General features: G+C 44.9%; 2 protein-coding genes across 2 annotated transcripts; one reads left to right on the plus strand and one right to left on the minus strand.

The window, feature by feature from the left end:
- The first annotated feature begins 5,650 nt into the window (after positions 1-5,650).
- On the plus strand, positions 5,651-134,757 carry LOC143983497 (complement factor B-like). Its single transcript, XM_077483258.1, has 18 exons — positions 5,651-5,806; positions 37,543-37,734; positions 43,968-44,153; positions 52,163-52,336; positions 60,572-60,667; positions 68,652-68,785; positions 69,902-70,040; positions 73,370-73,501; positions 85,913-86,008; positions 88,314-88,451; positions 90,028-90,122; positions 92,113-92,227; positions 103,309-103,456; positions 104,662-104,741; positions 118,835-118,938; positions 119,221-119,353; positions 119,893-119,942; positions 134,408-134,757. The coding sequence occupies exons 1-18, from the start codon at positions 5,668-5,670 to the stop codon at positions 134,561-134,563; spliced, it is 2,307 nt and encodes a 768-aa protein (XP_077339384.1). The 5' UTR covers positions 5,651-5,667; the 3' UTR covers positions 134,564-134,757.
- Positions 134,758-180,920: 46,163 nt separating this feature from the next.
- On the minus strand, positions 180,921-183,405 carry LOC143983506 (E3 SUMO-protein ligase ZBED1-like). Its single transcript, XM_077483271.1, has 2 exons — positions 183,240-183,405; positions 180,921-182,723 (listed from the first exon to the last, which is right to left on the minus strand). Exons 1-2 carry the CDS (start codon positions 183,359-183,361, stop codon positions 181,028-181,030), a joined length of 1,818 nt encoding a protein of 605 aa, XP_077339397.1. The 5' UTR covers positions 183,362-183,405; the 3' UTR covers positions 180,921-181,027.
- Positions 183,406-288,358: the final 104,953 nt, after the last annotated feature.

Here is a 288,358-nt window from a genome sequence, read left to right on the forward strand (position 1 = left end):
CCCTCGCCTGACAATGGGTTCGGATTTGGGCGCGAAGTCAGGCGGGGGGCGGGCACAGGCATCGAGTTCCGGCCTGTGGAACGCAGAAGGAGGATAGAGGACTTCCGGCAATCCACTTCGGTTCCGGGTCGCGCGGCGAGCGTGGACGATCGGAACCTTGGCGGCTATTTTAAAAAGCCCCGGCCACATAACGTTCGTGCTGCATCACAAACGAAGGGAAAAGCATGCAGTAGAGTGGCAGTGGAGCCGAACCAGCTCAGGTAGGCAAACACAGAGGTGTCTTGTACCTACAGGGTCTGTTTTTTCCCTTCCTTTTCTCTTTCTCTTGTCTTGGGCTCTCCCCAAAGAACCAGAGAGGTCAGGGGGGGAAGAAGAGATGTCCTTCATGTATGAATAAATTAAAAGGATGGTCTAAGCCCCCTTGCAAACATGCATAGACAAATTGGTCTATAAGGAAGCTACGGGAGCCTGTAAGGATTTGATTTCTGGAGTACAGAAAGAAATGCAATCCATCAAGACAATGCTAGCGAACCTTCAGACCCCAAAACCAGCCGCAGTCCCCCCTGCTTCCACCCCAGAGGAAGGTGACGAATCAGGGGAAGAGGAATTTGATTCACTGGATGGCCTAAGTGAGATGGCATCATCCAGAGATATTCCTGTGCAAGGGACAAACTCTCCCAGATACAGGCTCTCACTCGAGGAGGTAGATGCCTTTTTGGGGGTGATTTGTGAGACACTCAAAATTAAAGAGCCAGTCTCCCTGTCCTTGCATGACCGGATATATCAGACCCTAAAGGCAGATTCAGTCAGGGTTTTTTCCGGTTCATAGCACACTGGTAGATTCGATCAAGAGAGTGGGAGGAGCCAGAGAAAAAGCTCTTTTTTCCTAAAAGTATGAAGCGGAGATTCCCCTTCAGCGAGGACCCCGCTTGCGTCTGGAACAAAGTGCCCAAGGTAGACGCAGCTTTTTCCCAGTGTGTAAAATCAACCTCGCCTTTGAGGACATGGGTGTTCTTAAAGAACCCATGGATAAAAGGATGGAGGTGCTGCTGAAGAGGTCATGACTAATTCAAAACCTGCGATGGCCACGACAATAGTGGCTCGCAACTTGGAGGTCTGGCTGGAACAATTGCAAAGCCATTTGGAAGGGGGGACCTCCAGAAAGGAAATCCTGGATTCCCTTCCTATGCTGCATAAAGCAGCAGGTTATATGGCAGATGCCTCTGCGGAGTCTGTTAAATTGTCAGCCAGGACCGCTGCCCTCGTAAACGCATCTCGCAGGGCACTTTGGTTGAAGTCTTGGTCAGGAGACTCTGCCTCAAAAGTGAGGTTATGTGGCATCCCCTCTGAGGAAGACCTCTTGTTCGGACAGGATCTTGAGAAAGTCCTGGACCGTACTGCGGACAAGACCTTTCCTGTTAAACCCAAAAAGACTACAGGTAAATGCTTTTTTCGTCCCCAAAGGCAGGGACAGTCAAGGACAGACCTCTAAGGAGTCAACCCCTAAGAAACAGTGGATGGGAGGAAAACAAAGGCAATCTTTTTTTCCTCTTCTAAAAAAAACACTAAATCCCGGTGACCTGGTCCCTGGGGGGGAAGACTGGGGCAGTTCCTCCCACAGTGGGAAAAGACTACCCCAAATACTTTTATTCTGAGGATCATCAGGGAGGGTTACAAAATACAGTCAAGCACACCCCACCTACAGGGATGTGTCTGACCAAGCCTCCCAAGGATCCCCAGAAAGCGACAGCTTTGCAGTCGCAAATTGGCGATTTAATAGACCAGAGGGTTCTAGTGCCAGTTCCGTCACAAGAAATAAACCACGGTTTCTACTCGCATGTGTTTGTAGTGAAGAAACCGTTAGGCAAATTCCGGTTAATTTTGAATCTAAAGTTGCTGAACAAGTGGGTAACTTACAAGAAATTCCGTATGGAAACAATCTTTACAGTGAGGTCAGTACTCCCTCCAAATTGTTTCATGGCCTCTCTTGATCTGAGGGACGCGTACCTACACATCCCCATTCGAGAAGACTCAAAAGTATTTGAGGATAGTGATTCTTTGGGGAAGACAGATCCGATACCTCCAATACAGGGCTCTGCCATTCGGTCTATCTTCTTCCCCCAGGATATTTACTAAGGTCCTGGCAGAAGCATTGACTCCCCTGAGGCTGAAAGGGGTCACTGTCATACCATACTTGGACGACCTTTTATTCTTCGCCCCCTCAAAGCTCCAACTGCAGGGAGGTCTGAGGGTAGCCATCTCTTGCCTAAAAAGGCTGGGGTGGTTAATAAATGAAGAAAAGTCGCAATTGACACCAACACGGGCCATACAGTATCCAGGTTTCCTGGTAGATTCGGTGTCAGTCTTCCTCACAGGGGAAAAAGTAGAAAAGGTGAAAGAGATGGTAATCTTTTTGCAGTCCAATCGGACAATTTCCATCCGCTCAGCTATGGCAGGGTTGGGCCTATTAGTGGCAACAATCCCTGCGGTTCCTTGGGCAAGAGCTTATTTCAGGTGCCCTCAGGCCAATATTCTGAGCAGCTGGGACGGGACACAAGAATCCCTGGACAGGATTATCCATCTATCCTCAAAGACCAGAAGGTCTCTTTGGTGGTGTAAGAGAGGAGAACCTTGTACGAGGTCCATGGTGGTCTCCTCCAGTGTCTGTCCGCATCACTACGGATGCCAGTGCTTGGTGCTAAGTAGCCCAAGGATGCTGGGAGAAGACACAGTCCCAGAGGTCGGCCAATTGGAGGGAGTTGCAGGCAATCTGGGAAGCCTTAAGGGCGTTTGCCAGGGATCTGAAGGACCACCATGTACAGGTCCTCTCGGACAGTATAGTGGCGATTTCCTACCTAAACAGGGAGGAACGAGATGCCCTTCCTTGATCAAGCTAACAAGTACGATCATGCATTGGACAGAAGAAAACCTAGAATCGGTTTCAGCGGTCCATCTAAAGGGGGTGGACAACCACCTGGCAGACCTTCTGAGTCGACACTGGGTGTACGAATCAGAATGGTCCCTGAACAGGGAGAGTTTCCAGCTGATGCGCAATGCGCAAATGGGGTCTTCCAGAGGTGGACTTGTTCGCCAAGAAAGCGAACACCCAGGTCCCAGTATACGACTCCCTAGAGAGGGACGCAGGGGCAAAAGGGATAGACGCTTTGGCACAAAACTGGGAGTTTCGCACTTCGCCTTCCCCCCCATTCAAGCTAATTCCTCTAGTCCTGAGGAAATTTTTGCAGGAACGGACCACATTAATACTGGTGGTTCCTTATTGGCCGAAGAGACTGTGGTTCTCAATGCTGCTGGGTCTGACAGACTAGCCTCCCCTCACACTGCCCGAGAGAGAGGATCTGCTGTCCCAGGGTCCAGCTCTGTTGCCAGAAATACAGACCCTAAAGTTATCGGCCTGGCGTCTGAAGAGAGCCTCTTGAAGTCTAAGGGGCTCTCGGATAGGGTGATTAGAACACTCCTAGTAGAAAGAGGGTAACCCAAGCAATTTGTTAAGTATTGGAAGGTTTTTTTGTTCATGGTAGGACACTAAAAAGGTATCTAAGTATCCCGACAGTCTTGGCGTTTTTTACAAGACGGTGCGGATAAGGGACTGGCCATTAGTACCTTAAAGGTACAAATTGCGGCCCTATCTGTTTTTTTGGATCAACCTCTGGCGGCAGATCCGCTGGTCAGCAGGTTCTTTAAGGGATTGACCAGGATTAAACCTGTTCCTTTCAAAAATTTTACCCAAATGGGACCTGTCAATTGTGTTACAGGGATGGGTAAAAAAGTCTTGGGAAGAACTTTCCTTGAAATGGATCACGCTCAAAACAGTGTTCCTAGTGGCTATTTCCACAGCCAGACGCATTAACGAGCTTCAGGCACTTTCGGGGGACAGAGCCGTTTTTACAAATTTTTGAAGATAGGCTGGTGTTGCGCACGGACCCTGGGTTTTTACCCAAAGTAGTGACAAATTTCCATAGAACACAGGAAATTGTTTTACCTTCGTTCTGTGGGCCCCCCACTAATCCTAAGGAGGTAGAGTTTAACCAACTGGATGTAAGAGCCTGTGTCTTACAGTATCTGGAGATGTCGAAAAGCATTAGAAAATCAACTGCATTATTTGTTTTACATGCGGGTAAAAAATTGGGGTCACAAGCTTCAAAGAATACAATTGCAAGGTGGATCAAACAAGCTATTGTAGAAGCCTACAAAGGGATGAAAATGGAATGTCCTTTTTCCCCCCCATGGCTCACTCTACACGGGCGCTATCGACCTCTTGGGCAGAGCGAGCTGGAGCGACACCAGAATAAATTTGTCGAGCAGCAACTTGGTCAAGCTACTCAACGTTTATGAAGCATTACAGATTGGACCTTATCTCAGCGCAAGATCAGGCGTTTGGGAGAAAGGTCCTTCAAGCGGTAGTCCCCCCTAATCTGGTAAATTCTCATTGATCCTCTCTAGTGCTGTCCTGGACAGACGACTAGAGAAAACGAGAGTTAGACTTACCGGTAACTCTGTTTCTAGGAGTCGTCCAGGACAGCATGGATTCCCTCCCTATATGCTGTTATAATGCTGGACAAGTGTTTTTGTCGTTACAGAAGCCGTTTCCGGGGAAGTTCTTGTTTACAAGACTGAAGGGGAAGGGACGGAGACCGCCCTTTAAAGATCTGGATTGTGTTTCCTGCCTCTGGAGGTGGAGCCTATCTCTCTAGTGCTGTCCTGGACGACTCCTAGAAACAGAGTTACCGGTAAGTCTAACTCTCGTTTTTTCCACTTTTTTTTTTCACTTTAAGCATCATTAAAATCGGTGCTCCCGAAAAAATGTCAGTTTTTAAAACCTTTTTTTTGCATTGATACATGTCCCCTGGGGCAGAAGCCGGGTCCCCAAACCCTTTTTAGGACAATAACTTGCATATTAGCCTTTAAAATTATCACTTTTGATTTTGAAAGTTCAAGTCTCATAAACTTTAATGGGGTTCTAAAGTTCGGGCAAATTTTCGGTCCATTCGCAGGTTCTGGTACGAACCGAACTGGGGGGTGTGCGGCTCATCCCTACACAGGACAGTACTTTTCAGAGGAACTCAGTTTTTCTTTACTGCACACAGTGAAGGTTCATCTCTAGGGAACTACCTTAATGTTCGTTTTTTTCACATGACTGCAGTCCACGCCTGGTCCCGGGCATTGATGGTGCCCCAATGTGCATGGGCGCAGATAAGTCCGCCCCTCCAACAAATGCAACATACCACTGTAAACTGCTTCTATTCACATACCTTATTTTTCACAGGTCCTAGCATTGGCATGTGTTGAATGTAGCCAGACACTACTCACTTTAATGGGTTGGATTCAGTGTTGGTACTGCCCACCATGAGTGATAGAGGATATGACTTTGTTGATTGACACTACTGGTATTCATGTTAAAAGATGGTGAAAAACTCCTGTCAGTGTCTGTTGTTTCTAGGAAAAATGGAGGACCAATTACAACCATCCAGTTTGCCATTGGGGAAGGGTGAGGTGTCTGAACTGCTGTAGAAAGCTGCACTATTTCCTTTGAATGACATCCGGAATAATATCTGTCTGTCTATAATTGTGTAATCTCATCTCCTGCCAGTAAACAGTTCTTGGGAAAACAGCCTATTTCCTCATCATGTACCTTTTTCCCCGCAGTTCATGACCCCCTTATATAAGCACGCAGGAGCTGGACATTATCACAAAAGGAGATTACGGTACAGAGGGACAGACACCATGCAACAAAGGTCCTGTCCAGCTTACAGGATGATCCTTCTTCTTCTAGTCAGCCATATAGCAAGTAAGTCATGGAATTGTGTAAGCAATGACTGTATAGCATGTAATATTACAAACTTTTAACAAAACAAGTCCCCTTCCAGGCCTGCAGCCATTTTACCAGTCAACTGACCATACAACAGTTTTCATTTTTGGAACATTTGTTTTATTTTCTAATAGCTAGTGGAGTCAAATCGATGTGCGTTTTCAACCGTAGTGATGAGAAATTCAAAGGGGTTGGATGGAAAATCTTACCGAAACAAACAAGAGAAATTCTGACTGTGAATGTACTTTTCATTTGGGGAAAAATGGCACATATTGTAATAAAAAAACTATTGAACATGTCTTGGATTCCATTCAAATAGCAGGTCTAGATGACATTTTAAAGGCTTTCAAATGAAATTAGATGACTCGATGTCAACTAGAATGTTCTGTTGAATAACTTTTCTGTAAACATTTCAACAAAATCTAACCACCTATGGCCAGCTTTAGGAACACTATGAAAGATTTGATTCCTGTGCTTATGGTACAAATGAAAATTTAAAATGTAAAATATTTGAAGAGCAGCAGCCTCTATCAATACATTTACCCTAAGGTAAATCTAGAAAAAATTTGAAAAAAGGAAGGATAGATATGGCGCTGCTCTTATTAAAAGGTAATCTGCACCTCTAGATACTTGAGGGGTGTGTATACCACGGGTGCATTTAATGCAAAAAGTGACAAATAAGTGCAGAAAATAGAATATGTAAAGGATATCCAACTGCGTAAACTTACTGATCGCTTATTTATAATGCATACTGTTAGCCTTTGTTCACGCGGTCGGACATTCCGACAACCAAATCCATCGGATTTTGTCCGAAACTGTTGCATGCACACAGTCGGACAAAGTTGTCAGAAAATCTGATCGTACTTAATGTGATGTTTCGTTAAGACGGGACTACGTTCAGGCTAGTAGCCAATAGCTTTGGTTTCAGAATTTGATCTGAGCATGCATGGCACCTTGTCCGATCGGAATTTTCTACACACAATCGGAGAAAGTCCGATCGGAAAATTTTATAGACAAGTTGGAAAACTTGGTCCGTCAGATAGTCCGGAAACAGTCCGATGGAGCCCACACATAGTCGGATTATCCGACAACATGGTCCGTTGGACACCTTCCGTCGGTATGTACAACCGTGTGTACAAGGGCTTAGAAGCTATGTGCATTCAAACTGAAAAAAAAAATAGAAAAGCACTAACTTTTCCTGTGCAAAATCTGCAATTTAAAGTAACATTTTTGTGCCAAAAATGCAACATATATAACTGGTATATAGTATTGCTGTGAAACTGGCCTCAGAAACATGCATATACTGTCCTTTAAAACCCTGGTGTATAGAAAAAGTCCAATAAAGTGAGAATGTGCTCCTTCAAATTGTTCTGTGCTTCTTAGAAAATAGTGCCCCATAAGAAATGCACACACCGCTATTATTCACCCCACAAGTCACTGAGGAATTTTCTTTGGAAGCACCATATATAGATTATATAAAGAAATACTAATGCGCTCCACCTAGCAGTTAACTATAGGACTAAATGAATATAAATTACATACACAGGAAGCAGCCAGCAAAAAAACGGTGATCTCAACACCAAAAATACGTGGATAAAATTAAATGAATAGATGCGGCGCTACCTAAAAATGCATAAATATAAATAAATAAAAGGTGGAATGTCCAAATGGGACTATAGTGCAAATGGGATACTATCCCACTACAGTGATAAATGGTGAAAATGCGAATAAAGCATGTATTGTGCAATAAATAAAATTAAAACCCTGCATACATATTCCAAGTGAATACAGGAATACAAATAAAGTTAAAAAATATGTGAAAAAAATATATATAATATCAATCCAGTGGCTGTGTGCAAAAATGCAATAGCAAGTGATTGTCCACAGAACATGCATAAATATTTATAAACTTTTAAAAAACACAAAGTCCATGCAAAGAATGTAGAAGTGATTTCCAAAGGTGCCAATCCACTGCAAACTTCAGTGCCTATTATGTGCACCACCTATTTCCCCCAGCCTCTCACCTCCAATGAATGGTAAAAGGGCGCTGTATGTAAAAATGCTGCTGAGTCCTTGTCCATCCAGCCTCAGTATTCTACCGCTGTTAGTGTATCGCTGTATATTGCTGTGTGCTAGCAGTTATTATTCTCCCAATTTCTCCAAAGGTATCCAGTAAGTATGGAATGGAAGAAGACAAGGGGGGCTTTCATGTGTAGTATCTAATAACAATTTATTAATAAAAGATATCCACACTTACATGAGAGTAGACACAGGAATACACTCGGCAGACGTGAACTTCCGGTTTCGGCCGTAACCGGAAGTAGTATGTGCGACACCAAACTCCTTCCCTGACGCGTTGCGTCACACCTCGTGACTTTTTCAAAGGGTTTGAAAAAGTCACGAGGTGTGACGCAACGCGTCAGGGAAGGAGTTTGGTGTCGCACATACTACTTCCGGTTACGGCCGAAACCGGAAGTTCACGTCTGCCGAGTGTATTCCTGTGTCTACTCTCATGTAAGTGTGGATATCTTTTATTAATAAATTGTTATTAGATACTACACATGAAAGCCCCCCTTGTCTTCTTCCATTCCATACTTACTGGATACCTTTGGAGAAATTGGGAGAATAATAACTGCTAGCACACAGCAATATACAGCGATACACTAACAGCGGTAGAATACTGAGGCTGGATGGACAAGGACTCAGCAGCATTTTTACATACAGCGCCCTTTTACCATTCATTGGAGGTGAGAGGCTGGGGGAAATAGGTGGTGCACATAATAGGCACTGAAGTTTGCAGTGGATTGGCACCTTTGGAAATCACTTCTACATTCTTTGCATGGACTTTGTGTTTTTTAAAAGTTTATAAATATTTATGCATGTTCTGTGGACAATCACTTGCTATTATTGCATTTTTGCACACAGCCACTGGATTGATATTATATATATTTTTTTCACATATTTTTTAACTTTATTTGTATTCCTGTATTCACTTGGAATATGTATGCAGGGTTTTAATTTTATTTATTGCACAATACATGCTTTATTCGCATTTTCACCATTTATCACTGTAGTGGGATAGTATTCCATTTGCACTATAGTCCCATTTGGACATTCCACCTTTTATTTATTTATATTTATGCATTTTTAGGTAGCGCCGCATCTATTCATTTAATTTTAACCATATATAGATTGTTTAAGGATTGAATCTTTTTATGTATAAAATTTGTTCACATTGATTTATTGGACTGGAATATATATATATAGCACAATCCCTCCTTGAATGTTCTTTGGAAGCACTATATATAGATTGATCATTTAAGGATTGCATTTTTTTTGTGTAAAAATTGTTCACATTGATTTATTGCACTGGAATATTTATAACACATCTAAATATTCTATATTTTTATGTATTCTTTTGTATTTGCACCATATGAATTGGAATTGTTTTATATTCATTGTGTTACATAGTAAGGTTGAATAAAGACACCAGTCCATCCTGAGTGAGTGTCTACAATTGCATTTTATGGATTGATGGCAGGTTTGAATATTTAGTTTGCAGTATTATGTAGAGATATTTACACAGCACAGCACAATATTTATATATAATTGTTTAATTTAAAGCGGGGTTCCACCCTAAAGTGGAACTTCTGCTGTTCGGAACCCTCCCCCCCTCCGGTGTCACAATTGGCACCTTACAGGGGGGAGGGGGGGTGGAGATACCTGTCAAAGACAGGTTATTTACACCCACTTCCAGGCATAGACTCCCATGGGAGCAGGGGCGGATCCAGAGTCTAATCTCGGGAGGGGCACTGCTATAAAATATGTTTTTTGGGGGGCAATTTATATGGGAAATGGCTGGTATTGGCGCTTCAATCATTACGGCACCATGGTTGTTATGGTGTCAGGATGATTGAAGCGCATTATTTCTATTAATACATTGTAATATAAAATTAAATGGTTCAACTCACCATATTGCAGAATCAGTGGGAGCCCTGAGGATGTCACTTGCCATGTCGCCTGCCACCAAATGTGGATTGTCACTTGTCACCAAATGCGGATTGTTACTTGCCACGTCACCTGCCACACATTGCGGATTGTCACTTGCCACGTAGCCTGCCACACATTGCGGATTGTGACTTGCCACGTCACCTGCCACACATTGCGGATTGTCACTTGCCACGTCGCCTGCCACCAGATGCGGATTGCCACGTAGCCTGCCACACATTGCGGATTGCCACTTGCCACGTCACCTGCCACACATTGCGGAATGTCACTTGCCACGTAGCCTGCCACACATTGCGGATTGTGACTTGCCACGTCACCTGCCACATATTGCGGATTGTCACTTGCCACGTCGCCTGCCACCAGATGCGGATTGCCACGTAGCCTGCCACACATTGCGGATTGCCACTTGCCACGTCACCTGCCACACATTGCGGATTGTCACTTGCCACGTCGCCTGCCACCAGATGCGGATTGCCACGTAGCCTGCCACACATTGCGGATTGCCACTTGCCACGTCACCTGCCACACATTGCGGATTGTCACTTGCCACGTTGCCTGACCCAGATTGCGGATTGCCACTTGCCACGTCACCTGCCACACATTGGGGATTGTCACTTGCCACGTCACCTGCCACACATTGCGGATTGCCACTTGCCACGTAGTCTGCCACACATTGTGGATTGCCACTTGCCACGTAGTCTGCCACACATTGCGGATTGTCACTTGCCACGTCACCTGCCACACATTGCGGATTGTCACTTGCCACGTCACCTGCCACACATTGCGGATTGTCACTTGCCACGTCACCTGCCACACATTGCGGATTGCCACTTGCCACGTAGTCTGCCACACATTGTGGATTGCCACTTGCCACGTAGTCTGCCACACATTGCGGATTGCAACTTGCCACGTAGCCTGCCACACATTGCGGATTGCCACTTGCCACGTAGTCTGCCACACATTGCGGATTGCCACTTGCCACGTCACCTGCCACACATTGTGGATTGTCACTTGCCACGTCGCCTGCCACCAGATGCGGATTGCCACGTAGCCTGCCACACATTGCGGATTGCCACTTGCCACGTCACCTGCCACACATTGCGGATTGTCACTTGCCACGTTGCCTGACCCACATTGCGGATTGCCACTTGCCACTTCACCTGCCACACATTGGGGATTGTCACTTGCCACGTCACCTGCCACACATTGCGGATTGCCACTTGCCACATAGTCTGCCACACATTGTGGATTGCCACTTGCCACGTAGTCTGCCACACATTGCGGATTGTCACTTGCCACGTCACCTGCCACACATTGCGGATTGTCACTTGCCACGTCACCTGCCACACATTGCGGATTGTCACTTGCCACGTCACCTGCCACACATTGCGGATTGCCACTTGCCACGTAGTCTGCCACACATTGCGGATTGCCACTTGCCACGTAGTCTGCCACACATTGTGGATTGCCACTTGCCACGTAGTCTGCCACACATTGCGGATTGTCACTTGCCACGTCACCTGCCACACATTGCGGATTGCCACTTGCCACGTAGTCTGCCACACATTGCGGATTGTCACTTGCCACGTCACCTGCCACACATTGCAGATTGTCACTTGCCACGTCACCTGCCACACATTGCGGATTGTCACTTGCCACGTCACCTGCCACACATTGCGGATTGCCACTTGCCACGTAGTCTGCCACACATTGCGGATTGCAACTTGCCACGTAGCCTGCCACACATTGCGGATTGTCACCTACTGATGGTCTTTTGTTGGGTCCCAGAGTGAAGATAGGCAGCAGAGAGATGATGCAATCTCTCTGCTGCACACAGCTTCCTACACAGTGAGGGTGGAACTGGAGGGATGCAGGGCAGTGAGAGATGATGTCATCTCCCTGCTCCCCTGCCTGCTGGCTTCCTGATTGGCCAGCAGCCCTCCTAAGCCGCCCAGCTGCCCCCCCTCACTCGTCCACTAAGCGCGGGTACCCGCGGAACCGGCCGCGCAGGTACCCGCGGAACCGACCGCGATTGGACCCGCGGAACCGGCCGCGGGTACCCGCGGAACCGCCCGCGATTGGACCCACGGAACCGGCCGCAATTGGACCCGCGGAACCGGCCGCGGGTACCCGCGGAACCGCCCGCGATTGGACCCACGGAACCGGCCCGCGGGTACCCGCGGAACCGGCCGCGATTGGACCCGCGGAACCGGCCGTATTCTCGGAGGGGGCAATTGACCCGTTGCCCCCCCCCCCCCTGGATCCGCCCCTGCATGGGAGTCTGTCATTTACTGTCCTGCCGTGCTGTCTGCTGGGACTCACACTGGTCCCAGTGACAGCGTGGACAATTCCTATTGCGCTACGCGACTCGCGCATGCGCAGTAGGGAGCCGGGAAGTGAAGCCGCTTCACTTCCTGATTCCTTCACCTAGAATGGTTGCGGCAGCAGCCGAGAGCCGATCGATCGGCCTCGGCTGCCGGCATCGCTGGAAGCCGGGACAGGTGAGTGTCCATTTATTAAAAGTCAGCAGCTGTAGTATTTATAGCTGCTGGCTTTTAATATTTTTTTTTTTTTTAGGTGGAATCCCTCTTTAAACACAACATATTGGAGTGTGTCAGTAGCTAAAAGGCATTATTATTACATTTCCTTGCATCAACAGGATGCTTTTTTTCAAGGCTTTCAGCCTAATATATTATTGGTAGCTCGCAAGATTTTTATCACTTGAAGTTATTGGGTACATTATATTATTACAGTAGTTTCTCTTTATAATTTTCAATGTCAAATTTAAAGTACAACCAAAGAATTAAAATCAATTGATCTCCTATCAATTGGCCAAGGCAACTATACCTGGCAGGTAAATTTACTAGCAACCCTGCCTAAACATCAGGGTGCTACACTAATAGCATTGGTGTCAGCACTTGCAATAATAGCCCCCAGCATTGATGTCATTGGTGGTGATAATAGCTCCCAGCATAGGTGTCAGTGTCTGCAGTAACAGCCCCCACCATTGGTGTCAGTGGTGGCAATAATAACCCCCCGCATTGATGTCAGCATCTGCAAAAATAATCCTCAGCATTGGTGTCTGCCGTGGCAATAATAACCTGCAGTATTTGTGTCCGTACCTGCAATAAGAGCACCCAGCAATGGTGTCACTGTGTTGGCAATAATAGCCTCCGCTATTGCAGTCAGTGCCTGCAATAATAGCCTCCAGCATTGGTGTCAGTGCCTGCATTAATAGGCCCCAGTATTGGTGTCTGTGGCTGCAAAAATAGAACCCTGCAATGGTGTCATTGGAAGTAATTATAGCCCCCTGCATTGGTGTCATTGCCTGCAGTAATAGCCCCCTGCATTGGTGTCATTGTGTTTGCAATAATAGCCCCCAGTTTGATGTCAGTACCTGTAATAATAGCCTCCAGCATTGGTGTCAGTGCCTGCATTAATAGGCCCCAGTATTGGTGTCTGTGGCTGCAAAAATAGCACCCTGCAATGGTGTCTTTGGAGGTATTTATAGCCCCCTGCATTGATGTCATTGCCTGCAGTAATAGCCCCCTGCATTGGTGTCAGTGTTTGCAATAATAGCCCCCAGTTTGATGTCAGTACCTGTAATAAGAGCACCCAGCATGGGAAGGGAGAGGAAGGAAAAGTATACAATGGGAAGGGAGAGGATGGAAAAGGAGAGGATGGGAAGGGAGAGGTTGGGAAGGGAGAGGAAATGTCACTGGTGGCAATCATAGCCCAGCGCATTGATGCAAGTACGGTACCTTCAACAATAGTCCTCAGCATTGGTGTAATAAGTGGTGATAATAGCTCCCACCATTGGTGTCAGTGTCTGCAGTAACAGCCCCTGACATTGGTGTCAGTGGCAGCAGTCATAACCCTTTCCATTGGTGTCAGTGCCTGCAATAATAGCCCCCAGCATTGGTATCAGTGCCTGTTATAAGGGCCCCCAGCTTGGGTGTCAGTAGCAGCAGTCATAGCTCCCAGTATTGGTATAAGTAATTGCAATCAAAGCCACCTGCATTGGTGTCGGTGCCTGTGTTTCCGTCAGAATCGCCAACAAATTAGGTAATGGAAGTGATGTTCAGAAGGCGGCAGTGGAGATCTTACTACACCCAGCTACGTCTAGAATTTCAAAGTAATTTTAGCAATAAACTGAGCGTAAATAAACAAATATTGTATATTGACATCTTTCATACTGGTTGGATGTTTAATTTTGAAAGCTTAAAGGTTTAGCGCTGCGGAGTGCACCGACATGGTCTCTGCCACCTTCCTCCTGGCGTCCAGCTTCTTTCAAAATGTAACATCAAAACAGTATGACAGATGTCAATATGTACTATATTTATTTTATTTCAGTTTAATGTTAAAATTATTGTGAAATTCAAAACGTAGCTGGGTATAGTAAAATATCCACTGCCGCCTGGTTGCAGTGGAACACGCATGTGCAGCTGACAGAACATCACTTCCGTTACCTAACGTGATTAACTGTTCTGCTGAAAACTCCAACTCGCCAAAATCTCCAACCACGTGTAGCGGTGCCCTCGTGGGGTCACTACGTGTTCTAGAATCCACACATTTGACCCTGCTGGCCATACATCCGTTTTGGCATACTTTCCTAGACAATGAACAGTCTCTTGCTTGTTTTTATTAGGGGATTAAACTTGGATGGGGAAAAGGGGACATGGGATGCCCAGATAATGAGTACTTCTTAATGAAATCAATGTTGGTTGAGTCTAAATATGACAGTCTCTTCCTCTACATATTTCCTACAGTCCACTACTTGAGATCACTTGCTTCACTTCACTGTCCAAATCTAGGTTCCTGTCACCGATAGCACATAGCTAGGCCTCACTCTGAATAAGTCCTAGCGTTTTCCTAATAGCCCTTTACAGGCAGGGGTTTGCAGTCCCCTCTGTGGTAGCAACTGTTTTAGTTGAGAAGAATAAATGTGCTAACTGACACTTGGTGGACTACTGATCCCAGCACGCCCAATGCATAGTTGCCAACATTGTTAAAAAAAGTGTCCCTAAATTTTTTTTTTGGCTGTAGGTGGAGTCACAATATAATTAGGGGGTGAGGCATGCGTTTGTAGCCGTGGCATTGAAAAAAACGGGCGTGGTTTATGCAACATAGTGGGCATGGCGTAAATGAGTTGGTCTCAAAGGGTGTGTGGTTAGAGTCTGAGATGAATGAGGGATGGAGAGGGAAAGGGGGGGAGAGGGATGGAGGGACAACAGCAGGTCCTACACCACAATAGAAATATATGTATTCCAGAGTTTAACCACTTCCCGCCCAAGGCTGTCATATGACATCCTGGACTTTCAGTGGGAATATCTGAATGATGCCAGCAGCCACAGGCATCATTCAGAACTCTGTTGTCAGCCGGCGATTCTGTGCACCATAAGAATGATCATAGCGGCAGTTGCGCCGCTTGATTGTTCTTACAGGTGACGGGAGGGGACGTCCCCCCCTCCTGCTGCCATCCGTTGCTTCTCTGGGCTCTCCCGTTCCATCGGGGACCTGGAGAAAGAATCGTCTGGCGCCGGATGATGACGATAGAGATTTCCGGTGACCAGTCATCTCTGACCGTTGGAGGCCCGGGCATTCCCGGAAGTAAACAAAGCCGCGATCACAGCTGTCAGCATGGGACCGGTGACATTTTTTTCACAATCTCATGCTTTCCAGCCTGGAGGAGAGATGTGGGGTCTAATTGACCCCACATCTCTCCATAAAGAGGACCTGTCATGAATGATTCCTATTACAAGGGATGTTTACATTCCTTGTAATAGGAATAAAAGTGATAAAAAAAAGTAAAATAAAATTAAAAAAGTATTCAGAGGATAGCCAGACACAGCTCTGATCACCAGCAAGCAGCCTGTCTATTTACATTGCCTGTGTAACGGCATTTTCGGTGACCTATCAGTTTGCTACGGAAGTGACATTCCGTCGCCGCCATCTTGCTACACCCCACACTCGTCCACAGTAAGGATACACTAAGAAGGGGTAAAGTGGACATCTTGTTATACCCACTGGAGTTTTGCATTTTACACGTATTTATAACAGTAAAGTGAGTTTATATAGTGAAATACAATACTTAGAACTCAGTCTGACTAGTTAGATGTTGAATTTTAAAAGCAGCGGTATCCCTGGTCATCTCATGAATGAATGAAATACTTGTATAGCGCACAATGCGAACTGAATCGCCTCTAGGCGCTCACAGGTTTACCAATCTCACAGAAGTTTGCTGCTTTTAAAATTCAACATCTAACCAGTGCGACGGAATTCTAAGTCCTGTATTTCACTATATAAACGCAGTTTACTGTTATAAATACGTGTAAAATGCAAAACTCCGTTGGGTGTAACAAGATGTCCGCTTTCTCCCTTCTTCGTGTGTCCTTACTGTGGATGAGTGTAGGGTGTAGCAAGATGGCGGCGACGGAATGTCACTTCCGTAGCAAACTGCAATGGGTTGCCAAATATGTCGTTACACCTGCATTACTGTCTCTAGACAGTAATAGATCTGATCCTGAAGGCAGGTGAGCCATTGTTGTGTTCCTATCAGGTATCTTTAACCTTTCTCCTAACCTTTGCCATTGCTGCATCCTCCTGAATTTGGATGTATGGTCTAGGTGTCTTTGATCATGCCTTGTCTTCTGTAAAATTCTCCTCTGTCATTCAGCAGGCAATGGTCAGTAAGAGGGGCTATGTACTTTGATAGGTAAGCAGTACTGATCTTGGATAGCAGGTACCCTAAGTGGCATCTCGCTCAGCCTCCTCCATCAGTTTCTAGTAGAGTGATGACAATGCCTTGTCTTTCCATTGAACTTCTGGTGTATTTCATGGGTCGCTGACTGATATGCAGACTACATCTCCTCTCCTTCCTCATGTTCAGAGAGGGGAGGGGCCGATCTGTGCAGCTAACCCCGGCTGAAGAATTGTGAAGAGAGAATCTGATTTATTGACTGCACGGACTGGCCCCTCCCCTCTACACTGAACACAAGGAATGAGAGGAGATGTAGCTGAACACAAGGGAAAAGAGCTTTCATGCCGGCAGCCATTTTGATGGAGCCAGGAGCCGGAACTGCTGGAGGCAGAGCCAAACATTCCCGTTTTTCCATGGACAAAAGGCAAAATCCTGAATTGGGATGGCCTCCGATTGGGACGAGGGTCCCAAAATCGGTATTGTCCTGGGAAAATCGGGACTGTTGGCAACTATGCCAATGCAAATCCTGCCAGCCCTTGTGGCTGCAAGGATTTGACTACAAAACAACACCAGAGGACCAGAGGAGGTGCCCAAGAGCTGAAGCCCATGTCAGTCACCTGCTGCTACACTAAACCACTTCCGTGCCACGCAGATCAAAACAGGCCTAGCTCACAGCATAGGCCTACCTAAATTTACCTGCGCTGACAGTACAAAACAAACCCACTACTCTAGCACCTACCGACATAAGGTAGAGGGTGCCCCACTCACCCCCCACCAGAATACAGCTGGTCCCCAGCTGTGAAAAATAGAAAAATGGCTACTGGTCCTAGGAGCAAGGGCATCCCATGAATTAGTTGGATGGGGAAAGGGAAGTCATTTGGACAGGGCTATGGTACAAATAAATTACGTACAAAAATAAATATGTACAATGTTTGCCACGCATATACAATGTACATTTCCAATATACAACCCTAAATAGAGGCCCCTGCAGCTAGATATTTGAAACTCTTTTGAGTCAAAGCATTGCTCCCGCAGGAAGAATACTCTGACTCACAAATTTCTTGTCCTCTGGAGCAATGGAGATGGACAGCCGTCCCATCTCTGAAGGTCCTAAAAGAAGACATAATGCATCACATCCTACACTTATATGCTAACTGTACACTATACATCCCTACTGGAAGGGGGTTATGATCCCTCCAGCAGAGAAACACCACCACATATATTTCCCGCTTGCTATTATTCTGTCAGAAGGGAACTACATAACCCTGAAACAGAACAATAACAAACATATATGAACAATTTGTAACCAGTCCTTCTTTTGCTCCTGATAGGAGGGGCCCCTCCTTGGACAATAGAATGCAAAGAGGTGGGCAAGGACAGTACACCCAAAGCGTCCATGATCAACAGTCCTTCCATCAGGCACACTGGGTGATAGGCAAAGGCTGTCCCTGCAAAAAAATGTCAAAAAAGGAAAACCACTCACAACCCTGCCACTTCCTGCAGTCCTCGTGGCTGCTTCTATGGTGGCTGCACGGCACAGCAGTCCTCCTCACACATAGAAGCGGGGATCCAGCAACCTCCTCCTATCTCCCTCCTCTCTGACAGAGGCCGAATGACTACTGGTCGGTCGACCCGCCCTTACAACCAAGACTCGATCTCAATAGATGGCACTTCCCAGCTTTCATTCCACTTGAATGTCCATGAACCGGGCCCAGACATCACTTTCTGGCACCCGCAAAGGCTTTGGGACCTGATGGCCACCAGCGGGTGTCTCCTGGCAGTCTGGAACTGTCAGGGGAGCTGTCTCCTGCTGGTGGTACTATTTTATCCTTGGGCCGCAGTACTGGCATCGACCAGCAGGTGGTTCCTGGCAGTGTGGAGCCGACATCATCTCCTGCAATCAGGCGTCAACTGAGCATGATTGCAGGAGATGTGTATAAGTACCCGCCCACACACCCACATAGTTGTCTTGGTAGCTTCCTTGCGCCCTGACCTGAACCTGAGAGTAGGGATGAGCCAAACACCCCCCTGGTTCAGTTCGTGGCAGAACATGCGAACGGACCGAAAGTTTACACAAACATTTGAACACCGTTAAAATCTATGGGACCTAAAAGTGAAAAATCAAGTGTTTGGGGACCCGGGTCCTGCCCTAGGGGACATATATCAATGCAAAAAAAAGTTTTAAAAAAACAGCCGTTTTTCGGGAGCAGCGATTTTAATAATGCTTAAAGAGAAAAAATTGAAATATTCCTTTAAATATTGTACCTGGGGGGTGACAATAGTATGCCTGTAAAGTGGCGCTTGCTTGTTTCCCATGTTTAGAACAGTCCCTACACAAAATGACATTTCTAAAGGAATAAAAGTAATTTAAAACTGCTGTAATGTAATGTCGGGTCCTGGCAATAGTAATGAAAATTGAGAAAAACGGCATAGGTACCCCCCCACCTGGGTACCCCCCCACCCCATTACCAGGCCCTTTGGGTCTTGTATGGATATTAAGAGGAACCCCACACCCAAATTAAAAAAAAGGCATGTGGCCCCCAGGCCCTATATACTCTGAACAGCAGTATACAGGCGGCCCAAACAAGACAGGGACTGTAGGTTTGTTAAGTTGAATCTGTAATTTGGAACAGGTACATTTTGTAAGTGTAGATCCAGCCAAAAAAATCTATTTTTAAGCTTTTTGGATAACATAGGGAAGGGTTATCACCCCTGTAACATTTGTTTTGCTGTCTGTGCCCCTGTTCAGAAGATTTCACCTCACTTTCTGTCCCAATGACAATTGGATTTTGAAAATTTGGAGTTATTAGGGAAACAAGGATTGGTAATAAAGCATCAGTGGAGACACCTTTTTCCCATATTAACTCTTATAGGAGAGAATCTCTCTTCCTAGGGGTAGATTTCCTCTCACTTCCTGTTGTCTCCCTCCGTTTGTAAGTACGAGTCATTTGTAAGTCGGATGTTTGAAAGTAGGGGACCGCCTGTATATACTATACGGCTTGCCCTATATACTCTGCAGAAAATTGGGCCTTAGGTGTTGGTGGTACCAGAACACTGAAAGCCCTCAGTTACTCTTGGTGGGCACTGAAATGGGCCCTGCTGTGAAATATTAAATCAAGAATTGAAATTACATGCCCCTGTTGAACAGGGGCAAACAATTTGGGCATTTGGGGGTGCCACAACACTGTAAGCCCTCAGTTACTCTTGGTAGGTGCAGGATTGAGCCCTGCTGTGAAATATTAGATCAAAAATTGTAATTACCCCTGTTAAACAAGGGCAGAAAAATTGGGTCTCAGGCAGTGGTGGTGGTGGAATCCAGTGGATATATATATATATATATATATATGTAGGAGACTGCTCAATCTAAATGAAAATCTCTGTCCACGCCAATGATGCACTACATGAGGCCGACATGCAGGCGGCATTATATAGCGTGGGGCGTCCCCCCTAAGCCATGATTGGCAAAAGGCACCCTGCCTTTGGCCAATTATGGCTCTCTTAGCTGAGGGCACTGAGGGCCAAAGCATGCAGGTCATGGTGCATGCTCTGGCCAATCATCATACAGCAATGCACTGTGCTCCCGCCGTGCATTATGAACCATTATTAGCTGCTTGAATTTGACACAAATAATCTTCGGTTCTCGGCGAATGGGCAAACAGCCAATGTTCGAGTCTAACTCATGTCCGACCCGAACAGAAAGCTCATCCCTACCTGAGAGCCCTGTACCTGATCCTGTCTCTGAACCTGAACCCTGTACTTGAACCTGTCCCTTCTGTGTTCCTGTTACCCTTACCCTTGCCCTGCAGCTTTATCCACTCATCCATCTTCTCCTTGTCCTGTTTGTTCCCTGTCCCCAACTGCTGACCTCCTGTTGATGACCCTGGCTACGTTTATGATTCTGGTATTCCCCATTATATATATATATATTTTTTTCCTTTTGGTGTTGAGCCCTCCATATATCTGTTAATTTATATTTTTTTCAGTATATCCTTAAATTCCTTTATTCTATTGTTATTATTTTTTTTTTTTTGTAGTTGAATATTTGTAGTATCTTTCTTTACATCCATTAAAAAGTTTATATCGCCACCCACTATTACCACTCCTTCCGCCTTCTTCATTGCGTCCGATAGGGCTTTCGTACCACTCTCTATTTGTCCATAATTAGGGAGATACAAATTAACTATAGTACATTTTTTTCCATATAACATAAACTTTATTATTAAAGATCTCCCATCTTTGCCTTCATATTTTTGTAATATTTGGACCGGCAAGTCCCTATGGAACGTTCTTTGAAGTAGAGTGAGGTTTACCAGGATGAAATGATGTTGCAGGAGCGTTCAACTGTGGTGTAGTCCCTAAGACTTGTGCTGGCTGTGGCTTGAGCTGCGACTTGTCACTGGAAGTCACCTTGTTGTCAGCAAGAGGTGATGATGCATAGATGCACTTGTGTTGTAGACGTGAAGCTGAGAGGTCTCTCTGTTGAGAGTCAGAACGGTGTTAGTAAGATGCACAGTAGTATTATGCTTTAGCACATATTCACTGGTGCATTAAACTAAACATGGGCGCCAGTAAAAAATTTGTTTTGTTCCGTATTTAACGAAATTCGATTTGGATTTGTACGAAATACGAATTTTCGTTAGATTCGTAAACTTTTCGTTAAAATAACAAAAATTCATTATGATGAATTTATCAACTTTTTGTTGATTTATCAACTTTTTGTAAATAACGAAAGTTTGTTATGATTAATTTATCATTGAGGGATTCCCACCATCCTTGTGCTGTGCTGACTTCCTGGGTTTTTAACTTTTAGGTTTAACTTTTTGTAACAATTACGAATGTTCGTTATGATGAATTTATCATTGAGGGGTCCCCATCATCCCTGTGCTGAGTTCCCAGGTCTGTACACCTGCGGTGTCCATTGAGGGGTTCCCACCAACCCTGTGCTGAGTTTCTGGCTCTGAGTATACACCTGCGGTGCTCATTATGAGGGGTTCCCACCATCCCTGTGCTGTGCTGACTTCCTCTGGTGAACAAAACCCCAATCATGTTTGTTAATTTGGATCCTAAATTCATTAACGAAATTTTGTATGAAATTCATAAACATAGAAATTCCCGTAGGGTTCCCACCATCCCTGTGCTGACTTCCTAGGGTTTTAACTTTTAGGTTCATTAACTTTTCTTAACAATTATGAATTTTCATTATGATGAATTTATCATTGAGGGGTTCCCAACATCCCTGTGCTGTGGTGACTTCCTGGGTTTTTAACTTTTAGGTTTGTTAACTTTTCGTAACAATTAAGAATTTTTGTTATGAATTTGGATCGTAAATGAAATTTCGTATTTCATACGGAATTCGTATGCATAAAAATTCGTATTTCGGATTCATGCGAATTTTCGGAGTTTCGTACCAATTTTCGTTTCGTACTAAACTAATCGCACATGTCTACGTTCAACTGGGTCTTGCAGTTCAGCTGGGATGGACCAGTCTAAGTTAGCACTTTCTCTCATTACTTGTTCGAGAACTCTCAGCCTTGATAGGGCAGCTGCTTCTGCCTTTTCCATTTGGAGAATCTTTAATTGGGAATCTGCCTCTGCTTGTTGAGCTTTCATCTTTGCCTTTTTGTTCTGCCAGTTGAGCTTTCCTTTGTCCTTTTTGTTCTGCCAGTTGAGCTTTCCTCTTTGCCTCCGTTTCTGCTTGTTGAGCGTTCATCTTTGCTACTATTTCTGCTTGTTGAGCTTTCATCTTTGCTTCCTTTCTAGTAAAGGATCTTTGCACTTTATTTGCTTCCATACTTGCACGGGCCTCTATGAGCTTGGCGCTTAATGTTGAACTTCTGGAGCGAGAGCATCTAGAAGAACGTGCAGTGTGCTTGGTTGATGTGGATGTGTGAGATCTGGTCTCCTGCAGTTGAGCAATGCAGAGTTCTGCCTTACACTGGGCATTTTGCACTAAGAGATCACTTTGTTGGTTTAGTGCATCAGCCTTGGTCAATTCTGCCAAAGAGTCTTCTATATTACAATCCTGCAAGAAAGCTGTGTATTTTGCAAACAGCCGCTGGTAGCATTCAAACGCGGCACATAAGCGATCTATAGAGTCTTAGTTCAGCTGGTTGATCGCTAAAGTGTGACAAAACTGACATGCAGTGTGAAGTTCTGTCCCATAAGTCTGACAGATTGCTGGAGAACTCATCTCTAGTGGCTTCATAGTTTTCTGAGTTTCTGTGTCGGTTTTACTGTGTGTTTGGGTCATACACTCTGTTCAGCAACATCTGCAGAATCTGCTCCCTGTACATCTGTGGGTTCAGAGGCATGATGAATCTGTGTTCAGCCACAAAATGGAGTCTTGTCTAGACATTTTTCCCATTTTTACAAGAAAGGGTACTGTCTCTTTAAGAAGATGAACAGCAGTTTAGACAGGTGGGGTAACGTAGTTCAATGTAGAGAAACAGCTTTTAACATTCACATGTGGTGCAGTAAACTCATACGACCATGTGCTTCACAAGATGGCACTGAGCTTGATTGCAGATCAGGCGCAGACACATACACACAGCAGGCTGTGGAAATTCTATACATCTTTTGACTTTTCTGACTCTGATTGTTGTGAAGCAACTATCCCTGTGAGACCTCTACGCCCGGCCTGTATAAGAGACAATCACTGAGGACAATCCTCATCAGATAGTTTGAACTCGCCAAATACCGATTCCATCTACAAGATGCTTTTATTCTGAACAGGTTACAGGTTTCTGAACAGGTTACAGCAGATGACAGGATACAAACAGATGAATAGGTTGTAGTATTTATGCAGTCAAAAGATATTGTCTGTAGCTTACAATGCAGAATACATGTGCCCTGCTACATGTGGCTTGAAGCTGCATCCATGACACAGGAAGTACAATAACAGGATGAAGGGTGGAGCTTTACATACAAAGGAAGCGTGTCATAACATAAGGGAAAATAAACTTAAGAAAACAAATGCATTACCACAAAAGGTCACTAGATGGCAGCATGTGAACTAAATATAAACGTCCATAGAAAATGGTTAAGAAAACATTCTATATCAATTCTATGCCCCGTTGGGGCAGGACATTTGACTTTGTGGAGGAATATAAGAAAAGACACACACCAGCAGACCATGCAATGCGGAATCTTCTTTCAAGAGAAGAGAAAATGCATAAAAAGACTTACCTCTGTTTGGAATGTTCCAAATAGATGAGTGATATATGCATGGTTCCTGATTTTTTTTTTCCCAGTATGTCATGCTCCCGAATGTATTGACAGTTTCATATTTTCCCAGTTGAACGATCTTCACCACCAGTTTCTGTTGAAGGGTGGGATTGAAGGCCAACACCACATAGGACCTCTGTCCAAGTTCTTCATGGATGGTAAAATCTTCCATTGAAAATAAGCATGGCTTCTCCTCCATGCTAGATTAGGATGACCAGACATCCCCGGTTTCCGGGGACAGTCCCCGGATTGAGGACACTGTTCCCGGACCAAGTCTGTTCCCAGCTTTGTCCCCGGATTGGATTTGAACAGGGGCTGGGTCAATTTCAAAGACAGTCAGTGCAGAATAAAAAAAAAAAATCTTAACTACACCCCCCCCCCCCCCACTTTGCCGCTCCTACTAGCTTAAGGGGGTGTATTTTTTCCATTATCTCTGCCCCCTTTTGATGATCATGTGTTGGTCGGAGCGGAGGGAATATTTCTTCAGTTTTGGGTGCATGCCCACCCAGCTCTGCTCACATGTTCTTCTGCCTTGGCTCAAGTCCCGGCCAGCCGCCTACCTGCTTATCTCCTTGCCTTCCCTTGTGGAGTGATTTTTCTCCGCTCCCCATACAGTAGCAGCTGGGGCCCGGAGGGAAAGACTTGAAAGGCTGTGAGGCAGACGGTAGCGGTGATGTGCAGATGGCAGCAGCGATGGGCAGAGAGCGCTGATTTCCGCCATTACTAGTAAATAAAAAGTATGTCCCCGGATTTCATTTTAAAAATCTGGTCACCTTATGCTAGATAGGACCGGTGGAAATGTCCCATAGACTGTGCGCTCAATTTCATTGGCGGTTGGGTCATTTTTTGCTTCTGGGGAGAAAAAATAAAGCAAAACTTTTTATTCCTGCTATTTACACATCATTTATTAATGCTACATAGAATCAGTGGACATATAAAATGGTTGTAAACCTCAGACATGAAATATGTACAAAGTACATCCTTCTATTCTTTCTATCCAAGTGTGATTTCTTTCTGCTGCTTGGTCCCTCTGTTACAGGGGTGGATCCAGGGGGGGCAACGGGTCAATTGCCCCCTCCGAGAATACCGCCAGCTGATGACACTCGCGGCTGGTTCCGCGGGTACCAGCGCTCCCGGTTCCGCGGGTACCAGCGCGCCCGGTTCCGCGGGTGCCAGCGCGGCCGGTAACGGTTCCGGTGAGTGGACGGGTGAGGGGGGGGGGCGGCTTAGGAGGGCTACTGGCCAATCAGGAAGCCAGCAGGCAGGGGAGCAGGGAGATGACTTCATCTCTCACTGCCCTGCATCCCTCCAGTTCCGCCCTCACTGTGCAGGAAGCTGTGTGCAGCAGAGAGATTACATCATCTCTCTGCTGCCTATCTTCTTTTTTTTTAAATTTCATAATCTTTATTCATTTTCAACATACTTTTACATAATAAAAGCAAGAAAAACATTCTCTATAGCATGTGTAGCACTTATTTCACCTTTACAAATACAGTAATACTTTAATGAGTAATAAAAACCTTTAGAAAACGTTCCTATCCATGATGTGTCAATATTTCTTCTATCTAACCCCTCTTTTCACTCATTGCTCATATAATCCTCCTTCCCCTCCTACTTCCTCTCTCTCTACCCAGCTTTCACCTCTCCCATACCTCATTCTGGGTATCTCATTCTATCCAGCCAGGGTTTCCACATCTTTTTAAATTCTTTAAAATTTCCTCTTCTCAAATATATCACCCTCTCCTTCCATATTGTCTCCATAGTTGCTATCTGCCAGTCCGCTACTGAAGGAGCATTTTTTGCTTGCCACCTTTGAGCTAACAATTTTCTTGCCTGAAACAGACATCTCAGTATTGCTTTATTGGTATGTCGCGATCTTCCTATTGCTTCACCCAGGCCCAGCACACATCCTGGGATCCCCCCTGATCGCTACACCAAATGTTTCATTCAGGGTAGTAACAACCTCTGACCAGTAGCGAAACAATTTTGGGCATCGCCAGAACATGTGAGCCAGGTCTCCAGACTCTTGACATCTAGGGCACTTATCATCCGCTCTACGTCCAAAACTAAACAGTCTTTTTGGTGTATAATAGGCCCTATGTAGCAGCATTAGGTGTGACATCTTCTGGGCAGGCGAGACTGAAATTGAATAGCCATCCTCCAGTATTTTCCTCCACTGTTCGTCCGTAAATATTCCCAACTCCTCCTCCCATTTCCTTCTGCATTTGAACCCTTCTGGGCTTCCTATACTTCCTTCACATATGACTGGATATACATCCGCTATAAATCCTTTTGTCCTCACTGGGGCCTTTAATCTGGTAAAAATAGGGGAGTTGTTCCACACAGGACCTTGCCTATTAAATTGTTTCCCTAGGGCATGTCTAATTTGAAGGTATTTATAAAATGATTGTTTGGATATATCAAACTCTGATCTTAAAGCGCTAAATGTTTTTAATATTTTCCCTGTATATAACTGGGCCAACCTATCTATCCCTTTAACTTCCCAATCTTTATATACCCCTATTTCTTCCATTTCCTGCAGGTTCCGGTTGTCCCACAATGGGGTGTACTGAGTTAAGCCTCCCAGGCCTTTAATCGCCTTAACTGCCTTCCACACCTTTACTACTAATTTTATTGTGGGTATTTTTTTTTTGGGAAATGAGTTTGCCTCCAGAGCTTCTACCATATTCTTATGGGGTGTCTCCGTTAATATTAAGGCTTTATTAATTCCTCCACCCATCTCCTCACTCATGTCCAGGTGTTGTAATTGCGCTGCTAAAAAATAGCTCCTTGGATGTGGAACTGCCATTCCACCTTTTCTTGTAGGTGATTGCAAAGTTTGTAGAGCTATCCTGGATACTCCCCCTTTCCATATAAGTTCTCGGAATAGTACCTCTATTTTCCTGAACCACATTATGTCTACCCAAATCGGGGAGTTATGTAACACATACAACAACTGAGGCATCCATACCATTTTAATCAAGTTACATCTCCCTGCATTCGATAATGGGAGTCTTTTCCAGATTTCGATTTTCTTCTTGAATTTAGCTATTAATGGAACCAAATTATCATTTATATATTTATTAGGATCTTTTTGTATGTGTATCCCCAGGTATTTCATGCGCTCCACAACTTCCAGCTGCGCACCTGTCCCTGGGCTTTGGGCCCTACTTTTATCCAATGGCATAAGAACTGATTTTTCCCAGTTTATCTCCAGGCCTGAGAACCTCCCGAAATCTGAAATAAGTTTCATCCCTTGTCTGAGGGACTGCTCTGTGTCCCCCAGAAAGAGGAGAATATCGTCCGCATATAGCGCTATCCTCTCTTCCCTCGTCCTCCTTTGAAAACCGACCATATTCCTACTAGATCTAATTGCAATAGCTAATGGTTCTATTGCTAGGGCAAAGATCAGGGGTGACAAAGGGCACCCCTGTCTTGTCCCCCTCTCTAGAAAAATCCTATCTGAATATTCATTATTGACCCTGATTCTAGCACTAGGGCCGTTATACAGAGTTTTTACCCATGCAATAAGATTAGGGCCAAACCCAAATTCCCTCAGTACCCGCCAGATATAGGGCCATTCTAAACTATCGAAGGCTTTGATTACATCTAAGGCCATTATTGCCTTATTGCCATCATTCTCTATAGGTACCTGCATATTAAGATATAGTCTTCTTATGTTTGTGCTTGTAGTTCTGCCCGGGATAAAACCTGTTTGGTCGGGGTGTATCAGCCTGGAAATAATTTTATTCAATCTAATGGCTAATACTTTGGCTAATATTTTAGCATCCGCACAAAGAAGGGAAATGGGTCGATAGGACTGTGTTTCCAATGGGTCCTTCCCCTCCTTATGTAAGACTATTATTGTTGCCTCAGTCATTGATGTTGGCAATCTCCCCTCCTTTTTTGCCCAGTTAAATACTTTAAGGAGCTCTGGAAGCAATATTTTACTGTAATATTTATAGGTTTCCAAAGGAAGACCATCTGGCCCTGGGGATTTCTTATTAGCCATTGCTGCTACTGCGCACTGGATTTCCTCAATTGTTAATGGGGCTTCCATTATCTCATTCTCCTCCTTTGTTAGGGAAGGCATTTTGATATTCGAAAAGAACCTATCCATATCCTCGCCAACCTCTGTCCCCCGTGAAGAATACAGTTTGGCATAGAATACCCTAAAGGTATCAGTAATCACTGAGCTCTGTGCTGATATTTCTCCTTTCTCAGTCCTTATCACTGGGACAGTGGATGGCGAGGAGTTACTTCTTACAATCTGTGCCAACATCTTTCCTACTTTTTCCCCTTCCCCATATTCCACTTGTTTCTGGAACAATCTTTTATTCTCTATTTTCCTAATAACCACTACCTTGTGTTCCAGTTGTTTCTCTAACCATGTTTTTTTTTTCTCTGGGGTGGGGTTTTCTATATAGGCTCTCTCTGCTATTACTAGATCCCTTTTAACCCTATTCTCCCATTCATTAGATGTTTTCTTAACATTCGCTACCTGTTGGATAAGAATACCCCTAAGATAGGCCTTCAATGCGTCCCATATTACTCCTATCTCTGCAGACCCGCTGTTAAACTCCACAAACTCTGCCACACTAAACAGCACCCTCTCGGGGTCCCCAATTAGCTCAAACCACACTGGATTCATATTCCATACTCTTGGGGGCTTTATCCCTCCTAGATTTACCGAAACTGTCACTAGCGAGTGATCTGACACCCCTCTAGGTTGATACACTATTTCCTTTACTACACGGCTTGCCTCCTCATTCCCAAGGACTAAATCTATCCTTGAGAGTGAGGAGTATGAGCTTGAGAAACATGAGTATTGTAACTGGTCCGGGTTACGCATTCTCCATATATCAGACAGGCCCCCCTCCAGCAAAAATCGAGACAGCCGGGTCTCAGCCTCCGTTTGCATATATATTCCTGGTGGAAACCTATCCTGGCTTTTATTTATAACCTCATTAAAGTCTCCCATTACTATAACAGGAATCCCCGATTTATCCGCTATAAATTCCATCAAACAATATAAAACTTCCATTTTAAATGGGGGAGGAATGTAAACATTTGCAAAAACATACTCCTGATTTTCAATTACACAGTGTAAGAAGATAAACCGCCCTTCTTTGTCTATATTGATCTGCCGACAGGAGAACGCCACCTCTCTCCTTACCAACACGGCCACTCCCCTCGAATAAGAGGTGTGGACTGAATGGTACTGGACTTGAAATTTCCTACTCTGAATTTTTAATATAGTTTCTTTAATTAGGTGTGTCTCCTGAAGGCAGATCAATCCTACTCCACACTTTTCCAGGGTGTCAAACACTACTGCTCTTTTTACAGAGGCTCCCAGCCCTCGGACATTCCAAGAGCCAATATTCAAAACTCTGGACTGCATAACTCTAGGAGGTGTGGAAAAAGAAAAAAGAAGAGCGAAAAAAGAGTAAAACCTGAAGGCTCAAAATTAACATTTAAATTGCCTGAATTCCCTGACGTTGAGCAGAAATAATCCCTACTTCTCCCTCTATAGTTCATGCCGAGGAGGCGAATGCAAGGGGGGGGTGTAAAAAGAAAAGTGCAATCCCACTTAGTGAGTACTTTGATAAAGCTATACCATCTTTTATACTCCCTAGTGTCATCTCTTCTCAGTCTCCTCTTGTGAGCATGAGATCCAAACCTTCTGTCTACACACACCATTACCCCGTGTTTACTCATTACTTTTGAATTGACATCTATAACTGTGCGAGTATTACCTATTTCCTTTTCCTGAATTTTGTATGCTTCCATCTTCCCTGTTCCCTCCCCCCTACCCTCTCCATACCTATCTAGGTTACCCCTAGGGGTTTTTACCGTGACCGCTACACTCCCACACGTACCCTCATGCTCCCCCCTCCCCCCTCCGTCTCTCATACTTCCATCCCCACCCACCTCCCACTCCCCCCCAATACTCAACAACCCCCCCCTTTGACCCTCCCCTTTCTCAAGCATAAATTCTTACTATATTGTGTGTCATTCTCTACACCCTGACTTTAGTGTGTCATCTTCCCTTACTTCATTTACAGTGCACCCGTTACATCCCCCCTTCGCTAATCTTCCCCTCTCCCGATAAAAGAGGGAGGGGAAAGGAGAGAAAAACAAAAAGGAAAAAAGAATAAATGAAATGAAAAGGGGGTCATACACATACATATATAAAAAAGAAAAACACATCACTTCTTCAATAACTGATCTCCCTTCTCCTGCATCCATGCTTCTACCCTTGCCGGCGTGTCAAAAAATAAAGTCTCTCCCAATGCTACTACCCGTAACCTTGACGGATAGAGCAGAGCATATGTAATGTCCAGTTTCTGGAGTCTACGCTTGACTTCTATAAACTCTGCTCTGCGCTTCTGCAAATCAGGGGAAAAGTCAGAGTAAAACGAGATTTTAGCGCCCTTGTAGATGATACTCCCCATCTCCCTGGCCCTCCGAAGCAAAACAACCTTATCCCGGAAATTCAAAAATTTGATTAATACAGATCTAGGCTGACCCCCCCGATGCATAATTCTAGGCGGAACTCTGTGTGCCCTTTCAATAGCAAATTGTTGGGAGAAAGACTCTCTGCCAAACACTTCAACAAGCCATTTTTCCAGAAACTCAGCTATGTCAGAGCCTTCACACTTCTCGGGGAGGCCTACCAGTCTTATATTGTCCCTGCGGAGTCTGTTTTCCAATTCATCCAGTTTCCCTTCATATTTGCCCATCTGTATTTTTAAATCTTTGACCTCTTGATTTAATGGATACACCTCATCTTCAATCTGAGAAATTCTACCTTCTGCTGCTGTTAATCTGTCAACCGTTAACTGAAGTTCCTGCCGTATAAAGGCCAGCTCTTCTTTAATACTTCTTGTTTGATCGCATAGCTCCAATAATGATTGTTTACAAACATTAACAGCCCCAAGGACCTCCTTCAGCGTCGGCTCTCCTTCACCATTTATTGGGTGTACCAGCATGGGATCTGTCTCTGATCTTCCAATTGCACCCGCATTTTTGTTATTTATTTGTTTTACGCCTGCTTGTGACAGTTGCCCTTGACTCTTTCTATCCGTTGGAGGTTTCACTAGACTCCCCTGTCCCCCCTTGGTTGGCGTATTATCGGGAGTATGAGCATGGGCATATTTTTCCAACTTGGCCGCAGCAGCTATCCCAGCTGTTGTTGCTGTAAACTGGGGGTCTTTTTCTTTATCTTTTTCTTTGGCAGATCTCAAAGATTGCGCCCCCACATTTTCCTGCCTGGCATGCTCCTCCCCCCTCCTCCTTGCAGACATCGTTCAGATCCGCAAGTGTCCCCGGGAAGGGAAAAAAAAAACAATATCTTTTTTGAAGGGGGGTAAATTTCCCTAGGCCAAGGCGGGAAAAAAAAAAAAAAAGGAGGAGAGGTCGGCTTCAGCTACTCCGCAGTCGGTCCAGAACTTTAAGAATGAATGGGTTAATTTGAACTAATTTCTTAAAGGGAAAGCAGCAGCAGGAGCTATTTTTTTTCCAGTATATGTATTTATATATTTCTTTCTTTACTGCAACACTTTCCCCAAGGATAATACAACGTTCACAACAACTCCCCTCTTACTTCTCCTTTAAATCAGCTCAAACGGAGCAATGATGGGGGGGATCTGGCTTGAAATAAAACGTCTCTCCACAGTCACTGCATAATAATATATCTATGCCTTTTAAATTTCTTCGCTGGGTTTAGCTGACTTTTACCTGGAAGTGGCTGTGCCTCATCCCCAGTCTCAGTAATGTGGCTCCTCTCTCGAGCGGATCTCACGGGGTTTCACCTCCAGGGGCTGAGCTGAGAAATCTCTCCTCCGTTCACACTCCTCCACACACCGCCGGTGCTCGGAAGATCCCACCGCTCCGCCACACTCTGCCTCTCCCGACCATCAGCAACCACTGCTAGGCACCGCAGGTCCCCCCAGCACACCGAGCCAGAGCCTTCTCCGTTAGGGAGATCAAACGGGGATGTCACGGGCGCCGCTGATACCAGCTCCCGTCAGCGTGCAGTGAGAGCACACATCTCTCTCACACTCACTCCTCACACACCGCCGCCATCACCATCCGGTCACGCCCCCCGCCAAACAGCCCTGCTGCCTATCTTCACTCTGGATTCAACAAAAAAACACTGTAGCAGAAAAGTGACACAGTAGGTGACAATCCGCAATGTGTGGCAGGCTACGTGGCAATCCGCAATGTGTGGCAGACTACATGGCAAGTGGCAATCTGCAATGTGTGGCAGGCTACGTGGCAATCCGCATCTGGTGGCAGGCGACGTGGCAAGTGACAATCCGCAATGTGTGGCAGACTACATGGCAAGTGGCAATCCGCAATGTGTGGCAGGCGACCTGGCAAGTGACAATCTGCAATGTGTGGCAGGCTACGTGGCAATCCGCATCTGGTGGCAGGTGACGTGGCAAGTGACAATCCGCAATGTGTGGCAGGCAACGTGGCAAGTGGCAATCCGCAATGTGTGGCAGACTACGTGGCAAGTGACAATCAGCAATGTGTGGTAGGCAACGTGGCAAGTGACAATCCGCAATATGTGGCAGGTGACGTGGCAATCCGCAATGTGTGGCAGGCTACGTGGCAATCCGCATCTGGTGGCAGGCGACATGGCAAGTGACAATCCGCAATGTGTGGCAGGTGACGTGGCAATCCGCAATGTGTGGCAAGTGACAATCTGCAATGTGTGGCAGGTGACGTGGCAAGTGGCAATCCGCAATGTGTGGCAGGTGACGTGGCAAGTAACAATCCGCATTTGGTGACAAGTGACGTGGCAAGTGACAAGCCGCATTTGGTGGCAGGCGACATGGCAAATGACACCCTCAGGGCTCCCACTGATTCTGCATTATGGTGAGTAGAAATAATGCGCTTCATCCTGACACCATAACAACCATGGTGCCGTAATGATTGAAGCGCAAATACCAGCCATTTCCCATATAAATTGCCCCCAAAAAACATTTTATAGCAGTGCCCCTCCCGAGACTGGACTCTGGATCCGCCCCTGCTCTGTTATCTACAGGACTCACTTCTGACAGCTTTTCCTGATACCAAAAGAAATATGATGGCTAGAGAGGAGAGCTCCAGCACGATATGTTCGCCATCCATCCAATCTCCCCATAGAGAACAGCGGAGCTCTGACAAGTCCGTCTCTGCACAGTGATTGAAGACGGACCTGTCTTCCGCTTGCTCAGTGGGGATCAACGAAACGATCCCCTGCTGAGCTAGCAGAGTCCATCCAGCATATCCGCCCCGTGTGAAAGGGGCCTAAGGCTCCATTAACATCTATGCATGCTGCTTTTGAGCATTTCTGCTGTGCTTTTTGCTGTGCTTTCTGCATTTTTTACCGTGATTTTACTGCAATTTCCATTTTTTCATGTTTTTTTGGGGGGGGGGGTTTGTTGGGCTGATTTAAAAATGCAAAGCACAAATCGTGGCAAAATTGCGGTAAAGACGCACTACATTCTTTTCTGCAGCTTCTCCATTGAAATCTATTGAAGCAAAAAAGCAACAAAGCACAGTTTTGCGTTTAAAAAAGTCCCTGACCCTTTCCAAAAAATGCGAAGGCACAAAAATTCATTAAAAAAAACAAAACAGTAATGTTAGCCCAATTTTTTTTAATATACTGTAATGGTTAAAATGATGTTACGCCGAGTAAATGATTTTTTTTTTTCATCTTCACTTTTTGATGCACATGCACTTTTATTATTTGGGGCTTATCTTAATATTTTTATGTAAAATCAGATGAATATCTGCATTTGATCTGAGTACTTTATCACTATTTCACCTAATATCGCATATTATCGCATATTACTGCATTTTTTTTAATATAAGGAATAATCATTCATGCATAATTTATTTTTGCTGCATAGCTTCTTGAATTAGTGCACTTTATCATTGTTTCACAACATTATCACACATTGTCGCTTTTTGCGCATTGTTGTCTTTGCCTTTTTTTGCTGCATAGTTCTTTGAATTAGAGCACCAATTTTATTATCATTATTTGTTCACACCACAAAAACACATGCCAGATCTGCTCCAGATGTTTCTCTGCACGCGTGTTTTTAATGCGTTTTTGATGCATTCTGGTGCATTTTTGATGCATTTCCAGATGTATTCTAGGTGCTTTTTAAATTCTTTTTTCCTTTATTTTTACACTATACTATATATACTATACACTGGTCCAGCGCGTTTTTGATGCATTCCGGGGCATTTTTGGTTCGTTTGTGATACATTTCTGGATGTATTCTAGGTGCTTTTTATTTTTTAATTCTTTTTTTCCTTTTTTTACACTATACTATGGCCCAGTGCGTTTTTGATACGTATCGGTGCATTCCAGTGCTTTTTGATGTGTTTTGCAGACTTCCAGTGCAGGAAAAATGTTCTACTTTTTTTTTCTGGAACTGAAAAGCCCTAAAAACTGACTTCATTGGTGAGATATGCCATTGGAAACCATATAACCTCCTTTACATGCGGTTTTGATGCAAAACAGAAACGCACTGGACTGCATGTGGTGTGAACTGGCCCTTAGAGTGAGGTCACTTGCTAATGGTTGCAGCTTTTTCATGTGTATTTCATATTTAATTTTCATGCTGAGTAAATAGATACTGTCACGCTTTGAAATTGCGCACACTTGTGAAATGGCGACAAACTACAGTACTTAAAATCTAGGCAACACGTTAAAAATTTCTACAGGTTACCAGTTTAGAGTTACAGAAGAAGTCTAGTGCTAGAATTATTGCTTTAACGATCGCGGCGATACCTCACATGTGTGATTTGAACACCCGTTTACATTTGCGGGCACGACTTGCGTATGCGTTCTCTTCTACGCGCAGCACAAAGGGAAGGGGAGCCTTCAATTTTTTTTTTTTTTTATTATTTCTTTTATTTTATTTTTTTAAACTGATCACTTTTGCTGTCACAAGGAATGTAAACATACCTTGTCATAGTGATTGTCAATGACAGGTACTCTTTATGGAGCGATTTGAGGTCTATAACATAACAAATCCCTCCTTTGCACTTAAAGCTATTCAAAATGCCAAAAGCGGTATTTTGAAATACTAGGTTTTTTTTAAAATCAGCGCCATTGGCAGCCAAGTTAACTTAGAAGTGATGTCATGATGGGTTATTAGATCGGAGACCTCATTCAGGTTTTTGGCCCACCTACGGACTTATCTGCTGGCCTCCCGGTGGGACAGGAGAGCCTGGGAGAACCGCGGAAGGAAGCAGTGGGGGGGGGGGGGGGGGGGACGTCTCCTCCAGCTTCTTAGGATAACAGCCAAGCCAACCGCTGGCTCTAAAAAATGGCAGCTGCAGGCATCACTCTGCTATAACCCCTTCCAGCCATGAAGCCTATTTGCATATGGTTGGTGTGAAGGGGTTAAGTTTCACAAACACACAGTTATTTAGGGGGAGGTCATATAGTAAATATCCAGTACCAGCCTGTAATCCTCCATTACCAAACCATTCCTCACCATACAGGACTCTGATAGATGGATTGACAATCACTCCACCAGGCATGTACTGGCCATAGGGACTATAGGGAGTTTCCCGGTGGGCCGATGGCTCAGTGGGCCGGTTTCAGTGACAGCCAGTGGCATCGCTGGGGGGGGGGGACTTTTGGGGCTACAGCCCCGAATCTGGGGCCCATAGCCCCGAGTCAGTCCAGGAGTCCCCAACCACAGGGTCCCGGCCCACTACCTGCCCTCTTTCTGGTGACCCTGATGTAAGGAGGGCCTCTCTGGGTACCCTGATGTAAGCTGGAGGCTCTCTGGGGAACCTGATGTAAGAGAGAGGCTCTCTGTGGACCTGGATGTAAGGGGTTGGCTCTCTAGGGACCCTGATGTAAGGTGGATGATCTCTGGGAACTCTGATGTAAGAGGGGCTCTCTGGGGACCCTGATGTAAGGGGAAGGCTATATGGGGACCCTGATGTAAGGGGAAGGCTATATGGGGACCCTGATGTAAGGGGGGCTCTCTAGGGGCTTTTTTGCCCAATTGCGTATAGTTTATATACTGTTTTTTGCGTGTTTGCAAAATTAAAGTGGGCCGGTCTGGATGAAGTCCAGGGCCAAATTTTTGTCCCAGTCCAGCCCTGCACTCCACCATACAATTAATGTTATAACATTGTATACAAACAGATGGGGCAGCACAGTGATGTAGTGGTTGGCACTATCGCCTATCTGAAATGGGGTCACTGGTTCAAATCCTGACCATGACACCATCTGCCTGGAGTTTGTATGTTCTCCCTGTGCCTGCATGGGGTTTCCTCCCACACTCCAAAAACATGCTGGTAGGTTAATCAGATCCTGTCTATAAATTGGCCTTGGTATGTGTTTGTAAGTGCTTCAGGACCCCTCAGGGTAAAGGACTGTGCTATATCAAGATGCAACTCAACTTTCAACTCTTTGTGCAAAACTGCTTCAAAACACTTGCCCTCTGGAAGATTTACCTGCCTTCCTGACCAGGCCACTTTTTGCTATACGGCACTGCATTACCTTAACTGATAATTGCGCAGTCATGTGGTGGTCATGTAATTTTTTTTCCCCACAAATAGAGCTTTGGGAAAAAGTGAAAGAACCCGTAGGCCCGAACGACCAGCTGGCACCACCACCAGCTGTCCAGAGACCCGAACGATGCTTCGATCAGATCTAGTAACCCAAAAGCGAAGTCATAACATAATTTCAAGAGTAATAGGCGCCAATTAAAAAAAAAATGACAGCATTTAAAACAACCAAACTTGCCGTTTTGAATGCTTTTAAGTGGATTTGGGATCTTATAGACCCGAAAAGGCACAAAGCTTGAGTTTTTGAAAAGTGGAAGAAGTTTCAGCGAATTTATTACAAATTGGCTCATCCCTAATTATGTCATATAGGTGGTCAGTAGCAGAATCACTAAAATCACTGCTCCTGAAAAAACTGGCATTTTAAAAATGTATTTTTGCATTGATACATGTTACCTGGGGTAGGACCTGGGTCCCCAAACAATTTTACGGCAATAACTTGCTTATAAGCCTTCGGAATTAGCACTTTTGATTTTTCACGTTTGTGTCCCATAGACTTTAATGGTGTTCGCACAACTAACGGGGGGGGGGGGGGGGGGGGATTGTTCAGCTCATCCCTACTACACAGTATGTAAAAAAAAATTCTATGTATATAATATAAAAAAAAATCTTAATTTTCAAAAAATTGTGACAAAAAATTACTACTTCAAAAAATTCGCCATGCCTCTTACTAAATACCTTGGACTGTCAATTTCCAAAAGGGGGTAATTTGGGGGATATTTGTACTGTCCTGCCGTTTTCAGGCCTCAAGAAATGAGCAGTCAGTACATCAGGACTGACACATTTTCAGATATAAATACAGTTTATAAACACTGATTTGGGTTATTTTTACCAAAGGAATATAGTAAAATACTGTTTGGCCTACATTTATGAAGAAAGATTATTCATTTTCAAAAATTAACAAGAAAAACACGTTTTTTTTTTTTCAAAACTTTCGGCCTTTTTTGGTTTAGCAAAAAATAGAAACCCCAGTGGTGATTAAATATCACCAAAACAAAGCTCCATTTGTGTGAAAATTATCATTTAAAGTGTGACAGCACTGCCTGGGCAGGAAGAGCATGAAAGTGCCTATACTGAAGTGGTTAAAACATTCACTGTGCAATCCCAATACATTCACGTGAAAATCAGAAAAGGGTTACATTTTAATTTACAGAGCAACAAGCTTTAGATATCCTCTCTCTCGTTCCAGTGTATGGTGCTGCTCCTGCAGTTCAGTGTGACCTTAGTAAAGTGGCTATTACTGGTGGCAACTACACAGTAAGTGAAGATGACAAAGTGGAGTACAGATGTCCAAAAGGAAAGTATCCATTCCCAGCAGCTACAAAGGAGTGCCAGTTGAACGGGCAATGGACAAATCAGAAGCACAAAGCTGTATGTAAAGGTAATAATCACCCGCTGACCATTTCGCTTCTGTGCTTTGTTACTGCCTGTTCTCTCCTATGCTTTGGTACTGGCTGCCCCCGCCAATGCCTTGTTACTGCCTGTCCTCTACTATGCATTATTACTGCCTGTACCCTTCTGTGCCTTGTTACTGTCTGCCCCATGCCTATACTTTTTCTGTTGCTACCCTCCTGTGCTGTCACTGCCTGTCTCCTCCTATGCTTTGTTACTATCTGCCCTCACCTATTCTTTGTTACTGACTGTCTCCTCCTATGCTTTGTTACTGACTGTCTCCTCCTATGCTTTGTTATTGTGTGTCTTCTCAATTTTTTTTTTTCTTCCTGGAGTGGGGCTTTAAGAAACTGTATAGAGGCTTAGCTCTCCATCATTTAACAAAAACAAAAAATCAGTTGTGTGTGCTGATCCCAATGTTAATAGAAAAATAAATGTATTTATCACATCGTAACATATGGTGGTCTTTTTTTAAAACTTCACTGTGAATATATGAATTGCACAGCCATCATGAATTATTCCCATATGGTGTCTAATATGTGTATTTCCTTTGATCGTCAGCTTCTTTTTAAAAATACCTCATTATGGCCAATAGATGAAGCCAATTATCATAGGAAATATACATATTAGACAAAATACAGTTACTAAAAAAAAATAACACTCCAAAACTTTGCACTACTTTTCTTTTACCCTTGACACACTGTCAAATATATATATATATATATATTGTGGCAGCACGCAGGTAAAGTCACCTGGTTGTTTCCAGGATGGGAAATATGTGTGCCCTAGATTCAGGCTTTATGCAGACCTTTACAATTAGAGGGGAAGAGTTAATGAGCCCAGCTGAAGTAAGTGGGCTCATTAAGACCTCTACAAAAAAAAACCAGCATGCTTAGGGAGATGCTCCATCCTGGAACCAGTTTTTGTGTTGTATAGACTGGGGAGTGTGACACCTGTTCTGTGCGGTGAGTTAACGCCTGTGTGGCAAACCTCTACAACAGGGACAGGGACTGGGGCAGCACAAGGCTGCTCTCAGTTGTTAGACAGTGAATCTAAGTGTGTAGTTAGAGGTCAAGCTGACCAGGATTTATTTTCATGTTTTATTTTTGTTTGGCTGTTATATGTATCACTGCATGTAGCATGAATAAACCACATCTTTTGTTTTTTTGCACCTACAACGCTGTCTGCTGTGCCTGATTTTGTGTTGTGAACCCATCCAGGGGGTCACACACACCCGCTGCCGAGCTAACCCCTCACAGTTGGTGGAGAATTTTGGCAGTTTTTTTTTTCAATTTTTTTTAAAGGCCAGCATGGAGGAGATACTGAGACAGCTGGCTCTAGCAAATGCAAACCAGCAGCAAGCAAATGCAAATCAGCAGCAAACAAATGCAGCTTTACAAAAGAGCCTTGCAGATCAACAACAGAGCCTTGCAGCCCAGCAGAAAGCTCACCAGCAGAGCCTGGAAGCTCAGCAACAAGCACAGCAGCAATCTGAAGCCCGCTTTATAGACCTATTGCAGAAACAAGAGCAGAATTTTCAACAGAAAATAGAGACATTAATACAGCAACGTCCGCAGACCAATGAAGCAAGTGGTTACAATAATACCGCATCCTTTGGTGTGAGCCGTTTATTGACAAAAATGACTGGAGAGGATGATCCGGAGGTGTTTTTGACCACATTTGAAAGGACTGCTGAAAGGGAAAAGTGGCCTAAGGAGCAATGGGCTGGACTGGTGGCCCCTCTGTTAACTGGGGAATCGCAGAAAGCTTATTATGACCTAGAGCCTGACCAAGCAAAAGACTTGTGGTGCTAAAAACAGAAATACTGGCACGGCTGGGTGTCACCCTGGCCGTCCGGGCTCAGCGTGTGCATAATTGGACTTTTCAGGTTGGAAAACCCCCCAGGTCTCAAATGTATGATCTCATTCACCTGAGCAGGAAGTGGCTGCAGCCAGAGACTTTGACCGCACCAAACATTGTGGAACGTGTTGTTATGGATCGTTTCCTGAGAGCTCTTCCTACTGCCATCCAAAAATGGGTAAGCCATGGAGACCCAGAAAATGCAGATAAACTTGTGGATCTGGTTGAGAGGTACTTGGCTACAGAGAACCTGACCACCTCTTCCAGGGACTCACGGACTTTCCACCCTAAGACCAGATCATTCCCAGTGGCGGGTAAGATGACTCCAAGGTGTGAGGGTGGAGAGAGTGAGAGGGTGGGAGTTCTACCTAAGGTCTGGCGGGAGCCGCCCAGGAAGCCCATGCTGCAAGAGACAGCGAAAAAGATTATTTGCTACCGCTGCCGGCAAGAGGGACATATTGCAGCCAATTGCCCCGTTGTGGATGAGCCTATGCAATGTGACTTTATAAGGGAGAGACGTCAGTCGCTGTTTGCGACAGTTGCATGCACTGCCATTCGGGGACCTGAGAAACATTTATGTAAAATGTGTATTAATGGTAGACATGTTGATGTGTTGCTAGATTCAGGTAGCCTGGTAACATTGATAAAAGCTGAATTAGTTACTACAGAGGTCTCTGGGAAGAACAGGGTGGCTGTTATTTGTGTGCATGGGGACACCCGAGAGTATCCTGTAACTTCAGTGTTTTTTGAGACCCCCAAAGGTAACCTCTCTCATCAGGTGGGGTTAGTGTCTCACTTACCACATGATGCTATTGTGGGAAGGGATTTTCCAAAATTCTGGGAACTCTGGGATTGTCCTGAGCCCCCCACTGGTGCCCCTATAAACCAGGAAGATGACCAGAATTCCTCTGGGAGTGGTGAGGACTCTCCTGAATTTCCCTTGTCGGTATTGGCGGGGGAAACTCGAGAAACTGGGGAGGAGCCAACATCCTCAGATGAAAACATGCCGTCTGTGGAGTTTTCGGATCTTGAGGTTCACAGGGAAAATTTTGCCACAGAACAGTTAAAAGACCCCACCCTAATAAAGGCACGGGAAAATGTGGTGAAAATAGATGGCGAGTTAGTGAACCCAGATAAGACTTGCCCTTATCCTTCACTATGGAAAGGGACCTGCTGTATCGAGTGGCTCAAAGGGCAGAAGAAACCATTGAGCAACTTGTAGTGCCCAAACCTTACAGGAAGTTGGTGTTAGAATTGGTTCATGGGCACATTCTGGGAGGTCATCTGGGGACAGAGAAAACCAGAGAGAGGGTATTGCAGAGATTCTATTGGACTGGGGTCATGAAGGAAATAGAAAATTATTGTTCCTCCTGCCCTGTGTGTCAGAAGTCGGCACCTATGCCACATTTCCGTAACCCGCTGGTACCTCTTCCTATCATTGAGGTCCCCTTTGAAAGGATCGCAATGGATTTGGTAGGTCCGATAATGAAGTCCGCCAGGGGCCACCAGTACATTTTGGTTATATTGGACTATGCCACCCGTTATCCGGAAGCAATTCCTCTCCGAAATACCTCAGCCAAAACCATAGCCAAAGAGCTATCTCTTGTTTTTAGCCGCGTGGGTATTTGTAAGGAACTGCTTACGGACCAAGGTACACCCTTTATGTCCCGGGTTATGAAAGAATTATGCAAGTTGTACAAAGTGACGCAATTGCGTACATCTGTGTATCACCCCCAAACAGACGGGTTGGTTGAAAGATTCAACAAAACCCTTAAACAAATGTTAAAGAAGGTGGTGGATAGAGATGGAAAGAATTGGGACTGTCTAATACCCTATCTAATGTTTGCCATTAGGGAGGTACCCCAATCCTCTACGGGTTTCTCACCCTTCGAGTTGCTCTATGGGAGACACCCAAGAGGGCTGCTGGATATCGCCAAGGAAACTTGGGAAAATGAGAGTTCTCCTCACAGGAGTGTGATTGAGCATGTCGCCCTGATGCAAGATAGAATTGCACAGGTAATGCCAATTGTAAAGGAGCATTTAACCCAAGCGCAGTTAGCACAGCAGAGAGTGTACAACTGTGGGGCCAAGACCCGTACTTTTTCCCCGGGGGATAGGGTCTTGGTGCTAGTCCCTACGGTTGAAAGCAAATTTCTGGCCAAATGGCAAGGTCCATATGAACTAATTGAAAAAATTAGTGAGGTGAACTACAGGGTTAGACAGCCAGGAAGGCGAAAGCCGGAGCAGATCTATCACGTCAATCTGCTGAAAGCCTGGAGGGATAGGGAATCCCTAGTCGCAGAGACTTTGTCACAAGTACAGCCTGATTGCTTAGTTCCTGAGGTTGGAATAGCAGACACCTTATCGAAACCCCAACAGGAGGTTAAAGAGTTTGTACTTCGTAACAAAGAGATTTTCTCTGAGCTTCCGGGACAAACATCTGGCGTAGAGCATGACATTATCACCCCGCCAGGAGAAAGGGTAAAACTAAAACCTTATAGAATACCAGAGGCCCGACGGGAGGTTCAAAGGATGTTGGAATTGGGTGTGATAGAGGAGTCCCAGAGTGACTGGTCCAGTCCTATCATACTAGTGCCCAAACCTGATGGGAGCTGGCGGTTTTGTAACGATTTTCGACAATTAAATAAAGTTACAAAATTTGACACCTACCCCATGCCGCGTATAGATGAGTTGATTGACCGGCTGGGAACAGCCCGATATATGACAACTCTTGATCTCACCAAAGGCTATTGGCAAATTCCCCTGGCCGAGTCGGCCAAGGAGAAAACTGCGTTTGTAACCCCAGATGGGACATTCCAATATAAGAGAATGCCGTTTGGGTTACAGAATGCACCGGCAACATTCCAGCGGAAAATGGATAAGATTCTGAGGCCCCATCAGAAATATGCTGCAGCTTACCTGGATGATGTGATTATCCATAGCACAGACTGGGTCTCACATTTGCCAAAAGTACAAGCAGTCCTAGACTCTATCCGGGAAGCTGGGTTTACGGCCAATCCAAAGAAGTGTACCATTGGACAGAAGGAGGCCAAATATCTTGGGTACACTATTGGGAGGGGGGTGATAAAACCCCAAGTCAATAAAGTCGAGGCCATACAGAGTTGGCCACGTCCCAACAGCAAGAAACAGGTACGAGCCTTTCTGGGAATCGCTGGTTATTATCGACGATTCATTCCCCATTTTGCTTCTCGGGCTGTGCCCCTCACCAACCTGACAAAAGGGAAAGAGTCGGTCATGGTTAAATGGTCCCCAGAGGCTGAAGAAGCATTTCAGTCCTTAAAAACAGCCTTATGTAGCCAGCCAGTGTTGTACTCACCAGACTTCTCTAAGGACTTCGTGGTACAAACTGATGCATCAGACGTTGGGTTAGGAGCAGTGTTATCCCAGGTCTGGAACGGGGAAGAGCACCCAGTCATTTACCTCAGCAGGAAGTTGAAGTCCCATGAGGTAAATTACGCCACGATTGAGAAGGAATGTTTAGCAGTGAAGTGGGCTCTAGATTCCCTTCGGTACTATCTGCTAGGTAGGCACTTTGACCTGGTGACTGATCACGCTCCTTTAAAGTGGATGGCTCAAAACAAGGAGACCAATAGAAGGGTAAATAGGTGGTTCCTGGCCCTACAAGAATTTAACTTTACAGTTAAGCATCGCCCTGGTGTTAAAATGGGGAATGTGGATGCTTTGTCTCGGATACATGCGTGTCTGACTGCTTGTGTTACAACCCCAAGGTTGAAACAAGAGGGGGGGGTATGTGGCAGCACGCAGGTAAAGTCACCTGGTTGTATCCAGGATGGGAAATATGTGTGCCCTAGATTCAGGCTTTATGCAGACCTTTACAATTAGAGGGGAAGAGTTAATGAGCCCAGCTGAAGTGGGCTCATTAAGACCTCTACAAAAAACCCCAGCATGCTTAGGGAGATGCTCCATCCTGGAACCAGTTTTTGTGTTGTATAGACTGGGGAGTGTGACACCTGTTCTGTGCGGTGAGTTAACGCCTGTGTGGCAAACCTCTACAACAGGGACTGGGGCAGCACAAGGCTGCTCTCAGTTGTTAGACAGTGAATCTAAGTGTGTAGTTAGAGGTCAAGCTGACCAGGATTTATTTTCATGTTTTATTTTTGTTTGGCTGTTATATGTATCACTGCATGTAGCATGAATAAACCACATCTTTTGTTTTTTTGCACCTACAACGCTGTCTGCTGTGCCTGATTTTGTGTTGTGAACCCATCCAGGGGGTCACACACACCCGCTGCCGAGCTAACCCCTCACAATATATATATATATATATATATATATATATATATATATAAAATTAGTTTTGCTTCTTCTTAATCTCTATAGATGTTGAGTGCCCTAAGCCAAGGATACTTCAAAATGGAGAGTACTTTCCCCAAGAAAAGAAATACTTTGTGGGCGATGTCCTGAATTTCCAGTGTTGGGGAGGATTTACATTGATGGGCTCTGAAAACCGCACATGTCAAGAGAACGGGAAGTGGAGTGGGGAAACAACGATATGTGATGACCAAGGTAAAAATTGCAATCCAAAAGGCGATGGTAGAGAAAAAACACTCTGACCCCATAGCAAATGTACTGTAACAAATACAGTAGATAAGAAGTGAACATGGACAGTAAAGTATTAACATATCCTTAAAGTAGAATTCCAGGCTATACCTAACATCTTAAAAATGCTCTCTCAACCCTCCTAACACCTATGCTGACCTGTGTGAGAAAGATGTATTGTATATACTTATCCATTTTCAGACCGCTCTAGTCTGGTCACTTGATCCATCTCCCCTGTGTCAGCCAGTTGCATTTGCAGGGGAGAGGTGGGAGCGCCAACAATGGATGGTCCATAGGATCCTATGGGTGACGTCATAGCTCCCGGGCATCACCAGCTGTTGAGCGTTCTCTTCTCTCCTGCAGCCGGTGCTGACTGACTCGGGGGAGATCAGGTAAATGGACCAGAGTGGCCTAAATAGAGGTAAGTATATACAGTACATATAACACAGGTTAGTTGGCATAGGTGTTAGGAGGGGAGGGGGGATTTTTAAGATTAGTCTGATACACTCCAAAATTCCACTTTAATAAGCAGTTACAGCATCTCACAAGTGAGTACACCCCTCACATTTTTGCAAATATTTTATTATATCTTTTCATGTGACAACACTGAAGAAATTACAATTTGCTACAATGTAAAGTAGTGAGTGTACAGCTTGTATAACAGTGTTAATGTGCTGTCCCCTCAAAATAACTCAATGAACTGCAATTCATGTCTAAACCACTGGCAACAAAAGTGAGTACACCCCTAAGTGAAAATGTCCAAATTGGGTCCAAAGTGTCAATATTTTGTATGGTCACCATTATTTTCCAGCACTGCCTTAACCCTCTTGGGCATGGAGTTCACCAGAACTTTACAGTTTGCAACTGGAGTCCTCTTCCCCTCCTCCAAGACGACATCACAGAGCTGGTGGATGTTAGAAACCTTGCGCTCCTCCACCTTCCATTTGAGGATGCCCCACAGATTCTCAATAGGTCTTGGATCTGGAGACATGCTTGGCCAGTCCATCACCTTTACCCTCAAGTTCTTTAGCAAGGCAGTGGTTGTCTTGGAGGTGTGTTTGGAGTTATCATGTTGGAATACTGCCCTGTGGCCCAGTTTCTGAAGGGAGGAGATTAGTCTTGTCTTCAGTATGTCAGACACAGTACATGTTGGCATTCATGGTTCCCTCAATGAACTGTAACTCCCCAGTGCCGGCAGGACTCATGCAGCCCCAGACCATGGCACTCCCACCGCCATAATTGACTGTAAGCAAGACACACTTGTCTTTGTACTCCTCACCTGGTTGCCGCCACACATGCTTGACACCATCTGAACCAAATGGGTATATCTTGGTCTCATCAGACCACAGGTCATGGTTCCAGTAATCCATGTCCTTAGTCTGCTTGTCTTCAGCAAACTGTTTGCAGGCTTTCTTGTGCATCATCTTCAGAAGAGGATTTGATGCAGTGTGCTGCGTATGGTCTATCGTCTATTTTGAAAAGACAACCTCTGGATATGATGAGCACATGCACTCAACTTCTTTGGTCGATGGCAAGGCCTGTTCTGAGTTTAACCTGTCCTGTTAAACCGCTGTATGATCTTGGCCACCATGCTGCGGCTGTTTCAGGGTCTTGGCAATCTTCTTATAGCCTAGGCCATCTTAATATAGAGCAACAATTCTTTTTTTCAGCTCTTTAAAGAGTTCTTGGCCATGAGGTACCATGTTGAACTTCCAGTGACCAATATGAGGGCGTGAGAGCTATAACACCAGATTTAATACACCTGCTCCCCATTCATACCTGAGACCTTTTAACGAGTCCCATGACACCAGGGAGGGAAAATGGCTAATTTGGTCCAATTTGTACATTTTCACTTAGGGGTGTACTCACTTTTGTTGCCAGTGTTTTAGACACTTCAGCCCCGGAAGGATTTGCCCCTATAATGACCAGGCCATATTTTTGCTATACGGCACTGCGTCGCTTTAACTGTCAATTGCACGGTCGTACAGCTCTGTACCCAAACAAAATAAATGTCCTTTTGTTACCCACAAATAGAGCTTTCTTCTGGTGGTATTTGATCACCTCTGTGGTTTATTTTTTGCGAAATATAAACAAAGACAACAATTAAAAAAAACACATTATTTTACTTTCTGCTATAATACATATCCAAAAAAAATATAAAAAACCGAATTTATTCATCAGTTTAGGTTGATATATATTCTACATATTTTTGGTATTGACTGGTTTGTGCAAAAGTTATTGTGTCTACAAACTATGTGATAGATTTAGGGACTTTTATTTTTTTTTTATTGTTTTTTACTGGTAATGGCAATGGTCTGTGATCTTTAGCAGGACTGCAACATTTCAGCTGACAAATCTGACCCCAAATTACACTTTTTGGGGACCACTGACATTATTACATTGATCAGTGCTATAAAATGCACTGATCAATGTAATTTTGAAGGGGTTAAAATTAGGGAGCGATCAAGTTAAGGGTTAAGTGTGTTCCCTGGGTGTGTTCTAACTGTAGGGGGGATGGGCTTACTGGAACATGATAGAGATCACTGTTCCCAATCACTGGGAACAGTAGATCTGCCATGTCATCTGGCAGAATGGAGAATTGCCTTGTTTACATAGGTAGTTCCCCACTCGGCCTCCCCTCCCCTCACCGTGATCGTGGGTTGTCGGCAGACATTGAGTCTGCGGGACCCGTGGACACGCTCCTTTGGTGCCCGCTATCCTTCTTGCATGAACCACGCAGGAGAGCCGACCTGTCATAGTATATCTGCGTGAGCTGTTAATGGCTGTGTGAGTTATTTTGAGGGGACAGCAAATTTACACTATTATACAAGCTGCACATTCGCTACTTTACATTGCAGCAAAGTGTCATTTCTTCAGTGTTGTCACATGAAAAGATGTAATAAAATATTGACAAAAAAATGTGAGGGGTGTACTCAGTTTTGGGGCCTGAAGATTCATTAAAAACTACCAAACATATATTTTCTGAAACAGACACTCTGGAGAATAAAATAGCGGTAGTTACAATTTTTGATGTCATACAATATTAGCACAGAAGTTTATGAAATGCTAAATTTCACAGAAGCAAATTTTAATACAATATACAGTAAAGATGAGGTTGTGCTGAGCAAATATATTAACAATATGTCAAGGTTTAAAATTGTGTGCGCCCATGAAACGGCAAGAAACTTTGGTACCACATTTTTTCCATTGGTGATGCTCTAAAAGCCCCAATAAGTCAGCAGTTTAGCATTAACCATGAAAAATTGACCTAAAATGATTGCTCTCACTCCAGCTTGTGTGGTAATATGTAACATTAGTATCACAATTGATGTTTTTATGGGTAGGTAACACTGATGAGGGTATGTGGGGGTGCAAAACATTTTTTTTTGTGGGGTTTTAAGTGCTTCAGTATATTCTTTTTTTTTTTTTTTTTTTTTTTCTGTAAAAAAATAAATCACTAAGCTTTATTTTTCATTATATAGTGAGCAAAAAAGAGTACTGAAAACAGCAGGGGCAAGTATTTTTGAACCAGCGCTTACAGGGGTGTGTGGAAGCAATCGGGAGGTAAAGGGGCAGTACAAGGGTTAAACCATAAGGAAAAAAGGGGGGGGGGGAAGGAAAGGGGACAAGGAGGATCAAGACTAGGCAGACTTTTAAGGTACCCAGAAATTTTGCATTTCTCACACATTTGAAATGAAGGGTCTATCATTTTTTTTATAATATGTGGATTTTAAATGATAGAGACAGACTATCAAACAAAAACCCAGAAAAAAACACAAAACAAATGCTATAAAATATGTTGCAGTTCCGTGAGTAAAATAAGTATTTGATCCCCAAGCAAAACATGACTTAGTACGTGGTGGAGAAACACTTGTTGGCAAGCACAGATGTCAGGCATTTCTTGTAGTTGGTTACCAGGTTTGCACACATCTCAGGAGGGATTTTGGTCCAATCTTTTTTTCATAGATCTTCTCTAAATCCTTAAGGTTTCTTGGTTGTCACTTGGCAACTTGAAGTTTCAGCTCACTTCATACATTTTCTATAGGATTATGGTCTGGAGACTGGCTAGGCCACTTCATGGCCTTAATGTGCTTCTTTTTGAGGCACTCCTTTGTTACCTTGGCTTTATGTTTTGGGTCATTGTCATGCTGAAAAACCCATTCACGACCCATCTTCAATGTTCTGGCTTGGGGAAGAAGGTTCTCATCCAAGATTTTACAATACATCCACTGGCCCTTCAATGGGGCAATGTCGGTCTGTACATTTAACAAAGAAACAGCCCCAAAGCATGTTTCCACCTCTCTGCTTGACTGTAGGGATGGCGTTCTTAGGGTCATAGTCAGTATTTCTCTTCCTCCAAACACGGCGAGCTGCCTTCCTCAAGAAGGCATATATACAGTCATGCCAATGGGCAAACTTACAAAATCTGCAGGGGATCAAATAATTATTTTACCCACTGTATTGAGTTCACCCGGAAGTTACCCCATTTCGGGATTACCTCCTGGAATTACATTATAACATGCCAGATTGTTATCTTTAGGGGGCATCTCCCCATGCTCCCTTTATCGGTTCTGATTTACTAGATGTATGCATTTCGTTCTGTTCCGAATCGAAATTCGGACAAATTTTTCATACATACGTATACATCTGAACCTCTGAATTACAAAAGTAACAAATTTAAACAAATCCAAAATAATAATTCAAATAAAAAAAGCAAACAAAATTTTTGTCCAATTCGAAAACAAATTTGAAAAATAGAAATCGAGTTTAGAAAAAATACAATAAAATATAATATAAAACAAGCAATAGAATAAAAATAAAAGAATAGTAAAGAATAGAATAGAATTTAATAGAATGTAATAAAATAGAACATGACCATCTTCCGAAATTCAAATTCTGAATAGTATAAATTCAAATTCGAGAATAGATTGGAATATTCAAAACAATGGAAACTAAAATAGAAAAGAATAGAAAAACAATAGAACAGAATAGAATAAAATATAATATATATTATATTTTATTCTATTCTGTTCTATTGTTTTTCTTTTCTATTCTAATTTTTTCTATTCGAATTTGAATTCATTCTATACGAAATTCGAATTTCTTATAGAATGAAATCGAATTTGAATAGAAAAGATTGGAATAGATTAGTTTTGCATTCAAAAACATTTTGACCGAATTTCGAAAACAGTCGGTCAAATTAGAAAAGTTTCATCAAATTAGAACAAATTCTACCGCGATCGAAAAAAATTTGACCGAATTCGAAAAAGTTAACTATATATAACCATTTTCCAAAATTCTAATTTCATATAGAATAGAATAAAAAATAATCAAAGAATAAACTAGAAAAACAATAGAACAGAATAGAATAAAATATAATATAATATATATTTTATTCTATTCTGTTCTATTGTTTTTCTAGTCTATACTTTTCTATTTCTATTCAAATGTTATATGGGCTGTGTCCTCCAGACACAGCCAATCACAGATGAGGGTATAGGGCCAATCACAGCAGCCCTCTACCATGTGATCAGCTTTATCCAATCCAGTGTTACAAGGGACATGTACATAGATGAGGGCACTGATTATCAGTGCAGCCTCATCATTGCCCATCAGTGTTGCCTATCAGAGCCCATCAGTGCTGCGGCTGCCCACCAGTAACCCCTCATCAGTGCCACCTATCTGTGCCCACCAGTGCCACAGATCAGTGCAGCCCATCAGTGCCACCTATCAGTGCCTATTAGTTCTGCCTATCAGTGCCCACCAGTGCCGCATATCAGTGCAGCCTCATCACTGTCGCCTTATCGGTGCCCATCAGTGCAGCCTATCAGTGCAGCTCATTGGCGCACATCAGTGAAAGAGGAAAAATTACTTATTTGTTACATCATATAACAGAAACTAAAAAGAGATTTTAGTTTTTTCAGTATTTTCAGTCTTTTTTTGTTTAGCAAAAGATAAAAAATACACAGTGATTAAATACCACAACAAGAAAGCTCTACTGTATTTGTATGAAAAAAAAATTATAAAAATTAGACATGTGCATTGACAAAACATTTGTTTGTTTTAATTTCATTAGTATTTTTGCTTTTTTCAGAAATTCGGAAAATCAAAAAAATTCGGAAATTCGGAAATTCTGAAATTTCGTGAATTTTCACATTTAAATTTTTCGGATTTCTGAATTTCGATTTTTTGGATTTCCAAATGTCCGAATTTCGAATTTTCGGATTTCCGAATTTTTGGATTTAGAATTTTCGGATTTCTGAATTTCCCATTTCGACTTTTCGGATTTCCAAATTTAGAATTTTCGGATTTCCAAATTTTTCGCAATTCTGAATTTTCGGACCTCGATTTTCGGAATTCGGGGATACAAAGATTTGAAAGTCCAAAAATTTGAAAATCTGAAAAAAGGAAAGAAAATCAGTTTAATAACAAACTATTAAATTTAGAAAAAATGAAATTAAAAGCGAGAACAAGTGGTACTTTATATGAGCCGTGACCATCCAGTACACAGGACTCCATCCCCGATATTTGATAAAAAAAGGGGGAAGGGGACAATGGGCAACGGGACTTTATATGAAACAAATTACTTAGGGTAAATTAATTCAATCAATATAATATATTAAATTACTAATTTATTGGAAACACATCAAGAGGTAGTACAGTGGGTATATTAATAATAATCAGCTATATGATATACAGAATTAAATAATATAATAAGTATAATTGTCGCATAGTCCAATAAAATTCATGATACGATGATAATAATGAACATGACATAGTAAACAGTAAACCGACAGTACATTCCAAAGTGTGTATATAGTAATAACCAATAAACTGAATTGATGATTGAAATAGATCAAACCCATAATAGAATCATGGCCGCTGGGGCATGGCATCCATTGGTGAAGAGCTCGACACGTTTCGTGGATTGTCTCCACTCATCAGGAGCAGCTGTATATATTATTAATTTAATATATTATATTGATTGAATTAATTTACCCTAAGTAATTTGTTTCATATAAAGTCCCGTTGCCCATTGTCCCCTTCCCCCTTTTTTTATCAAACTATTAAATTTCTCCTACTCGTTATGTTCACTAACAGACAAATTTGAAAGGGAATTCCAATACCTATATTTTAATAGTTATTATTTAGCATTAAACAGAATTTCTTTCTTTTTTTCTGATTTTCAAAATTCATAATTTCAGAATTTCCGAATTTCCGAAAATTCGGAAATCCAAAATTTGGAAACCCGTAATTCGGAAATTAGAAAATTCGTAAATCTGAAAATCGGAAATTCGGAAATCCGAAAATCGGAAATTCGAAAATCTGAAAATTCGCAATTTAGAAATTCGTAATTTCGGAAATTCAAAAATGAGGAAATTCGGAATTAACAAATTTGTCAAAATTCATTAGAAAACGAATTCGGAACTAAACAAATTGCACATGCCTAATAAAAATGTAATAAGGGTACAGTGTTGCATGACCGCACAATTGTCATTCCAAACAACAGCGCTGAAAGCTGAAAATTGGCATGGGCAGGAAGAGGATTAAAGTGCCTGGTAAGCAAGAAACCTTGTAATAGAAAAAATATCATTAATCCCTCCTTTGCGCACATGAGGTTCAATTCACAAAGTTTTAAAACAAAGGTAACAATCTTTATTTTAGCCATGTGACTGTCATTTTCATATCTCATTAGATTGAAATGACAGTCATTGTGTATCCTTATCTTGGATTGTTAGCCTTGTAAATTGAGATAATAATGGCAAGGATCTTGGAACACTTCATTACACAGTCCTACATGCAGCCTTTTTGTATTAGAGCAGTGCATACCCTCCACATCTCAAAGACAAAAAGGTACACCTTATACAGAAACATTTTCTTTTTAAATTGTATTTTTTAATCTTGCACTTAAAAAGAAACAAACTATATGAAAAGTGCTATTTAAACCTCAAAATCTCTTTGTTCTCTTTAAACAGAAGGCTACTGCCCAGACCCAGGAACCCCCATTGGGGCCACTAAAGTAGGTTCATTATATAGGATCGATGACAGAGTGATCTATCAGTGCATGGAGGGACTGAAGATGTTTGGCTCTAAGCAGAGGATATGCCAGGAGAACAAGAAGTGGTCAGGAACAGAACCATCCTGCAGACGTAAGATATCTGATGTACAATGCAAAAATAAAGAAAACGTGGAAAATTGTACTATTCTTGTTTGGTTAATATGTCACTAAAAAACCTTTAAGTGGTTGTAAACCCTTATACATACCCAGTGAAGTGACTGGCCTCAGGTGATACACAGAGCTAAAACAAAGCCTCCTACATAAGTTGTACCTGTTTACTGTGGACAAAATGTCATTCATATATAAATTTAGTTTTTGCCTCAGAACAGTAGGGGTTCTGAGGGCTAATTATGTAGGTTGAACTTTGACATCAGTTTGGCTGGGCTGTATGGAAGTTCTGCTTGGTCATGTGTACAGTGAGGTATGCATGAAAAGCTAGAACCAGGCCTGGTTGGACAGTTTGGGTATCAGCCTTCTTGGAACCAATCAGCGAATGTGCCGGGGAGTCTGGAAAGGGGTACTTAAGGTGTTGAGGTCACGTGTTTTGAGAGAGGAGTCTGTGAGGCCTGTGTAGTCTGGGTTTGGTTTCCAGGACCGGGGTATCCCCGTGAGGGGTTGCAGTCACAGGGTGTTCGACACCCCGCAACATGGTTCTGCTGGTTACCCCCAATAGACCCCCATGGTCTGGGGTAGGGACCCGTCTGTTCCCGAGTCTCGGAACCGGCTGGTCCGAGGCGCAGTAACTGAGGGAGGATTCAAGGTGTCCGGGTGTGCTCTCGGCTTGGAGGGGCACCACAGCTCGTGAAGGTGACTGAAGGAGGACTCTTTGGAGGAGGGCCGACAAGTGGCATCCTGAGAAGTGCCTGGTTACTGAGTTGGGAAGGACATTGATGAATCCACACTTTTTCCAGTACTAATCCGGAGACAGAGAACGTTCCAGGTACTGAGGAAAAAGGTTCCTGTTCACTTTCAAGGTATAACTTGTACATGGATGGAGAATGTGACAAGTCTGAGTTGGCATGCTGATTGCCATGATCTCTGCCTAGAGATCTGTTCAGCCTCAAAGTGCCCAGCTGCGAGTGGCTACTCTCTGGGTGGAATAGGAGACTTTGTTGTATCTGCAGTTCAAGGTGCCTGAGTTCTTCGCCTCTGCCTTCTGTTCCTATATGAGACTGTGTTACTGGATGTTACCCTTGCAGAATAAAACCTTTTAAAAGGACTTTATTGGTGTCAGCGTCCAAGCTGTTGGGTACCAACCCTGGGAACCCCTAGACGTGGAAGAACAAGCCAGGCGGAGGTGACTGGTAAGCCTAATAAGTCAAGGCCGCCCTACACAGGGTTATACAACTGTATCTGTAGTCTTTTTCCACAGCTGTTCAAAGTGCAGCATTTATAAATCTTGTCTGAGCTTTCAGAAAGCAAGGGGTGGGAGCTGAAGTTACACTCTGCAGAGCTCAGTGAGAGCTGATTGGAGGAAAGGGACACACCCTTCTTCGCACAGCACACAAGAACTGAGTGTCAGAAATCATGAAATCCGGCTGAGACAGAAGTACAGTTAAATCACACTTGTTTAATAATAAAAGTAAAAAGAACGAACGTAGTCAAAACATAGCCAAAGTTCGGTAACTGGAACAGATAGTCAGCCAACCCAGAAGTCAGGGATCAATGTAGTGGAACAGCAAGCAGGATCTTGAGTCAGAAGGGATGTCAGCAAGGCACATCTTGAACAGGATTACAGGAGATAGTGTCTGTGATGTTGACTAAGGTGAAGGCAGAGATCCTCTGGACTTAAGTAGGCAGGACTGACGAGCAGGATATCAACAGCTGAGTAACTGTGGAGAGGTAGGAGTTGGCAATTAGCTGACAGCTGAGCGGCCAGCTCAGAAGGAAGGGCTGAGCCCAGCCCTGACACAGAGCTGAAGCTGTCAATCACAGGTTGTATGCATGGAGCACCTTTTTGCTCTTGGTGTGAGGAAAACTTGTCAAGTGACTCATGCAGATGGAGGAAAGAGGCAGCAAAGAAAAATGACAATTGGTCCTCTGGATTAAGACAAGTGCACACCACAGAGGGATATACTTAGTTCATATTTTATGTCCGAGGTTTACAACCACTTCAAAGGCCCGTACACACAATCACTTTTTAACAAACATGCAAATTAGCTGTTTTAAGGCAACCTCCGACCGTGTGTACACTCCATCGGACAAACTTTTTCAGTTTTGATTGGACTTTTTTTGGCTGTGCGAAAGGACAACGTTTTTGACAACAAAAGTCCGATGGAGCAAAGTCCAATCGTGTGTACACAAAACCATCAGACTTTTGTACAAAGTACAAACACTACTGCTCAGAACCAATGCAAAAGATCAGACAATACAGAAGTTGACCAAAGGGTGGCACCGGTATAATTGAATGTCCTCTTTTGAAGTATCGTCAGTATGTTGAAAAGTCACTATTCTCTAGTTACTAAGTCAGTATTTTATGTGCAAGTACATGCAAATACACGCAAATACACATTTACACATGCATGACACACTCCCTTGATTAAAAAAAACTAGAAGACTTTTGGTGTGTACACATGTGTTATATGGCTCATCCTTGCATTTTTACACAGGTTTGTGCCAGGACTATCTGATGTTCTTACATCAGTACCACATGAAACACCTTTAGGTTAAATACACTGAGCTCCTACAGACAGAATTTGTCCACCTAGATAGCAGAGAGCCAAGAAATATGTAATTGTATAAGGGACCTCATCAATGTGGATTGACTACCTTGTTTCAGATATGGAATACAGGAGTATCATCAACAAGAAAATCTTCAGTCCATTGTTTCCAAACCTTAGTCCTCAAGTACCCCCAACAGGCGATGTTTTGGGGAATTTCCCTCTGGATAAAATGGCCTTTATAAATATCAAGCCAATGACTTTGCACCTGTGCAAGCTGAAGAGAGCCCGGAGCAAAATAAATAAAAAAATAAGAGAAGGGCGGGCATGACAGGGTTAACAGGGAGGATGTAGACAAGCTGTATTGGGTAAAGGCAGATCAGGATTGGGGGAGAGGTGGTAGAGGGGAGGAGCAGAGTTGTTTTGCAGAGTGGGTGGTTCCTCCCCAGCTCAGTCTGCCAGGAGGATCAAGCTTGTGAGGAAGCATGGTCGCTGTGGAGGCACTTTTTTCTAAGCTGAGGGCGGAGGCGGCTGGATGGCTGGAAGGTGGGCTGGCAGCAGCGTTGGGGGAGACATCCCCAGCGGCCACACCGGCAGGTCGGGAGACGGCGCGAGTGTGGCGCTTGCGGCCTCCGGCTCGTGCTTTACCAGACCCCCCTCCCCCCTTCCCCTTGGGACAAACAGGCCGCATGGCAGAAATGGCAGGGCTAGTTCAGGCCTGCCCGTGAAGTGCCTGGTGGGGCCTGTGGTGGGGGGGGGGGGGGGTGGCAGCCAGTGCCAGTCGGGCAGGGGGTCTATGGGTGGCAGCGCCAGCAGGTCCACAGCGATTGCTGGGCAAAAAAGGAGGACTGGGACTGGGAGAGGCCCCTGCTCCAGGCCTGGAGTCGGCAGGGGTGGGGCTTAGGCGGGAGGCACCTGGAGACATTGCTGCTGGGCTTTTCACACGTGCAGCATGCAGCTTTAATGGGATGGATGGACAGCAGGATGCAGCGGCCAAGGGACAAGAGGATACAGCAGGCAGAGAACAGCAGGAGGCAGCCGGAAGTGGCCTAGGGCAGCATGTAGAGGGGGTGAGGAGGTCCAGGCAAAGCATTGAGGAAGTCGGCAGGCGGGTCTGGCGTGTTGAGGAGCAGGGAGGACCACGGATCCCTAGCATCCAGCGATGCATCCGCTGAAGGGCGGCCAGCTAGCGAGGCGGAGGTGGTGTACGAATGTTCCGAGGGCGAGTTGTTGCAGTCTGAGGATGATGTGCAGCAAGGACGTCCAGCGGCGGTGGAATCCGGGCCTTCGGTTGGTGGGACCCCATCCAGGCATCGCGGTAAATCTGCAAATGTTGTTTCTTCCATGCCATGTAATGTTGTGGGTAATGTGGGGATTGGTCAGGTGCAAGCGGGGCGGTCAGCTGTGACTGTGCCTCCCCCTCTGGCCGCGTTGGTCTCGGACCGCGCAGTGGCAGAAATGGGCTGCAAGGGTTCTTAGCGGGTTTAAAGGAGCTGGTCCAACGATTTAAACCCGGGTAAAGGCGGGGTTCAGGCTGCAGTGTCAGCATGGGTGGCCCCCAGAAAAGGGGGTTGGGGGACTAGGGGGTTCTGGGGGGGCCGGGGGACAGGCGGCAGCGGTAAAAGCCAGTGACGCCCACGACCGAGTTAGCGGGGGTGGCTGACAAGGAGGCGGTGCAGAAGCCCGCGGGTGAGGCTACCACTGATACAACTAAAAAACAAGACTTGGTGAGGTTGGCGGACGCAGCAAAATGCAAGGTTTATGTGTGCTTCGAGGGGACCCTTGGGGCTCATCTAAAACCGGAGGTCAGGGAGAAGATCTGGAAGGGGAAATATGTAGAGATTTTCGCTCTTCTACCGCTGGAGAAGTTCAATTTGGATAGGGTGAGGCCGGAGGACCACAAAAAGGAGGACGAAGAGAAAAGGAGGTATAGGCTCACCCCTAGGGCTCCTGCAAGTTTGGGGGGTCATGCAAGTACAAGCATGAATGCTCCGACTGTGGCGGAGGACACACTATGTCCCGCTGCTTCAAGCAGGGAAAAGGTAGGACAACGCCGGTGAAGGTGGAAAGGATGCGGCCTTTCCTCGATGGGTACCCAGATAGGGAGACGGCGAAATTGCTGGCCTGGGGATTTTCAGATGGGTTTAGGATTCTGGAGTAGCTGGTTAACGCTCCCCCATTAGCACGCAATCTGCGGTCAGCGTTACAACATGCTGGGGTGGTGTCGGAAAAGCTAAACAAGGAGGTGATGCTGGGACGCATGGGGGGCCCCTTCCTCATGACGCCAATACTGGACTTGGTGGCGTCACCTCTGGGGATGGTAACAAATTTAGGCTCATTCATCTGTCGTTTCCAAAAGGGGCTTCGGTAAACAATGCCATTGACCCAGAGATTTGCCCGGTGTCTTATACATCATTTGATGCTGCAGTATTCTGGGTGAGGAAATATGGGAACAGAGCACTGATGGCAAAGACCGACATAGAATCGGCCTTCCGTTTACTACCGGTACATCCCGACAGCTTTCGTCTGCTGGGCTGTCATTGGCAGGAAGTGTTTTATGTGGATAGGTGCTTGCCCATGGGATGTTCCATATCCTGCGCATTGTTTGAACGGTTCAGTTCATTTCTTGAGTGGGTGGTCAGGGACATCGCGGGACTGAGTTCAATAATACATTATTTGAACGATTTCCCCTGTGTGGTCCCGCCGGCGTCAAATCTGCGCGGTTTTGCTGGCTATGTTGAAACACATTGCTGAGAAGTTTGGAGTTCCCCTAGCCCCGGATAAGACGGAGGGTCCGACGATGGTGTTGAGTTTTTTGGGCATTGTGTTAGACTTGGAGAAGATGGAATGTAGGCTGCCGGAGGAGAAATTGAATGCGCTGCAGGCAGAGATTCAGGGGATCATGGGATTACGCAAGGTGCAACTTAGACCATTGCAATCACTGTTGGGTAAGTTAAACTTTGCGTGCCGCATCTTGCCAATGGGGATGGTATTTTGCCGATGGCTGTCAGCAAGTACCGCGGGGGTCACATCCCCCAAGCACTTTATACGCTTGGTGAGGGCTCATAGAGAGAATCTGGCGACATGGCACACGTTCCTGGCTAACTTGGGTGGTACAGGTGATCAACAAGGTATTGGTGGCAGGTAGGTTACTCAGGTACCTCGTACTACGTTGTATGCATTTGAATGCGTTCATCTATGCTGTGCACCTCCCGGGAGTGGAGAATGTCATCGCTGATGCTTTGTCTCGCTTTCAGTGGGACAGGTTTTGGGAGTTGGCACTGGTGGCGGAACAGCACGGGGTCCCGTGTCCGGAGTGGCTTTGGAGGATTGTCTTGGAAGAGTAGCAGGATGGATCAGAAGGTCGGTGAGCGATACGACGTGGTCAGCATATGGGTGTGGGTCGAATGGGTAGCCCTTGTACAACAAGTCACAGAAGAACGGGAAGAGCAGGACCTCCGTTTACTAGTGTTTACTTTGTTTCAAGTAATGTGGAGGCGGGGGTGTCAGTGTCGGGGTTAGACAAAAAATTGGCTGGGTTGGTGGTTTTTTTTCAAGTGCAAGCGTCTGCCAGACATGACAAAATAATTTTGGGTGAGGCAGGCAATGAAGGGTTGTAGGCGATCTCAACCAAGCAGGGACTCAAGGTGTCCAGTTTCGTTTGAGCTCTTGGGAAGGTTATTGGGGCAATTACCGGTTAAGTGTTCATCAGAGTACAAGGTGACATTGTTTAAAGCAGCGTTTGCATTGGCATTTTTTGGGGCGTTTAGGATTAGCGAATTAGTGAGTCCCTCTAAGAAAGCACACGGTGGGTTAGGAGTGGCTGAAGTGGTGTGTGAAGGGGATAGGATGTCCATAATGGTGCGCAGATCGAAAACAGATAAGCGGGGCAAGGGAAAGATGGTGCAGGTGTTTTCGCTTCCAGGATTGCCCTTGTGCCCTATAGTATTGGTGCGGGATTTCGTATCAGTGCGCCTGGTAGTAGGGGGGTATTGGTGCACCAGGGTGGGTTGTCCCTCTTTCGATTTCAATTTGTTGCCGTTTTCAAAAAGTGTTTGGAGGCTTTGGGTTTGGGGGATCAAAAGTTTTCATCGCACTGGTTTCGCATAGGGGCAGCTACAGAAACTGTTAGGTGGGGGTTAGATGAGACTGCTGTAAAATGGATTGGAATGTGGGAATCTAGGAGATTTAAATTGTATGTTCATCCTCACCTTTTGATTGTATAAGGTGGGAGTTAAAAGGGGTATCTGTGGAAGTTGTATTTGTTTTTTAGGTCAATATTGATGGTTTGGGGATTTTGTCTTCTCCTCCTTTCTTACAGGAAGAACACAGGGCCTGGTCTGGATAGTAGGCCACTCTTAAGTTTGGGGGGCTAGGAGAGGTGATGCTTGCACAGATGGAAGGCAACTTGGGTTCTCAAGGCAGGATGCTTATATAAGATAGTTGGGGGTGCCAGGCATGTTGTGGGGAGGTACATAGATTTGAGCGCTTGGACAGGCCTTCGGATGTGTTAGTACTACATGTGGGAGGCAATGACCTAGGCCGTAAGACTATGTTGGACTTGGTAAAAGACATAGTTTGATTTTTGGAAGCTCCGGCTTGCCTTTCCACACATGATCATAGTGTGGTCGGACATAGGTGGCCAGGACCTCTTGGAGATGGGTGAGGTCGGTAGAAAAAATCAATAGGGCTAGGAGGAAAGTGAACAAGGAAGTCAGCGGTTTTGTGGTCAGGAATGGAGGGTTGGCTATACGGCACCTGGAATTGGAGGTGGACACCTGACGTTACCTGAAGAGAGATGGTGTTCACCTGACCGATGTGGGAACTGACTTGTGGTCCTTGGGTTTGCAAGATGGGATACAGCGAGCTTTGAGGGTTTGACAGGGCACACAAGGGTAAGGTTTTGCCCTTGTGTACTGTGGCATGTTGTTGGTCTGTCCAGACAAAGGATTTACCCCAGATATGGAAGTTTGGGACCTATCGGTGGTATGGTACCCGTGGGTGGTTATACAGCTAACAGTAGTTTAGCTGATGTTTATCAGGTGCACTGCGGTCAGTGTTTTGCCTCTGAGCCAGCATGTCAGCTTGAGGCCTATTCTAGTTTTAGGTTCCGCAGTGCTGTTAATGGATATGATGGTATGATTGGTGGGCTTTCCTGTACAGACCAACGGGAAGAGTTTAATGGAGGAAGTGCCTTACTAAGTTATTCAGTTATGTTAATTTATGTTAATTATTTGATATTTTATAAATAAAGCTAATTGGCTGCTCCGGCCATGTTTACTCCAGACTGGTGTGGTCTCATTTTTCTGGGGTTACGTTAAGAGGGACGTAGCAGTTAAAGGTGGGTTATGGTAGTAATAAGTAAGACACATCTGTTATACAATAGTCAAGGAAATTTTGAAAAACATGACCTGTTAATGGTACTTGAGGACTGAGGTTGACAACCACTGAGATAGCCCAACGGCACCCTTTTGCTAAACAGTATGTAAAAAATCCTCTGCAATAGTAAAAGTATGATTAAACAAGGAGAATTAGAGGATGGTGTGTCAAGAGATATCTTATAAGTGTAGCTATTTACTGTAAATGCACAAGTATCTGCTTGCATCATGTCATAGAATCAGGAGTTATGTCACTAATGAATGTTACTACAAACCCATTATCCACAGAATGGTACACATATGATACTCCACAGGAAGTAGCAAAGGAGTTTGGCTCATCAATTTCAGAAACGATTGAATCGTCAGACCCAGACAGAGTTGACGGTAAGATAAAGATATAATGAATGTTATTGCAGTGTCTTCCTCTACTTGTTAAGTGTTTGGGGATTGGTGAGGAAAGTGGCAGAAACATATGTAAGGTCCAGAAGCTGATTTTAAATAAAAGTAACAAAAAACAAAACGCTTTTTAGCAGGTCCTCCTTCATCAGGGCCTAAATTCAGGAAGAAAAACAAGAGCTGGATTTTATGAATACGGAATGATCCCAAGCAGGGATCAAACAATGCTGCCAAACATCTGCTTCAGATGCCAGATTAACAGCCCTGTTAAACTGGCATATGGAACAGATCCTTCTGATACCTATAGTGTTTTCTGGTTTGTGTTGTCACAGGAACAGGAGGTGAGGGAGAATCTCCCAATGGGCAAACCTTAACTGGTGAATGTACAGTATATCAGCACAAAAACAAAACAGAGGTTTAATTCCCTACTCTTTTTTTTAAAAAACAAATTAAAATTGGCTATACCAGTGGTGACTGGTGCTCAATAATTCAAGGGGGGAACCAACGACAAACCGTCCATCCCCCCCCCCCCCGCGCTTAATTGTACACTTTTGCACAATTAAGCGCCCTTTCCTTTCAGTATAATGCATCCTTAAATAACCCTGATCTCCTTCTCTTTCCCAATAAACAGACAAATTCACCTTTCTGACGTTTTGAGCTCCATCGCTCAAACCCAACTGCCCTCCCCTGAGCAAATTTTATTCATATAACAAATAGAGCCTCATGGTTCCACAATCGACCAATCAAGCACAGGGATTCCCTCAAACAAGAGGGGTTATACAACAGCCAATGAACAATGACTAGGGGAGTCTTATGGGCATGTCTGGGTGGGGGCAGCGTGTACGATCTCCCGCCCCCTGTCTCTATAAGCTATCTTCAGTTACACAAAGGAAGCATGAGATCATGAATGCTGTCCCCGACCACAACGATTCAGACTCCCATTTTTACGGCTTGGCGTCAATCCTTATTCTGCGTTGTTCAGAGAACAAAGTGTACCCATACTATACTACTGTCCAGTGTGGATGGGAGGATTATCTGCAGGTACACGCCATGGCCCCCTCAAATATGTTGATCAGGCACACAGGGGTGACACGAGCGTGCATCCGCTAAACCGTGAGCAGACACATTCCCCCCCAGACGATTGTTCTGTGCATTCGCTGGCGGACATATCCCCACTCTGCAAACACTTCTCTACATCCCCAAGGAGCTTTTCCTTACTAAACTGATCACAACCAGCATCAGTCTGCCCCAGTCAGCTCTTTAGAGTGGGTTGGAGAATTAGCACTGGGAGACACTATGACAATACATAATAAATACATCTTCATAACATTTCCACAACAGCGTAGAGCACCAGCAACACTTCCAACGTCACCCCCCCCCCCCCCTCAGAGATGGACATCAATGCAAGGAACACCAGCAACACGCCCTCTCTCTGCGCAGGAGACAGACGGCCTCCTTACCTTAGGAGGCAGATGGCCTGCCCAGGATGACTCCAATCTCCCCTCCTCCTCCCTCCCCCGTCCGATCCATGGAGTGCTGAATTCTGGATGGCTGAGCCACTGCGCGTGAGCCATCCCTGGAGTCAGTGGCTGGTGGGTCAGTCAGTCGGTCTTTCCGCACGTCTCCTCCCTCCTTCTCCTCCCTCCTCCCTCCTCCTCCTCCTTGGCCAGTAGGATCGCTTCTTCTTTCAGTCAATCAGGAAACAGGTCTCACAAACCACTTCCTGATTGGCTGGGAGGAGAATCAGTGTGACAATAGCAAATATAAATTCACTATTGTAACACAACTGGGTGGGCTCAGGGTGCCGTCCTTTGCGCCCGGGCCCATCCTTTTTTTATTTTTTTAGCCTTTTAGAGCCTATGGCTCTAATCTCGAACTTCAAAAAAAAATTCCCCCATTGCATTCCATGCATTCGGCACCCTGCATGTAGAATTAGGGGGGTGGCCTCTGTCCGCACCTAATGGAGGGGCCGCCACTGGGCTATACATACATTTTAACATTCCCCTTCCTAGTATCCTCTACTTCTCTGCCTCTCCATTCAGTAATTGGGACATGCATAGGAAGCAGAAAACAAGCAAATTATGGCGCAAAGTAGAGTGGGGGAGTTGGGGGAATGGACTTGTTTATTGGGAGAATTTTTTTTTAAAGCAACAACAATGTGTTGGGAGACAGTATTATAAAAACACTAAGATTCAAACTACAGCTGTCCTAAGAGAGGATTGGAAACCTTAGGATCTGTGTATACAAGGAGGAGTGGAATTAGTCTAAAAACAATTGAAGCCATAGATAAAAGGTAGAACTTACATTTGGTGAAATTGTAAAAACATGTTTCCTGGGGGTCTCTACGATCAGTCTGTAGGAGCTACTGGGAAGGTGCTATGGATGGTGGCCGCAAGATGGAGACAGCAGGAAACTTAGATCAGCTGAGAGGATGTACAGAGGGGATGGAGGTCTGGTCGGCAGGCTGTGGTGACTCCGCTGATGGAGACTCTGAGAATGGCAACTGATCAGCCACGTGGCAGTGGTGGCAATTGACTATCTGGGTGCAGTGCAGGGATGGTAGCCTGTCAGCAGGCTGGGATGGTAGAGCTGAGTCCTGTCAAAACCATGGTTTGACAAAGGGGCAGTCCTTGTAGGCCATTAGCTAGAGCTGACAGTTAGTGATGGACGAACTTCCGACGGGACGTTTCGCGAAAGCGAAATGCGAACGGACCCAAACGTTCGCGAAACCGAACGTTCGCCGCGGGCCCCATTGACTTCAATGGGAGGCGAACTTTGCAAACCTTCATGTCGAATTTGCGGCCACGTGGTAATTATTAGGGGGTAAAACGTAGTCCCACCATCTGGACAATGACATAATACATGTATGAGGTGAATTTGGGATCGATAACTACAAGCATTTTTATTTTATTTGGGAAATTGTTCTAACAATTCAGGACTATGGAGCTAATGAAGGCAATGGAGGAGAGGGAAGGTCAGGGACCAGGGTAGGCAAAGAAGAGGGTGCAGGAGATGATCACCAGCAGCGTGACATACCGGAATGACACATGCACCGTGATAGAGGCATCTGACAGCAGCACCGTAATACAGAGCACTGACAGCAGCACCGTGACATACAGCGCTGACAGCAGCACCGTGACATACAGCGCTGACAGCAGCACCGTGACATACAGCGCTGACAGCAGCACCGTGACATACAGCGCTGACAGCAGCACCGTGACATACAGCGCTGACAGCAGCACCGTGACATACAGCGCTGACAGCAGCACCGTGACATACAGCGCTGACAGCAGCACCGTGACATACAGCGCTGACAGCAGCACCGTGACATACAGCGCTGACAGCAGCACCGTGACATACAGCACTGACAGCAGCACCGTAAGCAGCCCCAGGAGGAAGTCAGCACAGCACAGGGATGGTGTGATCCCCTCATAATAAGAACCCCCAGGAGGAAGTCAGCACAGCACAGGGATAGTGTGATCCCTTCATAATAAGAACCCCCAGGAGGAAGTCAGCACAGCACAGGGATATCATAAGCAGCCCCAGTAGAAATATGACACCGCTCAACCTCTTCAAAGAGGAGGGTAGGGGCATATAGTACGGTGTGCTTTTTTGGGTCAAGGAAGTGAGCAGACTGTACGTCAGTCCCTATACCGCTGAAGGACTGCTGCAGTATAGGGCAGCGGTCAGCAGTGGTGCACGTCAACCCTATCTATTGTGGACCGATAGCGGTCCTTACAGAACAGCAGACTGTACCGCACTCAAGCCTATGTACCGTAGCACCCTATACCAAGTTACCAGTCCTTATAAGAACTTTTGTGGACCAAGCAGGTTGTGTATTAGTGTTTAGCAGACTGTACGTCAGTCCCTATACCGCTGAAGGACTGCTGCAGTATAGGGCAGCGGTCAGCAGTGGTGCACGTCAACCCTATCTATTGTGGACCGATAGCGGTCCTTACAGAACAGCAGACTGTACCGCACTCAAGCCTATGTACCGTAGCACCCTATACCAAGTTACCAGTCCTTATAAGAACTTTTGTGGAACAAGCAGGTTGTGTGTTAGTGATTAGCAGACTGTACGTCAGTCCCTATACCGCTGAAGGACTGCTGCAGTATAGGTGAGCGGTCAGCAGTGGTGCACGTCAACCCTATCTATTGTGGACCTATAGCGGTCCTTACAGAACAGCAGACTGTACCGCACTCAAGCCTATGTACCGTAGCACCCTATACCAAGTTACCAGTCCTTATAAGAACTTTTGTGGACCAAGCAGGTTGTGTATTAGTGTTTAGCAGACTGTACGTCAGTCCCTATACCGCTGAAGGACTGCTGCAGTATAGGGCAGCGGTCAGCAGTGGTGCACGTCAACCCTATCTATTGTGGACCGATAGCGGTCCTTACAGAACAGCAGACTGTACCGCACTCAAGCCTATGTACCGTAGCACCCTATACCAAGTTACCAGTCCTTATAAGAACTTTTGTGGACCAAGCAGGTTGTGTATTAGTGTTTAGCAGACTGTACGTCAGTCCCTATACCGCTGAAGGACTGCTGCAGTATAGGGCAGCGGTCAGCAGTGGTGCACGTCAACCCTATCTATTGTGGACCGATAGCGGTCCTTACAGAACAGCAGACTGTACCGCACTCAAGCCTATGTACCGTAGCACCCTATACCAAGTTACCAGTCCTTATAAGAACTTTTGTGGAACAAGCAGGTTGTGTGTTAGTGATTAGCAGACTGTACGTCAGTCCCTATACCGCTGAAGGACTGCTGCAGTATAGGTGAGCGGTCAGCAGTGGTGCACGTCAACCCTATCTATTGTGGACCGATAGCGGTCCTTACAGAACAGCAGACTGTACCGCACTCAAGCCTATGTACCGTAGCACCCTATACCAAGTTACCAGTCCTTATAAGAACTTTTGTGGACCAAGCAGGTTGTGTATTAGTGTTTAGCAGACTGTACGTCAGTCCCTATACCGCTGAAGGACTGCTGCAGTATAGGGCAGCGGTCAGCAGTGGTGCACGTCAACCCTATCTATTGTGGACCGATAGCGGTCCTTACAGAACAGCAGACTGTACCGCACTCAAGCCTATGTACCGTAGCACCCTATACCAAGTTACCAGTCCTTATAAGAACTTTTGTGGAACAAGCAGGTTGTGTGTTAGTGATTAGCAGACTGTACGTCAGTCCCTATACCGCTGAAGGACTGCTGCAGTATAGGTGAGCGGTCAGCAGTGGTGCACGTCAACCCTATCTATTGTGGACCTATAGCGGTCCTTACAGAACAGCAGACTGTACCGCACTCAAGCCTATGTACCGTAGCACCCTATACCAAGTTACCAGTCCTTATAAGAACTTTTGTGGACCAAGCAGGTTGTGTATTAGTGTTTAGCAGACTGTACGTCAGTCCCTATACCGCTGAAGGACTGCTGCAGTATAGGGCAGCGGTCAGCAGTGGTGCACGTCAACCCTATCTATTGTGGACCGATAGCGGTCCTTACAGAACAGCAGACTGTACCGCACTCAAGCCTATGTACCGTAGCACCCTATACCAAGTTACCAGTCCTTATAAGAACTTTTGTGGAACAAGCAGGTTGTGTGTTAGTGATTAGCAGACTGTACGTCAGTCCCTATACCGCTGAAGGACTGCTGCAGTATAGGGCAGCGGTCAGCAGTGGTGCACGTCAACCCTATCTATTGTGGACCGATAGCGGTCCTTACAGAACAGCAGACTGTACCGCACTCAAGCCTATGTACCGTAGCACCCTATACCAAGTTACCAGTCCTTATAAGAACTTTTGTGGAACAAGTGAGTTGTGAATGTTTAGCAGACTGCAGCAGAAGGGCAGCAGTCAAGTATAATATCCTTTCTATATTTGGAAGAAAGAATATTATACATGTACAAGCCTATTACTGTACCACTGATACCAGTCCTGAAAAGAACCTTTGTGGAACTAATAATAACAGCAAGTCTTTAAAATTACCCTCACTGCCTGACAACACTGCTTCCTTCCTGTCCCTATACAAATTGGCAAAAAAAGAGAACGATTAGTGGTTACTGGAACAGCTCTTTTGTGGACCTTGATAGTAACAGCTAATGATGATGATGATGATGATGATGATGAAAGACTAATCTGGCTGTCCCTGTAGCATACACCGTCCTTTCCCTTTCTCTAAACTAACAAAAGACACTCAGGCTGCTGCAAGAATCAGCAGCACAGCAAACCTATCAACACCTAACACCTATACCAGTCCTGAAAAGAACTTTTGTGTACCAAATAGCTAGTGGTTTATCTCTCCCTACTCCACACAGGAACCTGTCCCTATCGTAACAGAAGAAAGAATGTAAAATGGCCACCGGATCGGGTGTATTTATAGGTTAGGGGGAATGTCCAAGTGTCCATGTGCTGTCATGTCTCAATTGGCTGTCCTGTATCACATGATAAACGTGTCACCAAAGGTTAAAGTTCTTGTATACATTAAACACGTAAGTCCGCCGCGGCGAACGACGGAAAAAGGCGTTCGAACGTGCGGACCGCGAATGTCGGAAATTCGCCGCGAAACGACCGCCGGGCGAAACGTTCGTCCATCACTACTGACAGTTATACCACAATATCGGGAATGGCATTTTGCAAAGATGATTTACCTGGAGCACTATGGGAAGATGCCTTGGCTTGAGCACTAGGGCCAGGCGGCACATTGCTGAATAGTCCAGAATATTCCAGGAATTCCTATTGAACCAGTTTGGACCAGTTTGAATACCATATTTTACATATTTAAAGAGACAACACCAATCAACATAATAGTAATTTAAATGAACTCCTACAAATAAATACCAGGGCTGGGTGGCCGCAGTACCAATAAAGTGGGCCCAAATGTGCCCCCTTTGTACATTCCCAAGTAGACAATTGCTAAACTTTAGCATCACATGGGTGCAGGAAGAGAGTCCCTAACCCAGTTAAAGCTCCAACCAAATAGGTTTGAAGCTCACACAGGGCTTCCTATCTATGTGTATACAAGGAGGAGTGGGAAGTGCCACCATGCAAGTGGGAGGATACTTCCTCTGATGTCACATCAGCTCTTTGGAATGCAGAATTCGTTTTTGAGTTCTAGAGCGGCGTTCTTACATGCCCATATGAGGAACATTTTGTAAGTGTGCAATTTGTTTTTAAATGCTTTTTTACAAATAAAATAGAGAATTATGCTATGGATTTTTTACTGATTCTATTTCCCCACACTTGAGTAGTTTTAACCTACCAGCTGGAACCCCAAGAGGGAAGAGAAATGGCTATCTATAAACAACTGGAGGATTGCAAGCTCTTTCAATACAGGTGTTTAATCCACTATAAATTGGTGAGTGAGAGCACTTAAAGCGGAGTTCCACCCATATAAAAGTTAGCAGCTACAAAAAGTGTAGCTGCTGACTTTTATTAATAAAATACAAACCATTTTTCTTTCATTTTGGATAGGGTAGAGAATGGTTAGGAACAGCTAATTCATTTTTGCTTCTTGTGTCCTATCAGAAAGAGTGGCCATCACTTTCCATCTCAGAGATACAGCACTAAGAGGAGATCTCTTCAAAATAAAGGGGTATCCCCTCTTAGATAGCTGTCACCAGAACATGCTTCCCCATTGGAAGATCATTTGTCACCTCGGGGTCCAGTGACAATACAACACATGTGGATTACCCATTACATTCTTTACCAGAGACTGTGATCATCACAGGGGCCAATAATAAAGGCAAATCTCCAGAAAGGGAAAACGGGTAGCAAAAAAAAAACTGAAAAAGTTCTGAAATTAATTACACTTTAATATTTGTTTGAAAGAAAGCTTAGAGGGCATCATCCACCTTTTTATATCTCAAGGTGGTAAACTGTGAATCTGAGTAAGCGGGGTCAACTTTTATTCACCTACCACAGTCAGTGGTCTGTCTTTTTTATCTTCTTTATCATTCCTCCATTACTTTCTTTTCAGTAATCGACGTTCGCAGTGTGAAAATAAAAACAGGTGGCCTCATGAATATCTTCATCATCCTTGATGCCTCAAAAAGTGTTGGGCTTAAAAACTTTAACACTGCAAAGAACATCGCGGAAACTTTTATAGAGAAGGTATAAAACATTGCACTAAAGTAAAGGGACAAGAAATATAAAATGGAAAAGCAAAGAATAATATAAACTCAAAAAATCTCAAATTATGCACTGCAACCTCAGAAAGAAGGTCCAAATATGGGTACCAAACTTTATCCGACTTTAACACTTGTATAAATGTATGTATATATGTATGGATGTATGTACAGTATGTGTGTATATTATATCTATCGATAGATGTATATAATTAATGTATATAACTTCTTAACTTTCCTGGCCCATCCTCCCGTCAGCACATAACGGGTTAACACCTCCTTTGGAGCCCCCCAATGACCACATGTTCCAAGCTAAATATAAAAGACAGCCCCTCCCCCTACTAAGATGTTTTTTTTTTTTGGTCATGCTCCAGGCCACATGTTGATTGCACTTGGCAAGTAATTTGTTTTGTGCATTCCCCCCTGCCGGACCTATCCCTCTATGTTCAGCCTCTCATGGAGTTGGAAGACCCAGAATGCTGAATGTAAATCTTTCTAAAAACTGACATGCCTTGTGCCAAGACTGCGGGCAAAATGATGCTTAAACAGCATTGGTATATTGTACAGGTGTGGTATTATAAGTGCTCTGCAATGTCGTCATTGCCTCTCCCTTTGGTTTTTCCCTGCCTTTTTATATGCAGTGCACTGCACTGCTCTCCTGGCTTTATTGTGAGTCTGAGAGTGGCTGTGAATGGTGTCAGAGTGTGGGGAGATGGGCAGCACAAGATGAGAACCGCCAGACACCATGCAATGGTGTAACTGATTTTGGAGGTCTGCAATTGGGAGGGCTTCTCTCCCTCTCTGCAGTCCTTCCAGGTAAAGGACATACCTCAGATTCTGGCTGAGTCTGTACCTTTGTTGGCTGTTCTGAAGTCAAAATAAATGCATCTCTCTGGATGAACTGAGATGAATAATTATCTTTTTGGATAGAGGAGTTTTGCATTCCATACCGGCTAGCAGACTCCTGTCTCAACAACAATAATTATAATTCGCACTCCTCATCCTTTTACTATATGACTACACCATTATTTACTATACTTTGAAAATGTCTAGATTATTTATTCTACACAATGCATTAACACCTATTTATGCTTGTTTCCAGGTCTCTAGTTTCGACTTTACCCCTCGTTACTCTGTCCTCACATACGCATCAAAGCCAAAAACGATTATAACTCTCTCCGATGATGACAATGTAGAACCTGAGGAAGTCATTAAAAAAATTAAAAAATTTTCATATAAAGGTAAAGTACTACCAAGTTTGTTTCATAAGTAAGCAAGGCTAAGGAGCAAAAAGACAGCATTCTGTAGCAACCATTCAGATTTCAGTTCTTAGCAGTGGCGGCTGGTGACGTTTTAGGATGGGGGGGGGCGCCGGACCTGGTCTTTCTTTTTTGACCCCCTCCCACTTCTCATAAGCTGCACTCCTTATAGAATCCACCCCCTGTATTCCATTTGCTTCCACCCATAGTTTCAGGAGTATACAGCTCAGCATCACAAGACAGAGTAAACAGCCCCAGAATAACAGGACAGAGTATACAGCTCAGCCTCACAGATCAGGATATATACCGTATTTATCGGCGTATAACAAAACACTTTTTTCCCCTTAAATTCAGGGGAAAATCATCAGTGCGTGTTATACGCCGATAACCCCGCCGATCTGCCGTTCTGCGCTGTCTGTGGAGCGCTGCCGACATTTACCGAGCTGAGCCGAGTTTACTGTGTACTCTGCTCCGCTCTGTCACGCCCAGTCCCACCTCCCAGCCTTTACGTCCCGCCATTGGCCCGGTGTTGTGTCCATCACAGGAGTCAGGACAAGGGGCGGGACGGGGGCGTTACTATGAGCAGAGCCGAGTAGCCGAGTACCCTCGGCTCGGTCTATGTCGGCGGCGGGAGGAGCCGAAGATCGCGGCGGGAGGAGACGAAGATCGCGGCGGCGGCGGGAGGAGCCGAAGATCGCGGCGGCAGGAGCCGAAGATCGCGGCGGCAGGAGCCGAAGATCGCGGCGGCGGCGGGAGGAGCCGAAGATCGCGGCAGCGGCGGGAGGAGCCGAAGATCGCGGCAGCGGCGGGAGGAGCCGAAGATCGCGGCGGCGGTGGTAAATTTAAAACTAACCATGCTGCAATTTTGGGGAAGGCTGCAGGGGGACAGTGGAAGGCTGCAGGGGGACAGTGGAAGGCTGCAGGAGGACAGTGGAAGGCTACATTGATGGGCATTTAAAATGTAAGTTTTTTTTTTTCCTTAAACTTGCCTCCTAAACTTGGGGTGCGTGTTATACGCCGGCGCGTGTTATACGACAATAAATACGGTAGCTCAGCATTACAGATGGTGTTTATAGCCCAGCAATGCAGATAGTGTATATAGCCCAGCAATACAGATATAGCCCAGCAATACAAATAGTGTATATAGCCCAGCATTAGATAATGTATATAGCCCAGCATTACAAATAGTGTATATAGCCCAGCATTACAAATAGTGTATATAGCCCAGCATTACAAATAGTGTATATAGCCCAGCATTACAGATAGTGTATATAGCCCAGCATTACAGATAGTGTGTGTATATAGCCCAGCATTACAGATAGTGTGTGTATATAGCCCAGCATTACAGATAGTGTGTGTATATAGCCCAGCATTACAGATAGTGTGTGTATATAGCCCAGCATTACAGATAGTGTGTGTATATAGCCCAGCATTACAGATAGTGTGTGTATATAGCCCAGCATTACAGATAGTGTGTGTATATAGCCCAGCATTACAGATAGTGTGTGTATATAGCCCAGCATTACAGATAGTGTGTGTATATAGCCCAGCATTACAGATGGTGTGTGTATATAGCCCAGCATTACAGATGGTGTGTGTATATAGCCCAGCATTGCAGATGGTGTGTGTATATAGCCCAGCATTGCAGATGGTGTGTGTATATAGCCCAGCATTGCAGATGGTGTGTGTATATAGCCCAGCATTGCAGATGGTGTGTGTATATAGCCCAGCATTGCAGATGGTGTGTGTATATAGCCCAGCATTGCAGATGGTGTGTGTATATAGCCCAGCATTGCAGATAGTGTGTGTATATAGCCCAGCATTGCAGATAGTGTGTGTATATAGCCCAGCATTGCAGATAGTGCTCCACTTCCAGCACCCCAAACCCCCCTATGGTGGCTCCACTAACAGCACCCCCCTCACTAGTGGCTCCAGTGGCAGCACCCCCACCCCCACGTTGGTCTAGTGGCACCACTGACCGCATCCCCCCCACCCATGTCCAGCACTTACCGGGCTGTAGGGTGGACCCTTCTGTGTCTCCACTCTCCTCTATTCCTCAACAGTGCAGACAGCAGTGGCGGCAGAGGTTTTCATTCCACATGCTTCCTCTGCTTGCCAAAGCGCTGCTAGGCATCCAGTGGGATTGCCGGGCACTTTGGCCAACTTTGACTTTTTACTACTGTAACTTCAAAGGCCTGCTTTCAACCAGAAATTTACCTTTTTTTTAAATTTATTTTTATTCATTTAATTTTTTGATGCTAGAATGCAGTTATAGAGGAGCTCCCCCAAATGGTGAACTCATCCGGAAGTGGGAGTGGGTTCCTGTCCAAACCAGGTACCTGCTTCCCCTTTTGGGTAGAGCTCCTCTTTAACACAATTTTTTTACTCATTATCTACACCATTCCCATCTCCTTGGCTAGTTCTATGGTGGAGTGGATTTTATGAGTAAAGATTGAATGATGGTAAGCCAATTCTGCCTTTTATTTAAATTAAGTCCATCATTCATTGCACCTGGAAAAAGTGGTCTAAACCTGCTTACCAGTTCAGTTATGTCACAGTAAAGCAGGCAGTGTCCTATGCACTAAAGGGGGGGGGGGGGGGGGGTAAATGCCTTCCTTATTATAGGACCTCATCTGTATGAGAGCTCTGCCCTGCTGTGTTGTGCCTGATTGGTGTAATCGCCAGGACCCAGTTGTCCTAATTTACTCATAAAATTGGGTTCAGCAATCCTGCAAATTAATAGAAAAAGTACTGTATATACTGTATGCTATTAACATATATAGGCTATTAAATAGGTATTGAATTTATATAGACTATTTCTAATTAATACTTTATAAACACTAGAATGCTAATTGATCCAAACTATTTCCTTTCCCTTGTCCTCACTCTTTTTTTTTTTTTTGGTTACCATTCATATAGATCTTTTAATAGTGTAATTTAGTTTGCAGCAGTGCATTAAAATAAAATGTTTTTATTACATTTTTACTTAACACATAATTTTAGCATTACTATGCTGAGTCAGTTTGCAAAATAACATGAAGAAATTAAGCCTACTTAGTAAGCCATACCTGAAGTGTAACAATTGCTCAGGTCCAGGGGTACATAACTGTGGGAGATCAAGCGGTTAAAGACAATTTAATGCATAAGTCATACAGTACTTTATAAATGTCAGAGACCTGTTGTGCCTGGCAGAGTATGGAAGGACTTTCTTCAGAGCTGGATGGCCCACCAGTTGATGTCTCTCCAATCATGCTTTTAGTTTTTTTAGCATTTGTTAATATGCATTTTTTTTCTTTATTATAACCCCACAGAACACGAGGATAAGCAAGGTACTAATACAAGGTTGGCATTGCAAGAAGTCTATCAGCAGTTGTCTCTATTTCAACTCAGGAACCAAGACGTATTCCTCAACACTTCTAATGTCATCCTGCTGCTGACAGATGGTGAGAATATATCTGAAGTGCTACACATAAAATATAACATCCATCTGCTTTTACATTACATATACATCAATCATTTTGCAGCCAAAGATATACTACAAAGGAGGGAGATATAGAATGGTTTTATGTTTTCCAGTTAGAAGTTGAGGGTGACTGGGTATTGCTAAGCACTTAATAAGCATGTAACCACGGTGGGTCTAAGGAGGTTAGGTTGTCAGAGAATATCTGTTGCAGTGTTCTGAGCTGCCAAATAATGAAACAGCGTGCCTTCAAAGTCCACCAATAGGGATTTTCTTTTCTTTGCTATTGTTCTAGGATGCGGCACAACAAACCTGCACAGATATGCCATTCTGCACCCTTGTTCCAATAATGAAACCGCTAACTCTTCCTAGGACTGATCTGCCAGTGCTACTACAGTGCAGAGATGCTGAGGGCCATACCTTTTTGATGCATGAAAAGAGCGTGCTTGCTTTACTAGCTGCAGCCTGGCATTTTATAGTGTTTTTGAGTCTACTGTCTCCAAAGACCCCCAGATTTTTTCGATCCCTGATTACCCCAGAGTAGCCTCCATGATCCCCACATGCACCACTTTGTATTTTTAATTTTTTTATATTAAACCTCATCTGCCATGTAGCTGCACATTCCTCAATTTTATCTAAGCAAAAAAAGGGGGGACTTTGTGGATTTTACATGAGGCAGAGACTTGGTAAGGTCTCATGCCTCCATCCCTGTTGACATGAGAAAAAGAAGCGGGCGGGACTTTGAATGAAGCAAGCAGTCAACAGTGGGGGTCAAAGAATGGTATATTTAGTATATATCACATAAAAAAAGTATACAGTAATAATGTCACAGTATAATTGATCTGTATACATATAGGAACATGATAATGCATGACAATGGAGAGAATTAGAAACTTCACCACCTGTGGGATTCATATTGCATTAAAAATTGTTAAGAATAATACACAATTGTTCAAATGAGTAAAATTAAACACATGATCTGTTTAAACATTGTATGTACAGAAGGCTCGACACGTTCTGTGGAGTTTTCTCCACACTTCAGTAGCAAATGTGTATATAATTGCCATGTAAATAAAATGCAGCATTTAGAGACGGAAGCTCCCCTGAGGGCATCTTTTCCAGGAGCTATGGCAGCATGTAGCACAAGTGGGGCCCCCAAATGGCAACACCAGGGGAGGACAAATATCCATGAAATGGTGGTTCCTGAAGGTAATTGCAAGTGTAGCCAAAAGCATCTTGGAGAGCTTCTGGTGCTGAGTCATATGAAACTGTGATACAAAGTGGTGAGTGCTATCCATAGGGTGAGGGAGAACCAACAGGAATCTGTTGGTTCTCCCTCACCCTATGGATAGCACTCCATATGGTCTGAGCATTGATAGGCTGACCCCCCCATCCCTTCAACTTCTGCAGCAATGCCGGCTGCACTCATAGGTCTATTTCCCAAAGACAACCGCTGGATATGACACTGAGCACATGCACGCAACTTCTTTGGTCGACCATGGCAAGGCTTGTTCTGAGTGAAACCCATCCTGTTAAAATTCTGTATAGTCTTGGCCACCATGCTGCAGCTCAGTTTCAGGGTCTTGGCAATCTTCTTGTATCCTAGGCCATCTTTATGTTGAGCAACAATTCTTTTTTTTCAGGTCCTTAGAGTTCTTTGCCATGAGGTGCCATGTTGAACTACCAGTGACCAGCATGAGAGAGTGAGAGCGATACCAAATTTAACATACCTGCTCCCCATTCACACCTGAGACCTTGTAACACTAATGTGTCACAGGACACCGGTGAGGGAAAATGGCTAATTGGGCCCAATTTGTAAATTTTCACTTAGGGTATACTTTTGTTTAAGGCAGTTTAGACATTAATGGCTGTGTGTTGATTTATTTTGAGGGGACAGCAAATTTACACTGTTATACAAGCTGTACACTCACTACTTTACATTGTAGCAAAGTGTCATTTCTTCAGTGTTATCACATGAAAAGATTATAATAAAATATTTACAAAAATGTGAGGAGTATACTCACCTTTGTGAGATACTGTATATTATGATTAACTACACATCTAGGTAAGAGCAGAAAGCTATATGGGTATATAGATATATAGTTATAATATATATAGTTATAATATATACAGTTGTTCTCATAAGTTTACATACCCTGACAGAATTTATGATTTCTTGGCCATTTTTCAGAGAATATGAATAACACAAACTTTTCTTTCACTCATGGTTAGTGTTTGGCTGAAGCCATTTATTATCAATCAACTCTATAGACTCTTTTTAAATCATAATGGCAACATAAACTACCCAAGTGACCCTGATCAAAAGTTTACATACCCCAGTTCTTAATACCATGTATTGCCCCCTTCAACATCAATGACAGCTTAAAGACTTTTGTGGCATTTGTGGATGAGGCTCTTTATATGCTCATATGGTAAAGCTGCCCATTCCTCTTGGCATAAAGCTCCAGTTCCTGTAAATTCTTGGGCTGTCTTTCAACTGAGATCTCCCCAAGTGGTTCAATGATATTGAGGTCAGGAGACTGAGATGACCACTCCAGAACCTTCACTTTATTCTACTGTAGCCAATGACAGGTCAACTTGGCCTTGTGTTTTGGATCATTGTCATGTTGGAATGTCCAAGTACGTCCCATTCGCAGCTTCCTGGATGATGAATGCAAAATGTTCCTCCCGTATTTTTTGATAACATACTGCATTCATCTTGCCATCAATTTTGACCAAATTTACTGTGCCTTTATAGCTCGCACATGCCCAAAACATCAGCGATCCACCTCCATGTTTCACAGTAGGAATGGTATACCTTTCATCATAGGCCTTCTTGACTCCTCTCCAAATTAAGCATTTATGGTTGTGGCCAAAAAGCTCAATTTTGGTCTCATCGCTCCAAATGACTTTGTGCCAGAAGGTTTGAGACTTGTCTCTGTGCTGTTTGGCATATTGTAAGTGGGATACTTTGTGGCATTTGTGTAGTAATGTTTTTTTTTCTGGTGACTGAACCATACAGCCCATCTTTCTTCAAGTGCCTCCTTATTGTGCATCTTGAAACAGCCACACCACATATTTTCAGAGAGTCCTGTATTTCACCTGAAGTTCCAGAATCCAGAAATGTTGGTACAGCACTGGATGAAAGATGCAAGGGTCTGTCAGGAGTCCAGAAACTCATTAACCTTTTATACAAACACACACACACTAATTACAAGCAAACAGATCACAGGTAAGGATGGTTACCTTTTTAATAGCCATTCAACCCCCTTTGTGTCAACTTGTGTGCATGTTATTAACTGGGTACTAACATTTATAGGTAAAGTTGATCCGGGGAAAATCCGATTGCCTCTCGGGGGGATCAGGAAGAAATTTTTTCCCCTGCTTTAGCAAATTGGATCATGCTCTGCTGGGGTTTTTTTTTCCTTCCTCTGGATCAACTGTGGGTATAGAATTGGGTATATGGGATTGTATGTTATTATTATTTTTTTTCAACCTGACTAACTATGTAACTATGTTATCAGGCCAAAATCACCAGAGTATGTAATCTTTTGATCAGGGTCATTTGGGTAGTTTCTGTTATTATGATTTAAAAAGAATAAACACAGTTGATTGATAATAAATGGCTTCAGCCAAACACTATCCATGAGTGAAAAAAGTTTGTGTTATTCATAGTCTCTTAAAAATGGTAAAGAAATCATAGTCTGCCAGGGTATGCAAACTTATGAGCACAACTATCTCTAAATGCAATAATCTGTATATATAAACCATTTCTACATCTGGAATATTTCTAAATCGGATTAATACATATACGATATTATTATTACGTCGGCAAACAAGAAAAATCATAACTTTCCTCTATTTAATGAGATATAATACATAGTTATAATCTTATACTCATGCAATGTTAGGTATATGCATAGATGGTACGATTCTCAATAAAATATTGTCCTAAACATATAACCAAAATGTAATCATTCCTTTTAGGCATATTAGGCATATTATGATATTCATTATAGAATGTCGGTTGATAATAGGTGATGTATTCGAATTCCTATATGGTTTAGGACTTTAAGGCCTGATCCACACCTATGCAGTTTTTAAAACAAGAGTAGGTAGGGACTTTGGGATTTTAAAGGCACCAGTATAGGTTCAAAAAAATATAAGAAAATAATGAGTTAATATTTTTTATATAAATTTTATTCAAATATAGAAAAGACGTACATGATAGAAAGATTTAAAAAGATTTTTTGACACCGGAAATATATCCACGCATATAAAGATCTACATCAGATACACATCGCACATCAAATGATAAAATTCAAAATCTATACAGGAGAACTAGTCACCCAAAAGACATATAGATTAATGTATATGAGTGCTATGGTGAAGAGCTGATGTAGAATCCACAGAACTTGCCCGACATGTTTCGCGTTGTTAGGAAAAACGCTTCTCCTGGGGCGTGAGTAAACACTCTTAAAAATTCAAAAGAAAAAACAGAATGCATGAATACATCTTGCAACTAGGTTACAAAACTTTGAAACAAAGACATATAAATTGCTGAATGCATATTGATCAAGAATGTATATACACCGAAATAATATATACGAGAATGAAAAAACAGTACTTGTCAGAGAAGGACCATGCGGGGTTAGGGGCCATGTGTGCCGGTCATATATGGGGCACTGTGGAGGCATACACGTTATTATGAATATTGAATATTCATTGAAAAGGAATAATGCATTTATATTTATATATATACAAGTAAATCTAAAAGTTAGATGTCCTACCCCAAAACTTTCTGTAGATGGCGCTGATGATACACAATAAAGGTGGTGTTTTTATATAATGTGGTAGCTTGTTTCATGTAGATAGAACTGAAAATAAACATATCAGTATGGACAAGGAAGTTCCACAGATGCATATACAGATTAAAGGTATGTGTGTGTATATGTATGTATGTATGTATGTATATATATATATATATATGTATGTATGTGTATATGTGTATATATATATATATATATATATATATATATATATATATATATATATAGGCACTCACCGCGCTGAAAAGATAAGCCTATGCCAACCAGAAAGATGAGAAATATGCTGATGTCCTTTTTTACTTGTGCGGTGGGTAAACCTGCACAAGGCAAATCTTTTGGGATACAATATAAATGTTGATAGTAAGGTTGTCCCAGGAAAGGCAGGGGAGGGGGGGAAAAATGTAGGGACTCAAATTAAGTTGTCATATACTGAGGGAAAAAAGTGCTTACCTAATGTGTGTACTGGCGTGAGACATCCGCCATACATGTGTATAGCCTGCAGAGTGAGGAGACATCTCAGACGCTGATTGCGTCTCTCTAAGTATGTGCATGTCCCGCTCGCCATTATGTGATTGGCAGAAACGCCAATCCATAAAATGTAGTGGGCCAGCCGATTATCTTCGGGTTTGCAACACCCCGCTGGACCGCCCACACCTCCCGTGCGCCTGCGTCATGCCCAGGCGTGTAGGGGGTGGGACGCAGGGATAAGCAACGCCTGGGGGAAGGAGTCAGGAACGTCGGGTCATATGATGTAAATACGGCCCACGTGCGGACTCCTAATGGGCCAAAAAACAGGAAATACCTGTGGCGCTTACCGGCCGCACAGTGTCCAAACGGCCGGCACAGCGCCCCCCCCCACCGCAGACTCCCTGAATGACAAGACTATGATAAACATTAGAAAAAACATACTATAAATTTACCAGAGAAAATAAACTTGGTATAAGTAGGTACAAGTATATAATCCCAATGGACAGGGAGAGATGGAAGATAGATGGGAATGAATAATAAAAAAAGAAAAAACAAGGGAAGGGAGAAAAAAGTAAAGAGGGGGGGGGGTAAGTGAAAAAATAACCTAGGATAAGGGTTAATGTGTAAATGTGTTAATTACTGGAGGGGGAATGTCAGAAAGGGTGTATATTGAAGAATTTGTTGTACAATCATCCGTTTTAAAGGAACAGAGAAGCTATAATGGAAAAAACAAAAAATTTTTATAAAAAGGGTTTATAGGAATGCGATTTGTTTATTCCAGGGGGGAAATTGCATTAAGTTTTTCTATCCACAAGGTCTCCTTTCTCAAGATGGATTTATCCCAATCTCCACCACGGGGATTGGGTGGTATCACATCCAATGCGATAAATGATATCACTGATGTGTTGAATTTATGGTAGAGATCAAGGTGTCTACTGATGGATGTCACCATTTTGCCCACTGATGAGAAGTAGACATGGTCCTTTATTCGTGCCCTAAATTGTCTGATCGTTTTGACTATATAAAATGCTGAGCATTCACACGTAATAAGATAGATGACGCCTCGTGTATCGCAATCCGCAAAGAATTTTGGGGTAAAGGTTTCTCCGTTTGGCAGAACAAAGGATTGGCCAGTTCTGATCAGGGGGCAAAATGGACATTTTCCACATCTAAAAATACCATGAGATGGGCGACTCTGGGGATTCAGGCTGAAGTGACTTGCAGTAAGGATGTCTCGTAGGGATCTAGCTCTGCGGAAGGTAATTTGGGGTTTCTTTTCTATGTATTTAGCTACAATAGGGTCTTCTGTAAGAAGGGGCCAGAAGGTATCCGAAGTATTACGTAGTATTGAATGATGATTGGAAAATTTAGTTATGAAACGCACCCTATTCATCTGCTTAGACTTGTTTTGTGGTTTATATAAGAGAGTAGCACGGGCTTGGCGTTTCGCCCTATTGTATGCTTTACGCAATGTTGATTTGCTGTAACCCCTGGCTTTTAAGCGTTTTTGAAGTAATTTGGCTTGAATCTCAAAGTCAGAGGTATATGTGCAATTACGTCGTAGCCGGATATATTGAGCATAAGGAATGCTCCGCAGCAAGGGGTCTGGGTGTGCACTGGTAGCGTGCAAGAGGGTATTGCCTGCAGTCTCTTTTCGATAGAGACTGGAGGCAATATAACCACTCTCATCTTTTTTAATAATGAGGTCGAGAAAGGTAATTTGAGAGAAATCACTTGAAAAGGTAAATTTCAAATTAAAATTATTTGAATTTAGTTGTGCAACAAAGGATATGAGCTCATTCTGGGTTCCAGTCCAAATAACGAAAACGTCATCGATGTATCGGAGCCAGCAGAGGGCCTGGCTCGTATACATTGACAAAGCATCGCTGGAGAAAATGTCGTTCCCACCCCCCCAGGTACAGGTTAGCGTGTGCCGGGGCGCATACAGTCCCCATAGCCACGCCCTGTACCTGGAGAAAGTGGGAATCTCCAAAGACAAAAGAATTATGGGTAAGAATAAAAAATAACAGGTCCAATATGAACTCACAGAAGTCCCAATTGTGATTTGTTTGCTCCTGAAGGAATGTGCATGCTGTCGCGACGCCCTGCTCGTGAGGGATGCTGGAGTATAATGCCTCCACATCCAGGGTCACGAGCAGGGCGTCGGGAGGCACGATCATTCCCTCAATATGTTTTAAAAAATCCATAGTGTCCTTGACATAGGAAGGTAGTGCATGTACATGTGGGCTTAATACAGAGTCCACCAGTCTACTTGCATTCTCCGTAAGAGAACCTATGCCTGATATGATGGGCCTACCAGGAGGATTTACGGGATGTTTATGAATCTTGGGAAGTACGTAGAATGTGGCAAGTCTAGGAAATTTAATGTTTAAGAAGTCATATACATCTTTGTTGTTCAATGCCTTTTGATAAGCACGTCCAATGAGGTGTAGATATTCAGTTTTTGAAGTCTGAATAAATGAGGGTAAGATAGGTTTATACCATTCTCTATTATTCAAGACTTTTAGTGCCATAGTGGCATAAACATTTTTTGTCATAAGGACGACATTTCCACCCTTGTCGGCGGGTTTTATTTCCAAATCTGGATGGTTTTTGATACAGAAAATAGATTTGAACTGAGAGGAAGTTAAGTTATTAGGTAAAGGTGTCAATTGTAGTTTAATTGCATTGACCGTGCTTTTTTTAAAAGCCCATATATTTGGGGTTGACATTAAATCCGGGAAGCGTTGAGATTTTGATTTAAAGTTGGGAATATTCGATGATGTATGACTGGTAGATTGTAGATCTATATTATCAGGAGGTTGCTCCATTGAACTTTCCTCCAGGCGGAGGATAAGGTCACGGAGTGTTCTAAAATCTTCCATAGTATAATGTTTAATACTCTCTGAAATGTTTGTCCTGTACCGAGCGGAGGCGATCCCCATCAAAGAGATATTTGTACGTAAGATTTCGTACAAATAGATATAGATCTTTTATCACTTCGTATTTGTCTAGATCAGACGATGGACATAAATTTAGACCTAAACGTAAAACCTCTAAATCTTCCTGAGAGAAGTTATAAGGGGTAAGATTGATAATTTCCAAATGGTGGGTCAGGTCAGTGTCGGGGGGTGTAGGGATAATTGAAAATTTCCAGAAGGGGATACGTGTGCATCTAGGGTGCTTTGTCTAGTGAACATTTGAAGTTGAGTGGCAAGAGGAGGTAGGGATGGTAGTGAAGGTCGCTGATAAGGTGTTGATGTCCTGTGTGTTGTTAGTTATGGAAGTGTTCATATTAGAAGATCCACCAAGATTAACATTGGATGGAGTCTTTTTGGGTTGTTGTGAATTTAGGAGGTGAATGGCTTGGAGGGCAGTGTTGCCCAGATATTTTCCTTGGGACAAAGTGTTGGTGTCTAACAAAGGAGTGGTATCATGCAGTGATTTGTGTAGAGTAAGGGTAGTGTCATGTGTAGGGGGACGTTTCTTTGTGTATGGTGTATGAAACCCACCACCAAGATCCCGCTTACGTGTTCCAGGGTGTGAAGCATAGGAAGAACCACCACCTCTACGAGAAGAGCGCTGTGAAGGGAAAGAAGTAGAGTCTGATTCAGTTTCATCGTCAGTAGTAGAGTAATTGCCAGCATTATTTTTAGGATTACGAACATTAGGTTTATTGTATTGCCGAGGAGGAGATTGCCATCGATAAGCGAAACCCTCACTAAATGCTGTTCTATCTTTTGAGAGTTTACTGTGTTTTTTGAAAATAATATCTTTAGTGATACGTGTAATATACTCCTTAAGGTCTTGGATGCGTCTATCATAGGCCGCATGTGTTTTTAGAGGTTCACTGTTAGATTGTAGAGTTGAAATCTCAATGTCGAGAGCTTCAAGCTCAATTTTATACTGTGTGCGATAAGTTGTTTCATTAGATTAATACTACAAATGGTTAAATTTTGTTCCCATGCTATTTTAAATTCTGGGGTCAGATTATGAATCGATGGAAAAGTTTGTATACGCAGACCTATAGGAGCAATTCACACCTATGCAGGTTGCAGCTTGTATATTGCAGGTGCATTTTGCGTTTTTCAATACACGCTTTTGATCCATTGAAGTCTATGAAACCAAAAATCTGAAAAAAACCCTGGCCCTTTCCATAAAATGTACAGATGTGAACTACATCCATAGGAAACCATGTTAAATGGACTGGTAGTGTGTTTTTGCAAAACTGAAAATGCACTATAAAATGCATAGGTGAGAACCAGTCCTAAGGAGACAAACCCAATATTTACTAACTCGGTCTATTTACAATCCTTAGCCCCTGTACACACGGTCGGAGATTTCGACAACCAAATCCGTCGATTTTGTCTGTCGGATTTTGTCCATCGGATCTTGTCCGAAACTGTTGCATACACACGGTCGGACTAAGTTGTCGAAAAATCCGATCTTTCAGAACGTGATGACGTAATTTCGTTACGATGGGACTACATTCAGGCTAGTAGCCAATAGCTTTGATGTAGGAATTTGATCTGAGCATGCGTGGCACTTGGTCCGATTAAAATTCGCTACACATGATAGGCCTTGTACACACGGTCGGCGAATCCGTCGGAATGTGTCCTATCGGACCGTGTCGTCGGAAAATCCGACTGTGTGTGGTATGCATCGGACTGATTCCATCGGAATATCCGTCGGACCCAATTTTCCAACATGTTGGAAATATTTCCCGACCAACTGGGCCGGTCGGACATACTCCGATCATGTGTAGCGAATTTTGATCGGACCAAGTGCCACGCATGCTCAGATCAAATTCCTACATCAAAGCTATTGGCTACTAGCCTGAATGTAGTCCCATCGTAACGAAATTAAGTCATCACATTCTGAAAGATCTGATTTTTCGACAACTTAGTCCGACCACGTGTGTGCAACAGTTTCGGACAAGATCCGATGGACAAAATCCGACGGAGAAAATCCGACGGATTTGGTTGTCGAAATATCCGACCATGTGTACAGGGGCTAAGAAGTGTTCAGTTGGGTAAACATTCCCCAAAGTTTTCTTGTAAGGCCCCTTTCACACAAACGGACCGTTCAGGTCCGCCTGTCAGTTTTTTTGGCGGACCTGAACGAGCACTCCATGTTAGTCTATGGAGTGACGGATGTCAGCGGTGACATGTCCGCTGACATCTGACCTGTTCTGATCCGCTAAAATCAGACGGATGGCCTTACGTTCGCATCCGTCCCTGGTGGATTGGCTCGGGTGAGATCTGATGAAAATGGACATGCTGTCCGTTTTTGTCCGATCTCTCCATAGCAACCAGCGGCACTCGACACGCCCCTTCCCGCTCAGTGAGCAGAGAGGGACCTGTCATCTGCCGGCTTAGCGGAGATCAACGGAGAGATCTCCTGCTGAGCTGGCGGAGAGAGGCGGATGCCGTGGCAGCGAATCTGCATCGTGTGAATGAGGCCTAAGACTTTGACAATGGCTTTCTCTCCTGGGAAAACAATTGAATTTGCTGTGTTTCCAAACCTTTCTTGTTACTTCAAGGCTTCTCAAATGAATCTTGTTTAGAGACCATATAATATACTTTTTATATACCCAGTTTATCAGGCAACCTTTTTTACAGATCTCTACTAAGTCGGATGTTCTGTTTTGAAAAAAATCTCATGTGTCTGGCCTGAGGGTGACCTTTTTTTTATTTACTCTATCCAAGATGAACAAAAAAATTGCCTACATTTCTCCTTTTTGTGGGATACTATATTGACTGCTTTAGCAGAATTCAGTCTGACTCCAGCAGGTCTTTCACCACCATACAAAGACAGCCCTCCACCTCTATGAAAACACAGACAACCGTCCAGCTCTATGCAATCACAGCCAACCCTAACAACAATTCAGGGACACTTCCTCCCTATTTACAGACTCCTTTGTTTCCTTCCTCCTGCGCAAACTTGATTCCTCCTTGTCCAACTTCTGCTAGCTCACTCCTGGACGAACTAATAGTCCATTGTCAGTTCAGCAATGGCCCATTACAGGAAGGAACTCAGTCCCTTGGTAAAGTAACACATAAGGAGTGAGTAGCACGTCACACCACCTCCTGCTTCTCTGTGGCCACTGATCCCAGTTCCACTATTTGCAGAAGTCACTAGCCCACTTGGCTGCCAACAGCTGCACCTGGCTGCTTACCACTTCCCAGTCCTTCTGACTGACATGTACATGGAGATTCTCCAGTGTAGGGTTTGATGAAGACTTGGCCCACTGCTGTCTTCAAAAGAGACCTGCTACAGCTGACAGTCTCTCCCCTTGTCTGTACCTGCACTGTATTGATCTGCTCACTGTCTCTCCTTGCTCTCTCCGCTGCCTCTCCGGCTTGAATCCCTCCAACTGCCTTATGTGGTGGGATCCTTCAAGGCCAGCCTCCTGAGCTCCAGCCCAACGTAACCCCCCTCCCCCCGGTAAGGGATTCCTCAAGGGCCACTGACAGCCTCCCTCAGCACTGCTTCTCCGTCTTCCACCCGACTCCCCTGCTGGCATGTTTCATGTCTATTTATGGGCTCCTTGGTTCCCTTCCAGGCCCCCAACCTGAGGATTGGCCAATGGCTTATAAATATTCAAGGAACCCCTCCTTGCCTCCAACCACTATCTTCCAGAATGTTCTCCAACATTTTAGAAAAAGGGGAAGGCGCCAGAGAGCTGCCAGGATGAGTCATCCAGCCATGGCCTCTAATAACCCTGACCCAGATTGAGTAACTCAGGTTTATCCTTGGGAAACACTATAGTTAGTTTGCCTACTCTTCTAGTAGCACACACTGGAGGGTGCTACATGTACAAGAACAGCCAGTCTTCCAACGCTCTACAAGCACAGCCCCCTCCCCCCCCCCCCAATCTTTACAAGCACAATCAATCTCTTTCCATGCAAAAACAATGACTTTCCTCCTACTTATTTTTTAACGAAAGCTGAAACCTCAATCTTAGTACAAGCCCAGCTGGGGCAGTACTTCAGTTTCCAAACAAGCACAAACAGTGTCTCTGCATATATATTAACACATAAATGACTGTACCCTTAACTTGACACCATGGCTATATTTTTTCTTTTATTGGACAGGAAAGCATAATATGGGTGGAGATCCGGTTGTAGAAGTAAAGAGAATAAAGGAATTTCTGGACATCAAGAAGGATAATAATCGGGAAGATAAACTAGGTATGCAGCATCCTATCTGGGGTGAATTCCATTAACTACCATACCACCAGGGCTTAATAGGCACCCTGTCACCAGACCATTAATTTCAGCAAAAATCATTCCATGAGATTATGTGTATGTGCCTTATGTATGTTTTTAACTGTAAAACCTTTCCTGTATAGATATTAAAATGTTATAAGACTGCTGCTTGCCGCCATCCTCTTGGATGTAATGTCAGCAGTCCCAGACGCTGCCACTCACTTTTTTTTTTTTGCTTGCTTTGTCTGTTCTATTTGACATTAAAAGTGTTTAATAAGTACAAAAAATGCCTTTTAATCCTGCCAGAGATCTAATGAGCTAATAACTTCCTATACATCCTGCCTCTTCTGCTCTGTTATCAGTTAGTAATTTTCCCGGATTTCTCTGTGGCCTACAAAAACCCTCCCCTTATGTTATGGAGATGAGGAGAGAGGAGGGCTCTCTGTGGTCCTAACACCCTAGGGCTCCTCCATAGATACATTGCAGTGAATGAGCATTGTCACCCTGGAACAGGAAGTGTTACTGGCAGGATTACCAGCTAAAAAAAATAGGAAAATAGAAAATGAATGCAGCCAGCACATCTAAGGACTGGTAAGTTGTAATGTATTACATTTTTGTTTTGAGGTTTAGATATACCGTATTTATTAGCGTACAACATGCACTTTTTCCCCCTAAAAATAGGGGGAAAATCAGGGCAGGGTGCGTGTTATACGCCGATAGCGTACCTCGGAGAAGGAGGGGGGTGAGTGCTGCCGGAATAACTGAGTCGCCATGTCTAGTTCACGAGCGCCGCTGGAATCACCGAGCAGTCCTCTTCTGTTTACAGTACTCGGCTCTCTCACACACACACGTCCCGCCTCCGCCACCAGCATTGGACCAGTGTGCTGTGAATTTAAAAGATCAGATCATGTTGGAAAATTTAAGATCCAGCTCTCAAACTTTGTGCGTTGGAAATTCTGACGGAAAAAGTCCGATGGAGCCCACACAGTCGGATTTTCCAACAACGTGATCCGATCGTACATTTTCCATCGGATATTCCGACCATGTGTACGGGGCATTAGTGTGTTGGAGTGCCATTTAAAATGAATGGCAACATATGTAACTTCCTCTGCTTTTCTACAACATTAAGGTATTAATGGGTCCTTAAATACCCAAACCCTGTAAAAAGCAATCAGTACAAGTGAAACTAAATCCTACTGTCCTATTCTGCCAAGAAGTCTGTCACCTTAGCCTCTGATCTGTAACAGCCATGGTGTTGTGCACGTGATCGGTTTTGACTTTAGCCCTGTACCTACAGGGGTTGCAATTGCGACCCAGCCCCATGCTGCAGAGGGCCCCCTGTATGCCTGGATAGGAGAAGCTAAATGCCTGTGGAAGGGAGAGGAGGAGAAGCAGGCAATCAGCAGCTGCAGGATTGTTCTATATGCAGCTGCCCTGCCGCTTCTCCTATCCAGCTTCCTTCTGCTGCCCCCTTGTGCTTTCCAGCCCCCCTGTGCTCTTTCATTACCCCACCAATTCACCACAGCTCTGCTGGATTCCCCCCTCCCCTCTAGTGCCAGCTGCTGCTGAGGATCTGTCAGGATGGAGAGCAGGGAAGGGGCTGGTAAATGTGTCAATCACAGGCTTCCTTTTCCTTTTCTGAATGGCATGCCAATGATCCGTATCGATCACTGACTCACTGTCCATTCAGAACTGAGGCACAGTAAACTGCTTCTGTTTGTGAATGAACGAGAAGCTCTGTACAGAGTTATTTCTTTCCATTCATTTTGTACAGCTGAGGCTGCAGAGAAGAATATTGAGGGCTGTGTCCTCAATCTCTTTTCTCTATCTCAAAGGTGGAACATCAGAGGTCTGTTAAAAACCCCTGATATCTCACCAAACCCCCCCCCCCCAATGGGGCTCCTAAAAAATTGTAAAGCATAATTTAAAAAAAAATATTTTAAAAGAAATGGTAAAAAAATAATAAAAAAATAAAAAACTACCAACACAAGTGGTGGAACTACCAGGGTCACGAAGGTCAGGGCTCTGACCCTGGGGGTCAGGGGGGCACTTCATGGTTATTGCACTGGGGCCCTGAAGGTTCTGATTACACCACTGCTTCAGCCATTTGATGGTTTGACAGTTTGGATAAAAGCACAAGCAAATGTGACAGTTACATTTCTGGCATGCCGGGAATGTAACAGATTTTTTTGAAACCGTTAAATTGATGGGTTTAGTTCTGCTGCAACACAAATGTACAAATGTTGATGATCCTGATCAAGCAATAAGTTTTTACTCATGTTCACAGATATCTATGTGTTTGGCCTGGGTGATGATGTCAGTCTTGAGGAGCTCAATGATATTGCGTCAAAAAAGGATTCACAGAAACACGTCTTCAAGATGGAGAGTATAGATGACTTGAAGAGGGCCTTTGATGAGATAATAGGTGAGTTGGATACAGCAGGCAAAAAAACAACCATAAAATCTGATATCCTAAAAAAAATTTAAAACAATTAGCATTAATTAGAATAGATAATTTTCCAATTTTCAAGATAAGTTATCACATAGCAGATTATCAGTGTTTAGAAAGAGCTAAAGTAATACACTAAATTGAATGTGACTACCGAAGACCAATAAACACTGTGTATGAACCACCCACTCATTTCCTGATTAGTGCCAGAAGAACATGTGATCGCTGCTTACCACCGGTGTTAGAGAATATAGAGGACAGTCCTCTGTACTTGGCTTCTGGCAGCTATCTAATGGGGAGCCAGTGTCTTATTGGACACGGAGTTATTTCAGAGATTTGAGCAGCCATATTAGACCCAGGGAAGCTATAATTTAATGCCTGCTGGGTCCATCCCATTGGCTAGGGAAGTATTGTAAATACAAGTGCAAGGAAAATTTCCAATGAGTAGAAACAGTGTAGGGAGGCTCAGGAATACCCTCCAAGTTTGAAGGATTCTGTTTAAGGATGCATCTGATCTTGTGCATTTGTGCATTGTATATCGCCAACACAGCACCCTATGGCGAGGCTACTCTGCCATCCAAGGGGGCCTATTTAAGGAGCACTCAAGCACACCAGCAATCAGACCAAATTGGTCGTATTGTTCATAAAGCTTTTAATATCTACCTAAACCTCCAAAGACTTCACTTTGTAAAGCATACCCAATCAGATGCAATGATAAAAACAAAAAACTGTTTTTGCTTGCACATCATTGGATGATATACTGTAAATCAGCATTTACTAAGCTCTGGGGAAAATGAGTGCAACTGCACTTGTGAAGTGCACAGTCAATTTGTCTTTAGTATGTCCACCCGTGTCAGTGGCGGTCCATTAAGGGCGACACCCTCTGTCACACCACCCCCCTCTGTGTAGAATGGGGTGATTCCTGCATTGCATGAATCCATCCATGGCCGCTGTAGCCACCCCTATTCAGGCGCCTTGCCCCTTTTTGGATGAAGGGTGCCTGAATTCCTACGGCAGGGGTGTTTGTTGAGGCACCTGATTAGAGCCATGGGCTCTAATAGGCTTCAAAAAGGTGGCCTCAGAGTGCAAATCATTGCGCTCGCAGTCCACCCAGGTGTGTTAGCAAAGCAAATTAATATTTTCTTTTCTAACATTGAACCGCCTCTCAACCAATCAGGAGGCATGGATCTAATACCCATCACCTGATTGGCTAAAGGCACAGGCACCCTGATTGGATGTGTAACGTAACGAAAGAAGAGACACACGGGAGGACAGAGAACCATAGAGGACAAAGGAACTCACTGCCGTCACCTGCTACCTGACTTGCCACCAGGATGGGGTAAGTGTGTGCTGGTCAGAGAGTGAGTGTGGGGGTCACAGAGGCTGCATATGATGGGCACAGAGGCTGCATATGATGGGCACAGGCTGCAATAAATGGCACAGTGAGGCTGCCATTGATGTTTTTTAAGTTTGTTTGCGCCCCCCAAAAAATGTTGAGCACCAGCCGACACTTACCCCTGTATGCCATGTATTCTCTTCCCTATATTTCCAGATGAAACAGATGCGTTTGAGATGTGTGGAATATCCAAGTACCACTCCAATGAAGTACAAGAGAAATATCCGTGGATTGCTAAAGTTATAATTACTGTAAGTAGTAACCACTAACCTTTTAGCAGCATTCACTACCTGTAGACACTGTGGTAGGCACAGGCAAGCAGTTAGGTATGTACAGACAAGCGGGCACAGCCAAAAATTACTGGGTAGCCACTAACGCGCATTATGTGAAAAGTGAAGTTCAGTACCCTCAGAAAGGAGCAGTAATTGTCTCAGTTGTGTTCAGCCATCACATTTTAGGATTTGTTCAAACTGTACCACTACAACACTACAATTTGTGTGCACGTTGCCCTAATGTTATACATATGTTGTGTTCATGTTTCTGTACTGCTTTGAGGTGTGCTTTGATAAATCTAGTGCTACTTCCATAGGAGTTGCAGGATTACTGTCCAGGTCTTCCCTGCAGTCTTTGCCCTGCAGCCAGGCACATGGGCTCATTCTCACATTTCTTCAAAAAACGTCAAGGGGATGTTTTTGTGGTTTTTATTTTTGGAGAGCTTGAATAGGGTTGAGGGTAGTGATGGGTTACTCCAAGAATAAGGTCTATGTACAACTGAGGCACTTAGGTATTCTTCAGAGCAAGCTATAATGAAGTCTGGGCTTGAAACAAACAGTAGACTTCAGCCTAGTAGTAGTAGTTAGAGCCATCTAACTACTAGTCACTTTAAGTAGGAGATTAGGTGGACAAAGCACTTCAGGACAGCAGCCGGTGTACCCTTTATATAGACCCACAGCTGACTATAAAGTACCAGTGGGGTAGCTAAAGCACAAAGGTCCCCAATATCTCAGTGTTTGTGCTCAAAAGGCCCAAGGACAGCTGGTAGCCTCCATCCAACTTCCAAGTGAAACCTTACCTTGATACCAGACAGATCTTCAACAGACAGCTCCCCTCAATCAGCACCCTTTTTAGCTTCTGGGTCTCGGCATTCAAATCGCTCAGGTTGCCCACCTGAGTAATTACCAACAGTAGCTTCTGCCCGGGAGGGCAGCGTGCCCCCCAGGCTGGACTAATTCACTCTGGGAAAAGACCCAGAGCTCAGTGTTTTCACTGAATACATACAGATACCCAGCATTCCATCAGAGCCTGCCTCTCTGGGATAAGCCAGGGCTGTATCAATGTTCATGCAGCCATCTACATAGCTTCCCTCCAATTATCCAGAAACTTCTCAAGTTTCCTGGATACAGAAGAAGCTATAGGCCAGGTTGGAAACAGCTGAACACACTGAGCAGATGTTACTAGCAGACTACAGCTTAACTGGATACAGTGAGCAGAATATGCTTTTGCCTGCCAAATAAATGCAGTGTGGTAACTAAATTTACTTATTAAAAACACAACTAATTCTAACTTCTCTATTCCTAGCACCTACCGAGGAGGGTGCTACATAAATATGATCTGCTTAATTTTTTTTATGTCCTATTCCTCCTCCTACAGATGGTCTGTAAGAGGAGGAATAGGGTCCCATCATTGGTATTAGTGGGAGTAATAGTGCCCCGTCAGGGGTGTCAGTGGGAGGAATAGTGCCCCAACATTGGTGTCAGTGGAAGGAATAGTGCCCCATTGTTGGTGTCGGTGGGAGGAATAATGACACATCATTAGTGATAGTGGAAGGAATAGTGAACCATTGTTAGTGTTGGTGGGAGGAATAGCGCAACATCGTTGGTATCAATGGGAGGAATAGTGCAACATTGTTGTCGGTGGGAGGAATAATGTTCCAGCATTTCTATGAGTGGAAGAAAGTATGCCCATCATTGGTGCCAGTGTATGAAATAGGACCCCATCATTGGTGTCAGTGGGAGGAATAATGTCCCTCAATGATGTCAGATGAAAGAATGGTGCTTCATAAGTGTGGTCCACTAGGAGGAATAGCACCTTGTATCAATGAGAACAATAGTGCCTTAAGGGACGCATAAAGGCAAGTAAAGGGCCGCAGTTTGGAGACCACTGCTATTTAGGTTCAGGAATTTGCATCAGCTTCATTAATTGTTAGTTGGCACCACAGATAATTATTTATTGTTCTTTCAGCGCCCACAACAGGTGGAGAATTGTAAGGGATCCATTATAACCAAAAACTTCATCCTGACTGCCGCTCACTGCTTCCATGTAGATGATCCTGCTCACTATGTCACTGTGCAAATGGGTAAGTGCTACAGTCAAGTAAATGGCCCACGTGACAAAGCACAATCCTTTCTACAGCAAAAATAAAAAATTAATTTATTGGGATCTTCCAGTGAAGTTAACAATTGGGCAAAGAAAAAAGAGAATCAAATATTTCTTTCATTTATAACCAGCAACAATTTGTATATGGGATAGGAAAATCACTATAAAGAATATAGGAAACTAACAGCAAGAGGGACCTATTTTTAACCAGTTTGAATATATTCATAAAAACTGAAGTCTCATTTGTCCCTCATTTTGTTCTGACCTGTATAGTTAAATAAAATGCATCTTTTATGTTTCAAAAAGGGTTTCCCAGCACTAAACCGTTTATCTAATTTCTAAATTGCTGTTAAGAAATCACCCCCTGAAGTCGCCCAAAGTAGTGCAGGTACAGAGACGGCTCTAGGTTTTGTGAGGCCTAAGGCAAAACATATACATGAGGCCCCGCTCGCACCCATAATGGTAAAAATAATTCAAGCAGTAAAAAATAAGTGTGCCCCCCCCACAGTGCTGCCGGCTTTCCTTCTCTTCTCTACCACTGACGGCTGTGGGGGATCTTCAGGATGGAGGGTGGGAAAGGGGGCTGGTAAATGTCATTATTAAAGAACTCAATGATTCCAAATGCTGAGGGAGTAACCCTTTGTATAGAAGGCACTGTCAATGCGGTGCTGGGAACGGAACTAAAGGCCCTGTTACTCAGGGTGCAAACCAGTTGTAGAGGGGCCTGTTCCGAAGTCCTTTTCGGCATAACTAGAAGCTCGTGGCTGTGCCCCTTTCCACAGTCACAGTCCTAGGACGCTACGGGAGCTGGAGGTTTGAGAGAGACCGGATGCCTGCTTGAGTGAGCACAGACTGCGGTAGCTGCATGGTACCGTCGGCACAGTCGCAAACTGGTTGTACTAGTTATGGAGATGTAATGTGGTTGCTAAAGACAAGAACTGAATTCCTTTTGCTTAAAGTATCCTAAATACGCAGCCGAAAAGGACTTCGGAACTGACCCCACTACAACTTGGTGGTAATGTATGGACAAATTCTAGGAGATGCGTATCTAATGAACTTTGCTACAAGCTTGCACCCTGATTAACAGTAACTGTGAAATAAGTCATATTTTAATAGAAAGGAGCTCTCATTTATACTTGCATAGTCCTTACTGATTTAAATCAGCAGAACAAAATGCAGGACGTGATGTGTGCACACGGGCCAGAAGCAAATGTGTGGTGATGTCAAACAAATCAATGAACCAAATCTAACTACCACATCCACATTGAATAAGTACTTATCATACACTTATCCGGCAAATCAGCAGCACCTCCTCTTTGCTAAACAGGGACCTTGCCATTTCCACCTAGATGGAGATCCTGACCAGCACAAGAACTTCCTGGTGATTACAATGACTCATTTCCAGGTCAGAAGGTGAAACCACGATTAGTATTTTCTATTTTCATTTATTTTCAGATATGCACATCTGTATTTCTACATATGATATTTAAGGTAAACTTAAGGGAGTTCAATAAGAAATTATGTCCCTGGGATAGCAGCAGGTGAATTACAAAGACAAAAAGGCCCAGTTTGAACCTTGGCAGCAGGAAGAAATCGTGCGAGTTCAGCTGAACTCACGCAATTCCATTCCTACATGTGAATGAATGAGAAACTTATAAAGCGCTACAATGAACTCAAAGGCGCTGGATTTGTGTCTGTGTTGTCGAGCTTCTTAGAAGAGGTAGGTCTTGAGTTTTTTCCTGAAGGCCAGATGGTTTTCTTCCATGCGGATGTAAGTCGGCAGAGAGTTCCATAGCCATGGTCCTTGGACTGCAAATCTCCATTCTCCTTGATTTGTAATGGGATTTGGGAACGTGGAGAAAGTTTTGGTTAGATGATCGAAGGCTGTGATTGGGTGTATAGTGTTTTATTTTGTCGCGTAGGTATTGAGCGTCTCCACATGTGCATTTGTGGGTGAGGTAGAGGGTCTTGAATGTGATCCGATTCTTTACGGTTAGCCAATGTAGGCTCCTCAGGGAAGGGGAGATGGATTCCCAGGTTTTTTTTTCCTGTTATCAGTCTTGCCTCCGTGTTTTGGATGAGTTGTAAGCACGCAAGTTGATATTGGGCTAGTCCTATGTTGCGTAGTCGAGTCGTGAATTAATAACTGTTCCAACTACCGCTGCTTTGTCCTCTTTTGAAATAAAGGGGATGAGTCTACGTAGCAGGCAGAGGAGATGGTGGGATCCACTGACTACTGATCCTATTTGTGCATCCATTGACATTTCTGAGTCAAAAAGGACTCAGACTCTTGGCCCTGGTCCTTAAAGAGATTGTCCAAAGATGGTGGGTGGTTTCCAAGGGGTCTTGGTTTGGGAATTTTAGTTTGCGTGTAGGATTAGAAGCTCTGTTTTCGATTCATTGAGTTTGAGGGATGGTTATCCAGACGTCTATCAAAGTGAGACATTTTTCTAGTCGCTGATGGTCTTTTTGGTAATTCGAAAGTAGTGTTGCGTGTCATCAGCATATGAGTGGAAGCAGAGGTCTGATATTTTGATGATTTTGAGGAGTGGGCGGATGTATATGTTGAAGAGCACTGGTGACAAGGGTGATCCTTGAGGGACTCCGCATGAGATTGCCCGGGTTTCAAAGGTGAATGTTCCTAGCTTCACTGTCTGAGAACGATTTCCTAAGAAGGATGCGAACCATTGTAGATCTGAATTGATGACTCCTGCTACTTCTGTGAGGCGGATGAGTAGAGTATTGTGGTCCACTGTATCGAACGCTGCACAGAGGACCAACAGTACCAGGAGACACGATTCGCCGTCATCTGCTGCTTCGAGGGCGTTGTCCCATATCTTGAGGAGTGTCGTTTCTGTTCCATGGCCTAGGCGGAAGCCTGATTGCAGAGGGTCCAGGAGTTTGTATGTGTCCAGGTGGTGTTGTAGCTGTTGTATTACCGCTTTCTCCATAATCTTGGAGATGGTGGTAAGGCTTGCTATCGGTCTGCAGTGGTTAGGATCCTGAGGGTCAAGGTTGGGTTTCTTTAGCAGGGGATTGATGATGCCTTGTTTGAGGGCGCCCGGAACAATCCCTTCTATAAATGACTGATTTATGAGGTGAGTTATGGTGGGAGCCAAGATGTCTGAACATTCTTTCAGGAGTTTTGTGGGGATGATGTCAATTGGTGATTGTTTTTTTCTGGTGAATTGTTTTCTGGATGTTGTCGATTTTATTGATGAAAAAATCTGATAACTCATTGTAGAAATCTTGGGTTTCGTTTGCTGGGGGCTCTAAACAGGTAGGGTTCATCGATTGAGCGACTATTTTGAAAAGCTCCCGAGGGCAATTTAAGGCCGATGAGATGGTATTTGAGAAATAATCTTTTTTAGCTTTGAAGATTGCTTTGTGATATTTCTCCGTGAGTCCTTTGTAGTTTGTGTGGTTTTCCTTGGTAAGATTTCTTCTCCACGCTCTTTCAGCTCTGCTGCGTTCTTGCTTGAGTAGAGTGAGAGTGCCATTAAACCATCCCAAGTTTTTTCTCCGGATGAGTGCTCTGCATTTTGGAGCCACTGAGTCTGCCATTTGTAGTAATGCCTTGTTTAAGGAGTTGAGTGTTAGTTCCGTTGAGTGGCTTAAATTCAGTGTTGCTATTTTGATAATGTGGTTTTGAAGATTTCGGAGTGTAGTTTCATCTGTGATCTGGACCAATGAGTTGTTGCAAGTTTCCATTTTTGGAGGGTGGTGTTTGTCATGTCAGTCCCAACCGCGGGGGCAATATCAGAGACATCTGTGCAGGTTTCTGCAACATCACACCAATTAGAACGGTGCAATTGCCACTGATTTTGACATGTCAAATCGCACCAATGTGAACCAGGGCTGACACATACAACACTACCTAGCCACCAGCTAAAATTTGTTACCCGCAATTCTCCACAGCTGTTATAGATACAGATTCCACCTTTATCACTTACTTTCAGGTGTGCTGAAGCCTAGGTTTACATTAAAGCGATTTGTCATGCAATTTGAGAGATTAAATTGTATGACAAGTCGTATCCTATTAGCGGCAATTCACTGTTCCAATTGATGTGCAGATTTTGCAGCACCGCACAGATTTGCAAAAGTAGTTCCTGCGCTACTTTTGCCAATTTCGGGTGTTACTTCAATAGACATCTGTGTATAAAGCCACACAGATGTCCATGAAGTAGCACCTCAAATTGTGCTGACCTTGCTACTTTGAAATTGTGCTACATCAAGTGAAGTAGCGCGATTTCAAAGTAGCATCAACATGAACCAGGGCAAAGAGACTCGTTTTTCTTGGTACACAAATACATATAGAAAGATATTGCACTTCCCCAAAACCACCACCCCCAAAACTAATTAAAAAGAGAAAAAATAAACACACCACAACAAGCTCAATGATGTACTTTTATTTTGCCAGCAGAAACAAAATTATGTACAATCAGTTACTAGCTTAAAAAAAAAAAAAATCTACAGGCTATATGGTGCTACATTTAGCAAAACACCAATTGGATTTTAAGGGCCCTGCTCATAGGAGCTTACAATCTAAAATTTGTCTAAATCTTAGAGTGGATACAGCTTTACTTTGTGTATAACTGGCGACATCACATTTTTATCTGCAAGATTATATAAACATACTTAACAGTTATTCTTACAAAGTATTCTAACATAATATTAAAAAAGCCACATGTTCAAAATATAACACCCACCACCACGCCACAAATCCACACGCATACATCGGTGACCATGTTCTGCTGGAAGCTGAATTTCTGTGTACATAATTAAGCAATGAGATCAAACAGTAGAAGGTCAGCACATGCTCCCAAACCATGTTTGCATGGCCAGACAGGAACAATACACACAACATTGACAGCATGGCCACATAAACCTGCACAATAATTTTAGCAATCAACCCTAGTTGGGCATCTGTCAATATGCACAATATCATTCCTTCTCCCACACCACAAATCGCAGCAAAAAAAAACAACAAAACACTGGCCTTTTCAGGCCAAACGAACCCCCTTACTGCAATCCTTTATATAAGAGAGTTAGCACACTGACACACGCCCAATAGAAGTACATGCCCACCAGTATATTTCAATCTGTCTCTTCATGTATGTCTAAAGTGATTGCACCTGATGAGCAGGAAAACGTAATACTATTTGCAACTGTTAGCCCTTGGCTATGTGCATCAAATCTCCAACTACAGGCCAAAGATCGAAGTCCATTTGCATCCACATAAACAGAGCAACTTTTTTTTCTAGGTATATGCACTGAAAGTGCACTTGGAAGTCAAGTCGCTGTAGATCCGAGGGGGACAGGCAAGGAAAATAAAAAACAGCATTTTAGCTTGCACATGATTGGATGATACAATCAGCAGAGCTTCCCCTCAGATCTACAGGTACTGCACTTGTAGTGCAAAGTGGATTTGACTTTCGTAAATAACACCCATTAACATCAGTCCCTGGCTGCAATGAGCTTTCAATCTAAAGTCCAAAACAAACTCTTACATTAGAGACTATTTTGACAGGAGACAAATAAAATGCCTGCATTTCTTTGGATTGTGGCGAGAAACCCACACAGGGTGACACAAGCACTAGCATATTGGGGAATTGAACCAGCAATGCCAGTGCTGCTGTCAGAATTGCAGCCTCACGCATGTTCTCTGCATCTCTGTTGTGTGAACCAGCCCTAAGTCCATAGCAATGCTCAGTGTCACAAGCAATATACAATATATTGGCCTAAGTATTGGGACGCCTGCCTTTACATGCACATGAACTGTATTGGCATCCCTGTCTTAGTCCGTAGGGTTCAATATTGAGTTGGCCCACAATTTGCAGCTATAACAGCTTCAACTCTTCTGGGAAGGCTGTCCACAAGGTTTAGGAGTGTGTCTATGGGAATGTTTGACCATTCTTCCAAGTGTTTTTCTGAGGTCAGGCACTGATCTTGGATGAGAAGGCCTGGCTTACAGTCTCCACTCTAATTCATCCCCAAGGTGTTCTTTTGTGTTGAGGTCAGGACTCCGTCCAGGCCAGTCAAGTTCCTCCACCCAAACTCACTCATCCATGTCTTTCTTTATGGACCTTGCTTTGTGCACTGGTCCAAATCATTTGTTGGAGGAGGGCGTTATGGTGTGGGGTTGTTCAAGGGTTGGTCTTTGCCCCTTAGTTCCAGTGAAGGGAACTCTTAAGGCATCATCATACCAAGACATTTTAGACAATTTCATGCTCTAAACTTTGTGGGAACAGTTTGGGGCTGGCCCCTTCCTGTTCCAACATGACTGCACACCAATGCACAAAGCAGGGCCCATAAACACACTTGATGGGCCTGCACAGAGTCCTGACCTCAACCCGATAGAACACCCTTTGGCTGAATTAGAGTAGAGACTGCGAGCCAGGCCTTCTCATCCAACATCATTGCCTGGCCTCACAAATTCACTTCTGGGAGAATGGTCAAACATTGCCATAGACACATTAAACCTTGTGGACAGCCTTCCCAGAAGCTGTTCTAGCTGCAAAGGGTGAGTCAAATCAAATTTTAACCCTACCGACGAAGACTGGGCTGCCATTAAAGTTCATGTGTGTGTAAAGGCAGGTGTCCCAATACTTAGTTTATCTGGCAAGATTTACAATGGTGGTGGAACCCTCCTACACATAAATACTACATTTCGACATAGTTTTAGATGAAATGAGACAACTTCTCTACATGAAGCGCCATGTTTGGGATTTAGAACCCAGACACTCAGGGATGCTAAGCTGAAGTTCTCACCTCCAAGCCACAGAGCTGCCACATGTGACAGCCTCCTACATATAAATACTGCATTTCTTTCGACATACAGGTGATGGAATTACATTACTCAAGAGTTATTCTTCTTGATTTATTCTGTGATATTTGGTGATTCTTTGTGGATGAGTGTATAGTGATAGTAGTGAATAGTGATATTACCCTCAAATTTTGGGGGAATTCTATTTTGATTTCTGATGTTGATACACATCACATTTCTTGGGCTCAAATTATGATTATTTGAAAATAATAAAAAGCACAAACAATTGTGACTCATTTTAAATTTTCATCAGCAATGGAATTGTTTGTGGATTGTAAAGACACCTGAGTCAGTTTGGGTAAAGATTGTTGTGAGATGGAGAGTAAGGGCCGGTTCACACAGGGGGCGACACGAGGCGACACGACTTGCCGTGCCGCGACCTGACAAGTCGCCCCCGTTCTGTACAATGGAACCGTTCTAAGAGGAGCAACTCGAGTCGCTCCGACTAAGAAAAAAGGTTCCTGTACTACTTTTGAGCGACCTCGGGGCGACTTGCATTGACTTCTATACAGAAGTCATTTGCAAGTCGCCGCTGAGGTCGCGGCAGGGCAAGTCGTGTCGCCTCGTGTCGCCCCGTGTGAACCGGCCCTAACAAGTGAAAGTGACAGAAAATATATATTTTACCAAAACATCAAAACATTCCACATTCTAGTATTCTTAAAAACAAAATAGATGAGAAAAAACAAAATAGAAGCAGCAACATTGTTGCAAGGAACATTTATTTCAGAGAAAGATACATTTAATTTCAACATTAAAAGTATTTATTTATTGTACCATTAGAATCATGGGCTGAAACTTGCATTGGACTATAATAGCGCAGATTTTCATTCTCAAAAAACGCATTTTAGCCAAGCGTTAATTTTGGTATTTACCATAGCGCCTGGTAAAGACACTTGAGCTAAAATGAGAGCTATTTGCAGGTCTGAGCATGCTCAGTGGTGTTAGCACCAAGTTGTACAAAAACGGGGAATTTATGTCTTCTAAGAGGTAATGGTGACCCCGCCCCTTATGATGTCACAGTCCCAGCATCCCCCGGGACTGTGACATCATAAGGTGCGGGGTCACTATGTGACATCACCCAGTGACCCTGCCCCCTTATGCCTATACAAGTCGCCGCGTGACGTGTCCCTGCCATTACGGCCAGAGAGAGCATTGTGTCAACATCGGAAGAAGAGAAGGAAGAAGGCAGAGACAGCTACAAGACCGGGCCAACGCTAGTTAAAGAGCTGGAAGAAGAAAGCTGAGGCCCGGCAGAAGAAGCAAAGAGCTGGACAAAACTCCTGAAGTCAGAAGAAAACCCTCGAAGTTGGAAGACCCCCGGACGGTGGCTGTGACGAAGGAGAAAGCCGGGCTCCTCCGCTAGTAAAAGAGCAGAAGATAGCGGAGGAGCCCAGCGAGAAGACCCCAGAAAGAGTGAAGATGATGCCTGTTTAGGAGAAATGCGTTGGGAAGGGCTCATTGATGCCACTGCGTTGCCAGATTTTAATTCCATGCTTGTATTTGCCTGTAATATGCGAGTACCCATTTATGCTTTTAATGTTAATAAAAGTTTTAAACGGTATTTCACTATGAGGCTGTATTTTCTTTTTGGCCTATAATATACGTGGAAGAATCTGTCCTCAGTCACCCCAAAAGGTGGATAGCCATTTCATCTATTTTTGGGTCATCTGTCTACTCTGGTACCCATGAGAAGTTACAAGTTTGCCAGCTGTTTTCTGTGTGGATTTACATCAATAAACTCGTGTGACTCACTAGGTATATACCTAACTGGGTCCATAACATCCGGTAAGCCTCTTCTCAAGTGGTGGTGGATTTCTGAAAAGCATTCACTGAAGTCACTATAACTTCTCAAGATATTGCACTTTGTCACCATATTGTTTCACTTATGAACATGTTCACTTTGGATATACGTATATCAAATTTTTTTTTTTGTATATTTGGATATAGTGTTGTCTAAAACATAGAATCATTAATAGTGTTAATTTATGCAGAGTTTTTTATTACTATTAAAGTTGATTATATTTTTTACACTGGTAAAAGATTATATAGATATTGTCATATATATAATCTAAGCGCTGCACCTTTTTTATTTCACCAGAGTGAAGAAGACCCCCGGAGTTGACTAATAAAGTAATTTAAAAACCTGTGTTGTGTGTTTTTTATTTACACTTTTTTCCCTCAGGTGAATGGGTAGGGGTACCATGTACCCCATACTCATTCTCATAGGGTGGGTGCCGGGATCTGGGGTCTCCCCGCCCGCAGACCCCGACAACCAATGGCCAGGGTTGTCGAGAAGAGGACCTTGTCCTCATTAACATGGGGACAAGGTGCTTTGGGGTGGGGGGCACCCCCCATGTTGAGGGCACGTGGCCTGATACGGTTCAGGAGGGGGAGGTGCTCGCTCGTCCCCACCCCCTTTCCTGACCGAGCCAGGCTTCGTGCTCGGCTAAGGGTTTGGTATGGTCTTTGGGGGGACCCCATGTCGTTTTTTTTTGGCGTAGGGGTTCCCTTTTAAATCCATACCAGGCGACAGGGCTAGCGAGGTGTCAATCTCGCCGATGGAAGCAGCGACATTGACTTCCTTCGCTAGTCACGTTCAAAATTAATGGACTTTTCTCCGTGTGTGGGCAAGTCCGTTTATTTTTCGGATTTTCCGCCAAACAATTTTGAGTCAAGACTTCCAAGTCCACCGGACTTTTGGGAAGAAAAAGTCAGCCGGAGCCCACACACGGGCGAATTGTCCGGTGTACTCTGGTTCGCCGGACCAAGTCCCCCAGATAGTCCGATCATGTGTATGCAGCATAAGGGTTTGGGCGCTATTTGGTTTCAGGGAACTATAGTAAATTCGATTTTAGGAGTATTTTCTCACCAGCACTATAGTGAATACCATTTTAGCGCAAATTTGTGGTAATGCGCACTAATTGGCGCCGGGGCTCTATAGTAAATGACCCCCAGAGTCTCAAAACATCTGAAGGTCTGTCATCGGTACGTTCCAAACGCAAATAGAATAAGTAACATGCAGCTCATCTAATCATACAGAAAAAATAAAACCTTTTGGCTAGATAATCTTTTCAAGGTACATAAAACGCATGAAAGGGCCAGATTCTCAGAACAGCAAACTCCAATAGAACAAGTAATGCCCTGTACACACAGTCGGACTTTCCGACGGAAAATGTGCGATCGGATTGTGCTGTCGGAAATTCTGATCATGTGTGGGCTCCATTGAACTTTTTCTGTCGAAATTTCTGACACACAAAGCTTGAGATCTGGATATAAAATGTTCCGACAACAAAATCTGATTATTTAAATTCTGATCGTGTGTAGACCATTCCGACGCACAAAATCCCACGCATGCTTAGAATAAATTTACGAGTCGAAAGCTATTGGCTACTGGCCTCTTTATAGTCCCGTTGTACGTGTTGTATGTCATCTTGTTCTGAACGATCAGATTTTCCGACAACTTTGTGCGATCGTGTATGTAAGACAAGTTTGGGCCAAAATCCGTTGGAGAAAATCAGACGGATTTTGTTGTCGGAATGCAGCTCATCAAATCATACTCTATGTTAAACAGAAAAAATAAAACATTTTAGCTGGATATTCATTTCAAGGTACATTAAACCCATAAAAGGACCAGATTCTCAGAATAGCTGAAGGCCTGACACTGGTATGTTCCAAACCCCAATAGAACAGGTAACTTGCAGCTCATCCGCTTATAGCCAGCAAGAAGGAGAACATAGGAGGGTGCAGTAGCATTTGTATTAATTGTGTAGTTTAAAACCCAGCTACAGTTTTTTTCAATATTTTACGCTGAAGGTTTATAACGTCTAACAATGTGTTTTATTGCTGTCTATGCCTTTCTGCTCCGGTGACCTTCCCCCACCCTATTTCCTGTATGGGCATCACAGGGACAGGAAGTGAGGGAAGTCTTACTAGTGGGGTAACATGCAGAAATAAAAGTTAGCAGAAGTTTTACCTTATCCCCACTCTATCCAAAATTTAAAACAATTAGTGATTTGAGTTAGACTGTAAATGCCAGGTACATGGTGAAAAATTACAAAAATAGGACCATTAGTGGCCTGTTCTCTTCTTCTTCCTAATGTTTGAAGAAGACATTTTCAAGAAAGTTGAAGCTTTTAGATTTGTGATTGATACAACTGGAAATGAATGTTTTTATATTGGACCCGGTATAAGACAAACCATATACTTATGCTGCACCCCTTGTTACCTCACCACAGGAGGTCTATCGCGCAAAGTGAAAGACATTTATCGCCATCCAAAATATAAACCAGACAGCAAGAAAGACAAGAATGTTCCGAAATCCTTTGATTTTGATTTGGCTCTTGTTGAACTGAACAAAAAGATCGACTTTTCTACAACAGTCAGGTATCATAATCCTCCATGAAGTTATGGTTATTGAGTAGTAAAAAAGAAAAGACAGATAAAATAAAAAAGTTTTCAAGTTATTATGCAGGTTAGAGTTCTAGGTTGTGCCAGGGATGCCTGGCAGTAACTTTTCTTGCTGAGCCACCTGAGCTGCTTGACCAATACCTCTCTGATCTGTTAGACAATCTTGCCTTGTACCATGTTTCTCTTGTACCTTGAACACTTTGCTCCTCTCATGAACTTCCTATTTAATCCTTGGCTTTGCACTTCCTGTTTGCCAGATTATTGTGCTCTCCAGCCAATATGTCACTCATGTCACTCCTGCTGCCATTCATATCTATGCTACCACTCACTACCACTTGTTATTGACCTTGTCTTGTTCCTCAACTACATTTCTGCTTGATCCCAACCTGCAACTACTTGTTACCAACCTTTGGCTTGTTTACTGACTATGCTTCTGTTTGATCCCTACCTGCTATACCCACTACTGGACCCTGGATTGCTCAACTCCTGGTGGGGTGATCCTAAGGACCGCCACCTAAACCCATCTCCACCATCACAAGCTCTGATGAATACCAGTTAGTACTTAGATGCGGCATCTCGAATGAGCTCCCATCATCCACCAGAGTAACATGCTTGTATACCTATCCTGCTGGTCAGTGAGAGTAGAGAGAAAGGGAGAGTCCTGGAACCACCATTGGGGTGGGGTGAGGGGAAGATGGCTAGTGGTGGTAGGTGTCTAATTCAGAGACCTGTAAAAGCTATATAGGGTTCTTTTACCTGACATGTTACCATTCACTGGTGGTAAAAATCAATACCTGAGCTTGCTTTAACCCCTTGAATACTAGGATATTCATATACATATCTTGGTAGAAAAAAAGTTATGGCTGAAAACATATTTGAGTCATTTGCCTGCAGAAGAAAAAGTATTATTATCCTGTTGCACATAAGTGAAACATAACAGATCTGCTAGCAGGATCAATAGGCAACACAACTACAGGAGGGACCCAGAAAAACAAAAACTGCTATGTCATCGCTACTGGCAGTGTGCATCATATAGGACTCTTTTTATTTTGCCCACAGTCCACTTTATTTAAAAAATCTACCAAACTCACACAATCTATTTTAAGTGCAAGTACTTTCAAGGTGCAAAAAATAAGTTTTTCTCTAAACAAGTAACTTGTTATGGTGTTATTTCCTTACAGACCGCTCTGTCTTCCCTGCACAAGTGGAACATCCTGGGCTTTAAAGTTACGGGACAAGGCCGTGTCTTGCAGAGACCATGGTGAGTGCGTTAACTCAGTAGCTAAATGTTGGCTGTGATGCAGATCCTTTGGCTTTATTACCTATTGTATCAGTGACCTGAAACCATCATGCAACAAGTGAAGTCAAAACTAAACCAGAGCCCCCGATTTGCAAACTAATTTTGGGCGTGATTTAAAAAGTCTTGCAGCAACTAATATTTTCAGGAAATATACAGTAGGTAAGAATAGGTAATTCTCTCAGCATATGTTCCCTTTATTGCTCAACTTTTGCCCTTATACCCTATCTGATCTAACTCCACCTGCCCCCTGCTAATCACCTTTTATAATGAAAAAAACTAAACTGAAGATCCCAAATACATGCCTGTAATGGCAGTAATGTGATAAGCCTTCTGATTTTTTTTATTTTTTATTATTCTCCTCTGCAATGAGAAAAGGTCCTTTTTGCAGTGCACACAACCTCTCCTGGTAATGAGGACATGTCCTAATGGCTGACAAACTTGCCCATCACTTGGGTCTACAGAGGGACCTTTAGGCCTGGTTCACACATGTGTGCGAACTGAAGCTCAGGTTTCCCTGCAAAGAGAAAAATCAGTTCAGCATTTCACGTCCAGTTTTTGATCAGGATTAGGTCAGGATTGCATCAGGATCAGGTCAGCATTTTATCCTGTTCACAACGGAATGCATCTGCGAATCACATTCGTTCTCATAGAAGATAATGTGCTTGCAATTCACACCACAATGCCCAGAAAACACACACTTTTTTGGGCAATGCGGAGAGCGAATGCAACGCACATATGTGAACCAGCCTCATTCAAATGAACGTATTTTAAAATGTCATGCAAATTGGATGTGCAAGCCGCATCGCAGTCACAGGTGTGAACCGAGCCTCAGTCTTGAAAAATTGGCACCATAATGTCACAAAGGATAACTTTACCAATTGCGATTGGTAAATCTTCTCAACAGCAAAAAAAAAAAACAGGGGTTATAAGCCATCCCAATGCTACATAAACTAAACTTGATTCCCACTTTAGTTAGGTAAAGTTTTTAAACTTTAGTTAGGTCGATTTGAATTTAGCTCATGGTACTTTTGTGGTGGTTAAAATTAGGGATGGTCCAAATACCCCAGAAAATGCGAACAGATAAAAAAATTGTGCGAACATGCAAACCCTATTAGTCAATGGGACACGAACATGAAAAATCAAAAGTGCTAATTTTAACCGCTTGCTTACTGGGCACTTAAACACCCTTCCTGCCCAGACCAATTTTCAGCTCAGTCATGCAACACTGTACCCAAATTAATTTTTTGTCCTTTTTTTCCCCACAAATAGAGCTTTCTTTTGGTGGTATTTGATCACCTCCTGGGGTTTTTATTTTTTGGGCTATAAATGAAAAAGACCGAAAATTTTGAAACAAAACGCATATTTCTTTGTTTCTGTGACAAAATTATGCAAATTATAAATTTTTCGTCATACATTTTGCCCACTATTTATACTGCTACATGTCTTTGGTAAAAATAACCCAAATTAGTGGATATTATTTGGTCTTTGAGAAAGTTAGAAAGTCCACAAGCTGTGGTGCGAATCGCACAAAATTGATCACATCTGTACTGGTGGACTATCTCACTTCTTGCGACCCGAACAAGTCAGGAAAGTACAAATAACCCCCAAATGACCCCTTTTTGGAAAGTAGACATTCCAAGGTATTTAGTAAGAGGCATAGTGAGCTTTTTGATGCATTTTGTTTCCCACAATTCTTTGCAAAATTACGATTTTTTTTTTCCCCACAAAATTGTCATTGTAATTTCTCTCACGTGGCATGTGTATACCACAAATGACACCCCCAAAAAAATTATGCTACTCCTCCTGAGTATTACAATACCACATGTGTGGGACTTTTTTACAGCCTGGCCACATAGAGAGGCCCAACATGCAGGGAGCACGTCACGTGTTCTAGGAGCATAAATTACACATCTAACTTGTTGACTACCTATTACACTTTTGAAGGCCCTGAAGCACCAGGACAATGACACGTGGCACTGATGACAGATGGCACTTATACGTGGCACTGATGACAGATGGCACTTATACGTGGCACTGATGACAGATTGCACTTATACGTGGCACTGATGACAGATTGCACTTATACGTGGCACTGATGACAGATGGCACTTATACGTGGCACTGATGACAGATGGCACTTATACGTGGCACTGATGACAGATGGCACTTATACGTGGCACTGATGACAGATGGCACTTATACGTGGCACTGAGGACAGATGGCACTTATACGTGGCACCGATGACAGATGGCACTAATACGTGGCAATAAGTGGCATTGATGACACGTGACACTGACAACAGATGGCACATGACACTGACAGATGGCACTGATACGTGGCACTGATGACAGATGGCACTGATACGTGGCACTGATGACAGATGGCACTGATACGTGGCACTGATGACAGATGGCACTGATACGTGGCACTGATGACAGATGGCACTGATACGTGGCACTGATGACAGATGGCACTGATACGTGGCACTGATGACAGATGCACTGATACGTGGCACTGATGACAGATGCACTCATACGTGGCACTGATGACAAATGGCACTGATACGTGGCACTGATACGTGGCACTGATACGTGGCACTGATACGTGGCACTGATACGTGGCACTGATACGTGGCACTGATGACAAGTGGCACTGATACGTGGCACTGATGACAAGTGGCACTGATACGTGGCACTGATGACAAATGGCACTGATACGTGGCACTGATGACAAATGGCACTGATACGTGGCACTGATGACAAATGGCACTGATACGTGGCACTGATGACAAATGGCACTGATACGTGGCACTGATGACAAATGGCACTGATACATGGCACTGATGACAGATGGCACTTATACATGGCACTGACGACAGGGGGCACTGGGGACAAATGGCACTGACAACAGGTGGCACTAGGAATAGATAGCACTAACAGGTGGCTCTGGGGGAGGATGGCACTTTTTTTTTTTTACTTGCGGCTGCTGCAGCCGTTGATCTCTCCCTTCTCACATGCTGTCTGTGTGAGGAGGGAGAGCGGCGCTGAGAGATGATCTCATATGTTTACATATGAGATCATCTCACATTGGACATGCCGATCGCGCTGCAAATGGCTGCTGTGATTGGCCGTTTACAGCGATCTGTGGCTGGCTGTGTCCGAGGGACACGGCCAGCACAGAACTTCCCCGATGCGCGCTCATGGGACCGCGCATTGCCGAAGTAAACAGGAGGCCATTCAGGAACGGCCTCCTGGCAGTTAGCGTCCACTCTGCAGCCGTATTTCGGCTATAGGGCGGGCGCGAAGCAGTTAAAGGGTTGTATGCAAGTTTTGCCATAAAAATGGGGACCCAGGTACTGGACTAGGGGACATGTATCAATGCAAAAAAAAAAGATTTGAAAACTACAGTTTTTTCAGGAGCAGTGATTTTAATAATGCTTAAAGTGAAAAAATAAAAATGAAATATTCCATTAAATATTGTGCCTGGGGGGTCCCCTTAGTCTGCCTGTAAAGTAGCGCATCTGCGCAATGTTTAAAACGGTGCCGCAGCAAAATTACATTTCTAAAGGAAAAAATGTAATTCAAAATTGCTTGTGGCTGTAATGTAAAATCAAGGAAAAAATCCCCCCCCCCCCCAGTCAATACCAGGCCCTTCAGGTTTGGCATTGCTATTAAGGGGACCTCCATGCCAAAATGAAAAAAAAATTGGCGTGGGGACCCCCCAAAAATCCATACCAGACCCTTATGCGGGCATGCAACCTGGAAGACAGAAAGGGGACGTGAGCGAGTGCCCCCCCACCTAAACCGTACCAGGCCATATGCCCTCAACATGGGGAGGATGCTTTGGGGTGTTGATGGGGACAAGGGCCTCATCCTGACAACCCTGGCCATTGGCTGGAGGGGTCTGTTGGTGGTGGCTTATTGGAATCTGGAAGCCCCTTTTAACAAGCCCTCCCATGTGAATGGGTAGCCAGGTACATTGTACACCTACCCATTCACCAAAAAAGTGTCAAAGTAAAAACGGCAGACAGTTTTGGACAATTTCTTTATTTAAAAAAAAAGTGCATGTACATTTATCAATCACAGCGCTTACAGACTGAAAAAAAGAAAAGGTTTTTCAGCTCTTATATAGGCAAGGGCGGGGCCACCTGGTGAGGCAAAAAAGTGACCCCCACCCCCTCTGATGTCATATGATGTCAATAGGGGGCGGGGTCACCCAGTTACATCACCGGGTGGCCCTGCCCTTGCCTATATAAGAGCTGCTAAATTGAAGACCGCCCATTCGGCGAGTCGCCTCTGAAAGAGGAGGATGCATTTCTAATTTTTTTTCTCTTTTCGGTCCGTCTGCTCCGTGATTGACACGATGGATGTTTTTACTTTTTTGACACTTTTTTGGTGAATGGGTAGGGGTATGGGGGTCCAGGATCCAGGGGCCACCTTGTTAAAGCATGCTTCCAGATTCCGATAAGCCCCCTGCCCGCAGACCCCGACAACCCTGGCCAGTGGAAGAGGGCCCTGCTGTTAAATATTATTTCAAATAGTGTAATTACATGCCCCTGTTAAACAGGGGCAGAAAAATTGGGCCTTGGGTGTTGGTGCCCTATACCAAAAATATTGTTGGAAGCTAGCATCCTCAAGATTCAGGTATAGGATAGAGGCAGCATAGTCTTCAAGGGATCCCAGATCCCTAGCATGTTCAATCAGTTACATCAGCATCAGAGACTTGATAGCTGCTGATCCAGGAATGATTCATTTTTATAAATGTGAGCCTATCAATGGAGTCTGTGGACAGATGAACTCTAATCCGTTACAAACCCTCCAGCAGCACTGAATGTGCATTCAGAAAGCAGGCCATATGCAGGACAGGCCAGTAGCTCGATTGAATATTGAGCAAGTTCTGGCCAGTGGTCAATCCTCAAGACCCAGTAGCACAGTGGATGCTCAGTTGGAAAGGTCTCCAAGTCTGCATTTGCCCCTAGATATTCCTGCACTTTATAATGCAGATGCTGCCTATGGTTGCTTGAACCTATCAGCCCTGGGTGCTGAGGACTAAAAAATTGTTTAAAGGCATCGGTCAGCCAGCCACCTTCTCCACGATCTTCCTCTGACCAAATGAAAACACGTCCAATACCAGGAAATGGTAACCTCCCAGGGTCTGGAAAAGCGTTACACAAACTTTTCTTCAAGGTGTCCTGAAGATGTTTCATCCTCTGCTTGCTCTGTGAAGGCAGGATGAGCTCTGAAACTTTTCCCTTGTAATGTGGATCAAGAAGGGTTGCCAGCCAGTAATGATCCCTCTCCTTGATACTACGAATCCTAGGGTCCTTTCGTAGGCTTTGAGACATGAGATTCTGAGTCCTCTGGGTCACTAAGGACGACACTGTCAGGAACTACCTCCTCCGAGCCACGTATAACTCCTTGGGTTTCTGGGGACTTAAAACCATCCCTTGAAGACTGCTGCATGTTATCCTAGACATCCATGCTCACACAATCCTCCTCCTCCTCCTCCTCTTCTTTCTCCTGTGTGTTAAGTGGCCCCGCAGGAATGCTATCTGCCTAAAGGGGCCTTGAGAGCAAAGGAAGTCCTTCTTTTCCTCCTGCTGTTCTGCCTCAAGTTCCATAGCACCCATCTGCATGGGCAGCAGCGGAAGGCACTCCGACCGGGAGCTGAAGAGGCGTAACCTGCAGCAACCTTCTGCTGCTGCCCATGCAGATCGATGCTATGGACCAATTGACCATAATATATTCTGCATATACACCAACTTCTGAGGAAGCGAGCAGAGCTCGCGAAACATGTCGAGTACAAATTTGTATATGTATATCATTTATTCCACTACTGTAATTAACATGTCAATGGTCAAATCATGCCTGATGATGTTTTTATGCTCATTTACAATCATGTTTTTGGAATTTGAATAAATCCTTATACTTGGTATGACCTCTATGACAAACTCATTTAAAGTCCCATGGGCAAACTCGTCTTGTTGTTACTTTTTCTAATCGGTTCTTGAATTTTTTTAGATTGTGGTATGATGTATGGCTTTTTGTAATCTGTTAGCATGCTTCACTTTGTCAGACAGCTTCTATATATGTGATTTCTTGATTCAACAGGTCTGGCAGTTATCAGGCCGGAGTGTGGCAAGTGGTCCATGGCCAAAGATAAACTTTTGCCTTTTTAGAATTACAGACCGCTAATTGATTGCACAGTATACAGCTGGTAAAATAAATATTGAACATGTTACCATTGTTCTAGGTAAATATATTTCTAAAGGTGCTATTGACATGAAATATTCACCACGTCAGTAACAACCAATGCAATCCATACATACAAAGAAACCAAAACAAATAAGTTCAGAAACTAGATTAAGTGTAATAAAATGGAATGACACAGGGAAAAAGTATTGAACACATGAAGAAAGGGAGGTGCAAAAAGGCATGGAAAGCTAAGACACCAGCTGAAATCTATCAGTAATTAGAAAGCAATCCTGCCCCTTGTCCTGTTACTTTTTTGCAATTTACTGTTGCAAAATATACTGATTACATTACATTGGTTACAGAAGGATTTCTAAACTTCTGAATACTCTAGTGGGCACTGTCGGGGCCATAATCCGGAAGTAGAAAGAACATAATGTCACCATTAACTGGCCACGATCATGTGCTCCTCACAAGATCTCTGACAAAGAAGTGTAAAGAATTAACAGAAGAGTTGTCCAAGAGCCAAGGACCACTTGTGGAGTGCTTCAATAAGACCTGGAATTAGCAGGTACAATTGTTTCAAATAAAACAATAAGTAATGCACTCAACCGCCATGGCCTGTATGCACGCTCACCACGCAAAACTCCATTGCTGAAGAAAAAGCATGTTGAAGCTTGTTTAAAGTTTGCTGCACAACATTTAGACAAGCCTGTAAAATACTGGGAGAATATACTGTAGTCTGGTCAGATGAGACTAAAATTGAACTCTCTTGATGCCATAATATACACCATGTTTGGAGGTCAAATGGCACTGAACATCACCCCAAAAACGCCCCATTACCAACAGTGAGGTTTGGACGTGTGAACATCATAGCATGGGGCTGTTTTTTAGCATACGGTAATGGCAAACTTCATATCACTGAAGCACTAGGAATAGATAGCACTAACAGGTGGCTCTGGGGGAGGATGGCACTTTTTTTTTTTTTACTTGCGGCTGCTGCAGCCGTTGATCTCTCCCTTCTCACATGCTGTCTGTGTGAGGAGGGAGAGCGGCGCTGAGAGATGATCTCATATGTTTACATATGAGATCATCTCACATTGGACATGCCGATCGCGCTGCAAATGGCTGCTGTGATTGGCCGTTTACAGCGATCTGTGGCTGGCTGTGTCCGAGGGACACGGCCAGCACAGAACTTCCCCGATGCGCGCTCATGGGACCGCGCATTGCCGAAGTAAACAGGAGGCCATTCAGGAACGGCCTCCTGGCAGTTAGCGTCCACTCTGCAGCCGTATTTCGGCTATAGGGCGGGCGCGAAGCAGTTAAAGGGTTGTATGCAAGTTTTGCCATAAAAATGGGGACCCAGGTACTGGACTAGGGGACATGTATCAATGCAAAAAAAAAAGATTTGAAAACTACAGTTTTTTCAGGAGCAGTGATTTTAATAATGCTTAAAGTGAAAAAATAAAAATGAAATATTCCATTAAATATTGTGCCTGGGGGGTCCCCTTAGTCTGCCTGTAAAGTAGCGCATCTGCGCAATGTTTAAAACGGTGCCGCAGCAAAATTACATTTCTAAAGGAAAAAATGTAATTCAAAATTGCTTGTGGCTGTAATGTAAAATCAAGGAAAAAATCCCCCCCCCCCCAGTCAATACCAGGCCCTTCAGGTTTGGCATTGCTATTAAGGGGACCTCCATGCCAAAATGAAAAAAAAATTGGCGTGGGGACCCCCCAAAAATCCATACCAGACCCTTATGCGGGCATGCAACCTGGAAGACAGAAAGGGGACGTGAGCGAGTGCCCCCCCACCTAAACCGTACCAGGCCATATGCCCTCAACATGGGGAGGATGCTTTGGGGTGTTGATGGGGACAAGGGCCTCATCCTGACAACCCTGGCCATTGGCTGGAGGGGTCTGTTGGTGGTGGCTTATTGGAATCTGGAAGCCCCTTTTAACAAGCCCTCCCATGTGAATGGGTAGCCAGGTACATTGTACACCTACCCATTCACCAAAAAAGTGTCAAAGTAAAAACGGCAGACAGTTTTGGACAATTTCTTTATTTAAAAAAAAAGTGCATGTACATTTATCAATCACAGCGCTTACAGACTGAAAAAAAGAAAAGGTTTTTCAGCTCTTATATAGGCAAGGGCGGGGCCACCTGGTGAGGCAAAAAAGTGACCCCCACCCCCTCTGATGTCATATGATGTCAATAGGGGGCGGGGTCACCCAGTTACATCACCGGGTGGCCCTGCCCTTGCCTATATAAGAGCTGCTAAATTGAAGACCGCCCATTCGGCGAGTCGCCTCTGAAAGAGGAGGATGCATTTCTAATTTTTTTTCTCTTTTCGGTCCGTCTGCTCCGTGATTGACACGATGGATGTTTTTACTTTTTTGACACTTTTTTGGTGAATGGGTAGGGGTATGGGGGTCCAGGATCCAGGGGCCACCTTGTTAAAGCATGCTTCCAGATTCCGATAAGCCCCCTGCCCGCAGACCCCGACAACCCTGGCCAGTGGAAGAGGGCCCTGCTGTTAAATATTATTTCAAATAGTGTAATTACATGCCCCTGTTAAACAGGGGCAGAAAAATTGGGCCTTGGGTGTTGGTGCCCTATACCAAAAATATTGTTGGAAGCTAGCATCCTCAAGATTCAGGTATAGGATAGAGGCAGCATAGTCTTCAAGGGATCCCAGATCCCTAGCATGTTCAATCAGTTACATCAGCATCAGAGACTTGATAGCTGCTGATCCAGGAATGATTCATTTTTATAAATGTGAGCCTATCAATGGAGTCTGTGGACAGATGAACTCTAATCCGTTACAAACCCTCCAGCAGCACTGAATGTGCATTCAGAAAGCAGGCCATATGCAGGACAGGCCAGTAGCTCGATTGAATATTGAGCAAGTTCTGGCCAGTGGTCAATCCTCAAGACCCAGTAGCACAGTGGATGCTCAGTTGGAAAGGTCTCCAAGTCTGCATTTGCCCCTAGATATTCCTGCACTTTATAATGCAGATGCTGCCTATGGTTGCTTGAACCTATCAGCCCTGGGTGCTGAGGACTAAAAAATTGTTTAAAGGCATCGGTCAGCCAGCCACCTTCTCCACGATCTTCCTCTGACCAAATGAAAACACGTCCAATACCAGGAAATGGTAACCTCCCAGGGTCTGGAAAAGCGTTACACAAACTTTTCTTCAAGGTGTCCTGAAGATGTTTCATCCTCTGCTTGCTCTGTGAAGGCAGGATGAGCTCTGAAACTTTTCCCTTGTAATGTGGATCAAGAAGGGTTGCCAGCCAGTAATGATCCCTCTCCTTGATACTACGAATCCTAGGGTCCTTTCGTAGGCTTTGAGACATGAGATTCTGAGTCCTCTGGGTCACTAAGGACGACACTGTCAGGAACTACCTCCTCCGAGCCACGTATAACTCCTTGGGTTTCTGGGGACTTAAAACCATCCCTTGAAGACTGCTGCATGTTATCCTAGACATCCATGCTCACACAATCCTCCTCCTCCTCCTCCTCTTCTTTCTCCTGTGTGTTAAGTGGCCCCGCAGGAATGCTATCTGCCTAAAGGGGCCTTGAGAGCAAAGGAAGTCCTTCTTTTCCTCCTGCTGTTCTGCCTCAAGTTCCATAGCACCCATCTGCATGGGCAGCAGCGGAAGGCACTCCGACCGGGAGCTGAAGAGGCGTAACCTGCAGCAACCTTCTGCTGCTGCCCATGCAGATCGATGCTATGGACCAATTGACCATAATATATTCTGCATATACACCAACTTCTGAGGAAGCGAGCAGAGCTCGCGAAACATGTCGAGTACAAATTTGTATATGTATATCATTTATTCCACTACTGTAATTAACATGTCAATGGTCAAATCATGCCTGATGATGTTTTTATGCTCATTTACAATCATGTTTTTGGAATTTGAATAAATCCTTATACTTGGTATGACCTCTATGACAAACTCATTTAAAGTCCCATGGGCAAACTCGTCTTGTTGTTACTTTTTCTAATCGGTTCTTGAATTTTTTTAGATTGTGGTATGATGTATGGCTTTTTGTAATCTGTTAGCATGCTTCACTTTGTCAGACAGCTTCTATATATGTGATTTCTTGATTCAACAGGTCTGGCAGTTATCAGGCCGGAGTGTGGCAAGTGGTCCATGGCCAAAGATAAACTTTTGCCTTTTTAGAATTACAGACCGCTAATTGATTGCACAGTATACAGCTGGTAAAATAAATATTGAACATGTTACCATTGTTCTAGGTAAATATATTTCTAAAGGTGCTATTGACATGAAATATTCACCACGTCAGTAACAACCAATGCAATCCATACATACAAAGAAACCAAAACAAATAAGTTCAGAAACTAGATTAAGTGTAATAAAATGGAATGACACAGGGAAAAAGTATTGAACACATGAAGAAAGGGAGGTGCAAAAAGGCATGGAAAGCTAAGACACCAGCTGAAATCTATCAGTAATTAGAAAGCAATCCTGCCCCTTGTCCTGTTACTTTTTTGCAATTTACTGTTGCAAAATATACTGATTACATTACATTGGTTACAGAAGGATTTCTAAACTTCTGAATACTCTAGTGGGCACTGTCGGGGCCATAATCCGGAAGTAGAAAGAACATAATGTCACCATTAACTGGCCACGATCATGTGCTCCTCACAAGATCTCTGACAAAGAAGTGTAAAGAATTAACAGAAGAGTTGTCCAAGAGCCAAGGACCACTTGTGGAGTGCTTCAATAAGACCTGGAATTAGCAGGTACAATTGTTTCAAATAAAACAATAAGTAATGCACTCAACCGCCATGGCCTGTATGCACGCTCACCACGCAAAACTCCATTGCTGAAGAAAAAGCATGTTGAAGCTTGTTTAAAGTTTGCTGCACAACATTTAGACAAGCCTGTAAAATACTGGGAGAATATACTGTAGTCTGGTCAGATGAGACTAAAATTGAACTCTCTTGATGCCATAATATACACCATGTTTGGAGGTCAAATGGCACTGAACATCACCCCAAAAACGCCCCATTACCAACAGTGAGGTTTGGACGTGTGAACATCATAGCATGGGGCTGTTTTTTAGCATACGGTAATGGCAAACTTCATATCACTGAAGGAAGGATGAATGGGAACATGTACCATTCTTGGAAAAAAATCTGCTGCCATCTACCAGGATGATGAAGATGAAATAAGGGGTGTACATTTCAGCAAGACAATGATCCCAAAAACAAAGCCAAGGAAACTCCCTCAATTGTTTTCAAAGAAAGAAAATTAAGCTAAATTTCAGTTAGCGGGTTCAATACTTTTCCCTCTGTCATTCAATTTTATTACACATAACTTCATTTCTGAATGTATTTGTTTTGGTTACTTTGCATGTATGGATTGCATTGGTTGTTACCGGCATGTGGTGAAAATTTTATGTCAATAGCCCCTTTAGTGTTGCAAAGGAAAAGTCTGCGCTATCAAATTAGGCTGCTTTCACACTGGGGCGGGAGCAGCGTCGGCGGTAAAGCGCCGCTATTTTTAGCGGCGCTTTACCGTCGTTTTAGCGGCGGTGTGCGGGCGCTAGCGGGGTGGTTTTAACCCCCGCTAGCGGGCAAAAAGGGGTTAAACCCGCCCGCAAAGCGCCGCTGCAGCGGCGCTTTGCCGGCGGTATTGCCGCGGTGTCCCATTGATTTCAATGGGTAGGAGCGGTATAGGAGCGGTGAATACACCGCTCCTTCACCGCTGCAAAGATGCGGCTAGCAGGACTTTTTTCACCGTCCTGCCAGCGCATCGCTCCAGTGTGAAAGCCCTCCGGCTTTCACACTGGAGTTAAAGGGGGCGGTTTTTTTCAGGCGTTACACAGGCGCTATTTTTAGCGCTGTAACGCCTGAATACCGCCCCAGTGTGAAAGCAGCCTTACTCTCGGTTTGAACCAATATTAATAGGTGTAGCCATTACCTAGAAAGAGTGAATCACTACACCTTACTCTGAGTGGAAAAGTAAACAGATGCTGCAATTAAAAAACCTGAATATAAGATTTAGCTATAAATGAAAAAAAAACTTCAATCTTGCAACCTGAATAAATTAATCAAACAAGTGCTCACAAATTTCCATGCCCAAACCATTCCAAAAGATCAATAATCAGTTAAGCAGTGATAAAAAAAAATACTTGGTGTTGATGAAAAATATCCCTGTTATACCATATACCATACCATATATAAAATATATGAAAAAATATAAATCAATATGTGAAATATATGGTGAATCTGCAGACCAGCAAAAACAAAGAAAAAAAATTAATTAAATCAATAAATAGTGTCCCCTGTGTTGTGCCAAACACTCTCACTCAATAGAACTACAAGTGACAGTAAACCATCGTTAGTGGTAAATGGTATTTAATTCAGGGGTCAAGTCCTGGGGAAAAAAGTGTGGGAACTCCCACCCAAGATCCACTCCCCCACCAAAAAAATAAATGATACGTTCATATGCACGAACGCTTCAAAAGTGGTATTTTTCATCTAATTTTCGTATTGTCTGTATGAAGCTTAACTGTTAGTACAAAAAAAAAAAACAATCCTCAATAAACATGAATACGGTAATTCTCTGAATAATCAGCATTCATTCAATTGTGCTTCCATGCAAATGTGAACATCATGTTCTGATCTTTATTGGGGAATTTTATTTTGTATATGGTGAGTTTACACTTTTTTCATTGAACAGAGTTTGGATAACACGGGGTTAAATGGAAAGGTCATAAATGAACTGCACATTATCTAGACAGAACACTTGGGGAGATAGTGATGTGTTCCTGCTTAGGAGATGTATGTTAGCTTGGGGGGGCTGCAAACTCTGCAGGGCTCCAACACACACTCGCTGCTATTCCAACCTAAGTTATTTCCACATAAACTTCCCTCCTGGCATTAAACTTTGCCAGGTATTGTGCTCAACTTACCACCCCAAACTGATGTTCTTTCCTCAGCTCTCCTCTCTCCCTGTATGTCCGGTGAGCAGAAAAGCTGATCTACCCGTCAGCTAGACTTAGACCTGATCTACCCGTCAGCTAGCTGTGATTGACAGGTAGATCGAAGCGGAAGCTGTCATCGGGCCCCCTACTGGCAATGCCTGAATGGTCAGGTGTGCGGCACTTACTATTGCGAGCTGTGTCGGTGGCTGCTGGTGTAGCACCTGCCACACAGCTCGCATACCTCAAAGTATTGCAGGACACGGCTGCTAACCGGAACTGAGTTCCTGTTGTGGAAAAAGTACAGGAACTCCGTTCCCATGCGTTCCCGCAGGACTTAAGCCCTGAGGTAATTGCTCAAAACAAGTCCACATTAATCAACTAGTTATAAAGAAAGTCCATATAATGCACAGATCAAAGGGATATTGAACTTCAAACAAAGTTGTTTCTCCAGAAATGTAGCAAAAACTGACACATTAGCAACAATCTATCTTCCAGCCCTCTCTTCATGCAGCGGTAGCGCACATCTCTCTGCAGATAATAGCTTTACAGGAAAGAAATATAATCAGTTGGCCGCTTACCAGATCCAAGATTCAGATGAGCATATCTCGGACCCAAGCCTCCACACAGAGCGATGTTCACCTCCAACTCCTCTCCTCCAGCACCTTTAGAAAGAAATTTACCTAGAAAAATGGTGATGTGTTCAATACTTATTTTATCCCCTGTATCCCCATACCTCCTTCTCCAGACTGTGGAAACCATCCTCACTACCAATATGACGTCAAAAGATGTCAACAGCCTGGTCTGACTTTACAAATGGGTAGTAAGAAATAGAACAGCTGAAGGAAAATCATAAGGATTTTATCCTATTTTTTTCATTTAAAAATGACTTTTCTCCATAGAAACCTTATTACTGTCTAGTGAGTTGGTGAAAGCGATGTTCGTTTCAGAAGAAAGAAGGGACGACCTTATACAGATGGATGTGCTGATAAAACAAGGGCAAAAGGTACAAAATTAATATTACTGTTTCATTGCTGTTTGTTCCTTTTTTTTGACCTTTAGTTCATAGGGACCTAACTTTCCTACAACCCGACCTAGTGCTGCCGTTGTCATATGCAGGTAGGTGGTACTAAATATCGCTTTTGCCGTCTGATAAATTGTTTTAATACTGCCAAAAGCAGCAACCTGTTGTCTGCTCACAAAATAACAGATCCACATTAGGGCATTCAGTGTCTGGGCTCAACATTTTGAGATGTCTTCCACCTATAATTGCTCTCCTCCTCCACAGAGACTCGACTGTCTTGAAGATGCCAAAAAGGTGAAAGACTTTGAGAATGTAGCAGATATTAGAGATGCTGTGACTGATAATTTCTTGTGTACTGGAGGGATAGAGCCAGTGGTGGATCCTCAGACCTGCAAAGGTAATGAGTTATATGGCTTTCTATTTTCTTCTTTCTGTCTTTATCCCTAATTTTAAAATATAACTTTACCTTATCCCTTCTATACCCCCCTACTACAAACCTCTCATTTTAGTTGGGGACCTTGTTCACTAACCATGGTGCACACCAGCATTGGTAGTTTTATATTCAACTTCCCGAGATGGAAGACCATGGAGTACGACGTAAGCTGCCTCCCTGCATGCCCACACAATATATTCATACAGCTCTAAAGTATTACTTAACACATTAGTACAGAGAACAATTCATATTGGTCCATACCAAATATGAGGAACAATTTACTTTCCCTACCACACTCATACAAGCATACAAACACATTGTCTGGGATCAGTTTGGTTTGATGACAACAGTCTAATGCCCATGCAAAAAATGTGAATTCATACAGACTGCGTGCGGGATATATCCTTGGTAGGAACTGACACTATGGCCCCAGAAACTAGGACTGTTAGTGAGACTACCAACAATTTTGCCACCATGTTTATTCCTGTTGTTGTCTCTTGCAGGAGATTCTGGTGGTCCTTTGATTATACAACATAACAAACGTTACATCCAGGTAAGACCAGTCTGACCAGGGATGAAGTGGGAACCTTAAGACTTGGAGGGAAAAAAAACCCAGTGACCCTTTTAAGATGGGTGCCATTTTGCCTCTTCAAATACCAACTTTCTTTGTCGCCCTTGGCATTCAGTTACATGGCATTTCAGAGCTGCAAAGAAAGTTGGTGCCAGACATTGTGATCACAGGTCTGAATAGGGAGCAGGTAGGTAAAAAAAAGCACAATATGTGTTGCTGACTGTGGACTTGGTTCCGACCAGTGTTTATCACCCAGCTCCATCCTATGAGTATTGTCATTAATCGCATGATTTCTTCAGTGGATCCTCTGGATCTTCAGGGCATCCCCTGAAAATGTCATGTGATTAAAGACAACACGCATAGGATGCCTCGCAATAGAGCAAACCTTGTTGGCTGTGTCTCTATAGTGCACCAGCTATTGTAAGTGTCTTTTTTTAAATCTTTTAATAAATGATTTTAAAAGGACTACTGCACAATAGAAGCTTGTATTTCTTTTTGAGCACTTTATAATAAGTCCAATTGAAGGAGGAGGTCACATAAACGTTAACAACAGTTGGAGAGTGAGAGGAGATCTGGGAGTTGCTTAACTCTATAGAGGGCAAAAGCATTTTGTGACCTATATTTCTCATAGGTCCATATTAGAAGGTCAGAGGTGTGACACACTGGAGGTGGAGCACATGTGAAAATACTATTTGCAATCGATCACTGGAGGAAATTGGGATATTGCACTGTGAATTTAAAAATCAAAAATCAGAGACTTTGTTTTCACATTTGTGTGTACAGTGCCTTAAAAAGTATTCATACCCCATGACATTTTCCACATTTAGTCATGTTACAATCAAAAACGTAAATGTATTTTATTGGGATTTTATGTGATAAAGACCAACACAAAGTGGCACATGATTGTGAAGTAGAAGGAAAATGATAAATATTTTTCAATTTTTCTTTACAAATCTGTGAAAAGTGTGGCGTGCATTTGTATGTAGCCCCCTGAGTCAATACCATCTTTTTTTTTTTTTTTTTTTTTTTTTTTTACAGCTGCAAGTCTTTTTGGGGATGCTTTGCACATCTAAAGAGTGAAATTTTTGCCCATTCTTCTTTGCAAAATAGCTCAAGCGCTGTCAGATTGGTTGGAGAGTGTCTGTGAACAGCAATTTTCAAGTCTTGCCACAGATTCCCAACAGGATTTAGGTCTGGACTTTGACTGGGCCATTCTAACACATGAATATACTTTGATCTAAACCATTCCATTGTAGCTCTGGCTTTGTGTTTAGGGTCGTTGTCCTGCTGGAAGGTGAACCTCCACCCCAGTGTCAAGTCTTTTGCAGACTCTGATGCCCTGTACACATGACCGGTTTTCCAGTCGGAATAAACTCTGAAGGTTTTTCTGACGGAGTTCAGACGGAATTCCGCTGAAACTGTCTTGCGTACACACGATCACACCAAAGTCTGAATGTCAAGAACGCAGTGACTTACAACACGTATGATGGGACTAGAAAAAGGAAGTTCAATAGCCACTGTGCCACCCTTTGGGCTCCTTCTGCTAATCTCGTGTTAGTAGAAGTTTGGTTAGAGACAATTCACGCTTTTCAGATTCCTGCTTTTTCAGATCCTTTTACTGCTGTTCAGTTTGTGCTTGTGGGTTTGTATCTGGTTTTCAGTGTGTGCAGTCAGTTCGTATCTGTTTTTCAGTGCGTTCTTGTCCGCTCATTGCTGATTTTCAGCTTGCTCTTCACAGGCCTTGTTGTTCTTCAGTGTGTTCTGTTAAGTTCGTTCTGACCAACCGTTTGTTTGAAACCATGTTGCGGGTACGTACTCGTCCTACAGTTCCTGCTGTGTGGGGGCTTGGTGTTGAAGTTTATACTTTGACCCAAGCCCAGTCCATGAACAGGGTGAGGAGGAGTTCATGGACCAAGAATTGTTTACTCCAGCATGACTAATTCTCTCGTATGCCTCTGCTGTGTGAGATCCAGGAGAATAATCCTGATGATTTCAGGAACTTTCTCCAGATGACGGACCCCATTTTTCACCATCTGTTGGCTAGGCTCACCCCTTATATTATGAAGCAGGACACCTGCATATGGCAAGCCATCACTCCGGAGCAGAGGCTAGTCACCACCTTGCGGTACTTGGCAACTGGGAGAAGTCTACAGGACCTCAAGTTCTCGACGGGCATCTCCTCCCAGGCTCTGGGGATCATTATTCCAGAGACCTGTTCTGCCATCATTCAGGTCCTGCAGAAGGACTATATTAGTTTTATCCTTTAACTTCACATTCTATGTATTTAATGTTTGCTAATGTATTGTATTTTCCATCATTCCCTAATTACCATGATTGGAATATGCTGTGAATGTCCCCTTTATCCTCATGCATGCTGTAAGATTTGAATGCTCCTTTTTTGGCCTACATGCATATTTGCCTTCACTAACCTCCCCAGCATGCTATCCTGGGCCCATATACACCTATAGCCTAGCCACTTTTAACAATGTATTTTGTCAGCTCCTTTCTAGTGCTTTTTTTTTGGCTCCCAAAGTCACCTCAGCCCCCCCCCCCCCCCTAACATTTTTACAATTGTCCATCAGAGGGGGTGAGCAATATAAGTGATGTTGGCCAAGAATGTTTGTTTAATCTGCTTGCAATGTTATGTGCAAAAGTACTTTTTTTTTTTTATGTTTTGACTCCACAGTTTCCTTCAATGGCACAGGAATGGCAGATTGTGGTATCCTATTTTGCCTCCCGTTGGGACTTTCCCAACTGTGGAGGGGCTATAGATGGGAAGCACGTCCACATCATGCCACCACCCCATTTGGGGTCTTACTATTATAACTATATAAAGGGTTTAATAGTAGTGTTAATGGCGGTGGTGTCAGCACAATATGAGTTCCTCTATGTGGACGTGGGGAAGAATGGCCGGATGTTGGATGGAGGAGTCTTCACCCAGATGTCTCTAGACTGGTAGCCTGGCATTGCCACCTGATACGGACAATGTGGAAGGACTCCCAATCGTCTTTATTGCTGATGAAGCATTCGGTCTGGGCGAGCACCTGATGAGGTCATTCCCCCAAAGGACCCTCCCCCCAGAGAGGAGGGTTTTTAACTACCGGCTGGCCAAAGTGAGAAGAGTTGAGAATACCTTTGGGATAATGGCCAGCCAGTTCTGTCTGTTTCTGACAGCAATTCATATGGCGGACTACAAAATCAACCACATCATGCTATCCTGCTGCATATTGCACAATTTTTTAAAGAGGAAGTAAAGCCAAACTAATTAAAAAAAAATAGACCCTGCAAGGTAAAGGCATAATAAGCTAGTATACATAGCAAACTAGCTCATTATGAATAATTTACCTGAGATTGAAGCCCCTGAAGTGACCTTGGCCGGAGCCGTGGTTACGTCACTCTCGCGCATGCGTGCAGGAGCTGCCACTAATGGCATGATCGCCGTTAGCAGCGGCATGCTCATTGCGCCTGCTTGCCGCTGTCTATGGAGCATGTGCCATAGACAGTGGTGCCGGTCTTTTGCAAATATCTCCTAAAGGTTTAGGAGATATTTCTTGCGACCCATTGTTGATGAGCAAACTTTTTATTCTGTGCACATTCACACGAGCGTTTTAAAATTTTTGGGTAAAATGTATTTTTTTTTTCAGTTTTTTACAATTTCTTGTTGTAAATAGGCATGTTTAATAACATAACATACAAAACTCTGGAACTTACAAGTTCAACGTAGAAAAAACAGGCAATATTCGACATTATAGTATGTTCAAAATGTCTGGATATTGTCTTCATCAAATGGGGTGATGTCAGACCTGTAAAAGCCTAATTTTGAATATGCACACAATTTGGAAGTCAATCCCATGCTAATGTCATTATGTGCTATCTGCCATCGTGGGGGATCAATGGACCTGTTTTGGGGGTGCATCCCCTTCCTCTCATCTACTTAATTTGGGAGAAAGGGGTTGCACCCACAAAACGCATACATTGATCTCCTGGGATGGCAGATAACACATGTTGACACTGTGTGCATCTTCAAAATTTGCCTTTTACTAATTACAAAAAATTGTGTTTTTATAACAATTATTAAAATGGTTGCATTTTAAAGATCTGTTAAATTCTCCCCAACACGTCAATCATGTTCTTCATTTGTTATTCAAGAAAATTTCATTTAGTTAGTCAGTTGGGGGGTTCCTGGTGTCCTCTGTTGAGTAGTGGTCTCAGAGTCTCTGGTCCTCTGAGGATGAAAAAAAAGGTATACTTTAGCACACAGATATTTAGGCATGACCAAATGCATCTAACCTGTATCTGCCCAAAACATCATATTTAATGAGCAAACAATGTTTCATACGACCGATTTACTGTGCACACTAACCTGAAAGTTACCATTTTAAAGAGGGATTCCACCAAAAAAAAAAATATTAAAAGCCAGCAGCTATAAATACTACAGCTGCTGACTTTTAATAAATGGACACTCTCATGTCCCGGGTTCCAGCGATGCCAGCAGCCGAGGCCGATCGATCGCTCGGCCCTCGGCTGCTGCCGCCACCATTCTAGCTGAGGGAATCAGGAAGTGAAGCGAATCGGCTTCACTTCCCGGTTCCCTACTGCGCATGCCCGAGTTGCGCCGCGCAATAGGAAATCTCCGCGCTGTCACTGGGACCCGTGTGTGTCCCAGCAGACAGCGCGGCAGGGCAGGAAATGGCGTAGACTCCCACGGGAGTCTATGCCCGGAAGTGGGTGTAAATACCTGTCTTTGACAGGTATCTCCACCCCCCTCCCCCCTGAAAGGTGTCAATTGTGACACCGGAGGGGGGGGGGATCCGATCAGTGGAGGTTCCACTTTAGGGTGGAATCCCGCTTTAAAATGTCCTACAGTAAATAAAATAACATGGTGCAGCACACAAGTAATAATAATAATCGGAACACACGACAACTATTTATTTTTCTAAGCACTTCCTTGATCCTTCTGTACTGATCCAGCTCCCATAGTTTCAGGTCTGACCAGCGTTTCCTTATTAGCTCCTTTGATCATCGTACCCAAAAATTTGTGTGCAGACTCTTCACAACTTTCATCATGATTTTGTCCTTTCTCACATTCATGTTGGTGTATGGTCAATTCTTGCCATCATATTTGTTCCTCCTCAAGATGTCCACCATCTCTACTATCTCACCAAAGGACACATTTGAGGCCCTAAATCTTCGCCTCTGGGATCGGAACGTTTCAGCCTCCTGGCTTTCCTCCTCGTGGAATTATTATTAATAACAAACACCTGATGTGTCTCCGCCATGTTGCTCCTACTGCGCGTCGAAGAGAAGGGGTGGGGAATACACTAGAAAGAACGTCAGGGGTGGGTGACGTACGCAACGCATGCGCAGTGTATATAAAGTAACACGTGTGTGCCGTATTACATTCAGTGTGCTGAGGAAGGAGGGCGATCGTTCTAACGAAGGTAACATCTTCACTTTGGGACATCAGTGGCCTATACTGCTTCAAGATTGAGGCCTATATTGGGATAAGATTGAGAGTTTAGGCTGATATTAGTGTTTTTGCCTTATGTATTGTCTGACAGAAAATATGAATCACTTTAAGGACCCAGCATTTATGGCAAGTTTCATTGACAAGTACAGGGAGATGCGGAATTTGTGGGAGGTGAAACACAGCTTATATTATAATAAACAAGCTAGGAGGTCAACGCTGGTGAAACTTCTGGAATTAGTGAAAACTTAGGTTGCCGATGCAACCATTGTGTTCTTGGAAAAGAAAATTGGGTTCTTGAGGAACATGTATAAGAAGGAGCATAATAAGATCCAGAAATCACTCAGAGCAGGAGCATCAGCAGCGCAAGTGTATGTCCCCCAAGCTGTGGTACTTCAACAAACTGCGTTTTCTGGATGACCAGACTGAAGCCAGGGAATCACTTTCTACCCTTGCCTGCAGCCTTCCCTCCACCCCAGCAGAGGCTGATGAGGAACAACCTGGGCCTTCCATCCTGTAAGAAGTGGATGTGCCCAGCTGGAGTCAGGTATGTTATTTGTATACCTATTTATTGTCCTAATATTAAAGATGTTAACTAGATGTTATAATTGATAAATTAATGATTTAAAACAAAGTGATGTATACATATCAATTGAGGAGTGTCTATAAAGTGGCAGCCAGGAGGAAGCCATGCCCAGTGGCAGCCAGGAGGAGGCCGTGCCCAGTGGCAGCCAGGAGGCCGTGCCCAGTGGCAGCCAGGAGGAGGCCGTGCCCAGTGGCAGCCAGGAGGAGGCCGTGCCCAGTGGCAGCCAGGAGGAGGCCGTGCCCAGTGGCAGCCAGGAGGAGGCCGTGCCCAGTGGCAGCCAGGAGGAGGCCGGGCCCAGTGGCAGCCAGGAGGAGGCCGGGCCCAGTAGGAACCTCACCCAATCCCAGGTGCCTCCCCTCTGCCTTACAACCAAAAGGCCCAGGAAGGGGATGATGACTGAGGAGGCAGCACTGGGCTTCATTAGGGAAGCAAGTGATGTCCTCAGAAGCCCCCCAACGCTGAATAGGCCTATGGCTGCTATCTAGCCACTAGATTGCTTAAATTGGAGGAGGGCCAACGCCTCCTTTGTGAGAGAATTATTGGTTACGCCCTAAAGGGGTTGAGGGGGCCAGCTGACTGAGAACAGCTACGTATGTGAGATCGCCCATCCTCCTCCTGCCACAAGTTCACCACCAGAGCCACAGCCTTCAAGGAAGGCTGCAGGGAGGGGTGCAGGGAAGGCTGCAGGGAAGCATGGAGGGAAGCCTGCAGAGAAGAGAAGAAAGTGATAACTTGGCTTCAGTCTGGTCTGACAGAAGACGCAGGCTGGTGTAGTACCACAGCCTGGGGACAGATATGTCATCTGCTGCTGGTCCTAATCTCTGGGATTCCTGGACCAAATTGTGCTCCAAATTATATGGACTCCTCAAGCTAACAATTTTTTCTTTTCCACAGACTTGATGTGTACTCTGGGGGCCAGAAGGCTTCGCAAATTCCAAAAGTTTCTCCAGCGTTGCCTTCCTCTTTATTTTGTTACCCAGAATAAATAGAGATCTTATTTTCTGTAAATACTTGCCTATGTGTTTTTCTACAAAAAGGACAGTTTGTGAGTAGGCAGGTACATTTCTAAAAGACAATGTCAAATTGACAAGGGACACCAACCTCCTTGAGGTTAATAAAAAATACAAGATAATGTTATTGTGGTAACTTGACACTAAAAAATAAAATTATATATGGAGATCGCTAGAAAATCTTCAATAATCCAAAAAAAAGGAGATCTTGATGAAATAAAACAAATAAAAGATGTCTATAAAAAATAATTGTAAACATTATTATGGAGATCAGGCTTTCAAAAATTAAAAGATTATTCATGAGAACAGGAGAAATAATCAAGAAATAAGTTTGTGAGATCTCTGTGTGAATATGAGTAGCAAAACAACTTCATTCTTCTAGCATTATAAAGAAGAAAAGAATGCAGTGCATTAAAAGATCACAGAATTTGCTGTGTGAGGAATGTGCTAGCTCCATTATGAACGCTAGTTTTACCACACCGAACGCTTCCATCTCGTACTTGCTTCAGAGCATGCATCGTTTTTGGTCCGTCGGAACAGCATACAGATGAGTGGTTTTCCCGGTAGGAATTGGTTCCGTCAGAAATATTTAGAACATGTTCCAATACTAGGTCCGCCAGAATTTTCAACGTAATGGGGCATACACATGATCGAAATGTACGATGAAAAGCTCCCGTCTGACTTTTTCTGTCAGACATTCCGCTCGTGTGTGCGCCACATAACAGGGTTTCTTCTAAGATTGCCCTGTATTTGGCTCCATCCATCTTCCCATCAACACTAACCAGCTTCCCTATCCCACAACATGATGCTGCCACCACCATGTTTCATGGTGGGGATGGTGTGTTCAGGGTGATGTGCAGTATTGGTCTTCCGCCAAACACAGCATTTTGTTTTTAGGCCAAAAAGTTAAATTTTGATCTCATCTGACCAGAGCACCTTCTTTCACATGTTTGCTGTGTCCCCCACATGGCTTCTCACAAACTGAAATGGGACATCTTATGGCTTTTTTTCAACAAAGGCTTTTTGCCACTCTTCCATAAAGGCCAGATTTGTGGAGTACACGATTATGGGTTGTCCTGTGGACAGGGCTGCTGATAGAAATCATGGGGCCCCGTACAGCCTACCTGATGGGGCCCCCTTTAGCCACATCCCTGGCCCCGCCCCTATACCGAGAGGCTAGGGTATACAGACAGCACCCCCCACCAATTTAACACAACTAGAGGATGATCAAATGAAATGGAATCAGTATACAGAGGTTAACTTTTTCTGAGAGATATTAAAGGAACACTCTAACCACAATGACCACTTCAGTGATTTGAAGTGATCAAAGGTGGTAGGAGTCAGTATGTGGGATGGCATATGAATATACCAAGGTGGTATAATGATTGGCTTCTAACACGGAGGGCTACACATAGATCAAAATTTGTCCGATTACTGCTAAACTGAATTTTGATGTGTGTGTACCCAGCTTTACCCAACTTCTTGCTTTAGCTGGTTTCTTCCAGCGCTGAATGGTTCCCTACAGCGCTTGTGTATGTTTTACTGACTATGGTGTCCTTTTATGAAGCAGTGAAATCTATTCACTACTTCATTCTCCGGCATTCACAGAGGAGATCTTTCTCCTCTGTATGTCAGTTTATAAAGCGGAGTAGATCGCTTCACCCTTGGAGGAGTGAAGCGATCTACAAACGCTTCTAACACTGGAGAACGGCCCCTAATACTGGAATCTCGTGAGACTTTACAAGATTACAGTATTAGAAATTCACCAATACACAGAGATGTCAATTTATTAAGCAGTGATAAATTATCACAGCTCAATACACTGACACACGGTGTGATTAATGTTAGTAAAATAAAGAGTCCCCCTACATAATATATACATGTATATACACAAACATTATATATATACACACACATTATATATAAATATGACAGGGGGACATGGTTACAGTGTTGGGGGGTCTGAACGAGGCATAAGGAAGTTAATCATCTTCCTCTTTCCCCCTCAGATCCCCCCACATTCTCTCTTCACTCCCCGGTTCTCCACCTCTGAGCTGGTGAATCGGGGAATGTGAATTCTGACACAGATCGCCAGTGAAACGCTGAGATCGCAGCTTCATAAAGTGACCGTTACTGTGTCATTCAATGAGGATTCTCAGTGTGGAGATAATTGGCGGGAGAACATATTCAAACACTTCTCCCCCCCCGATTATCTCTGGTTCATAAACTGTTTATGGGCTGTGATCAGCGGCGATCCTCTGGATCACTGCTGATCACTGCTTCACAAACAGACACCTAAGCCCAGTTGCTCACACTTCAGCCCCCCTGCGATGTGATGAGGTTTGGTGGAGGAAGAGGGCTCTGCAGCTGGCTGGAGCATGGAAACAGGTAAGTGAAAGAGTCTATCCCCCCCCCCCCCCCCTCTCTCCACACACTGCAAGGTTGGACTTTATCTCATTTCCTGGAGATGGGCTTTATTATATATATGTATACACTTTCTTTGCTGTTAATACTCAACTTTATGAATATGTTAGGAATATACTGGGACTTTTCAGGTGCTATATAAATATATTCAACATACAACTATATTAAAAGAATGATTTTGTGAAATGCATCTGTGTGTAGTCCCTGAAAAGTCCCATTATTTTCCTAACATATTCATGAATTTAGCTTTCACTTCCACCAGACCTGTCCTGCTGAGGTGCAGGGCAAGTTTACAGCACAGATTTGTACAGAGGCAGAACGGGGATCACAGGAGAAGAATGCAATCTGTCACCTGTTATCTTGCCTTGAGGAGAGCTCCGGTGTTCTGTCCTTCCCGAGGAGGGGGGAGGGAGGCCCGGGTGCTGATAGGAATACACGTCCCCTCTTCTCTTATCCATAGACCCCTGTGTTATCTGAGATCCAGGCTCCTGCGGTGATGCTCTCCTCCTCCCTCGGTCAGCCCTGTGCAGTCAGACTTTTTTTCTTTTTTTTTTATTATTCTAAATGCTGTTAAGATTGCTCGGGCCCCCCCTGCTGGCTGGGCCCGGTACAACAGGGTCAGCTGTACTGGCTTATCAGCGGCCCTGCCTGTGGACAGATTATCCCACCTGAGCTGTGGATCACTGCAGCTCCTTCAGAGTTACCATGGGACTCTTGGCTGCTTTTCTGATTAATGCTCTCCTTGCCCGGCCTCTCACTTTAGGCTGATGGCCATATCTTGGTAGGTTTGCAGTTGTGCCATACTCTTTCCATTTCCCAATTATGCATTGAACACTGATCCGTGAGATGTTCAAAGCTTGGAATATGTTTTTATAACCCAATCCTGCTTTAAATTTCTCCTCAACTTTACCCCTGACATGTCTAGTGTGTTCCTTGAACTTCATGATGCTGTTTGTTCACTAATGTTCTCTAACAAAAATATGAAGGCTTCACACAACAGTTGTATTTATACTGAGATTAAATTACACACAGGTGGACTCTATTTACTAATTAGGTAACTTCTGACTGTAATTGGTTCCACCAGATTTTAGTTAGGGGTATCAGAGTAAAGGGGGCTGGAAACAAATGCATGCCACACTTTTTACATATTTATTTGTAAAAAAAAATGTCAAAACCATTTATCATTTTCCTTCCACTTCACACTTGTGTCACTTTGTATTGATCTATCACATAAAATCTCAATAAAATACATTTACGTTTTCGGTTGTAACATGACAAAATGTTGAACATTTAAGGGGTAGGAATATTGAGTTATATATGTGCAGTGGATTTTAAGTGGTACTAAAGGCTGACTTTTTTTTTTTTACCTTCATGCATTCTATCCATGAAGGTAAAAAACCTGTGTGCAACCCCCCCCCCCCCCCCCGCCCTCCCTCCTTATACTTACCTGAGCCTGATCTCGATCCAGTGATGTGCACGAGAGCAGTAGCTCTCCCGGCACTTTGCCTTCTCCTTGGCTCAGAGACAGCCATGGAAGCCAATGGCATCTGCTGCTGTCAATCACAGCCAGTGAGGAGCGAGCGGGGGACAGGACTGAGCCATGCTCTGTGTGTCTATAGATATACAGAATGTGGCTTGGGAACGAGCATGCAGGAGTGTCCCCATAACAAGGTGCTTACTATGGAGGCCCTTGACAAGGGGGGGGGGGGGGAGGAGCCAGGAGCGTCACAGGGGTACACAAGAAGAGGAGGTTCAGGGCTGCTCTGTGCAAAATCATTACACAGAGCAGGTATGTATTTTGTTTTTTTAAATACATTTTGTTGACTTTAGTATCACTTTAATTTATTCCCTTGCTTTTTTTGAGCTTTTTCTATGCACTTATCTATTTAATTATAATTTTTAAGAGAGCATCACGGCACTAATACATATATACATGTTTTTAAATGTGGGCACACATACGCCGTATAAGTGATCACATGCAACGCATATATTATATTGCCACAGTACGTCAAAGGTGTGGGTTTTTTTCCATTTTTTTCACACGATTCCTAAAGTGTAGGTAAACTCTAAGCCCTTGTACACATGGTTTGGACATTCCGACAAAAAAATTTGTCTAATTTTTTCAGATGGATTTTGTCCGAAACTGGTGTTGCATACACACAGTCGGACAAAGTTGTCGGAAAATCTGATCGTTCGGAACGCAATGACGTTTTTTACTTATGACGGGACTATGTTCAGGCTAGTAGCCAATAGCTTTGGTCTAGGAATTTGATCTGAGCATGCGTGGCACTTTGTCCGATCGGAATTCTCTACAAACGATCGGACAAAGTCCAATCGGATCATGTTGTCGGAAAATGTTTATATCCAGCTCTCAAACTTTTTTGGTTGGACAGATGAAGCCCACACACGGTCAGATTATCAGACAACACGGTCCGATCGGACATTTTCCATCAGAATGTCTGACTGTGTGTACAAGGGCTTACAATGAACTTCTATTTGTTCATTTTTGCTCAATTAAATATACCATTGGAAGAATTTTGTTTTATCTGTTTGAGAAGTGCAAAAATAGATGCATTGTTCTTGACAGAAGTTTAGACCTGTCGTGTGTCCTCTGCATACTTACTGCGTTATTTCCCACAGCTCTTCTAGTTCTAATGTTGGATTACAGAATGATTGTCCATTATGTTCTAGAGCAGGGGTCTGCAAACCTCAGTATGAGGCCCACATCTCTTATTTCCCGAATATTATGGGCTGAAAACAAATACTTTTATAAATTAAGGATTCAAATCTCAATGAATAAGTTGTGCTACTCAGCGTGATATGATTTAGGACAACAGAAAAAAGCTTCAGTAAAACACAGCAAAGAATTTCCAAATAAACTTGAGTCAGAGTCCCCATCAAAGCCCATCAGAGTTCCTCCTTAAACTAGATGTAAACCCACTCTCATCCTTTCTAAACTACTGCAATATTGGTTGTCTAGAAGGATATACATGCCCCCTGCATGTATACTTATCTGTTAAATGTCTCCCCTCTGTCTGCTGTGAGACCCAAAAAAATGCAGATTCTGTGGGTGGGTCTGTTTTCCAGGGCTCAGTGGGTGGAGTCGTGATGTCAGTAGACTCCCCATCCACCTCTACACTCCCCTTATCAACATGCATTTTCTCCTGTGTGTTTCTTACACTGAACTTCTGCTATGATCACTAACATCCAGTCAAAACCCAGAAAAGTCTCCACATGACTTCAGCATGCCAAATCATGCTGACGTGTGGATCAGCCAGTCCTTGCAGAGCTGCTGAGGAAAGGAGTGGGGGTAGGAATTAAAAAATAATGCATGTCTTAGGCTAGTGCACGAGATATGTAAATCACCTATCAATCACAGCAAGGGGGAAGAACAGACAGTTTTCCAAGTTTGTCCATTTTATTTCACTGAACAAAGATATAAGGATTGCTCAGAGCTGGATTAACTTTGTGGCAAGACTGGACACAGCTGATCTGAAATCCCGTACTCTGTTGTGCCAGACAAAAAAAAATAAAAATTCAGGTTTTTAATCCACTTTAAGCTCTCGTGCACACTGAACACGGCTTTCATTGGGATGTTCCGATTGCCGGCAATAGGCTCCGATTTGACCTGTCAAAACGCATGTCAAATCACTTAGATGTGAACAGGGGCTATATCCTGGTCCTCATCAGAGTCCCCTCTAAAATCTTGTAATGGGCTGGATTTGGCCCAAGTTTGGAGACTCCTGTTATGCATATTGGAGAGTAGAAGTCATTGCGTAATTTAGCAAAAGACACTAGGCAGGGCTGACACCACTCGGCCCACAAAAATGCTGTGTGTTGTCAGCCCAGAACAGGACAAAGGCTCCATTCACACCAATGCTTTTTTTTTATGCTTTTTGGAGAAACACGGGACAATATTTTTAACATGGGTTCCTATGGAACACATTCACATCAATGCATTTTTGGAAAGGATCAGGGACTTTTTAAATGCAAAATGACGCTTTTTTGGGTCAAAAGACTTCAATGGAGAAGCTGTAGAAAAGCATGCGATGTGTTTTTCCTGCAATTTTGTTGTGATTTTCCTTTTTCTTTTTTTAAGCTGGACTCCAGGCATCACAATTTGAATGTCTTTAGGCATAGACCACGTGCTATATACTGCTTCAGTTTAGCAAGCTTATTTTTATTACAATTTAGCAAATCAAATTGAATTTCGTGTAATAAAAAAAAAAAGCACATGAATTTAAAGTAGAATAGCAGCTTTGGTGCAGCATTCTTTCTTTCTGTGCTGCCAATCTCTCTGCCAGGCTTATACTCAACCTTTCCCCAATCAAGCCAGATATCACTGATGAGGTCACACAGTACAGGACCCACACATGCACCTTACAATCTTCATTCAAACCAGTTGAAGTTGCTCTTTAATAATGAAAAATGAAGTGTTCACTGAAAATGCATGACACTTTCTAAAGCTGGCCATACATTATACCATTTTCTTATTGAATTACCTTTAGATTTACTTTAAAATATGTAGTGCAAGGGCCCGCCTCATTGCTTACAAATTGAAAGTGTTTAGGTTTGACCTCATTTTTTTTTTTTAGGCTCGGTTCACACTGGAACCAACTGCGGGTCGCACAGGAGTGCTGTGCGTCCCTGTTCCCCTTTTCAGGGACAATCAGGGCCGAATCTTTGCCTGAATGACGCCCTGAAACTGAGCCAAAGACGCACAGCATTCCTATGCAGTGCACTCCGCAGCCGCATATATATATATATGTGAACCGGCTCCATGGGAAGCCAGTCACATTCTCCTCCTATGCGAATTGGATGCAGAGAAAGCCGCATCTAATTCGCATAGGTGTGAACCCGGCCTTAAATCTAAAAGAAAACTGTACAAGAAAATTGTATAATGTATGGCCAGCCCAAGGTCCACCCTTCTGTAAGCTCTCTCTCCTTGTCTCCTGTACAGGTGGGGGTCATTAGCTGGGGAACAGTGGTCAGCTGTGAGGGATATAAAAGGAAAACTCCAGTTCCATCCGCCTCCCGGGACTTCCATGCTGAAATTGTCCATTCTATGGACTGGATAGAGAAAGTTGTAAAGAATGAACTTATATACCTGAATTAAAGCTTTCAATCCATGAAACATTGTAAATGCAGAGAAAGAAGCACATCGTCAAAGACTGCTGTCTAAAACCAAGATTGACAGCTATTTAAAGGAATACTCCCATTATATTAAACATGGCTGATTTCTGCACAAAACATTTTGTCATGCAATGTTATTCTAAATAACTGGCAAAAATAAAATCACATTTCCATGCACTCATCACAGCAGGACTCTGTTTTCATGATGAAAGAAGGCAGGAACTTTAGCAGAGGTGAGATCAGACTGCACAGAGGTGCATGCTTCTAAAGTTCCTTGAAGCTGGGTTCACATCTATGCGAATTGGATGTGGGTTTCTCTGCATCAAATTTGCATGACAGGAGATTGTGACCTGCTCTCTATGGAGATGGTTCACATATCTCTGGGGTGACTGTGGAGTGGCTTGCACAGAAACTCTGCGTCTTTTGCTCAGTTTCAGGGTCGAATTCAGGCAAAGATTTAATTGGTCTCTGAAATGGAGAACAGGAATGGACAGCATTCCTGTGCAATCCACGGCCATCTGGCGTGTGAACCCAGTCTGGCACCTAACTCACCAAACCATGTGTTTATGGAGCTGGCTTTGTGCACAGGGGCACAGTCATACTGGAACAGGCCGGGTTCACACTGGTACCACAAACGCTCCAACATTGGGAGCTCATGTCGCATGACCTGTGAAAATCAATGATTCCTTTCCTAACTGGTAAGACACAAGTCGGTCCGACTTTGAAAATGCTCCCTGTACTACTTTGGTCCGACTTTGATCGTACGTCAGCCTATTGACTATCATTGAATTCGGATCGCTGTCTTGCATGATCCGACTTTGGCATGCGACTTGTGCTCTGATGATCTTGAGGGGGGACTCGCCAAATTTTAAATAAAAAGCCGGCATGGGTTCCCCCTCCAGGAGGATACCAGGCCCTTGGGTCTGGTATGGTTTTTAAGGGGAACCCCCTATGCTGAAAAAACGGTGCGGAGGTCCCCCCCAAAATCCATACCAGACCCTTATCCGAGCACGCAGCCTGGCTGGTCAGGAAGAGGGAGAGGGGTGGGGATGAGCGAGCACCCCCCTCCTGAACCATACCAGGCCACATGCCCTCAACATGGGGGGGGTGGGTGCTTTGTGGCAGAGGGGCACCCTGGGGCCCCCCAACCCAGAGCACCTTGTCCCCATGTTGTCAGGGTCTGCAGGCGGTGGGCTCATTGGAATCCAGAAGCTCCCTTTAATAAGGGGGCCCCCAGATCCCTGCCCCCACCCTATGTGAGTGAGTATGGGGTATATTGTACTCCTACCCATTCACCTGGGGAAAAAAAGTGTCAATAAAAAAAACACCGGAGAGCGTGGAGAAGTCAGAGCTGCCTAATAAATTACTTTAAAAACCTGTCTTGTGTTTTTTTTTTTTTTTTTTACACATTTTTTTTTTTACACATTTTTTTTCCCCAGGTGAATGGGTAGGGGTAAGATGTACCCCATACTAATTCACATTAGTGCTGGAATCTGAGGGCCCCCTTATTAAGGAAAAAAGTAATTCAAAACTGCTTGCAGCTTTTACGTAATGTCTGGTCCCGGTAATATGGATGAAAATCATTGAGAAAAATGGCATGGGTACCCCCCCCCCCCCCCCCCAGTCCAGTTTAACAAGACCCGTGGCCACTCATTAAAATAAGAAAAGAGGTTTAACCCTAAACTATGTAGAGGGTTCATTACTGTAAGAGCAGCAGGGATGTGGAATTCCCTTCCACAGGCGGTGGTCTCAACGAGGAGCATTGATAGTTTCAAGAAACTATTAGATAAGCACCTGAATGACCACAACATACAGGGATATACAATGTAATACTGACATATAATCACACACATAGGTTGGACTTGATGGTCTTTTTTTCAACCTCACCTACTATGTAACTATGTATTACCAGCCCCTTTGAGCCTTGTATGGATATTAAACAGAACCCCACACCCAAATTAAAAAAGAAAAGGCGTGGGGCCCCCAGGCCCTATATACTCTGAACAGCAGTATACAGGCGGTGCAAACAAGACAGGGACTGTAGGTTTGTTGTTAAGTAGAATCTGTAATTTTGAACTGGTACGTTTTTAAAGTGTAGCTCCAGCCAAAAAAATCAATTTTTAAGCTTTTTGGAAAACATAGGCAAGGGTTATCATCCCTGTAACATTTCTTTTGCTGTCTGTGCAACTCTTCAGAAGATTTCACCTCACTTTCTGTCCCAATGACAAATGTTTTTTCAAAATTTGGGGGTTTTAGTGAAACAAGGATTGGTGATAAAGCATCAGTGAAGAGGAGACATGTTTTTTCCCATATCAACTCTTACAGGAGAGAATTTCACTTCCTAGAGGTAAATTTCATCTCACTTCCTGTTGTCTCCTTCTGTTTGCAAGTAGGAGGCGTTTGTAAGTTGGATGTTTGAAAAGTAGGGGCCTGCCCTATATACTCTGCAGAAATTTGGGCCTCAGGTGTTGGTGTTGCCACAACACTGTAAGCCCTCACAGTTACTCTTGGTGGGCGCTGGAACGCCCTGCTGTGAACTATTATATCAAGAATTCTAATTGCATGCACCTGTTGAACAGTGGCATAAAAATTGGGCCTTTGGTGGTGTTGCCACAACACTGCAACCCCTCACAGATACTCTAGTTGGAGCACAGGAATGAGCCCTGCTGCAAAATATTACAATTTTTGATGCAATTACATGTCCCTGTTGAACAGGGGCAGAAAAATTGGGCTTTAGGCACTGGTGCCACAACACTGCAACCCATCCCCGATACTGTAGTTGAACTCAGCAAAGAAACCTCCTGCAAAATATTGCATCAAAAATTGTAATTACACGCCCTTGGTAAACAGGGGCTGAAAAATTGGGCCTTAGCCAGTGGTGGCGGCGCCCAGAACCAATCTGGAACCGATCAGACCTTGGGGCTGCGGACTAAAAAATTGTCTAAACGCATGGGTAAGGCGGCCACCTTCTCCGCCGCTCCTTCTGTGACTGACCGAAGCCTCAGCAACACGTTGTCCAGGACCAGGAATTTGTAACCTCCCAGGCTCTGGGAACACGTTGCACAAACCTTTCTGCAAGGCCTCCCAAAGATGTTTCATCCTCTGCTCCCTCTGCGATGGCAAGATAAGGTCCTCAACCTTACCCCTGTAACGTGGATCAAGGAGAGATGCCAGATGGTAATGATCCCCCTCCTTGATACCACAAATACAAAGATCCTTCTGCAGGCTTTGCAGGAACAGGGAGGCCATGCAGCATAGGTTTGCTGAGGCATTTGGTCCGGAGTCCTCTGGGTCACTAAGGAAGACCTGATCCACAGCCACCTCCTCCCAGCCATGTACAAGTCCATGGGTTTCTTGGGACTGTAAATAATCCCTTAAAGACTGCTGCTGATGCTGAGTGCTAGGCTCCACCTCCATGCTGACACAATCCTCCTCCTCCACGTGCTCTTCTTGTGTGATTGGCGGGCCAGCAGGAACATTGTCTGGATAAAGAGGACCTTGGGAGATGAGGAAGTTCTCATCTTCCTCCCTCTGTTCTGCCTCAAGTGCCCTGTTAATTATTCCATGCAGCGTGTGCTCCAAACAGGTGGACAACAGGGACAGTGTCACTGATGCATGCACTGTTCACCATCCTCGTGGCCTCCTCAAATGGTGACAGGACAGGACTCTGCTGCTTGTGTAGCTGCTGTAGCATGACCAATGTTTAGTTCCACCTGGTGGGCATATCGCAGATTAGGCGGTTCTTGGGCAAGTTAAATTCCTTTTGAAAGTTAGCCAGCCACTGCCATTATATGACCGGCGAAAATGCACACAGACTTTCCTGGCCTTCCACAGGACATCCTGTATGCCTGGGTACCTACCCAAGAACCGCCGTACCACCAAATTAACCATGTGAGCCAAATAGGGAACATGGCTGAAGTGTCCCTGTTGGAGTGTGGAGAGGAGGTTGGTGCTATTGTCACAAACCACCATTCCTGGCTTAAGCTGGTGTGGCATCAACCACCTCTGAGCCTGCCCCTGCAGAGCTGACAGAATCTCTGCCCCAGTGCGGCTCTTGTCCTCCAGGCACACCAGCTCAAGCACCGCATGGCATCTTTCTGCCTGTGTACTTGCATAGCCCCTTGAACGCCTATGGAGCACCACTGGTTCTGAGGACAAAGCACAGGAAGAGGCCATGGAGGAAGAAGAAGAGGAGGGAGTGGAGGAGAGAGGTGTGTCAGAATTACCAGTAGTAGCATTTTGGAGGCGTGGTGGTGGAACAACTTCAAAACACTACTGCACCTTGACCTGCATCTTTCCCAGCTGCCAGCACAGTTACCCAATGCAACGTGAAAGATAGGTAACATCCTTGTCCATGCCTGTTGGACCATGAGTCAGCGGTAATTAGGGATGAGCTTCGTGTTCGAGTCGAACATCGGCTGTTCGCCCGTTCGAATATCGAACGTTATGGGCCGTTCGCACCAAATTCATGTGGCGCTCACGGCCCACAATGCACTGTGCCATCGCAGTGCATTGCTGGCTCATGATTGGCCAAGCATGCACTGTGACCCCGCATGCTTGGCCAATCACAGCGCCGGCAGCGAGGAGAGCCATGATTGGCCACAGGCAGAATGCCTGTGGCCAATCATAGCTCAGGCTGTGTAGTACACGCCCCACACTATATAAGGCCGCCAGCGCAGCAGCCTTGTGTAGTGTGTTGGCATCTGTAGGAGTTAGTGGGTGTTCTGTGTACCTTCAACACAGTATACACCGTTCGTTATCAGCCGATTTTGCGTTCTTGCTCTTCTGTAGTGGAGTATACACCATTATATCCACCTATATAGCTAGCTATCTTGCTCTTTTTAAATAGAGCTTGCAGTCAGTTGTAGGAGATTGTGCGTGCTGTCTGCATGCCCTGACCGCAGAATACACCGTTATATCCACCTACATAGCTCTTCTCTAATTGAGCCATCTGCCATCTGCAGGAGTGGGTGTTGTGTGTGCCTCCAGCCCAATATACACTACCCAATTGCTGGTTTTCCCATCTCCCTTCAGGCCATTACCATGTCTGGAAGGCCAGCAAGGAGAGGCAGACAAGCGCGAGCCGATAAAAGATGACAAGCAGGCTCTGTGTCTAGAGACAACAGTGCTGGTCGTGGACGTGGTGCATCGTCATCATCAGCACGTGGCCATGGGACACACTTGTCCTTCTTTTCGGCAGCTGGATATGTTGAGCCGCAACATGCCGAAGACTTGGTAGACTGGATGACCAAGCCCTCTTCATCCTCCTCATCCTCTCTCACCCAGTCTCAGGGTACTAGCAAAGCAGCTGCCAACGCATCGTCTTCTCTCCTCTCAATGTCATCATCAGTGACTCCTTCCCTAGACCCACCACATCCTCCTGAGGAGTCTCCTGAACTCTTTGAGCACAGTGTTGGGTACATGCTCCAGGAGGATGCCCAGTGTTTTGTAGGCTCTGATGATGATACTCAGCTAGAGGAAGGCAGTAGCGTGAGCGCAGAGAGAGGGGATGCTCAAGAAGGACAGCAATCTGGCAGTCATGTTCCACAAGCTGCAGCATACTGCCAGGTTTGCTCCAGCGATGAAGAGGGAGGGGATGATGAGGGCACTGACTCCACATGGGTGCCTGGTAGGAGAGATGAGGAGGAGGAGGCACATGTCCTACGAGGCAGGATGCCCTGCGGGGGCCAGCTTAGGGGCAGCACACTGACTGAATCACACCGCAGAGCTCCCCCTGTGCAGGGCGCTGCCTCTGCGCGTTATTCTAAAAGTTCTTTGGTGTGGGCCTCTTTTGAGACGAGTGCATCAGATCGCACCGCTGCTATTTGCAACATATGTCTCAAGCGTATCTCGCGTGGCCAAAACATCAGCCGCTTGGGAACCACATGCTTGACCAGACATATGTTGACCTGCCATGCAGCTCGTTGGCAAGCGTACCTCAAAGACCCACACCAACGAACAAAGCAGACCTCTCCTTGCTGCTCATCAGCTGGGATCTCCAACCCCACTAGACCTTCAGTCCTCTCTGAAACCTGCTCTGAGAGGAATGAAGGTGTAGAGTTAGGTGTGTCACAGCCAAGTGCTTCCAGGCACTCTGCTAGCAGTACACCCATGTCCGATTATAGCGGGCAAATGTCCCTGCCCCAGCTGCTGGACCGCCGAAAGAAGTTCACTCCCATCCATCCACATGCCCAGCGGTTGAATGCTAGCTTGGCTAAATTTCTAGCATTTCAACTGCTACCTTTTCAATTGGTAGATTCTGCCCCCTTCCGTGAGTTTGTACAATGTGCGGTTCCTCAGTGGCAGGTCCCCAAACGCCACTTTTTCTCACGGAAGGCGATTCCGGCTCTCTACCAGCATGTGGAAGGCAATGTCCTTGCCTCGCTGGACAGGACGGTCAGCGGTAAGGTGCATATTACCGCTGACTCATGGTCCAGCAGGCATGGACAGGGACGTTACCTGTCTTTCACGGCCCATTGGGTCACTCTTCTGGCAGCTGGAAAGGATGCAGGACAAGGTGCAGTAGTGTTGGAGGTTGTTCGGCCACCATGCCTCCAAAATGCTACTATTGGTTGTGACACACCTCTCTCCTCCACCCCCTCCTCTTCTTCTTCCTCCATGGCCTCTTCCAGTGCTCTGTCCTCAGAACCAGCGGTGCTCCGTAGGTGTTCCAGGGGCTACGCGGGCAAAACGATGCCATGCCGTACTTGCGCTGGTTTGTTTGGGGGACAAGAGCCGCACTGGGGCAGATGTTTTGTCAGCTCTGCAGGGGCAGGCCGAGAGGTGGTTGATGCCACGCCAGCTTAAGCCAGGAATGGTGCTTTGCGACAATGACACCAACCTCCTCTCCGCCCTCCGACAGGGACAACTGACCCATGTGCCCTATGTGGCTCACATCCTTAACTTGGTGGTTGCAGCGGTTCTTGGGCAGGTACCCGGGCTTACAGGATGTCCTGAAGGAGGCCAGGAAAGTCTGTGTGCATTTCCGCCGATCATTTAATGCCTGTGCTCGGCTGGCTGAGCTCCAAAAGGAGTTGAACCTGCCCAAGAACCACCTTATATGTGACATGCCCACCAGGTAGAACTCAACGTTGGCCATGCTGCAGCGGCTGCACACGCAGCAGAGGGCCATCAATGAGTACCTGTTGACTACGGCACCAGGACAGGGTGAGAGGAGCTCGGTTTTTTCTCACCACGCCATTGGGGCATGATCAGGGATGCATGCACTGTCCTGTCACCGTTTGAGGAGGCCACAAGGATGGTGAGCAGTGACAGTGCATGCATCAGTGACACTACCTCTTGTCCACCTCTTGGAGCATACGCTGCGTGGAATAATGGACAGCACACTTGAGGCCGAACAGAGGCAGGAAGACGAGGACTTCCTTGCCTCTGGAGGAGGACGACGAGGACGAGGACGAGCCACTCTCCTTGATCCACGGTACAAGGGTAAGGTTGCCGACCTTATATTGCCATCGCAGAGGGAGCAGAGGATGAGACATCTCCGGGAGGCCTTGCAGAAAGGTCTGTGCAAAGCGTTCCCAGAGACTGGGAGGTTACAAACTCCTGATCCTGGACAACGTGTTGCTGAGGCATCGGTCAGAAGGAGCGGTGGAGAAGGTGGCCGTCTGACCGATGCGTTCAGACAATTTTTTAGTCCGCAGCCCCAAGGTATGATCGGTTCCAGCAACCATCGCCAGCGTCTGATTTACATGGTGCAGGAATACCTAGGGGCAAGGTCAGACTTGGACACCTTTCCCACCGAAAATCCTCTGGCTTACTGGGTCTCGAGGATGGATCACTGGCCAGAGCTTGCACAGTATACAATTGAGCTACTGGCCTGTCCTGCATCCAGCGTTCTTTCGGAACACACCTTCAGTGCTGCTGGTGGCTTTGTTACCGATCACAGAGTGCGCCTGTCCACCGACTGAGTTGATCGACTGACCTTCATCAAGATGAATCAGTCTTGGATCACCCACAGCTACCAAGCACCTCAAGCTGATGTAACCGAATAATTTTTTTTGAAATATCACATCCCTTCAAGACTGCCTATGCTGATGCTGAGTGACTATCCTGTTATGTTGATTGTCTATCCTCTTCCTCCTCCGCGGATATGTTGGAAGAACATTTTTGGTTCTGGGTGATGCCACCAGCCCAATTTTTCAGCAAACAGGGGCATTTTATTACAATTTTTGATGCAATGCTTTGCAGCAGGGCTCATTCCTGCACCACAACTAGAGTATATGGGAGAGGTTGCAGTGTCGTGGCACCAGCACCAGCGCCTAAGGCCCAATTTTTCAGCCCTTGTTTAACAGGGGTGTTTAATTACAATTTTTGATATAATATTTCACAGCAGGGCCCGTTCCTGTGCCCACCGGGATTAACTGTGAGTGTTAATACCTTTTTAATACCTTTATAAATGATATAGGGCCTGAGATTAAAAGTACCATTTGTGTCTTTACAGATGACACAAAACTATGCAGTGGAATAATGTCCTTACAGGATGTCTCCAATTTACAAGCCGACCTCAATGCTCTGTCTGATTGGGCAACTAAGTGGATATTGAGGTTTAATGTAGATAAATGTAAGGTTATGCACTTGGGGGCTAAGACTATGCATGCAGTTACATAGTGTTGTGGCACCAGCACCACAACCACCAAAGGCCCAATTTTTCTACCACTGCTCAACAATGGCATGTAATTACAATTCTTGATATAATCGTTCACAGCAGGGCGCTCCAGCGCCCACCAAGAGTGACTTTGAGGGCTTACAATGTTGTGGCAACACCAACACCTTGTTCCGCCATTTCTGCAGAGCATATAGGGCAGGCCCCTACTTTCAAACATCCAGCTTACAAATGTCTCCTACTTGCAAACTGAAGGAGACAACAGGAAGTGAGATGAAAAAAAGACAGACAGCAAAACAAATTATACGGGGGTGATAATTACAAAATGATTCTACTTAACACAACAAACCTACACAGTCCCTGTCTTGTTTGCACCGCCTGTATACTGCTGTTCTGAGTATATAGGGCCTGGGGGCCACACGTATTTCCTTTTTTTTTTAATATGGGTACGGGATTCCCCTTGATATCCGTACAAGACCCGAAGGGGCTGGTAATGGGCAGGGGGGGCTACCATGATTTTCATCCATATTGCCGGAACCAGATATAACATTAAAACCACAAGCAAAGATGTTATTTCCGTTAAATGTCATTTTGTGCATGGACTGTTCTAAACACGGGAAACACGTGGCAGTTCCCAGGCATACTATAGACACCCCTCAGGCACAATATTTAAAGGAATATTTCACTTTTTTTTTCACTTTAATCCTCATTAAAATCAGTGCTCCCGCCAAAACGGCAATTTTTAAAAACATTTTAGGCATTGACCCATGTCCCCTGGGGCAGGAGCCAGGTCCCCAGACCCTTTTTAGGACAGTATCTTGCATATTAGCAATTAAATTAGCACTTTTAATTTAGAACGTTCGAGCCCCATAGACTTCAATGGGGTTCTAAAGTTCGTACGAATTTTGGGTCCGTTCGAAAGTTCTGGTGCGAACCGAACCGGGGGGGGGGGGGGGGGGTGTTAGGCTTATCCCTAGCGGTAATATAAAATATGCAGCTTACCACTGACCGCCCTGTCCAGCGAGGCCAAGACATTGCCTTTTACATGCCGGTAGAGAGCCGGAATCGCCTTCCGTGAGAAAAAGTGTCATTTGGGAATCTGCCACTGAGTAACTGCACATTCCACAAACTCACAGAAGGGGGCAGAATCTACCAATTGAAAAGGTAGCAGTTGAAATGCTAGAAATTTAGCCAAGCTAGCATTCAACCGCTGGGCATATGGATGGCTGGGCGCGAACTTCTTTCGGCGGTACAGCAGCTGGGGCAGGGAAATTTGCCTGGTACAGTCTGGTGTCAGTGTACCGATAGCATATTGCCCACAAGTACTTGGCTGTGACACACCTAATTCTACACCTTCATTCCTCTCAGTGCAGGTTTCAGAGAGGACTGAAGGTATAGTGGGGTTGAAGATCCCAGCTGATGAGGAGCAAGTAGGGGTCCGCTTTGTTTTTTTGGTGTGGGTCTTTTAGGTACGCTTGGCAAAGAACTGCATGGCAGGTCAACATATGTCTGGTCAAGCATGTGGTGCCCAAGCGAGTGATGTTTTGGCCACGCAAGGTACGCTTGAGACATATGTTGCAAATAGCAGCGGTGCAATCTGATGCACTCGTCTCAAAAAAAGGCCCACACCAAAGAACTTTTGGAATAATGCGCAGAGACAGCAGCGCCCTGCACATGTGGAGCTCTGCGATTTGATGCAGCCAGTGTGCTGCCCTTAAGCTGGCCTCTGGACCTCTGGAAGGCATCCTGCCTCGCTGGAGATGTGCCACCTCCTTCTCCTCTCAGGCACCCACATGGAGTCAGTGACCTCATCCCCTCCCTCCTTATCACTGGAGAAAACCTGGCAGTATGCTGCAGCTGGGGGAACATGACTGTCAGATTTCGGTCCTTCTTGGGCACCCCCTCTCTCTGGGCTCATGTTACTGCCTTCCTCTAGCTGAATACCATCATCGGAGCCTTCAAAGCGCTGGGCATCCTCCTGGAGCATGTACCCAACACTGTGGTCAAACAGTTTGGGGGGACTCCTCAGGAGGACATGGTGGGGCTAGGGAAGGATTGACTGATGCCATTGAGCCGAGGGAAAAGGCCATGTTGGCAGCTGCTTTGCCAGACCAAGTACCCTGAGCCTGGGTGAAAGAGGATGAGGAGGATGAGGACAGCTTGGTCATCCACTCTACCAAGTCTTCAGCATGTTGCAGCTCAACGCGGCCAGCTGCTGAAAAAAAAAAAAAGGAAAAGCGTGTCCCGCGGCCATGTGCTGATGAGGATGTACCCTGTCCACGACCAACACTGTTGCCTCTAGACACAGAGCCTGCTTTCCCTCTTTTATTGACTTGTGGCTGTCTGCCTCTCCTTGTTGGCCTTCCAGACATACTAATGGCCTTCAGAGAGATGTAGCTGCACAAAGCTGGGAGATTTTATATATTATATATATATATATATATAAAAAGTTTAACTGATTATACTGCAGCTAGCAGAATCAACTGTCTGCCTGTAGTATTATTAGTATGAGAACACCAGCAATTGTCTTCAGGTAGCTTTAGGTGCACACTGTGCAAAGGACACAGTACACTAACTGTAAATACTGCAGCTGCCTGCCTGTGGTATTAATAGGATCAGAAGAACACCAGCAATTGTCTTCAAGTATCTTTAGGTGCAAATATAAATATATATATATTTATTACACACACACGCAAACACACACACACCCTCCATACACTGTAACTGCAGCTAACTGACTCGCTTGCCTACTCTACCACGCAGGTGGCGTTATATAGTGTGGGGCGTGTACTAAACCCCCTGAGCCATAATTAGCCAAAGCCTGGCTTTGGCCAATTACGCCTCTCTGATTAGCCAAGCATGCGGGTCATAGTGCATGCTTGGCCAATCATCAGCCAGCAATGCATGAATTATGGGCCGTGACACACCACTCGAATTTGGCGCGAACGACCCATAACGTTCGCAATTCGACAAACACCCGAACAGGCGATGGTTGAGTGGAACATGGGTTCAACTCGAAGCTCATCCCTATCCGCAATGAACAAGCGGTGTCCAATTTTTAGGTCTGTTAGTGTCTCCAGGTAGAAAAGGACCACTGCTATTGCTTGATTGTGGGGAATAGAGGAGTAGAGGCTGCTTACATCAAAAGTAACCCATGAAAAATTCCTCCTGCCACTCCAGATCCTTCATAATATATAAAAGATGGTTAGTATTTTTAACCACTTAAGCCCCGGACCATTTTGCTGGCCAAAGACCAGAGCACTTTTTGCGACTCGGCACTTAGTCTTTTTAACTGACAATTGCGTGGTCGAGCGATGTGGCTCACAAACAAAATTGCTTCCTTTTTCCCCACAAATAGAGCATATTTTGGTGGTATTTGATCACTTCTGCGTTTTTTATTTTTTGCACTTTAAATAAAAAATTAGCGACAATTTTGAAATAGACACAACATTTTTTACCTTTTGCTATACTAAATAACCCCCCCCAAAAAAATGCCAAAAAATATTTTTTCCTCAGTTTAGGCCAATACATATTCTTCTTCATATTTTTGGTTAAAAAAATAAATAAATCGCAATAAGTGTGTATTGATTGGTTTGCACAAAAGTTATAGCGTCTACAAAATAAGGAATAGTTTTATGGCATTTTTATTAATATATATTTTTTTTTTTTTACTAGTAATGACGTTGATCAGCGATTTTAAGCTTTTTAACACTTTTCACAGTTACTCCAGCCACACAACAATTACTCAAGCCACTCCACCCAGTTACTCCGCCCACTCCAGTAGGTGGAGGCAAGAACACTTCACACACAATTTCCCCAGAAATTGTAGCTTTTCTAGTTAAATATTATTCTTTTTGATAATGTGGAATACTACTATGTAGAATCTAAAAAGTCCCAGCAAATTCCTGACATTGTCATGAGCATTAACAGCAAGAGACATACAAAATACAGCTAATCTCCAGGAAAGGGAAAAGTCCACCCTTGCACTGCATTAACCCTGTATGGTACAGTGAAGATGATGGAGTGCTACCACAACCTGTGAGAACTTTCACTGAAGCTACAGGGGACCAGTCACAGAATTTGAGGGAATCAGAAAAAGTAAATTTGTTCCAATTTACTATGCTTATTATGCTTCAGAGAAAGGAATTGGAGAATCCACCCCCTGTCCCTTTCTCTGTTTCAAAAGTGAGCTATCAGGGGTCTGTTTAGTCTGATATCTCACCAAATTAAAAACACTTTTTTTTTTTTTACAATTCATATTTTTAAAGTGACATTTTATTTATTAATTTAATCATAATTTATGGGTACAAGAATGCGTTTTATTTAACAATGTACCTTTCAGCCCCTCCCAATGTAATTTGGCAAACACTCACCGTCCACTGTGGCACACCTAGCGTGCTGCATTTCTACTCTCCTTGAGGCACTCAAAAGGAGTCCTAGGTCTTTTACAATCCTATGTATATAATATATATATATAAATAAGTGCCGCTGAAGTGTTCGGGTTTGGCTTGAAAAAAAGAGGTGGCAACCCTACCCGTCAGATCATGTTCAATATTGTTTTGAAACTTGGCCATATCAACAGATCTTGAATTTACTGGAAAAGAATACATTTAAATTAAATTAAACTGGTCTGACGGCATCCATACTCACCTGCACACAATCACATGTATCACCCTCCACTGCCAATTCCTCTAGGTCTGATTGCACAACGTTCCCTGAAAGAGAATGTATCATCAGCAGGTATAGTATAAATAGTTACAGATGTAGATTGTGTAGGGATACCATCATCTGTGTGATAATGTCTTTTAATTGTTAGATTCCTCACAAACCTACTGATATCCACAATCATATCAAATAGATTGAAGTGTCTCTGTGGACAAAAATTTAGTCCTGTAGATAGAAGAGACACTTAACTACTCGTGAGTGTTCTACCGGTGTCCTATCATATAAGGCCCCCCATCGGATAGTGTCCGATGTGTACTGAGTACACAGCACACAAAGATTCCGAAAATACCCGAACATGAACGGTGCCTGCGCCGTGAGTCCAGGTTCTATCCCCACCATCCAAGTGGACACAGAGTTGGAATATAAAAGAGCCGAGAGCAGCGAGGCCGAGCCCGAAGCGTGGCGAGCGAAGCTCACCCGCGAGGGGCCCTCTAATTTTCACAACCCTATGTCCGCTTGGATGGTGGGGCTACCACCTCCACTCATGGCGCAGGCGCCGTTCCTCTTCGGAGATTTTCCGAAGCTTCTTCTGCCCCGTACTGCGCATGCGCAGTATGGGACGGAGATTATATGATGGCAGGACACTATCTGCCAGAACACCGGAAAGATAAAGGACGTTAGAAAAGTCTGTTTGTCACGGATGTGATACATAAACATCCAAGCAGGTAGTCAGATCGCTGGGCTGCACCAAGGAATAGGGACAACAAGTAAAAGGAAAACAATATATTTAAGATAACGACACACGGGAACCACCAATAAACAGCAACCATAAGCAAGCAAAGAAAATACAAGACAAACCCCAAAACCACCTAACTATCTAACTAATATAATACACAAGCAAGGAAACAAGAAATAAAGCAGGAACAAAAGTATTAAGGGGACAGAAACCAGGCATAAGGGAGCAGATCAAGGAGCAGGGAACAGGACTGGATGACAGGATAATAAATGGGGTGCTGGAACAAACTGGAACAAGAGCAGATACTGGAAGGAACAAGGGCTAGCAGAGGAATTCTGAAGCACTGAGCATAGTTCATGGTGGGTCTATATAGTCCAGCAGACCCATTACAGGTGTGCTTGATGGCACGTCTGAAGTCTATGTAGGGAGACACCCACTGGTGGCCATTGGAAATACCCCTTTTGGTTCTGAACGTAATAGTGCCACCAGCAGGTGAAACCAGAAATTACACAGTTCCTGACAGTTCCCCCTCCTAAAGGAGTGGCCTCTGGAACGCTCCATTCAGCCCTGGGTACGACCATCAGAGTGGGTGCAGAAACACCCTAAAATGTTTCCCTACTGAGTCTGCGGACTTATTCACACTTTCAAGGCCAGAGTCTTTTAGTTCACTGGGGGACGTGCCACCAGAGTCTGAAAATAGGACACGCACCCCACCACCTGGGTCAGGAAGTTTGGATCCGGAGATGAAACTTAGCAGGGTAACGGACAAGAAACCATCAGAGGCAGACCACACAAGGGCATTACATTCAGGTTGGGTGACAAACAGGGTTGACACAGGGGCAAGATGGGAATCAGTCAGGAACAGTTTTAGCAGGCACCATGTCATCAGGCTGGGAAAAGGGCACCAGGCTGGGCAGAAGGCTCTGAATCGTCTGGCTGGGCAGAAGGCACCGGGTCGTCAGGCCGGGCAGCGGGCAAAGGCACATCAAGCTGGACAGTGGCACATCAAGCTGGGCAGCGGGCAAAGGCACTTCAAGCTGGGCAGCGGAAAGTGGCACTTCCGGCTGGGCAGCTGACAATGGCACCTCCAGCTGGGCAGCTGACAGTGGCACCTCAAGCTGGGCAGCTGACAGTGGCACCTCAAGCTGGGCAACTGACAGTGGCACCTCTGGCTGGGCAGCTGACAGTGGCACCTCTGGCTGGGCAGCTGACAGTGGCACCTCTGGCTGGGCAGCTGACAGTGGCACCTCTGGCTGGGCAGCTGGCACATCAGACTGGAAGGCCGGCAGCGGGACGTCAGACTGGAAGGCCGGCAGCGGGACGTCAGAATGGACAGCAGGAAGAGACACTGGCACAACAGGCTGAACAGCAGGCGGGAGTGGATTAACTGGCGTGGAGGCAGGAGTGGGTGATGACAGAATGGTATGGGTTGGGAAAAACTTTCGCTTCTTTTTGGTTTTAGCAACTGAAGATTTGTATGTGGGTACAGGGCTGTAGGTAATGGATGCAGCTGGTAAAAGTGAAGGAAGGATGGTAAAACAGAGGGAGCAGATTTTGAAGGGAGATTTAGTGGAGCTGGAAGAGGCAGCTGAGGAGAAAGGGGGGGGGGTTAAAGGCAGGATAGGTGCAGCAGGAGGAAACAAGGTACTGGTACTTCATTGGTAGGAAGGTGCATTGGGAGCTGATAGAGGCTGGGTGCAACAGACTTGACCAGGCCTTTAATAATGATTGCACCAAATCAGGTTTGCACATTGCTTGTCTGACCAGAGACTGCACGGATTCAATACAACTTGCAAGCAGCTGTTGAGGACAGGCTGAATATTATTCAAAGAAAAAGGCTGAGTCGTCCTCCAACAGCCAAACCAAAGATTCCACCTGGGCTGCATTAAAAGGGGGTGTATAGTCATCAACTCCAGGAGCAATAAATACAAATGTTTTCAAAATCCATCATAAAACAATAGCAAGTGCTCAGGCCCTAGTTCTAAGGTGCAGCTTCAGAATTCTGTCATGGATGTTATACATAAACATCCAAGCAGGTAGTCAGATCGCTGGGCTGCACCAAGGAATTAGGGTGACCACAATTCCAAACTGCTATTCAGGGACAATTTTGCCAAGGAGGGGGGGGGGGGGTGTTGAATGTAGTCTCGGGGTTGACGGGGGATTTCAGGGGAGAGTGATCAAATCATATTATTTCTATTACTACATTGTAATATATAATGAAATAGTTCAACTCACCTTAATGCAGAATCATTGGGAACCCTGAGCTTGTCACTTGCCACAAGATGCAGCGTGCCACGGTAGGCTTCCACCAGATGTGGTGTGTCACTTGCCCCCATAGCCTGCCACCAGATGCAGTGGCACTTGCCACCCTGCGCTCTTGCTGGGTAAGTCCCTTGATCCAAGTGCCTACCTGATTCCTACACCGACCTACCTGTCCACTACACTGACCCCTACACCGACCTACCTGCCCACTACACTGACCCCTAGGCTGACCTACCTGCCCACCACTACACTGATCCCTACACTGACCTACATGCCCACTACACTGACCCCTACGCTGACCTACCTGCCCACTACACTGGCCCCTACGCTGACCTACCTGCCCAGTACACTGACCCCTACGCTGACCTACCTGCCCAGTACACTGACCCCTACTGACCTACCTGCCCACTACACTGACCCCTATGCTGACCTACCTGCCCACTACACTGACCCCTACGCTGACCTACCTGCCCACTACACTGACCCCTACGCTGACCTACCTGCCCACTACACTGACCCTACGCTGACCTACCTGCCCACTACACTGACCCCTACGCTGACCTACCTGCCCACTACACTGACCCCTACGCTGACCTACCTGCCCAGTACACTGACCCCTAACCTGACCTACCTGTCCAGTACACTGACCCCTACTCTGACCTACCTGCCCAGTACACTGACCCCTACGCTGACCTACCTGCCCACTATACTGACCTACCTGACCCCTAAAATGGCATACCTGCCCACTATACTGACCTACCTGACCCCTAAAATGACCTGCCTGACCACTATAACCTACCTGACCTCTACCATGACCCACCTGCCCACTACACTGACTTCCCTGTCTCCTGCACCTAGCTACCTGACCCCCCTGACCACTACACTCCTTACTGCACTACTCACACTACTGACTACTCCCCCACACAAATATAAGGTAGATCGGTGGATTTCACTCACCACTCCAGGCCAGGATTCCATGAAGTTCATCCATAGATGTCTGCTATCCCTCAGTCGCTCCTCTGTATCCCCCGCAGGCCGGGATCTCCCCCAGCAGCCGCCATACGCTCGTCTGCATCGAGCACCGCCCCTCCCCCCTCACACACATGGGCTGCCTGCGGCCCGCACCTGAGGAATCATGGGGGACAGCCAGGGCAGGCTGGACCACTGGAGTCCCTGAGCGGGGGGGAAACCCGGGTGCTGAGGAGTATCTGCCTCATTGGAAGTGTATGGTGATTATATGGGTTGGAGCCTAGAAGAAGTCACTTGGGCTGCCCACCCCCACGGTACACCACTGGGTTGGCCCGGCCGAATGACATCATTGACATTCAGCAGTCAATGGAAAATCACAAACGGCTGCATCAGTTTCATTCCGGGACAAAATCCGACGGATTTGGTTGGCAGAATGTCCGACCGTGTGTACGGGGGCTTAGAAATATCTTTATAAATTCACAACTTTTTGTAAAAAAAAAAAAAGATTTTCATTTTCTTTCCACATTTTCTAAAGACTTGTGTAAAAAAATGAACTGTTCAAAAGACTCATTATGCATCGTAGAATAGACGTTAGGGTGTTTGCTTTCCAAAATAGGGTCATTTTGTGGGTAATTCCATTGTCCTGGTGCTCCAGGGCCTTCAAAAGTGTAATAGGTCGCTAGGAAAAAGAGGTGTAATTTATGCTCCTAGAACACCTGATGGTGCTCCCTACATATTGGGCCTCTCTATGTGGCCAAGCTGTTTAAAAGTCTTACACATGTGGTATCGACATACTCAGGAGGAGTAGCAAAATGTATTTTGAGGTGTATTCGACATGCCAGGTGAGATGTTGCCATGCTGTGCTGTGTCTGTTGTGCCTGGAAGCCAAGAGCCACACTGGCCTTGCACTCCTTTCAGCTTTGCCTTCAGAGGCAGATCAGTGGCTAACACTGCTCAATTTGACAGTTGGTAAAGTGGTGTGTGACAATGGTGCCAATCTGCTTAGCGCATTGAAACAGGGCAAAATTACACACGTGCACACGTCTTAAACTTGGTCGTGCAGCGTTGTCAAATACCCTGGGGTCCAGGACATCTTGTGGCAGGCAAGGAAAATCTCGGCCCATTTCAGAAGATCTTACACGGCCATGCCTCGCCTTGCTGACATTCAGCAGTGACACAATCTGCCTGTCAGACGTCTTATTTGTGATTGCCCAACACGATGGAACTCAACCTTCTATATGCTTGATAGGCTGCTCCAGCAGAAACGTGCAGTTAACTACTACCTGTACAAACTCTGCGGAAGAGCAGGTTCTGGGGAGCTTGGTTTTTTCACCACGCCAGTGGCTGCTCATGCACGACGCATGCAGACTTCTGTGGCCATTTGATGAGCTCACCAAACTGGTCAGTCGCAGCCATGGCGCCATCAGTGACATCGTACCCAATGCCTTCTTTATGGAGCGTGCACGGCGTCGTGTCATTGATCAAGCCGTGGAGGAGCAGGAAGATGAGGAAGTTGCAATGCTGGATGAATTCCCAGGGGGGTTACTCTATCTGAGACAAGTGAACAACAGGAGTCTGAAGAGGAGTCAGAGGAAGATGGTGTCGGAGCGGATGAGGAGGAGCAAGAAGAGCATGCTTTATACCTTTCTGGGATCCCTGTCATGGTCCGCGCATGGGGAGAGGAGAACGAGGAGGACGACATTATCCTGGATGATGAGCAGGAACCAGGCCACCACACCGCTTCCAGTTTAGTGCAAATGGGGGCCTTCATGCTCCAGTATTTTATCATGGACCCCCGTATAAAAAGCATAAAGGTCAAGGACCAGTACTAGGTGGCAACGTACTTAGACCCCCGGTACAAACACAAAATGGTGGAAATGTTACCACCATCACAGAGGGCTGTCAGAATGGAGCACTTACAGGCCTTGCTTAGAGAAATGCTGCATTCTGCTTTGCGTGCGCTGGCAGAGGAATTCCCACTCCCAGAGAAAGAGTTGCGGGGGCCAATCCAACAGCGCCTGCAAGAAGAGGGCGGTTTGAAGCTGTGTTGGCCACTTCTGATATGAGATCATTCTTTCAGCAGACCCATTGACAGGTGTCATCCGGATCCAGCATCAGGGAACGCCTAGACCGACAAGTGTCCGACTACATCCGGTTAACGGCCGATGTGGACGCTCTGAGAAGTGATGAACCTCTGGACTACTGGGTGGGCAGGCTTGACCTCTGGCCAGAGCTTGCCCAATTTGTAATGGAACTGTTGGCTTGCCCCTCGTCCAGTGTCCTGTCCGAAAGGACGTTCAGTGCAGCAGGGGGGATTGTGACCGATAAGTGCACTCGCCTAGCTCACGACAGTGTTGACTACCTCACATTTATCAAAATGAATGAGGCATAGATCTCGGATGAATTCAACACATGTGACCAGTAGACCATGTATATGCATAACTCTATAAACGATTTATATAATCTAGCACACAGACCTTTTTTCTACCTTTGGCTTACATCCTTGTACAAAAAAAGCACACCGTACTATATGCCCATCCTGTTTGAAGAGGTTGAGCGGTGTCATATTTTTAGGTCCTGCAGCGAGTTGCTGGTATCAGTGCTGGTGTCAGTGCTCTCTATCTCAGTGCTGGTGTGGTGTCAGTGCTCTCTATCTCGGTGCTGGTGTGGTGTCAGTGCTCTCTATCACGGTGCTGGTGTGGTGTCAGTGCTCTCTATCACGGTGCTGGTGTGGTGTCAGTGCTCTCTATCACGGTGCTGGTGTGGTGTCAGTGCTCTCTATCACGGTGCTGGTGTCAGTGCTCTCTCTCTATCTCGGTGGTGGTGTGGTCTCAGTGCTCTCTATCACGGTGCTGGTGTCAGTGCTCTCTATCTCAGTGCTGGTGTGGTGTCAGTGCTCTCTATCATGGTGCCGTTGTCAGTGCTATCACTCTAGCTCGGTGCTGGTGGGGTGTCAGTGCTCTCTAAGTGCTGCTGTGGTCTCAGTGCTCTCTATGATGGTGCTGGTGTCAGTGCTCTCTATCTTGGTGCTGGTGTCAGTGCTCTCTATCACGGTGCTGGTGTCAGTGCTCTCTATCTCGGTGCTGGTGTTAGTGCTCTCTATCTTGGTGCTGGTGTCAGTGCTCTCTATCTCGGTGCTGGTGTCAGTGCTCTCTATCTCGGTGCTGGTGTGGTGTCAGTGCTCTCTATCATGGTGCTGGTGTCAGTGCTCTCTGTCACGGTGCTGGGGTGGTGTCAGTGCTCTCTATCACGGTGCTGGTGTCAGTGCTCTCTCTCTCTCTATCTCAGTGCTGGTGTCAGTGCTCTCTCTCTCTCTCTCTCAGTGCTGGTGTGGTGTCAGTGCTCTCTATGACAGTGCAGTTGTCAGTGCTCTCTCTCTCTCTTTCTCCGTGCTGGTGTCAGTGCTCTCTCTCTATCTTGGTGATGGTGTGGTCTCAGTGCTTTCTATCATGGTGCTGGTGTCAGTGCTCTCTATCTCGGTGCTGGTGTGGTGTCAGTGCTCTCTATTACGGTGCTGTTGTCAGTGCTCTCTCTCTATCTCGGTGCTGGTGTCAGTGCTCTCTCTCTATCTCGGTGCTGGTAGGTTTCAGTGCTCTCTATCTCAGTGCTGGTGTGGTCTCAGTGCTCTCTATGACGGTGCTGGTGTCAGTGCTCTCTATCTTGGTGCTGGTGTGGTGTCAGTGCTCTCTATCACTGTGCTGGTGTCAGTGCTCTCTCTCTCTATCTCGGTGCTGGTGTCAGTGCTCTCTCTCTATCTCAGTGCTGGTGTGGTGTCAGTGCTCTCTATCATGCTGCTGGTGTCAGTGCTCTTTATCTCGGTGCTGGTGTGGTGTCAGTGCTCTCTATCACGGTGCTGGTGTCAGTGCTCTCTCTCTCTATCTTGGTTCTGGTGTCAGTGCTCTCTCTCTATCTCGGTGCTGGTGTGGTGTCAGTGCTCTCTATCTCGGTGCTGGTGTGGTCTCAGTGCTCTCTATCACAGTGCTGGTGTCAGTGCTCTCTATCTCGGTGCTGGTGTGGTGTCAGTGCTCTCTATTACGGTGCAGTTGTCAGTGCTCTCTCTCTATCTTGGTGCTGGTGTGGTCTCAGTGCTCTCTATCACGGTGCTGGTGTCAGTGTTCTCTATCACGGTGCTGGTGTCAGTGCTCTCTATCTCGGTGCTGGTGTCAATGCTCTCTATCACGGTGCTGGTGTCAGTGCTCTCTCTCTATCTCGGTGCTGGTGTCAGTGCTCGGTCTCTATCACGGTGCTGGTGAGGATCAGCACTGGAGTGGCACCTCCGGACCACCGCAGTGGAGCCCTGCATAGGTGGGGGTAAGGGTCGGGCAGAGGGAGGGGCTCAAGCACAGGTTGGCACACTGGGACACTGGCACAGGACTGTGCTGCCCTGACTGTGGCACTGATCATCTCCTGCACCCCCTTCATAGCCTGGCCTGACCTTGCCTCTCCTCCATGGCCTTCATGCGTTCCTGATTTGTCAAAATTTCACAGATAAAAAAAGAATGCTTGTCGTTGTCGATCCCAGATTCACTTCATACTTTTGTTATGTCAGTGTTCATGTTGTGGGACTATGTGTGCACAGCTAGTAAGTATTTTGTGGCTGAAAATATGACCTGGAGGTTTTTAAGGTTTGCCTGCCATTAAAGTCAATAGGGTCCGCCGCGAATCTTGCAGTTCGCAAACTTTTGGCCACATTCGCGGTTTTGCAAAAAGTCCCGTCGGAAGTTCGTCCATCGCTAATCTTTGACTGTCTACTTTTCAAAAAGGGGTCATTTGGGGGGTATTTGTACTTGACATTTCAGGGCCTCAAGAAATGAAATAGGCCATCAGTGCATCAGGTGTGATCAATTTTAAATGATTTTCACCATAGCTTGTAGTCTCTATAACTTTCACAGAGACTAAATAATATCCACTAATTTGGGTTATTTTTACCAAAGAGATGTAGCCGTATAAATTTTGGCCCAAATTTAAGAACAAAAATTACTTATTTGCAAAATGTTATCATAGAAACTAAAAAAAAATTGCACTTTTTTTCACAAAAAATATAAAACCTTATGGTGATTAAAAACCACCAAAAGAAAGCTCTATTTGTATGAAAAAAAATCATAAAAATGTTGTTTGGGTACAGTGTTGCATGATTGAGTAATTGGCATTCAAAGTGTGAGAGCACTGAAAGCTAAAAATTGGTCTGGGAAGGAAGGCTGTATAAATGTCCTGTACTGAAGTGGTTAAGGACCTTTTTTTTGCCACCTGTCCCCAGTGCCATCTTTCCCCAGTGCCACCTGTCCCCAGTGCCACCTATCCCCATTGCCACATGTTATCAGTGTCACGTGTCATCAGTGTTACGTATTAGTGCCATCTGTCATCAGTGCCACGTATTAGTGCCATCTGTCAGCAGTGCCACATATTAGTGTCATCTGTCATCACTGTCACATGTCATCAGTGCCGCATATTAGTGCCATCTGTTATCAGTGTCATGTGTCATCAGTGCCACATATTAGTGTCATCTGTCATCAGTGTCACGTGTCATCGGTGCCACATATTAGTGCCATCTGTCATCAGTGCCACATCAGTGTCACGTGTCATCAGTGCCATGTATCAGTGCCATCTGTCATCAGTGCCACGTCAGTATCACGTGTCATTGTCCTGGTGCTCCAGAGCCTTCAAAATTGTAATAGGTAGTCAAGAAGTTAGATGTGTAAATTATGCTTCTAGAACACGTGATGGTACTCCCTGCATGTTGGGCCTCTCTAAGTAGCCAGGCTGTGGAAAAGTCCCACACATGTGGTATTGTAATACTCAGGAGGAGTAGAATGTGTTTCGGGGTGTCATTTGTGGTATACACATGCCAAGTGAGAGAAATAACCTATTACAATGACAGTTTTGTGAAAAAAAAATCTTCATTGTGAAGAATTGTGGGAAAAAATTACAACATCAAAAAGCTCACCATGCCTCTTACTGAATACCTTGGAATGTCTACTTTGCAAAAAGGGGTAATTTGGGGGGTATTTGTACTTTCCTGGCTTGTTCGGGTCACAAGAATTGAGATAGGCATTACATCAGGTGTGATAGATTTTATATGATTTGTACCACAGCTTGTAGACTCTCTAAAGCCGCGTACACACGGGGCAGACTGTCTGGTCAACTTAGTCCGTCAGACAATCCGACGGACAGTCCGTCATACTTTCGAATGAACGGACTTGACCACACACACCACTTTTTGAGCGGACTAATACGGCGTACTAAGTCCGCCATACTATCCACCCTACTTTTGAAATAAACGGACTCGCCCACACACGCGGAGGAAAGTCCGCTCATTTCAAGCGCGTCTCTAGGTAGGCAGGGCCCGCGAAGGAGACGTCGCTGGCCCCGCTGCCTGGTATGGACTTAAAGGGGAACCCCAACGCCGAAAAAAATCGGCGTGGGGGTCCCCCCCAAGTCCACAACAGACCCTTGTCCGAGCACGCTAACCGGCCGGCCAGGAAAGGGGGCGAGCGAGCACCCCCCTCCTGAGCCGTACCAGGCCGCATGCCCTCAACATGGGGGGTGCCTTGGGGAAGGGGGGACCGCGCGGCCCCCCCACCCCAAAGCACCTTGTCCCCATGTTGATGAAGACAAGGGCCTCTTCCCGACAACCCTGGCCGCCACCGCCTGTAAAAGAGCTATAAGAAGGCGCGGTGGCCCGGCAGAAGAACCGAAGAGGGGGACAAGACCCCCGAAGTCGGGAGAAGAGGCCGGTGGCGAGGAAGAAAGCTGGACTCCTCCGCTAGCAAAAGAGCTACAAGAAGATAGCGGAGGAGTCCGGCGAGAAGACCCCCGAAGACGGAAGACCCCCGGAGCTGTGCAATAAAGTATTTTATCTCGTGTGTTGTGGTTTTTTTTGTACTTTTATTTTACAGGTGAATGGGTAGGGGTACATTGTACCCCATACTCATTCACATAGGGTGGGGGGCCGGTATCCGGGGGCCCCCTTATTAAAGGGGGCTCCCGGATTCCGATAAGCCCCCCGCCCGCAGACCCCGACAACCAACGGCCAGGGTTGTCGGGAAGAGGCCCTTGTCCTCATCAACATGGGGACAAGGTGCTTTGGGGTGGGGGGGGGGGCCGCGCGGCCCCCCCTTCCCCAAGGCACCCCCCCATGTTGAGGGCACGCGGCCTGGTACGGCTCAGGAGGGGGGCGCTCGCTCGCCCCCTTTCCTGGCCGGCCGGGTAGCGTGCTCGGACAAGGGTCTGTTGTGGACTTGGGGGGGACCCCCACGCCGATTTTTTTTGGCGTTGGGGTTCCCCTTTAAGTCCATACCAGGCGGCGGGGCCAGCGACGTCTCCTTCGCGGGCCCCGCCTACCTGGATACCCGCTCGAAATGAGCGGACTTTTCTCCGGGCGGGAAAAGTCCGCTCATTTCAAAAGTACGGCGGACTGGCACACACACGGGCGGATTGTCCGCCGAAATGCGAGTCCGACGGACAGTATTACGGAAATTCCGAAATACTTAGTCCGCCAGACTGCACACTGAAAAAGTCAGCTGAAGCCCACACACGAGCGGACTGTCCGCTGAAATGTGTTTCGGCGGACTAAGTAGGCCAGACAGTCCGCCCGTGTGTACACGGCTTAACTTTCACAAAGACCAAATAATATCCACTAATTTGGGTTATTTTTACCAAAGATATGCAGCAGTATAAATGGTGGCCAAAATTTATGAAGAAAAATTAGTAATTTGCTAAATTTTATCACAGAAACAAAAAATTTGTTTATTTTTCAGAAGTGTTGGCGGACAAACAGTATCAGAGTGCCACGCTTAAAAGAAAACTAAAGAATGAAAGACAGCAACGCAAAAAGGAAGATCTCAGTAAAATGAAAAGGATTACTGGATTTTTTACACTCATGACACCACAGCCTGATGTGCAAGCAGAGAATCCAGAGGACAACAACCCAAACCCGATGGAAGAAACGGTTGGAGATGATTTGAATTCATGAGCAGGGCAGCCCATCAATGAATCATCATCTCTTCAGTCAGAAACTGTGACCGAACAACGTCCAACTACAGATTCTTTATCCACTGATCCTGCTCGCTGGGGTAAAATTGATGAAAGCGTACGTGCTTATTGGACGCGAAAAGGTCCGGAATCCGTTGAAAATAAGGATGCTAATGTCAAGGCATCGCGAGCGCGCCGCCGGCGGGACCCCCGTGAGTCCGGTCGTGGGTCCCACGGACTCGATCGCCACGGGCACACCGGCGATCGTCTCACGGGGCGGCTGAACGAGGAGATTCCGTTGTAAACAGCATCTCCCCGTTCTGCCTAGCAACAAGTGAAGCTGATCTCTGCTTCATGTGATTGGAGCAGAGATCAGTGTTCACTAAAACAAAGCCCAGCCCCCCACAGTTAGTAACACGCCCCTAGGAACACTTAACCCCTACACTGCCACTCCTGGTTAACCCCTTCACTGCCAGTGTCATTTACACAGGAATTACTGCATTTGTATAGCAGTGATTGCTGTATAAATGACAATGGTCCCAAAAATGTGTCAAAAATGTCTGATGTGGCCGCCCTAATGTCACAGTCACAATAAAAATCGCTGATCGCCGCCATTACTAGTAAAAAAAAATTATTAATAAAAATGTCATAAAACTATCCCCTATTTTGTAAACGCTATAACTTTTGCGCAAATCAATCAATAATCGCTTATTGCGATTTTTTTTACCAAAAATATGTAGAAGAATACGTATCGGCCTAAATTGAGGAGAAAAAATATTTTTTTATACATTTTTGGGAGATATTTATTATAACAAAAAGTAAAAAATGATGCGTTTTTTTCAAAATTGTCGCTCTATTTTTCTTTATAGCGCAAAAAATAAAAAAGGCAGGGGTGATCAAATACCACCAAAAGAAAGCTCTATTTGTAGGGAAAAAAGAACGTAAATTTTGTTTGGGAGCCACGTTGCACGACAGCGCAATTGTCAGTTAAAGCGACGCAGTGCCGAATCGCAAAAAGTGGTCTGATCTTAAGCCAGCAAAATGGTCTGGTCTGAAAGTGGTTAATTACATCAACAGAGCAGCAGCTGATGGAGTTATAGATTCTCAGCTTAAAAAGCAGTTTGAGTCGCAATGCAATTATTGGAGTGAAGTTTTGCAAAGAGTGGTTGCAGTTGTAAAATTTCTGTCAGAGCGGGGATTGGCTTTCCGAGGCTCCAGTGAAATATTTGGTCAAGCTGACAATGGGAATTACATGGGAACCCTGGAACTGATCAGTGAATTCGACCCATTCTTGAAATCACACATACAGATATATGGCAATGCTGGGATAGGAACCCCCTCATATCTTTCATCAAAAACATACAATAAATTTATCGAGCTAATGAGCAATAGAGTACTTTCTGAAATCATGGCTGAAGTGAAAGTGACAAAGTACTTTTCCATTTGCATTAATTCAACTCCCGACATGACGCACATTGATCAGCTTACATTTATCATAAGGTATGTTTCATCAGAGGGCCTCATAGAAGAGCGATTCTTAAAATTTCTCCCTATATCTAGCCACACAGGGAAGGCACTCTGTGATGCAGTGTTCACAGTTTTACATGAGATGGACATAGATATCAGTAACTGCCGTAAAAAGTGCTATGATAATGCCGCAAACATGTCAGGAGTGTACAATGGGCTGCAAGCTCACATCAAAGACATTAATCCACTAGTAGAGTGGGTGCCATGCGCCACGCACACGCTTAATCTGGCTGGAGTTAATAGTGTAAACTGCTGTACAGAGACCGCTGATTTTTTTAACTTCATTCAGACTTTGTTCAACTTCTTCTCGAAATCAACAGCTAGATAGAAGATGGTAACTGCAGGTTTGCATCCTAATGAAAACCACCGCATTGAGACACTAAAATCTCTCTCTGACACCAGGTGGGCTGCGGATGCACGGGCCACCAAGGCACTGTGCAGGAACTATGCCAATATTCAAGAGTCACTGATGAACATTGCAGAAGACAGCAAACAAAACCCGACAACACAAAATGATGCTTGGTCATAAAAAAATTAACAGGCTTGAGACTGCTTTTCTTTGCACTGTGTGAAATTATGTTCTACAACGCTTTCATGGGAAAAGTGTTGCACTTCAAGCTGTGGATCTGGACCTATGCAATGCTGTTGATTTGGTGAGGTCACTGCGGGAATATATTGTTGGTTTGAGAGATGAATTTGATGTGTTTGAAGACCAAGCAAAAGCGATGTCTCCCACCGTTTCTGCAACATACAAAGAAGACACACAAAGAGAAAGTAAACGCAAGACTCATGTGGATGAGTCTGCAACACCCGAGGTTCACTTATCAGGAAGAGAATGGTTCTCATCTGGTGTGTTTCTAGTTGTGATGGATAGGCTGCTGGCTGAACTTGATCGCCGTTTTCAGTCCTATAATGACCTCAACAGCACTTTTTGTTTCCTGAACAACATATCTACCCTCTCTGCAGAACATCTTCGTAAAAAAAAAAGCAGCAGATCTACAGAAGAGATACCACACTGACCTGGAAAATTAAATTTGTGAAGAAATCATCCAGTTCAAAGAATTCATCTGCCATGATGAGCCATCATCTGCTAGGGAACTTCTTTTATGGATTAAAAAAAAGAAAACTACAGACCATCTTCCCAAACGTGGATGTCGCTCTCAGACTTTACCTGACATTACCAGTCACAAATGCAAGTGGGGAGCGCAGTTTCTCCAAACTGAAACTAGTAAAAAATAGACTTATGCCTCGTACACGCGACTGGACTTTTTGACAGCAAAGGTCCGACGGAACGAGTCCGTCTGACAATTCGATCTTGTGTGGGCTCCATCGGACCTTTGCTTGCCAAAAATCCGGCGGACTTTAGAAATAGAACATGTTTTAAATGTTTCCACCGGAACTCCGCCGGACCGAGAAATCCGTTCGTGTGTATGCTAGTCCGACGGACAAAAACCTATGCTAGGGCAGCTATTGGCTACTGGCTATGAACTTCCTTATTCTAGTCCAGTCATACGTCATCACGTTCAAATCCGTCAGACTTTGGTGTGATTGTGTGTGGCCAAGTCCGTTCATTCGGAAAGTCCGTTGGAACTCCGCCGAAAGTCCGTCGGAAAGACCGTCGGACCTAGTCCCTCGAAAATTACGGTCGTGTGTACGCGGCATAAGACCCACAGTTTTACAGCAGAAATGAAATCATCTCACTCTGATGTCAATTGAGAGTGACCTACGTAAACTGGATTTTACTGATTTGATCAAAGACTTTGCTGCAAAGAAATCCAGAAGATGCCACTTCTAAATAGTACTATGTTAATATCTTTAAAATAAGATGACATGCATGGAGTCATAACCTGATCACCTTTCTCTTTCATTCTCTACCTTGCCTTTTGTTGTTTTAAATGATCAGCCTCTGGATTCTGTTGTTGATGTAAAGCTTTCTTAAGATATGATAGTGTACTATTTGATTTTATTTTATTGACTGTATATTTCTAATTTGTGTGCATAGTTAACATTTTTTACTACCACACTCGCTTACGTACTATACACACACAATTTATCTTGCACTTTGTTCAATTAGTTATTTTGTTATATTCTTGCAATTGATTTGTTATGATTGCAACCTTACAAGGTAGTTGATTGTTTTTCAATATGTTTTCCAGGTAAATAAGTGTTTTATGTTCTCATTCTGACCAAGACATTTGTGCATTGCAATAAACACTTGATCACTTTGAACTTTTTTAATCATTATTTATTTATTGGAAAAAAGCTTTTCAAGCTTCAATCAGTGGTCATATAAATAGGTTATTTTTTTTAGCATTTAACACTGTCTACGGTACCAGTCACGTAGCTTGGCACTTCAAATAACGATTGGATCGATTATATTGTTACTGCTCCAGATGGCAACAAATGAATATAGAAGGTAGGGCTGAAAGTGACTCAAGCCCAGGGGCCCCCAGCACCCTAAGTCCTGCCCTGCATATATGGCTATATTATAGGAACCCAGATGCACTGTAGGGTAATAGAAACATGCACATAGAAGTACAGGCATAAGGAACTATATACCAAAATGTTGGGACCACTCTTATACACTATATAAAAAAATAATGATAAATTTGATAGGTTTGCTCCTTTCCTGACCAGGCCATTTTTGGGATATGGCACTGCGTCCAATTGCATGGTCGTGCAACATTGTACCCAAACAAAATTTGTGTCCTTTTTCACCCACAAATAGAGCTTTCTTTTGGTAGTATTTGTTCACCTCTGCATTTTTGCGCTATAAACAAAAAAACAGCGACAATTTTGAAAAAAAAGACACAGTATTTTGTACTTTTTGCTATAATATACAAAAATAAAAAATGACTTCATCAGTTTTGGCCGATACATATTCATCTACATATTTTTGGTAAAAAAATCACAATAAGCATATATTGATTGATTGGATGAGCGTCTACAAAATAGGGGATAGATTTATGTAAATTTTACTTGTAATGGCGGCGATCTGCAATTTTTTATCAGGATTGTGACATTGCGGCGAACAGATTGGATACTTTTGACACTATTTTGGGATCATTGACTTTTATACAGCGATCAGAGCTAAAAATAGCCACTGATTACTCTATAAATGTCACTGGCAGGGAAAAATGAAACGTCCTCTTTTCCAATTCCTCCCCCCCTCCGGTGTCCCATTTGGCACCTTTCAGGGGGGGAGGGGGAGAGCAGATACCTTTATAATACTGTATAGGTATTTGCTCCCACTTCCGGTGATAGATCCTGCGGCGATCTATGCCATGTCTGGTCCCTCCTACATCCCCCCGCTGTCTTCTGGGAGACACACAGGTCCCTGAAGGCAGCAGGGACCAGTCAGGACGCGTAGAGCGACTCGCGCATGTGCAGTAGGGAACCAGGCTGTGAAGCCACAGGGCTTTACTTCCTGATTCCATTACTGAAGATGCCGGTGCCTGCACCCGGGATCCCAGGGACAGATTGGCTTCAGGTGGGGACATCGCGGGCAACTTGGACAGGTAAGTGTCCTAATAGTAAAAGTCAGCAGCTGCTGTATTTGTAGCTGCTGACTTAAAAAAAAAATGGCAGAACTCTGCTTTAACACTAGGGTACAATCAAGGGGTTAAATATGTTACCTAGGGAGTGAGTCTAACTGTGGGGGGATGGAACTGACTGGGATAGCAGACCGATCGGTGTTCCTATATATTAGGAACTTACGATCTGTCTCCTCTCCCCTGACAGGATGTGGAACTGTGTGTTTGCACACACAGATCCACGTTCCTGCTCTGTCACAAGCGATCGCGGGTGCCCAGCGGACACGTGTATTGGCTCCTCGGTGAAGCAGCGGGCACACACGGATGGACCCCCTATGCCGACGGAAAGCTGAGGACATCATATGACTCCAGCCCAGGATGGGAGATCCCATCTGCGGACGTTATACGACTATGGGCGGGTATTGAAGTGCTTAAGGAGACCTCCACCTCAGGAGGTAACTGACACAATTAGCGGCTCCTCTTGAGCATACCTCCCAACAATTTGAGATGGGAATGAGGGATACCTACTAGCAAACTTATGTAGGCATAGGATATGCCCCCGCCACACCTCCTTAACCACTTGCCGACCAGCGCACGATGATGTACGTCGACAGAATGGCACGGGCAGGCAAATGGGCGTACATGTACGTCCTTTTAAATTTTCCGCCCTGCCATCAGGAGCGCACCACCGGCTGCACGCTCCCACGCTGGTCGGGACCCCGTGAGTCCGGTCGCAGGACCCGCGGACTCGATCGTCGCGGGCCTTCCCGCGATCGTCTCACGGATCGGCCGAATGGAGAAGTGCCGTTGTAAACAACATTTCTCCATTCTGCCTAGCAACTAGTGATGCTGATCTCTGCTCCATATGATTGGAGCAGAGATCAGTGTTCATTAAATGAAAGCCCAACCCCCCCACAGTTAGTAACACATCCCTAGGAACACTTAACCCCTACACTGCCACCCACTGGTTAACCCCTTCACTGCCAGTGTCATTTACACAGGAATCACTGCATTTATATAGCAGTGATTACTGTATAAATGACAATGGTCCCAAAAATGTGTCAAAAATATCCGAAGGGTCCCCCACAATGTCGCATTCACAATAAAAATTGCTGATCGCCGCCATTACTAGTAAAAAAAAAAATTATAAAAAATTATTAATAAAAATGCTATAAAACTATCCCTATTTTGTAAACGCTATAACTTTTGCACAAACCAATCAATAATCGCTTATTGCGATTTTTTTTGTACCAAAAATTTGTAGAAGAATACGTATCGGCCTAAACTGTGGGAAAAAAATGTTTTTTTATATATTTTTGGGGGATATTTATTATAACAAAAAGTAAAAAATAATGCATTTTTTTCAAAATTGTCGCTCTATTTTTGTTTATAGCGCAAAAAATCAAAACCGCAGGGGTGATCAAATACCACCAAAAGAAAGCTCTATTTGTGGGAAAAAAAGGACGTCAATTTTGTTTGGGAGCCACGTCGCATGACCGCGCAATTGTCAGTTAAAGCGACGCAGTGTCGAATCGCAAAAAGTGGTCTGGTCTTTGACCAGCAAAATGGTCCGGTCTGAAAGTGGTTAAAGAAGAATTAAACAAATAAAAAGGTTAATTAAATCCACAAGTGCTTTTTTTTAGCACTACTATTCCTTTATATTGGCTTTTAAAATTTACAAATGCAGCTATTTAGAATTTGGATGAAAGGTTTAGCACTGGGAAAACACTTTTTGAAAGATAAATAATGCATTTTATATACAATCAGACCAAAATGAGGGACAAATGAGGAGGAAAGAGGGACAGAGGGACATTGCTCCAAATCAGGGACAGTCCCTCAAAGTCAGGGACAGTAGAGAACTATGCCCTTGAGCACTGCCAAATGCACGTTTCACACTCACCATCTCTTTTCCAGCAACACTGAGCCTTTCCAAGTCCTTATCCGTTATACTGTAATTTTGACACTCAGCATTACTCATCTGTTTTGCTGTGGACAACACCTCTGCAATGAACCCGCCCTTATCTGATCCTTCCAACTGGGGAGCAGGGGCAATTTGAGATCATGGGGCCCCCTGTGTCTCCGACCACACTCAAGCCACACCCACACAAAACACCACCTACATATTACACTGCTAACATTACATACGTTCATCCTTTCCCCCTTTAGCTGCAGAGGCAGCAGCTGAGGATGTACACATGTTGTGGCAGGAATTATACCCCATGTTGCTTTCGGTGGGTGATTGCCACCCATTCAGGTGAATAAAGCCACTTTGCAAACACCCTGCAACTATTTGCAATGCATGCAGATGCAGCGTGCAAGTGTGGGATCCAAGGGGTTTAATCAGGTGATGAGGAGGAAATACAATCGCCTCCTCACTGCCTGCTTTAACCCTTCAGCAAATATTTTTATTTTACTTCAAGTAAAATCAAAGGGGTAGTAGTCATATGGGCAAACAAAAGCCCAAATGGTAGAAGGGATATGAATGAATGTGCGGATACACACATTCATTCATATCCCTTCTACCATTTGGGCTTCTGTTTGCCCATATGACTACTACCCCTTTGATTTTACTTGAAGTAAAATAAAAATTTTTGTTTTAAAGTAATATATTGCCTACTAAATACTTGTCCTGCCCCTTTAAAGTCCCACTGAGGCACCCTTTTTGCATCTACCATTAACTGGGATGTGGGTCAGGCCATTTTCAGACCATTTGCAGCACTTACCCCCCTCCTTTGTTTTAACCCTTCGGTCGCTATACTGCACAAGGTTGCACGACCTTTGTAATGCGGCCCCATTCACTTGACTTACGCTTGGCAGGCCCTACACATGCCAAGCATGACGCTGTGTATAATTCCTGCTGCAGCAGCGACATGTGCACACCCTACGCCCCCAGTTAAAGGGGGTGCCATTTGGGGGAGTAAAAACAGGGCTCAACTATGGGGTTTTACTGCCCCAAACTGAAAATGTAAACAAAGCCTTACTGTCCTTGTCCTGAGCCCCCTATCACAGTTGCTTTAAGGGGACCCCTTGGATGAGGACAGAGAGGGTCCCTGGGATGAGGGCAGAGAGGTGTCCTGGGATAAAAGCACCCCAACACATATGCCCTTAGCCCCCCCCCTCCCATCACTCCTCCATGTGTGCATCCTTGTTACCTGCCTCCCCCTGCCATCCATAAACTATGCACAGACCTCAGATATTCAGTGTGGCTCCTGCAATGTAAGATCTCCTAATGTACCTTCTCCTCCTCCTGTCTGTGTACATCGAGGCCAAGAAGGAGGATCCTCAGAGAGCTCTGTGTGATGTGCAGGCTGAGGGGGGAGAGAATCCAGTGACAGCTGCCACAGAGGGTGATTGCTGCATGTGGGAGTCCAGACACCCCACAGGAAATGCCGGGAAGGTATCCTGAGTACCCACATTAGCGCGCCCTTGTCAGTCCAGTAACCGGAGCTCAGTGCTCGATCTTGTTCCCGCACTGGGGTCTGGTATCAGCACAGATTCCTCGGGAAGACAGAGGTACCTCTCTTATGGGGCCCCCTACTGGCCCCGGGCCCTCGGGCAGTGCCTGAGTGCCCTAATGGTCAGTCCGCCCCTGCTGGAGAGGGTTAACTTCTGCAACAGCCAATTCACCTGTGTCTACTGGCTCGGCAGTCTCTCCATTGGCAACAGCAGCAACAGTGTCCACCTCACTATTACCCAACTTAGCCTGGTGGGGCATAGTTACTTTATTAACCGCTTAACAACCGGCCCATAGCCGAATGACGGCTACAGGGCGGTTGTTTAACTCTGGGAGGCCGTCATATGACGTCCTCCCAGAATTCCGCTGGGAATATGATGTCATAGGGGGCGGGGTCACATTGTGACATCACTCGGTGACCCCGCCCCTCATGCCTATATAAGTCAATATGCAGCGTGTCCACAGCATTACAGCGGGAAAGAGCATCGTGTCAACATCGGAAGAACAGAAGAAGGAAGAAGAAGAAGGCGGCGACAGCGATGACGAAGGAGAAGACCGGGCCAACGGTAGCAAAAGACCTGGAAGAAGATAGCGGAGGAGCCCGGCAGAATAACTGGAGAAGAGGCCGGAGAGAGCCGATAAAAGCGGCGAGATTGACTTCCTTTTCTAGTCCCATCGCAACTTATCACGTTCAAAATGAACAGACTTTCGGAATCGGAAGTCCGCCAGAATTCCGTCGGGACTCCCCCAGGAAGTCCGGCAGACCTAGTCCGGTCATGTGTGGGCAAGTGCGTTCGTTCGGAAAGACCGCCGAAATTCCGAAAGAAGTCTGTCGGACCCTAGTCTGCTGGAAAGTCTGGTCATGTGTACATGGCAGTAGTATGCTCCTTGTCCAACTTTCCACCAACAAATGTTGGATGGCAGGCTAGCAAATTTTTGGCGGACAGCATATTTTCGTATCATCTTACTGACGCCTGGGACCAAGGGCAGCTAGGTCACCAGGGGTTCTGCTGTTGAGATTTGAATTTGTATTCACATCATGTTTTTTACATGATGTGTATATTTTATGAATATTTTAAAATCAATATAAAAAGGGTTCTATAAGATAAGAAAAATTCCTATAAGAAAAATTATGGGGAAGAATAAGTTTTATTTACCTGCATGTACGCATGTGTGTGTGTCCATATGTTCATGAGCGGACTATGGTCTTATGACGTTATGGTATAATAAATTTACTCAATACCTCATAGATGGTTGAGACTGATGATGCTAAACTTGAGCCAGTAAGGTTTCAATTTTGATCCAGCATATCTGTTTCATGTGGAGGTTTTTGAGCATCCGCCAATATATGATTAACTCTGTGGAAGCTGTGTTTGATTAGTGAACTGGGATGCTTGTAGCTCTTTGTCAGAGTGTTTCCCCTTCGTACTTAGGCATGAGTACCTAGTGATATGTGCATTTATATGCACATACCAATTAGTGGTATACACACTTTTGGGGTCAAAGATGATCCATTTTGTTGTGTTTATTTTGCCGAGTACGATTAATTGGGCAGGCGCTGTGACAATGGGTTAGCGGAGTCATTTAGATGTTAAGAATTTAGGTTAATAACATACATTAACCCCTTAACCATATGCCATATATGTGGGTCAGGATTCCGGAGACATCTATAGACATGTTAGCACTTAGGCCGCGTACACACGGGCGGATTGTCTGCCCAACTAAGTTCGTCAGACAATCCGACAGACAGTCCGTCCAACTTTTAAATGAACGGACTTGACCACACACGATGAACAGACAGTCCGCTGAAAGCTTGCGCGATGACGTGTACAGCACGTACGACGGGACTAGAAATACGACGTCCAATACACTGCAATGCAACCTTCGGCGTGTAAATCCTTTCTGAGCATGCGCCATACTTAGTCCGTCCAACTTGCCTACACACGAGCGGACTGTCCGCTGAAACCAAGTTTGGACGGACAAAATTACGGAAATTCCGAAAGACTTAGTCCGTCAGACTGTCCGCTGAAAAAGTCCGCTGAAGCCCACACACGAGCGGATTGTCCGCTGAAACACGTTTCAGCGGACTAAATTGGGCAGCGTAAGGCCGCGTACACACGGGCGGATTGTCTGGCCAACTAAGTTCGTCAGACAATCCGACAGACAGTCCGTTCAACTTTTGAATGAACGGACTTGCCCACACACGGCACTTTTTGAGCGAACTAATACGGCGTACTAAGTCCGCCATACAATCCGCTCTACTTTTGAAATGAACGGATTCGCCCACACACGCGGAGAAAAGTCCGCTCATTTCGAGCACGTCTCCAGGTAGGCGGGGCCTGCGAAGGAGACGTCGCTGGCCCCGCCGCCTGGAATGGACTTAAAGGGGGCGGTGTCACATGGGTTGGTGTCACATGGTGACCCCGCCCCCTTACGATGTCATAGTCCCCATGTGACATCAACCCATGTGACCAACCCATGTGACATATACCATGTGACACCGCCCCATTGTCACTATATAAGTGGCCGCGCAGCGCGGCTCTGGCATTCCGGCCGGAGAGATCGTCGAGGCAACATCTCCTGGGGAAGAAGAAGAAGAAGAAGAAGAAGAAGAAGAACGGAAGGCGGCGGCGGGCGGCGGCGACAGCGGCGACAGAAGACCGGGCCACCGCCTGTAAAAGAGCTAGAAGAAGGCGCGGTGGCCCGGCAGAAGAACCGAAGAGGGGGACAAGACCCCCGAAGTCGGGAGAAGAGGCCGGCGGCGGGGAGGAAGAAAGCCGGACCCCTCTGCTAGCAAAAGAGCTACAAGAAGATAGCGGAGGAGTCCGGCGAGAAGACCCCCGAAGACGGAAGACCCCCGGAGCTGTGCAATAAAATATTTTATCTCGTGTGTTGTGTTTTTTTTTGGTACTTTTATTTTACAGGTGAATGGGTAGGGGTACATTGTACCCCATACTCATTCACATAGGGTGGGGGGCCGGTATCCGGGGGCCCCCTTATTAAAGGGGGCTCCCGGATTCCGATAAGCCCCCCGCCCGCAGACCCCGACAACCAACGGCCAGGGTTGTCGGGAAGAGGCCCTTGTCCTCATCAACATGGGGACAAGGTGCTTTGGGGTGGGGGGGCCGCGCGCCCCCCCTTCCCCAAGGCACCCCCCATATTGAGGGCACGCGGCCTGGTACGGCTCAGGAGGGGGGGGGGCGCTCGCTCGCCCCCCTTTCCTGGCTGGCCGGGTAGCGTGCTCGGACAAGGGTCTGTTGTGGACTTGGGGGGCACCCCCACGCCGATTTTTTTCGGCGTTGGGGTTCCCCTTTAAGTCCATACCAGGCGGCGGGGCCCGTGACGTCTCCGTCGCGGGCCCCGCCTACCTGGATACCCGCTCGAAATGAGCAGACTTTTCTCCGGGCGGGAAAAGTCCGCTCATTTCGAAAGTACAGCGGACTGGCACACACACGGGCGGACTGTCCGCTCAAACCAAGTTTGGACGGACAATCTTACGGAAATTCCGTAAGACTTTGTTCGTCAGACAGTCCGCTGAAAAAGTCCGCTGAAGCCCACACACGAGCGGACTGTCCGCTGAAATGTGTTTCGGCAGACAGTCCGCCCGTGTGTACGCGGCCTCAGTCTTCTAAATTTGAGAATTTGTCTTTTAGTAGAAACACGTATATAGGGACATGTATATGTATATGTATATATATATATATATATATATATATATATATATATATATATATATATATATATATATATATATATATCAAGCTTTATGGACACACACAATGAGACACAGGGAGGATTATAGTCCTTTTTTCCTTTTTTTACACTGGTAAAATATTAAGTGGTTTGTCCTTGATATACACATGTTTATATGTGTAAAATGGTTCACATTTAACTATTTATATCACCCATCTATTCACTCATTCATGGACACTTGATCACTATACGCCGCATTTTCTTTACAGTTAGTTACGTTAATAAATTCATCTTTGTGGTCTTTTTTCAATAATTCATTACATTATGGAATTTTTTTTAAATTATATCCTTACTCAAATTTTTTCCATATTCTTATATATCTTTATATTTTTCATTTCTCACACAATCACATTTGGTCACGTGTATTTTCACACATTTACATAATTTTTCACTTTTTGTGACACACCATTATTTATCGAGTATTACCTTCTCTATTTTTGTTTTAAAACGATATTCACTAATGTCTTATAAACGGTGTTTATTCATTCACTTAAAGTGGTTCTGCACCTTAAAAAAAAAAATATCAAAAACCAGCAGCTACAAATATTGCAGCTGCTGACTTTTAATAAATTGACACTTACCTGTCCCAGGGTCCAGCGATGTCGGCTGCAGATGATGAGCAATCGCTCGTCTCTCTGCTGCCCCCCACCGCCATCCTCTGTCAGGGAATCGAGAAGTGAAGCGTTGCGGCTTCACTGCCCGGTTCCCTACTGCGCATGCGCGAGTCGTGCTGCGCGTCTCTGCTGGTCCCCGCTGTTTCCTTGGAACTGTGTGTTTCCCAGAACACAACAGGGGGGGGGGGGGGGCTGGGCATCTGCGGCGGTCTGTCCCGGAAGTGGGTGCAGATACCTGGATTATCCAGGTAACTGCACCCCCCTCCCCCCTGAAAGGTGCCGATTGTGGCACCGGAGGGGGGGGGAGGGATCAGATAAGCGGAACTTCCACTTTAGGGTGGAGAACTGCTTTAATTTTTATTTTGTTATCATGGAGGTTTTAATTATTTCAAATATTTGATTGCTTTAATCATTTAACTAATTATTTTAATTATTCAATTAGAGATGGTACTTAATAAACTTCTTGTGCTCTGATTGTTTGCTGTGATTAAGCACTACAGCTAGTGCTAAACGTCTGCAATTTTTCCTTGTTCGATGTGTTTGTTGAGCTGTGATGTGATTTTCCAATAAAAGAAAGTGGTCTTCTGAAGAGTGCGGCAGTCCAGAGCTTGTTTTTCGTCTGTTGCTGGGACTGCATGCCCCCACTCACCGCACAGCAAACAGGGCTCTGAGTGTCTTGTCCAGGCTTCCCACACTGAATCCTCTTGCAAGCTTAGAATTCTGTATCTCCATAACTGGTCTCCTTGCACCAGTGTTGCTAGCGGCAACAGCCACCATCTGTGCACTCATTGCATCAGTGTTGCTAGGGACAACCACAGCCCTCAGTCTCCTTAGTAAACTCTGTTCAGGCATGTATGGGGCTCGATCCAGCGGTAACAATCCTTCCAGCCACAGAGCTCTGTCTCCTTAGTAAATTCTGTCCAGGCATGTATGGGGCTCGATCAGGAGGTAACAACCCCTCCAGCCACAGAACTCTGTCTCTCAGTTCCTTTTAACAGGAAAATCTGGCTGTTGGTATGCGAGTATCTGGAACTCTTCCAACCCTGCCCAAAGAAATACCTCCACCCAGGGTAGGGTTTCCACATTTTCATCAAGCCAAACTCAGATGCTTAAGCAGCGCACGCCAATTTTTTTTACATTTTTTTGTAGTACATTACATTTATGACCTCTGTACAAAGCAATGCACAGCAATTTTGTTATGTAGTATACACTATACATATATTTTTTGTGATTAAATTAATTTCTAATCATATGGAATTAATCACAAGAGTCCCCCTTTACATCAGAGTCAACAGAGTTCCCCTTTAGATCTGAATGCACAGGGTTCATTTCCCTTTACATCTGATTCTGCAGTTTCCCTTTACATCTCCAAGAGAAGAGTGCAGAGGGAAAGATGGGGGCAGTATGTACAGGAGAGGAGTGTGGTGGGTATGATGGGGGCAATATGTACAGGAGAGGAGTGTGGGGGGTATGATGGGGGCAGTATGTACAGGAGAGGAGTGCGGAAGGTATGATGGAGCAGTATGTACAGGAGAGGAGTGTGGAAGGTATGAAGGGGCAGAATATACAGTACAGGAGTGCAGAAGGTAGGAAGGGGGCAGAATATACAGTAAAGGAGTGCAGAAGGTATGAAGGGGGCAGAATATACAGAAGAGGAGTGTGGAGGGTATAATATAGGCAATATGTATAGGAGAGGAGTGTAGAGGGTATGATGGGGAATGTACAGGAGAGGAATGCGGAAGGTATGGCAGTGGGCAGTACTACAGGAGAGGAGTACGGAGGGTAGGATGGGAGCAGAATTTACAGGAGTAGTGATGGACGAACTTCCGATGGGACGTTTCGCAAACGCAAACGCAGCCAAAAGTTTGCGAACCGCAAAGTTTACGGCGGGCCCCATTGACTTTATGTGACTTTAATGGCCATATTTTCAGCCACAAAATACTTACTAGATGTGCCCACATAGTCCCACCACATGGACACTGACATAACAAAAGTATTACGTGAATCTGGGATCGACAATACAAGCATTCTTTTTTTATCTGTGAAATTTTGACAATTCAGGAGCGCATGAAGGCCATGGAGGAGAGGAAAGGTCAGGGCAGGCTATGAAGATGGTGCAGGAGATGATCACCCGAACCATGATAGAGAGCACTGACACCAGCACTGTGATAGAGAGCACTGACACCACACCAGCACCGTGATAGAGAGCACTGACACCACACCAGCACCGTGATAGAGAGCACTGTCACCAGCACTGTGATAGAGAGCACTGACACCAGCACTGAGATAGAGAGCACTGACACCAGCACTGAGATAGGGAACACTGACACTAGCACCGAGATAGAGAGCACTGACACCACACCAGCACCGTGATAGAGAGCACTGACACCAGCACCGAGTTAGAGAGCACTGACACCACACCAGCACCTTGATAGAAAGGACTGAGACCACACCAGCACCGAGATAGAGAGAACTGACACCACACCAGCACCGTGAGCACTGACACCACACCAGCACCGTTATATAGAGCACTGACACCAGCACCATGATAGAGAGCACTGACACCAGTACCGAGATAGAGAGCACTGACACCAGCACCGAGATAGAGAGCACTGAGACCACACCAGCACCATGATAGAGCACTGACACCAGCACTGAGATAGAGAGCACTGACACCACACCAGTACCGTGATAGAGAGCACTGACACCAGCACCATGATAGAGAGCACTGACACCAGTACCGAGATAGAGAGCACTGACACCAGCACCGAGATAGAGAGCACTGAGACCACACCAGCACCGTGATAGAGCACTGACACCAGCACCGAGTTAGAGAGCACTGACACCACACCAGCACCATGATAGAGAGCACTGAAACCACACCAGCACCGTGATAGAGAGCACTGACACCAGCACCGAGATAGAGAGCACTGACACCACACCAGCACCGTGATAGAGAGCACTGACATCAGCACCGAGATAGAGAGCACTGACACCAGCCCCGAGTTAGAGAGCACTGACACCACACCAGCACCGTGATAGAGCGCACTGACACCAGCACCGCGATAGAGAACACTGACACCAGCACCGTGATAGAGAGCACTGACACCAGCACCGTGATAGAGAGCACTGACACCAGGACCGTGATAGAGAGCCCTGACACCAGCACCATGATAGAGAGCACTGAGACCACACCAGCACCGAGAGAGAGCACTGACACCACACCAGCACTGAGATAGAGAGAGAGTACTGACACCAGCACAGAGATAGAGAGCACTGAAAGCAGCACTGATACCAGCTACTCGCTGCGGGACCCAAAAATATGACACTGCTCAACCTCTTCAAACAGGAGGGTACGGGCATATAGTACGGTGTGCTTTTTTTGTACAAGGAAGTGAGACAAAAGTAGAAAAAAGGTCTGTGTGCTCGATTAAATCAATTGTTTATAGAGTTATGCATATACATGGTCTACTTGTCACATGTGTTGAATTCCTCTGAGATCCATGCCTCATTCATTTTTCTAAATGTCAGGTAGTCAACACTGCCATGAGCTAGACGAGTGCGCTTATCGGTCACAATCCCCCCTGCTGCGCTGAACGTCCTTTCAGACAGGACACTAGACGAGGGGCAAGCCAACAGTTCCATTGCAAATTGGGCAAGCTCTGGCCAGAGGTCAAGCCTGCCCACCCAGTAGTCCAGGGGTTCATGACTTCTCAGAGCGTCCACATCGGCCGTTAACCCGATGTAGTCGGACACCTGTCGGTCTAGGCGTTCCCTGATGCTGGATCCAGATGACACCTGTTGATGGGTCGGCTGAAAGAATGACCTCATATCAGAAGTCACCAACACATCTTCAAACCGCCCTCTTCTTGCAGGCGCTGTTGGATTGGTACCCGCAACTCTTTCTCTGGGAGTGGGAATTCCTCCTCTGCCAGCGCTCGCAAAAGCAGAATGCAGCAGTTGTCGAAGCAAAGTCTGTAAGTGCTCCATTCTGACAGCCCTCTGTGACGGTGGTAACATTTCCGCCATTTTGTGTTTGTACCGGAGGTCTAAGTACGTTGCCACCCAGTACTGTTTCTTGACCATTATGCTTTTTATACGGGGGTCCCTGTTAAAACACTGGAGCATGAAGGCCTACATTTGCACTAAACTGGAAGCGGTGTGGTGGCCTGGCTCCTGCTCATCATCCAGGATAATGTCGTCCTCCTCGTTCTCCTCTCCCCATCCATGCACAACAACAGGGATCCCAGAAACGTTTAAAGCATGCTCTTCTTGCTCCTCCTCATCCGCCCCGGCACCATCCTCCTCTGACTCTTCTTCAGACTCCTGTTGTTGACTTGTCTCAGATAGATAACCCCCCCCCCCCCCGGGAATTCACCCAACATTGCGACTTCCTCATCTTCCCGCTCCTGCTCCTCCACGGCTTGATCAATGACATGACGCAATGCACGCTCCATAAAGAAGGCATAAGGTACCATGTCACTGATGGCGCCATGGCTGCGACTGACCAGTTTGGTGATCTCATCAAATGGCCGCAGAAGTCTGCATGCGTCACGCATGAGCAGCCACTGACGCTGTGAAAAAAAAACATGCTCCCCAGAACCTGTTCTGCCGCAGAGTTCATACAGGTAGTCGTTAACTGCACGTTTCTGCTGGAGCAGCCTATCAAGAATATAGAAGGTTGAGTTCCATCCCGTCGGGCAATCGCAAATAAGAAGTCTAACTGGCAGATTGTGTCGCCGCTGAATGTCAGCAAGGCAAGCCATGGATGTGTAAGATCTTCTGAAATGGGCCAAGATTTTCCTTGCCTGCCGCTAGATGTCCTGGACCCCAGGGTATTTGACAACGAATCGCTGCACGACCAAGTTTAAGATGTGTGCCATGCATGGCACGTCCATAATTTTGCCCTGTTTCAATGCGCTAAGCAGATTGGCACCGTTGTCAAACACTGCTTTACCAACCGTCAAATTGAGCGGTGTTAGCAACTGATCTGCCTGTGAACGCAAAGCTGAAAGGAGTGCAGAGCCAGTGTGGCTCTTGGCTTCCAGGCACAACAGATGCAGCACAGCATGGCAACATCTCACCTGGCATGTCGAATAGGTTCTGGGGAGCTTGGGCGGCGCAGCGGAAGAGACGCTAGCAGCAGAAAAGGAGGAGGCAGCCGAGGAGGAGAGGGAGGAGGATGGAGTAGGAGGAGGAGAAGAAGAGCCAGGCCTGCATGCAATCTGTGGCGGTTAAACCAAATCTACACGATGCCATGGGTTACATGCTTGACGGTCGTCAGAAGGTTCACCCAGTGGGCAGTAAATGTGATATACCTTCCCTGCCAGTGTTTGCTAGACCACGTGTCTGTGGTCAGATGTATCTTGGCACTAGTGCTGCAACTAACGATTAATTTGTCTGTCGACTAATCTATCGATTATTTTTTCGATTAGTCAACGACTATCCGATTATTTTTTTATTTTATTTTTAATGAATCTAGTGTGTTCTTTTTGTGATTAGATAATAATCCTTTGGATAACTTTACAAAAAAATGATACGTACAACTTCTAAATATGATATTTCAACTTTTATTACATTTTTTCCAAAAAGTACTTCAATGTGGTAAAGTTTTTACAGTATAAAAAAGTGCCAAAAATAAAATGTAAACAACACTTTAGCATCAGGCACGAATAATGGTTATGCCATTGCCATTAATTCAGAGCCTGAAGCATTAAAAAAAATGCCATATAAAAATGCTACAAAAGCACTGCTGCTCTGCACTGCTGCTCATGCTCAACACTGTGTAGTGTGTACAAAACACATGAAAGACATAATATACCAAAATAAAGTGCCCAAAAATAAAAAGGTAATGCTTTAGGGCATGAGGCATGAAAATTCCATAAAAATTCTGCCTAACACTTTGCAAAAGATGCATTCTGAAGGCATTGTGTGTTACCTTACTACTCAACCACACATAATGCCTTCAGAATGCATCTTTTGCAAAGTGTTAGGCAGAATTTATATGGCATTATGCCTCTTGACCTAAAGTGTTATTGTTTAACACCACAAAAATGCTAGTCAACATACAATAACACTATGTATTGTAATCATCTTTAATTGAATTAAATACATAGTGTTATTGTAGAGAGTGCTGATTGAGCAGTATTTATGTGTCGTGTTACTTTAATTCTAATGCAAAACATACCTGAGGAGGTAACATAGTTTTCAAGAAGGAGGCGGAGCCATATCCACAAAAGCACTGCTGCTCGAGTCTGAACTGCTGCTCAACACTGTGTTTTCAAAAAAAACGCAAGTGGCAAAAAATACAAGGTAACGCTTTAGGGCATGAGGCATGAAAATGCCATATAAATTCTGCCTAACACTTTGCAAAAGATGCATTTAGAAGGCATTGTGCAACAATGTGTGGTACTAACTAACCTTACTACTCAACCGCACATAATGCCTTCAGATCAGAATGCATATTTTGCAAAGTGTTAGGCAGAATTTATATGGCATTATGCCTCTTGACCTAAAGTGTTGTTGTTTAACACCACAAAAATGCTGGTCAACATACAATAACACTATGTAATTGTAATCATTGATGATTGAATACATAGTGTTATTGTAGAGTCAGAGTGCTGATTGAGCAGTATTTTTGTGGTGTGTTACTTTAATTGTAATGTAAAACATACCTGAGGAGGTAACATAGTTTTCAAGAAGGAGCCATATCCAACAAAAGCACTGCTGCTCTGAGTCTGAAGTCTGAACTGCTGCTCAACACTGTGCAAAAACACAAGTTCCCAAAAATAAAACGTAACGCTTTAGGGCATGAGGCATGAAAATGCCATATAAATTCTGCCTAACACTTTGCAAAAGATGAATTCAGAAGGCATTGTGCTGGGTAACCTTACCTTACTACTCCTCAACCACACATGCCTTCAGAATGCATCTTTTGCAAAGTGTTAGGCAGAATTTATATGGCATTATGCCTCTTGACCTAAAGTGTTGTTTAACACCACAAAAATGCTGGTCAACATACAATAACACTATGTAATTGTAATCATTGATGATTGAATATATAGTGTTATTGTAGAGTCAGAGTGCTGATTGAGCAGTATTTTTGTGGTGTGTTACTTTAATTGTAATGTAAAACATACCTGAGGAGGTAATACCGTATATACTCGAGTATAGGCCGACCCGAATATAAGCCGAGGCCCCCAATTTACCCCCAAAAAAACTGGCAAACTTATTGACTCGTGTATAAGCCGAGGGTGAGACATGCCTGTCCATCCCTGTGTGTGTGTCCGTCCATCCCTGTGTGTCCGTCCATCCCTGTGTGTCCGTCCATCCCTGTGTGTCCGTCCATCCCTGTGTGTCCGTCCATCCATCCCTGTGTGTGTGTGTGTCCATCCATCCATCCATCCCTGTGTGTGTGTGTCTCCATCCATCCATCCATCCATCCCTGTGTGTGTGTGTCTCCATCCATCCATCCATCCATCCCTGTGTGTGTGTGTGTCTCCATCCATCCATCCATCCATCCCTGTGTGTGTCTCCATCCGTGTGTGTGTGTGTGTGTGTGTGTGTGTGTGTGTGTGTGTGTGTGTGTGTGTGTGTGTGTCCAGCCTACCTTTGTCCCGAGCCTCCGTCCCGTGCCTTGCCTCCTTGCCTCCGTCCCGTGCCGTGACTTGCCTCCTTGCATCCGTCCCGTGTCGTGCCGTGCCTTGCCGCCGCCGTCCCGTCCCGTCCCGTGCCGTGCCTTCCCTTGCCTCCGTCCCGTGCCCTCTTCGTCGGCGGCCATTGTAAAGTTCAAAAGCTGCGCCGCCGCCTTCGCCTGTGATAGGCGGAACACTGAATTTCCCAGCAGCCTGTGTTCCGCCTATCACAGACGTCGTATCATCCTCGTCCGTAGTACGAGGATGATACGATGTCCGTGATAGGCGGAACACAGGCTGCTGGGAAATTCAGTGTTCCGCCTATCACAGGCGAAGGCGGAGCCGGAGGCGCGGCTTTTGAATAGAATGGCCGCTGTCTGTCTGCTCGACACGCTGATCGAGCGGGCAGACAGCGATGACTCGAGTATAAGCCGAGGGGGGCACTTTCAGCCTCAAAAAAGAGGCTGAAAATCTCGGCTTATACTCGAGTATATACGGTAGTTTTCAAGGAAGGAAGCAAGGAGGAACCAAGCCCACCAAAAGCACTGCTCAACACTGTGGCTGTGCAAAAATATGGCCAATACAACAATGAAGGCAGCCATGAGCCATCTCAACATAAATACACTAATACAGCCCAACAAGAACACAACACAGTCATGACAAGTGCAAAAGGTTGGGGGCCTGTGTTACTTCCTCCATTACAATGCTATATTTTAGCATTGCAATGGAGGAAGGTTAGCATATCAACATGCTCTGCTGTTAGGCTTGCTCTTTTTTTAGTCACAATGTTGCCAGCAACTGAGAAAAGCCTTTCAGATGGGGTTGATGTTGCAGGCACAGACAAGTAACTCTTTGCCAGCATGGCCAAGATGGGAAACCTCTTTTCATTTTCCTTCCACCATTTCAGCGGATTTTCTTCCTTTAGAATAGCCTGCTCACTGAAATACATGTGTATCTCATTCCGCACAACTTCACTGTGGGTTTCTTGATCTTGGATGTGACCAGTGTCATCCTCGCCATTACTGTGGTGGTCATCTGAATCTGAAGAACCGAGCAAAGTGTCTAACAGAGACACTTGCCTCTTCTCAGAAAATGTCATGTCTGCACTGGTTGACCGTTGTTCCTCACATCGATGTTGCGTTTGCTCTTCCTCGTATCTTCTTTTCACTTCAAGAGCAAGAGCTTGGACCTTGAGGTGAACTTTTAAACTGTCCTCTGCTGGCAGGAATTTTAGTTTGCGGAATCTGGGGTCCAGGGCTGCTGCAATAAGACATATATTTTCTCCACCATCATCTCTGAATTTAGTTTCCCGCTCCCATCTTGATGTCATCTCCTGTGCAGCAACACTTTGGAAAGCTTTAACTGCTGCTGTCTCGCAAATTGTGCTCTGTATGGATTTCTGGAGGCCCTTTACCAGAGGAGGTAGAGCAGAAGCAGTCACATAGGACTCTCCACTCAAGAAAACAGTAGCACACTCAAATGGCTGCAGGACTTGTTCCACTTCCTCAAGTAAGCTCCACTGATCATGTTTTAAATCTAGGAAGCGCTTCCCTCGTGGTGTGACATCAGGATCGGAAAGAGTTGCAGTCACAGGCCACCTCTGTTCAAGCAGGCGGCTGATCATGTGTAAAGTACTGTTCCATCTTACGGATACATCATTTATTAGTGTGTGCTCAGGGGTACCCATTTGTTGCTGCTTTGCTTTAAGCTTTGTAGTGGCCAGCTCACTTTTTTTTAAATGTTCCACAAGGCACTTTGCAGCCCTCAGGGTCTTGCTGATCTGGGGATCCCTCAAGGCATGGTTGACAACTAACTGCAATGTATGACCAGCACACCTGAGAGAAGAGATGCCATGCTTTTCTTCCAAAATACACAGAGCAGCGACAACATTTGCAGCGTTATCATGGACAACTACATTTACATTGGCCATGGATATCTCAAACTTTTCAGCTGCTTTTTCCACCCAGTTAGCAATGTTTTCAGCTGTGTGCCGATCTTCAAGTGGCATAGTGGTCAGATTGTACGATGTAAGATTCCAGTCTTCATTGATGAAGTGGCATGTGACACCCAAGTATGCCTCTGTGGCAATGCTGGTCCATGCGTCTGTGGTGAGAGCTATTTTTGATTTCACATCTTTGAGTGATGCTTTCAATCTTTCAAAATTCTCCTCATATTTCTTCTCCATCAGCTTAGTGAAATGGGACCTGGAGGGAAGTGTGTATCCTGGGTAAAACGTGTTGATCATCTCACGAAATCCTTGACCGTCTACAATGGAAATTGGTCTCATAGCTTTTACAATCATGTTGAGTATGCTATTGGTATATGCAACGGCCATTTGGGGTGAGCAAACAGTGACATCCTTTTTATGGAAGAAGAACTCCTGTACACAGCTTTGCCTCTTCCTGAGAAAAAAAAAAAAAGACACAATAATAATTAACATTTAGGAACCTGAACCAAGTTTAACCAACATGAATGCTCAATGCTGCTAATAATGTACTTGTACTGCATATTTAAAAGAGGGCACGGGTAGTGTAGTAAATGTCTGTCTGCAATTAAATTAATATTATATTGTTGCTGCTCTGTGTATTGGAAGAAAAGCATGGCATCTCTTCTCTCAGCTCATACATTGCAGGAAGTTGTCAAACCATGCCCTGAGGGATCCCCAGATCAGCAAGACGGCTGCAGTGCAAAAAGTGCCTTGTGAATGTGAAACATTTAAAAAAAACATGAGATGGCCACTAAAAAGAAATTAGCAAAGCAGCACAGCAACAAATACCCCTGGCCCCTGAGCATGCACTAATAATGATGTATCTTACTTACTAGCAGTAGCAGCATGAGCAATAATATATTAATAAATATTGACCACAAATTACTCCCAAAATGAACAAAATACTAGTAAGTAAGTAGTAAGTACTTACAAAGATGGCTCGTCCGTTTGAGGCCGTAGTGCGCCAGGATGTTTTCTTCTGAGGTGCTCGTGCATCGCAGTAGTGCTGCCGTGGTACGCCAGTTCGGTTTTGCAGAGGGAACAAAGGACCATTTTATCTGGCCTCTGTTTAAAGAATTCCCATACCTTTGAAAGTCGTGGTCCGGAACTTTTTTCCCCATTCCCGGGAGTGGGAGTGGGAGCAGGAGCAGCAGCTGCCACCGCCATTACCGCCATTTACCCGCGAGATGACACGTGCGTGACGCGTCGACGCCATTTACGCACGTCGACAAATTTTCTTAGTCGACGTAGTCGATTACGTCGACGCGTCGTGGCAGCTCTACTTGGCACCGACACTGTGTGCCAGAGATACATTCACTTGCCGCTGAACATGGCCATATAGCTCTGGGATGCCCTTCTCTGAGAAATACTTCCTTCCTGGGACCTTCCATTGTGGTGTTCCAATGGCCACCGAGTCCACCAGTTTATATGGCATTAGTTGGCGGGCTATCAGTTCTAACAAGCCAGCCGTCAACCGTTGGGCAAGAGGGTTATACGGCGTCATCATTTTTTTACGCTCGAACATTTGGCCCACGGAAGCCTGCCTTTTTCCAGAAAAACATGAGGATGGCATGATGGAAGGTGGAGTGGATGACAATTGTGAGGAGAGAGGAGAAGAAGAAGTAGAAGGCGAGGCTAGACGGTGAGAGCCTGGAGTGTGGCTTTGTGTGTTCCGTTGCTCCCACTGGGCTCGGTGATGGCAGCTTATGTGCCTTCTTAAGGCAGTCGTCCCTAGGTGAGTGTTGGGCTTACCGCGACTTATGCGTTGACTGCAAAGATTGCAGATGGCAACACTATTGTCAGCGGTGGACACGTTAAAAAAAGCCCACACTGCGGAGCCATTTTCCGGCATCCTGGGAGTGCAAGATGTGACCGTACATGGTTGATGCCTCGCTCCTGATACATTAGCAGTCTGCTTTGTCCCTCTTGTGCAATCTAAGTTCCGCCTGCTTTTCCTCCCTATCTGCTGGTCCATATCTCCCTCTGAACTCCCCTCTTCTTCCTCTCTTGTGGACACCCACGTGACATCACTAGACACGTCATCATCGATGTCACCTTCCCCACTGCTATAATTGGAGATCTCGGAGTAGGCAGCAACACCGGGGACCAACTTCCTCCTTGGGCTGATCTGGGTACTGTTGTCAAATGCTGAGTGGCGGTTGTTGCTACCTCGTCTTCCTGATCCAATGCCAAGAGTGGCTGCTCATCGGAAATATCTTGATATGGATTGGAAAATAATTCCTGTGACTCAAGCGGAAGGTATATGGTGGTGGTGGTTTGGTGGTAGTGTCTTTGGGGGTGCACACAGCAGAGAGTGAAGAGGGTGCAGATTGAGAGGATGAGGAGAGTGCAGAAGAGTAAGGCTGAGTGAGCCACTCAACCAAGTCTGGTGCGTCCTTTGACGTAATCGCACGCACCTTCTGCAATTTGCCACTTTGGCTCAAGTCTGTTGCTCCTGCCCTACCCCTACCACCCCTGCGGAAGGGCCTGCCTCTTGCTCTGCCTGTCATTTTTTAAATGACCCTGTGACAAAAGTCTCTAGAGAAGTGCAGTATGTATGTGGAAATAGGTATATAACACCCCGCTTCAATCTGTCGTTTTTGGGGGCCACTGGTCTATCACACCAGTTATAACACTTTTTTTTTATTGCGTTTGTCACTCTTTGTAGTATCGCTGCAGAACAACTCAGCAGTCACAATGCTGCACAGTGGAAATTCACTATACTATGCTTTCTATATGTGCAAGTATTTTATACGTGTATTACACACCTATATACTGCATCAAATAGTACACCTATACCAGTCCTTAAAAGGACCTTTGTGGACCTAGTAGCTAGTGATTTGCAGACTGTCCCTCAGTCCCTACACTGGCAAAAGACAGCTGCAGAATCGGCCAGCGGTGCACTCAGCAATCACCAGCACCCTATATGCTGTACACCTATGCCAGTCCCTAAAAGGATGTTTGTGGACCTAATAGTAATAGCTAGTGATTAAACTGACTGTCCCTGCTACAGGAGAGGAGTGCGGAAGGTATGATGGGGGCAGTATGTACATGAGAGGCGTGTGGAAGGTATGAAGGGGGCAGAATATACAGTACAGGAGTGTAGAAGGTAGGAAGGGGGCAGAATATACAGTAGAGGAGTGCAGAAGGTATGAAGGGGGAACAATATACAGTAGAGGAGTGTGGAGGGTATAATATAGGAAATATGTACAGGAGAGGAGTGTAGAGGGTATGATGGGGTATGTACAGGAGAGCAGTACGGAAGGTATGGCAGTGGGCAGTATGTACAGGAGAGGAGTACGGAGGGTATGATGGGAGCAGAATTTACAGGAGTAGTGATAGATGCACTTCCGACGGGACGTTTCACGAACGCGAACCGCGAACGCGGCCAAAAGTTTGCGAACAGCAAAGTTTGCGGCGGGCCCCATTGACTTTAATGGCAGACGAACCTTAAAAACCTACAGGTCATATTTCAGCCACAAAATACTTACTAGATGTGCACACATAGTCCCACCACATGGACACTGACATAACAAAAGTATTAAGTGAATCTGGGATCGACAACGACAAGCATTCTTTTTTTATCTGTGAAATTTTGACAATTCAGCAGTGCATGAAGGCCATGGAAGAGAGGAAAGGTCAGGGCAGGCTATGAAGATGGTGCAGGAGATGATCACCCGAACTGTGATAGAGAGCACTGACACCAGCACCGTGATAGAGAGCACTGACACCACACCAGCACCGTGATAGAGAGCACTGACACCACACAAGCATTGTGGTAGAGAGCACTGACACCACTGACACCACTGACACCAGCACCGAGATAGAGAGCACTGACACCAGCACCAAGATAGAGAGCTGTTTGTGTGTATGCTAGTCCGACGGACAAAAACCGATGCTAGGGCAGCTATTGGCTACTGGCTATGAAGTTTCTTATTCTAGTCCGGTCGTACGTCATCACATTAAAAATCCGATGAAACTTTCTGGATAAACCCCCAACAAACACTAGTTATTCAACGGTGGGCATACAAAGTTGTGGTACTGGCACAGTACCAAAGTATTAGCAGAAGTAATACATTACCGCTCCCAGTGATGAGTGATGCCGTCAGTCTATGAGGTGAAAGGCTATTGCTTCCAAGCTAGTCCCACACAAACCAAGTAGGGTCCACAGGGGGATACGTCGGATTGCCTCTGTCCATTTGCCATGAACCGGTGGTCATAGCCCTACCCTTGGTGCACGGGCTCAGGAGCACCACGGGGGATGTTACCATAGAGTGGCGTTCAGGCAGAACTAACATCAACTCGTTTCTCAAAAACAATGTGTAGCTTAACCTGGACATGTTAGCCCCTATCCTTTTCTGTCCCCCTCTGTTTGGGATGTTGGCAAGTGACATGTTGCATCTGGCAGCAGGTGATGGTGGTAAGTGAAATGGGGCATCTGCCAGCAGGTGACAGTGGCAAGTGACACGTGACATCTGGCAGCAGATGACAGTGGCAAGTGACCTGCTGCATCTGGCAGGAGGTGATGGTGGTAAGTGACACGTGGCATCTGGCAGCAGGTGACATGGCAAGTGGTATGTTGCATCGGAGGTGACGGTGGCAAGTGACACACGGCATCTGGCAGCAGGTGATGGTGGCAAGTGACTTGTGGCATCTGGCAGCAGGTGACGTGGTGACATGTGGCATCTGGCAGCAGGCGACAGTGGCAAGTGGCACGTGATATCTGGCAGCAGGTGACGGTGGCAGGTGACATCTGGTAGTAGATGACAGGTGGTGGCATCTGGCAGCGGGTGACATTGGCAAGCGACTTGTGGCATCTGACAGCAGGTGACATGGCAAGTGACATGTTGCATCTGGCAGGAGGTGAAGGTGGCAAGTGACACATGGCATCTGGCAGCAGGTGACGTTGCAAGTGACATGTGGCATCTGGCAGCAGGTGGGGGTGGCACGTGACACGTGGCATCTGGCAGCAGGTGATGGTGGCAAGTGACACATGGCATCTGGCAGCAGGTGACAGTGGTGACATGTGGCATCTGGCAGCAGGTGACGTGGCAAGTGACACGTGGCATCTGGTAGCAGGTGACAATGGCAAATGAGATGTTGCATCCGGCAGGAGGGGACGGTGGCAAGTGACACGTGACATCTGGCAGCAGGTGATGGTGGCCAGTGACACGTGGTATCTGGCAGCAGGTGACGGTGGCAAGTGACAAGTGGCATCTGGCAGCAGGTGACGGTGGCAAGTGACACATGGCATCTGGTAGGAGGTTACAGGTGGTGGCATCTGGCAGCAGGTGACATTGGCAAGTGACTTGTGGCATCTGGAAGCAGGTGATGTGGCAAGTGACACATGGCAACAGGTGACAGTGGTAAGGGACAAGTGGCATCTGGCAGCAGGTGATGGTGGTAAGGGACATGTGGCATCTGGTAGGTAACAAGTGTCAGTGGCCAGTGACAGTGGCATCTGGCAGCAGGTGATGACACGTGGTATCTGGCAGCAGGTGATGGTGGCAAGTGACACATGGCATCTGGCAGCAGGGACACATGGCATCTGGCAGCAGGTGACGGTAGTGACACATGGCATCTGGCAGAGGTGACGTAGTAAGTGACACGTGGACACCAAGACAGATCCCACCGGGGATAGAGCGTAAGATTCCCTGGGGCGCGGAGTCTAAGAGCCAGCAGGTGTTCACCAGAGCCTCTAGTGGTGAGGATGGACTGGGCTGTAACTGGCTCCAGCTCACGACCCCCAGGGTCCCCCCGCTCACACCCACAGTAGGAAACAGGAGGATAGGGATAGTGAGGGATAAAGCCAAGGTCGGGGGCCACAAGCAGACTGGAATAGTCAGGGGCACGCCAAAAGGTCAGGATCACAGGCAAATAGGGATAGATTACTCCCGCTTTAAAATGATTGTAAAGGTTCCTTTTTAAAAAAAATAACAAACATATTATACTTACCTCCTCTGTACAGTTGGTTTTTCACAGAGCAGCCCGGATCCTCCTCTTCTCAGATCCCTCTTTGCTGCTGCTAGCCCCTCCCTCCTTTGAGTGCCCCTCAGCCAGCAGCTTGCTAAAGAGTGCACCCAAGCTGAGTCAGAGCTCCATGTATCCATTCAAATACAGAGCCCGACCTGGCCCCACCTCCTCTCTCCCCTGTTTGGCTGACTTTAATTGACAGCCGAGGGAGCCAATAGCGCCGCTGCTCTGTCTTAGCCAGGGGGAGTGTCCTGGGTGGCTAAGGGGATGAGGGGATCGTGGACTTCGCTGGAGAGAGAAGGAGCTCAGGTAGATAATAAGGGGGTTGGTTTTTTATCTTAATGCATAGAATGCATTAAGATAAAAAAACTTCTGCCTTTGCAACTTCTTTAAATGGCATTTGAATATAACAGCTGTTCCACAATATGACTTCTAACAGCACTTGCATACACAATATCTGCTTAATCATAAATAAATGTTTTGATAATCAAAAATAAATGTTTGTTAAATAAAATGGCTATTCCATTTACCCTATTAGTAAGAAATGCTTTAAGTGGTTAAAGCATCACCTATGGAAAACAAAGGGTACAGACGTTTTTTGCCACTTAGAGGGTGCACACAAATTTAAGATTTGACATGTTGGGTATCTATTTACTCGGTGCAATCTCATCTTTTTCTATTTTACAAATGTAGCAGGGGGCTCCTGAAGAGCACGCGCTATGTTTTTCAAAGTTAAAAGCTTTACCCAAACTACAGTTTGGTTTGGGCCTATTTGACTAAATTTGGCTCTTTGTCAGTCTGACTGGACTGTGGGATGTTCAGTTTGGCCACAGGGGGCACTGTCTCTGGTGGCAGGCGTAGAACTATGGTCTAGTGAGGCCCTTGAATTATTCCCTCTCAGAATCAGGTCAGTGGGAGTGGCCCTCCCGCTGTGCCCTCAGGGAGAGGGTATTTAGGACACGGACGTCACTTGGTTCTGGGCTCCGGTCCAGTATGCTGTGCTGAGTATATGGTCCTGGTCCTCCTGACCAGCCCCCAGGAGGCCTATGGCCTGGGGTGCTGTTCCGCCCGACTTTGATGCCTCGGGGCTGGCTAGCCCAAGGCAATGGAACTAAGGAAGGACTTTGAGGTGGATGGGTGCTGTCTCCGGTCCGGGAGAGACCCAGTATACTTCGAGCATTCCAGGGGAGGACTCTTTAGAAGAATACCACACCTGAGGTTGGTTTCTTAACAAGAGCCTGGAAGGGCTGAAGTAACCGAGAGAATCTGGTCTTGGGGATATCGCCAAGTGGGCTGAAAGATCCAGGTATCCTACAAATGTTCTACAGCTTAGTTTGCCTACGTGTTCTGCTACAACGTCGGTGACAAAGACTTTGTTCCTGAGTAAGCACCTTGTTGGCTGCTAGGCCTTGTGAGAAAGGGACTGTCCAACCTGAGTGCTCATCCAGCTGCGAATGGCTATTCTCTGGATGCAGTTAAAGTAAGCAAGTTCCTTAACGTTTATAGACTTTGACATTGAGAGCACTTGAACTTTCCTTTCCAACCCTCTGATCCCAAGTTAAAAGACTGTTCAATGGTTGACGTTTGCAAATGAAATCCATTCAACTGGATCTATTGTCAGTCTCCTTCGGGGGTTAGTGCTACACAAAATTGGGTAATTTATTTTGTTTGCGTTCCCTAAAATTAGCGTGTGCAAAAACGGCTCCGGCAGAGTAGGGGCCCAAATCCAATAAAAGTAAAAATCCTCCCCTTGCAGTGGGGCTATCCCAGTACTGCAAAGGTTAATTGCACCTGGGTACATGTTTAGGGGACAGGAAAAGCAGTTTTACTCGCCCGATCCAAGCAGACAATCAAAGCAGACGGCTCTCCCCTATTCTCCTTGGTGACCATGGGCCCTGCATCAGTGGTGATGACATCAGAGGGCATCTGACCACCAGAGCATTGGGGAGAAGAAGCTGCGAGAACAGATCTAGCAGCACAAAGGAACTTGCAGGAATGGAGGATCTGATAAGTCAAATGACTTTTCTAGTCAACTAAAGACACATGTAACAGTTGCAGTGTGGGAGCAAAGGGTGGATTTAGACTTTTCACCTTTACTAAAAGCGTCACACAACATTAAACTTTTTTTCCACCTCCGAATTATAAAATGTATTGACCTTGTTTGTAGCAGTGGTTAAAAAAAAAAAGAAAAAAGGAAGGTGCTTGTGGATTTATCCAATCATATTCTGCATATTAATTATTCACTATCAACATAACAAGGTAGATGGGAGGGGTGTATCCTTTGCTTAAATGCTTTGTGCTGAAAGATATCTCTCCAAAGTGGTGAGCTAAGGTCTAAAGATGCTTTGTTCCAAGTCAGTGACTTTTTAGGTAGTAAAGATGGAAACAGGATGAGGGAACTTTACAAAAAAAAACAAGTCCGTAATGGCAGCTCTCATATATTGTTCCTTACAGGATCCCTTTAACAAATCATTTATGTGAGTGAGCATCTACAACATAAGACACCACACCCCTCCCAGAGCTTTGAACAGTTTTGCCTCGTGGATGAATTCAGCTGCTGGAATGACAAGGATGGTGAGTAGCAATTATTATTATTATTATTATTATTTTTTTTCTGTAGAATGTATATAGCGGCAAGAGTTTGCACGGCGCTTTAAACATGAGGGCAGATAGGAGGGATCAGAGGGCCCTGCTCGTTAGAGCTTACAATCAATCATACTTCTTCCCTTACGGTATGCTAAAAGTTAACTGTCTGCTTGTCGTTTTCCCGTAGATTCCTCTACAGATACTATTTTTTGTTAGTAGAGAAAATAATTTAGAGAAGTGGTAAAAAAAAGAAAAAGTCATAGTTAACATTTTTTGTACGTGGGTGAGAAGGATCAGAGAGATCCTTAGAACATGTCTGAAGGACTTTTTCGTAGTATTTGCAAGGGCGCACTTCACTTTAATTTGATGGACTGTGCTTGGAGCGTTTTAGTGTTTTCCAGATTTTCCAGATTCTCTGGCCAGGCGGGAATCTCACGGGCGTGTTTGTGAAAGGGGAATTAGGTTACGATTTTTTTTTTTTTTTTTTTTTAGGATACTTAGAAATGGTAATACAGAAGGGAAGCAACAGATGTGTTCAGAGGCATACGGGTGGTAACACAGCAGACTGTAAAGCCGCGTACACACGACCGGACTGTCCGGCAGACTAGGTCCGACGGTCTTCCCGACGGACTTTGCGAATGAACAGACTTGGCCACACACAATCACACCAAAGTCCGACGTATTCCAACGTGATGACGTACGACCGGACTAGAAGAAGGAAGTTCATGCCCTAGCGTCGGTTTTCGTCCGTCGGACCATCATACAGACGAGCGGATTTCTCCATAGGAACTGGGTCTGGCGAAGTTCCGGTGGAAAAATTTGAAACATGTTCTATTTCTAAAGTCCGTCAGATTTTTGGACAGCAAAGGTCCGATGGAGCCCACACACCATCGAATTGTCTGACTGATTCATTCGGTCGGACCTTTGCTGTCAAAAAGTCCGGTCGTGTTTACGCAGCATAAGAATTTTTCACCAGTGTAATAAAATGGATGGCTGAGCAAATTATGCTTTGTCACATTGTTTTTTTTTCTTAGATATTAATTCTTTTTGATTTTGATGTTGTAGTAGATATTAAAAGAAAGATAAAAAAAATTTCAATAAAAGAGCTGGTAAAAAAAGAAAAGGGGTTAAATAATTTCAGTTCTTTGGCTTCCTCTGTAACATAATAATGAGTTTAACCGGTTCCCGACCAGCGCACGACGATGTACGTCGACAGAATGGCACGGGCAGGCATATTGGCGTACAGGTACGTCCAATATTCAATGCTGCCCTGCCATCGGGAGCGCGCTGGTGGCGGCGCGCTCCCGCGCTGGTCGGGACCCCCGTGAGTCCGGTCGCGGGACGGCTGAATGAAGGAAATGCCGTGTAAACAGCATTTCTCCATTCTGCCTAGCAACTAGTGACGCTGATCTCTGCTCCGCGCTGGTCGGGACCCCCGTGAGTCCAGTCGCGGGACCCGCGGACTCGATCGCCGTGGGCATCCCCGCGATCGTCTCACGGGACGGCTGAATGGAGGAAATGCCGTGTAAACAGCATTTCTCCATTCTGCCTAGCAACTAGTGACGCTGATCTCTGCTCCATGTGATTGGAGCAGAGATCAGTGTTCACTAAATGAAAGCCCAACCCCCCCACAGTTAGTAACACACCCCTAGGAACACTTAACCCCTACACTGCCACCCACTGGTTAACCCCTTCACTGCCAGTGTCATTTACACAGGAATCACTGCATTTATATAGCAGTGATTACTGTATAAATGACAATGGTCCCAAAAATGTGTCAAAAATGTCCGATGGGTCCCCCACAATGTCGCAGTCACAATAAAAATCACTGATCGCCGCCATTACTAGTAAAAAAAAAATAATAAAAAATTATTAATAAAAATGCTATAAAACTATCCCTATTTTGTAAACGCTATAACTTTTGCGCAAACCAATCAATAATCGCTTATTGCGATTTTTTTTTAACCAAAAATATGTAGAAGAATACGTATCGGCCTAAACTGAGGGAAAAAATGTTTTTTTATATAATTTTAGGGGATATTTATTATAACAAAAAGTAAAAAATAATGTGTTTTTTTCAAAATTGTCGCTCTATTTTTGTTTATAGCGCAAAAAATAAAAACCGCAGGGGTGATCAAATACCACCAAAAGAAAGCTCTATTTGTGGGAAAAAAAGGACGTCAATTTTGTTTGGGAGCCACGTCGCACGACCGCGCAATTGTCAGTTAAAGCGACGCAGTGCCGAATCGCAAAAAGTGGTCTGGTCTTTGACCAGCAAAATGGTCCGGTCTGTAAGTGGTTAAACAGTAATAAACCCAAAAGTAAACATTTATTATATTGCAGCTTACCAATTCTTAGCCCTTGTACACACGGTCGGAGAATCCGTCGGAATGTGTCCTATCGGACCGTGTTGTCGGATAATCCGACTGTGTGTGGTATGCATCGGACTGATTCCGTCAGAATATCCATCGGACCCAATTTTCCAACTTGTTGGAAATATTTCCCAACCAACTGGGCTGATCGGACATACTCCGATCATGTGTAGAGAATTTTGATCGGACCAAGTGCCACGCATGCTCAGATCAAATTCCTACATCAAAGCTATTGGCTACTAGCCTGAATGTAGTCCCATCATAACGAAATTACGTCATCACGTTCTGAAAGATCGGATTTTTCAACAACTTTGTCCGACCGTGTGTATGCAACAGTTTCGGACAAGATGCGACGGACAAGATCCGACGGACAAAATCCGACGGATTTGGTTGTCGAAATCTCCGACCGTGTGTACAGGGGCTTAGATATGATGGCTGTTTTAGTTTTCTTCTTTATGCTTTCTTTCTTCTATTTTCATCTCATGCTCCTGCCAGTGACTTCAGTTTAACCATAGACCGAGCCTCTTTTTGAGATCTGTTGTTTACAAGTTAAAAACAGATTTTTTTGCTAGAAAATTACTTAAAGAGGGATTCCACCTACAAAAAAAATATTAAAAGCCAGCAACTATAAATACTACAGCTGCTGACTTTTAATAACTAGACACTCACCTGTCCCAGGGTCCAGCAATGTCGACAGCCGAGAGCGATCAATCACTCGGGTCTCGGCTGCTGCCGCCACCATTCTAGGTGAGAGAATCGGGAAGTGAAGTGTTGCGGCTTCATTTCCCGGTTCCCTACTGCACATGGGCGAGTTGTGCAGCGCACTAGGAATGGTCCGGGTCCCAGAGACAGCACGGCAGGACAGGAAACGGCATAGATTCCCGTGCGAGTCTATGCCCAGAAGTGGGTGCAAATACCTGTCTTGGACAGGTATCTGCACCCCCCTCCCCCTTGAAAGGTGCCAAATGTGACACCGGAGGGGGGAGGGTTCCGATGAGCGGAAGTTCCAGTTTAGGGTGAAACCCCACTTTAAAACCCCCAAAACTTTTTCCTTTTTTTTTTTCTAACACCCTAGAGAATAAAATGGCGTCCTTGCAATACTTTCTGTCACGGTGTATTTGTGCAGTGGTCTTGCAAGCGGAAAAATAAACTTTTTTTAATTAAAAAATAAGACAACAGTAAAGTTATCCCAATTTTTTTTATATTGTGAAAGATAATGTTAAGCCGAGTAAATTGATACTTGAATGATAATTGAATGGCGACAAACTTTTACCCTTAAAAAGCTCCATAGGCAACATTTAAAAAATTGTACAGGTTGGCAGTTTTGAGTAGGAGGTCTAGGGCTAGAATTATTGCTCTCGCTCTACCGATCACAGCGATACCTCATATGTGTGATTTGAACACCGTTTGGTTCTGCATGCAAGCTCGCCGGGACAGGGCGCGTTTAAGAAAAAAAAATTCTTATTCGTTTTACCTTTTATTTTTTATTTTGACACTGTTCTTTTTTTCTTTTTTTTTTTTAATTGTCACTTTTATTCCTATTACAAGGAATGTAAACATCCCTTGTAATAAAAGCATGACAGGACCTCTTAAATATGAGATCTGGGGTCAAAAAGACCTCCCATCTCATATTTACACTCAAATGCAATAAAAAAGAATTAAAAAAAATTGACATAAAATTTTTTTTTTTTAAACGGCCCTTTTAGGGCTATGGGTGGAAGTGAAGTTTTGATATCGATTCAGCCCTACAATGCTATGGAGACGGGTGGGGGTCATCTTCCCCTCACTTGTCTCCATGCCACAGAGGAGAAAGGATCCGATCACCTCCGCCGCTGCCGGCGGCTCCGGTAAGCGGCGGAGGGCACTGGAGCGCGGCGGGAGGGGGGCCCTCTCCCGCTGCGGAGACCACTACTATCAGAAACCGTACCGCCAGCCGAACAAGAAGATACCGGAGTTATGGTAGCTAGCTGCTGCCATAACAACGATATCCCTCTTCATAGTAAGGACCTATATCGGCATGCGGCAGTCCGGAAGTGGTTAATAAATCAATAAAAGCTCCAATTAATAAAATCTGATGATTGCAAACACTCCTGCCAGTGATTATTTTTCAAAAGAACAAGCTGTCTTCCAGATGTAGCAGTTACAGGGATGAGGCAAACCATTTAATACTGACAGGGGTGTTTGCAATGATCAGCTTTTATTTATTTTATAAAACATTTATCCCAAAAGAAAAAATTGGATTTTTTTATACAGCTTACCTGTAAAATCCTTTTCTTGAGAGTACATCACGGGACACAGGGGCTTTATTACATAGTGGGTTATATAGGCACCTCTGGTGATTGGACACTGGTTGACCCCAATTAAGGAGAATTCCTCCCCTATATAACCCCTCCCATATGGGAGACACCTCAGTTTTGTAGCAAAGCAATAAGAAACCACGTAAAACCCAAGAGGGGCGGGAGCCCTGTGTTCCGTGATGTACTCTCAAGAAAAGGATTTTACAGGTAAGCTGTATATAAAGATCCCATTTTCTTGATCATACATCACGGGACACAAGAGCTTCATTACATAGTGGGATGTCCCAAAGCAATGCTCAGATTGAGGGGAGGGAGACACAGATCATAATTATAGACCGCCAGGGACCGGAGGACCCAAACTGCAGCCTGCAGTACACTGCGTCCGAAGGCGATATCCTCTTGCCCTCTGATATCCACCTGATAAAATCTGGTGAATGTGTGGACTGATGACCAAGTTGCAGCCTTACAGATCTGAGCCAGGGAGGCCGGGTGATGCACTGCCCAAGAAGCACTTACAGCCCTAGTAGAGCGTGCTTTCACTGGAAAAGGATGGATTTTCCCTTTAACACTATAGGCCTGAGAAATAATCTGTCTAATCCACCTTGAGAGAGTGGATTTTATTTTTTTTGAACCATCCTGATGAGGGGCAGGAGACTCGGTAGGGAGCGTGTTCACACCTAGACGCATGGGGGAGGACCGGTTCCCCCCGCACGGCTGTGATGCAGCCATTACGCCGGGGCTGATAGCGGCCTTGGTGTCCTCGCTGTAGACTCTCCCCACTCTCCCTACGCTGCCTGTCTTGTAGGGACTTCTCATTGTGCCCCTTACCTCCGCTGTTGAGGTCCCCCGGAGCTCCGTGCGGGGGCTGGAGACGTCACCGTGGTAACGGTCGGACGGACCGGAGACGAGCGGAGCCGAGTGCATTGTTCCGGCGGGGGGGGGGGTCCTGAGTGGTGTCTCGGATGACTCCGTTAGCCCTCGGATTCCCGTTTTTTGTGGAAACAGGAATTTCGGTTTGCTGCTGCTGACTACTATGTGCTCAGATGGAGATATCAAAGCCTCTTGACAAGGTATGAAGCTAATTCTGCAAACAGTAGAAAGATCTTAACAGAGAGAAATACCAGAGTGCGGAAGAGAGAGCGTGAAGACGCGGTATGTGGACTATATATTAAGCTGTTGAAACACTGGAGACTTTCTTTTTCTTTTTTTAACTGTCTTGACAAATGGATAAATGGTCGCTAGTAGTCTTTCTAAGTGCTTACAAGGAGAATAAATCCAGAAGATAATACCGTTAACAATGTGTTCTTAAAATCCTGTAGGGATTCAACGGAAAATAATGTTAACACAGGAAATAAGAGAGACTCTGAGTGTGAAAAGTGACTTTAAACGGGTATTTTCTAATAGACATTTTTTTGTTCCGTTTGCATCGGGCTCTCTTTGCAAGTGATTGTAAAAATACGATTAATTTGAAGATGAGACTAATGTAATGAACGTAAAGGAGGAGATGGTAACGCGGTATGTGGACTATAGTATAAATTCTTGAATTATTGGAAAATCCTTAGTTTTTTTTGTTTTTTTTTGCAGACGGATAAATGGTCGCTAGTAGTCTATCAATGCAGTAGCTCATATCGCTAACAATTCTTTCTTATATATTCCGTAGCGATTGAACGGTAAACAGTAAAAGTGCTACTTGAGACTTTGAGTGTGTAAACCGACGTTAAAGTGGCATTTTCAATTGTTTTTTTTGGCTGCGTTCGCATTAGTCTCTCTTTATAAGTGAATGTAACAATCTGGTCAATACGAGAAATGCTCGCAAACGAGACTAATGTAACGTAAAGGAAGAGATGGTTCGTAAGCCTGGACAAGTCTAATAAATTCCGTTACTAAAGGTGCGGTATTTGTCAGCCCACTCCTAGTATAAGGCCTTTATGTAGTGTTTTCTAAAGGGAAGTATAGAAATATACGCAATCAAACGATAGTAAGGCAAACAACAGGAAGTTGGAATGCCCCCTTTTTTTTCTCCTCTCTATCGCTATGTAAAAGTGCCCCCGCCTGACAAACGGGGAAAGACTGTGGGATTGAAATTATATGTATAAAATATAAACCGTAATCATAATTATAAAAAAAAGGGGGGAGAATAAAAATAATACAGATTACATGGTGATAAAATAGTGACACAACAGTGATATTCTATTCTTGGGACTGAGTAAAAATATTTAGACAATGAAGGGAAAGACACCTAAGTCCGGAGCAATCCCAAAATCACCCCGGCGGAGCCTGGTCGCTAGTCCCGGCTCAATGAATAAATTTGTTACTCAAACGGGGGGTATAGAGAAACAACAACCAGAGAAGCAACAGCAAACAAGAAGCTCCCAAGCAGAAAACAAAGATAAAAAGGACAAGGAGAGGAGGGAAAAGGAAAGAAAAAGGCAACAGGACCAAAACAACTCCCTACAGGTCCAAGAGTGTATCCTGGAGGCTGACACTGATCAATCAGTAGATTTAGGCTATAAAATAGAAGATATACAGTCGCATTCGACGCAGCAGGAAAATCCTTTATCATTGCCCACAAAAAAAGAAATAATTTCTGTTTGCAGCATTAGAAAATTCCATGAAAAAGGAAATGGACAGAGTACATAAGAATCTTGCTCATGTATTGGAAAGAGTAGAAGAAATGGAAAAAAAAGCGGAAACAGAGGCAAACAAAATAAAGAAACTAGAAGCTGAAGTAATCTCCTTAAAAAAAGTCCAAGAGCAAGCATATAAAGTAGAGGGCCAAGAAAATAGGGATAGAAGGAAAAATATAAGAATATGAGGTGTCCCGGATACTTTGCAACAAGAAGATTTAACAGAAATAATATAGTATATAGTAGAGTATAAGTATATAGTATAGTATATAGTATAGTATAAGGAAACCTAAAGAATTGTCACAGGACACCCCTCGGGACATTATAGTGCTTTTTCAACAGGAAGAAGATAAAAATCAAATATGGAAAAATATAAGAGTAAAAGCACCAGTTGTTTAGGAAGGACAAAACATACAGATTTTCCAGGATCTATCCCCAGATACCTTGAGGAGAAGAAGAGCTTTAAAACCGCTACTAGCAGTGTTGATTGAGAATGGGGTGCAGTATAATTGGGGGTTTCCTGCATGCCTAATAGGCAGAAAGAACGGACGGACTGAGAGACTGAGATACATTGAAGATATAACAGAATTTTGTAAAAAACTGGATATTCCAGTCCCAAGGATTGGAGCGTTGGTTCGGGGTGGGGGGGGCGCGGGGGGGCGAAGCCAAGGGAAGAGAGGTCCCCCCTCCCCGATAATATCATATGATGGGTCAGGGATGGGGGAGGGGAAGTGGGGAGGGGGGGAAAGTTTGTTGGCCTGTTTACAGTAAGGGTAATAGGGTAATAGGAAAGATTTTAGAAGTGTAGGATGGCAGAGTTTAAGATAGTAACATATAATGTGAGAGGAATGAATTCTCCAAGGAAAAGGTTTAATATTTTTAAAGAATTGGAGGGGAATCTTGTGGATATAGTTTTTTTACAGGAGACACATCTCGCCCTGGACTCCAATATTTCGGATAGATACAGGAAAATATCCAACCTGGTACTATGCTGATTCCCCGATCAAGGGATCCAGGGGGCTAGCTATTGGGATGGCGAAAGCAATTGAGTGGAAGCTAGAAGAGATGAAGGTGGATCCGGAGGGGAGGTTTTAACTGGTAAAGGGTAATATATTAAGGCAAAAATATACATTAATTAATATCTACTGTCCCAATAAGGCCCCAAAAAAATACCTAAATGGGATACTGAAAATTATAGAGAAATATAAGCAAGGCCATGTGATTATAGCAGGGGATCTGAATTTCACCATGAAGCCATAAATAGACAGTACATCAGTTATTCCCCCTCAAGAAATTAAACAACACAGAATATAAAAAAAATAAAAAATACACACACAACAGCTTGTGGACGCATGGAGAGCATGTAATCCGGTAGAAAAGGACTATACATATTACTCTTCGGTTCACGATACCTATGCAAGACTGGACTATATAATGTTAGATCACGAAACACTAGAAAATTTAGTAAATGTCCAGATTGGTAACATTATGGTATCGGATCCTGCCCCGGTGATAGCCAACATTAGGTAGGCGGAAATAGAGCCCAGAAAGGGGACCTGGTGACTTAATGAGGCGCTGATTGAGAATGAGGAAGTTGAGAATAACATAAAAATAGAGATAGAACAATATTTTAAAATAAATGACACCAAAGAAGTCTCTAAAGCTACCTTATGGGAAGCGCATAAAGCCCTAATTCGAGGGAAATTAATTTGTATAGGCTCTGGTAAAAAAAAAGAAAGTGAAGTAAGATATAATGACTTAAAAAAAGCACTTCACGAGTTAAAACAAAATCATAAGAGACATTTAGACAACAAGATTTATAAGGAGATCATTCAAAAACGTTCACAACTAAACGATTTGATAGAACAAAAACATAGAAGTTTGTATAAAAATGTTGCTAAAGAAAGATATCTGTGGGCGAATAAGACGGGGAAACATCTGGCAAGAATAGCACGGGAAAAAAAAGCCTTAAACTATATCGAAAAGATCAAGGATGAACATGGGGAAGTGAAATTCAGAACGTCAGAGATAGCAGAGGCCTTTAAAACATACTATAAAGCCTTATATTCAAGCCCAGGCCCAGATGGCTTCACAATCAGGTATTACAAGAAATTTAAACATCAACTGGTCCCTGAATTATGCAAATATTGGAATAGTTTGGGTGAAGGGGAGAGTATGAGGAAAGAGGCCTTATTGGCAAATATAACCGTCATCCCAAAACCAGGTAAGGATGAATCCATCTGCTTCAATTACCGTCCAATAGCTTTGCTGAATACGACACAAAGCTATACGCGAAGGTATTAGCAACAAGAATAAAAAATCTGATGCCGGAATTAATTAACAGGGACCAGGTAGGATTCATCCCAGGAAGGGAGGGACAAGACAACAGTTTGAGGACTCTGCTTCTTATAGGTAAAGATAGGGAAAATAAACCCCCAATGGTATTGATTTCTATCGATGCCGAAAAGGCATTCGATAGAATAGATTGGTGTTTTATAATAGAATCTCTCCAGAACATATGTGTAGGTCCAAGGATGCTGAAGTGGATAAATAATTGATATACACAACCAACAGCTAGAGTGGGGGTGAATGGGAGTACGTCGTCCGCGTTTGAAATGCTAAATGGGACAAGGCAGGGTTGTCCACTTTCGCCCCTGCTATACGTAATTGCCCTGGAACCATTTTTGGCAAAGATTCAAAATAACGTAAATATTAGTGGGGTTAAGATGGGGGGAGAAGATCATAAAGTGGCAGCTTACGCGGACGACATACTCCTATATATAACTAAACCGAGACTGTCCTTACCTAGTTTAATAAAAGAAATCAAAGAATACGGTGCTCTCTCAAATTTTAAAATAAACCCTATAAAAACAGTTATATTGAATATAGGCTTAGATAATGAGGAAGAAATGTCATTACAACAACAATACCCCTTTACATGGGAAAAAAAAGAACTAACGTATTTAGATATAAAAATAACAAAGACGGTCCAGGACCTATATCAAGCGAATTATATCCCCATTAGTAAACGAAATTAAAACAGTGTTAAAGAATATAAGAAAGGGATCAATCTCATGGACAGGCAAAATTAATATCTTGAAAATGGTAGTTTTACCAAAAATTACCTATAAACTCCAAATGCTTCCAATTAACATTCCAAATAGTTTCTTTAAAATAATGAAAACATTTTTCTTTTAATTTATATGGCAAAATAAAAAACCAAGGATAAAGTACAATATATTAATTAGGAAAAAAAATGGAGGGATGGCACTACCAGATATTTATAGATACTATAGTGCAATCACGCTGGCGAGAATGGTGGAATGGGCAAATGTGGACACTGAAAAGAAGTGGGTAAAAATGGAAGAAGCACTAATAGGCACACAATTAAAAAAAAATTATCTGGACTCCCCCAAAATTTAGAATAGGTCGTGATAAAGTTCACGAAATCACGGTAACAACATTAAAAATATGAGATGCACTACACCGGAGAAATAAATGGATATATAATTCTCCACTAATTCCACTAGAATACATTTTTTTATTCCAGGAAAAGACACACAGTTAGGTAAACAATTGGTGAATATACAATTAAAAGATATCACTTTAGGCAGTGCCTTGATGTTAAAACAAGATATAATTAAGAAACACTGTTGGCAAAATTTAAAGGAGTGGGAGTATTTACAGATTCGACATTTTGTTAATTCAATTCCAAAACCCATAAGAGATGAGAACACATTAACACCTATAGAAAAGTTATGCAATTCTAAAGTAAAAGTAAAGCACTGTATGTCAAGAGTATATGAATTCCTGGCGGAAACTGAGGCACAAGATGCTATACCAGCTATAGAAAAATCGGAATTGGATATGGGTATTAATATAGATGAGAGGCAGATGATGGAGACAGTATATCGGCAGGTGTCAGATTCAACGTCTAGGGAGGTTAATTACAAGTGTATGATGAGATGGCATTTGACTCCTGATAGACTGCATAGAATAGATCCCTCTAGATCTATGTACTGTTGGAGGGAGTGTAAATCACCCGGAACAACATTCCACATATGGTGGGAGTGTCCTGAGATAAAGTTATACTGGCAGGAGAACTTAGCCTATATAGAAATAATAACAGGGGAAAAAATACCAGGTTGCCCGTTGAAATGTTTGTTCTATGGCGTTGAAGAAAAAAGTAGTAATCCACAAATGAAAATTGAAAAAACAAAAACAAACATGCTGGTACCTTTTTTGCTTAATGCGGCAAAAGCTCTGATACCTATAAACTGGTTACAAGCTAAAAAAAACTTTAATCAGAGATTGGGTACAGAGAATTGAACATATCAATAATATGGAATATTTAATCAAAATGGAGAATAACCAAATGAACAAATATTGGGCAACATGGAAAAAATGGAGATCATTCAAAAGGACTAAAACATACATCCAGGCACTAGAAGAATAAATAGGAGAGGAAGGGCTAACAAACACCGGGGAGGGTGGGGGGGGGAGTAGGGCATAAAGTGGGATAGAGGTCGGGAGGGTAGATTGGAAGTATGATAAAGTAAATAAGCAAGATAAGGGGGTCATGAATAGGAGTGTACAGAACATTTGTTTTTTGTTTTTTTGTTTTTTGCACCTCTTGTTCGGTGACCTTGTTGATTTGTTTTTTTTTCCCTTATGCTCCCTGCCTGTTTTAAAATGTAAAAAAACTAATAGTGATGGACGAACTTCCGACGGGACGTTTCGCGAACGCGAAACGCGAACGGGCACAAACGTTCGCGAAAACGACCGTTCGCCGCGGGCTCCATTGACTTCAATGGGAGGCGAATTTCGCAAACCTTTAGGTCGAATTTGCGGCCACGGGGTAATTATTAGGGGGTAGCACGTAGTCCCACCACCTGGACAATAGCATAATACATGTATGAGGTGAATTTGGGATCGATAACTACAAGCATTTTTTTTTTATTTGGGAAATTGTTCTGACAATTCAGGACTATGGAGCTAATGAAGGCAATGGAGGAGAGGGAAGGTCAGGGACCAGGGTAGGCAAACAAGAGGGTGCAGGAGATACAGAGCACTGACAGCAGCACCGTAATACAGAGCACTGACATCAGCACCGTGACATACAGCGCTGACAGCAGCTCCGTGACATACAGCGCTGACAGCAGCTCCGTGACATACAGCGCTGACAGCAGCTCCGTGACATACAGCGCTGACAGCAGCTCCGTGACATACAGCGCTGACAGCAGCTCCGTGACATACAGCGCTGACAGCAGCACCGTGACATACAGCGCTGACAGCAGCTCCGTGACATACAGCGCTGACAGCAGCTCCGTGACATACAGCGCTGACAGCAGCTCCGTGACATACAGCACTGACAGCAGCTCCGTGACATACAGCGCTGACAGCAGCTCCGTGACATACAGCGCTGACAGCAGCACCGTGACATACAGCGCTGACAGCAGCTCCGTGACATACAGCGCTGACAGCAGCTCCGTGACATACAGCGCTGACAGCAGCTCCGTGACATACAGCACTGACAGCAGCTCCGTGACATACAGCGCTGACAGCAGCTCCGTGACATACAGCGCTGACAGCAGCACCGTGACATACAGCGCTGACAGCAGCTCCGTGACATACAGCGCTGACAGCAGCACCGTGACATACAGCGCTGACAGCAGCTCCGTGACATACAGCGCTGACAGCAGCTCCGTGACATACAGCGCTGACAGCAGCACCGTGACATACAGCGCTGACAGCAGCTCCGTGACATACAGCGCTGACAGCAGCTCCGTGACATACAGCGCTGACAGCAGCTCCGTGACATACAGCGCTGACAGCAGCTCCGTGACATACAGCGCTGACAGCAGCTCCGTGACATACAGCGCTGACAGCAGCACCGTGACATACAGCGCTGACAGCAGCTCCGTGACATACAGCGCTGACAGCAGCTCCGTGACATACAGCGCTGACAGCAGCTCCGTGACATACAGCGCTGACAGCAGCTCCGTGACATACAGCGCTGACAGCAGCTCCGTGACATACAGCGCTGACAGCAGCTCCGTGACATACAGCGCTGACAGCAGCACCGTAAGCAGCCCCAGGAGGAAGTCAGCACAGCACAGGGATGGTGTGATCCCCTCATAATAAGAACCCCCAGGAGGAAGTCAGCACAGCACAGGGATGGTGTGATCCCCTCATAATAAGAACCCCCAGGAGGAAGTCAGCACAGCACAGGGATGGTGTGATCCCCTCATAATAAGAACCCCCAGGAGGAAGTCAGCACAGCACAGGGATGGTGGGAGCCCCTCATAATAAGAACACCCAGGAGGAAGTCAGCACAGCACAGGGATGGTGGGAACCCCTCATAATAAGCAGCCCCAGTAGAAATATGACACCGCTCAACCTCTTCAAAGAGGAGGGTAGGGGCATATAGTACGGTGTGCTTTTTTGGGTCAGGGAAGTGAGCCAAATGAATTAAGAAGGTCTGTGTGCTTGATTCCAAAAATTGTTTATAGACATATACATGGTCTACTGATCACATGTGTTGAATTCCTCCGAGATCCATGCCTCATTCATTTTTAGAAATGTGAGGTAGTTAACACTGTGGTGAGCTAGGCGAGTACGCTTATCGGTCACAATCCCCCCTGCTGCGCTGAACGTCCTTTCGGACAGGACACTGGATGAGGGGCAAGCCAACAGTTCGATTGCAAATTGGGCAAGCTCTGGCCAGAGGTCAAGCCTGCCCACCCAGTAGTCTAGGGGTTCATCACTCCTCAGAGCGTCCACATCGGCCGTTAACCCAATGTAGTCGGACACCTGACGGTCTAGGCGTTCCCTGATGCTGGATCCGGATGACACCTGTCGATGGGTCGGCTGAAAGAATGACCTCATATCCGAAGTCACCAACACATCTTCAAACCGGCCTCTTCTTGCAGGCGCTGTTGGATTGGTACCCGCAAATCCTTCTCTGGGAGTGGGAATTGCTCCTCTGCCAGCGCACGCAAAAGCAGAATGCAGCATTTCTCGAAGCAAGGCCTGGAAGTGCTGCATTCTGACAGCCCTCTGCGACGGCGGTAACATTTCCGCCATTTTGTGTTTGTACCGGGGGTCTAAGTACGTTGCCACCCAGTACTGGTCCTTGACCCTCATGCTTTTTATACGGGGGTCCCTATTAAAACACTGGAGCATGAAGGCCCCCATTTGCACTAAAGTGGAAGCGGTGTGGTGGCCTGGCTCCTGCTCATCATCCAGGATAATGTCGTCCTCTTCATTCTCCTCTCCCCATCCTCGCACAACAGGGATCCCAGAAAGGTTTAAAGCATGCTCTTCTTGCTCCTGCTCATCCGCCCCGGCACCATCCTCCTCTGACTCCTCATCAGACTCCTGTTGTTGACTTGTCTCAGATAGAGTAGCCCCCCCTGGGAATTCATCCAGCATTGCGACTTCCTCATCTTCCCGCTCCTGCTCCTCCACAGCCTGATCAATGACACGACGCAATGCACGCTCCAGAAAGAAGGCATAAGGTACCATGTCACTGATGGCGCCATGGCTGCGACTGACCAGTTTGGTGATCTCCTCAAATGGCCGCAGAAGTCTGCATGTGTCGCGCATGAGCAGCCACTGGCGCGGTGAAAAAAAACCCAGCTCCCCAGAACCGTTTCTTTCGCAGAGTTCATACAGGTAGACGTTAACTGCACGTTTCTGCTGGAGCAGCCTATCAAGCATATAGAAGGTTGAGTTCCATCGCGTCGGGCAATCGCAAATAAGACGTCTGACCGGCAGATGGTGTCGCCGCTGAATGTCAGCAAGGCGAGCCATGGCCGTGTAAGATCTTCTGAAATGGGCCGAGATTTTCCTTGCCTGCCGCAAGATGTCCTGGACCCCAGGGTATTTGACAAGGAATCGCTGCACGACCAAGTTTAAGACGTGTGCCATGCACGGCACGTGCGTGATTTTGCCCTGTTTCAATGCGCTAAGCAGATTGGCACCGTTGTCACACACCACTTTACCAACTGTCAAATTGAGCGGTGTTAGCCACTCATCTGCCTGTGAACGCAAAGCTGAAAGGAGTGCCGGGCCAGTGTGGCTCTTTGCTTCCAGGCACAACAGACGCAGCACGGCATGGCAACGTCTCACCTGGCATGTGGAATAGGTTCTGGGGAGCTTGGGCGGTGCAGTGGAAGAGACGCTAGCAGCGGAAAAGGAGGAGGCAGCTGAGGAGGAGAGGGAGGAGGATGGAGTAGGAGGAGGAGAAGAAGAGTCAGGCCTGCATGCAATCCGTGGCGGTAAAACCAAATCTACACGGGTGCCACGGGTTACATGCTTGACGGCCGTCAGAAGGTTCACCCAGTGGGCAGTAAAACTGATATACCTTCCCTGCCCGTGTTTGCTAGACCACGTGTCTGTGGTCAGATGTATCTTGGCACCGACACTGTGTGCCAGAGATACATTCACTTGCCGCTGAACATGGCCATATAGCTCTGGGATGCCCTTCTCTGAGAAATACTTCCTTCCTGGGACCTTCCATTGTGGTGTTCCAATGGCCACAAATTTGCGAAAGGCCTCCGAGTCCACCAGTTTATATGGCAGTAGTTGGCGGGCTATGAGTTCTGACAAGCCAGCCGCCAACCGTTGGGCAAGAGGGTTATCCGGCGTCATCATTTTTTTACGCTCAAACATTAGGCCCACGGAAGCCTGCCTTTTTGCAGAAAAATGTGAGCTTGGCGTGATGGAAGGTGGAGTGGAGGACAATTGTGAGGAGAGAGGAGAAGGAGAAGTAGAAGACGAGGCTGGACGGTGAGAGCCTGCAGTGTGGCTTTGTGTGTTCCGTTGCTCCCACTGGGCTCGGTGATGGCTGCTCATGTGCCTTCTTAAGGCGGTCGTCCCTAGGTGAGTATTGGGCTTACCGCGACTAACGCGTTGACTGCAAAGATTGCAGATGGCAACGCTATTGTCAGCAGCGGACACGTTAAAAAAAGCCCACACTGCGGAGCCATGTGCCGGTGTCCTGGGAGCGCCAGATGTGACCGTACATGGTCGATGACTCGCTCCTGATACATTTGCAGTCTGCTTTGTCCCTGCTGTGCAATGTAAGTCATTGCTGCTTCTCCTCCCTATCTGCTGGTCCATATCTCCCTCTGAACTCCCCTCCTCTTCCTCTCTTGTGGGCACCCACGTGACATCACTAGACACGTCATCATCAACGTCACCTTCCCCACCGCTATAAGTAGAGTAGGCAGCAACACCGGGGACCAACCTCCTCCTTGGGCTGATCTGGGTACTGGCGTCAGACTGCTGAGTAGCGCTTGTTGCTACCTCCTCTTCCTGATCCAATACCAAGAGTGGCTGCGCATCAGAAATGTCCTCTTGATATGGATCGGAAAATAATTCCAGTGACTCAAGCGGAAGGTATGTGGTGGTGGTGGTGGTGGTCGTGTTGTTGGTGGTAGTGTCTTTGGGGGTGCACATAGCAGAGAGTGAAGAAGAGGGTGCAGATCGAGAGGATGAGGAGGGTGCAGAAGAATAAGGCTGAGTGAGCCACTCAACCAAGTCTGGTGCGTCCTTTAAAGTAATTGAACGCACCTTCTGCAACTTCCCACTTTGGCTCAAGGCTGTTGCTCCTGCCCTACCCCTACCACCCCTGCGGAAGGGCCTGCCTCTTCCTCTGCCTGTCATTTTTTAAATCACCCTGTGACAAAACTCTTAGTCCCTATACCGCTGAAGGACTGCTGCAGTATAGGGCAGCGGTCAGCAGTAGTGCACGTCAACCCTATGTATTGTGGACCGATAGCGGTCCTTACAGAACAGCAGACTGTACTGCACTCAGGCCTATGTACCGTAGCACCCTATACCAAGTTACCAGTCCTTATAAGAACTTTTGTGGACCAAGCAGGTTGTGTGTTAGTGATTAGCAGACTGTACGTCAGTCCCTATACCAATGAAGGACTGCTGCAGTATAGGGCAGCGGTCAGCAGTAGTGCACGGCAACCCTATGTATTGTGGACCGATAGCGGTCCTTACAGAACAGCAGACTGTAACGCACTCAGGCCTATGTACCGTAGCACCCTATACCAAGTTACCAGTCCTTATAAGAACTTTTGTGGACCAAGCAGGTTGTGTGTTAGTGATTAGCAGACTGTACGTCAGTCCCTATACCAATGAAGGACTGCTGCAGTATAGGGCAGCGGTCAGCAGTAGTGCACGGCAACCCTATGTATTGTGGACCGATAGCGGTCCTTACAGAACAGCAGACTGTACTGCACTCAGGCCTATGTACCGTAGCACCCTATACCAAGTTACCAGTCCTTATAAGAACTTTTGTGGACCAAGCAGGTTGTGTGTTAGTGTTTAGCAGACTGTGCGTCAGTCCCTATACCGCTGAAGGACTGCTGCAGTATAGGGCAGCGGTCAGCAGTAGTGCACGGCAACCCTATGTATTGTGGACCGATAGCGGTCCTTACAGAACAGCAGACTGTACTGCACTCAGGCCTATGTACCGTAGCACCCTATACCAAGTTACCAGTCCTTATAAGAACTTTTGTGGACCAAGCAGGTTGTGTGTTAGTGATTAGCAGACTGTACGTCAGTCCCTATACCAATGAAGGACTGCTGCAGTATAGGGCAGCGGTCAGCAGTAGTGCACGGCAACCCTATGTATTGTGGACCGATAGCGGTCCTTACAGAACAGCAGACTGTACTGCACTCAGGCCTATGTACCGTAGCACCCTATACCAAGTTACCAGTCCTTATAAGAACTTTTGTGGACCAAGCAGGTTGTGTGTTAGTGTTTAGCAGACTGTGCGTCAGTCCCTATACCGCTGAAGGACTGCTGCAGTATAGGGCAGCGGTCAGCAGTAGTGCACGGCAACCCTATGTATTGTGGACCGATAGCGGTCCTTACAGAACAGCAGACTGTACTGCACTCAGGCCTATGTACCGTAGCACCCTATACCAAGTTACCAGTCCTTATAAGAACTTTTGTGGACCAAGCAGGTTGTGTGTTAGTGTTTAGCAGACTGTGCGTCAGTCCCTATACCGCTGAAGGACTGCTGCAGTATAGGGCAGCGGTCAGCAGTAGTGCACGGCAACCCTATGTATTGTGGACCGATAGCGGTCCTTACAGAACAGCAGACTGTACTGCACTCAGGCCTATGTACCGTAGCACCCTATACCAAGTTACCAGTCCTTATAAGAACTTTTGTGGACCAAGCAGGTTGTGTGTTAGTGATTAGCAGACTGTACGTCAGTCCCTATACCAATGAAGGACTGCTGCAGTATAGGGCAGCGGTCAGCAGTAGTGCACGGCAACCCTATGTATTGTGGACCGATAGCGGTCCTTACAGAACAGCAGACTGTAACGCACTCAGGCCTATGTACCGTAGCACCCTATACCAAGTTACCAGTCCTTATAAGAACTTTTGTGGACCAAGCAGGTTGTGTGTTAGTGATTAGCAGACTGTACGTCAGTCCCTATACCAATGAAGGACTGCTGCAGTATAGGGCAGCGGTCAGCAGTAGTGCACGGCAACCCTATGTATTGTGGACCGATAGCGGTCCTTACAGAACAGCAGACTGTAACGCACTCAGGCCTATGTACCGTAGCACCCTATACCAAGTTACCAGTCCTTATAAGAACTTTTGTGGACCAAGCAGGTTGTGTGTTAGTGATTAGCAGACTGTACGTCAGTCCCTATACCAATGAAGGACTGCTGCAGTATAGGGCAGCGGTCAGCAGTAGTGCACGGCAACCCTATGTATTGTGGACCGATAGCGGTCCTTACAGAACAGCAGACTGTACTGCACTCAGGCCTATGTACCGTAGCACCCTATACCAAGTTACCAGTCCTTATAAGAACTTTTGTGGACCAAGCAGGTTGTGTGTTAGTGTTTAGCAGACTGTGCGTCAGTCCCTATACCGCTGAAGGACTGCTGCAGTATAGGGCAGCGGTCAGCAGTAGTGCACGTCAACCCTATGTATTGTGGACCGATAGCGGTCCTTACAGAACAGCAGACTGTACTGCACTCAGGCCTATGTACCGTAGCACCCTATACCAAGTTACCAGTCCTTATAAGAACTTTTGTGGACCAAGCAGGTTGTGTGTTAGTGTTTAGCAGACTGTGCGTCAGTCCCTATACCGCTGAAGGACTGCTGCAGTATAGGGCAGCGGTCAGTAGTAGTGCACGGCAACCCTATGTATTGTGGACCGATAGCGGTCCTTACAGAACAGCAGACTGTACTGCACTCAGGCCTATGTACCGTAGCACCCTATACCAAGTTACCAGTCCTTATAAGAACTTTTGTGGACCAAGCAGGTTGTGTGTTAGTGATTAGCAGACTGTACGTCAGTCCCTATACCAATGAAGGACTGCTGCAGTATAGGGCAGCGGTCAGCAGTAGTGCACGGCAACCCTATGTATTGTGGACCGATAGCGGTCCTTACAGAACAGCAGACTGTAACGCACTCAGGCCTATGTACCGTAGCACCCTATACCAAGTTACCAGTCCTTATAAGAACTTTTGTGGACCAAGCAGGTTGTGTGTTAGTGATTAGCAGACTGTACGTCAGTCCCTATACCAATGAAGGACTGCTGCAGTATAGGGCAGCGGTCAGCAGTAGTGCACGGCAACCCTATGTATTGTGGACCGATAGCGGTCCTTACAGAACAGCAGACTGTAACGCACTCAGGCCTATGTACCGTAGCACCCTATACCAAGTTACCAGTCCTTATAAGAACTTTTGTGGACCAAGCAGGTTGTGTGTTAGTGATTAGCAGACTGTACGTCAGTCCCTATACCAATGAAGGACTGCTGCAGTATAGGGCAGCGGTCAGCAGTAGTGCACGGCAACCCTATGTATTGTGGACCGATAGCGGTCCTTACAGAACAGCAGACTGTACTGCACTCAGGCCTATGTACCGTAGCACCCTATACCAAGTTACCAGTCCTTATAAGAACTTTTGTGGACCAAGCAGGTTGTGTGTTAGTGTTTAGCAGACTGTGCGTCAGTCCCTATACCGCTGAAGGACTGCTGCAGTATAGGGCAGCGGTCAGCAGTAGTGCACGTCAACCCTATGTATTGTGGACCGATAGCGGTCCTTACAGAACAGCAGACTGTACTGCACTCAGGCCTATGTACCGTAGCACCCTATACCAAGTTACCAGTCCTTATAAGAACTTTTGTGGACCAAGCAGGTTGTGTGTTAGTGTTTAGCAGACTGTGCGTCAGTCCCTATACCGCTGAAGGACTGCTGCAGTATAGGGCAGCGGTCAGCAGTAGTGCACGGCAACCCTATGTATTGTGGACCGATAGCGGTCCTTACAGAACAGCAGACTGTACTGCACTCAGGCCTATGTACCGTAGCACCCTATACCAAGTTACCAGTCCTTATAAGAACTTTTGTGGACCAAGCAGGTTGTGTGTTAGTGATTAGCAGACTGTACGTCAGTCCCTATACCAATGAAGGACTGCTGCAGTATAGGGCAGCGGTCAGCAGTAGTGCACGGCAACCCTATGTATTGTGGACCGATAGCGGTCCTTACAGAACAGCAGACTGTACCGCACCCAAGCCTATGTACCGTAGCACCCTAGACAGACCAAGTTACCAGTCCTGATAAAGAGCTTTGTGGAACAAGTGAGTTGTGAATGATTAGCAGACTGCAGCAGAAGGGCAGCAGTCAAGTATAATATTCTTTCTATATTTGGAAGAAAGAATATTATACGTGTACAAGCCTATTACCGTACCACTGATACCAGTCCTGAAAAGAACCTTTGTGGAACTAATAGTAACAGCAAGTCTTTAAAATTATCCTCACTGCCTGACAACACTGCTTCCTGCCTGTCCCTATACAAATTGGCAAAAAAGAGTAGGCTGGAACGATTAGCTGGAACAGCTCTTTTGTGGACCTGATAGTAACAGCTAATGATGATGATGATGATGATGATGAAGAAAGACTAATCTGGCTGAGCTGTCCCTAAAATAGCAGCATACAGCGCTCTGTCCCTTTATCTAAACTGACAAAAGAAACTCAGGCTGCTGACCTAACACCTATACCAGTCCTGAAAAGAACTTTTGTGTACCAAATAGCTAGCGTTTTCTCTGTCCCTACTCCACACAGGATCCTTTCCCTACAGTGACAGAAGAAAGAATGTAAAATGGCCACCGGATCGGGTGTATTTATAGGTTAGGGGGAATGTCCAAGTGTCCATGAGCTGTCATGTCTCAATTGGTTGTCCTGTAACACATGATAAACGTGTCACGAAAGGTTAAAGTTCTTGTATACATTAAACACGTAAGTCCGCCGGGGCGAACGACGGAAAAAGGCGTTCGAACCCGCGGACGGCGAAAGTCGGAAATTCGCCGCGAAACGACCGCCGGGCGAACCGTTCGGCCATCACTAAAAACTAATAAAATTTAAATTATAAAAAAAAAATTAGTCTACAGGCAGAGGATTAAGGAGTAGATACTTACCTTATTCCTCACTCCAGCAGTGCTGCAACCAGTCCCCCGCAACTGTTCTCTAAGGAGTCACACCCCAGCCTCCTCGGCCTGCCATACAAGATTAATGTTCCTGTATGGTATATGATAATGCTGTGGCTCCACCAACAGAGCAGAGGAGGAGAGCACAGGAACTGGCTGGAGCGAGAGGTCAGGTAAGTGGAACTGCCTCTTCATCTCTCAGCCTAGATATAACAACCAATTACTGTACTGCTCTAGTGACAGTATGTAAAAATAAATATGAAAAAATAAATAAATAAAATGTCACCAGTGTCCTTGATCACCACCACACCAGTCAAATGATGACACTGGTTGTGAACAAGGCTGACAAGGCTGAAGCGCGTTAACATCTGCTGCGTATAACCGACTAACCGTGTCTTTTATGGAGAGCTAATAAACATTGAAGATTTAAAAGAGCAAAAAAAAAAGAGAGAGTGGATTTTGACGCCGCCTGGCCCTTCCTAGGGCCTTCCGGCAAAATAAACAAGCAATCAGTTTTCCTTATCTGAGCAGTTGCTTGAAGATATATACTGATTGTCCTAACCACATCCAAAGTGTGCAAAGATTCTTCTTCTGCGGACTGTGGGTCAGGAAAAAAGGATGGTAGGATTACGTCTTGATTCAAATAGAATCCCGAAACCACCTCAGGTAGAAAGGACCTGTTGGGGCGCATGACTACCCGGTCCTTGTGAATAATTAGATACGGCTCCTTGCTGGAAAGAACTGCTAGCTCTGACACTCATCTAGCCGTGGATATGGCTACTAAGAAAACCATTTTTTTAGTCAGGAGAACTAATGAAGCCAGATGCAAAGGCTCAAATGGTTGCCCCTGCAAAGCCGAGAGAACCAAATTCAGATCCCATGGGCATACCGGAGGTTTGACTGGTCTTATCCACATGGCCCCCTGGATAAAAGCCTGCACCAGGGAATGCAATGCAAGCGGCTTCTGAAAAAACACTAACAGGGCCGAAATCTGCACCTTGATAGTGCTTATTGCCAAATTCATTTCTAGGCCTGACTGGAGAAAGGCCAAGATCCTGCTAATGACATACTTTCTAGGATGCCATTTCCTGAGTTCACACCAGGAAACATATGCCCTCCAGATTTTGTAATAAATAAGCCTGGAGGCCGGCTTTCAGGCATTGACCAGAGTAGAAAGGACTGGCCCCGGGGGGAGTGGCCGGATGTGTAAGGTGCGGAGGGCGTGCGCGGAGATGTGAGTGAGGGACTGACAGGCTCTCTCCCTGTGTCTCCATTGCTATGCATACAGTGGCTGGGGAGATGGAGCGACTGAGCGGTTGAGCGGAGCGGTGATCGGCGGGGCACGGATAAAGCAAGGAGACAGGGGAGACTTCGGAGTTTACTGAGGGGAGCCGAGGCATTCCGAGGTTCCCCGGAAGTTGCCGAGTCCCGCCGAAGCACGCCGAGTCAAGCCGGAAGGACGCGTGGTATGAGAAACACCACGGGATACGCTATGGCCGGGTATTGAGGGTCTCGGGGACACGCTAAGAGCGTTGAGAGGAGCTACGAATGGCTGTAGAGTGGAGGAGATTAAAATCTCTAAAGTCTTGAGGTATGTGAAGGGGGAATGGGAGGATCGGACGGAGGCAGAGGAGTCAGAATACCTAACAGCAGCGAAAGGGGCTACCTGTTCCCTCTACCTCAGACCCCAGTCCTAGCTGCGCAGTGGTAAGAAGATCTGTATAAGTACACATTAGAGAGACGTTTTAGGGAAGATTCCAACTAATATATAATGTGGACTGATACTTTACCATCTCTTAACACTCCAAGCTGATTAATAATGGTCAGCCCGACTTGTGAATTACAAAGTATAAGATCTGTGTGAATGCTTGAACCGCTGGGATCTTTCTTTTTCTTTTTTTTTTTTTTCCCCTCTTCTGAAATCGCATAAGCGAGGTATAGCGAGATATATCCTGTTTACATTGGCTTCGGCATTGAATAACGTTTTTTTTTTTTTTTTAAATAAAGGAAAAATGATTGATGTTGATCAGTTGGTTATCTAGTTTGCCAACCCAGCACACGGGACTTTCTTATTTGCCCCCCTCCATTATTGCCTTCCCTTCCCCCCCTCCCTTTTACCCTGGATCTCTTTTGAGACGGTAGGGGAACATTTACTTTATTTCTCTAAGATTTTCGGGACTATAATATCGGCCTCTGGGGTTGTTTTTTATTTTTATTTTTTCTTCTCGAATAAAAGATGGCGAGGAGCCGAGGAGAAGAACATGTGCTAGTGGAGAGTGAAGGGGCTCAACATCTTCGCTCCTCAAAAGAAAAGAACTTACAAGTAGCACAAGCTGCTGCAGTAAAATTAGAGCGGTACACTCGTACATCAGGTCAGTCTCCAACAAGGGGAGAGCAACTGATATCGCTGGCTCAACCTACACATACGAAGTCGCAACAGGGGGGCTCAGTGGATAGAAAAAGCCAGGGCCAACCCTCAGCATTAAATACTACTGGTGTACCAGGCCCAAAGAATACAAGTAAACGTCAAGGGGTAACCCATGGTGAAGCGGAAATCTCTGCTAAGAGTATTATCCCCGCCGAGGAGGACCCAACCTTGAGAGAGGTTCTTCAGGCGGTTAACGCATGCAAAAAGTCATTGGGAGAGTTATGCGGTCAGTTTAAGAGTATGAAGGAGGAGATTTCACTGATCAGACAGGACATGCAAAAAGCAGCAGAAAGAACAGCACTGCTAGAAACAAGGATAAGCCAAATGGAAGATGATTTGTACCCAGTGCAGCAAGAAGTCGTTAGCATGAGGAAACAACTAGTCAATCAATATACCAGAATGGATGAAATAGAAAATAGACTTCGCAGAGATAATATAAGGATGCTGGGACTACCTGAGGGAAGTGAAGGACCTGATCCTATAAAATTCTTGGAATCATGGTTTATAGAAAAGTTTGGTAGAGAAAAATTCTCAGCATTCTTTTCAATAGAAAGGGCTCATCGAGTCCCTTTCAAGCCCCCACCTACAGGGGGTCGCCCCAGGCCAATGATTCTCAAATTTTTCAACTATAATGACAAAGTGGTATTGATGCGTAGGGCAAGGGACTTGGGCAACGTTATGTATAATGATGTGAAGATTTCTTTTTTTCCAGATTACTCCCCAGAATTACAAAGACGTAGGGCTGAGTTCTTAGAGGTTAAACGTACATTACGGTCCCATGGGATTACATATGCCCTCTTATACCCAGCGCGTTTGCGAATAGCGGCGCTGGGGGGAACACAGCTGTTTGAATCCCCGGGTGATGTAGTCTTATGGTTGGAGGCTAATAAAGAGTCATTATAGACATATCAGGGGGGTGGGGGAGGTGTGATGGGGGAAGTGGGATTTCTTATGTTTCACTTTTTGTTACTGAGTATTTTTTTTTTTTTGGGAGCACGGGGAGAGAGATGAGAGTGGTCTAAATGAGGTATGAAATATTGATAGAAGGGGAGATAAGGGCAAAATTTGTGGTAATTCTTGTTACTTGTTTATCATCACTACTGGTTTTTGCACTTTCCTCGGTGGAGGAAGAAGGTTATAAGAGTGGGGAAGGGAGGGATGGGAAGGATGGTAGGGTGGAGTGTGAGAAGGCCATGTGTACCCCCTTGGGGGAGTGCCTAGATAGGTGGAGGGTTGGGGGGGTGGGGTGGGAGGGGATTATTAGAAATTTGTGGGAAGGGAGAGAGGAAGGATTGGATCAAGTAATTTTTGTGTTAGGGGATTACAAGAAGTTGAAGGTTGAACACTGTATAGAGGGTGCACAAATAGTAGTTAATTCAGAAGTTAACATCATAAAGATGACACATTTATGGGGATCTCATACTTTAGGAGGTTGGGGATGGAGCACGAATAGTGTATCCTCACCCCTCTGTTCACTTTATTGTTTTTGGATGCTGAATGATGCAGGATAAAATACTTAATGTCGCCTCCTGGAATATAAGAGGCCTGGGGACCCCAATTAAACGAGCAGCGTTTTTTTCAACGTTGGAGAGGCATGGGATCGGACTGGCTTGTCTGCAGGAGACACATTTAACAAAATTAACCATACCCCAACTTAAAAATAGGAGGTATCAAAATCAGTACCATTCTACTTATACATCTTACTCGAGAGGAGTAAGTGTGATGATAGGTACGGGTGTGAGGTTCTCTTGCAGACAGGCCAGTATTGATGAATTCGGTCGCTATGTTTTTTTATATGGTAGTTTGGAGGATAAACCTTATGTCTTAGCAGGTGTTTATGTACCGCCCCCGTTTAAGATGGAGGTGGTGTACAAACTTATGGACTTCCTGGTGGATAAGGAGGAGGCTCCAGTTATAATGCTAGGGGACTTTAATGAAGTCCTTGACAGATGGACTGATAGATTCCCCATTAAACGTCAATTGGGAGAGACAGGGTCAACAAGACTCTGTCACTTCCTGAAGGAAGTGGGACTGATAGACATATGGAGAGTGAGGAATGTGAACGTTAAGCAATACTCTTGCTTCTCAAGTTCGCATACGACACTCTCCAGAATAGATTTGGCCCTGGGAAATGAGGAAGTACTACAGGACGTAAGGAATATAGAGTATCTGCCTAGAGGGATATCGGATCACTCATTATTGAAAATAGTATTGAGTATAGGGGAAAAAAAAAGAATAATAGCGGAGGGTTGGAGAATTAGCCCATTCTGGTTGGAATTATTGACGGATGTAGAAGAAATCCCAATAAATATAAAAGAGTTCCTGGTATTCAATATAGGTACGGCCCCGGATAATATAATATGGGACACATTAAAAGCGTTTGTTAGAGGTATTTTGATCAAGCAGGTAGCTAAAATCAAACAGAAAAATAGGAGCTGGGAGGAAAAGATTAGGAAGGAAGTAATAGAGGCAGAGGAGAACTATGTTAAAGACCCTACTTGTGAAAAGAAAGGGATATGGTTGAATAAACAGCAGGGGTACAGATCTGTAATTATTAAAAGGGAAGAAAATAAGCGGCTATTCCAGAAGCAATGTCGCTTTGGAGAAGGAGAGAGTGTGGGCAGGATGCTGGCTCAGCTAGTAAAATCTAATTCCCCCCCATCTATAATCCCAGTGATCAAGTCCATGAATGGAACAGTTCTCACAAATGGGAAGGAGATTGTAGAAACATTTAGAGCCTTCTATGAGGACTTATATAGAGCCCGAGGTCAGAGAAATGAAGTTGATATGGGTGTTTTTTTGGAGAAAGTGAAACTCCCAACCCTCACACAAGAGGAGAGAGAGGACTTGGAAGCCCCCTTAACCTTGAGTGAGATACAGCAGGCGGTGTTAGGTATGGCCAATCAAAAATCTCCAGGGCCAGATGGCCTGCCGGTGGAGATATATAAAAAATATAGTGAAATCCTACTTTCAGAACTACTTAGGACTCTAAAGGGGGCAAAGTTAGAGGGGAGACTACCCGGATCCATGAGGGAGGCGACCATTATTGTGATACCAAAGGAAGGGAAAGACCCCCAAGAGGTAGCCTCATATAGGCCAATATCACTCTTATGCTCGGACGCAAAAATTTTAGCTAAGGTATTGTCAAATAGGCTAAATAAGGTAATTAAGAGGCTTATACATATAGATCAGACTGGCTTCATTGCAGGGCGATCAACCAGCATGAACATAAGAAGGGCATTTTTAAACATTCAGGCACCCCCGGTGGGCGTGGGCTCGAGGGCCATCCTGTCCTTGGACATGACAAAAGCCTTTGACAGTTTAGAATGGGAATACTTGTGGCGTGTCCTGGAGGGATGTGGGTTTGGACCCACATTCATCGGGTGGATTAAAATGATGTATAGTGCCCCCAGTGCGAAAGTAAGAATAAATAAAGAACAATCTGAAAGGATAGAAATGAGCAGAGGGACAAGGCAGGGGTGCCCACTCTCCCCAATGCTCTTCGCTATTGCAATGGAGCCATTAGCGACCGCTATTAGACTAGACCCGGGGATAGTAGGGTTTCAAATGGAAAAGGGTTGGGAGGAAAGGATTGTGTTATACGCGGATGATGTTCTCCTATTTTTAGGGGACACTGATCAATCTTTGGTAAGGGCAATTAAATTGTGGAAAATTTCGGAGGATTTTCGGGCCTAATAATAAATTGGGGAAAGTCAGAGCTGCTTCAATTAGATAAACCAGGTGTGGGAATTGCAATGGGGACCCCGCGGTTGAAGGTGGTAGAGGTAATGAAATACCTCGGCATATATTTAACAGCGGACCTAGAGCAATATGTTGATAAAAATTTGGCCCCGATAATTGGTAAATTTAAGCGAAGCTGCGATGCCTGGAGTCGACTCCCACTGTCAGTAGCGGGCAGATGTAGTCTGATAAAGATGATATGGCTGCCACAATTATTATATGTTTTGCACAATGCCCCAGTGTGGATAGGGAAAAAGTGGTTTAAAAAATTTGAGACCCTCTTCCGGAAGTTAATCTGGAGGGGGGGGACAGGCGAGGATTCGACTCCAGGCATTGCAGCAGCCAATAGATAGGGGGGGATTAGCGGTGCCTAGCCCCAGGAATTATTATTTAGCAGCTCAGATGCAACACCTGGTGGGCGGCGATCAGGAGGGAGAGGTTAACCCAAATGGTAAAGCAATGCTGATAGGTGCCCCACATAAAACCATGGTGGAAGTACTAGAGGCAAGTTATTTCCACCGTAAGGACCCCATTACAAACATGGTATGCAAAGTATGGAAAACAGCAAAAATGATGCTAGGATGTAAAGGATGGACAGATTATACCCCATTATGGGATAATATGAACCTACAAGAAGTACTGTCAATTGGGAAAATTAGTATCTGGGAGAAGAAGGGTATAACCAGGTTAAGTCAAATCTATGACGGTACAACCCTGAAAACATTTATGGATTTAAAAAGGGAATTTGATGTTCCGCAAAAAACATTTTATCGATACTTGCAGCTCCGGCACGCCCTGACAGCGCAGTTTGGCCCACAGATACCGGAACAGGATAAGACATCCCTACCCCAGAAGATAATGGAAGCAGATAAACCCCGGGGAGTTATTTCCGCCCTTTATGAACTACTATGTAAGACATCTGAAACAGAGATAGGCTTAGTCAAGCAAAAGAAGAAGTGGGAGGAGGATATAGGTGAAATCACAGAGGAACAGTGGAAGAGAATATTGGAATTAGGTCCTTGGGTATCAGTCTCCCCGTGACAGAAAGTATCACATTTAATGTTGATACACAGGGCCTATTTCACCCCTAAGAGGCTGTTACTATTTGGAAAGAGGAAGGATGCTGACTGCCCTAGATGCCGAGGATACGGGGACCTCATACACATGGTGTGGAGGTGCCCAAAGCTTTTTCGATATTGGGAAGGAATAGTAGAAATCATAAATAAAACTTTTGGGACTAAGTTAGACCTAGACCCCAAAACCTGTATTTTAGGATATAGGAAAATAACGGGAGAGCAAAAAGATACTACGTTGGCAGTTATACGGTGTTTATTTCAAGCGCGGAAATTGATCGCGCAGAAATGGAAATCTGAGAGGGCGCCTCTTTTGAGTGAATGGACCCGAGGTATCAATGATATAATCTGGAAAGAGAAGACTGTATACATACGTAGGGGAAACCTCAGGAGGTTTGAGAAAATATGGAGGCCATGGCTGAATGAAATAGGGTACCCACCTGATCAATAAAAAAATGGATGTAAAATAAAGTAATTTAAAAGCTATGGAGGGTGAAATTGGAGGCCTGTGTTCAATCTGGAGGGGGGGGGGGGGTGGCGGGGGTGGGAGGGAGTAATAAAATATTGGTTAAATAAAAATAGAAAATGCTGAAATTTTCTAACAAAAGAAATATCCGTGTTACCGGTACGCAGATAACCTGTATCTACTTTATGTACTCTTATCTTTATATCTAATTTTTTTTATTATGAAGTAAATTAAACAAAAAGATTTTAAAAGGAAAGATAATAGTATTAATAAAGGGTAAAAAAAGAAATAAAAAAAAGAAAAATGCATATGATGACTCAGCAGCCCAGCCAACTTCACACAAGTGGTGATAACAAACTGGTTATTAATACTGGGCATCCGTATTACGGCTGCTGCTGAGATCAGTATAACTTGCTGGCTGTCCTCTGATGCAAAAAAAAAAAAAAAAAAAAAAAGAAAGGACTGGCCCCGAAAGGCCAAGGTCTCTCAGAATGTGGGTCTCAGCAGCCAAACCGTCAAATTTAGACTGTGTAAAGCAGGATGGTAAATTGACCTCTTGACTCTTCCCAGGAACCGCGACAGAAGCGGGCACGGGGGGAAGGCATAAATCAGATTGTACTGATCCCAGGGAACTGTCAGAGCATCTGACCCCTGAGCAAGTGCATCTCTTGTCCTTGACACAAAATTGTCCAGTTTCCTGTTGAACCTGGATGCAAACAGATCTACGTCTGGAGTACCCCACCTGTGACATATGTTCCGAAACACGTCGGGGTGCAGAGCCCATTCTCCTGGGCACAACTGCTGGCGGCTCAGAAAATCCGCCTGCCAATTTTCCACTCCTGGAATGAAGAGTGCAGAAAGACACGGAACATGCTTTTCTGCCCAGACAAGTATGCGATTCACCTCTTTTTGCGCAACCAGACTCCTGGTACCGCCCTGGTGATTGATATAAGCCACTGCTGTGGCATTGTCGGACTGAACCCGAACAGGGAGACCTCGTAGTTTGTAAGACCACTTTATGAGAGCCAAATAAACTGCCCGGATCTCCAAGATATTTATGGGCAATAGCCTCTCGATCGCAGACCATTTCCCCTGCGAGCACGTCTCCTCCAACACTGCTCCCCAGCCTGTCAGGCTGGCATCTGTCGTGATAATCTTCCATGGAAGAGGAAGAAAAGTTTTGCCCTTCAGCAAATTCTTGGTTTGTAACCTCCAGACGAGATTCTTGCGTGTCCCTGGGGATAGACGCATAGGAAGATCCAAGGATTGGGGCTTTCTGTTCCAAGCCGCAAGGATGCATCTTTGCAGAGGCCTTGAGTGGAACTGGGCAAATGGGATGGCCTAGAAGGAGGCGACCATTTTTCCTAACAGTCTCATGCACAATCGAATGGGGGATGATCTCATGCCCAGAATTAGGTGCACCAGATCCCCAATTGCCAAGGCTTTTGGCCTTGGAAGAAACACCTTGCCCTGAGCGGTGTCCATGATCATACCCAGGTATTCCAACCTGGTGGCAGGCTGTAGGGATGACTTTTCTAGGTTTATAATCCAACCTATGCGTTCCAGGTGTTCTAGCGTTCTGGTAACGCTGTGGTTCAGGAACGCTACAGTTTTCTCTATGAAAAGTAAATCGTCTAGATAAGCCATGACAGCTATACCCTGGGCTCTTAGGTCTGCCAAGAGAGGGTCCAGAATCTTTGTGAAGACTCGAGGGGCCGTAGCAAGCCCGAACGGCAAGGCCACAAATTGAAAATGGCGCCGCTCTACCGCAAAACCTTAGAAATTTTTGGTGTGCGGAAAAATTGGCACATGGAGATATGCATCTTTGATGTCTATTGATGCCATAAATTCTCCCCCTTGCAGGGAGGAGACCACAGTGCGGATTGACTGCATTCGGAAGGACCGGATGTGTACAAACCGGTTCAGATCCTTCAGATCTAGGATAGGTCTGACACTTCCATTTGGCTTCGGAACGGTGAAGAGATTCGAGTAAAACCCTGAACCCTGTTCTTTTGGGTCCACTTCTACTATCACCCCCTGGGATAGTAAGTGATCTAAGGCCAGAAATAGCGTTTTTTGCTTTACTGGATCCCTGGGGATCCTTGACCTTAGGAAACGAGAAGGTGGAATCTCCTGAAACTCTAGCCTGTAGCCCAGAGATACCGAAGAGATCACCCACTTGTCCTCGGCCGAGCGGGGGCGCCCCTTCACAAGGAAGCTTTCGGGCTCTGCTTGGCAGGCTTTCGCCCCCAAGTCTTTTTCTGCCCCTGGGCTCGGCCCTGAGCCTTTCCTGTAAAGGAGGGTTGAGAAGGCCGTCGCCACTGCTTAGAGCTTGATGATCCGGGAGAGAGAGCACGCCTAAATGAAGGACGCTTGCTCCTTTTGACTGGAAGGAGAGTAGATTTACCTCCTGAAATTTTTTGGACGAATTTGTCTAATTCTTCTCCAAACAAATGTTCCCCTTTAAACAGGAACCCAATCAAATGCTTTTTGCATGACAGCTCAGCTGCCTAATTCTTTAGCCATAGGGCCCTTCGCATGTGTACCAACATGAGAGACAAACGTGATGCTTGTTGGACAGAATACAAAATCGCATCAATCATGAAACACAGAATATGAGGCAATTCTGCATAATTTTCTACTTCCTCACTGGGAAGGAGCCCAAGCCTCTGCTTAACCTGTTCCTTGAGGAACTGACACAACCCCACGGCTGCGACTGTAGGTTGCACAACAGCGCTAGTCATGGAAAAGGAGGTTTTTAATAAGGTTTCCAGCTTCTTATCAGTTGGATCTTTAAATACCTGCACATTATCCAAGGGACAAGTCAGGTTTTTATTCACGCAAGAAACAGCCGCATCAACAGATGGGACCCCCCACTTCTTGGAGAAACTTTCCTCCACAGGATAATGCATAGAAAACCTTTTAGGAGGAGCAAACAGTCAGGGGCTTTCCTGACTCCCAGGGAGGAAACAGAGGACGTAGGGACTTCAGCAGCCGGCATTCTGAATGTGGTACGCACCAATTCAGTATAATACTGCACCTGCTTTCTGAGCGCCTGAGAGGAGGGGACTAGGGATGGCCGAACGGTTCGCCCGGCGGTCGTTTTGCGGTGAATTTCGACTGTTCGCAGTCCGCCTGATCGGCGGACTTTTGCCGCCGTTCGCCCGGCGGACTTCCATGTTTACTGTGTAAAAGAACTTTGACCTATGATGACACATCCATCATGGGGTACAGGACAGCCAATTGAGACATTACAGCACATGGACACTTGGACATTCCCCTAACTTATAAATAGACCCGATCCGGCGGTCATTTTACATTCTTTCGTATGTCACTATAGGGAGAGGTTGCTGTGTGGAGCAGGGAGAGACTGCAGTGACCCAAATCGCTAGCTATTAGGTCCACAAAAGTTCTTTTAAGGACTGGTATCATGGTATAGGTGTTAGGTGTAGTTCAGGATATAGGTTTGAGGCACTGCTGTGCTAGTGATTGTTGCAGCAGCCTGTCTTTTGTCAGTGTAGAGAGAGGGACAGGACGCTGTGTGCAGCAGGGACAGTCAGTTTAATCATTAGCTGTTACTGCTAGGTCCACAAAAGTCCTTTTCAGGACTGGTATGGTAAAGTAGTACAGGATATAGTTTTGAGTGCTATTCAAGTTATTGTTCCAGCAGCCTGTGTTTTGTCAATTTAAATAGGGACAGGCAGGAAGCTGTGTGTGGCAGTGAGGGACAGTCAGTTTAATCAGTAGCTGTTACTATTAGGTCCACAAAGGTTCTTTTCAGGACTGGTATGGTAATAGGCTTGTACACGTATAATATTCTTTCTTCCAAATATAGAAATAATATTATACTTGACTGCTGCCCTTCTGCTGCAGTAGTCCTTTATGAGTATAGGGACTGAGGTACAGTCTGCTATTCATTCACAACCTACTAGTTTCACAAAGGTCCTTATAAGGACTGGTAAGGTATAGGGTACTACAGTACATAGGGTTGAGTGAGGTACAGTCTGCTATTCCTTAAGGACTGGTATAGGTCCACAATATATAGGGTTGAGGTGCACTACTGCTGACTGCTGCCCTACTGCTGCAGTAGTCCTTTATCATTATAGGGACTGAGGTACAGTCTGCTAATCATTCACAACCTACTAGTTCCACAAAGGTCCTTATAAGGACTGGTAAGGTATAGGGTACTACAGTACATAGGGTTGAGTGAGGTACAGTCTGCTATTTCTTAAGGACTGGTATAGGTCCAGAATATATAGGGTTGAGGTGCACTACTGCTGACTGCTGCCCTACTGCTGCAGTAGTCCTTTATCAGTTGTACAGGACGCCGTGGCTGGGTCCTGGAAGGACGCTATATTTCCCCTCTATTTCGTTTGTGATCTCTTTAAGGGAATAAAATTGATTAACGCACCTGTTAGAGAAAGTGTGTTTAAAAACAAGACAGGAAGTGGTAGATGGGTGTGGAGGAGTGGAGAAGACATGGTGGATGGTGTTTGTTTTGGGTTGCAGCAACAGAAGTGGACAGCAGTGTCCTGCTTAGAAGGCTCCTGGCAGGGGAAGCTACCTGCCATCAAGATCAAGCACTGTTTTGATAGAGACAGCTGTTCTGGACTTTGCAAGTCAGTGAGGCTAAAAACCTTTTCCATTTGTTTTTGGCTGCTGTAAAGCTGTTTAAGTTTAATAAACCCCTTGTTGTGTGAAAAGCCTGTGTCCTGCGATCTACCTGGTCCCCCGAACATTACAAGTGGTGCTCGAATGCGGGCAGTACAAAGTAACAGGCGTTTTTCTTGCTATTTTTTTTTTGCATTGGATTTGAACTGACATTTAAAGGGACAGTACAGTGAATTTATGTCCTGGGTTAAAGCTGCACAACTGTTGAAAGCTGAAACAATGGAGGAGCTAATTAAACAGCTGTCCTTGGCTAATATGCAAGCGCAGACTCGCCATGAGGAAGCTAATCAACGCTTAGCAACCCAGCTGGAGGTACTAAAAACGCACCACAACGAGGCGCTGGCCCTGCAGCAAGAAAATACTCGCCTGTTGGTGGCCCAGTTAGCAGCCCAGCAAGCGACCCAACAAGGGGTTATGCAGGCTCAGATGGCTGCCTTAAAAGAAGCAGTGCAGCAGCTTTCTCAGGGCCATGAAGAAGTGGCCGTTGCCCCTGGCAACCAGGTGACCATAAGGGCAAGCCATTTTTTGCAGAAATTGTCCCTGAGTGATGACGTAGAGGCGTTTCTGGCAACATTTGAGACGACGGCAGAGAGAGAAGGGTGGCCCCAGGACCAGTGGGCCGGCTTAATTGCTCCTTTCCTCACCGGAGATCCTCAAAAAGCCTATTTTGACCTACCACCAGAAGATGCTAAAGATTATCAAAAACTAAAGGCAGAAATACTGGCTCGGTTGGGGGTGACTACGGCTGTTCGGGCCCAACGAGTGCACCAATGGAAGTATCGTTCAGACCGGCCACCGCGATCTCAAATGCATGACCTGGTGCAACTAGTAAAAAAAATGGCTGCAGCCCGAAGTGTTGTCTGGCCCCCAAATTGTGGAGCGGGTCGTGCTGGACCAATACTTAAGGTCACTGCCAGAGGACCTTCAACGGTGGGTCAGCCATGGAGACCCCAAAACCGTGAACCTCCTTGTCGAGATGGTGGAACGATATACAGTGGTGGAGGATCTGCTTGGCCCCACTAAGCGTCAAGGGCCCACTCTGCCACAGCCTTTCCGACCAACTGCCACCCTTCGAAAGGATGTCCCCAGGAGCCCTGGAACCAACACCCCGGAAAGCCAAGAGTCACACCCGTTACCCTCTCAGCGACCTGTTCCTGATCAGAGAGGAGGGGATGTACAATATTGGCGATGTCATGCCTGGGGCCATACCCGGGCCCACTGCCCATTGCAGGAAGAACCCATGGAATGCGGGGTTCTTCGGAGAGGGTCTTTTTATGCCCATAAAGCGTGTACAACACATCTTGACCTTGGAGAGGGGAAATTTGAGTGTGAAGTCCAAGTGAACCACCACCCTGCACGGGCTTTGCTGGACTCTGGAAGCATGGTAACCCTGGTTCACCCTAGAGTAATTGGGAAGATCGGTCCGGTAAGAAAAATTTTACGGGTTGTGTGCATTCATGGGGACACTAGAGAGTACCCTCTCATCTCGGTGTCCATCTCCACAGCATGTGGCACTGGTACTCAAGAGGTGGGGGCGGTAAAGAACTTGGTACATGACGTTATCATAGGACGAGACTGTCCGTTATTTGCAAAACTGTGGGGACAAGGAGAACTATCCGAAAGGTCCAGAGACTGGGAAGAAACTAGTCCCTCTGTTCCTGTTGCTGAGGGTAATAACCCTGAGATGCTGCATGTTCATAATATGGACCCAGTTGATAAAAATGCTAAGGATTTAGTTAATGGTGATGAAAGTAGTGCTGACACTGTTAAGGATGTCAAAATGTGGGGTTCACAGACCTACCTGAATATTGAGGGGGGGGGGACCTTCCCCGCTTCAGGTAATGCTGGGGGAAGAGGATGAGGAAGTGACCTCTACCCCTGCCTTGCCAGATTTGGGTGTTCCCCAGAGGGCATTTGGTACTGCCCAGATGCAGGACCCCACTTTGGCCAGGGCACGGGAACAGGTTGTAGTAATAAATGGGGAGCCCCAAGAGCCAGGTGCAAATGAGCGGTGGCCACATTTTTCAATATGTAATAAATTGCTTTATCGGGTTACTAAAGTGAGAGAAAATGTGGTAGAACAATTATTGGTACCCCAACAGTATAGACGCAAGGTCCTGGACCTGGCCCATGATGATGTTTTAGGGGGACACCTGGGAGTTGAAAAGACGGAGGCACAGATCGCCGACCGGTTTTACTGGCCAGGCTTGAAAGCAGAGGTAAGGAGATACTGTACCTCTTGTCCCACCTGTCAGTTGACCGCTCCAGCAACCCATTTCCGGAGCCCGTTGGTCCCTCTGCCCATAATTGAGGTCCCATTCGAGAGGATAGCCATGGATATAGTGGGTCCCTTGGTAAAGTCGGCTCAAGGTCATTCTTACATACTGGTGATCCTCGACTATGCCACTCGATATCCTGAGGCGCTACCCCTGCGGAATACCTCCTCTAAGGCTATTGCACGGGAACTATTCCAGTTGTTTACACGGACACGTTTTCCCAAGGAAATACTCACAGACCAGGGCACCCCCTTTATGTCGAAGGTTATGGCTGATGTATGCAAACTGTTCCGGATTAAACAGCTACGCACATCGGTCTACCATCCCCAAACAGATGGATTGGTAGAACGTTTTAATAAGACCCTTAAGTCTATGCTCAAGAGAGTGGTACAAAGGGATGGGAAAGACTGGGACTGCCTGTTACCAGCTCTCCTGTTTGCTATCCGAGAAGTGCCCCAGGCCTCCACTGGGTTTTCGCCCTTTGAATTGGTATATGGGCGGAGACCTCGCGGATTACTGGACTTTGTTAAAGAAGAATGGGAAAGTGAACCAATTCAGCATAAGAGTGTTCTTGAATATGTCTCTCAAATGCAGGAGAGGATCCGAACTGTGGTGCCGCTAGTTAAGGAACATTTACAAAAGGCCCAGGAGGCTCAACGACGGGTCTATAATAGGGCAGCCAAAATTAGGAACTTCCAAGTGGGGGATCGAGTAGCAGTGTTGATTCCCACTGTGGAAAGTAAATTCTTGGCCAGATGGCAAGGCCCTTTCGAGGTTGTAGAAAAAGTGGGAGAGGTAAATTATAGAGTCCACCAGCCAGGCAAGAGGAAACCCTACCAGATATATCATGTAAACTTGTTAAGGCCCTGGACAGACAGGGAACCAGTGACCTCCCTGGCTAGTACAAAACTTGAGCCTCGGGTTGGGGTGGAGAGTGTCCAAGTAGCAAATACCCTGTCTAAAACCCAAAGTCAGCAGGCAAAGGAGTTCTTGCAGAGAAATAAAGAAACATTTTCAGACTTGCCAGGGCTCACTAGTTTCATAGAGCATGATATTATCACAGAACCAGGAGTCAAAGTTTTTGTCCGGCCCTACCGCATCCCAGAGGCTCAAAGGAAGGCCGTTTCAGAGGAAGTAAAAAAGATGTTAGACCTAGGGATTATTGAGGAATCGCAGAGTGAGTGGTCGAGCCCGATTGTGTTGGTACCGAAGCCCAACGGGACTCTGCGATTCTGCAATGATTTCCGGAAACTTAATGAAGTTTCCCGGTTTGATGCCTATCCCATGCCCCGGGTAGATGAGCTTATCGAGAGACTAGGTCCAGCCAGGTATATTACTACGTTAGACCTTACCAAGGGGTATTGGCAAATACCGTTGACTAAGGCTGCTAGAGAGAAAACTGCTTTTTCTACCCCAGAGGGGAGTTTTCAGTACAAAAGGATGCCTTTTGGATTGCAAACTGCTCCAGCCACGTTCCAGAGAGCAATGGATAGGATTTTACGACCTCACCGGAAGTATGCCTCAGTGTACTTGGACGATATAGTTATTTTTAGCAAAGACTGGGAATCACATTTGCCCAAAGTTCAGGCAGTGTTGGACTCTCTTTGGAAGGAGGGGTTTACAATAAACCCTGAAAAATGTGCTTTGGGAATGGAGGAGGTGAAATACCTGGGTTATATTGTGGGTAGAGGGGTAGTGAAACCGCAGGTTAACAAGATAGAGGCTATACAGAATTGGCCCCGCCCCCTCACAAAAAAGCAGGTACATGCATTCCTGGGCATGGTGGGATACTACAGGAGGTTTGTACCCAACTTTGCCACGTTGGTGGCTCCGTTGACCGATCTGACTAAGGGTCGGAAATCGGTCATGGTGGAGTGGAATGCAGACGCTGAGAAGGCTTTTTTGGAGCTCAAGTCGGCGCTGTGCCAACACCCTGTCCTGGTAGCACCTAATTTTTTAAAAGAGTTTGTTGTCCAGACTAATGCTTCCGCTGTAGGATTGGGAGCGGTGTTGTCACAGGTTATTCATGGCGAGGGACACCCGATAGTCTTCCTCAGCAGGAAGTTAACACCAGCGGAGAAAAACTACGCCATAATTGAACGAGAGTGTCTGGCCATTAAGTGGGCTCTGGAATCCCTCAGATATTACCTTTTGGGGAGGAAGTTTAGGTTGATTTCTGATCATGCCCCTTTAACATGGCTGAGACAGGGAAAAGGGACTAATGCCAGGGTTACCCAGTGGTTCCTGGCACTCCAGGAATTTAAGTTTGTAGTGGAGCATAGGCCCGGGAGACTGCGTCAAAATGCAGATGCCCTCTCCCGAGTCCATTGTTTGAGCTCCACTGTTGCCTCCACCTCCTTGGCGTTGGTGCACGGGGGGGATATGTACAGGACGCCGTGGCTGGGTCCTGGAAGGATGCTATATTTCCCCTCTATTTGGTTTGTGATCTCTTTAAGGGAATAAAATTGATTAACCCACCTGTTAGAGAAAGTGTGTTTAAAAACAAGACAGGAAGTGGTAGATGGGTGTGGAGGAGTGGAGAAGACATGGTGGATGGTGTTTGTTTTGGGTTGCAGCAACAGAAGTGGACAGCAGTGTCCTGCTTAGAAGGCTCCTGGCAGGGGAAGCTACCTGCCATCAAGATCAAGCACTGTTTTGATAGAGACAGCTGTTCTGGACTTTGCAAGTCGGTGAGACTAAAAACCTTTTCCTTTTGTTTTTGGCTGCTGTAAAGCTGTTTAAGTTTCATAAACCCCTTGTTGTGTGAAAAGCCTGTGTCCTGCGATCTACCTGGTCCCCCGAACATTACACAGTATAAGGACTGAGGTACAGTCTGCTAATCATTCACAACCTACTAGTTCCACAAAGGTCCTTATAAGGACTGGTAAGGTATAGGGTACTACAGTACATAGGGTTGAGTGAGGTACAGTCTGCTATTCCTTAAAGACTGGTATAGGTCAACAATATATAAGGTTGAGGTGCACTACTGCTGACTGCTGCCCTATACTGCAGCAGTCCTTTATCAGTATAGGGACTGAGGTACAGTCTGCTAATCATTCTCAACCTACTAGTTCCACAAAGGTCCTTATAAGGACTGGTAAGGTATAGGGTACTACAGTACATAGGGTTGAGTGAGGTACAGTCTGCTATTCCTTAAGGACTGGTATAGGTCCACAATATTTAGGGTTGAGGTGCACTACTGCTGACTGCTGCCCTATACTGCAGCAGTCCTTTATCAGTATAGGGACTGAGGTACAGTCTGCTAATCATTCTCAACCTACTAGTTCCACAAAGGTCCTTATAAGGACTGGTAAGGTATAGGGTACTACAGTACATAGGGTTGAGTGAGGTACAGTCTGCTATTCCTTAAGTACTGGTATAGGTCCACAATATATAGGGTTGAGGTTATCCTGGATGACATTATCCTGGATGATGAGCAGGAGCCAGGCCACCACACCGCTTCCAGTTTAGTGCAAATGGGGGGCTTCATGCTCCAGTGTTTTAATAGGGACCCCCATATAAAAAGCATAAGGGTCAAGGACCAGTACTGGGTGGCAACGTACTTAGAGCCCCGGTACAAACACAAAATGGTGGAAATGTTACTGCCGTCACAGAGGGCTGTCAGAATGGAGCACTTCCAGGCCTTGCTTCGAGAAATGCTGCATTCTGCTTTTGCGTGCGCTGGCAGAGGAGCAATTCCCACTCCCAGAGAAGGAGTTGTGGGTACCAATCCAACAGCGCCTGCAAGAAGAGGCCGGTTTGAAGATGTGTTGGTGACTTCGGATATGAGGTCATTCTTTCAGCCGACCCATCGACAGGTGTCATCTGGATCCAGCATCAGGGAACGCCTAGACCATCAGGTGTCTGACTACATCGGGTTAACGGCCGATGTGGATGCTCTGAGGAGTGATGAACCCCTGGACTACTGGGTGGGCAGGCTTGACCTCTGGCCAGAGCTTGCCCAATTTGCAATCGAACTGTTGGCTTGCTCCTCGTCCAGTGTCCTGTCCGAAAGGACGTTCGGCGCAGCAGGGGGGGTCGTGACCGATAAGCGTACTCGCCTAGCTCACGACAGTGTTAACTACCTTACATTTCTAAAAATGAATGAGGCATGGATCTTGGAGGAATTCAACACATGTGACCAGTAGACCATGTATATGTCTATAAACGATTTTTTTAATCGAGCACACAGACCTTCTTTCTTCATTTGGCTCACTTCCTTGTCCAAAAAAAGCACACCGTACTATATGCCCGTACCCTCCTGTTTGAAGAGGTTGAGCGGTGTCATATTTCTGCAGATCACTCTATCCCGGTGCAGGTGTCATTGCTGTATGTCACGCTGCTGATGTCAGTGCTCTCTATCACGGTGCTGATGTCAGTGCTCTCTATCACAGTGCTGGTGTCAGATCACTCTATCACGGTGCAGGTGTCATTGCTGTATGTCACGCTGCTGATGTCAGTGCTCTCTATCACGGTGCTGGTGTCAGTGCTGTATATCACGGTGCTGGTGTCAGTGCTTTATGTCATGCTGCTGATGTCAGTGCTCTCTATTACGGTGCTGGTGTCAGATCACTCTATCATGGTGCAGGTGTCATTGCTGTATGTCACGCTGCTGATGTCAGTGCTCTCTATCACGGTGCTGGTGTCAGATCACTCTATAATGGTGCAGGTGTCATTGCTGTATGTCACGCTGCTGATGTCAGTGCTCTCTATCACGGTGCTGGTGTCAGATCACTCTATCACGGTGCAGGTGTCATTGCTGTATGTCACGCTGCTGGTGATCATCTCCTGCACCCTCTTCTTTGCCTACCCTGACCTTCCCTCTCCTCCATTGCCTTCATACGCTCCACAGTCCTGAATTGTCACAACAATTTCACATATAAAAAAAGAATGCTTGTAGTTGTCGATCCCAGATTCACCTCATACATGTGTTATGTAATTGGCCATGTGGTGGGACTATGTTTGCACAGCTAGTAATTATTTTGTGGCTGCAAATTTGACCTGTAGGCTTGCAAATTTCGCCTCCCATTGAAGTCAATGGGGCCCGACTCGAACATCGGCTGTTCGCCCGTTCGGCGAATTCCGAAAGTTATGGGCCGTTCGCGCCAAATTCGTATGGCGCTCATGGCCCACAATGGCGCAGTGCATTGCTGGCTCATGATTGGCCAAGCATGCACTGTGACCCCGCATGCTTGGCCATTCACAGCGCCGGCAGCAAGGAGAGCCATGATTGGCCACAGGCAGGATGCCTGTGGCCAATCATAGCTCAGGCTGTGTAGTTCACGGCCCACACTATATAAGGCTGCCAGCGCGGCGGCCTTGTGTAGTGTTTTGGCGTCTGTAGCAGTTAGTGGGTGTTCTGTGTACCTTGAACACAGTATACACCGATCGTTATCGGCCGATTTTTCGTTCTTGCTCTTCTGTAGTGGTTGTTGTCTACGTGCCCTGACCGCAGTATACACCGCTATATTCACCTATATAGCTAGCTATATTTCTCTTTTTTAATAGAGCTTGCAGTCAGTGTTAGGAGATTGTGCGTGCTCTGAACCCAGTATACACCGCTATATCCACCTATATAGCTAACTATCTTGCTCGTTTTAAATAGAGCTTTCAGTCAGTCTTAGGAGATTGTGCGTGCTGTCTGCGTGCTCTGAACGCAGTATACACCGCTATATCCACCTATATAGCTAACTATCTTGCTCGTTTTAAATAGAGCTTTCAGTCAGTGCTAGGAGATTGTGTGTGCTGTCTGCGTGCTCTGAACCCAGTATACACCTCTATATCCACCTATATAGCTAACTATCTTGCTCGTTTTAAATAGAGCTTGCAGTCAGTGTTAGGAGATTGTGCGTGCTGTCAGCGTGCTCTGAACCCAGTATACACCGCTATATCCACCTATATAGCTAACTATCTTGCTCGTTTTAAATAGAGCTTTCAGTCAGTGTTAGGAGATTGTGCGTGCTGTCAGCGTGCTCTGAACCCAGTATACACCGCTATATCCACCTATATAGCTAACTATCTTGCTCGTTTTAAATAGAGCTTTCAGTCAGTGTTAGGAGATTGTGCGTGCTGTCTGCGTGCTCTGAACGCAGTATACACCGCTATATCCACCTATACAGCTAACTATCTTGCTCGTTTTAAATAGAGCTTTCAGTCAGTGTTAGGAGATTGTGTGTGCTGTCTGCGTGCTCTGAACCCAGTATACACCGCTATATCCACCTATATAGCTAACTATCTTGCTCGTTTTAAATAGAGCTTTCAGTCAGTGTTAGGAGATTGTGCGTGCTGTCTGCGTCCTCTGAACCCAGTATACACCGCTATATCCACCTACATAGCTCTTCTCTATTTGAGCCATCTGCCATCTGCAGGAGTTAGTGGAAGTTGTGTGTGCCTCCAGCACAATATACACTACCCAATTGCTGGTTTTCCCAACTCCCTTCAGGCCATTACCATGTCTGGAAGGCCAGCAAGGAGAGGCAGACAGGCGCGAGCCGAAAAAAGAGGGCAAGCAGGCTCTGTGTCTAGAGACAACAGTGCTGGTCGTGGACGTGGTGCATCATCATCATCAGCACGTGGCCATGGGACACGCTTGTCCTTCTTTTCGGCAGCTGAACATGTTGAGCCGCAACATGCCAATGACTTGGTAGAGTGGATGACCAAGCCCTCTTCATCCTCCTCATCGTCTCTCACCCAGGCTCAGGGTACTAGCAAAGCAGCTGCCAACGCATCGTCTTCCCTCCTCTCAATGTCATCATCAGTGACTCCTTCCCTAGACCTACCACGTCCTCCTGAGGAGTCTCCTGAACTCTTTGAGCACAGTGTTGGGTACATGCTCCAGGAGGATGCCCAGTGTTTAGTAGGCTCTGATGATGATACGCAGCTAGAGGAAGGCAGTAGCGTGAATGCAGAGAGAGGGGATGCTCAAGAAGGACAGCAATCTGGCAGTCATGTTCCACAAGCCACAGCATACTGCCAGGTTTGCTCCAACGATGAAGAGGGAGGGGATGATGAGGGCACTGACTCCACGTGGGTGCCTGGTAGGAGAGAGGAGGAGAAGGAGGAGGCACATGTCCAAAGAGGCAGGATGCCCTCCGGGGGCCAGCTTAGGGGCAGCACACCGACTGAATCACACTGCAGAGCTCCGCCTGTGCAGGGCGCTGCCTCTGCACGTTATTCTAAAAGTTCTTTGGTGTGGTCCTTTTTTGAGACGAGTGCATCATATCGCACCGCTGCTATTTGCAACATATGTCTCAAGCATATCACGCGTGGCCAAAACATCAGCCGCTTGGGCACCACATGCTTGACCAGACATATGTTGGCAAGCGTACCTCAAAGACCCACACCAAAGAACAAAGCGCACCTCTCCTTGCTCCTCATCAGCTGGGATCTCCAACCCCACTAGACCTTCAGTGCTCTCTGAAACCTGCTCTGGGAGGAATGAAGGTGTAGAATTAGGTGTGTCACAGCCAAGTGCTTCCGGGCACTCTGCTAGCAGTACACCCACGTCCGATTATAGCAGGCAAATGTCCCTGCCCCAGCTGCTGGACCGGCGAAAGAAGTTCACTCCCAGCCATCCACATGCCTAGCGGTTGAATGCTAGCTTGGCTAAATTGCTAGAACATCAACTGCTGCCTTTTCAGTTGGTAGACTCGGCCCCCTTCCGTGAGTTTGTACAATGTGCGGTTCCTCAGTGGCAGGTCCCCAAACGCCACTTTTTCTCACGGAAGGCGATCCCGGCTCTCTACCAGCATGTGGAAGGCAATGTCCTTGCCTCGCTGGACAGGGCGGTCAGCAGTAAGGTGCATATTACTGCTGACTAGGGATGAGCTTCGAGTTCGAGCCGAACTCATGTTCGACTCGAACATTGCCTGTTCGCCTGTTCAGCGAACAGTGAACAATTTGGGCTGTTCGTGGCAAATTCGAAAAGCCGGAACACCCTATACAAGTCTATGGGAGAAATCTAAAGTGCTAATTTTAAAGGGTAATATGCAGGTTACTGTCCTAAAAAGTGTTTGGGGACCCGGGTCCTGCCCCAGGGGACATGGATCAATGCAAAAAAAAGTTTTAAAAACTGCCGTTTTTTCAGGAGCAGTGATTTTAATAATGATTAAAGTGAAACAATAAAAGTGTAATATTCCTTTAAATTTCGTAGCTGGGGGGTATCTATAGTATGCCTGTGAAGGGGCGCATGTTTCTGGTGCTTAGAACTGTCCCTGCATAAAGTGTCATTTGTGCAGGAAAAAAAGTCTTTTAAAATCACTCGCGGCTATATTGTCGGCTCCCCGTAATACAGAGAACACTCAATGAGTGTTCTCTGTATTAGCCGACAATTCATTCATTCATCGATAAAAAAAAAAAGCGTGGGGGTTCCCCTAAATTCAATTACCAGGCCCTTCAGGTCTGACATGGATATTAAGGGGAACCCCGTGTCAATAAAAAATTGACGTGGGGGTCCCCCTAAATATCCATACCAGACCCTTCAGGTCTGATATGGATATTAAGGGGAACCCCGCATCAAATTAAAAAAAAAGTTGACGTGGGGTCCCCCTAAAAATCCATACCAGACCCTTTATCCGAGCACGCAACCTGGCAGGCCGCAGGAAAAGAGGGGGGTGAGAGAGCGCCCCCCCTCCCTCCTGAACCGTACCAGGCCACATACCCTCAACATTGGGAGGATGCTTTGGGGGTCTGTGACCCCTCAAAGCACCTTGTCCCCATGTTGATGAGGACAAGGGCCTCATCCTCACAACCCCAGAATCTGAAAGCCCCCCTTTAACAAGGGGACCCCCAGATCCCGCCCCACCCCGTTTGAAATGGTAAGGGGGTACAAAAGTACCCCTACCATTTCACAAAGAAAGTGTAAAAATGGTTAAATAAGACAAACACACTTTTGAAAAATTCCTTTATTAAAAATAAAAAAATAAAAAAAATTCCAGCGTTGCTAATCCACTCTTGCTATCCAGCGACGAATCTCCGGGGTCCAGCGATGGATGATCATATCCAGCGACGGGGGATCTCTCAGTCCAGCGCTGTCCATACATCCGTCTTCTGTCTCCACTGCGGAGACACTGCGGAGATCCCAGCGCTGACGTTTCTTATATTAGGAGGGCGGGGCCACCCATCACCTGACCCCGCCCCCCTGACCCAGCCCCCTCTGATGTAACGGAAACCTGCCTGTGTTACATCAGAGGGGTGCGGAGTCACCCATACGTCACGGGGAAACCCGGGTTTCCCCTTGTGTCAGAGGGGGGTGGGGTCAGGTGACGGGTGGCCCCGCCCTCCGCATATAACAAACGTCAGGCCGCCAGAATCCCTGCAGTGTCTCCTCTGTGGAGAAGATGGATGGATTTGCTGCGCTGAATCAGATCATCCATTGCTGGACCCCGGAGATCCGTCGCTGGATAGCAAGAGTGGATTAGCACCACTGGAATCTTTTTTTTATTTCTAATAAAGGAATTTTTCAAAAGTGTGTTCGTCTTATTTAACTATTTTTTACACTTTCTTTGTGAAATGGTAGGGGTACTTTTGTACTCCCTTACCATTTCAAACGGGGGGGGGGGGGATCTGGGGGTCCCCTTGTTAAAGGGGGCTTCCAGATTCTGATAAGCCCCCCGCCCGCAGACCCCCACAAACACCGGCCACGGTTGTGGGGATGAGGCCCTTGTCCTCATCAACATGGGAACAAGGTGCTTTGAGGGGTCACAGACCCCAAAGCATCCTCCCAATGTTGAGGGCATGTGGCCTGGTATGGTTCAGGAGGGAGGGGGGGCCGCTCTCTTGTCCCCCCCTCTTTTCCTGCAGCCTGCCAGGTTGCATGCTCGGATAAAGGGTCTGGTATGGATTTTTAGGGGGAACCCCACGTCAAATTTTTTTTTTAATTTGACGCAGGGTTCCCCTTAATATCCATACCAGACCTGAAGAGCCTGGTGATTGAATTTGGGGGACTCCCACGCTTTTTAAAAAAAAAAAATTTAATTTATTTTATCAATGACTTTTAATGAGTGTTCTCTGTATTACGGAGCCAACAATTCATAATAGCTGCGAGTGATTTTAAAGGACTTTTTTTCCTGCATAAATGACACTTTAAACGGCCGTTTTTAAAACTTTTTTTTTGCATTGATCCATGTCCCCTGGGGCAGGACCCAGGTCCCCAACACACTTTTTAGGACAGTAACTTGCAGAATCTTTTCTCTCTGTCAAATCTATTTTTCTCTGTCGAATATTTTCTCTATATAATCTCGGACTAATAGAGGTAAGGTTAGGCACATTCGACCACAGGTACTATAGACACAGATTGTTATTGTCAGAGTCACGTCAAATCTCCTATTCTATATCGAACTGTTATAACAACTAAAACGAAAATAAAGCATTTATTTATGTCGGATCTTTCGTTTTTTGGATTCTGTGCTTTCATTATCGTTTGTCAAAATGAAAACGAAAATAGCTGAAATTAGGACGAAAATGCATTCGGACGAAAACTAATTGTTGTACTTTTTATGGACAGTTTCCCGCACAATATTTATTAAGTAATTTTTAACGAAGATATTTTTAAGATACAAAATCAATCTATATGACACAGTCTATACATGTGAAACGTATTCACGGAGACAAGTGATCATACAAAATAGTTACATTTATTGGTTGACAAAAGACAAATATTTACATGAAATTAAAATATCGATTGCGTCACATGAACACCTTGACAATTAATGGAAACAACCACAAAATGGGAGTGTCGTACTTTGGACTTAATTATCACCATTATCACCTCTCGGTAGAATCAATAACCTTTTGATAATTGACAATTAAACAGAATGTCTGTATTTCACACGTCCAACCATTACTATACTGCAGGTAAGTAAGTGGTTAACAATGTGAAATAAATTAGACGTTTGTTTGTCAATAAAATTGGCAGCTATGCAAAAAAAAAAATTTATAATGAAAAATAGAATTTAGAGAAAATCTAAAAGGCGGTTATTGATTCGGGAGAAAGATTTTCAATAATAGAATATTCAAAACATCAATATTTAAGAGAACATAGAAGATATAATAAACAAATATTTACCCATTCCAAATATGGCTATTAGTGTGGATTGTTGGTTACCAGGATTTTTAAGATGGCTGCCAGGGCATTCAACTAGGGTTGCCACCTTTTCTTCAAGCCAAACCCGAACATTTTCACGGCGCACGGCAATTTTTTTGTAGTACACGCTATAGGATTGTAAAATACCTTGGGTTACCCAAAAAGAGTAGTAATGAAGTGTGCTACACAGAACAGTTGCTATAGCCAAATTGCATTAACAGTGGAGGGACTTAAATGGGCATGATTAAATAAAACAAAAGCATTTAGTGTACCCATAAAATATGATTCGATTAATAAAAGAAATGTCAGTGACAATAGCCTACCTTAAAATTGGACACTGTCAGCCAGCAGGGCAGTGGACAGTGTCAGTAGGGCAGTAAATGGTGTCAGTAGAGCAGTAAATGGTGTCAGTAGGACAGTGTACAGTGTCAGTAGGACAGTGTACAGTGTCTTTAGGGCAGTGGACAGTGTCAGTAGGGCAGTACATGGTGTCATTAGGGCAGTAAATTGTGTCATTAGGGCAGTAAATGGTGTCAGTAGATCAGTGGACAGTGTCAGTAGAGCAGTAAATGGTGTCAGTAGGGTAGTAAATTGTGTCAGTAGATCAGTGGACAGTGTCAGTAGAGCAGTAAATGGTGTCAGTATGGCAGTAAATGGTGTCAGTAGGGCAGTAAATGGTGTCAGTAGGGCAGTGGACAGTGTCAGTAGGGCAGTGTACAGTGTCAGTAGAGCAGTAAATTGTGTCAGTAGGGCAGTGGACAGTGTCAGTAGGGCAGTAAATGGTATCAGTAGGGCAGTGGACAGTGTCAGTAGGGCAGTACATGGTGTCAGTAGGGCAGTAAATGGTGTCAGTAGGGCAGTGGACAGTGTCAGTAGAGCAGTAAATGGTGTCAGTAGAGCAGTGGACAGTGTCAGTAGGGCAGTGTACAGTGTCAGTAGGGCAGTGTACAGTGTCAGTAGAGCAGTACATTGTGTCAGTAGGGCAGTAAATGGTGTCAGTAGGGCAGTGGACAGTGTCAGTAGAGCAGTAAATGGTATCAGTAGGGCAGTGGACAGTGTCAGTAGGGCAGTACATGGTGTCAGTAGGGCAGTACATGGTGTCAGTAGGGCAGTACATGGTGTCAGTAGGGCAGTACATGGTGTCAGTAGAGCAGTAAATTGTGTCAGTAGGGCAGTAAATGGTGTCAGTAGGGCAGTGGACAGTGTCAGTAGAGCAGTAAATGGTATCAGTAGGGCAGTACATGGTGTCAGTAGGGCAGTACATGGTGTCAGTAGGGCAGCACATGGTGTCAGTAGGGCAGTAAATGGTGTCAGTAGAGCAGTAAATGGTGTCAGTAGAGCAGTGGACAGTGTCAGTAGAGCAGTAAATGGTGTCAGTAGGGCAGTGGACAGTGTCAGTAAAGCAGTAAATGGTGTCAGTAGGGCAGTGGACAGTGTCAGTAGGGCAGTGGACAGTGTCAGTAGGGCACTAAATTGTGTCAGTAGGGTAGTAAATTGTGTCAGTAGAGCAGTTGACAGTGTCAGTAGGGCAGTGCGGTGCGGTGTGACAAGAGGGGGTGCGGTGTGACAGGAGGTGGTGCTGTGGTGTGACAGGAGGTGGTGCTGCGGTGTGACAGGAGGTGGTGCTGCGGTGTGACAGGAGGTGGTGCTGCGGTGTGACAGGAGGTGGTGCTGCGGTGTGACAGGAGGGGATGCGGTGTGACAGGAGGTGGTGCAGAGTGTGACAGGAGGTGGTGCAGAGTGTGACAGGAGGTGGTGCAGAGTGTGACAGGAGGTGGTGCAGAGTGTGACAGGAGGGGGTGCAGAGTGTGACAGGAGTTAGTGCAGAGTGTGACAGTAGGTGGTGCAGAGTGTGACAGGAGGTGGTGCAGAGTGTGACAGGAGGGGGTGCGATGTGACAGGATGGGGTGCAGAGTGTGACAGGAGGTGGTGCAGAGTGTGACAGGAGGTGGTGCAGAGTGTGACAGGAGGGGGTGCAGAGTGTGACAGGAGTTGGTGCAGAGTGTGACAGGAGTTGGTGCAGAGTGTGACAGGAGGTGGTGCAGAGTGTGACAGGAGGTGGTGCAGAGTGTGACAGGAGGTGGTGCAGAGTGTGACAGGAGGGGGTGCAGAGTGTGACAGGAGGTGGTGCAGAGTGTGACAGGAGGGGGTGCGATGTGACAGGATGGGGTGCAGAGTGTGACAGGATGGGGTGCAGAGTGATAGGAGGGGGTGCAGAGTGACAGGAGGGGGTGCAGAGTGTGACAGGAGGGGGTGCAGAGTGTGACAGGAGGGGGTGCAGAGTCTGACAGGAGGGGGTGCAGAGTCTGACAGGAGGGGGTGCAGAGTGACAGGAGGGGGTGCGGTGTGACAGGAGGGGCCCGTGCAAATACAGAGGAGGGGTGCAATTACAGAGAAATGAGGGACAATTACAGATGAAAGGGGTGCAAATACAGAGGAGAGGGGAAATTACAGAGGAGGGGGGGCAGTTACAGAGGGGGTGGCAAACACAGAAGGGTCAAAACATAAGGGAGAGAGAGGCGACAGGCAGCTGCTGGTGCAGAAGTTTTTAATAAAATAAATGCTTAAAAGCAATCCACTCACTCTGCATGTCAGAGCTGTATATGTCAGTCTGTGAAGTTGGCTGTCCCATCCTCCCCTCCGCTCCACGCTGCTCTTATCACTGAATCGGGAAACTCATGTGAACTGTCAGCCTCTGATGATGGAGGCGTGGTTAAGCCTCTGGAATGCTCCGATTGGTCACAGCATCCCAGGCTGGCAGCTCACTGCAGTCTCCCCGCAGCTCTGTATCCTCGGCTTCCTCCAGCGATTCAGTGATAAGAGCAGATCGGAGGGGGGGATGGGACGTCCAACTTCACAGACTGACATATACAGCTCTGACATGGAGAGTGAGTGGATTGCTTTTAAGCATTTATTTTATTAAAACCTTCCGCACCAGCAGCTGTCTGTCGCCTCTCTCTCCCATATGTTTTGATTGCTCTGTAATTGCTCCCCCCGCCCGCCGCTCCGATGCCCCTGCTGTCCAGGTCCCCCTGTGTGCTGGGGCTCGTAAAAGGAGGCCCCATGGTACCCCTGTCAGCTGTCCGGGTGTGAGGCAGAGGGAAACCCGGGCACAGCCTCCTAAACCCGTACTGTCCGGGTCAAAACCGGACAGGTGGCAACCCTACATTCAACATGGATTCTCTTACAGAGGAATTACTTTGTGTGACCTCCGAGTTCCAAGGAGCAGGGAAATTCATGAATGTAAAAATGTGTATTCATGCATGGTGCATGAGTATCAGTTTGTCTGGGAGTCTTCCAGTGTCCCTTCTCAGGGTGGGTCCCTAAGCTTCCTCCTATGACCCTCTTTTGTGCTTCTTAAATATACTCTTAAACAATAAGATCATAACATTATACTAAGTTCTGCCCAAAAGGTATGTGTTCCCTCCTCATTGGCAGGCAAAACGTAATGATTACCTTTCCCAGGAGCCTCGTGATTTTAAGGTAATAGCACCTTCAACCACCAGGTATCTCACATGTGTTTGGTGTTTATCTCTTTAAGTTAATATTTTATATTTATAATGTGTATTTTTTTTATATATGTTCTAATGAATATATCTCTAGTGTTCATTGATGCTAGTAACCAACATAATAGAAAATATGCTTAACATAATTATATAAAATGGTTGTATATATGTATATCAATGTATATCTATAGAAATGTAATCTATTTAGAAAGGACACAGGTTATATATATTAACCACTTCCCGACCAGCGCACGACGATGTACGTCGACAGAATGGCACGGGCAGGCATATTGGCGTACAGGTACGTCCAATATTCGATGCCGCCCTGCCATCGGGAGCGCGCCACCGGCGGCGCGCTCCCGCGCTGGTCGGGACCCCCGTGAGTCCGGTCGCGGGACCCGCAGACTCGATCGCCGTGGGCATCCCCGCGATCGTCTCACGGAGCGGCCGAATGGAGGAAATGCTGTGTAAACAACATTTTTCCATTCTGCCTAGCAACTAGTGACGCTGATCTCTGCTCCATGTGATTGGAGCAGAGATCAGTGTACACTAAATGAAAGCCCAACCCCCCCACAGTTAGTAACACACCCCTAGGAACACTTAACCCCTACACTGCCACCCACTGGTTAACCCTTTCACTGCCAGTGTCATTTACACAGGAATCACTGCATTTATATAGCAGTGATTACTGTATAAATGACAATGGTCCCAAAAATGTGTCAAAAATGTCCGATGGGTCCCCGACAATGTTGCAGTCACAATTAAAATCGCAGATCGCCGCCATTACTAGTAAAAAAATAAATAATAAAAAATTATTAATAAAAATGCTATAAAACTATCCCTATTTTGTAAACGCTATAACTTTTGCGCAAACCAATCAATAATCGCTTATTGCGATTTTTTTTACCAAAAATATGTAGAAGAATACGTATCGGCCTAAATTGAGGGAAAAAATTTTTTTTTTATATATTTTTGGGGGATATTTATTATAACAAAAAGTAAAAAATAATGCGTTTTTTTCTAAATTGTCGCTCTATTTTTGTTTATAGCGCAAAAAATAAAAACCGCAGGGGTGATCAAATACCACCAAAAGAAAGCTCTATTTGTGGGAAAAAAAGGACATCAATTTTGTTTGGGAGCCACGTCGCACGACCGCGCAATTGTCAGTTAAAGCGACGCAGTGCCGAATCGCAAAAAGTGGTCTGGTCTTTGACCAGCAAATTGGTCCGGTCTGAAAGTGGTTAATCTATATCACATAAAATTATTTTTATGGATAACTGGATAATTCTGATATATCCAATTAATATTTGTTTATCTAAACATAGGTTAAATTCTTATACAGTTATAATCACGATTATATGTTTTTCATAATACTAGTTCGTTGCTACAACACTTCTACTTATAATCACACTTTCATATATATTTTCTTTATGACAAAGTCTTTTAGATCATTAGATACTAAAATTATATTATCTCTTTTATGACCTATAAATATTATAGATAATCGAAATGATTTATGATCATAATCATAGGTACTTTGAAATATTTCTGCCTTGCATATCCATTCGCATCTCTCTAACACCATGTGTTGAGATGGACTTTGAGCAGTACAATAAATGTTTAGATATCTTAGCTGTGTCCACAAGTCCCTAACAATTCACACAATAGGTTTTGTTGGACAAGGTGTCAGCTATTTAATTTTGTCTTCATGATTGCATATTGTCCAAACAGTCTTTACTTGAGCACAATGTTTTTTCTAGTTAATTATTATTTCCATGTGATAAATACTTAGTCATTCCCTATGCAAGTTTGGTCTTCTCAATCTAACCAACAAAGATAAGTACACATCTTCTTGTTTGGTGAGAAGAGTTATCATTGTTCCAGTCTCTTGTTTCAACACAGGGTTTGTAAAACTTTAAAAGATAACTAATCCCCTGAACATTTGGAAAAACATGTGAGATCATGTATTTTGCTTTAAAGGTCTCCAAGAGGGTAACAGTTCAATAATATCAAAATTATAGTTCATCCACTTTTTTTTTTAGGCCTACTGAAATTTCTCATCTCTGCCAGTGAATATTAAATGTATTTCTTCATGAATTCACAACAGAATGCACATGTCTAGCGTAAATCGCTCATGGTGGAAGATGGCCTTTTCCCAACAATGATAGAGCATAAATCGCTTGTTGATGGAGGTTGACAGGAGACCTCGTCAGAAGACCAATTTACAGTAACAGGTTCCGTAAACTTTTATCCATATAAAATGGCTGCTGTATGTTTATGCACTGCACTTCCAAAACGCATGTAGAATGCATCAAAAACACTCATGCAGAAAGACATCTTGAATGCAGAAACTGTGGTGATCTGGCCATCAGGCTTGCACAGAATCTATACAGTGACAGATTTTGCCTGCCAACCAGCAATAGAGTTAACTTCAATATGTTTACTTCAGGAATGGCATTACATTCAACATTGGAAACTGCAAGAGAAAGAGTGGAACCTGGCAACTGACTTCTGGTTGATGCTTTTTATAGACCTAGTACAAGCGCTGGCGCACTCAGTCACTGCTAGGAAAACATTATGCCACTGGAGGGCAGGTGGAAATTCTACACAAGCCTTCGACATTTCCTATAATGGGAGGTTATTGTTCAGCCAAACCCTGAGCAATGCAATTAAGCGAATGACAGGAGGGAAAGTCTGGACTGTAGCCACAGACTAGTAAGAGGAAGCTGTCATCCTTCACTCAAGCCTACTGAACTTTAGAGGGTGCAGGAGGTCAAATCTTATAGGACAGGCTGCAGATCTAATAGATCACAATGGAGTTATCTCAATGTTACTTTTGACATGAAATAAAGCCAAAGCAGCTGCTAAGATGGCTGAAAAGTCTCTTTTAAAGGTGCTTCCAACCAATCTCTTCCAGTTGGGGCCTAAGTGAAGTGGATGATTGTAGCTTCCTTTTGGAGGGTTTGGACAACAATCGCCAAAGACCAGTGGGTCCAGAAGACAGTTGGGTGGACAATGGAGAACAGATTTCAGAAGAGAAAATGTTTGCAAGCTTTTTATGCTGCTACAAGGCCATTGATGCCGAAAACATAGAATCAACTGGGGCCTTTCTCCACAGTTTTTCTAGTACCTAAGGCAGGAGCCTCCTGACCTGTTTCATATGCATCAAGAGGTTCTAGATGGAGTTCATGCAGACAGTCACAGATACAGTTTGGCAGGAGGACCAGTTGGAATCATTCAACTGCCCGACTCATACTTCCATGTACCGATCAATGACGAACACCAGAGGAATGTAAGATTTGGGGTGGCCAAAGGTCACTTCCAGTTGTCTGCCTTTTACAGAACTGGCACAGCCCAAGGAATCTTTTTGAAGATCTTTTTGGCAGTGGTGGTACATTGGGCCAGGTGGCACATGAGGGTGTTTCAATTTGCCTTCTTTAACCAATGAGCTGGGCTGTCTATGGATCAGAAAATCTTTGTGCCTATACAAATTCAACAAGAACTAAAATTTTGGACACTGTGCTTCTTTTGGAGGCATGCCTCTCAGCGCAGGTGATAGGATGATTCTGAAGCCTGATGCCAGTCTCTGGGGCTGGGGAGTCCACCATCTGAAGGGACAAGTGCAAAGCCTTTGGAGCACAGTGAAGTGCAGAGTCCCCAAGTATCTTGAATGGAAAAAAGCCTTTTTCTAGCATTACAAGCCTTTCAAGATTTTCAAGGGGTTGACAACAAGACAGTAGTAGCCTACATTGCCTAAAAACGGGACACCAAGTCTTTTTCTTGTTGCATCTTGCAAAAAAACTTTTCGTGGGGCAGAGAATCACATAATAAGGCTGGTCTTCTTGCCAGGAAATCAAAGCCAATTATTGGTTCGGTTAGGAAGAATATTTTATTTTTCAACAAGTGCCTCATACCAATATTGGCCCTATGGGGCTTTCCAGCAGTAGCTCTCAGGGAGACTTCACTTAACATGCAGCTTCTGATATTTGTAACAGGATACCAATGCAAAGACTCCCTCATACAAGAGGTTCACAGTGCCATGGAATTCTCTGTTTGATCTTTGTCTCTGGTCAAATGAAATCCTTTATGGCAAGGTCAGTAACAACTCCCTAATCCAATAAGACTACTTTAATAGCCTGGCTATGGAATAGGCTACACTAAAGGTCCAGGGATTCTCATCTGAGGTTGTTCAGACCCTTGTGACCAGAAGATCATCCATGAACGCTACATAGGAGAGGATATGAAAGAAGTCTGTTTTGTCTGCTTAGCAAAAGCTTTCTCTCCTGTGTTCCCTGCTCTAGCCAAAATCCTCGACATTTTACAGTCAGCACTAGAGGTTGGTCTGGCATACAAATCGATTTAAGGTACAGATCGCTACCTTATCTTTTCACAGGCTGCAGATGGGTGCAAAAGCCAGTGACCAGATGCTTCTTCCAGATGACAATCCATATGACCTTGAGGCAAATCCTGGTTCCCTCTGTGTGACTTAAGCTTGGATCTGAGAGCACCCTTTTGCTCCAATAGGTTTAACTTCCACTGAAGTACCTCACGGTAAAACTAGTTCTGACAGCAACTACTTCAGACAGATATTGAAGATTGGAGAAGGGAAGAGTATATAATAGGCCTGCAATAACCCTACTCGGCGCCAGATCAAACCCAACAGTTATGATAGCAGAATCCGCACAAAGATACAGTATAGGAATAATAAGAATAAAATAATAGTATTTTTAAAACATCTTATATAAATACTAAAAGGAAACTAAGCAGCTGTTAAAAACAAATAAAATGACAACAGGTAGTATAAATATAAAAACAGTCCAAACACTGAATGTTATAGATACTAAAACAGCGCTAATAATATGGTAATATTATAAACCAGTAGAAAACACCCTAGTTGTAAATTATGTAGCAGACGGTTGAGGTAGAACAGTTTAAAGCACTGAAAACATTCAGGGTGTTTAGGGACAGTTCAAAATATCCAAGGTGTTTAAGGTAATCTATAGCTATTAGCCATTGCCCTTACCCAGAAGTGCCTGCAGTGTCTGCAAAGGAATGCATGCTCTCCTCTGACAGCTGGACATGGTGACAGAACCCTCTGGGTGATTTATATTTTGCTTGTTGATGATTTATGCAACGTACGTAGCTAGTATTAAGGGGGCTTCTGCTGAATGGAGAATTGTATCATAAAAAAACAGAATTACACTATATAGTACTATTCTTCTTGTATTTTATGGTACGTGTTTGAACCCTGCAAATGGTCGTTTTCTAGGTTGGTGAAGACCAGTGAATAAAGCAGCTGATATATACCAAACCTAAGGCTTGCATATTAGAGGCATCTGGTGAGTTTGACCCCCTGGGAGAGTGTGTTGCATAGTGATGGACAAACTTCCCACAGGACGTTTCGCGAACGCGGGCAAAAGTTTGCGAACCGCAAAGTTTGCAGCAGACCCCATTGACTTTAATGGCAGTTGAACCTTAAAAACCTCCAGGTCATATTTTCAGCCACAAAATACTTACTAGCTGTGCACACATAGTCCCACAACATGGACACTGACATAACAAAAGTATTAAGTGATTCTGGGATAGACAACGACAAGCATTCTTTTTTTATCTGTGAAATTTTGACAATTCAGGCCGCGTACACACGCGGGGACTGTTCGCTCAACTTTGTCCGCTGAACAGTGTTTCGGCGGACAGTCCGCTTGTGTGTGGGCTTTCAGCGGACAGTTTCAGCGGACAGTCTGCTGAACAAAGTTTTTCGGAAATTCCGAAAAACTGTCCGCTGAAACTTTGTTTCAGCGAACAGTCCCCTCATGTGTAGGCTTGTTCGTCAAACTAAGTTCCGCGCATGCTCAGAAAGGATTTACACGCCGAAGTTTGCATTGCAGTGTATAGGACGTCGTTTTCTAGTCCCGTCGTACGTGCCGTTCACGTCATCGCGCACGGTTTCAGCGGACTGTTCGTTCGTCGTGTGTGGCCAAGTCCGTCCATGCTAATTTTGAGCGGACTGTCCGCTGAAACTGTTTGACGGACAAAGTTGAGCGAACAGTCCCCGCGTGTGTACGCGGCCTCAGGAGCGCATGAAGGCCATGGAGGAGAGGCAAGGTCAGGGCAGGTTATGAAGGGGTGCAGGAGATGATCAGTGCCACAGTCAGGGCAGCGCAGTCCTGTGCCAGTGTCCCAGTGTGCCAACCTGTGCTTGAGCCTCTCCTTCTGCCTCTCCCTTACCCCCACCTATGCAGGGCTCCACTGTGGTGGTCCAGAGGTGCCAGTCCAGTGCTGATCCTCAGCCACGGTGCTGGCACTGCCTGCTGATTGGCTTCTCCGCTGCTATCTCCCTCACTGTCTGAAACCAGCACCGCGATAGAGACTGAGCACTGACACCAGCACCGTGATAGAGAGCACTGACACCAGCACCGTGACAGAGAGCACTGACATCAGCACCGTGATAGAGAGCACTGACATCAGCACCGAGATAGAGAGCACTGACACCAGCACCATCATAGAGAGCACTGACACCAGCACCGTCATAGAGAGCACTGACACCAGCACCGTCATAGAGAGCACTGACACCACACCAGCACCGAGATAGAGGGCACTGAGACCACACCAGCACTGAGATAGAGAGCACTGAGACCACACCAGCATCGAGATAGAGAGCACTGAGACCACACCAGCACTGAGATAGAGAGAGAGCACTGACAGCAGCACTGATACCAGCAACTAGCTGCGGGACCCAAAAATATGACACTGCTCAACCTTTTCAAACGGAAGGGTATGGGCATATAGTACGGTGTGCTCTTTTTGTACACGGAAGTGAGCCAAAGGTAGAAAAAAGGTCAGTGTGCTTGATTAAATAAATTGTTTAGAGAGTTATGCATATACATGGTCTACTTGTCACATGTGTTGAATTCCTCCGAGATCCATGCCTCATTCATTTTTTATAAATGTCAGGTAGTCAACACTGTCGTGAGCTAGGCGAGTGCGCTTATCAGCCACGATCCCCCCTGCTGCACTGAACGTCCTTTCGGACAGGACACTGGACGAGGCGCAAGCCAACAGTTCCATTGCAAATTGGGCAAGCTCTGGCCAGAGGTCAAGCCTGCCCACCCAGTAGTCCAGGGGTTCATCACTCCTCAGAGTGTCCACATCGGCCGTTAACCCGATGTAGTCGGACACCTGTTGGTCTAGGCGTTCCCTGATGCTGGATGCGGATGACACCTGTCAATGGGTCGGCTGAAAGAATGACCTCATATCAGAAGTCACCAACACATCTTCAAACCGTCCTCTTCTTGCAGTCGCTGTTGGTTTGGTACCTGTAACTCTTTCTCTGGGAGTGGGAATTTCTCCTTTGCCAGCACATGCAAAAGCAGAATGCAGCAGTTGTCAAAGCAAGGTCTGTAAGTGCTCCATTCTGACAGCCCTCTGTGATGATGGTAACATTTCCACCATTTTGTGTTTGTACCGGGGGTCTAAGTACGTTGCCACCCAGTACTGGTCCTTGACCTTTATGCTTTTTATACGGGGGTCCCTGTTAAAACACTGGAGCATGAAGGCCCTCATTTGCACTAAACTGGAAGTGGTGTGGTGGCCTGGCTCCTGCTCACCATCCAGGATAATGTTGTCCTCCTCGTTCTCCTCTCCCCATCCACGTGCAACAGGGATCCCAGAAAGGTTTAAAACATGCTCTTCTTGCTCCTCCTCATCCGCCCCGGCACCATCCTCATCTGACTCCTCTTCAGCCTCCTGTTGTTGACTTGTCTCAGATAGAGTAGCCCCCCCTGGGAATTCATGCAGCATTGCGACTTCCTCATCTTCCTGCTCCTGCTCCTCCACCGCTTGATCAATGAGACAATGCAATGCACGCCCCATAAAGAAGGCATAAGGTACGATGTCACTGATGGCACCATGGCTGCGACTGACCAGTTTGGTGATCTCATCAAATGGCCACAGAAGTCTGCATGCGTCGCGCATGAGCAGCCACTGCCACGGTGAAAAAAAAACAATCTCCCCAGAACTTGTTCTGCCGCAGAGTTCATACAGATAGAAGGTTGAGTTCTATCGCGTTGGGCAATCGCAAATAAGACGTCTGACCGGCAGATTGTGTCACCGCTGAATCTCAGCAAGGCGAGCCATGGCCGTGTAAGATCATCTGAAATGGGCCGAGATATTCCTTGCCTGCTGCAAGATGTCCTGGACCCCAGGGTATTTGACAACAAATCGCTGCACGACCAAATTTAAGATGTGTGGGATGCATGGCACATGCGTAATTTTGCCCTGTTTCAATGCGTTAAGCAGATTGGCACCGTTGTCACACACCACTTTACCAACTGTGAAATTGAGCGGTGTTAGCCACTGATCTGCCTGTGAAAGCAAAGCTGAAAGGAGTGCAGGGCCAGTGTGGCTCTTGGCTTCCAGACACAACAGACGCAGCACAGCATGGCAACATCTCACCTGGCATGTCGAATAGGTTCTGGGGACAATTAGACAGAACATCTGTATTTCACAAATTCACCGTTACTATACCGCATGTAAGTAAGTAGTTTACAACGTGAAATAAAAATTAGACGTTTGTTATGTCAATAGAGTGGAAACTATAAAAAGAAAAATTGAAGCTTAGGGAAAAATCTACAAGGCGATTACTGATTAGAGTTAAAGCGGAGGTCCACCCTAAAGTGGACCTTCCGCTCATCGGAACCCTCCCCCCCTCCGGTGCCACAATCGGCACCTTTCAGGGGGGGGGGGGTGCAGTTACCTGGATAATCCAGGTAACTGCACCCACTTCCGGGATAGCTCTCTGCGGAAAGGGGCGTAACGTACGCCCCTTTCCGCAAGTGCCCGCCCCTTCCCGCAAGTGCCCCGCTGCCTGCTGGGAAACACACAGATCCCAGAGGCAGCGGGGAGCGTCCTTATTGCGCAGCGCGATTCGCGCATGCGCAGTAGGGAACTGGGAAATGAAGCCGAAAGGCTCCATTTCCTGATTCCCATACCCAAGATGGCGGCGGCAGGACCCGACGGGCGACCTAGAGATCGGCTTCGGGTGCCGACATCGCGGGCGCGCTGGACAGGTAAGTGTCACTATTTTAAAAGTCAGCAGCTGCAGTATTTGTAGCTGCTGGCTTTTAAAATAAAAAAAAACGCGGAGTCCCGGTGGACTCCCGCTTTAAATAGTTATCCAATTGTACAATAATCAATAAGAAAATATTTAAGCTAGCACAAATGAATATAAGGTAAAAATCAACACAGCATAATTACCCATTCCTTAACGGCTACTGGTCTGAATTGCTGGTTACCAGAGATTTTAGAATGGCTGCCGTGGCTTTCAAGATGGCTACTCTTAAAGAGGAATTACTTCTTGCGACCTCTGAGTTTTAAAGCATAAGGTGTCAAGGAATCTTCATGAATGTGGAGATATGAGTTGATGAATGGAGTGTGTGTATCTGCGTGTCTGAGTGTCTTTTCATGGCATCCATCCTCATCCTAAATACCATGTTAGAAAATAGGATCCTAAAAATAATAATAAGCTCAGCCCAAAATGAAAGAGTTCTTTTCCATTGGTTGAAAAATATCTATTGATTAACCACTTGAGATCCGGGCCATAGCTGAATGACGGCTACAGCGCAGACCTCAATTTCCCTGTACACACTCCCTGCGAGCGCCCTGCAGCTCACTGTGAATACCAAGTCACTGAGACTCGAATGATCACCGATCCGAGTAAGGGGCCAGTCCCAGCCCCTTACCATGTGATCAGCTATCAGCCAATGACAGCTGATCACATGATGTAAACAAAAGCTCGGTAATCGTTTCTTTCCTCCTCACACTGACAGCGTGAGGAGAAAAAAAAGCCGACCACCGGCTTATGTTAAAGGGACATCGGTTCCGAAGAGGAAGGAACACAGGCACCTCATCTGTGCCAATCAGTACCCCCTGCCAGTGCCACCTGTTATTGCCACCTGCCAGTGCCCACCAGTGCCACCTATCAATGCCCGCAAGTTCCACTTATCAATGCTCACCAGTGGTGCCAATCAGTGCCCCCTATCAGTGTAAGCAATCAGTGGCCATTATTGCCACCCATCAGTGCCCATCACTGCCACCCATCAGTGTTCATCACTGCCGCCTCATCAGTGTACATCAATGAAGGAGAAAATTGGTCTGGACAGGAGGGGGGTTTAAATGCCCAGTAAGCAAATGGTTAACTTTTGTGACTTGAGGTAATATCACTTCCAACCACTGGGCATGTCTAAGGGCAGAAATATGTGTTCTGAAATATATATATATATATATATATATATATATATATATATATATATAGTTGTTCAGGGACTCTGGCAACCGGTCCAATGTACAATTTAACCAGTATCATTTTAATATCAATATCACATAAAATGATTACCTATGGATAAATGTATAACTCTTGTAGATCCTATGAATACTTATTTATCTAGGTAAAGACACATGCTATGTGGAATATGATATACTGTAAGTAAACATGATTACAATCTATATATGTCTTTCATAACAATGATTGGTATCTTAAAAAAAAATCTTACTTCTAATTTGTTCTACATCAAAATATTATATTTTTACCTTATGACAGAATTATCATTGGGTCAGTAGACACTGAAATCATAATTGGATCTATGACCTGGAATATAATATATAATTTTAATGACTTATAATCATATATATTTTGAAATAACATTATCCATTGAAAGTTGGGAAATGTATGAAGTCACGGTGACCTTTATTTCACCTCTGTCTTACCGATTTTACATCTCCATCTGAAGTTTATGAAATATATTATTTCTTCATCATAATTACAACAATGTTGCTCCAAAACTTAAGAAAAGAAGAGAAGAAAACTGGTCATGGAGGCTTCCAAGAGGCCTACAGCAACATTAAAGGAGCTGCAGGAATACCTGGTAAGTACCGGCTGTGTGGTACATGCGACAACAATCTCCCATATTCTTCATATGTCTGGGTTATGGGGTCGAGTGGCAAGACGGAAGTCTTTTCTTATGAAGTAAAACATCCAAGCTGGCTAAATTTTGCAAAAACACATCTGAAGTCTCCCAAAAGCATGTGGGAAAATGTGTTCTGGTCTGATGAAACCAAGGTTGAACTTTTTGGCCATAATTACAAAAGATATATATTTGATGCAAAAACAACACTGCACATCACCAAAAGAACACCATACCCAGAGTGAAGCATAGAGGTGGCAGCATCATGCTTTGGGGCTGTTTTTTTTAATCTGGAACAGGATCCTTAGTCAAGGTAGAGGGAATTATGAACAGTTCCAAATACCAGTCAATATTGGCACAAAACCTTCATGCTTCTGCTAGAAAGCTGAACATGAAAAGGAACTTCATCTTTCAGCATGACCACGATGCAAAGCATACATCCAATCAACAAAGGAACGGCTTCACCGGCAAAAGATTAACGTTTTGGAATGGTCCAGCCACAGCCCAGTTCTGAATCTGATTGAAAATGTCTTGAAAATCTGTGGGGCGATCTGAATAGGGCTGTGCACAGAAGATACCCTCGCAATCCTACAGATTTGGAGTGTTTTTGCAAAGAAGAGTGGGCAAATATTGCCAAGTCAAGATGTGCCATGCTGATAGACTCATACCCAAAAAGACTGAGTGCTATAATAAAATCAAAAGGTTCTTCAACAAAGTATTAGTTTAAGTGTGTGCACACTTATGCAACCACATTATTTTATTTTTCTATTTTTACTTCCCTTCACCTAAAAGATTTGTTTGTTTTTCAACTATAGGCCACATTAAAGGTGGAAAAAGTTCTGAAATTATTTATCATTGTCTAATTTTTTTTACATCACAGAAACCTGACATTTTAATGGGGGTGTATAGACTTTTTATATTCACTGTATATGTTATATATATATATATATATATATACACATATATATATATATATATATATATATATATATATATATACGCTGCACTATATAACTATAATGGTTTACGAGTATATGTGGGAACACATTAGGTACTTGCAGCAAAATTTGGGTGATTTGGTGATTTAATTTATATTATTATTATTTCTTGCTAAGTTGGAGTTGCGCACAAGGCGTATTTTATTTTTTAACTAGGCCTTTAGAAGTTGTAATAGTCTTTATATCAAAAATCCAAACCAAGACATAAAGCCTATGTGTCTGGTTCTTTTTATTGTAATTGTTTTTATAGATGGAGGTCAACTAGGACCATGAATACTAACATTCTCATGTAAATTTATTTTAATATAAAATATTTTTCTGTATTGTTGTGGTCAAGTCAACTGTTTTATATTATATCCTCTATATTCATTCCTTTTTGAGGGCATAATACATAACAATAGAGGTTACATATTGTCAGGCTATCAAAACCAGGCCACAGGCCAAATAAACATCCTCTATTATAGGTTTTTGTTTTATCCTAAGCCTAAACTCCAGCCATACATCTAAATATTTGGCTGAAATACAGTACATGCCTGAGGGATGTATCAGTTGTTTTACAATTGTGTTCAGTCAAGTCAGTCATGCGATCCAGAAGCCCAGTTCTTTCATGCAATCCAGACAAAGATCATTTTTTTCAGTCTACACTCTTCCACTTCTATTGAGAGAAATACAGGCGATATCTTGTTCTCCATTTTTCCCCTTTCTATCTCTGGTTTCTGTCATTTCAGACCCTGACCTGGAAAAAAACACAGATTTGTAGAGTCAGCATGAATTTGGGACTTGTAATTTGAATACTAATTGTAGTAACTAGAGTCTGGTGGTTTGGGAAAGTATTGAAGTTTTTTGATAAACGTGGCAGCCTCCATGTATCTGCAGCTGTATAGGACAACATAGACAGTAAAGATAACCTGTATATATTGCAGAAACTGGAAACCAGAAAACAAGGTTATGTTAGTTGCCTGGGAGAACAACATCTACAATAAAAATATGAAATATATAGATATTATTTTATTTCATAGTGTTATTATTATTATTATTATTATGAATTGCTTATTTTATTTATTGTATTTTTTTTTTTTTTTAAATAAGAACTCCAGGTATTTTATACATAACTATATTAGTCTAGCTTGGACCAAGATAATTATGCATACACCATACTTGGTCAAAGCAATTGGAAGCTGAAAATCACTGAACTAGACTAGACTGCAGTGATCTCTACTTGCTTCTGGGTCCCGTGCTGAGTGGCTGCCCTGCTGTAACACAAGAGGTTGGCTGCTCTACATGGCAAAGCATTCTTTTATTGGATGAGGTGGTTGAGTATGACATCACTGCCCCAATTCTGCACCCCGTCCAATCAGAAAATGCTTTGCATTAATTTGGAAAATGCAAAGCATTCTTTGAATGGCGCCTGCGCGAAGCAGCCAACCTCCTATGTTCAGAATACATCAGGGCAGCCTCTCAGTGCAGGGCCTGGGAGCAAGTGGAGATCACTGGTGTAGCAATGTCTACTTCAGTAATGGTGTTTTTATGAGATATTATATACATTTTAAATTTAAAGATAACATTTTTTTATTCTTTAACATTACTAGTTTAGATGATGTTTTCCCAAGCTACTTTCTTCTGGTTTCCAGTATCTTCATTTAATTTTGATTTCAGGCCCTGTCAGGAGATATATTCCTATATTCAAATTTATTATGAAACATGATATGCCCTTCCTGACTTATGTACATTAAGGGCCGGTTCACACTGCAGGCGAGGCGAGGCGACTCCGACTTGCCTCGCCGCGACCTGCCACGACCTCAGCGGCAACTTGCAGATGACTTCTGTATAGAAGTCAATGCAAGTCGCCCCGAGGTCGCCCAAAAGTAGTACAGGAACCTTTTTTCTGAGTCGGAGCGACTCGAGTCGCTCCTCTCAGAACGGTTCCATTGTACAGAACGGGGGCGACTTGCGAGAGCGAGGCGAGGCGAGTCGTGTCGCCTCACATCGCCCGCTGTGTGAACCGGCTCTTAGGCTGTCAGTTGTAATAACATAATGGAGGCACTACCCCTTCTCCAATATACAAAGAAATTTGTTTTCTTTAGCAGTGAGAAGTAAGGGTAAACCTCCAAAAGTTCCCTTTCACATGGGCAGCTGTCTCTAAGCTCTTGTACACACGGTCGGAGAATCCGTCTGTGTGTGGTATGCATCGGACTGATTCCGTCGGAATATCCGTCGGACCCAATTTTTCCAACATGTTGGAAATATTTCCCGACCAACTGGTTCGATCGGACATACTCCGATCATGTGTAGAGAATTCGGACCAAGTACCACGCATGCTCAGATCAAATTCCTACATCAAAGCTATTGGCTACTAGCCTGAACGTAGTCTCATCGTAACGAAATTACGTCATCACGTTCTGAATGATCGGATTTTTCGACAACTTAGTCCGACCGTGTGTATGAAACAGTTTCGGACAAGATCCGACGGATAAGATCCGACGGACAAAATCCGACGGATTTGGTTGTGGAAATATCCGACCATGTGTACAGGGGCTAACACCCTCTGAAAATCGATCTGTGGTGGAAGAAGGTAGAGCCACAGCTTATCAGTGGTCAAAAAGCAATGCTGTTACCTGAATGTTTTCTTTTTCTTTGGCTGATTTTTTGTTTTTTTTTGTATTGAAATATTGTATCACAACCGTGAGTCAAGCATTTGCTCACGGGTTGCTGCATGGTCTTAATGCCCTTAAAGTAGGAGTAAATTTGTGAACTGATAATTAGTGATGGGCCAAACATTCCTGGTTCGGTTCGCATCAGAATTCCAGAACATGGAAAAAGCAAATCCTATTAAATTCTATGAGACCCAAACTCCCCAAAAGTCCCCACTTTGAAGGCTTATATGCAAGTTATTGGCCATAAAATGGGTATGGGGGGCTGGGTACTGCCCTAGGGACATGTATCCATGCAAAAATGTTTTTAAAAAGTATCGCTTTTAAAGGAGCAGTGATTTTAGTGATGCTTAAAGTGAAACAATAAAAATGAAAAATTCCTTTAAATATAGTGCCTGAGGGGTCTCTTTAGTCTGCCTGTAAAGTGGCATATCTGTACCGTGTTTAGAACCTGCTGCATCAAGACTGACATAAAAAAATAATAATAATTATATATATATATATATAGATAGATAGATAGATAGATAGATAGATAGATAGATAGATAGATAGATAGATATGAAAAATGACATTTAAATTGATTTTCCCAGCTGTAAGCTTTCTTGAAAAAAATAATAGAAAAATGGGGTAAAAAAAACTTTGAGGGGGTCCCCACCCCCAATCCATACCAGGCCCTTTGGCCATATCTGCCTATAAAAAGGCTTAATAAGGCTTGCCTATAGGTACTGTAAATATCTCTGAAACATGCACTGTTTAGGAGATATTTACTGTAGATGCAGCTGGTGATGTCACCAGCGCATGGACTCTGAAGTAACAGCATACCTGTGCCATTCCTTCAGAGTCCTGTGCCGTAAACAGCATCTCCTGGGAGTATGCACAGGAATGACATAATCACAGCTCCAGCCACTTACAGCCGGAGTCTACAAACCCGGAAGGAAGATGGGGTAAAGATAGAAGCACCTTCAGTGGTGAAAGTGCCGCTGGAGGGCTTCATTTTAATTCACACAATATTCTAGTATGCGATGCCTTGCAGGTTTAAAAAAAAGCCAGCAGTTTACTACCACTTTAATGGGCATGTTTGCAGGTGGTGCTGCCTGCCAAAATTGTCAGGTTCAGTTATAAATTTGCCTTGGCCACAGTATGTCTACAGACCCCTTTGGCCTGCCATGTCCACTTGTAGGAGGGTGGTGCGGGGTGCTAAAAATGCTGCTCCCTGGCTGCCCATGTGAAAGAGACCTAAACGGGACACAGAATACAAATTAAACCCTTCCAGATGTTATATTCTTTCCTCAATCCATCAAGAACTATTTAACAAAAGTTTGGGCTGGGGTTGGGTTTGAAGCACTCTAGATGCTAGCTTATGTTATAATTGTTCTGGAGTTAATGGATAACAAATAACAGCAAAAAGTCTGACATTAAATTTCTGTTTCTTTTTAAAGGTTAACAGAAAGAGGATCTTCCTATGCATCTTCCTATGCACCCTGCTTTTTCTGTCTCTGATTTACTACTTTTATGTAAATTCTCCGATGTGAGTATAAAAATGTGTCTTCTGTTGTTTAAAGGGGTTTTGCTTCTTCAAAGATAAAGGGGAACCAGTGGCATAGCGTGGGGGGTGCAGGGGGTGCCGTGGCCCAGGCATGACATTTAGGGGCAGGGCTGCTGATAGAAATCATGGGGCCCCGTACAGACGACCTGACGGGGCCTCCTTCAGCTCCATCCTGGTCCCGCCCCTGGTCCCTCCTTTAGCCCCACCCCTGGCCCCTCCCCAGATGGTCAGAGACTGCAGACATAATACAGTAGATGATCAGAGACTGCAGACATAGTACAGAAGATGGTCAGAGACTGCAGACATAGCATAGGAAACGGTCAGAGACTGCAGACATAGCACAGGAGACGGTCAGAGAATGCAGACATACTACAGGAGATGGTCAAAGACTCCAGACATGGTACAGGAGATGGGTCAGAGACTGCAGACATACTACAGGAAATGGATCAGATACTGCAGACATAGCACAGGATACGGTCAGAGAATGCAGACATACTACAGGAGATGGATCAGAGGCTGCAGACATACTACAGGAGATGGATCAGAGACTGCAGACATAGTACAGGAGATGATCAGAGACTGCAGACATAGCACAGGAAATGATCAGAGACTGCAGACATAGCACAGGAGATGATCAGAGACTGCAGACATAGTACAGGAGATGATCAGAGACTGCAGACATGATTGATTCGGGGGATGGTCAGAGACTGCTTTTATGGCTGAACCCAGTGTACAAGTATATAGTGTCACAGGGCTGATCCACTCTATTTAAACCAGCTCTGCAATATCAAGCCAGTGATTTTCCTTTGAAAGTACAACCAAGTGACAGAAGAGAGCATCACATCCAATTTCCAAAATACACATTTTCTTACAAACAGTGAACTGCTCAGGATTAGTGGAGGGCAGTGACTAGTTAATGGGGCTGTGAAGCTTCTTGCCTTATCCAGCAGTAAATTCTCAAAAAAAAAAAACAATCTGTGCGCACACACAGCTCTGGCTAAATAGCTGATTATAAACTGAAATGGTTAACAGCTGCTGCAGAGTTTTCCAGAGATCATATCAGTGTGATCAGGCAATGTGTCAGGTTAGGCAGATAAAAGAAAAAAAAGTAACCAGCAAGACAAGAGGGAGGGGAGGCTGATCACTAACCTGTTCACTGACACAGATATCTGGAAGACACTGCAGCCAACCAGCTACATGTTACTGTGGTCCCAACTATCCTGTTTCTATTCAGCCACAGCTGTGTGTCCTGCAGAACTTGTATTGCTGTTGTCATACCTCGTGTGTCTCCCTCCTGGCTCTCACATTCAGCCCCACTCCAGCACTGTTTACAGTCAAATGTGAGTGGGCTGGAGAAGGGGAGGGAAACACTTTTATTTACTTTGCATTCTTTCATTCCCTGTTTTCAGTATATTGCCAGGCCCTGTAGTACAGGGCCAGTTGTACTGGTTTATCAGCGGCCTGTTTAGGGGGGGCCAGTATGTGTCACTACTGGCTGCCTCCTCCCTTCTCCTAATTTGAAGTTTCTGTGTCCCCTGCGCTTCGGTGGTCTGCCATTGGATAGTGTCCACCCCGTACTGCGCAGGCGCAGCGCTTGCGCAGTACGGAGGACAAGGAGACTCTGAAAGTCTCCGAAGATGAATGGCGCCTGCGCACTTGTTAGTACCTTCTGCCCTGAATCCAGGTTTAAGTCCCACCATGCAAGTGGACATATGGTAGCACTTAATAATAGGGCCGATCACTACGCTTCGGGTACGGGGTCGCTTCACTCTGCAATTTTTTATTCTAACTCTATGTCCACTTGGATGGTAGGGCTTGAACCTGGACTCAGTGCGCAGGCACCATTCATCTTTGGAGACCTTCTGCGCCTCTTGTCCTCCATACACCGGCCTCATGTTCAATGTCCGGTGCCCTGTGATTGGGCATATGGGGGTCATGTGAGGTGTAGGGCTGGCCTGTCCTGTGGTTGCTCCTGAAGTCCCGCCTCCGCACATGACCCCCATACGCCCAATCACAGTGTGCCGGACAATTAATATGGCAGCAGCCAGAGCGTGGGGAAGACAAGCAAAAATGTGTGCCACTGCGGTTGCCATCTTTTACGGGTTACGGGGGTGAGAGAAAGATGGTCAGTGTAGTGGTCAGTGTAGTGTAGTGGTCAGTGTAGTATGGTGGTCAGTGTAGTGTAGTGTAGTGGTCAGTGTTGTGTAGTGTGGTGGTCAGTGTTGTGTTGTGTAGTATGGTGGTCAGTGTAGTGTAGTATGGTGGTCAGTCTAGTGTAGCATGGTGGTCAGTCTAGTGTAGTATGGTGGTCAGTCTAGTGTAGTATGGTGGTCAGTGTAGTGTAGTGGTCAGTGTAGTGTAGTATGGTGGACAGTGTAGTATGATGGTCAGTGTAGTGTAGTATGGTAGTCAGTGTAGGGTAGTGGTCAGTGTAGGGTAGTATGGTGGTCAGTAGTGTAGTGTAGTATGGTGGACAGTGTAGCGTAGTGTAGTATGGTGGACAGTGTAGCGTAGTGTAGTGGACAGTGTAGTATAGTGGTCAGTGTAGTGTAATGTAGTATGGTGGACACTAGACATGTGCATTTGTTTTCTTCCGAATGCATTTTCGTCCGAATTTCAGGTATTTTCGTTTTCGTTTTGACAAACGATAACGAAAGCACAGAGTCCGAAAAATGAAAGATCCGACATAAATAAATGCTTTATTTTTGTTTTAGTTGTTACAACAGTTCGATATAGAATAGGAGATTCGACGTGACTCTGACAATAACAATCTGTGTCTATAGAACCTGTGGTCGAATGTGCCTAACCTTACCTCTTTTAGTCCAAGATTATATAGAGAAAATATTTGACAGAGAAAAAAAGATTTGACAGAGAGAAAAGATTCTGCAAGTTACTGTCCTAAAAAGTGTTTGGGGACCCGGGTCCTGCCCCAGGGGGCATGGATCAATGCAAAAAAAAGTTTTAAAAACGTCCGTTTTTCAGGAGCAGTGATTTTAATAATGATTAAAGTGAAACAATAAAAGTGTAATATTCCTTTAAACTTCGTGGGGGGGTGGGGAGGGGTGTCTATAGTATGCCTGTGAAGGGGCGCATGTTTCTGGTGCTTAGAACTGTCCCTGCACAAAGTGTCATTTATGCAGGAAAAAAAGTCCTTTAAAATTACTCGCAGCTATTATGAATTGCCGGCTCCGTAATACAGAGAACACTCATTGAAAGTCATTGATAAAAAAAAAAAATAAAAAAAAAAAAAAAAAGCGTGGGGGTCCCCCAAATTCAATTACCAGGCCCTTCAGGTCTGGTATGGATATTAAGGGGAACCCTGTGTCAAATTAAAAAAAAAAATTGACATGGGGTTCCCCCTAAATATCCATACCAGACCCTTCAGGTCTGGTATGGATATTAAGGGGAACCCCGCGTCAAATTAAAAAAAAATTGACATGGGGTCCCCCTAAAAATCCATACCAGACCCTTTATCCGAGCACGCAACCTGGCAGGCCGCAGGAAAAGAGGGGGGGATGAGAGAGCGGCCCCCCTCCCTCCTAAACCGTACCAGGCCACATGGCCTCAACATTGGGAGGATGCTTTGGGGGTCTGTGACCCCTCAAAGCACCTTGTCCCCATGTTGATGAGGACAAGGGCCTCATCCCCACAACCGTGGCCAGTGGTGGTGGGGGTCTGCGGGCGGGGGGCTTATCAGAATCTGGAAGCCCCCTTTAACAAGGGGACCCCCAGATCCCACCCCCCCTGTTTGAAATGGTAAGGGGGTACAAAAGTACCCCTACCATTTCACAAAGAAAGTGTAGAAAATAGTTAAATAAGACAAACACACTTTTGAAAAATTCCTTTATTAGAAATAAAAAAAATAAAAAAAAGATTCCAGGATCTGGGGGTCCCCTTGTTAAAGGGGGCTTCCAGATTCTGATAAGCCCCCCGCCCGCAGACCCCCACAACCACCGGCCACGGTTGTGGGGATGAGGCCCTTCTCCACATCAACATGGGGACAAGGTGCTTTGAGGGGTCACAGACCCCCAAAGCATCCTCCCAATGTTGAGGGCATGTGGCCTGGTACGGTTCAGGAGGGAGGGGGGCCCCTCTTTTCCTGTGGCCTGCCAGGTTGCGTGCTCAGATAAAGGGTCTCGTATGGATTTTTAGGGGGACCCCCACCTCAATTTTTTTTAATTTGATGCGGGGTCCCCCTTAATATCCATACCAGACCTGAAGGGTCTGGTATGGATATTTAGGGGGAACCCCACATCAAATTTTTTTTAATTTGACGCAGGGTTCCCCTTAATATCCATACCAGACCTGAAGGGCCTAGTAATTGAATTTGGGGGACCCCCACGCTTTTTTTTTACATTTTTTTTTTTTTTTTATCAATGACTTTCAATGAGTGTTCTATATTACGGAGCCGACAATTCATAATAGCTGCGAGTGATTTTAAAGGACTTTTTTTCCTGCATAAATGACACTTTGTGCAGGGACAGTTCTAAGAACCAGAAACATGCGCCCCTTCACAGGCATACTATAGACACCCCCCCCCCTACGAAATTTAAAGGAATATTACACTTTTATTGTTTCACTTTAATCATTAAAATCACTGCTCCTGAAAAAACGGCCGTTTTTAAAACTTTTTTTTGCATTGATCCATGTCCCCTGGGGCAGGACCCGGGTCCCCAAACACTTTTTAGGACAGTAACTTGCATATTAGCCTTTAAAATTAGCACTTTAGGTTTTGAACGTTGGAGTCCCATAGACTTTAATAGGGTTCTTAAGTTCACACAAAGTATGCTATATACTAGCTCCGTTGAATCTTCTTTATACATTCGACAGACACCATAAGCCTAAGCGTAATTCATGTGGATTTTCGGACTAATGCAATTTTTAAACGAAAAACTAAATAAATAAAAACGAATTTCGGGAGTAACTAAATAAATAAAATTTTCGGACGAAAACGAAACTCCGAAACAAAATATTTTACTCTGCACATGTCTAGTGGACACTGTAGCGTAGTATAGTGGTCAATGTAGGGGGGCGCCAGTATGTGTCACTACTGGCTGCCTCCTCACTCCTCCTAATTTGAAGTTCTTTCACTTTCGTCCTGCTGTGTAAGCAAGGAGGAGCAGGTTGTCCCCACTTTTGTATCTCACAGGCACATTCCTAAATACAGACTGTCAAAAGTTTTGGCTGTGTGAAAAAACAACTCTCCACCCCCCCCCCCCCCCCCTTTGGAAAAGAGGGGTAAAACTCCTTTTAGAAAGTCTAGAAGGGGGAAAAAAAAATTAAACATGCTTTGCATTACATTTAAATATTTAACACTGGGAGTTTTTATCCAGCATAATTACTTTTTGGAGTTTCAATTTATCCCTGCTCCTTTTTAAGCTGAGTCTCAGCTATGATCTGAGCGGCCTTTTTAAATTTTCTTGAGGTATTCTACTGTTCTGTAGAACAGCAAAAATGATGGTGCTTTCTGTTAGCCAATCCAAACCCTTTTTGGGATAGTAATCCCAGGCCATAAAAACTTTCATTTTATTTGGCCAAGCCTCCTTAACCACAAAAGCCCCATACACACTATCAGATTTTCTGCTGACTTTTTCCTTCAGATTTACCAAAACCATGTAGTAGAAGGGCCTGCCTGATTGCATACAAATTGAAATTCCTAAGGTTTGATCTCATATTATATGGTTTTGGTAAATCTGAAGGAAAAACTCTTTAAGCTTTAAGGACCAGGCCTCTTTTTCAGACTCGGTTTTTACATGTTTAAAACTGTTTTTTTTGCTAGAAAATTACTTAGAACCCCCAAACATTTTATATTGTTTTTTTTCTAACACCCTAGAGAATAAAATTGCAGTCATTGCAATACTTTTTTGCACACCGTATTCGTGCAGCGGTCTTACAAGTGAACCTTTTTGGGAAAAAATTCACTTTTTTGAATAAAAAATAAGACAACAGTAAAACTTTCCCAATTTTTTTTCAATTGTGAAAGATAATGCTACGCCGAGTAAATTGATACCCAACATGTCATGCTTCAAAATTGCGCCTGCTCGTGGAATGGCGTCAAACTTTTAGCCTAAAAAATCTCCATAAGCGACATTTAAAAAGTTCTACAGGTTGCATTTTTTGCGTTACAGAGGAGCTCTAGGGCTAGAATTATTGCTCTTGCTCTACTGATCGGGGCGATACCTAACATGTGTGGTTTGACCGCCATTTTCATATGCGGGCGCTACTCACGTATGCGCTCACTTCTGTGCGCGAGCTCGTCGTGACAGGGTGTTTTTAAAAACCTTTTTTTTTATTTATTTTAATTGATTTTATTTATTTTTATACTGTTTTAAAAAAAAATAAAAAAATGGATCACTTTTATTCCTATTACAAGGAATGTAAACACCCCTTGTAATAGAAAAAAGCATGACAGGTCCTCTTAAATATAAGATCTGGGGTCAAAAAGTCCTCAGATCTCATATTTGGACTTAAATGCAATAAAAAAAAAAAAAAGTCATTTGAAAAAATGACATTAAAAAAATATACCTTTAAGAGGTATGGGCGGAAGTGACATTTTGACGTCTCTTCCGCCCTCCTATGGTATAGAGATGAGTGGGGGCCATCTTAGCCTCACTCGTATCTATACCCAGCTAGGAAGAGGACCTGAGCGCCTTCGCCACTACCGACGGCTCTGGTAAGCAGCGGAGGGCACGGGAGGGAGGCGGGAGGGGGAGTGACACGCGGTGAACCCCGCCGCGGAGACCACCGTTATCGTACAGACGACCGGTGCCTGAAGATATGGATATCTCGGTTGTGGCAGCAGCTGCTGCCATTACCGAGATATCCCTCTTCAAAAATAGGACGTACATCGGCGTGCGCTGGTCGTTAAGTGGTTAAACATGAGTTTTTGGCTCTCCAAATCTGTGTGTTTCTTAGCCATGCTATAGGCCTCCTTAAGAACTTTTAAAAGTTCTCTGGTACTTTGATTGGGCTTAAATTTCATATGGTCCTTGCAGCTAAGGATGAGTCGAACACCCCCCTGTTCGGTTCGCACCAGAACCTGCGAACAGACCTAAACTTTGTGTGAACTTTAGAGCCCTATTAAAGTCTATGGGACTCGAACGTTCACAATCTAAAGTGCTAATTTTAAAGGTTAATATGCAAGTTACTGTCCTAAAAAGTGTTTGGTGACCTGGGTCCTGCACCAGGGGACATGGATCAATGCAAAAAAAGTTTTAAAAACTGCATTTTTTTCAGGAGCACTGATTTTAATAATGATTAAAGTGAAAAAATAAAAGTGTAATATTCCTTTAAAGTTCGTACCTGGGGGGTGTCTATAGTGAAGGGGCTCATGTTTCTGGTTCTTAGAACTGTCCCTGCACAAAGTGTCATTTATGCAGGAAAAAAAGTCTTTTAAAATCACTTTCCATTGTCGGCTCCCATAATACAGAGAACACTCAATGAGTGTTCTCTGTATTAGCCGACAATTCATTCATTGATAAAAAAATAAAAAAGCGTGGGGGTCCCCCTAAATATCCATACCAGACCCTTCAGGTCTGGTATGGATATTAAAGTGGTTGTATACCCACTTTTTTAACTTTTACCTACAGGAAAGCCTATAATAAGGCTTACCTGTAGGTAAAAAAAATATCTCCTAAACCTGTACGGTTTAGGAGATATTCCCCTCGGTATGCGCCGCTGACTGCAGCGGCGCATGCGCACAAGGGGGTTCTCTCCGTGAAAATCCGGCAGCGCTCGCCCGGCCGGATTGAAATCTCCCGCGCACAAGCGCAGGAGTGACGATATCGCGGCTCCGGCCACTCACAGCGCCGGAGCCGCGATACCCGGAAGAGACGCCGAGGGAGCATGTCGGCTCCCTCGGCGTGGATCGGGCGAGATGTCGGGGCCTCGTTCTAAGGTAAGTATTTCATAATGAGCTAGTATGCGGTGCATACTAACTCATTATGCCTTTTGCTTTGCAGGTTTAAAAAAATAAAAAAATAAATTGCGGGTTTACTACCGCTTTAAGGGGAACCCCGCATGAAATTAAAAAAAAAAATTAGACGTGGGGGTTCCCCTAAAAATCCATACCAGACCCTTTATCCGAGCACGCAACCTGGCAGGCCGCAGGAAAAGAGGGGGGGACGAGAGAGCAGCCCCCCCTCCTGAACCGTACCAGGCCACATGCCCTCAACATTGGGAGGATGCTTTGGGGGTCTGTGACCCCTCAAAGCACCATGTCCCCATGTTGATGTGGACAAGGTCCACATCCCCACAACCCTGGCCAGTGGTTTTTGGGGGTCTGCAGGCGGGAGGCTTATCAGAATCTGGAAGCCCCCTTTAACAAATGGACCTCCAGATCCCGCCCCCCCGTTTGAAATGGTAAGGGGGTACACCTACCATTTCACAAAGAAAGTGTAAAAATGGTTAAATAAGACAAACACAATTTTGAAAAATTCCTTTATTAAAAATAAAAAAAAAATTCCAGCGGTGGTAATCCACTCTTGCTATCCAGCGACGGATGATCATCTCTCCGGGGTCCAGCGATGGCTGATCTGTAGACATGTGCAGAGTAAAATATTTAGTTTCGGAATTTCGTTTTCGTCCGAAAACTTAATTTATTTAGTTACTCCCGAAATTCGTTTTTATTTATTTCGTTTTTCGTTCAAAAATTGCATTCGTCCGAAAATCCACATGAATTACGGTCGAATCTGTCTTGGAAGGCTTATGGTGTCTGTCGAATGTATAAAGAAGATTCGACGGAGCTAACTATATAGCATACTTTAGAACCCTATTAAAGTCTATGGGACTCCAACGTTCAAAATCTAAAGTGCTAATTTTAAAGGCTAATTTGCAAGTTACTGTCCTAAAAAGTGTTTGGGGACCCGGGTCCTGCCCCAGGGAACATGTATCAATGCAAAAAAAAGTTTTAAAAACGTCCGTTTTTTCGGGAGCAGTGATTTTAATAATGATTAAAGTGAAACAATAAAAGTGTAATATTCCTTTAAATTTCGTAGGGGGGGGTTGTCTATAGTATGCCTGTGAAGGGGCGCATGTTTCCCGTGCTTGTCCCTGCACAAAGTGTCATTTATGCAGGAAAAAAAGTCCTTTAAAATCACTCGCAGCTATTATGAATTGTCGGCTCCCGTAATACAGAGAACACTCATTGAAAGTCATTGATAAAAAAATAAATAAATAAATAAATAAAAAAAGCGTGGGGGTCCCCCAAATTCAATTACCAGGCCCTTCAGGTCTGGTATGGATATTAAGGGGAACCCTGCCTCAAATGTAAGAAAAAATTTGACGTGGGGTTCCCCCTAAATATCCATAACCAGACCCTTCAGGTCTGGTATGGACCCCCCGCGTCAAATAAAAAAAAAAAATTGACGTGGGGTTCCCCCTAAAAATCCATACCACACCCTTTATCCGAGCACTCAACCTGGCAGGCCGCAGGAAAAGAGGGGGGGACGAGAGAGCGGCCCCCCCTCCCTCCTGAACCGTACCAGGCCACATGCCCTCAACATTGGGAGGATGCTTTGGGGGTCCGTGACCCCTCAAAGCACCTTGTCCCCATGTTGATGAGGACAAGGGCCTCATCCCCACAACCCTGGCCGGTGGTTGTGGAGGTCTGCGGGCGGGGGGCTTATCAGAATCTGGAAGCCCCCTTTAACAAGGGGACCCCCAGATCCCGGCCCCCCCCCTGTTTGAAATGGTAAGGGGGTACAAAAGTACCCCTACCATTTCACAAAGAAAGTGTAAAAAATGGTTAAATAAAACAAACACACTTTTGAAAAATTCCTTTATTAAAAATAAAAAAATAAAAAAAAGATTCCAGCGGCGGTAATCCACTCTTGCTATCCAGCGACGGATGGTCATCTCTCCAGCGATGTCTAATCTCATCCAGCGCAGCGATCCATCCTTCTTCTGTCTCCTCCACGGAGACACTGCAGGCATTCCGGCGGCTGACGTTTCTTATATACGGAGGGCGGGGCCACCCGTCACCTGACCCCGCCCCCCTCTGACGCAAGGGGAAACCCGGGGTTCCCCGTGACGTATGGGTGACCCCGCCCCCCTCTGATGTAACGGAAACCTGCCTGTGTTACATCAGAGGGGTGCGGGGTCACCCATACGTCACAGGGAACCCCGGGTTTCCCCTTGCGTCAGAGGGGGCGGGGTCAGGTGACGGGTGGCCCCGCCCTCCGTATATAAGAAACGTCAGCCGCCGGAATGCCTGCAGTGTCTCCTCCACGGAGACAGAAGAAGGATGGATCGCTGCGCTGGATGAGATGAGACATCGCTGGAGAGATGACCGTCCATCGCTGGATAGCAAGAGTGGATTACCGCCGCTGGAATCTTTTTTTTATTTTTTTATTTTTAATAAAGGAATTTTTCAAAAGTGTGTTTGTTTTATTTAACCATTTTTTACACTTTCTTTGTGAAATGGTAGGGGTACTTTTGTACCCCCTTACCATTTCAAACAGGGGGGGGGCCGGGATCTGGGGGTCCCCTTGTTAAAGGGGGCTTCCAGATTCTGATAAGCCCCCCGCCCGCAGACCTCCACAACCACCGGCCAGGGTTGTGGGGATGAGGCCCTTGTCCTCATCAACATGGGGACAAGGTGCTTTGAGGGGTCACGGACCCCCAAAGCATCCTCCCAATGTTGAGGGCATGTGGCCTGGTACGGTTCAGGAGGGAGGGGGGGCCGCTCTCTCGTCCCCCCCTCTTTTCCTGCGGCCTGCCAGGTTGCGTGCTCGGATAAAGGGTCTGGTATGGATTTTTAGGGGGAACCCCATGTCAATTTTTTTTTAAATTTGATGCGGGGTTCCCCTTAATATCCATACCAGACCTGAAGGGTCTGGTTATGGATATTTAGGGGGAACCCCACGTCAAATTTTTTCTTAAATTTGAGGCAGGGTTCCCCTTAATATCCATACCAGACCTGAAGGGCCTGGTAATTGAATTTGGGGGACCCCCACGCTTTTTTTTTATTTATTTATTTATTTTTTTATCAATGACTTTCAATGAGTGTTCTCTGTATTACGGAGCCGACAATTCATAATAGCTGCGAGTGATTTTAAAGGACTTTTTTTCCTGCATAAATGACACTTTGTGCAGGGACAATTCTAAGCACGGGAAACATGCGCCCCTTCACAGGCATACTATAGACAACCCCCCCCCCCCCTACGAAATTTAAAGGAATATTACACTTTTATTGTTTCACTTTAATCATTATTAAAATCACTGCTCCCGAAAAAACGGCCGTTTTTAAAACTTTTTTTTGCATTGATACATGTCCCCTGGGGCAGGACCCGGGTTCCCAAACACTTTTTAGGACAGTAACTTGCAGAATCTTTTCTCTCTGTCAAATCTTTTTTCTCTGTCGAATATTTTCTCTATATAATCTTGGACTAATAGAGGTAAGGTTAGGCACATTCGACCACAGGTTCTATAGACACAGATTGTTGTCAGAGTCATGTCGAATCTCCTATTCTATATCGAACTGTTGTAACAATGAAAACGAAAATAAAGCATTTATTTATGTCGGATCTTTCGTTTTTCGGATTTTGTGCTTTCGTTATCGTTTGTCAAAACGAAAACGAAAATAGCTGAAATTCAGACGAAAATGCATTCGGACGAAAACGAATGCACGTCTACTGATCTGATCCAGCGACGGGGGATCTCACAGTCCAGCGCTGTCCATACATGCATCCGTCTTCTGTCTCCACTGCGGAGACACTGCAGGGATCCCAGCGCTGACGTTTCTTATATTAGGAGGGCGGGTGGCCCCGGCTAGGGTTGTGGGGATGAGGCCCTTGTCCACATCAACATGGGGACATGGTGCTTTGAGGGGTCACAGACTCCCAATGTTGAGGGCATGTGGCCTGGAACAGTTCAGGAACGGGGGGGCGCTCTCTCGTCCCCCCCTCTTTTCCTGCAGCCTGCCAGGTTGCGTGCTCGGATAAAGGGTATGGATTTTTAGGGGGACCCCCACGTCAAATTTTTTTTACATCTGATGCGGGGTTCCCCTTAATATCCATACCAGACCTGAAGGGCCTGGTATGTATATTTAGGGGGACCCCCACGTCATTTTTTTATTTTATTTGACACGGGGTTCCCCTTAATATCCATACCAGACCTGAAGGGCCTGGTAATTGAATTGAGGGGAACCCCCACGCTTTTTTTTTATTATTATTTATTTATTTTCTATCAATGAATGAATTGTCGGCTAATACAGAGAACACTCACTGTTAACCACTACAGCCCCGGACCAATAAACACCTTAAGGACCAGAGGTCTTTTTCCAATTTCGCACTGCGCTGCTTTAACTGGTAATTGCGCGGTCATGCAATATTGCACCCAAACGAAATTTGCATCCTTTTCTTCCCACAAATAGAGCTTTCTTTTGATGGTATTTGATTGCCTCTGCGATTTTTATTTTTTGCGATTATAAATGGAAAAAGAGCGAAAATTTTGAAAAAAAAAGATATTTTCTTCTTTTTGTTATAAGAAAAATCGAATAAACTAAATTTTAATCATACATTGAGGGCAAAATGTATTCAGCCACATGTCTTTAGTAAAAAAAATGTCAATAAGCGTATATTTTTTGGTTTGCGCAAAAGTTATAGCATCTACAAACTAGTACATTTTCTGGAATTTACACAGCTTTTAATTTATGACTGCCTATCTAATTTCTTGAGGTGCTAAAATGGCAGGGCAGTACAAACCCCCCCCCCCAAATTACCCCATTTTGGAAAGTAGACACCCCAAGGAAATTGCTGATGGGTATGTTGAGCCCATTGAATATTTATTTTTTTGGGATTGAATAATGACAAAAAAAAAAAAAAAACTAAATGATATATTGCTCACACATGCCATGGTTATATGTGGAATTGCACCCCAAAATATATTCCGCTACTTCTCCCGAGTATGGGGACAAAGTTGTCACTAAATTATATATTGCTCACACATGCTATGGGCATAAGTCAAATTACACCCCAAAATAAATTCTGCTGCTTCTCCCGAGTATGGGGATACCACATGTGGGGGACTTTTTGGGAGCCTAGCCGCGTACGGGACCCCGAAATCTAAGCACTGCCTTCCGGATTTAAATATAAAATGCTACCAAAAAAACTGTTAGCGATCGCAGGGATCAGGCCTGACTCTGCGATCGCTGCAGTTATGTGTTTAGTGTTTTGTAAGTGACAGTGATCGATCGATACTGCACTTGGGTGGGCTGGGCAGAGGGGCAAAACGCAGGTGCTAGCAGGTATCTGGGCTGATCCCGCTAACAATGCGTTTTTTTGGAAGCCTAAGTTGCTGGGGATGCTAGTATAGATCTGATCAGATCAGATATTGATCTGTTCAGATTCTATACCACTACGGGAGGTTTATGCTTTGCGTGTGGGTGTTAGCGGTACTGGCACTAACCTAGCGCTGCCTGGGGCGACGCAGACCCTGACCCTAAAACCTAATTGATATCACCGGCCGGGTGATCAGGGGGTTAAACCTTTATTGGGTAATAAATGGTGGGTGCCCTGATGCTATAAAAAGCAAACTAACCAGAGTCACCCGTAACACTTATACGGTGATCAGTGGTGAAAGGGTTACATTTTTATTAGGTAGTATATGGGGGTCCCTGGCGCTATATAAAAACCTGACGGGGAACCTAAATAACTAACTGGCTAACCAGCGTCACCAGTGACACTTATACTGTGATCGCAGGTGAAAGGGTTAACTAGGGGCAATCAGGGGGTTAAAACCATTATTGGGTAGTATATGGGGGTACCTATGGCGCTATGAAAACCTGGCGGTGAACCTAAAAAAATAACTAGCTACCTAACGACACTAGTGACACTAATGCAGCGATCAGAAAAACGATCACTTAGTGACACTGGCAAAAGGGGGTGAAAGGGTTAACTAGGGGCAATCAGGGGTTAAAACCATTATTGGGTAGTATATCGGGGTACCTAGCGCTATAAAAACCTGGCGGTGAACCTAAAAAGAAAACTAGCTACCTAGCGACACTAATGCAGCGATCAGAAAAATTATCGCTTAGTGACACTGGCAAAAGGGGGTGAAAGGGTTAACTAGGGGCAATCAGGGGGTTAAAACCATTATTGGGTAGTATATCGGGGTACTTAGCGCTATAAAAACCTGGCGTTGAACCTAAAAAAATAACTAGCTACCTAGTGACACTAGCGACACTAATGCAGCGATCAGAAAAATGATCGCTTAGTGACACTGGCAAAAGGGGGTGAAAGGGTTAACTAGGGGCAATCAGGGGGTTAAAACCATTATTGGGTAGTATATCGGGGTACCTAGCGCTATAAAAACCTGGCGGTGAACCTAAAAAAAAAACTAGCTACCTAGCGACACTAGCGACACTAATGCAGCGATCAGAAAAATGATCGCTTAGTGACACTGGCAAAAGGGGGTGAAAGGGTTAACTAGGGGCAATCAGGGGGTTAAAACCATTATTGGGTAGTATATCGGGGTACCTAGCGCTATAAAAACCAGGCGGTGAACCTAAAAAAAAAACTAGCTACCTAGCGACACTAGCGACACTAATGCAGTGATCAGAAAAATGATCGCTTAGTGACACTGGCAAAAGGGGGTGAAAGGGTTAACTAGGGGCAATCAGGGGGTTAAAACCATTATTGGGTAGTATATCGGGGTACCTAGCGCTATAAAAACCTGGCGGTGAACCTAAAAAAATAACTAGCTACCTAGTGACACTAGCGACACTAATGCAGCGATCAGAAAAATGATCGCTTAGTGACACTGGCAAAAGGGGGTGAAAGGGTTAACTCTAGGGGCAATCAGGGGGTTAAATCTTTATTGGGGGGGTGATAGGGGGCTACCCTGGACCTTACACTAACTGCCCTGACAGTTTTTACTGTTACAACTGACACTGAATACAGTGATCAGTAAAGAAATGATCAATGCAATCAGTGACACTGTGACTGGGGGGGAGGGGGGGCGGGGGGGATTGGGGGCGATCGGGGGGGGGGGGGGGAAATGGGGGGGGGGTTGTGTGCCTGTGTGTACCTACATATCAGTGTAGTGTTGGTGCACACTTACTTTTAGTCTTCTCCTCGTAGTCCGGTCAAAAAGACCGCCCCGAGGAGAATGACATCACTTCCTCCTTCCTGTGTAAACAATACACATTGGGAGGAAGCTTCTCATTGGCCAGGAGCGATCCAGAGGGGGTGGCCAGAAACCAACGGCCATCCCCTCATCATCCTGGAGCGAACCGGACCGCCGTATCCAGCGGGGGGGGGGGTCCGATCGGACCCCCCACCCGCTGGAAGGCAGGCACGTACATGTACGTGCTTGTGCTTGCCTGTGCCATTGCGATGACGTACAATGGCAATACGGCGGTCCTTAAGTGGTTAAAGGAATATTACACTTTTATTGTTTCACTTTAATCATTATTAAAATCACTGCTCCTGAAAAAACGTCAGTTTTTACAACTTTTTTTTGCATTGATCCATGTCCCCTGGGGCAGGACCCGGGTCCCCAAACACTTTTTAGGACAGTAACTTGCATATTAGCCTTTAAAATTAGCATTTTAGATTTCTCCCATAGACTTGTACAGGGTGTTCTGGCTTTTCGAATTTGCTGCGAACAGCCCAAATTGTTCAATGTTTGCTGAACAGGCGAACAGGCAATATTTGAGTCGAACATAAGTTCAACTCGAACTCGAAGCTCATCCCTACTTGCAGCAATAGCTGGCTTACAGGGACCAAGTTTTGTCTTCATTTCCCATATTTCTCTGATAGAAAACATCATCTGATATTTTGCAAACTCTCTGCAAAACTCAATTTCATTTTCTGCATCAGCAGGACTGGTTACACTAAGAATAACTTTAGTGTTTGTCATTTTTCAATAATGCAACTAACAATGGCAATATTATTTAAAAAAATATAAATTTTTAAAAATTAAAAATGTTTTATTTATTTTTTTCCCAAAAAAATTACAATAGAATATATATAATTTTTCACAAATATATCACTTGTTTCAAACGTCAATGGATTTCAGCAGTGCCTCCAAATATGTCAGAATGTTTATACTGAAATATTAAAAATGTATTGTAATTATGAAAATATGCAAATCCTTGATTTGGGAGAGTTACAATTTTCTAAAAATACAAACAAGAAGTCTGTTTATCTGTGTTATTTTGAAAACAAGTGATACAAATGATATTGCTTAAAAATATATATGTATTAACCAAAAAAATACAGCGCAAATAATATCAGGTATATTTTGTGAATAAAATAAATAAATGGATATACAAATGTATACTTCTACATATCAGAGATGATGATAAAGATAATCTTATTCACATTTCTATTATTCAAGTTCTTATGACAAAATACCACATTTAAATATTAGAATGATACTTGTACATTTTGAGACTTGGTAACTTGTGAATAGCTGGATACATTTTAGACTTGGTAACATTTAGAGTCGTAGCTTCCGTGACTGCACGGGCTTATGTAAACAATCTGTTTACTTTAAACTATGTGATCCTTCTCAAACAAACAGATCTCCTAATACTCTTAAATGCACAAACAAAATTGTTATATTGTGTACAGCTTGATAATTTGATCAAAGCTTCTGTTAAATTTAGAATTCATTTATTTTAAAACACATATCATGAATCGTGTGAATTGCACAGTTGCGGTATAGTGATGCTGCATTTACGGGCTTAAAACAGGTGGTGAGGAGGCAACATAATGCCTCTTTACCGTCTTTCAAATGTCTCTGAAAAGCGATCTGTGTATGGATTGCTTTTCAGAGGAGCAGCAGTCCTGGCTGCTATCACACACAAGCCCTACAAAAGCAGTTCTGATGGTACACGAATGGGGGGGGGGGTCCGGATTAAAACTAACATACACATGCAGACACATACACACATGCACACGCACATCCAGACACAGGCATACACATACATACAGACATACATACAGAGACATGCACACACACATACAGACACATGCATACACATACATACAGACATGCATACAGACGCATACACATACATACAGACACATGCACACACATACAGACATACAGACACATGCATACACATACATACAGACATACAGACACATGCACACACATACAGACATACATACAGACACATGCACACACATACAGACATACAGACACATGCATACACATACATACAGACATACAGACACATGCACACACATACAGACATACATACAGACACATGCATACACATACAGACATGCACACACATACAGACACATGCATACGCATACATACATACAGACATACATACGGACACATGCGCGCACACACATACATACAGATACATGCATACATAAACAGACACATGCATACACACATACACATACATACAGATATAAATGCATACAGACAAACATGCACACACATACATACATACAGACAAGTGCATACACACACACACACACATACAGACACACACGCACACACACACACACACACATACAGACACACATGCACACACACATACAGACACACACATACAGACACATGAATAAAGCTGTCACGTACCTTAAGGCTCGGTTCACACAGTAGGTGGCACGACTTGCAGCGCCGCGACCTGCCGCGACCTCAGCGGCGACTTGCAAAACGACTTCTGTATAGAAGTCAATGCAAGTCGCCCGAAGTCGCCGCAAAAGTAGTACAGGAACCTTTTTTCTAAGTCGGAGCGACTTGAGTCGCTCCTATTAGAACGGTTCTGTAGTACAGAACGGGGCGCGACTTGTCAGGCGGCGAAGTCATCTGGACAAGTCGCCCCTGTGTGAACCGAGCCTTAGGCAGAGCCCGGAATGGAGCGAGTGGCCTCTCATAGACCTCTGACTCAGGAACTCCTGGTAGAGATGACAGGGGCTCGAGAACACAAAGGAGCACAAGTGCCTGACTGGATGGCTGGTGTAGAGAGCAGGAAACCATAGGTGGTAGGGAGGTGTCCTGTAGTCCAGCGGCAGGATGCGGATGGCAGCAGGATACAGCAGGCAGCACCAGCCGGATACAACAGACAGCAGGGAGGTGTCTTGTAGCCCAGTAGTGGAGTGCAGACAGCAAGCAGGGTACAGCGGCAACAAGGAGGTGTCCTGTAGTCCAACAGCGGGATGCAGGTATCTGGCAGATTACAGAGTAGTTTTAACAGTCCGGGTCAAACACAGGTGGGCAGATCAGGTACCAAAACGAAATCCAAAGAATAGTCAAGTCCAAAAGCCGGGATCGGGGCAGGCAGCAAGCAGAGAAGTCAGTAACAAGCCAAGTCAGATACGGATCAAGTAATTTCAGATACAGGGTAGCAGGGTACACAGGAAACACTGTTGATCAGGCAGCAAGGCATGGATCCCCTTTAAATAGCACACATTGGCGCCAAATGCTGTCAAGACAGACGCGTGCGCCCGCACGCCGCTAATTGCGCTATTGCGCATGTGCGAGTGCAAAACGGCTTTCTTGAGCACAGGCATTCTTCTGACCCTCAGACTACTTTGATGTTTGCTGGAAAGGCTTTCCTGACAAAAGCCCTTTTAACACTAATCTAGCTTTTAGCACAGTACTGTACCTTTCCAGCTTCCTCATTCACCCGGGTACTGCACTGTAGGGGGAAGCAGAGAGCACAGCACACTCCCCTGCACTTTACTTTCACTTTTGAAGCTGACCGAGCTTCTCACAGTGCAGGGGATCGGGCTCATCTGACAGCCCTGATCCTGCGGCACACTGATTGAGAAAGGCTGGTTAGATTTCTTCCCATCAGACTCTATAGAGATGGAATCATTCCGCCATCTTCCGATCTCTCTCCCATCAGCCTCCAGATCTGTGGTTTGTAGCTACTTTTATCTCACCCTAAAAATGGGTGTGTATATGTCTCACTGTGCAGTTGATGATGTTGCTTATACATTTCCATGGCAATATGCATGCATAATTTTAAATAGAATATGAGAGGAATTATGAATAAGCCCTCTGGTTTCTGTGGCTCATTCTAGAAATGCCAATTAGGTCTGTAGTCTGTGTAATTTTGTATCGACTCCCCTTATCCTAGTTAAATAAACAAGTGTTCAAACCTTTGAATTATAACCTGGGAGATGGCACAACCAGACTTAAAACTCTTTTTAAGACATAAAATAACTTTTGTAACAATACTTATTCATGGACCATGAACTCCTGATTCAACTCTAGAGCCAAAATGGCTCCTCTCATGTCCAATATATATAAATATGTAAAATATGAAAAATGATATAATATGTGACTTTACATATGTGAATATAAACTATTTTAACCCAAAATGTTCTGACAGTAGTATGGTGGTCAGTGTAGTGTAGTATAGTGGTCAGTGTAGTGTAGTATGGTGGTCAGTGTAGTGTAGTGGTCAGTGTAGTGTAGTATGGTGGTCAGTGTAGTGTAGTGGTCAGTGTAGTGTAGTATGGTGGTCAGTGTAGTGGTCCGTGTAGTATGGTGGTCAGTGTAGTGTAGTATGGTGGACAGTGTAGTGTATTGTAGTATGGTGGTCGGTGTAGTGTAGTATGGTGGACAGTGTAGTGTAGTATGGTGGACAGTGTAGTGTAGTATGGTGGACAGTGTAGTGTAGTATGTAGATCAGTGTAGTGTAGTATGGTGGTCAGTGTAGTGTAGAATGGTGGTCAGTGCAGTGTAGTATAGTGGACAGTGTAGTGTAGTGGACAGTGTATCGTAGTGGTCAGTGTAGCGCTGTGGTCAGTGTAGTGTGGTGCTGTAGTCAGTGTAGTGTAGTGGACAGTGTAGTGGTTAGTGTAGTGTAGTGGACAGTGTAGTATGGTGGTCAGTCTAGTGTAGTATGGTGGACAGTGTAGTGTAGTATAATGGTCAGTGTAGCGTAGTATAATGGTCAGTGTAGTAAGGTAAGACACAGATCAGCTCCCCAGCTGATTTGTGACATGGGGGGTAAGGGTTTTTATACTGTACTAGTCGAAGGGACTCATTGTGTGCTTAAAGTCCACCCGTTAGGGAACACACATTATTTGTCTTGCCCCGGGAGCTGACAACCCACACTACGCCACTGTCCAGGGGCACAGGCAGTGCACCAAATCACCGCTTAATATACCATACAGGATAGCCACACCTTGATCTGAGCCTCAGATGGCAACACCAAGGTTCTCTAAGGAGCTGTATTGTAACCAAGCCTCACTCTCAATTACAAGTAGAAGGCAATTGAAAATAGAGCTATTTAAATGGCCCAATACTAACAAGACCTAACTAGCTGTTACAGGATAGAGTTAAATAGTTAAAAATAAAAATAGCCATACCAGAAAATATCCATTTTAAAAGTGTTCAAAAAGAACATAATTTCCCTCATAAGACACCTGGGACAGAGGCTTTTGGAGGGGACTGAATGCCAGCCTCTTGCCCACCGATTATGGGCCCTGGCATTTGGGGGAATGGTGCGCTTTGTGAGCTGTATGCCTGAGGACTCCTGAGGGGGTGTTTCTTGGATCCAGGTCCATGCCCCCCCCCCCCAGGACACACAGACTCTTGCTATGTATATGCCATATTAGCAATAGTGACTGAATTATACTGTTGGGACACAAACTGTTAGATGCTAATATCATCAACTCCAGCCACCCGTCTGTTGTGTAAATGAGTCTAGTCTGGCTTGTAAGAGTATTCCACACATTGTTGTTTGTGCTCATTAACCCTGTGTTAATGTTTATGGTAATATGTATTGAATAGTCAGTCAGTGAGCTAGGAGACGTAAAGTCTTACCCTGAAAAATCTTATCTCTCAGTCAACTAGCCTGGGTCAATGATTAGATAATTAGCTCATGCTAATAAGGTTAGGTTTCAGTCATCCTGCTGTATATATTTGTGTGAGATCTCAAATGGCTATTCCGGATGTACTCCAAGACATGTGTTGTCTTGTTCTTGGGGGTCCCTATAGCCAGATCCATTGGACTCGTGTGGGGGATAGGTTCTGTCACCAGGGGCGTAACTATAGGGGGTGCAGCAGTCGTGACTGCAACGGGGCCCTGTGCTGCAGGGGGCCCATGCAGCCCCCTCTACATATGGCCGGCAGCAGCATAGACAGCTAGGGGTACCAGTGCACCATGCACACGGGTGGCTGGAGGGTGACTATCAGAGCTCCATGCTCAACTATCGCACTGACTGCTCTTTAGTTGTGCATTCCCCGCATGACCTGTGTCCTCGGCTGGCTCCTCAGAGTACCCCTCTCCTGCTCCATGCATTGCCGGTCAGTCCGATGTCTGTTCTCCCCAGCCAGAGTCCCGCCCCCTTGAGTCCGGCCCACACTGCACTGCATACTTCTCCCGCGTAAACAAACTTTAAGCACACAGATGCAGTGCAGCTCTATGAGAGCCGGCTCCCGGAGGACACTGCAGGCTTGTCTGCCAGCCCCCCTCCTCCCCCGTCATACACAGATGATGAAAGGTCTTTCTGGGAGATATGCTGATCACCCGTCCAGCACACTGGATGGAGCCCAGGCCAACATGGATGAGTGCATTGCCTACAGCTTGGTCATGGTGAGTGAGAGGACCCCATCCCCCACACACCATTACTTACCCCCTCCATCTCCCCCTGGGGACAGGGGCCCCTTCTCATGTGGGGACAGGGACCCCCATCTCCCCTGGGGACAGGGACCCCTTCTCACCTGGGGGCAGTAACTTCATCTGCCCTGGAGAAAAGGACCTCATCTCTTCTGGGGACGGGGACCCCATCCTGCCTAGGAACAGTCCACCAATGGGGCACCTAAAAATTAAAAAAAACGAATAAAAAAACTACTGATGCCAGTGGTGGAACTACAGGGCTCACAAAGGTCATATCTGTGACCACGCCCTGGAATTCCACCGCCGGACTCGGAGGGAAGGGCCCCGGCTGGGGTTCAGGGGGGCCCTTCATGGTTTCTTGCATCGGGGCCCTGAAGGTTCTAGTTATGCCACTGTCTGTCATAACACCTAATTTATTAAAAACGGGGGAAAAAAACTTAAAAAAATCACCACACAAAGGACAAATGGTAATCTTCCTGAAATCTGATCAAAATACAAAGTAAAAAATGCAAACAAAAATGAATTATATAGTGATCACGAAAAACTGGAATTGAGAATAAAATCAACATGGTCTCACAACCTGAAATATTCAAGAGTGACATCTAGTGGACCAAAATCAGATCACTCTCAGCAAAAAAATAAGAACGAGAATAAAACCATATGTGTGGCCCAATACTAACTACACCTCATCAGTAGCCATAAGACAAACATATAGCTTTATAATACATTTCCCTCATAAACCACAGAATTTGTAATTAATACGGAAAAGGTTAAAAAATCACGTTGAAATCAGTGGGGTCAAAATTAAATTTATCCCCGGATAATCGTTAATAAAATCTCATTGGCTTTAAATTAATGAGAATAAATAAAAATTTATAAAAATATGAAAAAATATGTGAATCATTAAAAACGGAACGAAGAATAATGTCCACATGGTGTCACATCATGAAATGCTCCAAGATATAGATACGAGTTCACACAATCATGACAAATCAAAAACAGATAAAAATACTGGTTCAAGAATTATTTATACAGTAAATGTGTTCACGTCATTATCCACATTTAGACCATAAGGGATGTAAGATTGTAGCCTGTATATCCAAGACCTCTCTGACTTGGAAATCTCCCTAACTAGAGAACTACCTCTCCAATGAGGTCTATATCTATCTATACCCAAAAACAGGGTGTTGGAAGGGTCCCTATTATGTACTGAGGCATATTGTTTTGACAAACTTTTTATAATAACATACAAATGATTATAAAACTTTTGCAACTCATTAAAAGGCAATCGCATTTCAATAACCCAAGCAGCGCTGCTTGGATTATTGAAATGTGATTATAAAACTTTTGCAACACATTAAAAGGCAATCACATTTCAATAATCCAAGCAGAGCTGCTTGGATTATTGAAATGTGATTGCCTTTTAATGAGTTGCAAAAGTTTTATAATCATTTGTATGTATTTACTAAGACATTGTCTTTGAAGTAGCTGCTATTTTAGGTGCAAACCAACAATTTTGATTTGTTGAGTGCGATTCTTGAACTTGTAGCACTGAGGTGGGAGGAATTGAGTGGCGCATTTTATTTCATTTTTCTTTTCCCGTTTGTTTGTTTAAACTTTTTATAATGTTATTAATATGTTCATTAAGCCTCACCTGTAAAGCTCTTAGTCCTGCCCACATATTGGATTCCACAGGGGCATTGTAATAACTACACTACCCCTGTGGTGGAACATGTGATAAATGGCTCATAAGTACAAGAGGTGCGTGTAGAAGTAAAACAATTCGTTCTCCAATTCTTACACCTATTAATGGTGCACACCTGCCACTTTCTACATTGATAGTATCCCTTTAGATTTTGAAAAGAACAGAGGTTTCTAGTTGGCGAATTATAGACATCCTGAATCAAATACACTGATTGCGCTGCCTAAAAGTTTCAGTTATCAGTTGCTTTTTTTTCCAGCCACTAGATGGCACCAACAATGCAACAAATGAACAAGAACAATTGTCATCAGAGTTAATGTTGCAATTCATATTTATCACCAAGAGAGGGAATCACCCTACTAGGAACAGTAGTATTAACATTGTTCTCACTTCTTAATTGTGTTTTTACATATGTACTCTTTTTTTTTTTCCTCCCCCTCCACCCTGAGAACGTCTGATGGAAAACCAGGTATGGTTTACTCTACCAAAAGATGTCAAAAGTCTCCAGATCTACTATCATAAGTGCCTCCTGAACACCTCCCTGTGCCACTGAGAGCTTATAAAGACAACTGTGTGTAATATAAATGTCACAAATACTATGTAAGCCTACGCAAGAAAGCAGCTACTTAATCTGTTCCTTAGAATACGATATGTCACAGCTGCATAGGAATGCTTATAAAAACATAATAGTTCATTACTAGTTATATAATGTGTTTTACAACCAAACCTTTCCTTTTTCCTCTACCTTGAAAACATCAGACAAACAACATGTCCCGGTCTACTTCCAATAGAAGAATGGAAGTTTAGGATCCACTAACAGGAGTGGTCCTTGAACTTTGCTCTGTGCCACTGAGATCTTATAAAGTTAATTGAAAGTACTACAAGCAGGGCCGGTGCTACCACTAGGCGGACTAGGCAGCCGCCTAGGGCGCACTGCCGCCTAGGGCGCCCGGCCACTGGTGACCCTCTTCCCTCTCTCTGCAGCCAGTAACTAAGTCAGTCTTAACACAACAGGCAGCCGCTCCCGAGTCCCTCTGTACAGTGTCAGAGGCGCAGCGGCGGTGGAGAACTGTGTCATCCCCTGCGCCTCTGATCATCACAGTGCCAGACTGCTACGGTAGTAACCTGTCTGTCTGTGTTTCACGGTCACCACCAGTCTCTGATCATGTTTCACTACAGCCAGCTCTGCCTCTCTCTCTGCCCAGTTCCCATATGCCGCATGGTCCGTTCTCCCCCCACAACTCCGCCTCTTCCCCTCTCCTCAGCCTTTCCAGCAATGTCAATTGTCCAGGGCTCGATGCTTTTAGCCTCTACTGTGTGGGCACTCTGCAGGATCAGAGCGCTCTCCCACCGACACAACACTGCCAACATCCCCTCTCCTGGTAAGAGACCTTATGATCTCTGCTGCTGTTTCTTCTCAGCTCTGTTTTCCTCCCAGTGAGGCTGTGGTCACATGTAGTGGAGCCTGGAGAACAGGCACATGTCCCGCATGATTCTGCAGCCCAGTTAGAAGAAGGTAGCTGAAAAATATGTCACCAGGCAAACCATGTGTACTGTATAGGGTCTGAGCCAGGAAACAGGACACCAGGGGTGGCTGGGCAACTGCACATACAGAATCCTCACAGTGTGTAGTGGGATTGAGCAGCAGACTATAGCTTTGGGAAGGATGTCCTGTCACTGCTTCAGCGCCCCAACAGGTATGCAGATGCACACAGGTTGGGTGAGACACAACCAGAGTGATGGTAGTATTGCTCATAACATCATGTAATACTGACTGAACTGCACTCTACACATGTGTCAAATATAGTATTATGTCCTGCACTGGTTGACAGACATATGCTGCTTGCTGCCTCTTGTATTTATGTGTGCTTTACACTGCTTTCAACTTTGCTTTGTCCGTTTTGCTGCCAAACACAGACAGATCATGGATCCACTTAAAATTCCTTCCAGAAAGTATAAATAAAATTGGACATCCCAGTGATTGTAAGGTTAGGTGGGTAGTCTATAAAGATGTGACTCCCCCAGCCTACATACAATAAGTGTGTTTTTTAGTGGTTGATTGTGTGTTAAAACAACATTGTCTTGAGTGGCGGTGTAGAATATTTGATATTTAATATTTATTCTTTTTAGCCATTGTGCCACATTGCTTTTTAGATGGATTTTATTTCATGCTACATCTCACAAGGTAACTTATTTTATTAACAGCAGCTATTCTTTATTGCTGCTAAATTTTTGGTATTTTGGAGGGGGAAATCCTCCATAATTGTACAAATCACTGTTCAGCCATCTCTGATCTGATCTATCATCCCTGATCACTGCCCAGGCCTGGAGTACACAAAGATAAGGTGTCCAGGGATCTGTCCTGTCAATACCGCCTGGTGATTGCTGGCATATACAGAGCTGGCCCTCACACACCAGACTTTTAGCCCCAGTTCACACTAGAACGCGGTGCAGGAAAACCACCATCCATGTGCATTTCCCACACCGCATTCGGGGGGCGGCAAAATTAGGTTTCGCCTAGGGTGTCAAATATCCTTGCACCAGCCCTGACTACAAGTGATATACACTTTCTCGCATACACAGAGAAACAAATTACAACATGCTGTGTAGGAAAGGTTTATTCACCATTCAAAAAGATAGGCTTTCAACCTACAACTATTCTACATTACCCTCTCTTATTCTACAAATCACCTCAATATGAATAGAAAAGACTGGAATACGAACTCAAACACCTACACAAGAAAACAGCCGTTTAAACTGTTTTTTTTAGAATATATGTTATAGTTGCATAGAAAGGTTTGAAAAACTATATCGTTTGGTATTGGTTGTACAGTCTTACATCAGACTAACTTTATTGTGGCGAACCTTGTCCTGGGGTGTACCTCTGGCGGGTCCTTTGAGTGGGAGGCCCTTCCGGTGGAATACTCAGGACATGGTTTTGTCCATATATAGTACAGCACAGAGAACTGTTATATCTTAACCACCTCAATACCGGGCACTTAAACACCTTCCTGCCCAGACCAATTTTGAGCTTTCAGCACTGTCGCATTTTGAATGACAATTGCGCGGTCATGCTACACTGTACCCAAATAAATTTTTTATCATTTTTTTTCTCACAAATAGAGCTTTCTTTTGGTGGTATTTGATTACCTCTACGGTTTTTATTTTTTGCTAAACAAATAAAAAAGCCTGAAAATTTTGATTAAAAAAATGTTTTTTTTGTTTCAGTTTCAAAACTTTGTAAATAAGTAAGTTTTCTCCTTCACTGATGGGCACTGATGGGGCTGCACTGACAGGCACTGATAAGGCGGCACTGATGGGCACGGATTAGGTGGCACCAATGAAGTGGCACTGATGAGGTGGCATTAATGGGCACTGATAGGTGGCACTGATGGGCGACACGGATGGTCACTGATAGGTGGCACAAATTGGCACTGATAGCTGGCACAGATTGGCATGGATAGGCAGCATGAATGGGCATGGATAGGCAGCACAGATGGGCATGGATGGGCACTGATAGTTGGCGTGGATGGGCACTGATAGGTGGCACAGATGGGCACTGATAGGCGACATTGAATTGTTTTGTACTGATGGATGACAATCAGTGCCAAACAATAATGCATGCCAATCAGTGATGCCCATTGTGGGCACTGATTGGCATCCATTGTGGGCACTTACTGGCATCCCTGGTGGTTTAGGGTGGCATACCAGGTGCTGGGCATCCCTGGTGGTCTGGTGGCGTCCCTGATGGTCCAGTGTGGGCATCCTTGGGGTGCTGTGCTGATAATCGTTCAGCACAGACACCCCCCTGGCAGACGATCGTCTCTCCTCTACTCGCGTCTGACAGACGCGGGTGAGGAAAAGCCGATCACTGACTCTTCCTATTTACACTGTTATCAGCTGTGATTGGACATGGCTGATCACGTGGTAAAGAGTCTCAGTCGGGACTCTTTACCGAGATCATAGTTGCGGGGTGTCAGACTGAGACCCCGCAACAACGATCGCTGCGATGCGTGCCCCCGGGGGCACGCAGCGGCTCAAAATCCCGAGGACGTCCTATGACGTCCGGTCAGGATTTTGAAACCACTTTTCAGCCGTCATTTGCCTATAGGGTGGGCAGCAAGTGGTTAAGGTTTATGATGTAACGCATACGTCTTTTGTAGTTCTCATTATTTACAGAATTCTTGTTTACAGATCATACATGATAGTTTACAATATATGTAAAAGCTTATTCTTAATGATATCTATACCCCACATATTTACATTTTATAGTCCTATCAACATTACTGGATACAGCTTTACCAAAAGTCAAAATCACATTACCAATTGTCCCTAAATCCTCTGCCCAAACCTCATGGAGCTCCCAACCCTAACAGTAAATCTTTACCTCCTAACTTTCTCAAAATTCCTCAATCTTACCTCTACTTGTCCCCTGTAACCTTGTCCCCCCCCCCACCCCCTTAACTCCCACCTTCCTAGTTATACCTTTGAGATGACTTACTCTCACTTAGGGAAAACCCCTACTTATATCACATAATATCAACAGCCTCAATATCCCAGAAAAAAAGATCCAAGCTCCTAAAAGAACTTAAAAAAACAAGCCCATCAGTTGTCTTTCTTCAAACACACTTTAAGTGCCAAAACATAACTAAAATCACTGATAACTTCTTCACAAGATCATATCATGCCACAAACCCATTAGCCAAAACTAAAGGAGTTACTATCCTCCTAAATAAGGATACTCCATTTGAACTTGAGCAACAACTCACAGACCCTGAAGGTCGATATATCTTTCTTAAAGGAAAACGGGCAGGTTCTCCCATCACTCTAGCAAATGTCTATTTTCAGAATAAAGCCCACATCACATTCTGCAACAATATAGTGAATGAACTTAAATGTTTTGCTGAGAGTTGCATAATCTTAGAAGGGGACTTTAATATCCCTCTCTCACCACTTCAAGACACATCGACGGGTCACTCTCACGTGACGTACAAAATCCTCAAACGCATTAAAGTCCTATTACAATCTTAAGCTCTGGTTTATTCATTGAGAGAAATCCACACTACAGATCGTTATTATACATACTTCTCATCACCCCATAAAATATACTTGAGAATAGAGCTAATCTTCATCTCCCAGAGAAATCTAATTAATTTAGCTGAAGTGGAAATTGGAATCGTTGCTATAATCGGACCACGCCCCTACTGCCATCACCTTAAATTTAACCCATCAAAGCAGACTACCTTTAATTGGAGACTTAATGCTGCCTTACTTACCGACCAAACAATTCATGATGATATTCACAAATCCATTAAAAACGACTTCAAGACAAATGTAGATTCTGACACAAATCCCCTCAATAATAGGGGTGCGAGAAGAAAAAGAGAAAGGGATAAAGAAATTACTACTCTTACTAACACAATCGCTAGATTATAGACACTACATAAACAATCTCTTGCTTCCAAGGTCGAACAGGAACTCACACGATACTCAAATGACCTGAAGCAAATTCTAAACCTGAAAAACCAAAAGTCACTTTTCTTCCGGAAAAGTGTTTTCTATGAGCATGGTGACAAAAGTGGGAAACAGCTTGCCAGAGCCTTAAAAGACGCTACAACAGCAAACCACATACGAACCATGTGTAACAAAGAGGGGACTTTTGAGTATAATTCTGGGAAGATAGCAGGAATCTTCCATGAGTTTTACTCAAAATTATATAACCTACCACCTCAACACAAACCACCCAATCTAACACTCTCAAAAGAACGAATGATCCAAAAAATTTTAGAAGACAGCAAAATCCCCTCCTAATGAGAATATGAATAGCTTAGAAGATCCAAACTCCATTTTAGAACTATAAGCTGCAATCAAGGATTTAAAATCAGGGAAAAGTCCCAGTCCCAATGGATTTACATCAGAATACTATAAAATCTACACACAACTCCTTACCAAACCCCTTTTAAAGGCATTCAATCACCTAGCAAAAAACAACAACACACTTTTAATGGCAGATTTTGCTGTTATCCCCAAGCCAGAAAAAGACCACACAGACTGTGCAAACTTTAGGCCAATCTTACTTTTGAACGTTGACATCAAGCTCCTCGCAAAAATTTTAGCCAACAGAATAAAGCCCATCTTATCAAAAATAATAAGTCCTGAACAAGTTGGCTTTATGCCAGGTAGGGAAGCAAGAGACAACATAACAAAATCCCTGAACCTCATCCACTACTCCCGGAGGTCGAAAGTCGAAGGTCTTCTGCTGTCAACAGATGCAGAAAAGGCCTTTGATAGGGTCTGCCAGGACTAGATGATGACCACATGTTCACATATAGGCATAGGCGCTAATAGGTTGAATTGGATAAAGGCCCTATACCAAAACCCACAGGCAAAAATTAAAGTCAACAATATATATTCCGACCCATTAAAAATACAAAACGGCACACGACAAGTCTGTCGCCTTTCACCAGTTGTCTTTATTCTAACATTAGAACCTCTTATCAGAACCGTAAAACCAACCTCGGCAATTCATGGGATAAACATCCATAATAGGGAATACAAAACTGCGGCTTATGCAGGTGACCTTCTATTCTTCATCACGCAACCTCACATTTCAATCTCTTACCTCGAAAATGTTTTTTAAACATTTGGCTTTAAATCAAATTTCTAAATAAACCAATCAAAATCAGAAGCATTAAACCTTAACCTGTCACCCGATAAATTACACCTTATTAAAGGAAATTACCATTTTAAATGGGAACAGACCACCCTCAAATACTTGGGAATCAAATTGATGCCTAACATCAAATCTCTCTACGCAGAAAACTTCACCCCATTGTTAAACTCCATTTCCAAAGATCTCCAAAAATGGACTACTAAATTATTGTCTTGGTTTGGTAGAGCTGCAATTTTAAAAAGGACCATACTCCCTAGACCATTATACATATTCAATGCATTACCTATACCTATTCCCAATTCCTTTTTCTCTGGGCTGTTGCAGATACATAGAAAGTTCTTATGGGCCAGCAAAAAACCTAGAATAAACTTAAGACTTCTCACACTAACCCATAAAGG

This window comes from Lithobates pipiens, unplaced genomic scaffold (assembly GCF_037356315.1).
Source record: "Lithobates pipiens isolate NorthernLeopardFrog02 unplaced genomic scaffold, aLitPip1_a1.2 Scaffold_1, whole genome shotgun sequence".
NCBI lineage: Eukaryota > Metazoa > Chordata > Amphibia > Anura > Ranidae > Lithobates > Lithobates pipiens.

Bases quoted from the DNA above. Each gene is read 5' to 3' on its own strand.
- LOC143983497 (XM_077483258.1), top strand. From the start codon at position 5,668: ATGACCCCCTTATATAAGCACGCAGGAGCTGGACATTATCACAAAAGG. The intron at 60,668-68,651 runs GTAAGATAAAGA...CTTTCTTTTCAG, and splicing joins AGACCCAGACAGAGTTGACG to TAATCGACGTTCGCAGTGTG. The intron at 86,009-88,313 runs GTATGCAGCATC...TCATGTTCACAG, and splicing joins TAATCGGGAAGATAAACTAG to ATATCTATGTGTTTGGCCTG.
- LOC143983506 (XM_077483271.1), bottom strand. From the start codon at position 183,361: ATGGTCCTTTGTTCCCTCTGCAAAACCGAACTGGCGTACCACGGCAGC. The intron at 182,724-183,239 runs GTAAGTACTTAC...TTTTTTTCTCAG, and splicing joins CAAACGGACGAGCCATCTTT to GAAGAGGCAAAGCTGTGTAC.